The following is a 288,358-nucleotide window of genomic DNA, read 5'->3' as shown; positions in this document are numbered from 1 at the left end:
GTGATACACGAAAATCACGTGGTTCTACGTGTGTGTGCAGGTTACCATTGGGCAACTCCTTCTACTCTTATGGACTACTACGTTCTAGAACGACTTTTCTCGCACCATGGCTTTAGAACGCCGTCAACTACATGCACAGGCCTCTAAAGGCCGTAATATGGACTTTTGCCGGATAATAAAAGCCTTACGCGTAAATCACGTGCTCCCACGTTCTTGTGCAGGTTACCATTGGTCTAGTCTTTCCACTCTCCATTGACTGCGACGTCCTGAGTCGTTTTCGCCAGAGCCATGGGTTTAGAATGCCCTCAACTACATGCACAGGAATCTAAAGTCGTAATATGGCCTTTTGTTGCCTAATAAAGGCTTAGCACGCAAATCATGTGGTTCCACGTGCTTGTGCAGGTTACCATTGGTCTAGTCCTTCCACTCTCAATGGACTACAACGTCCTAAGTCGTTTTCCTTGGCACCATGGTTTTAGAACTCCGTCATCTACATGCACAGGCGTCTAAAAGCCGTAATATGGCCTCTTAGAAGCCTAATAAAGACCTTACGCGTAAATCACGTGTTTAAATGTGCTTGCGCCGGTTACCATTGGTCAAATCCTTCCATTCTCCATGGACTACGACGTCTTTAGTCGTTTTCCTTAGCATCATGGCTCTAGAACCCCGTCAACTATATGCACAGGCCTCTAAAGGCCGTAATATGGCCTTTTGACGCCTATTAAAGGCCTTACACGTAAATCCCCCGGTTCGACGTGCTTGTGCAGGTTACCATTGGTCTAGTCCTTCCACTCTCAATGGACTACGACGTCTTAAGTCGTTTTCCCGGGAGCCATGGGTTTAGAACTCTGTCACCTACATGCACAGGCCACTAAAAGCCATAGCATGGACTTTTGCAGGCTAATAAAGGCCTTACGCGTAAATTACGTGCTCCCACGTTCTTGCACAGGTTACCATTGTTCTAGTCCTTCTACTCTCAATGGACTACGACGTCTTAAGTCGTTTTCCCGGGAGCCATGGGTTTAGAACGCCGTCAACTACATGCACAGGCCTCTAAAGGCCGTAATATGGCCTTCTACCGCCTAATAAAGCCCTTACGTTTAAATCACGCGTTTCCATGCGTTTGCACTGGTTACCATTTGTCTAGTTCTTCCATCCTACATGGACTACAACGTCATAAGTCATTTTCGCTAAAGCCATGGGTTAAGAACGCCGTCAACTACATGCACAGGCCTCTAAAGGCCGTAATATGGCCTTTTGCGGCCTAATAAAGGTGATACACGAAAATCACGTGGTTCCACGTGTGTGTGCAGGTTACCATTGGGCATCTCCTTCTACTCTTATGGACTACTACGTTCTAGAACGACTTTCCTCGCACCATGGCTTTAGAACGCCGTCAACTACTTGCACAGGCCTCTAAAGGCCGTAATATGGCCTTTTGTTGCCTAATAAAGGCTTAGCACGTAAATCACGTGGTTCCACGTGCTTGTGCAGGTTACCATTGGTCTAGTCCTTCCACTCTCAATGGACTACAACGTCCTAAGTCGTTTTTCTTGGCACCATGGTTTTAGAACTCCGTCATCTACATGCACAGGCCTCTAAAAGCCATAATATAGCATTTTGCCGCCTAATAAAGGCCTTACGTGTAAATCACGTGTTTTCACGCCCTTGCACACGTTACCATTTTTCTAGTCCATCCATCCTACATGCACTACGACGTCTTAAGTCGTTTTCCTTGGCACCATGGCTTTAGAACGCCGTTAACTACATGCAAAGACCTCTAAAGGCCGTAAAATGGCCTTTTGTTGCTAAATAAAGGCTTAGCACGTAAATCACGTGGTTCTGCGTGTCTGTGCAGGTTACCATTGGTCTACTTTGTCAAGTCTCAATGGACTACTGCGTCCTAAGTCGTTTTCCTTAGCATCATGGCTTTAGAACGCCGTCAACTACATGCACAGGCCTCTAAATGCCGTAATATGGCCTTTTGCCGCCTATTAAAAGCCTTACACGTAAATCCCCTGGTTCCACGTGCTTGTGCAGGTTACCATTGGTCTAGTCCTTCCACTCTCAATGGACTACAAGGTCATAAGTCGTTTTCCCTAGCACCATGGCTTTAGAACTCCGTCAACTACAAGAAGAGGCCTCTAAAAGCCATAATATAGCATTTTGGCACCTAATTAAGGCCTCACGTGTAAATCACGTGTTTTCACGCGCTTGCACAGGTTACCATTTTTCTAGTCCATCCATCCTACATGGACTACGACGTCTTAAGTCGTTTTGTTTGCCACCATGGCTTTAGAACACCGTCAACTACATGCACAGGCCTCTAAAGGCCGCAATATGGCTTTTGCCGCCTAATAAAGGCCTTACACGTAAATCAGGTGGTTCTGCGTGTCTGTGCAGGTTACTATTGGCCTACTCCTTTAACTCTCAATGGAATACTACGTCATAAGTCGTTTTCCTTGGCACCATGGCTTTAGAACTCCGTCATCTACATACACAGGCGTCTAAAAGCCGTAATATGGCCTTTTGCCGCCTATTAAAAGCCTTACACGTAAATACCCTGGTTCCACGTGCTTGTGCAGGTTACCATTGGTCTAGTCCTTCCACTCCCAATGGACTACTGCGTCGTTTTCCTTGGCACCATGGTTTTAGAAATTTTTCAACTACTTGCACAGGCCTCTAAAGCCGTAGTATGCCCTTTTAGAGGCCTAATAAAGACCTTACGCGTAAATCACGTGCTCCCACGTTCTTGCGCAGGTTACCATTGGTCTAGTCCTTCCACTCTTCATGGACTGCGACGTCCTAAGTCGTTTTCCCCAGCGCCATGGCTTTAGAACGCCGTCAACTACATGCACAGGAATCTAAAGGCCGTAATATGCCCTTTTGTTGCCTAATAAAGGCTTAGCACGTAAATCACGTGGTTCCGCGTGTGTGTGCAGGTTACCATTGGTCAACTCTTTCCACTCCTAATGGACTACTACGTTCTAGGACGATTTCCCTCGCACAATGGCTTTAAAACGCCGTCAAAAACTTGCACAGTCCTCTAAAGGCCGTAGTATGGACTTTTGCCGGCTAATAAAGGCCTTACGCGTAAATCCCGTGATCCCACGTTCTTGTGCAGGTTACCATTGGTGTAGTCCTTCCACTCTCAATGGAATACAAAGTCCTAAGTCGTTTTCCTTGGCACCATGGCTTTAGAACTCCGTCATCTACATACACAGGCGTCTAAAAGCCGTAATATGGCCTTTTCCCGCCTAATAAAGCCCTTACGTGTAAATCACGTGTTTCCACGCGCTTGCACAGGTTACCATTTGTCTAGTTCTTCCATCCTACATGGACTACAACGTCATAAGTCGTTTTCGCTAAAGCCATGGGTTAAGAACGCCGTCAACTACATGCACAGGCCTCTAAATGCCGTAATATGCCTTATAGAGGCCTAATAAAGGCGATACACGAAAATCACGTGGTTCCACGAGTGTGTGCAGGTTACCATTGGTCAACTCGTTCTACTCTTAATGGACTACTACGTTCTAGGACGATTTCCCTCGCACCATGGCTTTAGAACGCCGTCAACTACATGCACAGGCCTCTAAAGGCCGTAATATGCTTTTTAGAGGCCTAATAAACGCTTAACACGTAAATCATGTGGTTCTACGTGCCTGTGCAGGTTACCATTGGTCTACTCTTTCAAATCTCAATGGACTACTGCGTCGTTTGCCTTGGTACCATGGCTTTAGAACTTTGTCAACTACATGCACAGGACTCTAAAGCCGTAGTATGGCCTCTTAGAGGCCTAATAAAGACCTTACGCGTAAATCACGTGTTTAAATGTGCTTGCGCAGGTTACCATTGGTCTAATCCTTCCATTCTCCATGGACTACGACGTCCTTAGTCGTGTTCCGTGCCATCATGGCTCTAGAACGCCGTCAACTATATGCACAGGCCTCTAAAGGCCGTAGCATGGACTTTTGCCGGCTAATAAAGGCCTTACGCGTAAATCCCGTGATCCCACGTTCTTGTGCAGGTTACCATTGGTGTAGTCCTTCCACTCTCAATGGAATACAAAGTCCTAAGTCGTTTTCCTTGGCACCATGGCTTTAGAACTCCGTCATCTACATACACAGGCGTCTAAAAGCCGTAATATGGCCTTTTCCCGCCTAATAAAGCCCTTACGTGTAAATCACGTGTTTCCACGCGCTTGCACAGGTTACCATTTGTCTAGTTCTTCCATCCTACATGGACTACAACGTCATAAGTCGTTTTCGCTAAAGCCATGGGTTAAGAACGCCGTCAACTACATGCACAGGCCTCTAAATGCCGTAATATGCCTTATAGAGGCCTAATAAAGGCGATACACGAAAATCACGTGGTTCCACGAGTGTGTGCAGGTTACCATTGGTCAACTCGTTCTACTCTTAATGGACTACTACGTTCTAGGACGATTTCCCTCGCACCATGGCTTTAGAACGCCGTCAACTACATGCACAGGCCTCTAAAGGCCGTAATATGCTTTTTAGAGGCCTAATAAACGCTTAACACGTAAATCATGTGGTTCTACGTGCCTGTGCAGGTTACCATTGGTCTACTCTTTCAAATCTCAATGGACTACTGCGTCGTTTGCCTTGGTACCATGGCTTTAGAACTTTGTCAACTACATGCACAGGACTCTAAAGCCGTAGTATGGCCTCTTAGAGGCCTAATAAAGACCTTACGCGTAAATCACGTGTTTAAATGTGCTTGCGCAGGTTACCATTGGTCTAATCCTTCCATTCTCCATAAACTACGACGTCCTTAGTCGTGTTCCGTGCCATCATGGCTCTAGAACGCCGTTAACTATATGCACAGGCCTCTAAAGGCCGTAATATGGCCTTCTGCCGCCTATTAAAGGCCTTACACGTAAATCCCCCGGTTCGACGTGCTTGTGCAGGTTACCATTGGTCTAGTCCTTCCACTCTTAATGGACTACAAGGTCATAAGTCGTTTTCCTTTGCACCATGGCATTAGAACTCTGTCACCTACATGCAGAGGCCTCTAAAAGCCATAATATGGACTTTTGTCGACTAATAAAGGCCTTACGCGTAAACTACATGCTCCCACGTTCTTGCGCAGGTTACCATTGGTCTAGTCCTTCCACTCTCCATGGACTGCGACGTCCAAAGTCGTTTTCTCTAGCGCTATGGCTTTAGAACATCGTCAACTACATGCACAGGCCTCTAAAGGCTGTAATATGGCCTTTTGCCTCCTAATAAAGGCCTTACACGTAAATCCCCCGGTTCGACGTGCTTGTGCAGGTTACCATTGGTCTAGTCCTTCCACTCTCAATGGACTACAAGGTCATAAGTCGTTTTCCCTAGCATCATGGCTTTAGAACTCCGTCAATTACATGCACAAGCCTCTTAAGGCCGTAATATGGCCTTTTGCCGCCTATTAAAGGCCTTACACGTAAATCACGTGTTTCCACGCGCTTGCACATGTTACCATTTGTCTAGTTCTTCCACTCTCAATATACTACAACGTCATAAGTCGTTTTCCCTGGCACCATGGCTTTAGAACGCCGTCAACTACATGCACAGGCCTCTAAAGGCCGTAATATGCCTTATAGAGGTCTAATAAAGGCGATACACGAAAATCACGTGGTTCCACGAGTGTGTGCAGGTTACCATTGCTCAACTCCTTCTACTCTTAATGGACTACTACGTTCTAGGACGATTTCCCTCGCACCATGGCTTTAGAACGCCGTCAACTACATGCACAGGCCTCTAAAGGCCGTAATATGGCCTTTTACCGCCTATTAAAGACCTTACACGTAAATACCTCGGTTCCACGTGCTTGTGCAGGTTACCATTGGTCTAGTCCTTCCACTCTCAATGGACTACAACGTCATAAGTCGTTTTCCCTAGTACCATGGCTTTAGAACTCCGTCAAATCCATGCACAGGCCTCTAAAGGCCGTAATATGCTTTTTAGAGGCCTAATAAAGGCTTAACACGTAAATCATGTGGTTCTATGTGCCTGTGCAGGTTACCATTGGTCTACTCTTTCAAATCTCAATGGACTACTGCGTCGTTTTCCTTGGTACCATGGCTTTAGAACTTTGTCAACTACATGCACAGGACTTTAAATCCGTAGTATGGCCTCTCAGAGGCCTAATAAAGACCTTACGCGTAAATCACGTGCTTAAATGTGCTTGCGCAGGTTACCATTGGTCTAATCCTTCAACTCTGAACGGACTACTGCGTCCTAAGTCATTTTCTTTGGAACCATGGCTTTACAACGCCGTCAACTACATGCACAGGCCTCTATAGGCTGTAATACGGCCTTTTGCCGCGTAATAAAGACCTTACACGTAAATCCCCCGGTTCCACGTGCTTGTGCAAGTTACCATTGGTGTAGTCCTTCCACTCTCAATGTACTACAAGGTCATAAGTCAATTTCCCTGGCACCATGGCTTTAGAACTCCGTCAACTACATGCACAGGCCTCTAAATGCCAAAATATGGCCTTTTGCCGCCTAATAAAGGCGATGCACGAAAATCACGTGGTTTGACGTGTGTGTGCAGGTTACCATTGCTCAACTCTTTCTACTCTTAATGGACTACTACGATCTAGGACGATTTCCCTCGCACCATGGCTTTAGAACTCCGTCAAATACATGCACAGGCCTCTAAAGGCCGTAATATGCTTTTTAGAGGCCTAATAAAGGCTTAACACGTAAATCATGTGGTTCTACGTGCCTGTGCAGGTTACCATTGGTCTACTCTTTCAAATCTCAATGGACTACTGCGTCGTTTTCCTTGGTACCATGGCTTTAGAACTTTGTCAACTACATGCACAGGACTCTAAATCCGTAGTATGGCCTCTTAGAGGCCTAATAAAGACCTTACGCGTAAATCACGTGTTTAAATGTGCTTGCGCAGGTTACCATTGGTCTAATCCTTTAACTCTGAATGCACTACTGCGTCCTAAGTCATTTTCTTTGGAACCATGGCTTTACAACGCCGTCAACAATATGCACAGGCCTCTATAGGCTGTAATACGGCCTTTTGCCGCGTAATAAAGACCTTACACGTAAATCCCCCGGTTCCACGTGCTTGTGCAAGTTACCATTGGTGTAGTCCTTCCACTCTCAATGTACTACAAGGTCATAAGTCAATTTCCCAGGCACCATGGCTTTAGAACTCCGTCAACTACATGCACAGGCCTCTAAAGGCCATAATATGGCCTTTTGCCGCCTAATAAAGGCGATGCACGAAAATCACGTGGTTCCACGTGTGTGTGCAGGTTACCATTGCTCAACTCTTTCTACTCTTAATGGACTACTACGTTCTAGGACGATTTCCCTGGCACCATGGCTTTAGAACTCTGTCAACTACATGCACAGGCCTCTAAAAGCCGTAATATGGCGTTTTGCCGTCTAATAAAGGCCTTACGTGTAAATCACGTGTTTCCACGCGCTTGCACAGGTTACCATTTGTCTAGTTCTTCCATCTTACATGGACTACGACGTCTTAAGTCGTTTTCGCCAGAGCCATGGGTTTAGAACGCCGTCTCTACATGCACATGAATGTAGAGACCGTAATATGGCCTTTTGTTGCCTAATAAAGGCTTAGCACCTAAATCACGTGGTTCTACGTGCATGTGCAGGTTGCCATTGGTCTACTCCTTCAACTCTCAATGGACTACTGCGTCCTAAGTCATTATCTTTGGCACCATGGCTTTAGAACGCCGTCAACTACATGCATAGGCCTCTAAAGGCCGTAATATGCACTTTTGCCGGCTAATAAAGGCCTTACGTGTAAATCACGTGTTTCCACGCGCTTGCACAGGTTACCATTTTTCTAGTCCATCCATCCTACATGGACTACGACGTCTTAAGTATTTTTCTTTGGCACCATGGCTTTAGAACGCCGTCAACTACATGCACAGGCCTCTAAATGCCGTAAAATGGCCTTTTCCGCGTAATAAAGGCATTACACGTAAATCCCCCGGTTCCACGTACTTGTGCAGGTTACCATTGGTTTACTCCTTCCACTCTGAATGGACTACAACGTCCTAGGTCGATTTCCCTCGCACCATAGCTTTAGAACGCCGTCAACTACATGTACAGGCGCCGAAAGGCTGTGATATGGCCTTTTGTGGCCTAATAAATGCGATACACAAAAATCACGTGGTTCCATATGTGTGTGCAGGTTACCATTGGTCTAATCCCTCTACTCTAAATGGACTACTACGTCATAAGTCGTTTTCCTTGGCACCATGGCTTTAGAACTCCGTCATCTACATGCACAGGCGTCTAAAAGCCGTAATATGGCCTTTTGCCGCCTAATAAAGGCCTTACGCGTAAATCACGTGTTTCCACGCGCTTGCACAGGTTACCATTTGTCTAGTTCTTCCATCCAACATGGACTACGACGTCTTAAGTCGTTTTCGCCAGAGCCAAGGGTTTAGAACGCCGTCAACTGCATGCACAGGCCTCTAAAGGTTGTGATATGGGCATTTGCGGCCTAATAAAGGCGATTCACGAAAATCACGTGGTTCCACGAGGGTGTGCAAGTTACCATTGGTCAACTCCTTCTACTCTTAATGAACTACTACGTTCTAGGACGTTTTCCTTCGCACCATGGCTTTAGAACGCCGTCAACTACATGCACAGGCCTCTAAATGCCGTAATATGGCCTTTTGCCGCCAAGTAAAGGCTTTACACGTAATTCCCCTCGTTCCACGTGCTTGTGCAAGTTACCATTGGTCTAGTTCTTCCACTCTCAATATACTACAAGGTCATAAGTCGTTTTCCCTGGCACCATGGCTTTATAACGCCGTCAACTACATGCACAGGCCTCTAAAGGCCGTAATATGCCTTATAGAAGCCTAATAAAGGCGATACACGAAAATAACGTGGTTCCACGAGTGTGTGCAGGTTACAATTTGTCAACTCCTTCTACTCTTAATGGACTAATACGTTCTAGGACGATTTCCCTCGCACCATGGCTTTAGAACGCCGTCAACTACATGCACAGGCCTCTAAAGGCCGTAATATGGCCTTTTGCCGCCCATTAAAGGCCTTACACGTAAATCCCCCGGTTCCACTTGCTTGTGCAGGTTACCATTGGTCTAGTCCTTCCACTTCTCAATGGACTACAAGGTCATAAGTCGTTTTCCCTAGCACCATGGCTTTAGAACTCCGTCAAGTACATGCACAGGCCTCTAAAGGCCGTTAGGGTAACATGGACCTTTGCCGGCTAATAAAGGCCTTACGCATAAATAACGTGCTCCCACGTTCTTGCGCAGGTTATCATTGGTCTAGTCCTTCCACTCTCCATGGACTGCGACGTCCTAAGTCGTTTTCCCCAGGCACCATGGTTTAGAACGCCGTCAACTACATGCACAGTCCTTTAAAGGCCGTAATATGCTTTTTAGAGGCCTAATAAACGCTTAACACGTAAATCATGTGGTTCTACGTGGCTGTGCAGGTTACCATTGGTCTACTCCTTTAACTCTCAATGGACTACTACGTCATAAGTCATTTTCCTTGGCACCATGGCTTTAGAACTCCGTCATCTACATACACAGGCCTCTAAAAGCCATAATATAGCATTTTGCCGCCTAATAAAGGCGTTACGTGTAAATCAGGTGTTTCCACGCGCTTGCACAGGTTACCATTTGTCTAGTTCTTAATCTTACATGGACTACGACGTCTTAAGTCGTTTTCGCCAGAGCCATGGGTTTAGAACGCCGTCAACTACATGCACATGAATCTAGAGACCGTAATATGGGCTTTTGTTGCCTAATAAAGGCTTAGCACGTAAGTTACGTGGTTCTACGTGCATGTGCAGGTTACCATTGGTCTACTCCTTCAACTCTCAATGGACTACTGCGTCCTAAGTCATTTTCTTTGGCACCATGGCTTTACAACGCCGTCAACTACATGCACAGGCCTCTATAGGCTGTAATACGGCCTTTTGCCGCGTAATAATGACCTTACACGTAAATCCCCCGGTTCCACGTGCTTGTGCAAGTTACCATTGCTCTAATCCTTTCACTCTCAACGTACTACAAGGTCATAAGTCGTTTTCCCTGGCACCATGGCTTCAGAACGCCGTCAATTACATGCACAGGCCTCTTAAGGCCGTAATATGGCCTTTTGCAGCCTATTAAAGGCCTTACACGTAAATCACGTGTTTCCACGTGCTTGCACAGGTTACCATTTGTCTAGTTCTTCCACTCTCAATATACTACAAGGTCATAAGTCGTTTTCCCTGGCACCATGGCTTTAGAACGCCGTCAACTACATGCACAGGCCTCTAAAGGCCGTAATATGCCTTATAGAGGCCTAATAAAGGCGATACACGAAAATCACGTGGTTCCACGAGTGTGTGCAGGTTACCATTGGTCAACTCCTTCTACTCTTAATGGATTACTACGTTCTAGGACGATTTCCCTCGCACCATGGCTTTAGAACGCCGTCAACTACATGCACAGGCCTCTAAAGGCAGTAATATGGCCTTTTACCGCCTATTAAAGGCCTTGCAGGTAAATCCCCCGGTTCCACGTGCTTGTGCAGGTTACCATTGGTCTAGTCCTTCCACTCTCAATGGACTACAACGTCATAAGTCGTTTTCCCTAGTACCATGGCTTTAGAACTCCGTCAAATACATGCACAGGCCTCTAAAGGCCGTAATATGCTTTTTAGAGGCCTAATAAAGGCTTAACACGTAAATCATGTGGTTCTACGTGCCTGTGCAGGTTACCATTGGTCTACTCTTTCAAATCTCAATGGACTACTGCGTCGTTTTCCTTGGTACCATGGCTTTAGAACTTTGTCAACTACATGCACAGGACTCTAAATCCGTAGTATGGCCTCTCAGAGGCCTAATAAAGACCTTACGCGTAAATCACGTGTTTAAATGTGCTTGCGCAGGTTACCATTGGTCTAATCCTTTAACTCTGAATGTACTACTGCGTCCTAAGTCATTTTCTTTGGAACCATGGCTTTACAACGCCGTCAACTACATGCACAGGCCTCTATAGGCTGTAATACGGCCTTTTGCCGCGTAATAAAGACCTTACACGTAAATCCCCCGGTTCCACGTGCTTGTGCAAGTTACCATTGGTGTAGTCCTTCCACTCTCAATGTACTACAAGGTCATAAGTCAATTTCCCTGGCACCATGGCTTTAGAACTCCGTCAACTACATGCACAGGCCTCTAAAGGCCATAATATGGCCTTTTGCCGCCTAATAAAGGCGATGCACGAAAATCACGTGGTTCCACGTGTGTGTGCAGGTTACCATTGCTCAACTCTTTCTACTCTTAATGGACTACTACGTTCTAGGACGATTTCCCTCGCACCATGGCTTTAGAACTCTGTCAACTACATGCACAGGCCTCTAAAAGCCGTAATATGGCGTTTTGCCGCCTAATAAAGGCCTTACGTGTAAATCAGGTGTTTCTACGCTCTTGCACACGTTACCATTGGTCTAGTCCTTCCACTCTCCATGGACTGCGACGTCCTAAGTCGTTTTCCCCAGCGCCATGGTTTAAAACGCCGTCAACTACATGCACAGTCCTCTAAAGGCCGTAATATGCTTTTTAGAGGCCTAATAAACGCTTAACACGTAAATCATGTGGTTCTACGTGGCTGTGCAGGTTACCATTGGTCTACTCCTTTAACTCTCAATGGACTACTACGTCATAAGTCGTTTTCCTTGGCACTATGGCTTTAGAACTCCGTCATCTACATGCACAGGCGTCTAAAAGCCGTACTATGGCCTTTTACCGCCTAATAAAGGCCTTACGTGTAAATCACGTGTTTCTACGCTCTTGCACAGGTTAGTATTGGTCTAGTCCTTCCACTCTCAATGGACTACTACGTCATAAGTCGTTTTCTTTGGAACCATGGCTTTACAACGCCGTCAACTACATGCACAGGCCTCTATAGGCTGTAATACGGCCTTTTACCGCCTAATAAAGGCCTTACACGTAAATCCCCCGGTTCCACGTGCTTGTGCAGGTTACCATTGGTCAAGTCCTTCCACTCTCAATGGACTACTACGTCATAAGTCGTTTTCCTTGGCACCATGGCTTTAGAACTCTGTCAACTACATGCACAGGCCTCTAAAAGCCGTAATATGGCGTTTTGCCGTCTAATAAAGGCCTTACGTGTAAATCACGTGTTTCCACGCGCTTGCACAGGTTACCATTTGTCTAGTTCTTCCATCTTACATGGACTACGACGTCTTAAGTCGTTTTCGCCAGAGCCATAGGTTTAGAACGCCGTCAACTACATGCACATGAATGTAGAGACCGTAATATGGCCTTTTGTTGCCTAATAAAGGCTTAGCACCTAAATCACGTGGTTCTACGTGCATGTGCAGGTTACCATTGGTCTACTCCTTCAACTCTCAATGGACTACTGCGTCCTAAGTCATTATCTTTGGCACCATGGCTTTAGAACGCCGTCAACTACATGCATAGGCCTCTAAAGGCCATAATATGGACTTTTGCCGGCTAATAAAGGCCTTACGTGTAAATCACGTGTTTCCACGCGCTTGCACAGGTTACTATTTTTCTAGTCCATCCATCCTACATGGACTACGACATCTTAAGTATTTTTCTTTGGCACCATGGCTTTAGAACGCCGTCAACTACATGCACAGGCCTCTAAAGGCCGTAAAATGGCCTTTTCCGCGTAATAAAGGCATTATACGTAAATCCCCCGGTTCCACGTACTTGTGCAGGTTACCATTGGTTTACTCCTTCCACTCTGAATGGACTACAACGTCCTAGGTCGATTTCCCTCGCACCATAGCTTTAGAACGCCGTCAACTACATGCACAGGCGTCGAAAGGCTGTGATATGGCCTTTTGTGGCCTATTAAATGCGATACACAAAAATCACGTGGTTCCATATGTGTGTGCAGGTTACCATTGGTCTACTCCCTCTACTCTAAATGGACTACTACGTCATAAGTCGTTTTCCTTGGCACCATGGCTTTAGAACGCCGTCAACTACATGCACAGGCCTCTAAAGGCCGTAATATGCCTTATAGAGGCCTAATAAAGGCGATACACGAAAATCACGTGGTTCTGCGTGTCTGTGCAGGTTACCATTGGTCTACTCCTTCCACTCTTAATGGACTACAACGTCCTAGGTCGATTTCCCTCGCACCATAGCTTTAGAACGCCGTCAACTACATGCACAGGCGCCGAAAGGCTGTGATATGGCCTTTTGTGGCCTAATAAATGCGATACACAAAAATCACGTGGTTCCATATGTGTGTGCAGGTTACCATTGGTCTACTCCCTCTACTCTAAATGGACTACTACGTCATAAGTCGTTTTCCTTGGCACCATGGCTTTAGAACTCCGTCATCTACATGCACAGGCGTCTAAAAGCCGTAATATGGCCTTTTGCCGCCTAATAAAGGCCTTACGCGTAAATCACGTGTTTCCACGCGCTTGCACAGGTTACCATTTGTCTAGTTCTTCCACCCAACATGGACTACGACGTCTTAAGTCGTTTTCGCCAGAGCCAAGGGTTTAGAACGCCGTCAACTGCATGCACAGGCCTCTAAAGGTTGTGATATGGGCATTTGCGGCCTAATAAAGGCGATGCACGAAAATCACGTGGTTCCACGAGGGTGTGCAAGTTACCATTGGTCAACTCCTTCTACTCTTAATGAACTACTACGTTCTAGGACGTTTTCCTTCGCACCATGGCTTTAGAACGCCGTCAACTACATGCACAGGCCTCTAAATGCCGTAATATGGCCTTTTGCCGCCAAGTAAAGGCTTTACACGCAATTCCCCTCGTTCCACGTGCTTGTGCAAGTTACCATTGGTCTAGTTCTTCCACTCTCAATATACTACAAGGTCATAAGTCGTTTTCCCTGGCACCATGGCTTTATAACGCCGTCAACTACATGCACAGGCCTCTAAAGGCCGTAATATGCCTTATAGAAGCCTAATAAAGGCGATACACGAAAATAACGTGGTTCCACGAGTGTGTGCAGGTTACAATTTGTCAACTCCTTCTACTCTTAATGGACTAATATGTTCTAGGACGATTTCCCTTGCACCATGGCTTTTGAACGCCGTCAACTACATGCACAGGCCTCTAAAGGCCGTAATATGGCCTTTTGCCGCCCATTAAAGGCCTTACACGTAAATCCCCCGGTTCCACTTGCTTGTGCAGGTTACCATTGGTCTAGTCCTTCCACTCTCAATGGACTACAAGGTCATAAGTCATTTTCCCTAGCACCATGGCTTTAGAACTCTGTCAAGTACATGCACAGGCCTCTAAAGGCCGTTAGGGTAACATGGACCTTTGCCGGCTAATAAAGGCCTTACGCATAAATAACGTGCTCCCACGTTCTTGCGCAGGTTATCATTGGTCTAGTCCTTCCACTCTCCATGGACTGCGACGTCCTAAGTCGTTTTCCCCAGCGCCATGGTTTAAAACGCCGTCAACTACATGCACAGTCCTCTAAAGGCCGTAATATGCTTTTTAGAGGCCTAATAAACGCTTAACACGTAAATCATGTGGTTCTACGTGGCTGTGCAGGTTACCATTGGTCTACTCCTTTAACTCTCAATGGACTACTACGTCATAAGTCGTTTTCTTTGGGACCATGGCTTTAGAACTCTGTCAACTACATGCACACTCCTCTAAAAGCCGTAATATGGCGTTTTGCCGCCTAATAAAGGCCTTTCGTGTAAATCACGTGTTTCCACGCTCTAGCACAGGTTACCATTGGTCTAGTCTTTCCACTCTCCATGGACTGCGACGTCCTAACTCGTTTTCGCCAGAGCCACGGGTTTAGAACGCCGTCAACTACATGCATAGTAATCTAAAGACGTAATATGGCCTTTTGTTGCCTAATAAAGGCTTAGCACGTAAATCACGTGGTTCCACGTGCTTGTGCAGGTTACCATTGGTCTAGTCCTTCCACTCTCAATGGACTACAACGTCCTAAGTCGTTTTCCTTGTCACCATGGTTTTAGAACTCCGTCATCTACATGCACAGGCGTCTAAAAGCCGTAATATGGCCTTTTACCGCCTAATAAAGACCTTACGTTTAAATCACGTGTTTCCACGCGCTTGCACAGGTTACCATTTGTCTAGTTCTACCATCCTACATGGACTAAAACGTCATAAGTCGTTTTCGCAAAATCCATGGGTTAAGAACGCCGTCAACTACATGCACAGGCCTCTAAAGGCGTAATATGGCCTTTTGTTGCCAAATAAAGGCTTAGCACGTAAATCACGTGGTTCCACGTGCTTGTGCCGGTTACCATTGGTCTAGTCCTTCCACTCTCAATGGACTACAACGTCCTAAGTCGTTTTCCTTGGCACCAAGGTTTTAGAACTCCGTCATCTACATGCACAGGCCTCTAAAAGCCATATTATAGCATTTTGCCGCCTAATAAAGGCCTTACGTGTAAATCACGTGTTTTCACGCGCTTGCACACGTTACCATTTTTCTAGTCCATCGAGCCAACTGAAAGAAATTAAGGAAACGCTGATGAAAATCGCAGAAGGCGATGAATGTCTGACCGAAAAGCTTAGAATCTTATTCAAGGAGCAAGGGATTACCATAGCAAGCATCGTGTCGGCAGTTGGTCTACTGATTTCCACCATCGTACTGGCAGTTACAGGTGGTGGAGGAGCGGGTGCTGCAGCGGCAGGAAGTGCCGCAGGGAAGGGTTTTATACAAAAACAGCTGGAAAGGCTTGGAAATTTTTTGAAATACTTAGCAGGTAAGGCAGGTGTGGCGCTACCAGGATTTATTAGCACGGTTGTCTCGTTCACTCTTAAAGTGGCAGCAAAAGTTGTTGAATACGCAGCCAAACACCTCTACATGACAATCGCTGCCGCTGCTGCTTTTGCTGTGGCATATGCTGAGAAAAGAGGCAAACTATCGTAAATATTAGTGCTCCTGCGGAGCATTAATATTTCTTCAACCAAATGTACATTAGGATCGATAATACGCCCATTGTAATTAAGGCAGCTTTGTTGTCATCGTGTTTTTCGGCCTCTAGCGTAGTCTTGTGCTTCTCATGGATCACGCGCTGTGGAGGGCGGCGCTTAATGTCAGCCTGCTTTGCGTGCTCCTGCGGAGACGGGCCTTCCGCTGACACGGCCGCTAGGCGATTAATCTTCGGGTTAACACCGATTGAAAAATAATCCTTGCTAATCAAAATCTTGTTTGTGAAATTCACAACATTTCCAATATGAAGGCTCATGTCACTTGGGATCATATAGACACCATGAGCAACACTAAAATCTACCTTGGACCGCGCATATTTCAGCACATTTTGAAATTCGGCAATTTCCTTACCCGTGTCGCTAGGTCTAATTATCACATCCTCAAATGTCGTCAGGTACAGGCGTTGAGCATCAATTGCGCTGCCTTGATTTCCAATGATTCCAGATCTTGCATTTGCCTGGCTTTCGAGAATTAGGTAGGCATAGAAGCGCACGCTTTGGGATAACCGTTCAATACCAATACGAGTGAGGCCCTGGGATTTTTCAATGATCCAGCGACTCCACGAGTCCTCGTCAAGATAGCTGGGGCCTAAACCAGGATAATCTTTGCGATGAAGTTGCCAACTACTGAAGATGGTTTCGTTCCTCCACTCCTGCTCACTACCAGGTACTCCAAACTCGAGAGCCAGTTGCTGGAGTTTTTGTTTGTTGAACGGGTTGTTTAGACGTCGAAATCTAACTGAGCCCGGTAGAGAAATGTCAAGCTCCGATAAAATTTAACGGATTTGGAAATAGGCGTGAAATCGATACACGGCACGAACCATAGGCAACTCGGAGGTAAAATGCTGCATGGAAATACCGCAAGCAGATGTTGCACAGTAGGTAGCAAAATTCAGTTGAGTGGACCAGAGACTGAAAGGGTGACTGTTCCACTCTTTCACAGCCCGCTAGTGCCAGAATAGAATTCATAGTCGACAAAGATGTCTGGAAATTTCACCATGAACGAGGACCCTTGAGTATCAATAACGATGTTCTGCACTGAACGATCCTTAAGTCTCTCCAAATATCTCCCATGGTTGGGTGCATACTTTGCTTTCGGGTTGTATGAGTAAATGCTCATCTTTTCTTTAAGAATAAACATGAGACAGCTGTATGTCACGGATATAGAGAAGCCTACGATTTTTGACGATTACCTAGGGCAGGACACGAGAATTGCCCTGAAATCGATAAGTATCAGGCCCGTATGGCTGAACCTTTACAGCGACAATGATTTTGTCATTCGTAGGACAGGGCCTGATCAGACAGAGACTAGAATTGAAATTATGAACGGTCTATACAGGATAGAGGATTTGGCAACCATCGTCAACAGTCAGGCAGGGGACAAGATCAAATTGTTTGTATTAAAAAATGGACTCTGCAGGCTTAGGGTTAGTGACGGGTATACTGTGGTAATCCATCGAAAACTACAGGAGCTTATGGGGCTACCCTACGACCCTGCAAAAAAGTACTTTACCAAAGGCGACTATGACAGCTTCTACAAAACTGACGTGTACCAAAGATTGAGACTCGTTTGCCCCCAGCTGGATGACGACGATTGCCTACTGGATGGGAAGATATCAAAAACTCTTGCTTTGCTTCCCACCAAAGAGTTAAACGCATGGGGAGACATGCTTACATGGAGTTTTGGCACTCCAATCTACCTTCCTTTGAAAGGCTCAACAGACAGACTGGAGTTCATGCTGACGGACGAGTATCATCATGAAAAAAATGTTTCGTTCGTCGGAATTACGATGCATTTACTCATAGAATAAATGAGTGATATAATGAAGCTTTACCCAAATTTGCCGCCAAGTGCGCCTGAGCCTGAAGAAAGTCAGGTATACAGACTCAAGAAGATCGAGGAGGTGGAACAGTACTTGCGTGGTGAGATCAAAGAGCGTGACAAACTCGCCAAAAAGTTCAAGATGCATGGTACATGGGTTAGATTCACTGATCATGGATTGCTAGCTGTAAGTATTATAACTTCAGGTGTGGGGATTGGTAGTATGCTGTCCGGAATAGGTGTACCACTAGCTGTGGCGATGGGTGGTATCATGATCGCTGTAGGACTAGGGCAGGCAGGTTTACGGAATGCGGGGAAGAGGCTAGACGTAAAGTCAAAGAAGCATGAGGGCATCAGACTCTTAGCAGAGACTAAGTTGAACTCCGTTGTCGACCTCATCTCAAAGGCTGTGGAGAACGGTGTAATTAGTGATTATGAGTTCAGCCTAATCATGCAGGAGAAGCAACGCTACATGTTGCTGAAGGAGCAGGTCCGACAACGAACGAGAAAGATCGTAGATTCCATCAATGATCGGGAGCGACAGCAGCTTGTCGCAAAGGGGCGTGAGGAGGCCAAAGAGGAGCTTATGAAAAAACTTCAATCTGCGCAGTATGTCAGCGATACTTAGAGTCTCCACCCGCTTACAGAGTCGAATATGTTGGTCAACATACTAGACGATCACTTCTCCCGTATCTTGATCTATGAGCAAGTCGCCATCATGTACGACACGTCGCTGTTTTTTAGCGAGATCCCTCAAATATTGTTCAAGATTTTTCTCCCATGCAATTTTAGCACAAGGCTCGCAGTAAGGCCCGTCCGTTTGTGTCGACGCATCCTTATACTTGACTTTGCGTATGGCTTCGATAAGGTCCATTCGCTTCAACGTAGAGTACCATTTGAGACCTAAGGCTTTAGCTTCTTGTCGCAGTTTGTCCATTTGTTTCTTCTAGTTCTTTAATTCTTTCTACTAGAGCGTTGATATCACTCTCACACTCTTCTTCTTTCGCACTTTTCATCACAAGTGCGGTAGAGGTGAGGGCTAGGGCATATCCCACACTTCCAAAAAACGTTACAAGCATAAAATTTGTGTACCAATCCAGCGATGTCTTGTTGCTTGACATTTATTATACCAGCAATACGTTTGTTTTTGTCGGTATCCGCAACAATTTTGAGACTTTTAGTTTTTGCGCACCATTTCTTCTAGATCGTCAATTCTCTCTACTAGAGCGTTGATAACCCTCCCGCACTCTTCTTCTTCTTTCGCACTTTTCATCACAAGTGCGGTAGAGGTGAGGGCTAGGGCAGCTATCACAAGTGCGGTAGAGGTGAGGGCTAGGACAGCTCCCACACCTCCAAAAAACGTTACAAGTATAAAAACTGCGTACCAATCTAGCGTCTTTTTATCGTTGCTTGACATTTATTATACGTACATTCAACTAACAACCGTCGCAATTTGAGTATGGAATTTCCCTACTCAAACAGATTTGTTGATGTCAGCAGTTTTGTCGAGTGCCGTCATGATGTCACGTGACTTGTTGACTCATTTGAGGCATGATGAAATCTGTGACGTCACAGATTTTTTAGGGGGTCTAAAAGCAGCGTTTTTTAATGGGGGTTTGACCGTCGAAGAGTGCAACCGTACTTTAATTCATCCCCTACTCTAGCTGCCCGGCCAGCTCAGGGACATTCTGGCTACCTGAAGAATAGCTACTTTGTCTGTGGCAGACCGTGCAGAGATCGTGTTAATACTGTATTTCTATTAGTTAAAAATAAAAACAAAGCACTCCTATTGGTTCTTAAAAAAGAACACAATTTTTAAGCCCTCGGGTAAATGGTCAACCAACCCTACGCGTCCAGACTCTGGGCTTTACCTATCTATATATCACTCTAACTTCCATCAGGCCATTTTAAAAGGCTAAATCAAAAAATACAACGGAAAAGCACGGAAAGACCCTGTTTTAGTACTCAAGTGGAGTAGTCAATAGTGTGCTCGCAAAAGGGGTTCGATAATTTTTTACATCTTCCCAGTTTACTATTTTATGGCAAAAATAATTATCTAGCTTTCAAGAAATATATACTTTTACATACTTTTATTACGGGCAGCATTTTCAACATGAGTACTAGTTGTTTTAATGTATCCTGAAGGCTACTTTCGTTACCATTTTCTTCCTTTTCCATTCATATAACACGTACATTGTCTGTATACACAACAATAAATTAAATTTTTGATGCAAAGTTTGAAGTAACGATTGTGCATCATTCAGAGCAACAAAAGTGATGGATGATATGTTGATACCATAAAACAAGTGGGATTGTCATGGAATGAGTTTCTTAAGGCCCGTTTCCACTCTGGGAAATTTTCCGTGGACTGGGAAAATTTCCACGGAATTTTTTCTACCGGCATTTCCACAACGCGGGAAAATCAGAAAACGAAATCGAAAATAAAAATGGCTGCAATAAATAGACGCTTGCTTTTACTAATTTTGCTGCGAAGAAGATTATTTAGAGCAAGGCAAAGCAAGCGATGTTGGGTTCGTAAAATATTTTCCGAACGTACTTTTAAAGGTGAATATCATGTGGTCATTCAAGAAATGAAATTGTTTGACCATGAGTGTTTTTTTAAACAATTTCGCATGTCACCAACCCGGTTTGAGCATTCGTTGTCACTGTTTGCTCCAATTATTACAAAATGTTCATTGCCCAGGGAGGCAATTAGTCCGTCAGAAAGACTTTGTTTAACATTGCGCTATCTAGTGACTGGTGATTCTCAAGTATCCATTGCATGTAGTTATCGCGTAAGTTCGACATTAATTACTCGCATAGTTGCAGAAACGTGCGAAGCTCTTTGGACAATGTTATTGAGAGAAGGCTACTTGAAATGTCCTACAACGAGTGAAGAGTGGAATAAAATATCCCAAAAGTTTGAAGAATTATGGAACTTTCCAAACTGCGTAGATGCAATTGATGGTAAACACGTTATGATGCAAGTACCTGCATCATCTGGCTCTACTTTTTTTAATTATAAAAAGCATCACAGCATAGTTCTGTTAGCTGTAATGCCACTTACGAATTTACGCTAGTGGACGTAGGTCAGTCAGGACGGAATAGCGATGGAGAAGTGTTTTTAAATAGTGACCTTGGAACGGCAATAAACGATCAAACGTTGGGCATTCCTAATGCAAGAATACTTCGTGGAACTCTAGAGAATTTCCCATATGTTTTTGTGGGCGATGCAGTTTTTCGAAGCAGTAAAACGTCTTTCAGGAAATCCAGCTCAGCAAAAAAATTGCATATTAGCAGCTTTTTGTTGCCTGCCCCTGAACGTGTCATCTTCTCTCTTCGTTGAAGGCACTTCCGATAGTTGTCATGCAACTTCTCCCATTCCTTTTTCAGATATTCCACTTAAATAAAATAAACTTCTTAAGATATAGCTACTATTTGTAAAAATAAAACCCACGAAAAAATTAAAGAAATATCATTAATTCGTGAAAATTTGAAAGTACATGTATAGCTAGACAGCTACAACTGAAAAATAATTTTTTAGTTTTGTATAAACTAAGCAAAAAAGGTAGCTAGTAGCTAAGCTAGCTTAACATCAATGTCTCCCAATCTTTTTGAAATTTCCACCCAGGACCTTATTTTTCTGTCTTTGTCTGTGTATTCTGTCAAGTACACTTTCCATATGCACGAGTACTCTGGCATTAGCTTTACTAACCTTTTATGCACAGAGAGTTCTTCACGTTCTTCTTCACAAGTAGATTTATCAGCAAGATCTTGCTGCTGTTCTGAGTCATCAGCATTCTCTTGGGCACTTGGAACTGAAGGACTTGCAATTCCAGAAACAATGCCAGGACTTACAACGCCAGAAAAGCGTTGTTGAAAACAAGATACAGGTGATGGAAGGGAAGATGTAACTGTGGCACTAGCTGCTGGTGCTTAAGGGATCATCACAGCAGAACGAACAGGATATCACACACGTATCTGCGGTGTTCTTGGTTGTCCAATGCTACAAATTCTCTGATGTCGCTTCACATGCTCCACAAATAACTTATTTCTTAAAATCATTTCGTCTTCCCTTGAAGTTTCATCACTACTAGTGTTGTTTGCCATTTTGTTGTTTGTTTACTCTACATCTAGCAATTTCAGCTACCATTTTTGTCCAATTTAAGTCGAGTTGATTGGTTGAAAATATTTTTTCCGCCGTAAAGAAAAAAAAGTTGAAAATTTTCAACTTTTATTTTTGTTTCAACTTTTTCAGCGGCAAAAAAAGAACCACCTCTTTTTTGATATACTGTGCATGTGCAATTCGGAAATTTTTCTTTTCCGCGGAAAATTTTCCTGAGTGGAAACGGGCCTTTAGTTCTATTGTTACTGGTACACCGTAATTTATTTGAACTTCACCCTTATACATTAAAACACACCCTGTAGCTACATACACCATCTTTGCACCATATGCAATAAACCTATCCATATTTCCTTATACAGTATCTATATCTGCATTACCTATACCTTGATCATCCATAGTGCGATTACTTATATCTTGATTAATCCATACTTCGACTAACCACGATTCAAATTAATATTTTATTGATATGGGATTTTTCCATTCAAAAACAGTGAAAAAAAAACACCGTAAACAGCAAAATTATACCATTCCGGCAACTTTAGTATTTTTGTTTTACATGGCAAGGCGTTCAGTACTGTGCTGTTCGGTACTCTAATCTTAAGTCTTAATATCCCCAAACCCGAGAAAAAGTAAAAATGTCAAAATACTATTGAACCAGTAACATATACACACGCTTAATCAATGTATCTATGATTTCCTTATAAGAACCCTCCAAAATATGGCGCTTTTCTGTAGTTACTTTTTTTCCATCTAGCGATGGCGTAAGATAATACAACAATGTAACAACTGAAGTATGTTTTTAAAATCCAGATAATCCAACCGCGTCAAATCTGTCCTCAAGAAACTGTTTTTTTGTGTTTAAAACGTTTTAAGACCATTGATCTGCGCATACCACTCATTTCTCTGCATTCGTATTTAATGCGTGCGTATTTTTTGACGTGTGGACAGAGCTCTGTATCAAAGTACAAAGATGAACCCACTAGTGAACATTCTTGATAACCTTGACACACTTCAGAGACTTTTCTGTATGCATAATCATGATCAAACGGAGAACACATTTCTTTGTCACTTTGCGATGACAAAGGATCGTCAACTTGGCAATCTATTTTATTATCACGTCCCCAGAACGCATCGCTCACCCGAATGCCTTCGTAATCGTTACATATGATGTTGATTGGTTCATCCTGACATGCTATTGCTGTATTATTCGATCCTTTTAGCCAATTGGAAAGTCTCCCTCTGTGAAACACATAAGTTTGTGGGAAAATAACGAGCACTGTGAAGAACGTCTATAGATAAAAGTAAATAAATAAATACTTATAATACAGTAAGATACAGCGAAAAACAAGAAACAATTATACGTGAAGTGTTTAGTACATGCATGGTACATGTTAGCAGGAATCACAGATCACTTAGAATCAAAGGAGTCAGGAGTTTGTTAGTAGATTCTTAAGAAGGTTCTAATTCTAGTGACGAAATTCAAGTGTTTACAAGCAATCCGTCCATAAGCAATAAACATTTAAAAAATTTGTTTAAATATCTTTTCAATGAAAAGTTTTTGTGGCAGGTATTTGATAATGTTCAAAATACATGCCTAATAAGGCAGAGATTAAAACGTTTTCCCTCATTAAACATGTTTTGAAAACGTAGCACGCAATTTTAGTACGCAGTCATGCTATAAACTATGCTAATTTCTCATTTATGAAACCTGTGTAATAATCTCAAAATTCTCAAAAACTTGAAATAAACAGATTTAAAAGTATTGTATTGTATTGTATTTACAACGGCATACAAAAATTACTTACAGCAATACAGTCCGCAAACATTATCAGTGAAAGACGGTCTCAGTTATTTTAGCCTCATGTTGCCCATGCGCTTGGCGTGTTTTTAAACTCGTGTTCTGTATGATGCATTCTTAACGCTTGAATTCACAAAAGTATTTTTGCAACTCAAAAACTGTTTTGAATGTGATAATAAAGATTTAAACTAAATTTTTTGTGAGAAAAATTTGACACTAAGAGCAACCCAAATCTTTATTAGGTCCCAATTAAGCAAGAAAAGTGAATTCAATAAATGTACGGTGGAGTCAGTTTCAGTAACACGACGTCTGTTTTTGCAGACAGACAGAATACAGCTAGTATTAATATAGGGAGGTGTGTGGAGAATCTTAGGTTAGGTCGCATTAGGTTTGAATAAATCTTAGATAAAATCGCGCAGACGTGGTGAGTGTTTTTTTTTACCTCAATTCCATGATTGATATTTCTTAGGGGCCGGTTACGCGTACCCGATGTTTAAACCATAGTCATAAGAAAGAGAGATAGTCTGGGCATTGCAGCAAGCACGCTTCGCTCCCCGTATCGAGGTTGTGTTCCAGAATTTCCTCATACCCAGTCTATTTTAGCGTGTACGAAATAAAACTTTTTAGCGGCAAAATTCAACATTCGTTTGTTGACATTACGTCTTTTAGAAATGCGGAAGATGTCTAAAAGACGTCTTTTAGAGCTCTTTGTGCCGGCTGGGTCATTACTGTGCTATACTTTAAACGTTGAGATTGAATGCAATGTTGTTCTTGGGGCAAATTGTTCTATATATGGCTGCTCGAGTTCCAGACGTAAAAATTGTACGATTACCCAAAGGAAATGACGTATATAGATTCTCTTGGAGGGAAAAACGTGTAGCTGTTATCACAAGCAAAAGATGCAGTGGTGGACAATCTTTTAAAGACACAAATTGAAAATTGCACCCTTAAATTTGTGAAAAACATTTTTCTGAGCAACAAATTGTTCAAAGTAAATTAAACTTACTAGGAACCAATTCTAGATGACTTCTTTTGCTATAGATGAAAAGAGGAAAAGAATGTTACCTGGTTCGATACCACACCTCAATTTACCACAAACAACTTTGCCTGCAACCAGGTAAAACATAGTTATAATGTACATATATCACACTAATCTTTCAATTTAAATATTGTATATATTCCCCTTCCCTTTCAACTACACTTCCCTACACTCAAAAACCAAGACCTGCTGCAAACATTGCTTCCAAAGAAAGTGTTGCAAATCATATTTCAACAGCAAAACCAACATCACATGATTTTTTTCGTTAAAGCGAACTTTTCATAAATGGGTTTAAATCTGATAAATTCACGATTTTTTAGTATTGCTTAGTTTAATAATCATAAAGAGTTACATAAACAGTTACATAGAGAATCAAAGTCTATGAAAGAAATTTTCAATGGTTGTTTGTTGCTTTTTCGATTCTTGACATTTATCGCATACTAGATTGAACTGCTCCAGATGCCTTCTCATATTGAATGCTACCTCTTCCTCCTCAAAAAGACTGCATTCCTGAAGTAATTCCATAGCTACGTATATTTCAGATCATCGTTAGTATCGTTAGTATCGTCATCTACGTTTGGGGTTTCCCTGTACTGACCTAAAATTTCTATGTCGTCAATCAGTACAGACTCTGGTACAACTAGATTTTCATCGGTGTCAGTATAATGTTCGGCAGTTGCTTCATCAGGAACCAATGATTGGTCAAGTAATCGCAGCTCATCCTAATCGGATTGGAGTGATTTAAACGGATCATCTATTTCTTCTATTGCATCTGCTTAGGCATACTTGGAAATTCCACCACGTTTAAAACAATTTTGGACTGTATCCTTGGTAACTCGGTTCCATGCTTGCATCTAAAATGCTTATCTTTGGTAATTCTTGACCACTTTCAATGCGATTGATGTATAACTTAATAACAGCGCACCTATATTTCGCCTTTAACGATCTAATCACTCCCTGGTCCATTGGCTGTAATTTAGAGGTTGTATTAGGAGGAAGGAAATCAACTCTAGTGCCTGGAGTCCCTCGACATGAGGGTGCGCAGGACAATTATCAACTATTATTGCAATTTTCCTTTCTTCTTCGATCATTTTTCTGTCCAGTTCTGTAAGCCAGCGTGTGAAAATATGACTATCCATCCAACTTTTTGCTTGATTAGTGTACTTACATGGCAATGATTTGATGTGCTTAAAGCAACGAGGTTAGCACTTTTTCCGATAACAAACATGGGAAGTTTTCCTCCCAATGCATTCGAAGCAGCAAGACCAGTGAGTCGTACTTTACTTGATTTTCCTACAAAATACAAAAATAGTTTACGTTAAAAGAAAACCCTCTAGTGCCTTTTTCTTGCCTAAAAGAATTGGAATTCGAACAGTATTTCAGCAACACAGAATTTTATTTCAAAGCATAAATACGGTTTAAACTGACAAAGGAACACTGGCAATAGTTTCTTTAAAATGAATGAACAGAAAATAATTTTAATTATTTGTGTGCAAAATGAGCTTCCAATAATAAAGTTGGAAGAATATAGACTGACCAGTCATGTAAAGGGATATCACGAGTACAAAGGCATTTGGAAACCAGAGTTTGGTGATGTGCTCAAGACAAGAAGAGAACCAGAAAACAAAACCGATAAATTCGCGGTGGCAGTGATAAGAGAAAGACCTGGTAATTGGCCACTTAAAGAAGGGAAAGAGTGGAAATTTGCAAAACTTTTTTCCTACTTCTGAAAGAATGAATGCAGTTCTTGTGAAGTTATTATCAAAGAAAAACCTGTCAATTTTGGAGATGGAGAAGGGATGCAAGTACCGTGCGAGTTAGTAATCACTGGCTATACATTGTGTTTAGATATTCTTAAAAAAGAAGTATAGGAGAAAAAACGAAATAAATCAATTCTTGCCTCCAGTACATATTTCTGCTTTAAACTCCATTGTCTTGGTTGGAAGTGGTTGATAAAAAAGCCTAAATTCGTCTGCGTTATAAATGTCTTTTAGATCGTATCTTGACAAGATTGTAGGCAAGTAAGTTTCCAACCATGAACTGGTCATCTCAGGTGTTACAGATTTTTCTTCTCCGGCAATAGCTTTGAAAGACACATTAAATCTTGTTTTCCATCTTTCAAACCATCCATTTGAAGCCTTAAATTCCTCAATTTGGAATTCCTTTGCATAGCCTATTACTTTCTCCTTAACAACTGTCCCATTGACTGGTCAGTTGTTTGCTCGCATTTTTTTAAACCAAGTAAATAGTGCTTTCTCTAAATCATCATTCTTCCGGATTCTCATATTCTTCCTTTTCGAGCTAACTTTACCGGACTTGAAAGCATTTTTGATCTCATATTTTTTTAAGCCATGTCGATAGTGTATTTCTAGGAACGTCATACTTTTCGGCAACTTTAGATGGCTTAATACCGGATTCAATTTCTTTGATAGCCTTATATTTTTTACCGAGGCTCACCCTCTTTCTGTTAGCAGCCGACATTTTTTAAACAAAAAATATGTAAACAAACAATTGAATAAAATTCAAAGATTGAATTTCGAATGCCGCTGATTCGATTTTGGTGACTCGAAGCATTCAAATTCTAAAATGTGGTACTATGGGCCGTGCAAATCTAGTCAACTTTTTGAGCAACATTACCTGTCAACATTTGTTGATGAACATGATGACTCGATTTGCTATGGGTATCAACATGTTGACGAAGAAAAAAAAAATCTCTAAAAATGTTGATCAACATTTATTAACTTTTTTATAAATGTTGATCAACATTGTTGACGAGTTTTGTATGTTGCTACGATATGCTATAGCCATTAACAAATCTGGCAACATTTTTCAGTATTTTCAAATCATTTAAATTGCAAATTCAAATGTTCTAGCACGCATTTGAATGTTTTTGTTCGAGTGTATAGACGACTTGCATGAAAGTAAAATCAAAGCATAGAGATATATCCATTTTAAAAATGGCGGTCACTGTTTCAGCTAATCCTGCCATTGCTGGTAAACAAAAATTTAAATGGAACGATGAATTAGTGGAGAAGCTGATTGACCTATAGGAAGAAAAACACTGTCTCTGGGACATTTCAGATCGAAGCTACTCAAAAACAGATGTCAAGGAAAAGGTTCTCTCTGAAATAAAAGAAGAGATGGGCATCTATCACCCAATACCAGCAATAAACATGCTGAAGCTTTCCTTTCCGCCATTTTTTTAAAAAGGACAATAAATGGCCACGCTTCAGTACAATGTAGTTGCTCACAATGTTGACGAGAATGTTGACAAAGGTATAGCAAATCTTATCAACATGTTGCTCAAAATGTTGACCAGAATGTTGACCAGAATGTTGATCGATTTGCCCCGGGCTTATTCGCTATTTCGAGGGTAAATCAGGCGTTGTGTTAAGATATTTTTGTTCGATATAATGAGGAATTCGTTAAAAGCGAGTTCGTTAAATAGAGATATTTTATGAGAGCTTTGTTAGCGAAAATCAAGGGACCGAGACATTTTGTTCGATATAATGAGAAATTCGCTAAAAACATGCTCCCTAAAACCAGGGTCAACTGCACACCTATGTAAATTCATTTTTATACTTATACAAATACTTCAAACAACACACCTGTTTTCTTTGGCTTTCTCAGTAGGTCGCTAGCTAGCCTTCTCTGAATAAATATTCAATCAGTTTTTTACTTCGCTTACTATACTTCGCTTCATCCCAAAGAGAACAAATGTATACAATTGTCTGATACATTTCCAATCAGTTCTCTTTGTGACGTTATATCATCGTACATTTTTCTTCTTCTTAAAAAATATTTCTGACAACAACAATAACTTTTTATACTCGACAACAACAGTTTTGTTTTTACATTTCAGATTCGAATTATTCATATTCGAATATCATCGTACATTTTTCTTCTTCTTAAAAAATATTTCTGACAACAACAATAACTTTTTATACTCGACAACAACAGTTTTGTTTTTACATTTCAGATTCGAATTATTCATATTCGAAAGCGATAGTTTCTTTATAGAAGGAAGCAACCTCGATCCAAGAACACAAAGATGGAAAACATAAAAAAAGAGCTTTAAGCTAACTTTGTGATGAGTAAGCATTGACATGCCTTGTTTGTAATAACTTTTTGCAGAATTAATTTGAAAAAGAGACAACCTTCTTGGTCTCAGTTTTGACAAACAACTTGTTTCCGTGAAATACGGCGCGCACATGGTAAACCAGGGGTAAAATTAAATTATTTTATCCATAACGACCCCGTAAGGGTTATAAAACAAACAACAAATAAACCCCGTGTGACACTTTTTTTAACTTGGTACACTTTAGCGTAACGCCACGCTTTGGGAACACATTGTATGAGCCATAAGAAAGTGACTCGTGATTTTAGCACCGTCACATAGTTACTCACACAAGCGTATTATAATATAGGATAAATTGAATTGGTTTCACAATAATGTTGATAATATTATCTAGCTGTCTTGCTGACATTATTCCTCTAAACAGGACACAAAATACATGGGGTACACAAGCCCTTCTTTTTGCAATGAAAGCAAAAGTTAAATCAGAAAAATTGACAATTTCTTATATTCCATTATAATTATGAAAAACTAAATATCTGATATATATACAATAAAAAATTATTTTATGTAACATAACTTATTTGTAATATATTATTTCACTGAAATTTTTCCACCAAATTTCACGTCGTTTTACCTTCCGCAAAAAACAAGTTTACCTCGTATAAAGTGTAATAAGAAAGTTGTCTAGGATTTTTTTTTTTTTTTTAAAGAAACTTTATTGAGTTTTATGATGTAGGTCTTTACAGTTTTGCTAATTATGCAAAATTATTACATCATGAACTACCGCCAAACATGTAATTGCTGTTACCGAGCATAACTGTGGTAAAAAAAATTAAAGTTTATGTAAGATGTTCAAAACACCAAACTGAATGACCAAAAAGCAAATACAACACCTCACTCAGAGCTAGTTCATGACGTTATGCATAATTAGTGGCACTACTAGGTTAAGAATTGTAAGAACTAACCAAAATGTATAAAAATATACAAATACCTAGACAGCTTTTCAAGCTCTTTATATAAAATTAATTTTTTTCGCGGAAGGTAAGCTTTAAGTAACAAAAATCAACAAATGGATTTTTGAAAGGGCTTTTATTTTAGAGGAAGTTTACTTGTATTATATGAAATAGTTTAGTCAACAAAATTGCGACACGACTGGTTGATTAAACTTATCCAAACAAATTGTTTTTTCGTATATTTGTTTATTGTGGGATACGAAAAGCGTTTAATTTAGCATGTCTTTTGTTCTCTATTGTTGTATAATACCGCATCAAATACTTTCTCCTGAAAGCATCTGTTGGAACAGAATATACAGTAGAATCTGTCTAACGCGGAACCCTCTATATCACAAACACAAACGCTTAAGACGGATTAATTAGTTTTTAGAAAAATCTCTAAAAAACGGAAATCTGTATATACATTCTTTCTTCAATGGTGTTCATTTTAGACAGATTCTATTATCAAATAATATGAAAGTCTCATGAATTAAATTGATCTAAAACTTATCAATCAGTATTTTTTTTAGGAGGGTGCACTTTTTTCTCAAGCAGTCATGTGTTACTTTCATAAGCAGTATACCAGCGTTTTAAGCAGATTTCCTTTATTGTTGGTGTTTACATGTTCTCGACACGATCAGATCTGTATCACTTTTTTTACATTTTCAACCGATTATGTCAGGTATTATGGTGAAAATATTTCTGACCTTTTACGCCTCACACCGCAGCATGCGAGTGGACAATCTGCAGAACATCTAGCAAAGCATATTGGCTTGCATTTACCGGTGTAATGTCTCGGTCTGGTAAGTTTTGGTTTTACTGACCTCGCAAATGGTGACGCTGAACCTCCTTTGGCATATTGGGAGACAGGTAAGGGTACGGGTAATACCTGGGGTGAACTGCGGACCGGTAGCACTGCCTGTGTATTGTGAATGGATGTCACATCTGAAACAGCTCCTCTTGGTTGATAGTTAGCATTTTGCATATACATACTATCAGTTGGACCGAATGATCTCAGCGTGGGTGAATGAGGTTCGTTAAAGGACTGTTCAGGAGTTGCTGAAATTGGAGGAGAGGGTGGTGGTGGTGAAGGTGGTGGTGAAGGTGGTGGTGGTGGTGGTGGTGGTGGTGGTGGTGGTGGTGGTGGTGGTGGTGGTGGTTGTGGTGGTGGTGGTGGTGGTGGTGGTGATTTTGAAGAAGACTCCGAAGATTCCATTGATGATTCTGAAATGCTATCTTTGGTGCAACACATCTCGGGACAAAACGACAAACAGTCAGAAGCACATATGGGTGGACACATGTCCTGGATGGAAAGAACAGGAGCTGCCTTTGCAGAAGGATGGGTTTTACTCTTTTTACAACAGGACAAAGGGCAAGGTGGTGTGCATGATGAATAACAGGAAGGATTACATGATGTCGAGTAGGTTGGGTATGATGGCGGTGGCGGTGGTGATGGAATTGGAGGAGGAGGAGGAGGAGGAGGAGGGGGAGGAATAGGAGGAGCAGGTGGTGGTGGTGGAGGGGGAGAAGCCGGTGGGGCAGATTGTATAAACACAGGCGGTGCTCGAACTGTTGTGCAACATGAGACAGGACACGATTCATCACAATGTGTGGCACATGCAGACGGACAATCCGAAGTATCATAGTTCACTGGCACAGGAACCACTGGTTTGTTTCCTAGGAAGAAAAATACGATTAAGAAAAACAACACAAAAAAGGATGCAGTCCAAAATTTGGATGAACTTGTTGATCAGCCTTTAAAAATAACAGATTTCATCTCTCTGTTGTTCTTTGTTAGAACTTCGAGAATAGAATACGCAACATCACATTGCTCGTCCATTCCACAACTATCTTAAAACTAATTTGAAACTTACTGCGGCAATTTAACTTGTTTCATCCGAATTAGCCAAAGGAAGTGTCCAAACAGTAACCTTTTGTTTAAAAATATGCTTCTGCCATCAGTCCTTGACTTGGCAGTAAAAAAGCATGTTAACCATGATCAGTTATTCTGTTCACTTGAGGACTACGTATTGTTGTATCCTGACTAAAAAGAGGTCATTATTACCCCAGGCACAGATACTCCACTTACTGTGGCAAATTACAAAAAAGAACTGTGGAGGCCATATTCTAGATTGGATCTGTATATCTGTACTAGAACTCTGAAACAAAATTATGAACTTAATGCCATGGCAGCTGCATTAAAAGAACAATCACGGTAGGACATTAGCGATGATGATGATTACAATGATTTCTGTAATGAAGAAGATAAATAGCAGGAAGGTAATAATGAAGAAACTAAATGTACCATCCAGCAGTTGAAACAATGAGTTGCCAGAAATTTCTATTTTTTTTAATTGGACAACTCCTGTTAGCGAATTATTTTGAAGATGCCCAATTTGTAACTAGAAATCCCCTTTCAATAAAATTGAACAACATGCATATGCCTGTCTACAAAACAAAGAATTGCAAGTTGTGTGGAAAATCGATTCAGGTGTGAAAGTGAAAATGAAAGGGGAATTAAAGTTGTTAGCTGCCAAAGCATGCACTTAGTATTGACAGAAATAAGGCCAGTAGTGTTGTGCGAGAAGGAGATTTGAGAATAACCGTTCGTAGGCGATTTAATTTCCAAGACTTCAACGACTTCATTTCTGTATGCTCTAAATGTATTGAATTTTTTATTGTTTTTAATTTCAAAAGAATCAGTGCGCGAGGTGCTCGACCGAGTCTTTTTCGCAAAAAATGATCAAATTCCATATTCACCGTTAAAGGGGTTACGGAACGGCTGTTGGTTTTCGACTTTAGTGACTTACACGAAAGTCGAGCTGATGGTGATGTAATTTACAAACTCGAACATATAGATATATCTAGAATTTTTATCTTCTCTAGTCTTGGTCATGTTTTCATCCAGAATGAGTCTTGCTGAAATAATTCTTTGTAATATACTTTTCAAAAAAAAAATATTGAACCAGCGAGCAAAGTGCGCTGGTCTGTTAATTGCGTAAAACGCGTTTGCCGGATTTTTAATATGTGCGCGGGATATACGGAATGTGAGCATTTTAACCGGTTAGTAGCCCCTACGTTCGTGGCTAACTTTTTTTCATGGAAATCCAACTGTAACAAGCCGCAGGCACGTGAAATTTGTATGGAAAATGTTCCTAATATAAGTAAGTAAACATTGTTCGTAAAAACTTCAACAATACGTTTGAAAATAAGCGTTTAACCGTGATATTGACCTATTTTTACAAGCTTGAGTCTACCAATTTGATCATGAAAAAAAATATTTATAGATACGCGCCGGGTGAATGCCGACAAACTGTGTGGAAGATTAATGTTTATTTTAACTGATAAAACGAGATATAAACTTTCTTTTTTTGTTTACAAAATAATATAGCACGTGCTATCGTTGCTAATTATGCATTTGTAATAACATAGTTACACATCACGATGAAACACACAAAAGTAGAGTTTTAAATGTAAAATAGGTGTTTCAAGAGTACTTATGTATTTCAAGAAAAATGCATACGAGAAAAATGCTAATTAAATTTTAACTTAATGTTTGTTTTTAAAGAAACATGCTCACAGTGAGGTGATATGTTGTTGCAGTTTTCACGTGTTTTGTTTAGGAGAAAGTAACAAAAACATGTAATCAAAAGTTTAGTTTTTAAAAAGATGGCTTTTGGAAAAATAGCAATAGTGAGTTATTACTTTAGTATGGTGGACGAGCGTTATCATGAGAAAATTAACAAATATTGAAGTGGAAACTCAACAAAAAAAGAAATCGATTCAATAAAGTCAAATCAATTCAAAATGAAATGATATAAATTTGTTTCACTTATCGGTGATTGTTTCACAAGCTTTTTTGAAAAAAAAACTGTAATATATTATTTACATGTTGAAAACATGACACGGCTAGATATATATATAACTATAAAATGGAAGAAAATTAAAGATTGTATAAACCCTAAATGGCAGACCATTTTGTGAACTTTGACATATCTCCTTGGTAAAAATTTCCCAGCCTTCCAAAATTCTTTCATTTTAGTGTCAACTTATTTGTTTTGTTTTATTGACTAGGGTAGGCTTGCTCCACCTGAACTGAATATTTTAATGTTAAATAAGATTTAACATAGTCTTTTGCAGGAATTTCGTCTGGATTTTTGATAACTGATTTGCAAATAGTTCGAAATTCTTCTGAAAGATAATCGTTTCCATCAGCAAGTACTTTTGATAAAGAAGCAATTCTCTTCAGTTCGTTTTCTGTGACAGTGTAACCTGTATATGAAGCATACAGGATGTAAATTATTCCAACATTAAAGTTATTGTTATTATGAGACTATTTTGCGAGTTCAAAAATGCTGTAATGGCTTCTTACCGCATTGTTCTAAGTCATACTTTTCAGGAAAATCATATATATGATTCGGGATTCCGTCAGGCATCAATGTGTATTTTTGATATCGAATTCTATGCGGATTCCATACTGTGTCTTTAAATTCGTTTAATTGGTTTTGAATGAGGGGAATCATGAAATAAGCTAGGATATTCCTGAAAATGTAGCATTGATATACTAGAATTCTTTATACACGATATAGTTTCATTCTTTCTATTTTCATTTTTGTTCTATTTTTAAAACTATTTTGTACTTAATAGAATTAACACCTAAGGTTTACCTGTCAGTATCACTTCCTGGATCGTAGTGTTGTTCCTCTTTCAACCACAATAATCCCCTTTTGAAATATTTTTCAAGCCTTTCATCTGTCTGCCATTTAGGGTTTATGCAATCTTTAATTTTTTTCCATTTTATAGTTATATATATATCTAGTCGTGACATGTTTTCAACATGTAAATAATATATTATAGTTTTTTTTTCAAAAAAGCTTGTGAAACAATAAAAAATAAAAGACCGTCAAAAAAGCATGTGTTATCAGTCATTTTTCAGCAATATTTTGCAAATTTACAACTTTGCAATATTTGTTGCATTCACGATTCTTTATGAAGTTTCGACATGCAACCTTTGATAAATTTCCCATGCAGAAACGCAATTCACCTTTCTCTTGCGTGCCAGATGACGTTGCTATTTCAGGGTCATAAAGTACATATTCGGCTCCTTGAATGTCTAATAATATCAGTTTCATGTGTGATTTTATAAATGAAAAATGAACTAATGCTTCTGCTTTTTGAACTCTCTCTCAACAAAATCAAGAACTTCTCCTTCAATTTCTGAAGCAATTCCATCATTATTCACATACTTCAAAAAAACCCAGGAATGAAATCCTCAATTACAACAGATTCACCATTTTCAGATATTCCCAGTTTAGCGTCCCTATACACAAAAGTTGGTCCAAATGACTTCCCAACAGTACACTCTTTGAATTGGTATGTTAAATTCCTGGCAAGGGAATGCATTTGCACAGCTTTGCGGCAGAGTGTTTCTACAGTTTCCTTTTTCTCGACCACAGTGTTTATTTGCTCCATCATTTGAATTGATTCAGGTAAAAAATTTTTAATAACATATTGCCTATTACTACCATTTTTAGCCTTAAAAACTTCTCGAAACCCACCACGTGCGAATGACTCTTTTTCAACATAAAACTTTTCAACTTTCACTGACTTCCAGGCCAGTGAGTCAATGCAAAATTCATACACCTGGAAAGATTCTGTTGTATTTATTGTTTTGCTGATAACTTTCCCAAGATTAAGCATTGAAGAAACAGACAGACTTTTAGAAGCTTGTCTGCCGATTGATCGCAATATTGATGAATGTGGTGTTCTACCACTGGCACCACTACTACTGCCACCTATATCAGCAGTGTATCTTCTTGCAGTGTACGGCATACTTTTTTACTCTGTCTGATTTTATCGTATACAGAGAATGACATTTGTCTGTTATTCTTGGTCGTTTTGCAGAATATGGTATGTCATCCTCTTTAACTTTCACGAAACGAACATGAATTTTTTTGAAGTTTGATAAATGGCTAAGCTTGTTACAAGACGGGCCATTTTGTGAAGCAAGTACATCACACACCATATCTGAGTGTGTCAGACGATCTTTGAAATGATAATAGCATGCGGTTTTAATGTTCTCAAGCGTTATTTCATCAAAGGGGTACGTCACAAATTCTTGAGGCCCAATACGCTCATATTTCATCGCTTTCCCAGAAGCCTTGCTTGCCAACCGTTGTACAATCATTTCCTTCTCAGACAAAATATTCTCTCCAAGTCCAGATGATATTTTTGCCGTACTTTTGCCGTGCACTCTTCTATTCTTCATGCTTTTAGCAAGGCTACCTTCTTCTTCTTCTATGCCCTTTCGATTTGTAAAAACAGTGTTTGCTTCTATAGACTAATCCCTTTATGTTAAAATTAACAGGGGGGAGACGGGACGTCAGTCCGCCCCACAGCTCTTCCTGTGTTCTATCGGCCATTATTATTTGTAATATGCGGGACGAAAAAGGTAATACATCAAAACAACATTTTACAATTATCCATATATTGAAACATTAACTTTTTCTCATTAGCGGGAAAAAATACAATAGAATTTCAGATTTTAGCGTTGTCTTCGGTAATTGACAATAGTGAAGAAAAATTGATCTCAATTACATTTTGTTGTTTTTATTTTAATTTTATATCTGCATGTTTTATCTCATTTCATTTCATTTCATTTCAAATTAAGTAGAATCGATTTGAATGAAATAAGTATGAAAAGTAAATTATTTTTCTGTAATTTTTCTGCTCGGCCACCATACTTTAGCACCAAACTTTTTCATTCAGAAATTAACCAGCCAGAGAATAATTGTTTACTCAAAGCCAATCATAACCGCGTATTTCAATGTTCGAAAAATTCATTCACAAAACCGCCAAAGTTTAATTTTAAGGTTCTATACAGACACCTGCTAGGACCTCGCGCAGTGTTTCCATAGAATCGAGTTGTTTCTCCTTCAGTATTTCTTCCTCCAAGGAATAAATCAAAACTTAAAACATACAAGATATCTTTTGTTGGAGAGCCAGCAGTGGATATTGGTAAAGTGTCCAGAGATTTTTACTCATATATACGTATGAAAGAAGGTTTTTGGAGCCCTGAGCGAGGGCTATTGCTTAGGAAATTTAAAAAAAACAATACTTCTCTTTTTATATTATGTTTTACTACTTTGTTTGGATTTGTTTATTCCGAAAGAGAAACAATTTTGTTATACAGGCGTCTTGCTTCTTCCCAATCTCTTGGAGCCATAAAAAAGTTAATTTGGTTTACAACATACTGAAAAAAATCTCTAAGATCTTCGTCACACCTGTTTAAAACAGAAAAAGCTTCAAAATAAATATCTCTTTCGTCCAGTATTTTAGAAAGAGTATGTTCTTGAATTTGTAAACCATTTTGTCGATATCCATGCATCTCTGGTAAATAGAAGAGCTGATCAGTTACACCATGAACTTCTACTGATCTTGATTTCCGTATTCTGTGATTTCATTCGATTAAGCTCGTTTTGCAATAAACCAGAAAAGACAAGCCAAGCGCACTCCATAAGAATATGATTCCCAGTCGTAGAGAGTCGTTATTGACCATTTATTTGTATATTCAAGAAAATATTTTTGTATTGTCCTTTCCCGGCTTCCGTGTAAGAGTGATGGGGGGGGGGTGTGATTCTGTCCCCACCCCTACACCCCTACACAGGATTTTATACGCTTCTCCAAATGGCATTAAACGTTGCACATTTATAGTATGTCATAAAAAGAAAAAAATAACAGCAATAAATTTTTGCTTATGTCAACACTTTTTTATGACGTCATCAAAAACTTGAATTTGCCCAAAATAGTTGTTCAAAATCCAATTACTTTATTCTAGAACGAATTTAGCATCCTTTTTTAAGTATCTGGTAGCAAAATAAAAGTTAATATTTTCCAATTTAAACAATTCACAAGAAAGGAGGTCAAAAATCGCCCCAAAATCCGATAATCGTGAAATAAAAAATTGAAATAACGAGAAATATGGTTAAACACGATTTTAAACTTATAGGATGATTCCTTTTGATGAAATAAAGTTGTGTTCTAAGTTTCAAGTACTAAGGATAATCCTAACGAAAGTTATTTTAAAATTTCCTGATTATAATGGATTTCATAGAAATTTATAATGGGTAATCCTAAGTGATGGCCATTATCTAAGACTCTGAGAGGTATTGGGCCTGAACATTTCGCATGCAGGTGTTATAGATAGTATAAAAACTCAGTAAGTGTAATAGCTATGCAGCATACCAAAAAAGAGTTATTAAAAAAACACCAGGGGGGCGGGGGTATATAGTATATTTAGGCTTAGATGATTAGTTGCAACTACGTAACATTATAGTAGTAATTTGGGCCAGAAGTTGGCTATTGTAGAAGTTGGCTGATGGTGGACGCATTTCGAGAGAAATTTTTCCAATTGCATTCTGAGTTAATTTTTTTTTAAAATTATACGTGTTAAACTTACTTGAACAGTGTTGTCCGTTGCCAGACCATCCATTATTGCACGTGCATACACCGATAAGACATGTGGCATGAGGGTGACAATGATCACAGGTTACTAGCAAAAGATCGTGTTAAGAAAATCTTATACACAAAAGGAAAAAATAAAACTAATTTAAAAATTCGTCCAAACGGAAATTTATTTTAATCGCCTTTTTTGTTTTGACGAAGCTGTGGAGGTATTATATCTCCATGGTTACACGTTTTTAGCGGAACAAGTCATATAACGAAAGCCCTTCAATTGGTGAAATATTTAGAACAAGTGAAAAACATTTCTTGGATTCGTACAATTTTAACAATAAGAAGATCAAAAAAACTATATTATTAAAAAAGTTTAACATTGAAAAAACTTTAATTTAAACTGGGAATTTGATTCACAAAAACATTCAAACCAAGCGCAATTTTTTTTACTTACCTATCAGACACTCGTAACCGTCACCTTGGAAACCAAGACGACAATGGCATTTCCCATGGAGACAATAGGCATGTACATCACATTCTGAACAAACATCCTCTGCAAGGAAAATGATGAAAACATTTATTATCTTACCTCTCATAAAGCTTTCCCTTTTATTTTTCGTAAATAATAGCAATACCCATCGAGATTGCGTTCAATGTGACATTTTAATTTTCCAGCCTCACTATCTGTAAATCTCTTAATATTTATTTCAATACTTTTTTTCTCGTTTCCAGATTCAATGCTTTATTTGCATTAATATTGAAGCATATTAATTCAAAATGAATTTTTTGGCATATCAATTTTTACGATTATTCTCAGGACTATTTTGCATTCAATCTTTATTCACATTAGTAAACTTAATTTAAAGAACCTTAATTTTTAAAAAAACATATATCAAGGATAAGCGAGTAAATACTTGTGATAAAGTCACCAGAGTGCTTTTAAAGCTTTTTATATTTATGTGTAAAGAAAAAAAAAATCTAGTTTAGAACATTCAAGTTTCATCTTTAACAGCATAAGCTGTTTAAAGCAACTTGAGCAATCCTTTAATCCTGAAGCAAAATTCGTTACCAAGGTCTACTCGATCGATAAACGCGCAGCATTGCACAGCATCGCAAAAGTCCCAGTTTTTACTACGTTAAAGGATCACAAGGACAATTTCCAGCAAATGTTACCTTGTAGACTGATTAACTCATGTAAAAGTAAGTTAGGACCGCATAAACAAGGAAATAAATCTCTGGGATTTAACCAATGGAAGAATACTGACGAGGTCAATATATGGTTTTAAAGTATCGATGAATAACCATTTTGTTCTTTCGTTTAAATGGACATAAAACAATTTTATCCTTCCATCACAAACGATATCCCTGAAAAATCCATCAACTTTGCCGAAAAACACATGACAGTCACGGAAAAAAAAGCAAAATATAACCATAATCCATAACCATAATTGTTTTGATGTCACCATGGGAAGTCGCGACGAAGCAGAAACCTGTGAGTTAGTTAGACACTAAATCCTAAGCCAGCTACAAATGTTCATCAAAAAACAAGATGTCGGACTATACTGGGTTAATGATGTTACGTAATAAAAACGGCATAGAAAAAGACGGCATAGAAAAAAAATTTCTAAGTTGAGATCGCTACTAACTTGTATATAGCTAACTTCTTGGATATCACATTTGATCTAAAAAACGGCACTGACCGCCCGTATAGAAAACCGAATTACACCTAGCTGACGAATATATATTGTCAACCAGCCTCAAGATATTCTAAAGCAATTACAACAATCAATTAGGCAAAGGCTGTCTAATAATGTCGACAAAAGAGATCTTCGAGGAGATTAATTTAGACTATGAAGAAGCACTTAGAAAAAGTGGGTACAAACAAACTGAACTTGTGTTTTAGAAAAATGTACTCAAAATAAACGTAACCGTAAGCGCAACAAAATCTGGTTCATGGGATCTGAAAGATAGCCACAAAATAACACCTAATGCCACCTGGTCAATTGTTAAGCATGCTAAGAATCATTCCAACACCAGCAAACCGTGCCGTTATGTCTTCACTAGAAGCTCATAATCATGACGTACCCCATTCAAAAGGAACTTCTTAATAAACGATCAGAACTAATTTCGAAACGCCACGAGAAAAAGTTTATGCCGGCCAACAAGTCAAAAAGATTAAACCATATTTTGGGAGCTGATAAAATTATTTAGTAAACTTTTCAATTTGTATGTTGTTTGAATTTTTTTAACGCTTGTTTAGCTGATTATTGTAGTAAATATGAAACTTAAACTTCTGAACTAAGTAATTTTTATTTTTTGAACATATAAATATATCAAGGAGAGGGTTTTAGCGCATACCGTAAGGTAACTTATTTTCAACGGGAGCTTTTTTCGCTAATTTCGCGTTTTTCGTTCCTTTTTCCTAAATAAATTCTCGTGAGATTTTCTTCTTAGAAAAAATTCGCGAAAATAAAATATTTATACAGTTATGTACTAAATATTAGCCATTATACTAAAAAAAGTCTTTTTTGTTAGGTATATGTTTTCAAAATCACGCGATCGCAAAATATTTTTTTTGAAGACAGCAACCGCAAAGGTTAATTTTCTTCAAAGTTAGTTTCATTAAGATAGCTTTCCCTACTAAATGCGGTACTATGGTAGCAATGGTAGCACAATCATTAAAGTCTATTAAAAATAGACATTTAATTTTTTTGTGCGTGTTAGTTAATAAAAAGCGAAAATAGAGCGTTAGCGCGATAATTGTTATACATCATGCATTCTTATTTTTTGCTTAGATAATTACTTTCACAGACACAGGAGGAAGATACGAGATAAAAAATTACCTTGACAATGTGAGCCGTCAAATCCAACTGAGCATATGCATTTATAGTTTCTTCCCGAGTCGAAGTCATGACATGTGCCTCCGTTTTGACAGGGATTAGGGTGACAAGGATTCGTTTTCAATGTTGTCATAGCATCCGTGGGTGCGGACATGGGTGGAGCAGATTGAACAGCTGTAAATAATTCGATTTCGAAGTGAAAATATTTGCCTTACCTGTTATAGAGCATAACCTGTTTCTGTACATGCAATTTCAGAAAATTGCGCTGTGACCTTACATTTCCACTAAACAAGTTCGTTATGCCGAAAACAAAGCATAATATGACATTTATTGTACTAGTGTGAGATGTACATGAAACACACATTGAAAACAGGTGTGTCCGTTACAAAAACATTGTCGTGGGTAAATGCAGTAAAATTCATTTCGCGAAGTCTTCCATAGGTCTCACTAAAATTTATTATCTTCTGTTCTACTCGTTAAAAGAGTAGATTTAGTGCGGATTCATAACTTGGAAAGGAGATTGTAATGGATTCCTTCTACTTATTGGTGCCACCTCGCAATTAGTAATTATCAATAATTAATGAACGTGTCAAAAAAGATATTTGTTTAAGAGGATCATAACCTTATTTAAAATGTGCAGACAAAATTCAAAATGATTAATTCTCTCCTGATTATAAGTGTGTCTACAGTCTTTCCAATGTTAATTTAATTTCTAAACATTTATGCATATCCGAAAAAATGTGCACTAAACTGGAATAATTACTGTAGTTTCAGGGACAGATGAAATGAGTTTTACTGCACGAGTATAGATGTCTTACGTCGTCCGCCGTTCTCACAATATCTACCAAAATATCCATCTGTGCATTTACATGTTACGCTGTCTCCTTCGTTTATACAAGTGGCGCCATTTTGACATGGGTTGGATGAACAAGGATCAGCCGCACCTGCAAGAATTGAAACACTGTTCAAACCAGCAACCATTTTGAATTTATATTTTTCAAATCCTCCAGTTATGGATGTATGGCAGGTTTTTCGTTCTCAACTGTCTGTCGTTAAAAATGAATTATTTATAAAAAATGAAAAAGTAATAAAAAAAATGGAGAAAATAATGATAACAGAAAGTCAAACACGAAAAAAGAAAATAAAAAAAACAAATGTTAAAAGTAAAAAAGTGAAATAATCTAAGAAAATATCTAATATTATTGAAGAAAACCAAATATCCGTCCGTATGATGTCCGTAGGAAGGTAATCTGTTGCATTGATGACAAATAGACATCATCTGTTAAACGTTGATGTAGTAAAACCAATTTAAAAATCGCCTCTCAATGTTAGTTGCGATACTATTTTTCCCTGCTAAAAATCTTCGTTGCACAAAGAGCGTACTGCGTACAAAAATTTAAAAGATATTAAAAAATCATTTTTCTTTCCGTTTTGGAGATTCCGTCGGGCATCTGAAACTACATTAATTACCTGGATAAATATGAGACACAGCACTAATATAAAGCAAAGAGGTTGCGGTAAAGAAAATAAGTTAATAGATCGGCATCTGATGCTTTTGAACAATACATTACATTACGTGTAATAAAACATTAAATGTGATATATATTATTATATGTATATGTATTTCTATATTTTATTTATGCTCTCTATATATGTATGCTACTTGTGAATAGATATATGCTAAACAGCAAAATGCGTTCACGTGCCAATGTGTCACGTGCGCCGGTCACGTGAACAGAATTTTTTGAAAAATGTATAATAGGTCCATTGTTTTTGTTAGAGCTCAAACTCTTTGTTAAAAAAGGTTTTTTTACTTCGAATTTTTAATTAAATACTTTCACATCACCATTTTTACTATCTCTGTATTTTTGATTAGTATCATAATTCAATAAACTAAACTACATGTTCAAAAAAATCTACTACATCACTTCTATAATACCTTTCTGTTCTTTTTCTTCGCAATTTTTCCCTTCGTAACCAATCTTACACACGCATTTGTACTTGTCATCTGCTTGGTCGACACATGTCCCACCGTTGTGACACGGGTTTTGTATGCATGGCGCGTGTGATATAACTGTGGTCGATGTGACTTCAGAAACTGTGAATAAATTGTGTAAAAGGTATGTGTATGCAGAACATATAGTTGCATTGTTGAATATATAAGAAGAATGAGTATATCATTATGGAGTATTTATCGCACATTGCCGAGTTTTTTTTTATCTTGTTTACAATATACGAGAAACTTAAAGCAAGAAATAACCAAAAAAATTGACCATATCTTTAAGAACGAGTCATTGGCTTGTTTATCATATAAATTGGGTATAAATTACAATCAAGTTCAATTTCAGTTGCGGTTCATAAACAACAAATAAAAAAACATTGCAAAATAGTTTATGTAAACATGTCATAACAATTTTTTTTATTTATGATAAAACATGCGCGGGTTTATTCTTAATTTCCTTTTCGTCACTTGTAGAAAATCGTTCTGCACCGTTTAGATAATACAACACACCCCGTGCTATAATTTAATGAAGTGTTATAATTGGTCGTCTGTGCCATAGATGAAAATTAAAGTCGAATTATTAACCAATCTGGAAATTAGAGCTTTAGACAATTAGAAAATCGATTTAAGCTTTTTGCACGGTTAAATTAAAGATAAGCGTAGAATTCACTCTTTCTTTGTAAAAAATAAAAATATAGCATATATTACAAGTAATTTAGCCAATCAAAACGCTATAAAAACTGAACAATGCGTCATATATACTGCAATCAAGTGGATAGATGACAGGTGTATATGCTGTATACACCTTTCCCGAAACCATGAGTCATACTTTTTTTAAACTCGTAAAATATGAATACCATATTTGAATTCAGCATAGTTTGTTTTATTCTATAAAAGTTTAACTTGATACGCCAACAGAAAGTGCTATTTTGAGGAGATATACATCACAGTTAAAGTCTTCTTAATTCTCAAGTTACCATGTCCCGCCTCGTTTTCAAAAAGAGGTTGGACATGCCACAAATCTTTAAATTAGAATAGCAGGTGGTTTACTTGCTGCATTGTTTCGAAATTTTCTTTGTTTATGACATTTTTGATAAGGAATTCAAATCTGTTGTCCGTTTTTTATAAAACTCAACAGAAAAAGTTGCGGCACATCAAAAGAATAAGTCTCAGGAAAGGTGTATTGACATATTAATATACATGTGAGACTAACATACTTATGCTGTAATTATATAATGGAGCAGGACGTCAGCATGAATTCCTTAATCCATATAAGATGTCATATTTATAAATTTTGAATTAGTCGTTAACCTGTGGATAAATCCACGGGTTCGCCCGTCCTTTATTAGCCGCATTTTGTGTGTCTCGCTACTGCGGTTACCATTTTGCGTGATAGACAGACGCATACGGGTATTATAATATAGATAGCCGTTAACCCGTGGAGAAGTCCACGGGGTTGCCCGTCCTTTATATATCGCACATTTCGTGTCTCCGTAACACGACGTGTTTCTTGCGCACAAACAGACAGACGGAATACAGCTATTATTAAAGAGATTAAATAGACTTACTGTGACAATCGCCTAATAATCCATTTCCAATGTATCCCGTGTGACAATGACACGCACCATCATCGCAATATGCGTGGTCATCGCATGACGCGCAACGGTCTACTGTGAAGAGAAGAAAGACATACTGTAAATCTCCGAATACATGCGCGAAGTGGCATGCTCTTTCCGCATTCTCATAGAAAAAATCTAGCTCGAATTTTTGGGGTTTTTTTATTTACATAGTTTTTATTTTTGTAACACAATCTTTTACGTTTTCAGGAACGAGATGTCAAGCTTAAAGAAGATTTCTAAACAACCGAAAAATTTATAGATGTTACCTTCACAATAATCGCCTTTATATCTATTCTTGCACCCACATTGAAAAGTGTTCTCATGAACATGGCATGCTCCACCATAACGACACGGGTTGGGATAGCATGGATTGTGATCTATAATTGTGAACACATGAATGCACTGACTTAAAAGTAAAAGAGTTACGGATGATTTTTTTTAAAAGATTTATATACATCCTATTTTCGAATCCAACAGCGAATATTTGTTCTCAATGCAAAGGTGTACTGTAGAAATGAGTTGGAAATTTAAGTTTTAATTTTTATCTAGGCATTAGTAATAAAGTACACCGGGCTGCTTATTATTGGATGAATAGATTATAACAATTTTATAGGTTACTAATACCACGCTATCTATCAATTGAAACTAAAATTCTCAAATAAAGTATAACCTTCACAATGACGGCCTGTAAAGGAGCCAGAGCATGCGCAATCATATTCTCCTCCTCCAATGTAATTACAACGACCATCATTTTTACATGGACTATAGAAGCATGGATTCATCTCTGAAACAGAACAACCATGTTCATTAATATGTATTTTTATTTACGAGGATGTATTTAAATATATTTTTTAAAATAACACAACAACTTTTAACTTTCTGCTCTATTCGAATTTCTGCTTTTTGCTTTCATCTTTCAGTGCAGGGATAAATTAACTGAGAAAATCAGTGATCTACGCTAAATTTGAGCGAAATCTGCGTTAAGCTCGAATGAAATGATAATTATAAACTTAGTAGTGGCACTGATACATTAATTACACCACAGAGTTATTTTTTCTTTTCATCTAAAGTCATTGGCGCAAAAATTAGTACGAATAAGGCATTTCTTATAAATTTATGTTACTTTTGACATAGAAATATTGAGCTGTTTTAAACAACTTGGTGAGCTTATGCGCCATACCTTCGCACTTGTGTCCAACAAAACCTCCAGCGCAGTTACAAACAAAACCAATGTCACGATCATGACACGTGCCACCGTTCTCGCACGGGTTTGGATGACATTGTGACGTGGCTAAAGGTGAGGTAAAAATCGTAGCTTTGAAAAAGTGCGAATAAAATAGGAACATTATATCAAAACTGAAACGAAGTTCGCTTCACATATTTTCCAGAAGTCCACTATAATAATTAAAGCCTACTGAATTATTTAAATCCATTTTACACATTATGGACTACGCTGCGAATTCTTCGTACGGTACACGACCGATTAAACCTCTCATTACACTACTGTAACTTTTAACCACATTCTTTAAATTCAATGACTAAATTTTTTTTTACATCCCTATTTCCTTCCGAAGTCCAATTATTCATTTATCAATAGGAATATAGATTGACATTGTTATCGGCTGCAAATGTTTTAAATGTAATTCGTCTACGTTATACTTCCATACTTGTGCAAACGGTCACAGTTGCATGAAAAATATTAATTAGTATTCCTCGCATATTAGTTTAACCATTTTCTAGGTAGTCAGCAGACTTTCCCTTCTGATATTCGACATGGTTAGCTGTTAGTTGTTTAAGTGCATAAGAAAAAACCGAAAACCAGCCAGGGTGAATAACCAAACGAAAACATAGTTGATTTTACCTTCACAAACACGACCATTTCCAACATAACCCGACAAACAAACACAGTTCTCCTTAATGCATGCTGCGTTTGGATCACAATGAGAACAGGAATGGTGTGGATCTGACATAAAATATGAAAAAAAATGATATTAAACATCGTCTTTCAGATTATGAAATACTACACAATATAAATATCTAAATATTACAGTGCTCAGACGAAAGAGTGTCGTAAAAACACGGACAACAAATGCAAATTTTTTTGTGACCTTGTGTTATTATTTTCCGTTTATTTGACCGAAAATAAGATTTTAGTCGTTTTGAATCTTCAAAAAATATCATTATAAAAAGATGACATAATATATGCATTTTTTCCGTCACAAAAAACAAACAAAAAGATTAAAAAGAATCTTAAAGGAGAACTAACAAGAAAAACTACATATATGTTTTTGTGGTAACAAAAACATTCTTACATATCACGAAAACATTTTTCGCATTTTATTATTTCCAAATTTCGTCCCTGTAAAGCCATAATTACATTAACGGTCGCCACCATTATCGAACAAAATCACACGGCAGGACTTGTGAGGATGCACTTACTTCTTGTTCTTCCAAGAGGGACTATAATTTATCGCGAGGTTCGAAGGATGAAGAAGATAAGTTAAATTCCAGTAAAACAACAACGTTGTGGAAAAAATAATTTTCAACAATTTACCAACATGCGAAAGTAGGCAAACAAAGAAAAACTTTGAGACTGTTTTTGTTTTGTTTTGCTATTACAAAATCACTCCCAATACGCTTTATTGCACATAACCATTTGAAGCTTTATTTTTAAGTCTAGCAAATTAAATGAAGTACCCGTTGTCTTTCAAGACGTTTTGATACAGAAATAACACAAAAATAAATTCATAATAAAGTTAATGCATTCCATCGCATCGTTCATTCAAAATGCGTTTGTTTGCATCCCCGCATACTAACGTCACACAAGTTGGTATTATACCGAACAGAAAGTCCTAATCGACAATGTCATGGCGGCGACCGTATTTGACTTCAAATATCTCGAGAACCAAAACTTACAAATATAAAAAAATTAACTATAATGAACATTAATTATATATTAAAATTAATTATAATGAACATTCTAAGCACAATTTGTTATCAATCGTTAGTTCTCCTTTAAACCATTTTTATTTATAAGATATAGTTGTGAGGAAACGAGGAGAAATGTTTTGTGAGTGTACAAGTATTTTAAGTTTTCCTTAGTTATGAGACTTTAATTCTTGTTAAATCCAACGACAGTATGGCAGAAGTGTGACAGACAAAAGTCACATGATAACATTTACACTGCTTACATTTACACTACACTACACTACAGAATAAAATAGGCAGATTACTTTCACACTTTTCACCAAAATAGTTATGTGAACAGACACATTGAAAGCCATGTTTTGTATCAATACACGCCCCATTGTTTAAACACGGATTCGAAGCACAGTGACTCATCTCTAAAATAATCAAATGCATTGCATTATATTATGAAACACATTATTTTTGTTGGTATATTCAAATGCAACAGACTTGCTGTAACTGTGACGAACTATTTTAAGAAGTTATCGTTACGTCGTGAGAGAGAAAGTGAGAGAGATAAGTTAGAGAGGCAAGTGATAGATATTTGGTAGAAGAAAATATGGAGGGGGGGGAATAATCATTCTAAAATAAAAAATACCTGCACATGTGTCACCATGGAAACCGACTGGGCAGCTGCATTTGTAACCATACTCAGTTTCTATACACTTTCCATTGTTGTTACAAGGACTTGGTTCGCAATAACTTTCATGCTCTTTGAAAACAGCAAACAAATTGAGAATTAGATGAAACAGCAAAACAAACAAAAAAACAGATTAAGAGAATTACAAAAAATGAAACTGAATGAATGAAAAATCATAAAACGTACACACCATGGCATGTTGGTCCCAAATATCTTTCTGGACAAGAGCAAGTAAATCCAGTAGATGAACCAGTGCACTGTCCACCATTTTGACAAGGTGAACTATGACAATGATCAACATCTAAATGAATAAAAAAAGTTATATTAATTATATAAATCCAGTTGTTGTGTCACGATTTAAATTTTTTGTTGGCATTCTGTTTTAAAAATAATGTTACAATGCCAATTCAAACGGTCGTCCCAACATCTCCACCTAATCTCTGACCTTTCCGTTTGAAGAATGAGAATATCCCACCTAAATAATTTCTCTTACGCTGAATAATGTTATTTGTTTTGCACACTGTCTTTGTTAGGGCAAATTATTACAAGAAATTGAATGGAGCAGTTTTTGAAACTTTATATACAAGTAGGCAAGTATGTTTTTTTTCTTTCAGAAATAGTTTTCGTTATTTTCAGTGTGCTTACCTACTTGTTCATATTCATGCACATGAATATTTAAGTGCTGTGGAGGAGTGTACTTATCAACTTGTGTAGGAGCATCATAATAATGTGAGATACGACGATGAGGTCGCAGTTCTGGAGGAGAATGAATTATATGGTTAATATTATGCTCAACATGTTCCACATGTTCAACGTCGTTTCCACCGTCATCGAAATTAGCATGCGAAGCATGCGTAATCTCATCTAACCCATTTCCATCCACCTCATGTAAGGTATGTCCATCAAACTCCAATTCATGTCCCTCAACTTCAATTGTATTGCCTGGAATTGTCACATCATGCGTATTTGATGAAATGTGAACACCCCTTACATTCGGTGGTGCGTGGATGCTGCGCAAATGCGAGCCTAGACGGATCCCTCGCATGTTACCAATGCGTATACCGTGTACATTTGGTACGATATTTATAGTGCGTGACGATTCGTTGTCGTGATACTCATTTGTTTCATCATCATTCTCCTCGTTTTGTATTTCGGTAGGATTCGATTCCATCTCCGAATCGGACAAGTATTGATTGAAATGAACATTTTCTCTTTTCTTCGCTTTATTCCGATGTCTTAACACGTGCTTTCGATACGGCACTGAGTGTACTAGCTTTTTATGGAGAGGTGGTGGAAAAATATGGATTCTCCCCTGTTTGTCAACTTTTTGTATACTGTCTATCGAGTCATGTTTTACATATTTTCGGATAATTCGAGAGTGATTATGTAGCCTGGCATGACACAAACCCAGAAAAATTACTGCAAACAAAACTATGGCAACATGCAGATCCAATCCCATTCTTAATTTGTTATTTAATATCTCTCTTCCAATGACACGTGTCCATATTTTCTATCCTGGTGTAAGTTATACAAGATAGGTACATTGAGACAGAGACATTTTTTACTAAGTTCACAAAATAGACTATTATATACTTTTGATTTGACAGAAAACTAAAACGAGCCTCGATTACAAGTCAATAAAGAAATAAAGAAGAAATTAAAAAAAGAAAAACGCGTATAAAAATTCAGAAGAATTCCTCTCCAGAAGATGAACACAAAGGCTATTTTCCATCATCAATTTCACACACTTGTATTACAATATCATTGTCAACAAGAACATCCATCATAATAACCAAGCTAAAGGTCTTAGAGCTTTTATTTCTCATTATATTTTTTACTTCATAATTAAATCAAAGTATAATGTATTCTTATTTTTCATATTCTTGAATATTTTTTAGTTTGCAAAATTTATCATACTCAATATATACTGGCGTTTGTTTTGAAACAGTTTGATTGGGTAGCTCATTCATTAGGTCAGTCAAGCGTGAAAAGTTGAATATATTTCTTTAAATATTTCTCGTTAATTTTGTACTTTGTTTTCTTATTCGATTTTACGACACAAAAAATAATTCAATTAAAAGGAAATCAATTTTTGTCGTTGTTTGTTTTGTTTATTTTGTCTATTTTGGGGGGGAAGGGGGCGTGTTTTGGGGAAGTTGGACATTTTTCTATATTATTATAATTAGGGCATTATTAATTTGATGTGATTTTGATATGCAGAAGAAATCAGTTCATACTAAATACTTAATACATTTTATCTAATCTTTAAATGAAGCTTTTTATTAATCTCTTACCTTCACAATTTTCACCTTTTGCATTTTCTCCACACACACATTCATACTTGTCATCCACGTTGATGCAGCTGCCCCCATTCTTACAAGGTTTGCCTGAGCAATAATCCATACCTAAATGGAATGTGATTGAATATTAACCCAGTAATTACGATGTAAGCCTAGTTCTTTTTTATCGTCTTAGGCTTAACACGAATATCAAAAATTTTTAGATTTTAAGTAACTATCTTAAGGCTTACGACAAAATATCAACAAATTTTGATATTTTGTCTTAAGCCCTAAGATCGTCTTAAGTGTTTGAATGAAACAAGACGTTCGAAATAGGAAAAAAACGTTCAAATTAAGAAAAAAAGTTTCAATTGAGAAATTTTCTGCAAAACTATTTTTGCCAAACATTCCATTTAAAGACTAAAAAAAAAAATGGAAGAGGCTCTTACTTTTTCAGTGCAAAAATACCCTTCTCTATTTCAGAAGCTATACCATCTTTTCACAATAAAATAAAAGTAACAAAGCTTGTGAAGCTGTAACTGAGGAACTTTAATTGGAATCAATTTATTATTTTTTTGATAAGGACACCTTTAACTACCCAGAAAAGAGATAACTGTTGGTTTTAGCATAGAAGGTACACAACTCGAATTTTCATTTTTATCGATTGGTTAGACAATTCTGTATATGAACGAAAGAGCAAATGCAACTTTTAAGCCAAAGAAGGTATTGAAATGCTAGAATCAACTGCTGAAGTGGCTACAGAAATACCTTTTGACGGTAATAAACCCTTTTGGAATATCCGTTTATTGCTTGATAACGAGGCTAGTTAATTTTTTAAACAACAAAGTACTATTACAACAATTTCTTCTACAATAAGAACTGCAAACACACTCATATTTAAAACACCATCCTTCATCTCGCAAGCCACTGAGCACCGAAAGTAGATAAAAAATAAACGACAAAAAGGTGAGGGAAGCAACACTTCTGGAAGTAATCACTGTATATAAAAAATTGGCTGAAACATTGACAAAAAAAAGAAAAAGAGGATACTGAGGATGATATATTTGGCAAGTATACGTGGCAAGCGAAATGAAAGCATTGAATGTACGGCAAAGGCAAATAGCAAAAAATTAAATAACATCCGTTATAAATAGAATAGCTTTTGAACAGTTAAATAACGAATTAAGCTTGCTTAAAAAATTTCAGTGAAATATATGTCCATGATTGTTTAACACCTTTCTCTTACCTCTCTGTCTATTATTGAAAACTGGTCGACGCCATTTTGTTTTCACCTGTTTTGTTCTGTTTTCTTGAAAAAAAAACCTGTCCCAAGCTAAAAATTTGATATCAATCTTAACGCTTAAGACACTGTTTTAAGGCTCAAGACAGAAAAATCGAACTTTGTGATTCACACTAGCGTAAACCACTGTCTTAAGGCTTAAGATCGTCTTAACGTAAGCCTTAACCCTATTCGGTTCGGGGTTTTTCGAACATACTATGACCGGGGGGGGGGGGGGGGGGGGGGATTCCGCCCCCCCCCCCCCCCCCCCTCAATAACTTTTCATAGGATTGTTCAAATTGAATCAAACTTGGCACACTTATAGTACGTCATAAAAGGAACAAAATGGCGGCAATAAATTTTTGCTTGCGTCAGCACATTTTCTGTGACGTCATTAGAAGCTTGAAATTTGTTTAAAATGCCACTATCTGCTTAAAATATAATTACTTTTGTTCTAGAGCGAATCTTTACATTCTGTTTGAAGTTTCTGAAAGCTAAATAAATTTTTTTTAACATATCTTCCGGTTTTTACATGGATCGGATAAAAAATTGCCAAAAATTGCCCAAAAATCCGTTTTTTCCGATTTTCGGGTAAAATCCGAAAAAATCAGGAAATCGCATTAGTCACGTGTCAAAATTATTCAAAATGATTTTTCTTGATGAAACAAAGTTGTGTTGCAAGTTTCAAGTTCTAAGGATATTTCTAACAGGAGTTATTATATTTTCCCCATTATAAAGATTTCATAGAGATTTTAGGGGTACTTTCGAGTAATGGCCAATATCAAAGCCTCTGAAAGGTATGGGACCTAAAAATTTAGCATGCAGGTGTCTAATAGATAAATGTTGAAACTCAGTAAGTAACATAGCCATATAAGAAAGCAATCAGGAGTTATTAAAAAAAAACCATCAGGGGGGGGGGCGGAATCCGCCCCCCCCCCGGACCGAATAGGGTTAAGACGGTAGTGACAACCAGCCTTTAGACGTGACAAGTTGAATGTTATAACTAGGTAACATTTGTATTTGTACTATGACAGTTAAAACAATATTGAAAAAAAATTGGCCTTTTTGACACTAAAAAGCTGCTCTTAATTTTGAAGTTTGTTTTTCTCTAATTATGCAACAGAGATGTCAAAAAAATTTACAGAACAAAAGTAATATTACCTTCACAATATCGTCCTCTGAAAGAAGCTGGACATGAGCAGTGAAAATCATCCTCAACTTCAACACACTTGCCACCGTTGTGACATGGACTGGGATGACATCTGTCAAGAACTAATAAACAAAGATTAATAAAGAAGAATGGATAAAGTGAAGGAGCTTAGTTGATAATGTACCTTAATTATATCATGACGTTCGAAAAAAGAATTGCTACTTACATTCGCAATATTCTCCTTTATATCCTTTTATGCAAGTGCATTTATACCCTTCTCCTGTCTCATAACAATATCCGCCATTTTTGCATGGATTCGGTTGACAAGGATTAATTTCTACAAATGCACAATGATAAAATAGCATTCACAATTTTAAAGACTTATCTCTGTCGCTACAACTTTGTTCACAAATTTAAAATTATGCTAAATGTGATCGTAATTCATCGCTTAAGTGCCCGCCCCTCGCTTAAGTGCCTTTCCTTTCTCGATTATTTCTTTTAATAGGATTGATTTCCGATTTTATGTCACCTAATCTCTTGTCTCACCCAATTTCCTGATGCAAATCTTTCTTGTCCGATGGAAAAGTTCTGGTTTCATAAAGATTGATATTTTTGAACAGATAGTGCAATAACATGAAATAAAGTAATCATACGAATAAATATTCTACATTATTTCGAAGTGATGGTTGTCCATAAAAGCAGAAATACCTTCACAGTGAACACCTTTGAAACCAATACTGCACGTACATTCATACCCATGCTCAAGTGCAGTGCATGTTCCAGAGTTTCTGCAGGGGTTTGGGTAGCAGCGTGCTTTTACTAAAATATTGTTATTAAAATAACAAGACAAAGCAGAATAGCCAAAAAAAATATGTATATCAAAACATTTAAATGGCGTGACACATGTTCAGTGTTTACGACGAGATCTTTTGGTGCTAAATCGCCTACTTGTTCAGATACTTTTTTATGTTCATGGAGGAACTAAAGTGAATAAACAGTTTCGAACTACCAAATGCAGAATTTTCACAGAAAAACTAATCAGGGTAAAGTGTTAACGAGAAGCGCAACGATCATTTTCAACAATATGCTGGTTATGGTAACGTCTTTTGAATTATTATGACCCTTCTTTTTAAACCCTAATTTCAGGATGTGCTTGTTGTTTCGTATAAGCACATTTTAAAAGTTTATTTGAATGAGTAATAAATGCATCAGTAACCACCAATATACCCGTAGTAAAGGACCTCGTAATTACATAACTGTCAACACTGGGTGAGAGGTTTGCCTGATAATTTTTTTTTGTTGAGACATCAGGATCACTGTTATGCTGTTAATTATTTAAAATTAATTTTAGATAAGTTAGTCATATATAAGTTATAGGTTGCCCTATTGCCAATATGATGTGTGTTTATATATTATTAAAATTGTCACTATATTTTTTTTCAATTTTATTATGAAAAATAAAAGTAATAAAAGTTTAAAAGAGGCGGGTAAGTCCTCTGACATTATAGAATGTCTATGGTGTATGACCCAACCATGCTGACTCCTTATACATCACCTTGGTTGCTCCTCCGTCCCCGTGGCTCCTCCTCACGGGACCTGAACTTGATGCATCCACCATTGCAAACTTTCGATGTTAGAGGAATGAATTTTTCTCTTGACCAAAATTTTCGACCAATATTTTATGCTTCATCAAGCCAAATTTTCAGGTTTTATTCATCTAAGTACAGTTACATCCAATATATTTTTTTCAACCGAGTTAAGTACAAAATGTATCCCTGATTAACCCTTCCCTGGAACATCAGCGTACAAAAATTCATATTCTGAACGTGCACTCAATTCATATTAAGAATATTTTAATGGGAGGCTTATTGGAGCGTTAATTAAGGATTTGGCGTTTCTTAACAAACTATGAAATTCAAATATTCATTTTTTGACATACCTATATTTTCCTAATAATTTTAACACACAAATAGCTTGGGTCAGAAAGATTCTGATAATCGCCCCTCTAAACTGATGAAGGGAACGTTTTTTAGAGAACGAAATTTAATAGGCGTTTATTAGGAGTTTATTAGAACATTATAGTATCGGCTCTGATACAAATTAGAAAATTCCGTCCAACACGAATAATAATTGTTGGATGCATTTGTAACAGTCTTAAAGTCTTGCCAAGGTATCACAAGCGGTGCATAGGTAGTATACCAAAGTCCAGTGAATGACATACTATTTGTGGTTTTAATTCTTAAAATAAAGAAAGGCGCGGTTCCTTCGTCTATCAGAAAATATAATCGGAGAAATTGTTTCATAATTCGCGAACTTCACTTAGTGCAACTTAGTGCAAAACAAAAAGCTCCTTACGATGAAATGATTGTGCTTGCAGTTGCTTATTTTTCAAGGTAGATCTGCGCTACGGTTTAAGCTTGTAAAAAAACATAATGGTTTAATATGAAAAAGCTTTAAAAGTTGTCTATGAATCTTTTTACCTTTTGGAAAAATCTTTATTTTTTCGAGATATAAGCCTTGAAACTTTAGCTAATTATGCAGAATTATGACATCATAAGTTAGATGCTGAGAAATTGCTGGTATGAATGATAATTAGGTTAACCATATGTTATTATTAGTATCTGTTCAAAATATCAATGGATTGGTAAAAAGATATTTAAACACCACATATAACTTATTAATCCTTAAGACAGCACTTCATTTATATCAAATATATGATCTCATGCATTAATTAGCATAATTATCAAAAGTTGTAAGTCAAAAATCTTGAGAACCAATTAAGATTTTTTAAAAGTATGTTTTAAAGAAATTAAAATAATAAAAGAACTGCTGAAGCTTTTCTTGCAGAGAAACGATCTACTTACAATAGTGATGGTGCTTGGTGACTTGATGATGGTTATGAAACACGTGTTGTACTGGCTGTTGATCAATCCCATCTTGATATATTATATCGTTACTTTGGCCAGTTTGACTTTGAACATCAATGTTACCTTGTATATCTTTAGACGAAGACGGAACAAATTGATTTTCTTCCTCAGGGCTTGTTATAACACCTGGATTTTGCATCTCGTATGTTTTCGGTTTAGGATAAAAATGGTCCGTTGTTTTACTGGTGAATTCTTGCTGAGGACCAACAGTTAATTCTTGTCCGGGCTCAAATCGGTGATGTTCCGGACCTGGATTATATATCTGTTGCTGTATAGGTATAATATTAGGTTCGTGCAAATTTATATTTCTTTCGGTTGGCCCTGTAACTACCATAGGACTTATTTCTCTGCCCATTAAACCTCCTTGTATCATACTCGGACCCTCTGTGAATTCATGAGGTTCTCTGTGACCATCAAATTCAGAAATGTCTTTCAAATCCTGCCTTCCTATAAAATTTTGAACGCCTTCATTCATTGCCCTATTATATACTGGTGTTTGTATTGGACTTATCATATTGTTATTAAAAGTTTGATCTGGCTGCTGCATTTCGTGAAAAATTCTGTTTTCTGGTATATTTGACGTTCCTCTTGATGACATAAACGGATGAAACTCTTCCCTGTGATAATGATGCGTATATGGCATATACATATGTTCCGGTCTTGTGTTAAAAACGTAAGGTCTTCTATTTTGAAAGTAATGAAAAGGCATTTTTCTGTGATAATTAAACCTCTGTTGCATAAAACTACCTGCGCTATTAAAGGGGTTGATTTTGTTTAAGTGTGGCGTTGCCACAACACGAAATGGCTCCGCAGCTTCGGGTAGCTGTGGTGCTCCCATTTTGTGTTTGGGAGGTGGTCCGTACACATGAATAGCACCTGGAAGATTAATTATGTCATTACTTGGCCTTCCTCTATTAGCAGCTAATCGACTATAAACCTGTTGTAAAATATCAAATTTCTTTGTCGTGTTTCTATTTGCTGAAGTGTTTTGCGAAGGTTCATATGTATCTGGTTGCAATTGGTTAAAAACATTTGAAAGGTTATATTTTACTTTTTTATGTTTTTTCTTAGAATGCGGATCTGAGTGTTTCGTACCACCGTGAGTTTTAATTTCTTCTAGAGTTTGATTATGCATCGTCTTTGTTGAGTTACTACACCTGCAGAGATGGCAGGAGAGAAAAAGAACAAGCAGTACATTGTAATAGTGTCTCATCATGGAACTGCTTGAATTAACAGTTTATCACGAGCACGCATTGATTTCACACCAGGTACAACTGTGTACTTAAAAGTATCGCAAAGAAAATTCTAAATCCAGCATTCGACGAACTGAAACATTTTTATAACTTTCCATACTACATGTAAACCATTTTACAATTAATTGAACTGGATTCAAAAATGATAAATATTACCTACCCAATTTAAAAATCGGATATTTTTCTTCATATTCTGAACAAATAAAAAACAGGTGAACATGCAGAAAGTGAGGTACAAGATTTAATTTGTTATGCTTCACTGATCAGTTTTCATTAGGTTCATACCGATGTTACGGGCTGTACAAATATATAAACGTTTTTTTCAAATGTTTTTGCACTGTTATTGAATGCCTAAATAAACCAGGGTACTCTTATAGTTAATTACTGTCTTATTTTAGGCTTTTTATGATAAAATTTCCTGTTTTGATTGTGAGATACCATAAATTTAGGACAAAATTTGTATATGGATTTACTAATTTATTATTAGCTGTCCTTCCTTAAAGGTTCCCTCCGACATTTTAATGATGCTACCTAATTAAGTTCTATTCATATAAGTATTTAAGAAAATAACATTCGTTTTTTACAGAAAAGTTTAGTACAGCAAATAATTGTAAATAAACTTTCAAATTTTGAGCTACCTCACTTCATGCAGCTTTATCATGCTCACGCTTCTTTTCGAACTTTGAAATTCATAATGGCTGCATAATTGACGTCACAAGGACCAAAGAATTATAGGATGCCTCACGGTGATATATTCTACTGACTAATTCGTGTTTAGAATGCCTTGTTGATATGTTTCGAAGTATTAAATATTTATGAGATATAGATGATTCATAACGATAGAAAAAAATTTTGTTGTTTGCTTAATGCAGAATTATTTGTTTTCTTTTAAAAGCAACACGTTTGTTAAGTACTGTAATAATTATGTCTTCTTCGGATGAGTCGGAATCAGAATGTTCTAACGTTGTACTTGGCTTCCAGTTTGAACCTAAACGTAGGGGGGATTTGTCAGACTCATCGTGGGTGACATATGACAGTGATAGCGATGGGGAAATAGCAGAATTAAGGATTAACCTTGACGCTACATCGTGGTGTAAATGCAACAATTGCCGTCAAATGAGCACTGAAACTGAATGTTTTTGCTGTCACAAACTGGAATCAAGTCATATATATAACCTACAAGGTGTGTACTTTTTAGCGGGATATACGAAACATTATATGCTGATTATTAAGTTATTAAAAATATATTCTTTAGAAATAAACTGTATAGTCAATCACGAAGATTTCGACCCTATTGTTTTAGAAAGGAAATCTCTGGACTGCTTTGGTTGGATGTATGATAGAGAATCGACATATCTTCCTCTAAGAAATGACGTTTCCAATAAGTAAGTAGATGTTGTTCCAGTCAAAACAAGCTGTTTATAGAAATATGGTTTATAAGAACATAAGTTTGATATTTCAGGTTAACATTTTTCTTTTAGAACATATTGCTATGCTTCTTACCGACAGTTCACGTGGTAGGTTCACAACAGACTTGGCAAATCTGTGCAAAGGGTCATCCCGTCATGTGCAGAGACAAAAATTCGTGATGCTTATCCAGAGCTTGACGGGGTATACACAGAATATATGGAAGGGCGTTTAGTTCCTGAAAATGAGTTAACATGGGTTTTCCATGATGCCGAAAATGTATTTTAACTTAATTAAAAAAAATTAAAAAAAAATAAAAAATAATATGTACAAATTACATAAAATAAAAAGTAAAACAAAATGATGTCATTCGTGAGTATTTAATTGAGTTTTCAAAAATATTCTCTCTACAGGGCCTTTCGGCAGGGGTAATGAAGGCTCGTTTTTTTCCCGGACGGCAATTACAGGTGCCTTTCACCTACCAATTATATTTGCCCATAAAATCACTTCTTTAGCAACAAGGCAGTACATTTTTTTCCCTTTCCTTTTCACCTCGCTAATAATCTTTTGTGGTTTGTTATCAATCACTAACCAAATCTGTTAAGCATGGTCAACAAACAAATCTAGAAAGAATTATTTAGAGGTAACCCTTTCGTTATAAACAGACCCTTTGTAATGACTGACCGCTTACGCCAGGTTGGGTTGTTTTGATTCTATCACGGATCAATTTCACTACCCGAGCAGAAAGCGGTATAAGAAACAAGGCCTGTGCGTCTGATGAAGCCCTTGTTTCTTAGGTCATCCCTTTACCCACACAACATCCTTTCTTATACGATACTTCGAATCCTCCACTGGAGAGTAGGGACACCCAATCAAAAAACATGTTTACAATATGAAAAAGAAAATATTTTTAAAGCTAATTAGAATTGTGATAACGGAACAACTTCTTAATAATTAATTTCATATAGAAATCTCGCTTCGTCGTTTTCATGCTGCAAAGACGATGTGGTTTTGGCTCTTGTGACGTCAGGAGGTATCCTGATGTTTTTTTCAAGATTTTGAAGCGTGTTTTTAATGCTGCAATGATGGTGGTCGAAGCACAAGGTTTTATGAAAACATGGAATAAGTAAATCGTGTTTATGCTTTTATTTTGCAAGTAAATCATTAAATAATACTTTTTTCTATAATGTTTTAATGGTTTCTTTCGGTTAAGATGAACTTGTTATAACGTCGGAGGCAACCTTTAAAGCTAATTATAATTGTGATAGCGGAACAACTTCTTAATAATTAATTTCATATAGAAATATCGCTTCGTCGTTTTTAAGCTGCCAGACAGTCTGTGGTTTTGGCTCTTGTGACGTCAGGCGGTATCCTGATGTTTTTATCAAGATTTTGAAGCGTGTTTTTAATGCTGCAATAATGGCGGTCGAAGCACAAGGTTTTATGAAAACATGGAATAAGTAAATCCTGTTTATGCTTTTATTTTGTAAGTAACTCATAAAATAATACTTTTTTCTATAATGTTTTAATGGTTTCTTTCGATTAAGATTAACTTGTTATAACGTCGGAGGCAACCTTTAAATTCCCAGTCTCCAAACACTTTGAATCAAACAAATCATCAAAGTCAGAAAAGGGATAAGATTTTTCTTTACCGCGTTACGCAGAAACTGGACCACATCACGAATGCTAACAATGCAATTATAATAGAACGTTTTGATAAAGCATTGGCAGGCTTGTATTTACTTATTGCAACTTCTCACCTTGTAATAAAGCTATGTTGCGTAAACTGTTATCTTTAAGAAGGAATTGTCAAGACAGGTTAATGAATGTATAAAATCGCAAGAAGTAAAGTATGGACTATATCTTTAAACACAGATGGTCTAAGTAGACTAAAAAACTTGAATAACATTTTTTTTGTAGATTCTTATAGTACAAATGGGAAGACATCACAAGAAAATTTGAAAGAAGACGATATGACAATCTAAAGGAATGTGAAAGAAATACTGAATTTTAAGATGTTTTGTGATAGAAGTGATAACAAGCTATGGACTATATGTGCAAAATTCTTTTTGGCAAATCGGTGATTATGGGATACTAAGTCATTTGGATTAGGAATGCAGGAACATCCCGTAACTTGTAGCTCCAGCAGGTCACAGAAGCCAGGTCCAAATTTGCGTTCCAGCGCCCAACGCCTTGTGTCACCCCATTAGACAAAATTTGTGGCAACAATATTTCAGCAGCAGCGACTCCCCATTATATATTAGGACAATACCTAAAAATTTATGTGGCACTTATTGTTACGTCCATTTTAAAACAAAATACTAGCCATTGTCATCAAATTTTTATATAATTTGCATACAGGTATTATCAGTCATAGACAATCATTATTGCGATACCACTGTAAATTTTTAAATAAAACCCATGCTTTGTTGTTGTTTCAATTGCCAACTTGTTTATCAAACCATCCAAAACAGACTTTTTTAGGCAGGAAATCAAAATCCGACTGGCTAACGTTGGAGGAGACTTATGTCCAGTCAAGGTCGTCAGACAATGCCTAATGTTTCGGAGTGCCAGACAAAGTCTTTGTTTGTGCTGTCTAGTAGTGACGAAATTACGTATCAGCCTTTTTATATATTAATCTCAAAAACCCTTGTGAACTGAATACAAAGTTTCGTACAGTGGCAGCCTGGTGTGGTATGTCAGATTCCGCCATTAAAATTCTTGGTGGGTGGTAAATTATATTTCTTATAATGGTGTTACAAAATTATGAGACCAAGATTCCTGTAACATTGTTTGTATTTGTGTGTCATTTCTATGATGCCGTTGTACTTATGTACGGAAGTTATCTGAGTATAGGATTCTATTTGTATCCGCCTCGAAATTTGAGTCAGCTTCACAACAACCAAAAAATTTTTGTTTTCCATGAGACTGCTGTTCAGACAGACAGCTGACACAAACATTGTATTCTGGTAAAACTTAGATTTTCAGTAGTTTGGGGTTGCTTGTCTGCCATTGTGAGCTTTTTCTGGGTAGTATTGTGTGTATCCTTGAAAGAGAGTCTGACAAACTGTAAAAAATAGAGAAAAAAGAGACTACAAGAAATTGTTCGGAGTAGATAAGTTAGTATACCGTAAATGACGAAGTAAGCGCCCGGGGCACTTATTTAAAATTTTTATGTTTAAAGAGGGGACGCTTATTCGGCAGGGGCGGTTATTTAAGCAGGGGAGCTTATTAACTTTACCAAAATAAAAACATGTAAAATGTGTTATTTCATTTCTTTCTTTTTACTTTAAACGAACATCTAATTCGGGTGTTGCTGTGACAACGTCATTTTCATCTATTTGGAATGGATCAGTATCTTCCTCAGTTAAAATTAAAAGCTGGCTTTTTAAAATGTCCTTTCCCGCTTTCCCGTGTCCTTAAAGGAGTGAATACGATCGTCTTCTTACCCGTCTGTCGCAAGGTTCAGTGCACATTACTTAAAAGAGGTTTTGATAGTTTCAGGAGTAATTTTTTCCCACGCCTTCAGGATCCATTTTCCGATTGTACGTCGGGTGGAAGTTTTAAGTTTCGCCCAGCAGTGAGCTTTTAAATTCCTTCTTCCGCTAGCCAATTATCCTATTTTTCTGTTGCATGAGGTTATCCATTGCGGCTGTCTCACTGCCATCAGCCTTTGCTGCAAGGCACACAGAAACGCGAGATTTCTCATGACCAGTTGTTTTTACGGTCATTGTCTTTTTCCCTAACCTTCCACTGTTTTAGAAGAAACGATATCTGCCCATACAGGAGTCTCATCCATAGCTATGATATCAGAAGCCTTGTGTGGATGTCTCATATAAAACAGCGAACATATAAAACAAAAGCTACCAACTTATCAACAAGTTGATCTGGATCTATTGTTATTTTTTACGCCTTGTTCCAAATATGTCCCCTTTTGTGTATGTTCCGTATGTTCGTGTATGTTCCGTATTACTTCAAGACCTTGGATATGTGTATCAGAGTAGTCCAGCGCAATCCGGGTCTGTTCGAGTATGTTCCAGATCGTTTCAGAGCCCCAGTTACCAGAGTTCTATCAAATAAATATGAAAGAGGAAAGTGATGAATGTGGAATTGATCTCGATAAACATGATAGATGCAAGTGTGGACGGAGGTTAATTATATGCGGGAAAATGCTGTGTTGGTAGCATTACATGATGTTTATCACGTACAATGGTGGGTGCTGTCCTTGTAAAAACCCCTAGTTAGAGTCTATTTTTCATAAATTTTATGGAAATGATATTGAAACAATGACTTTTTATAGCAACCTAGATGCATTTAACATCTTTGATATAAAGATCGAAAACATTGTACTTAGCGATCCAATACAAGTCAATAAAGGCAAGGATGATAGATTTGCGATAGGTTACAAAAATGATAATAGAATTACCGCCCTACTAATCAGAACACCAGGGGGGCTATATAGCAATGGAGCATCTCGATATGATGAGAGTTCCCCACTTACGATGTCATTTAACTTACACAATCATCCAGAATGGCTTCAGAAATACCAAAGTATATTGACATGGTTTGAGAAAATATATGGTAGTGAATTCACTACCCCTCCAGTTAAAAAAGGCAATGTTAGTACCAAAGTAAAGGAATGGAATAGGGAGATTAATACTGATTTTCATGATCAAACATTACCACTGAAGCAGCCCTGCGACTGCATCTGCATTTTAAAGCTATCAAGTATCTATCGGCAAGGGAATAGGAACTATCTGCAGGTTATGCTAGAAGAGTTGAAGTATAAACCGGTGCAACAATCCAGGACACGACACTTTGATTCAGATGTATAATAAATGAATGATTTGAAAAAAGAAGCCAGGGAATTGGGCATTCGTGGGTATTCAACCCTTAAGAGAGCTGATCTTATATCTGCGATTAATAAGATATAATATAGAGATGTTTCAACGCAAACTCTTAGGCCTCATTGCAAGCCATGTCTAGAAATCACAGCTATGAAAATACTCGATGAGTACATCAGAGGCCTCGAGACAAAACAGAAACGAACAATAATTTACGATGGAGATAACATGGTTGATGCTACTACCGGTGAAGTGATTGGTGTTGTCTAATGTATTAAACAATACATTAGATTATGAATACGCTGATGAATTATCTAAATACCGCTTACATGCTGTACAGACTGTAGTTTTTTCATAAGTTCGTCGCTGGCTTCCCGTCTGCCTTGTGCCACAAGCTGCTGTCGCTCTTGCTCATTTATCGTCTCCACGATCTTTTTAACCCCCTGTCGAACCTGCTTCGTTAGCAGCATGTACTTTTGCTTTTCCTGCATGATTAAGCTGAACTCGTGGTCGCTAATAACACCATTCTCCACAGCTTTAGAGATTAGGTCAACGATACTATTCAGCTTGGTCTCCGCGAGTAGTCTGATGCTCTCATGCTTCTTACTCTTGACACCTAGCCTCTTCCTAGCGTTCCGTAGACCAGCTTGTCCCAATCCAACGGCTATGGCTATCCCGCCCATTGCCACTGCTAGGGGAACTCCAATACCCGAGAGCATAGTACCAATACCTACGCCCGATGTGATCACGCTTATGGTGAGCAATCCGTGGTCCATATAATGGATCCAGGTACCATGCATTCCAAATTTTTTCGACAGCTTTTCACGTTGTTTGACCTCGCTTCGCAGAAACTGTTCAATCTCTTCTATTTTCTTTAAACGATAGACCTGACTTTCATTAGGCTCTTGCTCAGGCGCACTTGGCGGTAAGCTCGGATAAAGCTTAGCAATGTTTGTCATTTATTCTATGAGCAAGTGCATATTAATTCCAACTAACGAAACATTCTTATCGCGGTGATACTCATCCGTCAAAATGAACTCGAGACGATCCGTCGAACCTTTCAAAGGAAGGTAAACAGGATTATCGAAACTCCACGTGAGCATATCGCCCCAAGCACCTACCTCCTTGGTAGGAAGCATAGCCAGTATCTTGGATTTTTTACCATCCAGCAGGCAGTCATCCTCGTCTAATACACCTTTCCCGAATTTATATTTTGTAAAATATCGCCTTGGCAGGAAAGGCAGCTCGTTGTGCTTGTCGTGCAGCTCCTTCGGGTAATCAAAATCGACCTCCAGGAGGTACCCGTGCTTGTTATCAGATACCAGCTTATCGATCTTCTTTTCATTGATTACCTCTACATTTGATATCCATTTGAAGCCATGGATTGGAAGGGGCTGCTGCATTGCCCAACCGTATTAATTGTTGGCGTCAAGGTACTGCAAATAGGATGACTTTTTATCATGATCATATTTATCAGCCATATATTTGTTATTCGCCTTGGCATATTGGTGTACGGCCTGGGTTATACCACCTTTAATACCCTTTTCAACCATCAGAAGCATGTCAGGATCTGTTAGCAGCTCCAGCCTTACACCCGTATACTCTAAGGCGGCTTTCCAGGCCAGGCCTGGGGCACTGTAGGCATGGGCAGGATCGAGCTTGTAGTTATCCAAGCACACTCTTCGAAAGCTCTCCAATACGTCTGCTAGTAGCAAGACGTCTGTGGTGAGGTATATGTCATGGTAGTCACCAATAGTAGTCTCAGAGCCCTTCGGAGTGATGAAATTCCAGACTTCTTTTGCATGCTCGTAATCGTTGTCGCTGATCCCTTTCATGTTCAGCCTGCTATAGAAAGCCTACTTGGGAGGTAGCTCCGTCTCCTTGAATCGTCGCCAGTCATCCATGTATTCTTAGGGATAGACGCCTTTTCGAAGCATCAGTCTGAAGAAATCATCACCGTCGATAAACCTTGTCATGGCTGGTACATTTGCCTTTACCTGCTCTATGTCTAGCTGCTTCGTGGTATTCGAGTCACAAGCCTTGCACCAAAAGCTTGCCACATACTCGGCGTTAATGCTCTGAAATTCCAAACATGTATCTACGCACTGCTGACATTTCATACCCGCAGCGTTTGTACCGACGAGATTGCTTGCCAATTTCTCCAAGCTTGATGCCATAAATCGACAGCTGTTAATGAACCTGATCTCGATCTTCTTATAAAATTCACCGTCACCATACCCCATACCTGCAATGGGTACCTTGATTTTAACATTAAACGATATGTACTTTTCCGTGTTCTCAGCGATGCATCCTATATCCTGAGTGTCGTACTTCTTCCCTAATTCACGGATAAAAAAGTGAGCATCATAGCCTGACAGGTTGTGGAATATCACAGGTACATGGTTGGGTATCCTATACTTAAGATTGCAGGTATTGTGGGCTGCTCCTCGAAACAGCCCTGTGTAATGACAATGATCTTTCTATTTTCATCGTTGAACGGCTTCATGCATATATGGCAGGTATCCGCATCATCATATTCATTCCTCTGCTCCTCCGTTAATGGTAGCATAGGCTTCTGGGGAAACAGCGAGTAAAGCCTTTTTACCTCCCCTTCCAGGTGTTGAACGAATAACTCTACGCATCCCTCACCCCTGCACTTATACAAGGGTTCTGATACCTCTCCATAAGCAAAGGTGGAATACGTACATCAACCGCATGGTACATGCTTATTCAGCGTCTTAGTCTTAGTCTTAGTATCCCGAGCATTTTCCTTCATCGGGATTAGTAGGCTTTCAAAGTCTGCGTATATGATGAAGGGTACTTTGAATTGCTGCTGACCATCTTGATAATATAACCACTTTTCCTTTTTGATGGACATAGTGATTTTGACCGCTTCATTGTCTTTGCAGTATGCACAATGTTTATCGCGGGATTCCACTGTTTGAAATCCCTGTAAGCAACTCATGCAAAAGTGCATTTTGCCATGGTTTTTTTGATATCTCACGTCCCAATAATCTTGAAAGATTTTTGATGGCTAAGTAATGGTTCCTCTTCTCATCGGTGATTAGTAGCAAATTAGCCTGCTTCTCACGTTCGTTAAATGCCGATCTACGCAGGATATTAAAGCTCTTACCCGTTACATACAAGACATTAACTGCAATATCGGGATTGTTCCGCTCAAATTTGTTGATGTCCTTGATGGATGTTGAAACTCTATATTCCCCCAATTATACAGCTCCGCATATGGTCGGAGCTTGCTTATGCGTTCTGGATTATATTTTATTTCCTCATGATGTAGCGCTGCTACGATACTCCACTTAAAACACTCTTCATCATTGTTCTGTGGATTAATGGTAGCCTTCTTAGTGGCTATCCACTTTGGTGCTTCAATGTATGAGGAGCCTCTCGTAAGCTTGAGCTTGTGGAAGTCCACGTCGAGATGTATGATGCGGCCGATGCTAAACCCAGATTTGGGTAATGCGGCATTTTCAATATTTGTTTTCATCTGCGCGAACATCGTATCCAGCAGTTCATCCACGATGGTGCCCTGAAATACTGACGTCATATTGCTATGAAAGACCTTATCAACCTCAATGAACTCGTTGCTACCATCAATTGGTTTTTACATAAAAACCAGAGGAAACATTGAACCTTTTTAGACCTCATGTCTTCTACTTGGTTTTCGATGGGTGTTTTTACATTTGATCGAACCATGTCTACGTAGCCATCAATATCTGTTCCATCAATACCAGCTATACGATAACTTCTGAATGTTTTGTGTAATGCATGCTTATGCTCCTGAGGCGTAAAATCTTGGTTCGTTTGCTCTTCAGTATTATCCTCTTTTGCTTCTTCCTCAACCTCACCAACCAGGGTCTTCTTGACAGCATCATATAGTGAAAGTATTCGTGTTTTTATCGATTTAAATGTTTCCTGCACTGGTTTCTTGATACTCTCCGTTACATGTGATAATAGCCACTCTGACCACTCTCGCAGCTTACTATTGACTACTGGACGAGTTCTCTTCAGCTCCTGGCGTTCAAACTCGTTCATTTCCTCAAACGTGGGTACATGTGGCTCGATGTTCCTCTTAATGGAACGAGTCTTTGCCATCTCTTGCCTTTCAAAAATATCCATGGCTTGTGGTGTGAATGGGGTAGACTGCGTCTCTAATAAAGCAACAAGGTCTGCTTTGCGTAATTTTGAATAACCCGTGAGCCCACGGGTTTTCGCAATGACGTGCAATTGTTTTATGGTATTAGAATTCAAATTCATCTTCTTTATTATATATTTTTTTTGATTTCAATCAACAATTTTTCTGGTGCGGTCATATTTTTGAGTAAGGGAAATTCCCTTTATATTCTATATGATTTAGTGTATGACGTCATATATCTAGCATTTAATATTATTTTGTGTTGGTATATATCATTTAATATTATTTTGTGTTGGTTATTGGCATTTAATATTATTTTGTGTTTTGGTCGACGTCGACTGCACCAGAAGGAACATTTCCTTATCTCTGGCGGAGGTTATTCAAGCAGGGGCGCTTATTGAAAAAATGTCCCTTGGGGGGCGCTTATTCCGGCAGGGGCGGTTGTTCGGCAAGGGGCGCTTGATCCGTCATTTACAGTAATGTTGTTATTGCGGGTACACCACGCACAGGAAAGTTTGTGTTTTTGCTAATCTCGGCATCTCCACCCTTTTCCGCCAAATATCTTTTTTCCGACACTATGCTGTCTTTCAATGGAAATATTAATACTGAGTTTTTCTTGGAATTTACAAAAATTAACGTAAAATATCAATGACATCATAACACTGCGCGGCCATGATAATTTTAGTGGAACGAACGATATTGTTGATTATAATCACGTGATGGCCTAGTTTCATTGCAATGCCACGTGTCAAAACCAAATGCGGATAGCCACACAAATAGAAAATTTACCGGATTTATATCGGAATAATTAGGAGAAGTTAAAAATTTCGCTAAACATACATAGACAAATTCCATATCAATATGTCTTTCGATAAATAGTTTCAATAAAGGCATCTTAATAAATGACTGTGTTTTCTTGCCTAAAATAATTTTTAGTGAATGCTCTTTTAGGTGAATTTGTTTTAGCCATAATAATAAAGAAACAAGAAGCCCTGTGGCGTAAAGATTTCCGCCATTAGCAATAATCTGAAAAAGTACGGAACTTTAAAGAGGACTGAGTAATATGGGGGAACAAAATCATTGAATATTCTAAAATTTTAAATTTTAATTTTTGATTATTATTGTAACTGTAAATCATAGCTAACTTAACTTACATAAACTTCATTTCTTTATAAAAACAATTTAAAAAAAATAATAAACCTGAAAATTGATGAACAATAAAAACAAAATAGGAATAACGACAAGGCTGCAAATTTATCAATTTTCTCTTTTTCTCTGAAAAACAACTTGGAAAATATCTTTAAAGGTAGCAGCAATTTTTTTTTTACATAATCAGTTACGAAAGGTTATTTTCATCAGACTACATATTCTTATTTTTTCCTTTGCAACACACTTGTCATGATTTTATAGCTATAATACATTATCTTTCACCAAAAATATTCAGTCTCAACAATTCCTCTTTAAATTAAAAATCGTGAATAATTAATTAGTTCTGCTGAATATAGCTTTAGTCTACGTGCTTGCAAAATTGTACAGAAGGAAATGACGTAATTATTAAAGGGAAACGTTAATAACATCAAAGATGGCGCATTATAAGACGATCTTCATTATGCTACACTGAACGAGCATTATCTTTCGATTTAAAATAAAGTATTGTTCATTGGATAATAAAACAATTTGTTGCACTGTTAGGATTCTTATTGGCTTAAAAGTCATTTTAGCCTCGCTCTCAGAAAAAAATTGTCAAAACGTCCAGGCTAGCCGCGCTGTCTCCATCTATCTCTCTATCTCCTCAGCCGATTTTAAAGATTCCGCCTTCGCTGGCGGATATCAAAAGATATAGGAAGCCGGCTTTAACAATTTCCGCCACACTCATAAGCTCTTGTGAGGTTTCCGTTTTTCCTAGGTCCGTCTGTTGGAGATACAGAAGTGGGTACGCAGGTTCCTCGTGCTTGCTTTTGTTGCTTTTAACATGGTCATTCAAACCGCGATTTTAAGGAAAAAAGTGTGCGCATGCGCCAAAATTTTAGACTAGCAACCGATTGCAAATGAAAAAAAATTGTACAGCTATATATATGTTAAACGAAAAAGCTAACAATTTACACATTTTTAGACATTTCAGCCTAGACCAATCCCTAATCGTGAGATTTTTTACCACGAAAGTCAATCTGAATTATATAAAAATACTTTACAAATTAGGCTATTACAAGTATTTTTTTATTTCAATTCATAACCTGTATTTAACAAATATATTCTTATTTCAAACGCATCCAACAAAAAGTGGTAATTGAGTAAATCAGCAAGCTCTTCTGTTTCATCATTGTTCCATCTTTTTTTTTTACCGCTTCTGTCAACAAATCTTCACATGCAAATCACGTTTGAATGACGCTTGAAATTGTGAATTGTTGGGTAAAAATTAGTTCAATGAAATCGTGGCAACATGTTTTGTATCATAGAACAATTTGGGACTGGTTCCCTAAAATGTGAAAAAACAGAAAGTACAATAAAAGCTACCCGAATCACCCAGAACCACCCAAAATCACAAAGACGCATGCGTGTCCAATCGTTTTCAATCTTTTATAATTCAAAAATTTAACGGACCAGCCATCAACGTTCAATGGACCCAGGGTACCAACCTCGTACAGCCAACTTCCCGAAAAACGAAAAGTTTCTTTTTCAAGTCTCAATTATAAAATGTAATTTTTTGTACGAAAAAGTTTCATAATTCCCAACTTCTTACTAAATATAAGGTCTTCTACCTAACAGGAGTCTTTCCCTTTAAAGTTTATGGAATACACGTTCGATATCGGTTTGAGACAAAAAATTTAAAGAACGCCTACTCTGCGAAAACGAAATCACATTCGAAAAGTACTATCCAACTGCAGAGCTAGTGCGGTATCAAAGTTGAAAACTAAGTCTATTCTCGCAACAAACCTGACTCAACTCAATCGTCATCAACTGCTAATTCTGATATCAATCAGATGATCCATCGTCAAAAAAGCAAAGAAATCAAGAAATGCTAATTCTGTGCCCAGCAAACGGCAAAATATGCAATACCTGTAAAAGTAAAGGACACTTTTCTAAATAATGTCGAAAATCTAATCAAACTTATCTCAACGTAATAATAAACCAAAGAGATAATCGATCTCTCAACCAATAATACAATGGTTACGTATAAAATAGACACTGGTGCTTGTGTAAACGTTCTATCGATCTCTGTCTTTCAACGTCTCAGCAAAAAAGCAGTGAGTGTGACATCCTACTCATATATTTTATATACATACCACACGAAAACCTGCTTGAAAAGTATCACTCTGAAATTATTCTTGAATTAATGTTGCATAGTCCTATTTTTATCTTTAATATATTATAAAAAACATTTACACCTGTGAAAAACATGTCAATTTCCTATGTGCTCATGCAAGTTTTTGAAATTTGATATCTTAAGAACTGCCCTAGATTTTTATATGCTTTTCGTTAAAGTTATGTGCAGGACTTTTGGGGTATGAGAGGCTTTATGTCGTACAGTTTTCCACTATGATGAAAGGCTCGTTGATAGACAAAGTAAAGTTGACATAAATTCTGTGTGCAAACAGTGGTGTTACCTGCACTTTTTACGGTATATGCAGCTTATTAGCACTCACATCACATTATTCTCTGGTTTCTGAAAGCTATGGCATGTCCACTTCTTAAGCTTGCTAAATTTAGTAATGTTTCAGAATTTGGGTATCAAAATATAATCTTACCGAAGCAGTCGACGACAATTTCTGCACACCAACAACAGAAGTACGATAGGTGTCTTTTATATATATATATATATATTTATGTATTTATATCGTATTCACAGTATCAAATATATAGCTAGTTTAGCAATAAATCAATTCAATCAGCAAACTGCTTTTCACCAGCATGAAACTTTCTGGCTACCTAAATAAATTCCCTGGGTGGGAGGGAATTACCCTTTGTATATGTATTTCTATTAGTTTAAAACGCAATATAGCCTCGTTCTCAGAACTAAATGTGTCAAAACGAGAATTTAGGCTTTAGCCTGGATAAGTTTTAGGCGTCCAGGCTCTGGGCTGTCTCTATCTATCTATCTCTCTATCTTCCCAGGCGATTTTAAAGATTCCGCCCTCGCCGGCGGAAATCAATGATGCATTTTTTTACACGATCTTTAAGCGCTGTATATCTGTAGCTCAAAAGTTTTACTCTTGACTGTTAACAAGATGATAAATACACTTGTATTGACGCTCTTTATATTTCTTAAAAAAAATATAATTAATTATAATTAAAAAACAAACATTTTTTCGATTAACTAAAGCAGACCCTTATTCCAAATTTGAGGAAGTTCCGTTCGGATACATGCTTTTTTAAATGCAACAATTCACAAAAATTCACAAAAAACACGTGTTCTGTTATGTCGTTTTCAATCGATTAAAAAGCCCGTAGAAGTAAATCAGTGAAAACAATACTGCTAGAACAAATAACTGCAAAATTTAGCAACGATATTTTTTTCCGTTGTTTAAATACTTTAAAAAAATCTGTCTTTATCTGGTGTTTAAAGAAGCAATAACACACATCTTACACTAAACCAAATCCCTCGTAATTTTCGATCGCTTGATCCAATTTAGTCCTCATCAATTCTATTGTCGGATACTTCGGCAGGTCTAATAAATTGAAGCATGTATGTGCCACAGGAAGTTTATCGAACATTTCGCCACCGTACACTGGTTGGATGATGAACTATACAAAGCAAGATGAAACGACTGAAGTTAAGTCAAAGAGATGGAGCAACAGAACGACGTCATTTACCACCCTATTGGTTTTTTCCGCTAACTTTCGTTTTAAATTTTTTTATTTCTTCTCTTCCCGATAAGATATGGAATTAAAAAAAAAAGTCAGCACTGACAAGTTTTTGTGTCAAATCATTTTCTGATTAATATTGACTAATATTGTGGCAGTTACATAGCTTGAGCTTGAATGTTTACATAGTTCTCACCTTGATATTGTCGATGCCAAGAATCGATACTTTAGAACTGCCAGTTAGAAATGCTGGAAAAAAGAACATATTTGTGCTGGATTACCATACTCTCTATAATGATGTTAGCGTGGGAGAGTGAAAGGACTTATATTCACATTAAGGATTGGTCGTGATAAGTAAAAATATTCTTTTACCCAGAAATTTTTCCTTCCAGTCTAACGTCGAACTATGAAACACTTGCCAGAAATTTTTGATGACTGCATGTTGGCGGTAGTATTCACCTTTATACTCCGCGATCTTAACAAAGAAAAGAAACATTTCAGGCCGTGGATCGGATTCTTTTATATTGCGCACATTGTGGAAAGTGCAGCTAGCACATTTTGAACGTTGTTAACTTGGCCTACAACCTTGCCGCAGTGAAACTTTTGCAGCCTGCCTGACTGCTGCAGAGTAATGCCTAAGTGATGCTGTTTGGCCCTTACGAGAACTAAGAAAAAAAAGCCAGTGCCACAAATACTATGTCCAGCGTTGTAGGACATGTTTGTTATAATTAGGATATCATTTTCTTGTCATTAGTGTGCAGGCGCAGCACGATACATCACACGTGATCTTACCTTTTCTAAATCATTTAAGTCGTAATCATTTGAACCCACAACCATTTCCATGAGTTCTTGTGGTTGAAAAAGTTCCAATACTCTGCCACCGCACACGCGATGAAATCCTTCCGCGAAAGCCTCGTATTCGCTACGCACGGAAGTATTGAGTTTATAGTCGACGTACGCATCTACATATTGCTGTCTGTAAGAAGAACATCGTGAACATTTATAGGGAATCGGCTCGTACCAACTCACCGTCTTACAGAGAATCGCCATTGCAATTACGCACATTAAAGCGTAAACACAAAATTTACAAATAGTAGAGAAAACAAAAAACGTGTGCCGGTCAACGTACTTGTTGTCCTGTGTTACTCGTGTGTTGTCACCATCAGGTATGAGGTCAACAGTGGTTGCATGGCCAAAATGCGACTCGACCACCTTAAAAAAACATCGTGAGGTATATGTTGGATCAGTGTAAAGAACACTCTTACTTCACGACAGAAAGCTTTTTCTTTCCGCAGGGAAGCATGAAGCAATTTCAAAAAATTTATAGAAACTTTTTCTCCGACCCGTTTTATCACACAAAAAAGTCTATAAAATTACATTTAGCCGATTAGTATATAATAAAAAAAAGGTTATACTCGAAAACTCAATGCAAATACGTCATCAAAATCATCATTCTGATAGTCAAGCATATATTGCAAGTTTCTAAAAAAAAATGAAGTGTTTGTGTTTGTTGCTGTTAAACGTTGTTGTGTTAAACGAAACATTTGTGTATCTCGCACGGCCACCACCACAACATGTAAACACTACAACATTTTAACTGCAAACTAAAAAAACATCGAGAAAATAAAAAGACAGAATTTTCAGAAAGCTTTGTCGTTACCTAACTACGTCTGGTTGGATGCCATAAAGATCATCAAACTTCAGTTTTCTAAAAATTATCAGTAATAAAAAAATGACGAAATAAAAAATCAGCGTGCACTCCACAGAAATACGTAAAAAAACCGGAGACTTCTACAGAAATATAGCGAGGGGAGTATTTTTACCTACCTGTTCAGCAATTTCTTATACAGACACAGCGGAAAGGGGAAGTCAACTATTAATGAGTTGTAGATGGTCAGTCCACATATAACACCGATCAGCATAAACATCTCTGGACCTTCAAAAGTCTATAAAGTAAAGTATGCTACAAAGATGATCCATATTCCAAGATTTCACTTGCTTTACTTTAATGTTATGAATTCATTATGGAAAGTTCTCAACTTTAAGTAACTCTGCAGTTATCTACACTTTAAGCTCTTGCATCAGCAACTTTTTTGTAAAAATGTACGAGCCATGCAAATAAAGTGTTACACGCATGGAAGATACGCGAGAAAACAAGCACTTACTCCTGGCTTGAACCATAACACTTTCGATTCGTCGTAGATGTCGAACATACCGTACTTTGGATTTACTATCTCTCTCATCAACAACAAGAAGAATTCCTAAAGTTATAACGTAGAAGATAAACTGTGTTTTTGTAGAAAAAGGAGAGCAAAATAAAATACCTTTTTAACACCTCCAGCATCTTCAGCATCTTCATTATTGAATTTAATCTAATTAGAAAGGAGAAATCCGGCAGAAAACATGTGGATTACACTAAATAACGAGCTAAGCAATAAAGAAGAAAAAAATCATTCGAAATTACTTTTAGTGGTTTTTTAAAGTCTTGTGGGTGATGTTTCAAAACTTCCGTCAAAGTGTCTTGAAGTAGATTGTCCCTTCTCACGCGAAGCACCAGAAATGGATCAATAGGCGTGTCGATGAAACCTCCCACAAGACCGGTAAGGTTCATCATGTGTGTTTCGTTAACAATGACCTAAAACATACATCGAAAATATTGCAGCTAGACTCAAACCACTTTTATCTACTACATTTTCCTATTTCCATTGGTGAATTAAATGTTACAGTGTTTACATGTAGCTACGCTATCGCTAATCCCCGTGCGCATAGACTTGGCCAGGTAAAAAGTTACTTGCAAGTTATCCAAATGATCCAGCTTACTTTCATCTGAAGCTCAGCATCGATTTGAAGCAAGTATGCTTTTGCAGGGGCATCTAATGCAAACGGATATTGACAAAATGAAAACACATTCTATAAAAACAATGAGACAAAACTAAGGTTGTACAACCAAACCCTAACAAAAAATAGGAAATAAAAAATAACTACGCTTTGAGAAATTTCTTAATTGAAGAGTAACAGAAGAATAGACTGGACAAATTTCCTCTCTTCAAAGCAAACACTTGCCATCTATCTTGCACCAATAATACCTACCGGTTGTTGCAACCAGTTGATGTAGTCACTTTTCATGTCGATTTGTTTCATTAATCCAGGTAGATAGAACGTTGTGTAAGCAATATGAGAATCAACTTCGTTGTTGATCTGTGCAATAGATAAAAACCCACTTCAAGCACTCCCAGAAAAATATGCAGCCCTAGTTGCCTTATTTTAGGTACCACCCAGAAAAACCTGTAAAGCAGTCACCTTTCTGAAAAGTTTTCATAGTGATATTTTTAAGTGCACAGTTGTTTTATATGTTAACTTCAATCTTATTTGATGCTTGTTTATTGGTGACAGAAGATTTTAGATCATGAAGAGAAAACTATTTATTTCTCAATTTTTTCCAGGCGGGAATTTCTTATTCGACATACGTTAAGTTTGTGCCAAGCAGTAGAATTTGTGACAAACAGTGTTGGAGGGGATTGTGTGCACAGCTAAATAAAATATTTTATGCTGCAACAGTTACTTTTCATTGGTGTTACGAAGTCTTCTGTCATCAGTCATATATCACCGTACTCGTACCAGCCGTCTTTTACAAAATAGTAATGCTAATATCTTCGCAACATCTTTCTACAGTTTACAAATGGCGATACTGTATATTAATTTTGTACAAGAATTCACTTAACATCTTTAAACGCGCAAACATATGTCACTTGTATCTTTGTATTGTTTAGAACATAAAAATTAAATTTTGCGACAAAACTTATACGGTGTATTAAACTTGAACGAATCGAGCCGTGAGTGCACATTAACGTGACATGCAGACACAAAGTAACAGTAAGTTTTATAAAGCATCATCAATCAGCCGATATTGCACCGTACCTTATTAAGTTTCTCCAACACCCACATTGTTGTGTTCAACGCGCTGTGCAATGTAAAGATCTACAAAAAATCAAATCAACTATTCTCGATTATCAGGAAAATCTGTGGAAAATCTTTTTATTTTAAAATATAATCATCCTGTTGTTGCCAATAACAAGCATTATAATTTTTAATCAAGAGAAGAATTAATATTATAAAAATACAATACAAATTATTACCAGTTGATTCGCCCGTTCAGGTAACTTCTCATTCAGTAATGCCATGACACACCTTCTAAAGGCCTAAAAAGTTCAATATAATGCAAACCAATAATCACTTACCACTAGACCTTTCATTTTTGAAATGACTACAGTATCAGCAACGTGGTTTCTAAGGTGATAAATTACACATACCTCTACAAGCCTTTCAAAAAATGTTGCTGGAAGTACTGTCCACCATTTTTCTGAATAGAAATAATATAGATTCTTTCTAGAGCTCCACAAAGAAACAATTGAAATTTTAAATTATTGTTACGTTAAAAGATTAAGGGCGTGTGGTTAACTGGACTAAGGGTGTGTGGATAACTGAATTAAGTACTCTTTATCACTTCAATATAAGAATATAACAAATCATCATCATCATCATCTTTTTCGGCTTAACGTCCGTTTTCCAAAGGAATTTCATCACCTTTGTTATGTTTTGTTTTAATTAATTTCTTAATATACCTGTAAGAATACATATTAAACATAACCGGTTTAAACTGGGCACATATTCCGACCTGTACACCTCATTTGGCTTTTAAATTAGTTCTTTACGATAAGCGAATGATAATGGATTAGTACATAAACCTTATAAATTATCAGGCTTATCTTAGGAGGATGCAGTTGTAACAAAACCTAAGATATTGGAACAGAAACATATAAAAAAGTTGACGTCAACACACTGAAGTGAAAGCTTACCTAGCAGTTGCAATGACTCCTTCTGTAATAAATTAATAGTGTTGACAAATGGAATAATGATCTGCCATTTTAGGTCCATATCATGAAAAAATGGCAGCTCAGGTATCATTATGAAAACTCTCATAGCCTCGATATCAGGTAAGATTGTGATGTTTTGCATTAAGCGTTCTCGAACCACCGACAAAATCTAAATTAGGTAATATATAAACAGGTAAAAAGTTATAAAATATATATAAAAAAAATTCTGGGTTAGTAAATGTTTTACTATTCTTGTATGTTAAAACAAAAACAAAAATATCAACTGAAAAAAGGTTAACCGTGGTGGAGAGTTGAAAGGTGTAGAAACACTATTATTTCAGTTTAAATTTGGTGACAGCACTAAGAAAAACTAACGATTGATAAGAAGGACTTATGATTGATAAGAAGGATTAACGATCGACAAGAAGGAATAACAATCGATAAAAAGGAATAACAATCGATAAGAAGGACTAACGATCGATAAGAAGGACTAACGATCGATAAGAAGGAGTAACGATCGATAAAAAGGACTAACGATTGATAAAAGGACGAACGATCGATAAGAAGGACTAACGATTGATAAGAAGTACTAGAGATCGATAAGAAGGACTAAAGATTGATAAAAAGGACTAGCGATCGATAAGAAGAACTAACGATTGGTAAGAAGGATTAACAGTTGATAAGACTAATGATTATTTCGTTCCAATCTATGCGAATATGACTTGATATAAAGTATGAAGTAGTGTTCTCAAGGTTACCATATAACGGCCGCCGGACAATTTGACAAATTTTTTTCGACTCCTACATTATCATTATTTGTGCTATAATAGTAGTTTTATTGTAAAGAAGTACATAAGGAAGTGCACTGTGTTATCACTGTTTGAGATATTCCCTTGTTAGAAAAAAATATCGTCTTGACTTTTTCTTCAAAAGCTTGTGCTCAAAACAATTGGTGTTGATTTTAATAATTAACTAAGGCTTATTTCTTGTTATAAGCAATTTAAACCTCTGTCCTATTTTTGCGTGCTATGCGGTGTGATATCGCAATTTATCATTGACGAATATCAACCATGTTAGCAAGCTAGATGAACATAAGGAAAAAAATGTGTACAAACTTTAGTCTGTTTTTGTATTATGGAAGGATTTTGGATCTTTTTTATTTGTTCCTGTTAACTTTAATAAAATCTTACAGGCTCAAAATTTATAGAAAAAAGACGAATTCATAAATACCAGTCGATTTAAAAAGACAAAGTGACAAAGGACGTAAGGTATTATTTTGTACCTGGTCACGTGTTAACTGATGCGTCACCAGGACAAAAGACGTGATGTCGTACTAGACCTATGTCTGTTCTAAAGTTAACTGAAAATTAATAAAAGTCACCAAATTTCAACCGCTATAACGGTAAGCTTTAAAAATTATTACAAAGAAAATTGGGAGAAGTCTTTTTTTGCTAGATATTCTCTTTATGAAAGCAAAAACTCTTACCCCGTCTAATACAATAAATAAGAATAAAATTAAGCAATGCATGGTTGCACTTATCGATGTCACGAAAAATACAGTTATAATTACACGTTGTTTGAAAAACACATACCGTGTCATTTAGCTCCTGAATTGAACAGAGCTTATGAAAGCAATTTTTCATGGCCATTAAGTGAATTCCATGAGTAGTACATGCAGTATGCTCATGTTCTCCTCTACGAACAAAGGGAACTTGTAAAGACATTTAAAAACACCTTCTGAAATGGCTGTTGACTTCGCAAAAACAGAAAAATAAAAATTCTTACCGAGCAAGAAATGATCCATTTAAACATGAGGAGTGGGAAAATACAGTGGAGATAAAACTAACAACCCTACAATAAGCATTGATAAAAAAATTATAATAATATTTTCGCATGAAAAATAAAAAAACAGAAACATTTTGTTCTAAAAGCCATTTCTATGTATTTAGTTCATTACTTGAACATTGTGTCGGTTGACCACCGTTCGAAGAACTTGAAGTTGTTTACAAAGTTTAGGGAAAAACACTATATTTAATCAACGTATTAAACAATATATTCATGTCTTATTGTTTAAACGTGCGTACAACAAATTGACTTGTTACCTTTTTTGCTCAGCAACACTTCTATTTTGAAAAGTACTAACAATATCTTCCACAGCATTTTTTGTTAAGGTTAGTAAAGAATCCCGATATACGAGGTATTCAAACTTCGGTAAAGTGCACTAAAACACAAAAATTTACTAGTCAAATGTATCGTATTCCATAATAATATACCACTTGTAAGAACGTTTCTCAAAGAAAAAACTTCTTAGCTTAGTAGCTGGCACTAAAACAGCTATAAAAACCTCCTATTTTCGCAACAGTTTGTAATATTATACGCAGAAAACACTCACATTAGAATGTACAACAAGCGCAAAAGACTGCAATCCTCCTGCATATATACTTGTGATGGTATTCGTATGTCCATTCTGAATTTCCTCAAAATTGTCCAGTGCATCCATTAAGTCATTTTCATAATAGAAAATATTTGCATTACCCCGAGCTTCGCTGACGGCTTCTTTATGGAATCTATATGGTGTGCTCCAAATACCCTCCACTACAACCGGGTTATTTTTTTTCTCAAACGAGTTTAATCCAAGCTGGCCCTTTACACTAAGACCAAATGCAAATAACCGACCAAGTTTTGCAGAAAAAGCAAACGTATGTTTCCTGCCACAGGCAACATGTGAAATTTCCATGCCCATCAATTCAGCCACCTATATTATAAAGAATATTTCTTACGATTTTAAAATTTACTAAAATTTGCTGTGTATCTCAAAAAAAATGATATAAGTTACATATAAAAAAACATTGCCATTAAACGAGAATATCCTTATTCGCTACACTTCCCGGTTGGTACGAAGCGTACCTCACAATACTATTCGGGTGTACATCTCAGAATTGCAATACCGCTCAAACATGGCCGGCAACTATGCTGAAATAGCTGGTATGAGTCGATTGTTCTGCACTGTACAGGAAATAAAAAGAGTCCATGGGGGTGCATTTTACTCAACCAACTCGCATGAGTCCTTTTAACTACTAAGATTTCATACCTGGTCTACAACAGATCCTTTTTTACTGTCAATTTAGGATTGGCGCAATTAATAACACAGTTTGTCCAATACATTGTATGGGGTGCTTTTCAGGCGTTTGTCCAGGCCCAGGGTGATCACAATTTAATTTCCAGGATTTCAAATGTTAGAAAGGTGAGGACATATATCAACCTCCTGTTTTATTGCTTGTCTAATATTCCATACATCAACAGGCACTCTTTCCTGCATAGGTGATGCATTCTTTCCCCCCATTGGTGTTGACTTCGTTGCAGCATCAGCAGGGGTGTCTGACAGTACTGTCTTAGGCAGATGGACTGGTGATGCCTATGAGCGCCATCTGCATTCGGATGATGCACAGATTATTTTCCTTTCTCGAAATCTATCTACCACTGGGCCACTTGCTCGTCGGTGGAACCACCAAACCGTTTTCATTGTCATCATAGTATGTCAAGTTGAGTGGTTTTGCCGCTTGTGTAATTAAGTAATATTTTGATATTTATAACCTATCAATGTTATTGGTTGACAGTTTTTTGACCATACCACGTTTAAGAAACTGTCTTAGACAGATAACTGTGATTCTTGTTGACCTCTGTTGCGAATTATATACAATACACATATCCCTCCTCATATATACCAACTTTGCCTTTTTTATCGCTTTTTTTCACTGCGCTGACAGTAATTTACTAAATTTACAGTTTATCTCGAAAAAAATGATACCAGTAAAGAAATTTTTCACCCTAGTCATGAAAAATATTTTCTGCCACATTTTAGGGCACAATGTTTATTACAATTCCGTATTTATTAAAAGAAAGTGTTCACGATGTTATACTATTATAGTGTTGAAGGCAACTTTTACACGCTTACATTCGAAATTTCTCGAAATGATTTACACTATGAGAAGAGTTCATGGCTACTACAAACTTATGCATTGAACAAACAAATAATATTCATCATTTCATGAAAACCAAATAGTTTTTTACAAATCATGGTGCCAAATTGTTGTTTTCTTAAGTAACTCACCACTTTCGGGTTCCACTCATCCTCAAAACAATAATGTCCAAGTTGGCCAGACGTACCAGCCCCAAAAGTAAAAACTCTTTGATTCTAAAGAAGTAAGTTTTTTTTAATTAAAAGGAAGATTTTTGTTTATAGGTTTTTCTGTAAAATTAGGACACCAGAACTTTTTTTTTATATTAGACTATTCCAAAAAAGATGTTATAAATATATACATATATGAGCAAATATAAATATCTGGACGGGACAGTTAATCAAAAATAGAATAGTTATCATGGTTAATATTCAGGAGGTTAATATTTAAATTCCAGAATTTTTTCGGGACGATGGCAAATTTGTGTTTACAGATCTATAATCTTTAAAATATGACCAGTTTAAACTGAAATTTTAAACTAAAAATAGAAAAAAACTTATCATATAGACAGAAAAAACTTAGGTGATTCTCTTGTGTACCCTTAAAAAATTGTGCACACATTATGTGCTCACAATGAATCCCTACGTGGTAGAGATTTACGTTATGTTATTATTATAGCCACTACCGCTGTAATACTGTTCTTCGCATTGCGTTGTCCAAGTTGAAAAAGAATACAAAATAAAGCTTTAAAGTTGTGTAACATGGGTGTTTCCTGTTTAAAAGATTACAAACCTCCTTGTTATAACTGATCGTGCATTTCAACGTAAAAACTACAAACTACATACCGCGGCGAGTACAACTGTATGGTGTTCACCAAGAGCTACATGGCGAACACTTTCATCACAAAGCAGTTGCACTTTTGTTGGTGAAAGTCTCGCTAACACGAAAAAATGGTAACTACTATCAAAATCACATAAGAAAAAAACGAAACAAGATATTAAATAATAATGAAAGATAATAAAATGATAGATACCTTTATTATCTCCCAAGCCCAATTGACCAGAGCTGAAAAGTGGAATAACATTGAGTGGAATAGCACTGAGAAACTGACAAATGAAATGCAGTTAACGGTTTTTTATCACGTTATTAGGAATAAACTTTGTATTTATAAAGGATTGAGTATTGCTATCTAAACACAACAGATCAAAATGGTGCTCGTTATGGATGCTCACATATAGTAATATTCAGCCACTCATATATACATTAATATGATAACATATATGATAATATGATAACATATATGATAACATATATGATAACATTTATGATAACATATATGATAACTATATAATAACATATATGTTATCAAATATGATAACAAATAATGACATATATGATAACATATATGATAACATATATGATAACATATATGATAACATATATGATAACATATATGATAACATATATGATAACAAATAATGACATATATGATAACTAATGATGACATATATGATGAAAATTGTGTGAATGATATGCATGATATGCGATACGATACGATATATATGATGCATGCACGATATATATGATTGTGTAAATGATATATATAATGTGTGAATGATATATATAATGTGTGAATGATATATATGATTGTGTGAATGATATATTCTTCTCTATCGACAAACGAGTGAAATTTTACTTATTTTTTAATTCTACAGTGCAAAAAGCTTATATTTTTTGCTGATCTATATAATAATACGCCAGTTCCGTGTGTCTGTGACAGGCAAAGTTGATATCGTCATTTTCCTTTGATGTTGCCGAAAAAATCTTTGATGTTACTGAAAAAAATATGTCTATTTTGTTAGCAGGTTTACTTTGTTAACATCACGTGATGAAAACGCTCAATTTGATTTGCTGAAATAAATTTAACGGCTAACTTTCCAAAAATGGTGTCCCTCGACACCGAAAGAAACACAAAAGAAAGGTCCCTTCGTCTTGAAAAAAGTGCAAAAAGTGATTCAGACTCTAAGTACTCTAAGTAAAGAAGTAGAAGTAGAAAAATAAAGTTGAAAGCCACAAGAAGTTACTTCGGAAGTGAAGAGTGGAGCTAGGAAGTAGTAAAGTTAAGCTAGAAGTAGAAAATGCATGCTAGAGTTTCAAGTGGATTGGAATTCAGAAAAAGTAAGAACTTTGATATATTTAGACGTTCCGTTTTTATGTCGCTGAAGTTGCGTGTTACTTTTTTTATGTAGTACACTTAAAATTGTCAAGCAAAATCGCATTCTCAAAAAAAATCCATTAAAGCTCCAAATTCTTAAAGTTTTCACCGCGTTTTTTTTAAAAATAAAAAAGCTAGCCATATTTGTTTACAATTTTTTTGCATAATTAATGTGTCCCCTGGTGCGTAACTAATGTATTTGTCCTAAAATTCAAAATGCTACATAAAGCTGTTAGCTGGCTAACAAACTAATTTGCTGGACAAACGGAAAACTTTGGTTTGTTTTACATTACTATTGTTTCTCTTTATAATGTCTTTTACTAAGCATGAATAGCTAGCTATAGGACCCAGTTAAGTCTCCCCAGTTGAAGTATATTTAACTGGGTGTCTTAGCTACTGTTATCTGATAGCTAATGTTAGCTTTAAGGCTCCCATCCCAAGCTTAGCTAGCTCTAACCTATCTCATCTTTTTTGAACACGAATTATGATGAAATAAGCTAGCTACAAAATCTTTCTTGAACTTTTAGGATGGTGTGACTCATTGTTATGCCCATAGAGTATATTTTTTTAACATTACCTGTGAACTTTACAAAGGGGACCACAATATGACAAGTGAAACAAATTTTATAGAATTTAAAGTGTGTGTTAAGTTATTTTTATTGTTTTGTTTCTGTCATCCCGTTAAACTTTTGTCAGCCTACATGTAATATGCCAGGTTTTTTTACAGGTTTTTTTTACATGTGATTGGAAATTTACGTGTTTATGATGACTTTGGGTTAAAAAAATTATGAGAGGATGGTATGATTAAGTCAGTTTATAATTGTTTGTGTTGCAAAATGCTGTTTTTTTAAAATTTTGTGTAAATTTTTGTGGAAATAAACCACATGCAATATATACTGAAAGAACAAATTTTTGTAGAATCAGACTTCACTGTAAGCTGTTGTATAAGCTGATGTCTTTATATTTCGTAATATAAACTATTGTTGGGGAGAACTAACTGTATGTGATGTCATTTTTGGTGGAAGAAAATTCCATGGTTTCACATTTTTGTTTTTCTTGAGAATTAAAATTTTGTAGGGATATATAAATGTTTGCTGATGATAAAAAAATACTTAATGTTCTGACTGAAACTGTTTTTATTTTTTATATTTTGTAATCTAACGGGAGAGGACTGTATACACTGAAATGACTTTTTTTTCTAAATTCTGATGTGTTTTATATTATAACCTCTTTGTGGAAGATTAATGGGTATTGGCAATATATGATATGCTGAATGAAATTATTTTTGTTGATTTAGATGTGTTTCTCAAAAACCAATCTGTTTTACATTTTGTGTACACTTTTGTTTACGAACCGTATACAATGTTTCCAAAATAATGAGCTTTTTTATTCAAGTTTATTCTTTGCTTATTGATTTTTTGACATTTAGGTTCAAAATTGTTGGTAAAGGGCAGTACGGATCATCATACTGCAAAAGAAAAATTTTTGTCTTCTTAACTGCTTGTTTTTTACATTTTGTGTAAACTTTTTGTGGGAGAGGATAGTATGCAACTGAAATGACTGATTTTTGCAGATTTAAATTTGATGTTTTCCAAACTATGGATTTTCATATTTTCGTAGGAGCTTTTAAGGGAAAGACGATATTTAAAATGTGTAACTCTTGTAGGCCAACTTTTTGATATTTCAGAATAAAATACTGAGGGTTTCCAAAATAATCACTTATAAGATGTACATATTTGAGACGCGTTATTTCTGACATTGTTATTATCCGTGTTGTGGCTGTCAGTGTTGTAACTGTCGGTGTTCTTACTGTCGGTTTTGTGAGTATTGGTGTTGTGAGTGTCGATGTTGTGAGTGTCGTTGTTGTAACTTTTTATCAACTAGATTTTGCACCTTGCATGCTGTTCTTTATTATTTTGTGTAAGATTTGTATGCGATTTGACATTTGATAATTGGTGTAAAACTTTCAGAACATTTTTTTTTGTAAATGCATTGCTGGCGTCAGCAAAACATCTAAAGCAACCTATTTTTTCATTGGCCTTTTGGCTAAGTGGATTTTTCCACGGGCCTTATCGACTAGTCTATATAATAATACGCCAGTTCCGTGTGTCTGTGACAGGCAAAGTGGATGTGTTCATTTTTCTTTGATGTTGCCGAAAAATGCATGTCTATTACGTTAAATTTTCTGACGTTACGGCGCGACGTCAATAACACTACTTTAACGACAATATGCTATATTAAATTGATGAAGCCATTACAGTGCACTTTAAAACTTTGAGGCCAAATAACTTGGAAACGAGGTGGTGACGTCAATGATTTTTCACCGCGTGGGTAACTACGGACCACCTAGGACCAATTTGGGAAATTTTCTCAAACCTGGGTCCCCGAATCCGTTTCGGAATGGACGGGTTGATGACGTCATCAAAAATCATTTAAACCACGATATCTCCGTAACCGTTTATCACAGATACATGATCCTATACATTTTCTTGATCAGCGTTTCAAGATCTATACGATGAAGGCAACAGGCATACACATTTCTGAAAAAAAATTTGTGTTCTGACAGGTCTCTGCTGACGTCAGCAAAATTTAAATGACGGTTGTTTTTCTCTGTTATCCTGCCTAAGTGGATTTTTCCACGGGCCCTATCGACACATTACTTTTACACATTACTTTCAAGTATGGTCAACGAAATAATGATATTTGGTCAACGAAATTGTTGAGCGATCCAAGAGAATCTGGTCTGTGTTTTACAGGCATTTGTTTAAAGGTTAGTTGCTTAGAACACGCACATACCTCGTCAGGAATCCCGATATCCCGATATCGATATCTGAGAAATAAATTGAAAGATAATTATAAATATTTATGTAAATCCTGATTATAAATTTTATTATAGAATTGTGATACTTTGCAAAGAGAAAAAAGGAGAATTTGGCCTGCCAAACTAGTACACACTTCAATTGTATTTTGAAGCCTTTCTTTTTGCGCCGTAGCCTTTTTTTTGTAAACAAATTTGGAGTAATGAGCACGAAGCCGTACAGGATAACTGTATATTTCTTATAGGTAAATTTCTTATAGGTAAACCATAGTCGTTATATAATCTAACCGCACCCCTGGGTCTATTTTATAAAAACTATAAATGCAATAACTTTTGAATGTTGTTATGGCATGCTCTTAGACTAATGTTATGGAATGGGTATTAAAGCTTGTTTTGTATTAGTTACAATTTCTAAGTTAAAGAGTTTAGGCTTGTTAAAGGAGGCCGACAAAATGTTATGAAAAAAAAAAGATTTTGACCAAATAATAAAGAAATTCTTTATTAAAAAAATGGAATCAAAGGCTGTGCACAAAATACAAAAAATTCAGAGCAACTGAAAATGTTTTAAGTTAAAGTTTAGTTAAGCTCTACCCAACACATTTTGATCCAATGACCCGGTTTAACGAGAGTTAATCCCCTGCACAATACACCAGACATAATTTATTGTAAATATTAGTTTTGTGCCACAAAGACAATCCTGTGAAAAATGATACTTCACCTCTGTTAGAGCTAAAAATTTGGTGATATAAGTATTCACTTAAAAAAATTTATGCTTTGATTGGAATAAAAACACATGCTGGACATTTTGACACAATATGCTGCCATTGCTAAAGCTGTTTACCCGTGATTAAAATGATGTTAAAATGATTAACGTGATTAAAATAAAGTAAATCTATTCGTCGGAAATCCAAGTTTCCCTTGACGACGAAAGCGGAAGGAAGTAGGTTTTTTGCTACATGCATTTACAAATATCAAAGAAATACATAATTTATATGTTGTAACACGTTCTCTATTTTGGTTTAAGCGTGAAAAAAAGTTAAAAGTGCAGTCAGAGATACTTCAGAGATACTTCATCAAAATAATCAAGTTATAGCTAGCTTAGCTATATACATTTTTAAAAGCAGTTTTTAGTAAGTAACCTATCTAGGTTTTCTATAATTTTATAATATAGCTGGCTAGCTAACCAGTTGATAATTTCCTTTGTCTTTTTGTCAAGGATAAAGACGAAACGACGGAGGTTAGTGACAACAGTATAAAAAGTGAGCAATTTCAAATTTATCTTTAGCTAAACTTTTTAAACTTTTTAAGGATAATGATACTAATTGTGCAAGAAATTGACAAAACAAACCTATTCTTCAAACCCTTATAAACAAAATGTTCTTGCTCAATGCTTGGTTTTTTTGGAGAATACATTCATTTGTTTATTACAAGGAAATGTTTCCCAAATTGCAGTACAATATTTGGAAATAGCTACTCGGCAAAGTTTAACTGTTATCTTATTTTATTTTTTAGAATTTGTGGTAACTAGGTTGTGTATTTTTCTCCAATGTCAAACCCGTTAGAAAGTAGTATTAACACTAACAACCCTGTACGTGGTTTTAGGCTTTTTAATAATGCTGGTAGGTTTGTCTTGCAACGCCTTGGAAATAATCAGAGGTTAGTAGGTCTCATTATGGGCCAAATGCCAGCTCAACATGTTGAACTGGCACATGAAGTGCAGTTAAATCTCATACCACGTGCATCAATTAATGATGATGTGTCTTTAGCTAGACGTAGATTTGAACAACGTGTTGCATGTTTGCGTTGTACTGAAACTGTTGACCAAGTCAACAGCAGGCGTCATAGTGATGCTGTAAGGCAGGCAGCAGTTAGTTATGCTGAAAGTAACGAGCAAGCTGCCAATAGGCGTGCTCAAGATGCTGAAAGTCAAGCTGCTGCACGTCGTTTAAAAAATACTGATCACGCTGTGAATAGATGTGTTAGAGATGCTGAAAGGCAATCTGCTGCACGTCGTTTAGAAATTACTGATCACGCAGCCAATAGACGTGCTCGAGATGCTGAAAGGCAAGCTGCTGCACGACAAAGGCAGGATTTCGAGCAGGTTGCAAATAGAAGACAGGCAAATGCACAACGACATCTTGCTGTTCGTGCTCGCAGAAATGCCCCATATTTTAATGTTGCACGTCAACATGTATTGTCTAATGTTTATTATTTAGGTATTATGGGCAAAAATTGTGAGTATTGTCAAGCTGTAAAGTTTAAAAATGAAGATTGTTTCAAATGCTGTCATAACGGCAAAGTCGCACTTGATAATTTGTCTCCTTACCCTGAGCAGCTAAGGCAACTGTTAGCAAATAGTGATACTGCTCAGGCACGGAATTTTCAAGCCAATATACTTTAGTATAATAGTGCAGTTTCGTTTGGTTCATTTGGAGCACATCTTCGTCCTTCCCCTGGCCGTGGACCACCATACTTTCGTATCTGCGGTCAAATATGGCATCGTGTTGGGGACCTTCACCCTCCTGAGGGCCAAACTCCTGTTTTTAACCAACTTTATATTTATGAAGCAGGTAGAGCACTTAAGGTTACTAGAAAGGAAACAATTTTTTTTTTAGGTTTTTTGCAAAAAATTCATGACATACAGAAAAAACAAATCTCTTTCCAATGACATATTTTATATTCTATGAAAATATTTGGAACATCCCTTTTTTCTGGAAAAAGCCTTTTTAGAGGTGTTATATCCTTCACACCTTTGAAAAAATATGTGCAAAATGAGTTAAGCATATTTTTTGTAAACATTATGCATAATATGGAACTCCCGTATAAAAATATGCATAATAATATTTTTTAGATGGTTTACTTTCACTATCGAATTAAAAAAAATCAAAGTTAAGGAGTATGCATATGAGCTGCCTCCTGTAAACCTGACTTCTGTCTATTAATAATTCTGAGCGCGTTCACGCATATTCAGCATAAAGAAAAAGTTCGCACTTCTATCATCTTTCTGCATACTCAGTTCACACATTTTTATAACACCTACGAAAATGTTTAAAAACAAATATCTCGTTAGTAAATTTTCGCCTAGATGCCTTTCGTTTGTGGTCTCCTTTTCCGAAAGCTTCCCATTGGCTCATTGAAATTTTCGGTAATGAAAAGCTGAATAAATTATGCACAAAAGGTTCCCGGATTTTTTTGTATAAATTACTGATTAGCGAACTATGACGACAGAAAGAAAAAAATATGCATTTTTTTGAATGATTATATATAATTACAAATAATTTCATAACAACGTTATTAGAAAAAAAACCGGCAACCTTTTTGAATTTAATTCGTGCTGAATATAATGGTGCGAAAACGGGAAGTCTGCGACCACGCGTTCGGAAAAAGAAGCCATTTTAAAACGTACGGTGAAAAAAAATTGGTGTGTGTTTATTTCATTATATTTTCTTTTTGGAAAATTACCATCTCACGAAAATAACACCATCAAAAAAGTCTTTCATCAAGCATTCAGAAACAAAAAAATATAACAGTATTGATAAATTATAAGGGTTTTTCTGAGACTACTCATCAAGTGAGTTTTTTCCTTTACAGTAACCTTAATGAAAAAATGGCACGTCCTGAAAGTAATGGCTGTAGAGAAGACGTGATGCAAACTGTTCAAGATGTAATGAACAGTGTTAGCCCTTTTTCTGCTGCATACAGGTACATGGCTGAAGTGGAAGCTGATGAAATAGTTCGGGCAGCAGCTGAAAACCGTGTCCCATCAGAAGTACGCATGTGCATGAGAGTTGGCAGTGATCGAAGGCAACACAACTTACCACATCATGACGAAGTAGCCGCAGTTTTTGTTGGCCAAGATGGAGCTCCTCCTGGAAACAGGGATATTGTTACCTACCTACGTGGAGGCAATTTGCAAAATATTTCTACGTTATCTGCAAATTTAGAACCAATGGTTTATCCTAACAACTCAAATGACATTCGTGCGAATCAAACAAACCTGCGTGTTGACAGTTATGAAAGTTTAGCTGACCACTTGAATGCACGAGCTGAAGAGCGAGGCCTTAAACCCGAACGTATTGTTGTCCTTCCTTCAAGTTTTCAAGGAAGTCCACGTGCCATGGTTTAAAACTATCAAGATGCTATGGCTGTCATTGGTAAATATGGAAAACCAGATTTTTTTCTGACTTTTACCTGCAATCCAAAATGGCGCGTGATTACAGAACATTTGTTTGTAGGCCGACATGCACATGATCGCCCTAATTTAGTTTATCGAGTTTTTAAATTGAAACTACATGAACTCCTAAAAGATGTTACTGAAAGGGGTGTTTTAGGTAAAACTGTATCACATGTTTATGTTATAGAATTTCAAAAAGGGGTTTACCTCATTGTCATTTGTTACTTTATTTAGACCCCAATGATAAACTTCGGGATGCAGATGACATAGACAGGGTTATTTCAGCGGAAATTCCTAATCAACAGGAACAACCTGAGCTGTTTGAAATTATTCGGTCGTGTATGATTCATGGACCATGTGGCTATCTGAATCCTAATTCCAGGTGTATGGAGGATTGTTTGCACAAAATACTTCCCAAAAAAAAATTTGTGTCTACCGTTGCTGGCGTTGATGGATATCCATGTATAGATGTCGTAATAATGGAATACATATCAATGTCAATAATGTTGACGTAGATTGCACATATAAACTCGGAGGCTTGCATGTCTGTTTAATCTGTTAAATACCTTTATAATATATTTATAAAGGTCATGATTATGCCAACACTGAGATCAATGAACATATTAATCACGATGAGGTACAGACGTTTTTAGACACTAGGTATGTCAGTGCACCAGAAGCAGTATGGCGTCGTTTTGAAATTAAAATGCATGAGCAATCTCATGTTGTCCATACACTTACAGTGCACTTGCCTAATAACCATATTGTTTACTTTCAGCAAGGCCAGGCTGAAGAAGCTGTGTTCAGGGCTGCAAACCAAACCACAAAATTAACATCTTGGTTTGTGCTAGATGGAGAGAATCATAATGCTCGCCAATATTTGTTTCCAGGCATTCCTCTTCATTTCGTTTTCAATAATGCCAGGAAAGTTTGGACACCCAGGCAAAACTTTAATTTTAAAATTGTCTCCAGAATGTATAGTGTGAGTCCTCGCGCAGGTGAGCTCTTTTATTTACGTACGCTATTATTGCATACGCGTGGTGTAAAATCTTATGAAGATTTAAGAACTGTGGATGGTAATGTGGCTGAAACATTTCGTGAAACCTGTTTATTGCGTGGACTTCTGCAAGATGATACTGAATGGAACAATACTTTGCAGGAAGCTGCCAACTTTCAGATGCCTCGACAATTTAGACAACTGTTTACTTATCCACTGTGGGAATTTCTTCGCCAAATGAATGAGGATCAGTTTGAGTACAGGGTACTTCAAGGTATTCATTCTGTACTAAGACAATTATAAATAAAAAAAAATTATAATTAAATTATAAATAAATCTCTTACTGATTTTAATCTTCCAAATTTAGATGAAATACCTCCAGCTGAAAACATTGACGTAGCTGTGGAGGCTGAAAGAGCTTCTCAACTGAGGGCTCAGCTTACTGAAGAACAGACAGCACTGGCTGATGCAGTTATAGAGGCTGTTGTGAATGTTGCAAACAATACGGCCCAAAATAACTGTTTGTTTTATTTAGAAGGTGCTGATGGCAGTGGTAAAACCTTCACTTATAATTACCTTATTTCTGAACTTTCAGGTAGAGGCTTTCAAGTTGGAACTGCTGCATTTACTGGTATAGCAGCAACTCTTTTGAAAAACGGTACCACCATACATAAACTGTTTCGATTACCAGTTCCTATTTTAGAAAACAGTACATGCAGCATAACTCCAGTGTCTGCTTATGTTTCAGAGCTACGAGAAAAAAATCAATTTCTACTTGATGAACCTTCCATGATTCCTAAGCATGCTTTCCATGCAATAGATCGTCTTCTTAAAGACATTTGCAATAATGAATTTCCATTTGGAGGTAAAGTTGTTCTTTGAGGTGGTGATATTCCACAGTTATTGTCTGTTGTCAGCAAAGGAAGACCAATTGAGATTGTTGACATGTGCTTAAAAAGTTCTCCTCAATGGCACTTGGTAACAGAATTTAAATTAACTCGCAACATGAGAACGAGACCAAGAGAACAAGAATTTGCTGCATGGCTTCTGCAACTTGGGAAAGGTGTTTTACCTATTCGAGAACAACCACCATTCCAAGGTGCAATTGAGGTGCCATCTAATTGTGTGTTGCAACAAAACAATGTATTGTTGATGCTTTGTTTAGGGATTTTCCCCCAGAAAATATGGCATCATCTGTAATACTAACACCTACAAATGATGATTAACTTATCATTAATGATCAGGTGTTTGCGTTGTTGCCAGGTAAAGAAAAAATTTATTTCAGTGCAGATGATGTTGTTTGTGATGATGAAGAGGAACGGAATCAATATCCGGTAGAATTTTTAAATAGTATCACACCCTAGGTATGCCTCCTCATTGTCTTAAATTAAAATCTGGTGCTATCGTTATGTTAAGAAACATAAACATAAATAAAGGCTTATGTAATGGCACTCACCTAATTGTAAGACATCTTCACAACAATTGTGTGGATGCTGAAGTACTTACTGACAATGCTATTGGTGATCGGGTACTTATTCCAAGGTTGCAACTTGCACCTTCAGATACAGGTATGCTTTTTGTTTTGTGTCGCACACAGCTTCCACTAAGGCTCTCTTATGCTATGACAAACAAGGCACAAGGTCAATCTTTTGAGGTTGGTATATTGTTGCGCATGCCATGTTATTCTCATGGCCAGTTATATGTTGCTTTTTTTAGAGCAAGAGCGTTTAAAGATGTTAAAGTTAGCATTATCCCCACCTTCAAACAAGGATGCATTGATGGGAAATGGTATACTCCAAATGTGGTTTATCGCCAAATTCTGAATTGAGAATATTTTTCTTACCATTTAAATCAGAGCATGTATATATTACATTATTCAGCACACTTTTATCGTCTATATGTCCACATGTTATGTACAACCTTGCTGACGTGGACGTTATAGGTGCGTCGTGCTATTGTACACTATTTGTGCGTCTGTCAGTCCTACTGTACAGGGACATGAGAACAGATGTATTAGTGGTTTTTAATTACAATGACATGTCAATGCAGTATAAAAATCATTTGAAGTGTCATTTTACTTGGCTATATGTTGCTCCTTAAATTACGGTATACTTTTAAAATTTTTTTAAAAGAAATGATATTTTGCATATTTTTTTATCTGCCAATTTTTGAAAATTTTATTGAAAAAAATATCAAATCTTGCAATTTTCCGCCCCTATTATCAATAAAATTGAAACCTATCAATTCCACCTGTGCATTGTAAACACGAAGCTTATACTCTTCTGATACAATGTTGGCAACATATGACCAAATCTATAGTATTTTTTTCTAAACATTATAATGTTTAACGTTTTTTAAGACTCACATAAAAATACTCCATGTATTTTTTTCCGGCATTATTGAATTTAAGAGTAGTAGATTTTTTTATTTCATAGTTTTGTTTTTGACTTTTGGTTTATAGTTAATCTTTTTTGCCTTGATTGAGGAGTTTCACCAAGTTTGCATATTTTTACTTTTCAGTGTTGTGATTGTAAGTATTTCATCTTCAGTTTTCTTAAGTTTTTTGTCATATTATCTATTTATGTTTTTCTAACACTTGCGTTTTTTTCTTTTTAGGTGAAGCACAAAGTCCCATGGCTTGCCTTCCCGTGGCGTGCTTAGTTACGTGAATTATTTCTATCCTAAAAGAAATAATTCACAAACTAAAAGTCAGTTTTTATAAAAGCTACAACCTTAATCCCAGTTCCCACTTTTCTATTTCTGATTATTTCCTGAATAGTCACAAAATTGAGTTGTGTTGTATTTATTTCTTAATTCCTTATTTTTCCCACAAAAGTTTTGATAAATAAAATTTAGGCTGCAATATATATATATATATATATTATATATATATATATATATATATATATATATATATATATATATATATATATATATATATATATATATATATATATATATATATATATATATATATATATATATATATATATATATATATATATATATATATATATATATATATATATATATATATATATATATATATATATATATATATATATATATATATATATATATATATATACATAACATATATACAGAATATATATACATAACATATATACAGAAATATTGGGTCCTATGTTACCAGTACAAATATTGGGTCCTATGTCTGTTACCTTAACTCTCATCAGCACGAGTTCTGGTAATGTGTTTCCCCGTTTTAACATTGTAAATAGTCATTTAGGTAATTTACTTATTTTTGTATTTATTTATTTGTTTAATAAATTAATTGTAATTGTAAATTTGTTTGTTATTTTGTTAATTTTGTAGGTTTAATTATTTATTGTAAATAGGTTAATTCATTTAAATTATTTATGAAATTTTATTTTTTAAATTAGCATAAGTTATCATATTATGTCTATTCATGTTATGTATTCTGACAATAGTTGTACTTAGCCATAATTAATAGTTTAGTCAGATTCCACATGAGTTTCAGTTTTCATAGCCACATTTCCTTTATACGTCAGCAAAATTTTCAAGCCCTTATATCTCATTAGCCACTTATCAAAAGCACATAATCATATACATTTTCTTGATCAGCAGTGTAAGCTCTACACAATAGAAGCAACGTGAAATCAAGGTTCTAAATTTTTTTTGAGAATGGGTTGCTGACGTCATCAAAATTCAAAATTTTATCCTGCCTCAGTGGATTTTTCCACAGGTTTTATCGACTAGTAGAATAAAATAAAAAGGTGATAAAGTTCTAACTTAAATTTAAAATATATAATGCAAATAAAAATAAAGGAGCAAAACAGAAGTGTACACATAAGCACAACAAACACATGCTTTTCAATGTTGTACACCGTGATGTGAAGCTGCTGACCGAAAAGACTCAGTTATATCATATGTACGATTACTTACATCATTGATCATAAATGGGATGAGTTACACATCATATGACTTTAAAACCATAAATATCGACAAATAGAAGTATTACAGAAACAACATACTTATTACAGCCCCAAGCAAACAGTGAACCAGATATAGTTAGTGACATTGTATGGCATCCACCAGCAACTACTTGAATTACAGGACAATTTAACAGAGATTGCACGATAGTAGGTGAGGTATTCTTGTCACCCTTAACCCCTGTTCCAAGTTGTCCAAACTCATTACCACCCCACGAGAAAATAACACCACCTAGAAGAACACATTAATTTCTCGTTACTGTGGAACAGATTGTTTGAACAATCTTCATAATCTAACATAGCTTGATTTTTCGTAATATAATGTTCTAGCAAAAATTATGAATCACTTTTAAAAAGCATGTGTAACTATCATTTTGTAAAATGCTGGTTAATGTCATAATGTTTATGGCTTCAGTGAAACACTGTAGCCACAAACTACTCTTGTCTGTCATCATCAAGTGGTGCTACTGCTGTATATTCCTGATATAGTTATTCGAATTATCTTATATTTCAATTCAAAAAATCATTTTGCAAAATTGGAAGTATTACAGGGGCAATTAAAAAAATAATGTATTTATTTTAAACTAAAACACAGAAGAACAACAATAGAAAGGTTGTGCCAATCGAACTTCGTGTTTTTGCTTGGCTTCAAGGGGCTAAAACTGACGTACTTAAAGTTTTCAGTTTTAAATAACTCCTTGGGAACTCACAGTACTCTCTAAAGCCCCCAGTTACGCAAAATAAATTATTAATTGGAGCCTAACAAACTGAATTGCTAAGTTCTAGTTAATAACAGGGTTGTAAAAGCATGTTCATCTACCTGAGCTTAATGCCACTGTATGATGTTTTCCACATGACACTTGAGTGATAAATGTGTTGAAAGGTATATTCTTTACTAGCCTATACATGCAAAAATATTAAACAATCAAAATAAAAAAAAACACTTCAAAAAACACTGTGTCTTTGTGCATGTTGCATCACTTCTTCCATGAAAAAAACAATTCTCTTCTGTAATTCATTAGGATAGATTTGCAACATATACAACTGATCATCATTCCAATTCCAATCCGTAATATAACAAATTCAGTTTTTTCATTGCCAATAACATTGGTTTTACCATAAACAAATAAAGGAACATTTGCATACCTGGGTACTGATTCTGATTGCTTTTCAGAACCAAGCTGACCTTTACTATTATCACCGAATGTAAACATTTGTCCATCTTCACTAATAATCACACTGTGTGCCTCACCGCAGCTTGCATGTTTAATAAAGTGTGATTCCAACGCTGTAATTTTCTCTAAACAAAGATACAATAACAACGCGCCTTCTTTTCTGCAGCCGAGGTAAAGGTTGCAATTACAATAAAGCTGTATGTAAAAATTCTGACGGTCTAGTGTGGGAACTTTTACCTGCTGAGTTTCTGCCCTGAGATATTCGTTCCTCGTTGTCAAAATTGTTTCATAAGTTTTATAAGTCATCGTAAAAAATACAACTGCTGTAGCAAATTTTATTATCAAGATTTAATAAATTTGTATGTGTGTGGCTCAAAGTGAAGAGGTTGGTCTGAAGGTAAAATATATTCATCACTTGAAAATGTACGATAACCAATATAAAACACACAGAAAATACGAAAATACATATTCTATTATCTTATTTGACAGATTTTTATCACAGGAAAAATACCGCACAATGGTGCAAACTGCAAAATAGAAAAAACAGAAACAAAATTATAACTTAAAAGTTTTGAAAATTTCATTTTTGAATAGGAAATTTCTATAAAGAAAAAACTGAAAAGTTTAGGAGCTGGACAAAACGTCCCAATTATTAACACCCCATAAAGGCCAGGTTGATCTAACTTTCTATCTTACCACGATTGTTTGCTAGTTTTTTTTTAGTCACTATGTATATATTTGGAACAAATTCTGTGAGACACGCAAATGGTAGCCTAATAGTTGAAAACCATCATGCTGTAGATCCTGTTATTTTCAGGTGTTGTTGGGGTTTCCTTCTTAAGAATTTAAAGGGATAATAGTACCTTTAAGGGCACAGATAATATGTAGTCGAACTGGTACATCTGCAGTGCCCTTGAATGTTTTCAGCATTAACAAAATTAAACGGTATGCTGTTTAAGCAGTCAACATTTCATAACTCAGGGCTAATTTTGTTTAAAAAGTGTTTTTATGTTCAAAGCAAATATTTTTAGTGAGTTTTCACTATTGTAATCATTATTTATTCCAGATTGAAGCTTCTTTTGACTACTGAAATTTGAACTGTCACAATTTCAAAAATACCTGCACAATGATGTATGTGACTCATTAGCCCCTTCATCAATGGACATGATTTGTAAAGTATAAGGGCAGAAACTTTCGCGGGCATTAACTTTCGCGTGTCAAAAAAACACGAAATATTTGACAAAAACTTTCGCGTTTGGCGATTTTTGAAATAAATTTCGCGGAAAAAACTTTCGAGAATTCAAAATAAGGTTCATATTCGCGTGAAAAAACTTTTGTGAATGGGCAAAATCCAATTCATTAAATCACATCTAAGGTCTTTACCGTAATCAAAAATGTATAAAATATACAAGTTTAGGCTAAGTAAATTTAATTATCTGGCTCTTCCCATTCTGAGTCAGTATCGTTGTCACTTTCTTGAATCTTGCTTCCACATAACGCTTCAAATTCCTCAACTGTGACATCACAAATTGCTAAGAGATGGCTATCATCAGATTGCTCAACATCATTACTCAGCATCGGATCTATATCTTGGAAAGGATCAATCGATGGCATTTTGTTTGAGCCGAACGGAACCAACAGAAGACATAGCGGTTGGAAATCTGTTCAATTTCGTCATGACTTGCCGCCTACAGTCGTTACACCGCAATCCCCTGGCAAAAGGAAGAAAAAGACTGCATCCACAAGCACTACTGTTTCAAATAATCGGGACATCCAAGAAATGCTCGCAGCTCCAAAGAAGGAAAAAACACCAGGTGTTATTGTAGTTGATGACGATTAAAGTAGAAATAAATCATTACTTTTGAAAATTTCCCCGTTTTTATGATTTTTTTTTATTGTGAAAAAACCTTCGCGTTTTGAAAAATATCCATGATTTTGCGTGAAAAAACTTTCGCGTTTTGATAATTCAGAATTTCCAAAGGCATAAACTTTCGCTAAAAATGACCAAAAAATGTGGAAAACGCGAAAGTTAATGCCCGCGAAAGTTTCTGCCCCTAAATTAGCTATTATAATTTCCACTGCTGAATTAAATTGTTTTAAACCATTATCCCCAAAGTCAATTCCCTGATTGCTTTTAATGCAATGTGATACACATCATTGCATATTAAATTGTTTTATTTCACTTTCCCACTTAAATATTTTAGGATAATCATTAATTTTTACCATTAGAAAGCCTTTAAATATGGCATAAGGTAGATTACTTTGTTACAAACCAAATTTTAATTAAAAGAAGTTAAATAATCATACACATTATATCATATTTATATGCCTGCTTATATTAGTTGTACATTATAACCACACTTTAGCCACTTTACTAGACGTGATATCGCAAGTATAAGCAATGTACACAGATGACTTAGCCAATTTTTATAGTCTGGCAGAAACATTTCGATGGACACTGCAGAAATAAAACTTTCTTAAGTCCATTTTTGTCCTGTGTTTTTTGGAAATATAAAGTTATAAAGTTGTTTTTTTTAAAAAAAATATACACGTAGAATCGAGAGTAACGAAGTAAAGTCGCTTTAAAATTGGGTTTAAAACTGTAGTTAGAAGTCAGACTTAAGAAAGTCAAAGTAGTGAAGTTGAAAGTAGATTTGAAAACGGGAGTTAAAAGTTGAGAGTTTGAAGTTAAAGTAGCTACTCAGCTGCAACATATGTTATAATTTTTACCTTAGTATGTCAGTTGGATAAAATGTTAGCTAGCTAGATATAAAGAACATCAACATCTGATTTTATTTTGACTGTATTGTTCAACTTCACTTTGTGTTTACGATTTCAGATGTTCAAGAGGTTCTCGCGTTTTTTGATTGGTTTTTCGTAACGTTTTCATAATTTAACATTTTAATCTCTCAACTGACTTTACACTGGCTTTAGCTACAATCCTTGCCTAAAGTAGTTTAAGCGAACACAAACATTTACCATAGATAACAGAGAATCTGATATAGACAGAAATACTGTTTTTGTCCCCCTTACCGCCTTTTAACAACATTGGAGGGCATAGCAGTACACTTGTCCCCTTAAAAAAGGCCAGAAATCAATATTGTCTGGGGTGCGGCGCTGAAACTATATGAATAATTTTGAAAAGTGTTTCAACACTTTTGGCAAAGATTGTTGCTAGCTAAAAGCTACATATGAGCACAATGTGGCAAGTAAAATTAACTCTACTTAATTTAAATATTTATTTATTTACAATATTTTTTTTTTCTTCTTCTTTAAACGTTGTCCCACCGTATAAATTTGTGTTTCGGTAATGTCTAACCAGAGTAACCCAGAAACACTGTATGTTGATTGTCGCATTTTAATAATACTGGGAGATTTGTGTTTTGACATATACCCAGTAACTATTTTCTCTCTAATCCAGTGGATTCCTCCAGGGAGCAATCAGCTAGTCTCAAGGATAATAGCTGTTTATCGACTTACTGCGATATGCCTATTTTTGTGGATTTTCAACAAACTAATGACAAATCCCTTATATAATCCGTCTGTAAATGCTAATTTTCTATAAAAGCAAAGGATTAACATAAAATGATTTATTAACAAAGAACTTGGAAACAGGTGGGAATCACTGATCTAGGGACCCCCTGGGAGCAGAACTGGGCGAATTCCCCAAAGCTAAACCCATTTCTACACGGACAGATTGATTACGTCATTAAAAACCTTTAAATCTCATAATATCTCTGCAACTGTTCACAACAGCATGTACACATTTTCTTGCTCAGCGTTTTAAGCTACAAAAGAGTGGGTTAATAAATTTAGATATCGATAGCTCATATCATCAAAGTTCAAATCACTGATCTTTAACATTGTTTTTTTATCTGAGTGGATTTGGGTCTAGTGTTGCAATATTTGTATTAGCTAAGTATGATGGTTTTGTCGAGGTATGATGGTGGGGTATTCCAATTTTCTCTTATCAATTTTCTTCCTAACTATTTGGCTGTTTTTGTCATGATTTTTACTTATTTCAATATCTGAAGTACAGAGACAAAGAATTAAATCTGTCTACAGGAACTAATATGAAACAATATGAAAATAGCTGCAAAAATATCTTATGTAACCGTGGATTGCGTATATGCTTTGTTAAAAGAAGAAAACACTAATCCAGCCTAAAAACAATATTTCAATTTTTCAATTAGTTTGAACTGGGCACCTAAAGAGGGCCAAAACAGCCATAATGCCACCATGTCTAAATACACCTAGGTCGATGAGTCAGCACTGAAAGCAGATAGAAAGTGACAGACCTAGGCCAATTTACTCCCTCAGTTCTAGCACAAATTCAATTTCTATCACATCTAAGACAAATCTTGAAATTAGCAGAGATTTTGTCTAAAGTGTATCAGGACCAAAAGTGGTAATAAGTCTTAATTGTGTCTAGATCAGTCTATTGTATCTACTACTTTCAGCCACAATCAAAAATAATTATAAATTGTGCTGGAACTGAAAGAAATTTTCTAAGCTAAAGAAATGGCTACAAATGCAATGAAAAACGGTGTATATTGAAAAAAGACTAGATTTATTGAAACTGCAAGGGATAATTCTGTAGAAACCTTCATTTTAATGGTGCTAAAAGTCTTGATGTTAATCAGTAAATAGATTATGAAGGAACACAATATAATAATTGTAATAATAAAACTGAAACAACCTAACCACAGGTGAGTACAGATATATGAAAATTATCTTAGTACCCCCGAGAAATTATGGATAAAGAATTTTATGACATTTTCAAGGAATTGATACATGTTATTCTCAAGAGGTTGGAAAAACTATGTGATTTTTTAACCAATGGATCTGGTTGGATAATTTCTATAGAATTGTAGGCATGAATGTAGAAATACATGTGCATAATCCAACAAGAGCATTACCCTATATTGAAGGGGTCCTTTTATGTCAAACTAATAATGAGCTAAACAATACAGAATAACTGCCCATTCAACTAAGTAATAACGTTTTTTCTCTTCAAATTAACAACGACTAAAGTATTTCCAAAAAAAAATCAAATTACAGCCTCTTCTTCTATTCCATGGCTCGTTCCTCTCCAACTAGAAAAATAATGGTGCTTGCCGTATACATCATTACCAGAATCTTTACAGACCAGCAAAAATAATTCTTAACAGACGAATTAAGTTACTAAAGTTATTTAAGAGCAGATAAAAAAGATTTTTTAAAAATTATTTGAAAACTTAGTGCTAGATTCTTAATTTAAACCTGGAAAAATTTATATAATAGCTATTACATAAATCAACCAATTTTATGTCCTACAGCCTCAATCTCGTTCACAGTATGCGACAATCCGCTGCACAGCCAGAAATGTTCGAAAATCAAGAAATTGATGCGTGGTCACTGAAAATAATACTTTTAAAGTTTTTTAATTCAATCTTAAATTTGATGCAACTAATCAGTGTAAAAAGCAATGAGGAAACTTGAATAAAAGATGTTCAAAAACACTAGTTTTTTTAATTGGTTTTAGTAAAAGTAAAAACGTGTGTAAAGCACATTACAACGGGTTGTTTTAATAGCTTTTCGATGTGGATATCTGGTATTGTTTTTCGGTCCATACATCACAGACATATATTGGATTTGCTAGCAAACTCAAAACAAGATGTAATGGAGGTCGTTAAAGCTTGTTAATGTTTAATATTGTGATTCTTTTTGTTCTTATAGTACTCTAGACAATAGAACATCGTCGAAGTGCATTCTATACCAAAGGGGAAGCAAAGATATAAAGACCAACAGGTAATATCCTATATATCTCTTTAACAATGGTAGCAGAACTGGCAACGTTATCCACTGCCCAATTGTAATTGGAATACTGAGGTATTTATATTAACTCTTTTGCTTCAAATGTGTACAATGAGTGGCATAAAATCACCTCCGGTCTTCGAAACTGAAGAAGACGACGATTATGCATCATGGAAGAATGATGTTGAAGTTTGGCAATGCTTCACAAAGGAAGAACCTAAACGTCAAGGACTTGCTGTATATCTGTCATTGAAAGGCGAAGCTCGGAAAGCAGTTTATGCCATATCACTTAATGACTTGAAAGGAGATGATGGTGTCCAAGTGATTCTACAGAAACTTGATGAAGTGTTTCAAAGTGACGAGACAACTTGTGCATATCATGCATTCAAAGAGTTTGTAGAGTATAGGAGGAGTAGTGAAGAGAATTTTTCAACCTTCATTGTGCAATATGAAAAACAATACAGAGAAGTAAAGCGGTACAAGCTAGAATTACCGTCGGGTGTGCAAGCGTTTTTCATAATGCACAGGCCGGTACCTGTAACCTTAAGGATAAGGCGTCTTATTGATTCAGATGATGAAGAGGACCCGTTCGTCGTCGTATAATAAACATGAATGATTTAAAAAGAGAAGCGAGAGAGCTGGGTATTCGTGGCTACTCCACTATGAAGAAGGGTGAAATTATAACCGCGATTCATAAAGTGAAGTACAAGGATGCTTCAGCACAGAAGGACGGTCCTTATTGCAAGCCATGCTCAGATATCGCGGCTATGAAAATTTCAGAGGAATATATCAGAGGCCTCGAGGCGAGACAAACGCGAACCATTATAAATGGTGATTTTATGATTGATGCAACTACTGGTGAGATTGTGGGTGTCATTTAGTGTTTTCTACAAAACATTAAAATTATGAATATTCAGGCGGTTTATCTAAGTAGGCTTACATATTGCGCAGACTGTAGTTTTTTCAACAACTCGAGTTTACCCTCGTCTCTGCCTTTAGCTACTAATTGCTGCCTTTCTTGTTTATTAATCGTCTCAACGATTTTCTTAGTGCGTTGTCGGATCTGTTCCTTCAATAGGAGATATTTTTGCTTCTCTTGCATTATTAGACTGAATTCATAATCACTTATCACTCCATTCTCAATAGCCCTTGATATAAGATCAACTATACTATTCAGCTTCGTTTCCGCCAATAATCTTTATACTATCGTTCTTTTTGCGTTTGTAATTCAGCTTTTTACCCCCTTGTTTTAAGGCCGTCTGCATCAACACTACTGATATGGTGATCCCTCCCATTGCTACCGCCAATGGGACTCAAATACCACTGAGCATACTAGCGATACCTACGCCTGATGTTATCACGCTTATTGCGAGCAATCCATGATCCATGTAGTGTACCCAAGTCCCATGCATTCCAAATTTTTAGCGAGTTTTTCGCGCTGCTTGACTTCAGTTCGTAGAAAATGTTCGATCTCTTTGATCTTCTTCAGACGATACACATGCCCCTCGTTATTCTCATGATCTGGAGCACTCGGTGGTAAGCTCGGGTATAATTTCATAACATCATCATAACACCATCATTAGTCCTACAAATGATACGTTTTTATGCGAGTGGTATTCATCCGTCAACATGAACTCGAGACGATCGGTGGATCCTTTCAAGGGTACGTATACGACGGAATCAAAGCTCCACCCAAGTATGTCCCCCCATTTGTTTTCTTTTGTGGGCAATATCGCTAGGGTTTTCGATTTTTTCCCATCTAGCAGGGCATGGCCGTCATCTAATTGATGACATGTTAGCCTTAATCTTTGATGCACGTCTGTTTTATACGGTGCGTCATAATCGCCCTTTTGATAATATTTTTTACGAGGATCGAATGTGAACCCTAGGAGCTTGTGAAGTGTTTCCCCAAATACTAGGGTATATCCATCATGAACCCTTATTCTGCACAAACCGTTATTTAGCACAAAGAGCTGTACCTTACCCTGTGCCTGGGTATTGACAATAGCTGCTATATCCTCAATCTTATACAAGCCGTTCATTAGCTCTATTCTTAATTCCTCTTGAACGGACCCAGCCTTTCGGATTGCGAAATCATTATTGCTATAGATAGATCAATTACCCTCATTTCAATATTATAAAGCCGAACGAAATGCACCAATTCGACTTGCTCTATATGCCACATGACAAGCTGTATGGTAATACATACAAGTATATCCTCACAGGCATCGACGTGGCTTCAAGGTATAAAGTAGCTAGGCTGTTACGTACCAAAAAAGCCAGTGAAGTTTCGGTGATGTTGAAGGGCATATACAAGGCTGGACCTCTCCGATACCCCAAGACTTTCCAATGCGATAACGGCTTGGAATTTAAGTCGGATGTGACAAAGTTGTTAGAGACCAATGGTGTCGAGATAAAGCGTGCTACTACCAAATACCACCATACTTTCACGACGTTCGTGGAGTCCTACAACAAGGTACTCGCGGAAAGATTGTTCAAGCCTCAAGATGCGCAAGAATTGGTCACTGACGTACAGAGTACCACATGGGTCAAGCACCTGTACACTATCGTCAAGAGTTTGAACAACACCAAGACGGCTATGATAGATATGAAACCTTCAAAAGCAATTAAGCTTGATGACGTACCACTTGCGAAAAGCGAGGAATATCCTGAGGAAAAGCCTCTACCTGATGATGGCCTATACTTGTACCTCCTGCCACCTGGAGAAGAATGGGGATGCTTGGAGACGTGCAACAGATGCCTGGGGGTCTAAGCGTACGTACAGACTCAATCGTATCGTGAAAGGTACCCGTCTCCTATACTATTTGGTAGATGGGCCCTCGCGTAGTTTCGTAACAGAGGAATTGATGCTAGTACCTGAGGATGTAGAGGTACCCCCCGAGCATGTGAAAGAATGGTAAATTTCTCGATTTTTGTGGGTTCATAACACACAAAACCACGCGTCTCTAATCTTCTAATGCTGGATCACCCAGGTCGTATAAGTCGTCGCGAGTAAGGTCAATAAGCCTAAAATGTCATATGTATCGCTCCATATGTCCCTCTTCTTCAAACATATTAAAGATGTATGGGAGTATGATCGCTATTAATTCTATCATTTTATTTGTGACCTACAATTCTAACGGCTTTGTGTGATACGATCGTTGAGCACTACTCTCTTAACGTAAAACGCAGATAGTCCAAGCTTGTTTTGTTCATATGTCACCATCCCTTGATTATGTACCCGGAAGCCTACATTTTATGCATTATCTAGCTCTCCGTTTAATGCTCCCATATATCTCGACCACGTCACTTCGTTCTGCCTTTTCGACATTCCTTTACAGGAGAATTTCGTCCCATTTTTACCTTCGACAAAATAACACTTAGCTGTCAAGGCAATCATTCTGGATCCGATGAATTCTTCTTTGAACAAACCTCCGGTGCGACTCGAGTGCTTGTCGGTAACGAGCCAATGAGCCACATCCTCATCGTACTGCTCGAGTAATTCAGGATGAACAACGTCACATAGGTTATCTCCAGAGATCGCGAAATAAGCACTATTGGTATCCATATACACATATTCAAAATTTCGTCGATCTACGTATTTGTCGAGAAAATTTTAGTAAAATTAAAGCATCCGCAGCTTGGCCAATTGATATACATATATCCCGCATTGGTAAGCCCTATTAATGGAAACGCCTTGTTTACTCCGTCTTACTTCATATGCGTCTCCAATTTCTTCAAGATCCTCCAAGTAAGGGCTTCTCATTGCTGCATCTACTACCTTTTCATCCCTTGTAAATGTTGTATTTGCATGTCTCGCCAGGTCCTCTATCATTTTGCCGTAAAAACTGTTGCCCTTTAGCTTGGCTGTATCGCCAGCGATGCGCTTATCAGGGTCTTTATCAACTTAGCGCCGCGCATGGGCATCCATGCCATTTACAGCCGTGGTATTCGTACACTGTCTTTGTCTAGGAATCATACCCATCCACCCTATAGATCTCTTTAATACCATCGCGTATCACACGCTCTTCTCCATGTCCACAAAGCGCATGATGTATTTGTCGGCCTGTTTGCTCTGACATAGCTTCAATCCATTTGCAAGCTGCGTAACTGAAACTGTTATCGGGATAAAATACCCGCTCGGAGCTACTCTGCATCCGCTCGATCTTTTCACCTCTGCAAATGATCTTGGTCTTAATACCTTCACAGTCATTTTGTTTGTGTCGTGTGAGGTTCTCCGATCTGTTGAATCTTTGTGTACAAACCTCGCATTCCCAATGCTGCGTTAGTACCTCCATTTTCTTGATATAGAAACAATGACCTCCCAACATACCAATATTGATTGTATCCAACCCCTTTTTGTATTGATTTTGGCCATAGACGAGTCGCCATGGGGCCTTATCGGTGTTTGTTTTCGGCTCAAATACACTGATGTTAATTTTGAATTTTGTAGCGATACCTTCCAAGTCCACGAGCCTCGTAGCCCTTACCTCTTCCCTCTTTAATTTGGGTTACAGAATGGAAACACGCTACTGTTACACCAATATTCAAGTCAGGATCATCTACCAAAGTTGACAACTATCGTCCAATTTCGATTCTACCAATTGCCTCGAAAATCCTTGAACGAGTTTTACATACACAATTGATGGAATACCTGGAGAAAAAAAATTCGCTTCTAAGCAACAGTTTGGATATCGACGTAAGAGATCGACTGATATTGCAGCTACAGTATTCCTCGACAGCATTCATACTGAAATTTATCATGGAAATTTAGTTGGGGCAACCTTTATTGATTTGTCTAAAGCCTTCGACACAGTGGGCCAAAGTATTCTGCTATCAAAGCTACCATCTTTTGGCATTCTACTATCATTTGGGAAACAAGTAGTTTATGAAAATTCCAAATCCAGTGTTTTAAATATAACATGCTGCGTTCCACAAGGCTTCATTTTAGGACCGTTGTTGTTTTTGATTTACTTTAACGATTTTTAATCAGCGCTACATAGGACTAAAACAGTGAAGTTTGCTGATGACACCATGTTGTATGTTGCAGGATATTGAAAATGCTTTAAATGATGAACTTAAAAATATATTAACATATCTCGCAAATAACAATCTAGTTATAAATTTAACCGAATATTAAATTTGGTACAGTTGATATTAACGTAACGAAGCGCTACAAGTATCTTGGTTCTACAATTGATCCAACTCTAACTCTATCAGATAACTTCAACAAATCGTATAAGAAAGCTTCCTCTCGCTTACGTATGTTACAAAATCTGAGAAAGGACATGGAAAATAATACTGCGGCAACAATTTACAACACAATGATTATACCACTGCTACTTTTCCACAGTATCATAAATTTGAACTTCTCAAGAACTGAAATAAATAAATTGAATTCTCTGGACAGCCGGGCAACACATCATCATCATCATCATTCTCGGCTTAACGTCCGTTTTCCATGCTAGCATGGGTTGGACGGGGTATATTAATGACCCTCTTCCAATCTGATCTAGACTGTGTTAGATCTAAACTCAACTTCCTCTCTATCAAGTCTGTCCTTATAACCTCCTGCCAAGTCTTTCTCGGTCTGCCTCTGGGCTTTGCCCCAGGAACTATCAAGTCTCTACACTTTCTTACCCAATTATCCTCCTCCATTCTTTCCAAGTGCCCCAGCCAATTCAATCTTCTTATCTGGATAACATCTTTAATTCTACAGAGACTTAGCCTGCTTCTTAGCTCATCTAAACTCTTTCTGTCTTTCAGACTGGCATTACACATCCACCTAACCATTCTCATATCATTCCTTTCTAAACGATCAAGATCTTCCTGCTTCACTGCCCATGTCTCACTACCGTACAACATAACACTTCTTACACAGGCCTCATACAACCTACCTTTTACCTCAATTGACAGGACTCTGCTAGTCAATAAAGGAAGTAACTCTCTAAACTTTTTCCAAGCAGAACCTATCCTGCAAGTAACACTTCTTCCAACACCCCCTTCACTGCCCAACATATCACCTAAGTAACAGAAGTTCTTAACTATCTCTAACGAGCCACTGTTGTACATCATTAAAGCTGGAAATACTTCATTCTCTATAATCTCACCTTTGCAACGCTTGCATACAAACTGTATGCCAGCTCTTAACCTTCCACTAATACTACTGCACTTCTTATGTACCCAATGCTTGCAAGTCTGACAAAAAATTGAGTTACTACCAACCCCTTTCCTGCAAACTCCACAAGGCCACTTTCCAACTACAAGGTCACACCTGGCTGCAATGCTACTTATCATGACTTTAGACTTTGCTGTGTTTACCTTCAGCCCTTTCTCTTTTAGTCCTTTCTTCCACTTCTCAAACTTTTCAACTAATTCTTCCATCGACTCTGCTATGAGAACCAAATCATCTGCATACAATAACTCCCATGGGCAACCTGTTCTGAACTCTATCGACAGCGCTTCTAAGACTAGAATAAACAACAAAGGACTAAGTACAGAACCCTGATGTACACCAACATTTACACTAAATTCATCACTAAGTGAATCGTTAATCCTGACACGACTTCTAGCATTGCTGTACATAGACTGAACCATCGTAACTAGCCACTCATCCACACCTAATTTTCTCATAGCCCACCAAATAACTTTACGTGGCACTCTATCAAAAGCTTTCTCTAAATCAACAAAGGCAAAATAGAGATTCTTTCTCTTTCCTAAATACTTTTTCTGAAGCTGTCTGAGTAAAAATATTGCATCTGTAGTGCCACGCCCTGGGACAAAACCAAATTGCATCTTATCTATATCAATTCTTTCTCTAAGTAACTTATCAATCACTCTTTCAATAACTTTCATTACTTGATCAAGCAACTTCAAACCTCTATAGTTACCCCTTTCTAATGCATCACCCTTGCCCTTGAAACAATTCACTATTACACTCGACTGCCACTCACTCGGAATAGCACCATCCTTTATAATCTGGTTAGCAAGACTTGTAATAAGCTCAACTCCAATATATCCAGATGCTTTTACCATCTCTGCAACAATACCTGATACTCCTGCAGCCTTGCCAATCTTCATTTTCCTAATAGCCTCCACTACCCATTCTGTCTTGATCTGCATGGCTGGCCCTTCTACGACATCATCATCAGACAAATTATCCTCGTCCCAATCAAACTCAGTGTTAAGCAACCTCTGATAATGATTCTTCCAAGCTACCCTTTTCTCCTCCTCTGTGCTAGCCAAAACACCTTCATCATTACGTATACACTTCTCACCTACAATATCTTGATTAGTCTTCTTCATTTGCTTTGCTATCTTGAATACCTCATTGCGCTGGTCTTCCCTTCTTAACACATCTGCAAATCTGTTTCTCTCTGCTTCTGATTTTGCCTTATACACTGCTGTACGAGCCCGACGCTTAGCTTCTAAGTAAATATTTTTACTACCACCTGACTTCCACTCTTTCCAAAGTTTCCTCTTTTCCTTTATACACTGGTCAACCTCATTATTTCACCACCAGGTCTGTCTATGTCTAGCTGGTCCTTTCGTCCACCCACAGGTATCATCAGAAGCTTCTAGAAGACAATTCTTCAAAGTAGTCCAAGTACTTTCAACATTGTCACTATCACATTGACTATTGTAGGCTAACTGCTGAACTTTTGCACTAAATTGTCTTGCTACAATCTCTTCCTTCAGCTTCCAGACTTTTCGACGGGGCCTGTACTTTCTCTTGGCTTCTCTGACACTCTTCAAGATAATATCACAAACCAGCAACCTATGCTGGGAAACACACTCTTCCCCCGATATAACTTTCACGTCCTTCACCACTTTCTTGTCTGACTTTCTAACCAAAAAGTAATCTATCTGTGTCTTACAACCACCTGACTCATATGTTATCAGCCTACTCTGTCTCTTACTGAATGATGTGTTGCAAACCACCATGTCCGTTGCCATTCCAAACTCAAGCAATCTCTCCCCTTCCTTATTTCTGCTCCCAAATCCATAGCCTCCATGCACACCTCTATAACCTTCAGATGACTTCCCAACATGACCATTAAAGTCGCCGCCCACCATGACAAGTTCAGTGTCTCCAAACTTTGATGTGACTGCTATTAACTCATCATAAAACTTATCTTTATCTTCCTCACTGAGTCCACACTGTGGAGCATAAACTGACAGAAAAGTGACAATCCTATTACCTATCAAAAACTTTATCACTATAATACGACTATTAACACGCATAACATCTATTACTTTTTCTACCCACTTCTCTGCAACGAATATGCCAACTCCTCCATATCCATCACTATTACCAATCCAAAAAAGCTTATACCTTGCCCTCCTACCTTCCACAAATCTCACTGAAGCTCCTCTCCACCTGACTTCCTGAACACAACACATATCAACAGATCTACGTTCTAACATTTCAACTACTTCACCTGCTCTACCTCTCAGAGTACCAACATTTACACTAGCCATCCTCAACCTAGTGTTATCTACCTTGTGATGTGATAGCTGGGTAACGGTCTGACGATGCTCACATCTGACATCTGTCCTACCATGCGCGACACCTTCACTCCTTAGAGTTCCAGCCCCGTTTACGCAGTTTGTCTGATGAACTATTCTTACAGCCATTAATAAAGAGTTTTGGCATTGTTTTACAGCTGGATGCCCTTCCTAGCGCCAACCGTTCACAGACCGGACTGGGTGTTTTTTAAAGTGACACCATCACTATGTGGCATTTCATGGGACTTCCACAATCGCCCCAGATAACCAAAAATGCCAACATTAAATCAACTCACACTGTCATTTGACATGCTTATAAAACGGTAAAGAAATGCATTGCTGGTGAAACATATAGTAAAGTAAAGAATAGTTTGAAGTAAATTCTCACTCCAAATGCACAAGAAACAAATGCACGAGAAACCAAAACAAGAAATCAAATTGGAAGTAGCACGAGGCAGTTTTCGTTATATGGGAGCGAAAATATATAACAGTTTGCCACTATATATACTAAAAGCAACAAATGTGAATGAATTTAATCAAAATATCAAAGATTTCGGATTTTTGTTTACCTTATATTTTTACGGTGGTTCTTTTTATCAACAGCTCTCTATTTTTAGTCTTGTATTAGTTTTCAACATTTTTATTCTTTTGAGTATAATCTATTTTGGAAAACCCATCAAGATTGTTACTTTTTTTATTTCCATACTATTTATTATATATAATGGACAGAGAAAACAAGCCTTACAAGCCAAATTTTAAGCTTTTTCTCTGTCTATTATATTATATAAAATGTGCGCAGACTTTTCATTTATAGTTTTCTATTTTTAATAAATTTTCTATTTTTTATATACAATTAGTAAATTTAACCATTTTTTTTGCACAGTGTATCTCATCTTTTGTCTTCGTATTCGTTTGTACTCAGTCTTTTCTTTCTCACATTCGTTTGGATATAGTCCGTTTGGGTATGATTGGAATCGTTCCACTTTTATTTTCATAGTATTTGATATATAATGGATAGAGAACACACTTCAAACCACCTAATTTAAAATGTCTCTGTTTATTATATAAAGATTTTTTTTGAATAGTTTTCTATTTTTTTGTAAATCTATAGTAATTTTAGAGCATATTTTATATATAATTTTTTTTTTAATTATAACTTTTATATTTTAAACAAGACATATACTTATAGCAGTTTTTTAAAACTGAAATGTACATATCCTGTATAAAATTCTGATAAATAAAAAAAAATAAAAATAAAAAAGACTTCTGTGTGAGAAAAATTATTTCATAGAAAAGGAAATAACAAACAAATTGGTAAAAAAAAGCATTCATTCCGTATGCTACATCCAGCATGCAATGCAGGGTGTCAGCTAGTTTTATATGAAATGGAGAAACAAAGTGTATATGAATCTAGTTTATAAGAACATTGAGACTGAGATTTATCTGAATAAATCACTCACTCACAAACTAACACTCACTGTCCTTTAACATCATTTTATACGTCAGACGTATGTATGTATAAATAAAAACCTTTTTCTATACATGATATTCTATACAAGATATATGCTCTATCAATACATATAACTTAAAGACTGTAAGTATATATATGATAATATATTGTTGTTATTTGGTATTAATTGGAAATACTTACTTCTTGTGGTTGATTAAAGTTATTGGAATATATCAGAGAAAATTACTTTAAAAATTTTTGAAGTAGTATTTTTTATTATTTTGTTAATTTATCCTCAAGTTTCTCTGTTAAAGTGAAGATAGAAACCATGTCCTTCAAACTACTAATATTGATTTAAATGGTTACATCAAGTGTCTTATTATCACCATCAAAGGATCATTACAGATTATCCAAATCAATTACAGAAAAAAAGTATTGCAGAATCAAAAGAGCATATATAGCAACCACAAAAATATGAAAGGTGGAGGTGTTGGCTGCTACGCTAGTTCACTGATTAAGGTGAAGAGAAGAAAGGATCTTGAAAATTCTGATGAATAATTGGAACATATATGGTTAGAAGTTCCTGGAAAGAACAAACATAGCAAAATTATTACTTGGTGTAGTATATTGATCGCAATCACTATTACCGTTTGCGCAACGGATCGAGCACTTTGAAGACTTGCTAATTTGTTTTAAATCTACATGGAACGGTGTGTTATTACTTACTAGAGATTTTAATATTAATCTGATGAAAAACAGCACTGAAAAAATGTTGTATATGTCCACGCAGGTTATTTCCACTCCAACAAAAACATCAGAAGCACCTAGCGCTCTCATCGATCACACCGTTGCAGACAATACTGATATTATTATAAAATCAGGAGTATTACCATGTACTGCAATTAGTGATCATGATGGAACTTATGCACTGCTCAATATCAAATTACCAAAATAAAAACTAAGATCAAAGTTTATAGGATCAGAGAAATCATTCAACGAAACATTGTACAAATCAGATGTCTCCAATCTCTCACTCAGTATAATTTATGGTGTTGACGATCCATCTTTTGAACTCAAACTATTTAACAACTTAATCTATTATGTATTGATGACCACGCTTTATTAATTAAATAAAGGTATCACGACCACCAGCTTCATGGATGAATGATGCTAAACTTAAGAAGTTACGTTCTCAAGTGCACAAGACAAAAGATCCGGAAACATGGAAGGAGTTTAGAGAATTAAGAAATCTGTTGGAAAAGAGATAAGACAATTAAAGGTTTCATACTATCCGAAAGCTCTATCTTCTTCCAATTCTAAGGATGTTTGAAAAATCATTAACAGTATTTTGCATCCACCACCTAAAAGAAAGACAATGAATCCAAACACATTAAACTCATTCTTTGTATCCACCACACATCACACGATTCAAAAAGATGCCATGTTACCAGCAGAAACAAAATCATTCATTCGTACTCCAACAGCTGACAATGAAAATAAAATTCACTTGCATTATGTTCACATAATAATGCAATGAAAGAACTTCGCAATCTAAAAAATGACTGCTGTACAGACATGATACTGTACCTGTCCCATTTTTTAAACCTGTTGCTAAATTTCACCATTAACACAATCATCAACGAATTTATATGCAACAATGAGTTTCCACATCTTTGAAAGACATCCATAATTGTACCTATAAACAAGGTACCCAATACTGTTGAAATTTCTGACTTCGATTGATATCAATTTTACCATCTTTATCCAAAATATACGAAAAACTTGTATTGAAACAACTAGTACAGTTTATCGAAAATAACACAATTTATAAGAGTACTCTAAATGGATTTTGAAAAGCTCATAGCTCAAGTACAGATCTGCTAAAAATAAAAGAAAACCAAAAAAGCAATAAACGCAAGTAAAGTTACTTTGATTGTTTTAACTTCGAAAGCTTTTGATACTATTTGCCATCATACCCTTAGTAGGAAAATGGCTTTACAAGGTTTTTCTGCAGAATTCCTCACTTGGACTTTGTCATATCTCTCAGAACACAACAATATGTGCAAATAGGCAGCAACAAATCAACAATGTTACCAACTATGTTTGGGGTCCCCCAGGGATCAATACTTGGTCCAGTTTTATATGTGAATGACTTCAAGATGCCTTTCTTACGAAAACAATTCAATATGCAGATGATACAACTATCTACAAATCATGTAAACCCGCTCATATTATTGCTCTATCCTTGACGATTGATTCACTCTACAAGCTTAGAAAATGGGTCAAAAATAACTCTCTAGCTGCTAATGCAATGAAGACTAAGTACATGATATGTACTACTAAATGTTAATCTGGTCTTCACAATTGGACGAGCACTGTTTGAACATCAAATTACGTAGTGCATCTATTGAATGAGTTTCCTCCTGCACATTATTAGGAGTGACAATCGTGTAAAATGTGAAATGATAAAAAACCCAACTTGATAAAGTATTAAAGAAATGCTATGCAAAGATTTCTATATTACGAAATCTAAAAAATTTTACAATACCAAATTAAGAAAACAACTGCTTGAATCTTTTCTTTCAAATTGATTATAACGATTTTATCATCTCGTTACCTGAACTACGAATCAAAAATTACAAAAACTTTAACATGTTGCATGTAGCTTTGTTACTAGCAGTTATGCAAAGATGAGTGACATTATCAATGTGAAATGGCTGCCAATCTAGGAAAGACAGGAATTTAACCTTTTGAAAAAAACAACAAGGCCATCAATTTCAACTACTGGTCAAATTCTTGCCAGATTCGGATAACAACCTAAAAAAATCCTAACGAAATCAGCCTGCAACATTCTTCAATAAATGGATCATTCCAAGATGTAGAGCAAGAGCATTCAATAATCTACCACCAATTCTTCACTCAGTAGATTCTTATAATATATTTTGTAGAAAAATTGTCTGATAATTTAATCTAATATATTTTTATTTTGTTTCTCTATTTGCACCAATGATTTTCCATCATTTACACATCCAAGACATGTTTCTCAAGATTTTATGCGCTTCCTCTTATTCCTCTAGTCTTCTCCCAATAATTTGTCTCTTTTCTAATGTTGTATAATCACAACAGCCAATAGTCTAAAAACATTGATTTTTAATATCATTGCATACAACAAATGTCATTTTACTAAACTATAGCTACAACCCTGGAAAAAAATATTAGGAAAATGTGAGGAAAAAGTCTGGCTTTTTTCATTATTCTTAATGTTGAAATCTCTTTTAACTGTCCCCTTCCCTTCCCCCAAAGTCAATACTGTCCCCTTCCCTCCCCCCAAAATCAAAGGTAGTTAGTTACCTTTGAAGTTCCTGGATTAACTTCTCTTAACAACAGTGATTTTTGGAAAAGAAGAGCTCACAATAAAGTACCTATATATATATTCCCAGTGTGGTAGCTAGCTTAGCTGGATACTTGCTGTTTTGCTTTTAGCTATGCGGGCTGGCTATAGCAGGCTAGTTTTTTTTATTTTCTAACTGATCAGAGTAATATGAAGTGCCACTGTGCGTTAGTAAAGTGTATATGAAGTTTTAGTTCTAAATTCATTAGCAAACAGGAAAATAAAAACGTATTCACATCACTTTAAAAACGTAGCCCGGTGAGGTTTAGCTAAAACGAAAATGAAAATAGGTCTATTGTGGTCTTTCAAAGCAATATCTCAGGAAACATTATATTTGCAGGTACATATTGGTCGGGTGATAGTGTTGAAAAGCTTCATTCGCAATATGAGTGTAGGTTGGGTGGTTGACAGTAAAATTATTTGGAGAAACAATTATAAACATTTGTTTAAGTGTTATTTCAAATACCCTTGGTTTGGGGGATAGGAGTGACGAGTTGGAGAATAATTTAGGAAGTAACCCTCTTTTGAACGGGCTTTGCAGAGTTACATGTCATTTGTATTACAGACTTGGTTCCTATCTTACACCTGAAACACATTATTTAAAAAAATCTTCGGGTGATAAAAGTGGAGAAGGAGCAAACAGAAAATGTGATGAAGAGGGAGTCGACTAGGAGAAGAACTACTTGCTGAATTTAAAAAGAGAGAGAGAGAAGGAGACCTTGTGAAGCACCACTAGGTAGACTCGCATGAGTCGCATTACCATATACCATTACTGCAAGATTCTCTGGATGACCGAGATTAGTTTTGTATCATTCAATTTCTTAACCGCCTTATTTGCCTCAATGAGATTACGGACTTTCGAATTCTTTCCATAGTTACTCACATAACATGCATCAAAGGCACAATCTGGTCTGGTCTGAGAATTAACCCATATAAGCTGACTAAAAAGAGATCTTCAGGATTTCTTTACCTTTTTCTCTGTACTCAGCAGGTGGTCGAACAAAAACATCTCTCTTTAACAAATTTCCTTGTAAAAAGGCTGATGTAATATCTAATGATTCCAACTTCCAAGACATTGATGTCGCAGACAGAAACACCATTCTTAAAGCTAGGCGACTACAAGTTGGTGAATCAGTTCTACATTCTACAACCTCCTCAAATCCTCGTGCTACTAACCTAGCTTTCAACAACGTAACTCCATTTCTCTCCTTCTCTGTAATTACCCACTTGCATGACACTGTTGCTTGACCAACATCATCAACCCATTGAAACACATTATGATCATACAGATTAGAGAACTCCTTCTCCTTCGCATCAATCACAGCTTTTTTACACTCATCCGTTTCTAAAAAAAGCAACACAGTTTCATCTGAAGCCATTTTTTTCCACTAAGATACCTGATTCAAATTTAAACTACTTGGTTCATCCTTTCCGGCCCTCAAAACATTAACCCAATCACTAGAACCACCTGTTCTTTTTGGTTGCCTTGATAAGACTCTTGCCTGACCACTACAACCATCTCTCAGCATATACAAAATGTTAGTTTCTGGCTTAGGTTTACTGTGATTGAAGCATTTACTTTTAGACACGTCGCTCTTCCTCGCAAATCTAGTAGTTTTATCACTTTCTTTTCTAACAGTGCCATCTAGCTTCTCAGCATCACCTTCATCAAGTACCTCTCTAGCACCACTTGCTACCACTTCTTCAACTTCAGCATCCATATCACTTACTGTCTCACCACAATTATCAGCATCTTTGCTTTCAACATTATCAACTACTCTCTCTGCTTCGTGATCAACATCAGAGGCATCACCAGCTGATTTATCTTCACCAACCGCAGATTCACTAACATCACTAGATTCCCTCTCATCTTTCTCTACCATTTCCGCATCACTATCACTTTCATCTTCATCCCCCACTTCAGCAACAACATTACCGCAATTCATTCTTCTTTGCGTCTTTATTTCATTGGAGGATGAGGGTGACTTTACAGTTGGAGGAGGAATCGCCTTCATCTGTAAAAGGAACTACCATGACGTATTAACACAAAATTGCCTTCTTTACCAAGAACTGTTCCAGGACCTTTCCATTTCTTTGCATTCTTGCGCCTATAGAAAATCTTGTCGCCATTTGGGTAATGCTCCTCTTAAAAAGTGCGCACATCGTGTCGTAGAGTACGGCGAATGGTGTTACTTGATTCTGCCTTAATAAAATTTTCACTAGCTGAATGAAGAGCATTAAGATTTCGTCTTACAATTTCACTGGAAGTAGATGATTTTAAAGCAGGAGGTGAGTCAGATATTACGGAAGGTAAATTCACGTTGGTGCCGAAAAAACAACAAGTTGGTTTGGAGAAAGAATGCCAAAGCAGTATCCATATTGTATTTAACATTTGGTTTTCATCATCGATTCATAGAGCACTTTATTATTTCTCTCTACAATGCCGTTACTGAAAGGTGATTCACCTGGTGTTGTGCTAATCTCGACGCCTAACTTCTCACTCATCTCCTCCATAACTGCATTACAAAATCCCCCTCCACAATTGTTATGAAACTTTCTAGGTGCTCCAAAATAAGCTATCCATAATTAAAAAATCTCGCATACCACAACTTCTTTCTTCTTTGTATTAATCAAACATGCAGCGAGTACCAAGATGAAGGAACCACAACTTTCCTTTTTCCAGCTCTAGTAGTAGTAAGGACTGAACATATACTGTTTTCGCTCCTCCTACACCTTTACCCCCAAAAAAACCGCTTCCACCACCACCTCATCCCAAAAAAGAAAACGAAATCATATGTTGATATCAACATATAATCATATCATATTGCCAATAATATTAAATGATATTAGAAATAATATGACGTCATCAACGCATGCGCAATAGCATATATAATGGAAATTCCCTAAATATTTTTGAAATGTCCACTGAGTCAAAAAAATGCTGGTTGGAAATGAAATCTGTATATAATAAAGGAATGAGTTGGTTCAAAAATGCAATCAGTAAAATATATAATACCGTGTCAGCACCAGTAGCGGCAACTCGCGAAGCTCTCGTTAAACAACTAAGGAGCGTGCGGGATACCGTTAGTTACTACTACAACAAGGCCAGGGATCAATTTTCAGGATCAGCAACTCTCCACGATGAGGTTCAACGTATCACCATAGATGAGGAATATCAGGGAATTGCCGATCTTAAACATATGTTCGAGAAAGAAGCGAAACAAGCCACGGACCCTGATGTAATCGAGGACATTCAGAACATTTTTGATGCTGACATGGAAATGTTTGAAGAGGGAAGCCGCATCAAGGCATGGCGGTTTAATAATAACATTAACCAGCACTTGACGAACGATATCATGCGAAAAATAACCCCCCATGTACTCATTTGGCTGCAATATTTACCAAGGCGGTGGAGATGTTGCGAATTATCACAAAACCAATAGACTGGGCAGATTTTGTTTGTTACTAGCAGGATTGTTGGGATATTATTTGTGGGGTTGGTATATGTACGTGAGGTTACGGACATTAGTAAAGTTTGCAAGTGGAATTAGAGAGTTGCTGTTGGTGGCGATATTGAGGTTGGGTTAGTGCATTTTTTTGGGTGTGTGTTATGTTCTTGTGAGAGGGTTTCCTCTAGCAGTTAAAAGAAGATTTTGAAGGCAAGATTTTGTTAATTTAGTGAGCTTATGAAATTTATTGGGGGAATAATTTTAAAGGCTGAGATACACTTGAAATTTTTATTTTAGAAATATTTCGAAATATTTTAAAACATTTTGAAAGCTTTCCAAAGTATTTTGAATTGCTCAGAACTTAATTTCGAGACATGGTGTGAAATTTTTCAGTATTTCAGAACAAGAAAATTCTGCAAATCGATTTGTAGAATTTTAAACATATCGAAAGAAGTTTAAAGGTGCTGACAACAGGTGTGCATTTTTCTGACGCTATGAAAGATTTTTGTGCATTTTTTTGTGATAAAGATGAATGATAGCTATGATGATACACATGCGAACAAAGAAAAACAAAGCAAAAAAAGAAATAACAAAAGTTCTACTAATACTGTAATACCTTGAATGACTCTTCGTTCATACCATTTAAAATTGTATAGTATACACTACACTGCTCTTCTTTACAGCCATGACTTCATTCAAATAGCTGTTTGCATTTTTCCCCTTTTTTTCATTTCACTCCCCTTCAATAAAAAAGTAGCCATTAACATGAACACAACCTTCCTCTTTTGATTTATGTTTAAATATGCTGAAAAACTTTACAAATTTCAAAATAGTATAAAAGTATTTTGAAACACTCTTGGAACACTAGTTTTAGACATATTTCGAAGAAAAAAAACTATGCTGATATTGTCATGCCCTAGTATTTAAGGGGAATGGTTCAGAGGCTGAATACATGTGTGAAGTCCTTGTCATTGGAAGAGTTGAATAGTTGTGATAATTTAGTTGATAATGTGAGGTGTAGGGATTTATACAGTGGGAAAGAGATTCAGTATGAAAGCGTTGTTGCTGTTAAACCTAAGAATATTTTGTATTACAGGTTGGCATGGACGTGTATTCATTCTTTGAATGTTAGTATTGTTGATAGTAATGGAAATAAAATTAGTATGGAATATCCTATAGTGAATAGAATATCAACAGCGTTATTTGAAGGGTCAACAGGTTGTAGAAAAACTAGGTTGGTTTTAGATTTATTTTAGTTTTTTTTTTAACTTTTGGGATGGAAGAAAAGTTATTTTAAAAGGAAGTGGTTATGGAGATGATTGTGTATTATTTGGTGGAAACTGGTGCTAGGTTATTTAAGGTTTTTTGGTTTTTTACTAGGGAATTGGCTGGCTGTAAGGTTCTGTTTACTGTGTATGATGTTATTGCTTATGAAATGGTGGATAAGAGGAGACAGCTGTTGCTTGATTTGAGTATTTGTGGTAGGCATATATCACATTCTTTGTGGGTGTTGACCCAGGCTTATTTAGTTACATCAAAAAATATAACACATCAAAAGAAGATGCTTTTAATTCTAATTCCTATCAGCACTCATAAGTTAAGATTATTGATAAGGAGACTAGTGTAATTGATGATTAGGGAAGTGCTGTTAACAGGTTAAAGGAGAGTAAGCACTTGTGTTTGTATACTAGGTACAGTGTTTGGGTTATTATTCGTATGTTCAGTATTTTTTATATTTTATATGCTACACAGGGAATTTTCTTTTTTTTATTTTTTATTTATTAGTTTTTTACGCACCACCAGTAATGCTTTGTGTAAAAGTGAAATAGATATAAAAGTCAACACTTATTATCATTGTCTAACAGCGACAAGCTGTGGGTCCATAGGATCAGCTTTTTCCACAGCCAATCCTGTGGTCCCAACCACCAAAAACACAGGTGCAGAGTTTCTCCCACTGAATAAAAAATGAGAAAAATAGAAACAGGACTAAGTGTGCTGGGTCTAAAGCACTGATAAAATCTCGAAAATGGAAAACCAATGATTCTGTGTGTTTTTCTATGCAGCCTTCTGTATGTTTCTGGGAAATATCTCAAACAGCAAATAGTTTCCTGTTACCATGACTGTTATGTGTGAGGAGACAATTCCTGGTAGGATTTTAATTCAGCAATAATATCCTTTTCCCATATAAGATATAAGTAGCAGGTCTATTGTATTTTTATTGCCTAATTTCATCTTATCCAAATAGGTCTACCATTATGTTGTATTTTCTCTATTGTTACAGGAAATTGTTATCATTGAAGTTACTTCTTTAATGCCTTTTTTGTACTTTGTTGCTGTATGTTTTTGTTTGCTGATAGTATTGCATAAAACTTTGATTCTTATTGCTTGTAACATTTATATTGCCTTGGTTACCGCTAGTTTTTGTGGCAGCTTCACAAGACCCAAACTTGGTTTGTTAATTTATTAATTTCTACAGGTTTTACTTTTACTTTTACTCTATTTAACTCTATTTATTTGTCAATTCAATGCCAAATTCTGCATTTATCATCATTTCTATAGCTTAGAGGGTTTATTTTTCTGGCACAATTTATAATAATTTTTTGTTGAGTGTGGAAGCAGTAGAAACAAAAAACAGACCTACATGCAAAACATGCAACACGTTCTACTACCCTCTTTCGTTATACTTCAGATAAAACCCCAAATCTTTGCTCCCTCCCACTTGGATCTAATAAATTTAAAGATTTTGCCTTTATGTTCTAGAAATTGAATTTGTGCTGGAACTGGGGAAACAAATTGGCCCAGATCTCTCACTTTCAATCTACTTTTGGGTAAATAATCAAATCATCAATTTGTTTGTTTCGAGTTTAGATCAGTGATTAACATTACCAAATTCTTATTCACTGAATAAAACAGTTTTGAACTACCATAGAGTGGATTTAGCTTGTAACTATTTGCTAATAATAAGAGTAAGCAATAATAAAATAATAAAGTTTTTAACTTTTGCAAAGCTATTTACCAGGAATTGCTATTTCAGCTTTTGCGAGTCCTAGTTGACCTTGATCATTTAAACCACATGAATACACAGATCCATTTTTCATCAAAAACAATGTGTGATTCCATCCACAGGAAATATTTTTTACCTCTAATGAAGATTTCACTAAAAAAAATTGCAAAAATTAAAAAAAAAACTAATTCCCTCCTTATTTTCTATTTCATAATACAGATTCAGTTTTCATTCAAATGGTAACACACTTTATTAACAAAAAATGAATTATCCGATTTCTCTACAGAATTAGTAGAGTAATTAGTATCACACCAATTCTATTCTCAGCACACCCAATGAACCCGAACTTAAGCTGTTTTATTTGTTTGTATATGGTGTGTTAAGTTACGTTATAGTTTATTATATTTCAACGTAATATGCAGTGCAGATGTAACAACAACAACAACACACATTTACTGCTACTCCACAAAAAAAAAGGTTCTATATTTTTTTTATCTATTGCACTTTATTAAATTAGACAAACATATGGACCAAAATTAGTTATTTTAGTATGACAATTATTGATTTGGTTGATTAGGATTGCTGAAAAGAATGTCATGTTATCCTCACTATGCATACCTGCTTGAGTACAACAAAAACTAAAAAGTTATTTGCTGTAAAAAAAGTATTAAAAAGTTGTTTTAGCATAACTTGGAAATTGTAAATTCAATTCAAAATCTAAACTTCGACAAAACATCTTATAAAAATATTCAGGACAAGACTTAATCTAAGAATTAAAGTACTTATATTTAAGAAAATTAATACAAAAAAAGATGACCTACCAAGTGTGGGAAGAGAAACACATGCATCTTCATTTTCAGGATCATTAACTAATCCTAACTGTCCAAAGAAATTGTTTCCCCAACTAAAAACAGCCATTTGATTGCATACCACATTTGTTTCATTGACTTATAGCTCCATTAGTCATATTTACACATCTATTTGTCTTACTATTCCCTGAAACAAAAAATTATTTTCCATGTTATGTTTGACTTGAAAAGTAGCTTTACTATTAATACAAATTTTCACAACAAAAAAACAGTTGCTGAATTGCATGGAAAATGGCTCTATGATAAGCGCTCACATAGTTGAAAAGAAACATAGTCACAAAATCTTCCTTTTAGGAGCTTGTGTGTGGTTTGTAACATAAGCAATATACAATAAGTTATTTAAGACATGTAATGCCAAGTATACTTATTCCTTAAAAAAAACAAAAAAATATTAATTTATTTTAGGCATTTAATAAAGGATCGTCTCCATGACCGTTTAAATACTAATCATTTTAATTTGTATAATATTTTATTTAAAACGATCTCTATATGATTTTGAAACAAATTTAAAAAAAAAATTCCCCCAAAATCGTTTCAAATTTGTTTTAATTTGTTTAAAAATAGTTTCAAATCGCTTCATTGAATTGAAAATCGCTTCCCAGAATTAAAAATCGTTTAAAAAACCTTTTTATTTCAAAACAAAATTTTTTTATCTTTAAACATCTGTTACAGAGGGACAATTTCCCTCATGGTCTTCTTTTATCAAAAAGATGGAACTGGATGTTTGCTTCTTTAATGTCTGAGTCTGTTGGGTTATAAAAAGGATTATTTTTAGGTTCATTATCGTGAAGGAACATAGTTCGATCTTTTAAAAGTGCTCTGCCAGCCCTACACAGCTGTTCCTCTTTAAAGCAATGGATCTTGTCGTCTTCACTTTCTTTGTTTTTAAAATTTCCGGCACAACCTTTGAATGTTTTTTATTATTTTTTATTCGCATAAAATCCATTCAAACACTATGCGTCTTGGGGCTGGTTTCGTGTTTTTTGCTTCTGTATATCGATAAATACCATTCGCTAACCATTCATCTTACATTTGAGAAATCTACCCTATAAATGTTTTTTCCAGTACACATCTGGGGCACGAATGTACTTTGTACGTACACCTGAAATCGAATTACTTTCATTCTCTTTAAAGAAACTTTAACTTCTTCAGTCGGAGAGCTTAAAATGTATCCCACACAAGAAGGCTTTTATGGAAGGAGAGAGATTCAAAAACCTCTTTACAACACTTTACGTTCCTTCATCTAATCAATGTCTCTTAATGTCACTATGCATTTTGTTCTGAACTTTTTATATAATTCAGCTGACTACTGTTTGACGCCAGCAAAAACGATGAATGATTACAATTTTGAGCCGTCTGCTTTTGCACCAAAGCAGACACTAACGCAAACCTTTTCATGACAAGTTGTTTTGAGTATAACCTCTTTTTGGCCAGTGTTGTTTGCTGTATTACTGATTACTATATCTGACCAAACTGGCGTTTCATCCATCGCAATGATTTTGAAAGGGTTAAATTGTGATGGGTCCTTTCAGGCTGCTGTTGTTAGGTGTCTATAAAATATTAGATACAAAATCACTTAAAAATATAACGTCTTTTTTGAATAACAAGAAAACCTAGTTGGCTGACTTAGTTAAGGTTTTGTTAAAATGTAGGGCTCACTGGCACGGGAGATAATTTCTGTTCATGAATCTCTGTAGCCATCTACAACTTGCTTGAAATAACCCTTCCAATCTGTTACCTTCTCAACACATCTCGTCAAATCTGGACTTTGCTTTAAGCATGATAAGTTTACGAGAAACATGAAGCATATTACTGCACCTTTCTTTGGTCGTCAGTTAACTTTTTACCACCACCATCAAGACTCCGACGTTTGTTTTTTATGACTTGAATTTCATCCTTATTTTGATGCCATTCTTGCGCTCTTTTCACCTAAATCTGGAACTTCAATGCAGCACTTCCGTTTAAATTTGTTTCTGAAAACTTTATAACTTGTTTTTTACAAGCCATATAATATTATTTACATTTGTGGGATGTTTCTTATGAGTATGACTCTGCCAAGAGATTCTTAACACAAGCATGTAGCAACAAAATAAAATTGGTGTCGGAAAAACATTTTGTTCAGACTTTTCACATGTTTTGTATATTCAAATGTTTTAAACTAGAAGTTTGTTCTTCCTTCCCATGATATAAATGCCTTTTTTTAATTTATAAATATGGCTAGAGTTGAGTCTTCCTGTTAAATATCAGCCTTCTCACAGGATCAAATATCGAAGTATCACTTGTGGGCATCATATTTACAAAGTCAACTGAGTTCCCATTATTAGTCCAAAACTTTTCAAAAACCAGATGGAAGAGATGAAGTCTCAGAATATGATAAGTTTGCAATTGGAATTTACAAAGAAAATAAGGATGGGAAAAGTGAACTGACTGCGCATGCCCCTATGGAACTGTCGTGCCTTCTATATCATTTTTTGAATGTTGATTGAACAACTTTATTAGTGCTAAAGTTACTAAAAAACGTAAGTATGAAATTAGTTTGGTCATTCCTGCAAAAAATGACTATATAAAACACTGAAACTTTTTCACCGGAAGAAGAATTTATACAGGAAGTTTGTTGCATTTATATTAATTTATATAAGGAAATAATGAAATAAAATCATTTGTTCTTTTCCTTCTTATATATAAACTTACAGCCGGTCTAAAAAGTTTTTCTGAATATCAGAGATGTTTGTAGGAATATCTTCCTGGGGGGGGGGGGGCTTTAAAAGAGGGAAGCATTAATTTAAGCAGTAATTTCAGGATATCTGCATTCTTTGTCACAAAAAACAAAACAAGATCGTATAAAGTGAAAAGATCACCATGGATTGTTTAAAAACAGTCGAAACGGGTTCGTAGAAAACGAAACGATTGCTCTAGATTGTTTAAAAAAGGAAACAGGATGGTCAAAGCAAAACATTGTGCTAGGTTGTTTAAAAATGATAAAAACGAGATTGTGGAAAACGAAAAGATTGCTGTAGATTGTTTAAAAAAAGTCAAACAAAAGGTAGAAAGCAAAAAGATTGTTGTAGATCCTTTAAAAATCATGAAAACAGGATCAAAGAAAGCAAAAAATGTGACTTTAGATTGTTTAAAACCATTTAAAACCGTATCGTTGAAAGCAAACAGTTGCTGTAGATCATTTAAAATCATGAAAATAAGATCGTAGAAAGTCAAAACATTGCCATATATTGTTTAAAAATCATGAAAACAGGATTGTAGAAACTGAAAAGGTTACTGTAGGTCGTATAAAGCAACTAAAAACGGCAGCATAGAAAGCAAAGAAATCACCGTAGATTGTTTAAAAAGCATGGAAACAGGGTTATGGAAAGCAAAGAGATTGCAGTAGATGGTGTAGATCGAAACTTTAAATTTGCAGTTTTACTAGTTTATTTAAAGAAATTACCGTTTTTGTGACATCTGTCAGTGAGAAAGGAATGTCTAAAAATAGTTTCACCTACAAAATTTATCACGTTTTTAATTGTTTTTCAATTGCTTTGAGGAAACAAATCGTTTCAGAATTTGCTTCAAATTTTGTTTCTAGATTCGTTTTAAAATAGTTTCCCAATCGTTTTCTATTCGCTTTCACTTCATATCATTTTTTGAGCTTAAAGAACAAAATAAATTACAATCGTTTTAAATCGTTATAAATGGCTTCCTGTTTGTTTCATGAAAACAAATTTAAAAAATGATGATACGATCTTGAAACAATCACGATTGTTTAACTCATATAAAATGTGATCCATTTCTCATAAGCAAAACACTTTATAATGCATTATCATACATCTTTCAAAACACCAAAAACTAGATTTACCACATATTTGAATTCATTTGGCCATATACTGCGCTTGATCCATAATGATGTCACGATTAAAAAATTTCTAAGCATCGTGAACATCATCACTAACTATTAGATACAAGGAAGTCAAGATTAAGAGAGTCCCTAAGTTCAGACACTGGATTCTCGTATTTGAGGTTCATGAGTTTAAATTTCCACCGCTTGTGTCCAACACATTTTTTTCAACATCTACTAATTATGAACATGATTTAAAGAAATGAACTAAATATTTCTATTTTAAACGCACCCTGCTAGAACATTAGAATGTATTGTTAACATCACATCCAACATGAACATCGTGAACCATCATGGCCACCATCTTAAAATGTTATTTGTGATGCTATCGCAAATTCTTTCCTATTGCGAAGATCACAATAGCATGGTGGATTTTGTGTGTCTTGCATGATTTGCGCTCCCAACGTTAGGTGTCCTTATTTCACTACTGTATAAAACCAACTATTTATGCTCTTCATGCATGTAAACAACAAAATAAAAGAAACTTAAGGATGAATGAGTTAGTTGAAAAAGTTAAAAACATCAGCATAAAATAAAGTGGAATACGAAACGTTTTACTACCTTAAATAAAGTAGAGATAAGACATCAGAATTCTGTAGTTTCACTTTGTTGATACTCCCTGTGTGTTGTCCTTCTTTATTTAGTTATGGACAGTACTAGTTCTTTTCTATTTCGCTTAAAACCGTAAATAAGAAAGTCTGGCTTGACTAACACTCCTTTACTATTCAACTACAATGAAAACAGACAGAATTGTATTTAAACAAACACCTGTTCGTGTTTGTGTTTTTACCTTAACTATAGTCTGATTGACAAACATATTGAATCAAGCAGACTGAAAAATACTTTTCAACTTCATTTCTTACATAATTGTTAAATATATACCTTTACTTAAATTTTAAACTTATTTGAAAGGAGAACTAACGAAAAAACTTACATATATGTTTTTTTGTATTATTTTTTTTTTATGATCAAATTTTGTCCACAGAGACGATAATTACATTAACAGTCACCGCAAATAACGAACAAAAGCTAACTTGGTTCGTACATATTTTGTTCATTTGTGACGTCAACAAAGCTCACAAATATTAAAAAAATAACACTTCATATTCACACTATAATGAGCATTTTAAGCACAACTTGTTATCAATCGTTAGTTTTCCTTTAAGTGCATATAAAAGAGAAACAAATGTAATGCAAGGCTTTAAATTATTTCTCGAGATCATAAAAGCAAACTAAGTTCAGTCTTCAGTAAATTTTACACTGAATTTATTGGAACATTAAAAACAAGTGACAAATAAGGTAAAATGTAAAAAAAAAAGATTGTGAATGACCGTTCATATTCAAAAATGGAGAATTTAAAATTTGCGAATACAAGGCAAATTCGCAAACAATACCGTATTCTTTTCTTCTGCTTTCAATTGTTCCCTTAATCTCTTTTCAAGAAAATTTTTAAAACTAAGTTACACATTTAATTTTTGGGCGCATACTTGATATTTGCCTCCCTCCTTAGTAATTCCTACTGAATAATTTTCCTTTGTAACCCCTTTAATAATGCCATGCTGTGCATGGCGCAACTGTCTTATCTGTGAAATAAAATATCGCCAAATTTAATACTGGCTTTTGCAAATAAAGTCAAAATCATGCTTATGTAAGGTTGTATTTTTTAACAAGAAGCATACAGTTATTATTAAAGAAAATTTGAGAGCATAATATGATAGAAACAAAATTCACATGTGCAATACTTGAATAAGTGGAAATAAAAGTTAGCGTCAAAAGTGCTACAAAGATCCTAATGGATCCAGTGGGACTTTTCTAGGCAATTTCTACAGACTGAACTATATCAATCCAATGTTATTTCCCTAGCAAAGGCAGAATGAGGCAAAGATACTTCCCCACACCACGAGTGCAAAGCGTATGACCATTCTACAAAATTACAATTCGCGAAAGTAGTGAGGAACATACTCAGGATACTTAAGGTCAGTCTTTTTGGGTGTTTTATCACCCGCAGCACCAACACTCGTCGTATCATAACCATTTTGGGCAAACTTAATAGTGAGGAACAACCATTTTTGAAACACTCTGTATCATGTCCAAAATTTGATTGGATGACATCATTCTGGTATGACGCATTTTGCATTCCAATCACGTCGGCTCAAATTGGGCCCCCGCTACTTAAAAATTGTAAATGGTAAAGGGTGCGGGCCGGTCCTCAAATGATAAGAAATGTTTTGTAATAAATTTCACGTCATGTATCCGGCGTTTAGACATTTGACAGTAACCCATGCATTTGATGGATTTTTTCCTTCAAACTGACAAGATTTTTTCTGACTGGTAAAATATGACGTCATAGCTCTACGAATTTACCGTCGATGCCGATAGGCATAAAAAAGGATACACGCGAAATTCGAAAATTTTGTAATGGCTTCATTTTTTGGCTGTGCGTTTCACAGAGCAGCAATATTAACAATTTTTAAGAACATACACAATCACCTGAACGTTATGAAGCTTTTAAAGAGCAATTTTCAAATCTTTAAATTAAAGAAATTTATTTTAACAGAAAATCCAAAGATTTGACATTAAAGTCAATTATTAACCCACCCTGTTCTTCACAAGTCAAGAAATGAAAGAGAAAACAGGAAAAAAGGTTGATGTTCAATCATTAGTTGAACGACCATCCGTGTATATTCTTGGACGTACATCAGACACAACATGGGATAAATTGACCTATGTCCAAACAAGACTGGATGATGTCAAAGATCTTCATGAACCACTGTTGCTAGATGGGATTACAATACATGATACTATAAGATTCTTCCATGGTATAAAATTTAGTATTATGTCAATGTTATTTGTAGTTTTGAACTCATTTTTATCAATTTTTGACAGCTTTTTTGTACATCTGATAGTACCTGTTTGATATTTTTTAATTTAAATATAATATAATCATTTGTTTACTTAGGTGACCATCCTGAAATTCAATTTGAATCTGGTAACCAACAAGGTGGACACTACCCATGTCCGTGTGGAGCACATGTAAATGGCTTTTCCAACCTTGAGTACATATTACGACAAGAATTGACGTCCTTAGAAAACAGAAGAGTGAAGGTTTGTTTGAGCAAAAATCCTGTCACATTTTTGATGTGATATTGATTTAAAATTGTTTTGCATCCTGCAGATATTTATGTCACTAAAATCTAGACAAGCTACTTTATGTTTTTACAGGTGAGAGCTGGACCAGCAGGTAGTCAAGGTGCAATAACGCCATTTGCTAATATAAAAGTTGATGCACTAAAAGTTGAAATAAATTATCATAATTTGGACTCAAACATTCCATTACACATGACAAAAAACGAAAAAGAGTGGGAGAAGGTTTTAAAAACACATTTGGCAGGTTCATCACGCTGTCCAGCATTGTGGTTTGGTCACGAAGAAGTAAGCATGAGCGATTTGAACCTACATATGTATAAAGCGTGTCCCGTTAGCCTTTGCATGACTGTAAAGGTCATATTAAAAATATCTGGGAGTCATTGGTGCAGATTTGTGATGAATCGGAAAAAAATCGCTAACAGATTGTCTTAATGGTTGTTTCGGATCAAAAGACAAAATCAGGGGATGTGACTATCGCTTATCCACTGTCGTTGTCTATGCTAACATGAAAGGGAAGTGCTCTCCACAAATAGAAGGTATACTGCGAACACTGATGGAGATTGTAAAAATGGCATATACCAAAGCTGACGAAAGAAGCCCAAATATATTCTCAGGCTTTATAATATCACCTTCCAGCATGCCATGTGTCAACACATTATCAAAATCAACAAAGCTTTCTAAAGAGAAGTTATTTGGAATTTACTTCCATTCACTTATATGCTACTTACCTCATGTTGCAAGAATAATAAGTCCAAGTTCTGTTCACACAGAAGATGAAGAAAGGCTTTTCAGCGTGATAAAAAACATTAGCATGAGAACATCAAATCGCAGCCTTCAATCTATACGTGATAACAGCATTATACGTTTACAAGATGAGCAGAGCCTGCAGGCGGAAGATTTATTGTCATCACACCAATATGGATCACAAATCTCTAAATTTTCTAAGGCAGTCGGTAAGTTTCCATTTATTTCTGTATAGATATGTAATTTGAATGGAGTGTTTTCCTTTTTGCAAAAAAATTCAAAAGTTAGTTCAAATATAAATGATAATGTTTAAAGAATGTATATTTTATGGGAAGACACTTTCAGTGTATAAATTTTTCACAACAATATTATTTTCAGGTGACTCAAAATTTCCACAAAATTACTCAAAAGTTCCACAAAATCTCTTCCCCTAAAGCTACATGCATATTTTTCTGATTGTTCTCAGGTAACAGTGTAAATACAATCATTTCATATAGGTGAATATTTATCATAGCACATCCGTATTTCATTCTCAACAGAGAATGGTTCACCCCGATCAGACCTCTGATCATGACGGGCGAGTATAATGTGTGTAAGTCATATTGAAGAATAACTACTTTGTTCATCACTAACATACTGCCAAGCAGTGAGCAGGATTCGATCCGCGGTCCCCAGAACTGGGAGCCGCAGACGAACCCACTACACTACGTGTGGCAATATGTTAGTGATGAACTCAGATAGTTTATCCGGATGGTGTGTACATATAGGTGAATATTTATCTTAGCACATCCGTATTTCATTCTCTGTTGAGAGGGGACCGCGGATCGAATCCCGCTCACTGCTTGGAAAGTATGTTAGTGATGAACAAAGTAGTTCTTCTTTAATATTACAATCATTTCATTTGACATAAAAGACCGATTACTGCAGTCACACTTAGAGCGCATCAGTGATTATCTTTTATGTGGTGAAGGTGTGTGGTGGCACCGGGATGTGATTTCAAATTCTATTGTTTTTCATAATGGTGAAGAGGAACTCTCATTCAAAGAGGAAGGCCCTATCTTAAAATATTTTGAAAATGAAAGTTTAGTGTCAATTCATAAGTATTTGACAGAATGCTGGTCAGAATGTGTAAGGAAGGAGATAACAATTCCTATTAAAAACATCATAACATTTGATGAATGTGGAGATTTTGAAAGTAGAGAAATGACTGTCATTGGCAAGGAATGTGAAAGAGAAGAAAATGAAATTGAAGTGTGATTGCTTGAATATGATAACATTGATGTTACTGAAAATTCATCACCAGTACCTTGTAATACAGTTACTAATACACCTTCACGAGTTGTCATTTTCAAGTCAACTTTAGCAAACAATATAAGTAAAGTACTGGGAAACTTAACAATGCTACAAAATTTCGATTCTCACCACCTCGAATACAAGAACAAGGGTCACAATAGTTCAAGATTGATATGTGCAGGCATGTTACCAAAACTACAAGAGAAAGTTAAAGAGGAGGCTTATCAATGCAAAGCATTTGTATCCAAATGGGAAGAAAGTTTCTTCACTTTGCACGTACAAGATCTGACAAACGAGGACATAAAAAATGATGTGGTCTGCCGCGAAAATTATAAAAAACTTTTAATTGCAAAGAAATTGTTAAAAACTTGGAAAATAAAAATGTAGCAAAATAGGATGTTTAATTTTTAAAAGCTAAACTTGAAAAATTCTACCTAAGTATATAAATTTCTGCAAGAATAAAATTTTGCTTTTTTTCCAATTTCTACAAAATTTCTGAAATGCTTTTTAAAATTTCAGATTTTCAAATTTTGGTTAGGAAATTTAATCACCTTTGCAAGTCCAGAAATTTAGTTTTCCAAAATCAAATTTATACATTATTATATATTTGATGATGAGATTATAGGTATATAATACTGTTATATATTCTGTCTATAGGTTAAGTTATTAAAGATTATTATAGTTTATAGGTTATTATAGATTATAGGTATATATATATATATACATAGTTTATTATATTTTACTATAAAATTATTGTTATAGTTTATAAAATTATTCACAGACTTTTTGTCGCAAAATATCTTTATTTTTCGTTATCACAAAATTCAATTCTCACAGTTCTGAATAATATATAGCTTTTATATTTCAATCGCAAAATCGCAAACATTATTTCCAGAAGTTGTCCACAAATCTTTTTTGCCATTTTACAAAAAAACTCCTATAACCAGACATATACGTACAAATGTTTATACCTAGATATGGTTATAATATCCTAGAAAAAGCACCAAGGCAAATTCGTTGTAGTGAAATTTTTCATATATATTAACGGAAGTTTTTAAATCTCCCAAGATTATAATTCACCGAAATAAATTCACATTAAATTAGAACAAGTCACACCATGCAATGTAAGGCTACAGTCTGGAAAAAGGTTTATACAGATGGAAACAAAACAGTTTCTTGTTTACAAACTTTTTCAGTACAAAAATCATAGTTTCCGAATATTAAAAGCCACTTCGGTAATCCAAATTGGGCTAGCATTAATTTAATAGGTTTTAGTGGCCAATAAGCAACTTGAGTTATAAACTTGTAAGCCTTATAACCAGTTATTAAGCTTTTTAAATATTAAAAATACCCCCATTTGAAAATCATCTGCTATCGTTCTATGGGGAAAAAATCACAACAGGTTTCTGAATCTAGAAGCAGTTTTCCTTTTACAACGTGTTTCCATATCTGTAACCTTTATCCCGAACTGGGTGTTACTAGCCAACAATAGTCAGTCAGAGAAAAAAACAAATTATGCTAGCTAGCTATATATATCGAAGTTGAAAAAAGATGGAAATACGACAGTAACAGTGATTTTTTGGCTTATTTTTGAAGCCTAAGAATAGCATAGTCAGGCTAGCAGTCCCTGTCTTCCTGTAAATAGCCTAGCTATATATATACTTAGCTCAAAATAGCTTGCTGTTTTTTATGACTGGGAAACTCTGAATTCTTACCTTGAGCTGTCATTGTAGGAATCACTTGATCCAAAAGTAGATACTATTTAGCTATAGCTAGACTAGACTAAAACTGGTTCTGACTTCAAACTTTTAGCTAGCTATGCAACTAAAATCTGAAGATGTATAAAACACCTGAAGTTATAGCTATATGGCTGGAAAAGGTAGGGTTTTTTTATCTATGTTGTACAACCTTTTTTTATATAACATGCTACTATACTAAAACTTCTTCTTTTGTATATTATATGTTCACTTCAACATGCTCTGACGTTTCTCGCGTCGGTTAAAGCTGCAATGTGGGTCTGGCAACATGACAGCTTAATTACAAAAACGCGGGAGCTCCCAAAAAACTATCAAACTTTCCCGAACATAAATTGGACGCGCCTTAAGTAGCACAAGTAGCCAAAATTAGGATTAAAGAACAAAGCCATCTAGACAACATTGTCAATATTTTTGTTAACTGCCCACGCAAGATATGTATTCCAAAATAAAGCTACAAAATTTACCACAATGACACGATGCTGTATAGGAATAAAATAGAAATTTGCTAGTTGAACCCAAGGCCATAACATATAGTTGGCTTGTAATGCTGGGATATATGAATGTTGTAATCTTCTTCTAATATCTCCAAATGATTTACCGTCTATTACATCAGAAACAGTAAAAAATGCAGCTATAAATGTCGGAGCCCAGATTCCTTGATCTAACAATACTTTTTTTATGACAACTGATGAAGATGTTCCTATGACTAATCGGTCAAGAACAACATACCATGACCTAAGGCCCGGTCCAATAAAAAATAAACCCATTGCAAAAAGTTTTGTAGTCCTCCTGGTGTCGTGACTATAAATTCCATGTCTCTCCACAACTTGCTGAGCAATTATATCTCCAGTACCACAGAGTAAACCTAAAAAAACATTAAAAAAAAGAATTCAAACATTTATTATGCACCAAGGAAAAAAAGTTAGTAAGAACTGAGGGAAGGAAACCCATTTTGAAATGAATATTTTTTTTCTTTTTTAAAGCCTTTTTATTGGAAATACGCCCCTGTGATGGTGAAAAGGAATTTATGTACATTGAGCCCAGTTGTCAGGTAAAATTTGCTACTGCAAGTTTTTAAATCCAGCAAGTCCTAACCACCCACCCAACCTTGTGTTTCCAGCCTTTCATCTCACAACAAAATCGTTAAAAAGAAACTAAATGTCAAAAACATTTTTTAAAGTAGGACATCTTCAGGAAGTAATATTAATAAACCAAAATTTAAAAAACAAATTTTTTAAAATAATTTTTTTTACTATTTGTTAACAGTTTCCTAAACCGAAAGCTAACTCATTTTTATGAAATGTCAGTTTAAAGCTTACCTCCCACATTAAAACAACTGATGCCAAAGCACCCGATACCATTAATATTTGAGAAAATATATCTCTTTTTGTTTAATTTGTACTTCTAAGAGCTAGCTTGGACAGGAGTAAAATCTCTGGCATGTGGGCCATCACACGCCAAAATCTTGCTGGTGAGTGCAACAGACCGCATGTCATAAAGTAAAGTTAGGCGTGCGTAGTACACGCCTTCAATACTTGGCCCGCATACGTTTTTTCTATCATTTAAAAACTGTACGGAAGTAGGACCTCTGAATTTCTTTATCTCGCAATTGATGCAAGACTTCAGCTATTTTAAGAGGTGGGGGGCGTACAGAAGTGTGGCGAACCCCAAACACTGACGCTACTTAGTAATCACTCGATGGTCGATCATCAGTTCTGACACTAGTGTTAAACTTGTTACCTCGGGCAATAGCAACCCAAATTAGTATAAAGCAGGTCCCATTTAATTGATTTTTTCTTGACGCTACAAGTGTTATTTTTATTCAAACAATTTTAAAAACGAAACCCAAATGCGGTACAATTTTTTTTCTGTATAAATTTTGTTAAAATGTAGCTAAATTTTCTGAATGAATTTTGAAGTTTTATTTGAGCCACTTGGTTAAACTTAAAAGATTTTTTTAAATTTGCTTGTGATGACTTTACAAATAATAATAATAATACAAACTTAAAAACTTATTTTGTTTTATATGTTTCAAGTTTTCTTTAGCGACGGCATTTTTGCGATTTAATTGGCTTATTAAAATGTGCATCCTTACTTTGTTTTTTAACGGCAAAAATTTATTACTGGTGGTAAGTGTGATAATGATTACGAAACTTCCGTGATGGCACATGGCAGATAAAAACAAAATGAAATAGATGCCAAAGATAGTTGATTAAAAGAGACAGATTATATTTGAATTATCCCACATAAACATCAAAATATTTATGACGTCATTATGTTACTGGTTGGCAAAATCTTCTAATGTCTAAATTTTTTGTTTTCATGTTTTCACATTTTCTAGCCATGTTAAAATCTTCTAAAACTAACATAGATTTCGAGGCAGCACCCTGAAGCCAGCTAGCTATAGACATCTTTATTTATTCCTATCCTTTTAAGGCTTTTATTCTTTTGTTATATTATTACAGCCCTCGAAATTAGTGTCGGCAATCGACAATTGCTGGCGCGGTTTCATTTCGCGACAGCAAAAAACTGTCAAAATCGTGGAGCTCACGAAAACAATCGTGGGACACACGATCCTTCGTGGAGATATTATTATTAGCGTGGTGGCCACGATAGGATGTTTGAATGTTTGTTATACTTAAGGATCACGATTTTATCGTGGTTTGTGGCACCACGCTCGTTACACAAACATGATGTAACAAACCTTTTCACTATGTTTGAGAAGTAAAAAATCGACTTTTAGAGCTAATCTTTGTTGCGCATTCATTTTGCGGTAGAAAAGTAGGGGACGTTTTGAATTGTGAACCCAAAACACGATGATCGAGCGTCTACGTATAGCGACTTTATCAATCTTAACTTCTTTTTCTACATGTCCGAAATAGTATCCATGACTATACTGTCATTTTTATAAATTTATTGTTTATTTTTCAGGTCATCACTAGCAAATAGGCAAAAATATGATTCTTTTTCGAATTACAAAAAATCTTTATCCAAGTGGCTTAATAAAACTTCTAAATTTATTCAAAAAGTTCAGCTACATTTTAACAAAATTTTTTTTTACCGCACGTTGGTTTCGTTTTTAAAATTGTTTGAATAACACTTGCGGCATAAAGAAAATCCATTAAATTCGGATCTGCTATGGTTTCAAATGGTTTTGTAAAATGAAAAAATTATCTACAACTAATTCCATGATAAAATGTCTGTTCCGCCTGTAAGTGCAGTTTAGCAGACTTGATTCATCCGTGCTCCGCCAGCGTTCACCTCCACATTAGTTAAGAACTGCATGGCTGGATTTCTTGTGTAAAACCTCGTTACCAACAACAAAGGAGCCAGGCAAAAGAGATTTATGTCTACGTAGTAGTTCTTTTAACTAAATCAGGAGTCGGTGAAATAGAGTGGGGTATTACGCCTATATGCATGTGTGTACTAAGCGCTCAGTCCAGTGTTAACAACAGACATAATTTTAAACTTTAGCTCTCGTTCCAGCAATGAATACATAATCCTTCTACTAAATATATATACAACAACTTTTTGCATTAATATTTCGAGAATCCTGGTTTGTGTTACATGTTTATTTTTCAAAATTTTGTTGAGTGAGCGCTGTGAAAAGATGTGTATAAACATATTTGTTAAAAGCAACTTTATATTAATATTGTTATAGAATGTTGGTATAAGTGCACCAAACTTTATTTGGTGGTTGTATGTGTGCATATGCACAAATAAGAAGGATAAGAAGTTGGAAAAAATAATGAAAAAACAGTAACAGTATCAAAAAACAGTGATATGCAGAATTATTATAAAATAATTAAGGACTTCTAATCAAAATTTCTGTATTTCTTTTTTAATATTTGCTCGATGTAGTAAATTATCTGGTCTGCAATTTATCAAAATGTTCTGGAAAAATAACTCAATACTGAAATTAACTCAAAATCGGCAACTTGCAACTCACCAATTCAGAACTGGAAGATTTTCTAGACTCACACAGTGTCGCTTAAATGTAACTTTACATGTACAAGATATTTATCACCTCCTTTCAACTCGCAACTTTTCGTTTTTAAACTTTTAAAATGCCATCTAAAAAAGCATTTCTATCACCGCTTTTCTGGAAAACTGGAAAAGAAGCATCGGAAAATATCAAGAGGGGGCTGTCGAACGACTTCCGGCGTTTTAAAAAAAACTTCGGCCGAAGAAACCTGAATCAACCCGAAACAACATTTTTTAAACATTTATTACCCTGATGTATAATTTATTCTTTTAATGTCGAGGTGGTAGTGGATGTTAGACTTAAATTTTTGGTTATGAGGGAGGGTTAGTAAACGAAATAAGAACGCGTATATTTATATTATAACATAAATGTCTGTCTTCTTGTGTATTAACAAAATCCGTAGATACTTTACAGTACAGCTACCATGCCATTATAGCGCATTTGCATATTGGCACATAACAGCATGGTTAAGGTACCCAATACCAAACATAAACATAACGGTAGACTAATAGTCATATACTCTAAAGTGAAGTTCTGAAAAAACCGTTTTTTATATCAGTTATTCGATAAATATAGCTGTAATGAAGTCCTACACATAATCAACTGAAAGTAAAATGACTTTGTAAAGTAAAATGCTTTTTTCACGAAATCTGGACATATGTGATGCTCTCTAGAAAAATCGACCACTTCTCTTTCCGTATTTAAAAATACTAAATACGAAAATTTTGTATTAAAAAATACGGATTTCGTATTTCAAAATACGCGTATTTTTAAAAATACGAAATACGTATTTTCGTTTTTTTAAAAAAATACGAAATTCTATTTTTAAAAATACGAAATTCGTATTTCGTATTTTTGAAAAATACGAAATACGAATTTCGTATTTTTTAAAAATAAAAAATACGAAATTCTATTTTTAAATATAGAACATACAAAATTCTAATTTTAAAAATAGAATTTAGTATTTTTAGAAATGTTATGTGTATCAAGTGAGTGGTTGAATAAATTGTAGAACAATTGCTCAATTTTACAAGTTTGTTTTTAATAGGTTTTTAATTGGCTCAATGATTTCACAGGGACGTTTTCTCGTCATTTTAGAATGAAATACAGCAATTTTGAAGCTACGCAGGAATGTTTTTTCGTCATTTTAGAATGAAATATGGCAACTTTGAAGCTTCGCAGGAATGTTTTTTCTTCATTTTGGAATGAAATACAGCAACTTTAGAGCTTCGCATGGACTTTTTCTCATCATTTTAGAGAGAAATATGGCAATTTTAAAGGTTCGCATGGACGTTTTCTCATCATTTTAGAAAGAAATATGGCAACTTTGAGGCTTCGCAGGGACGTTTACTCGTCATTTTAGAAAGAAATACGGCAACTTTGAAGCTTCGCAGGGACGTTTTCTCGTCGTTATAAAAAGAAATAAGACAACTTTGAAGCTTTGCAGGGACGTTTTCTTGTCATTTTAGAAAGAAATACTGCAACTTTGTAGCTTCGCAGGGACGTTTTCTCGTCATTTTAGAAAGAAATCGCCAAATTTGAGGATTCGCATTGACTTTTTCTCGTCATTTTAGAATGGAAAACGGCAACTTTAAAGCTTCGCAGGGATGTTTTCTGGACATGAGTGAAATACAGCAACTTTCAATTCGTATCAAAAATGAAACAAACCCTAACCAGACATTACTTTCTTTATGTCTTTGGATTTTAAATCTACAGCGTATTTTTAATACGAATTTCTTATTTTTAAAAATACGAAATTCGTATATATTTAAAAATACGCATATTTTTTAATATGCATTTCTTATTTTTTGAAAATACGAAATACGTTTTTTTTAAAAAAATACGCGTATTTTTAAATACGCAATTCGTATTTTTGAAAATACGAAACACGCAATTCTATTGTTTTAAAAATATGAATTAAAAATAGAAGCGGTCAATTTTCCTAGAGAGCATCACATATATCCACATTTGAATATAATTGAAATATCCATTTTCGGATATTGATCAGACTATTAGCCAGCTAACATTTTATTTTAAGTAAGTAAGTAAGAATGTATTTACTTTAACAATAGTCTGTACATTTAAAAATTCATACATGAAAACAACCAAAAAGGCTTTCAAGCCGCGTATAAATAAAATAAAATATATATATACTACTTCTACTAAAAGTATTTACATAAAAAGGCACGAAGAAGAATCTTCACCAGGCCATTTCGTGAGAGGCGTGCGATCGCACGCGCACGCCCCCACACACGTGCAGATTTGTTTAGCCGTGCGATTCATCGCATGCGCAAAAAGTTGCTGTAATTAAAAATTATTGTATTTATAACAAAGAAAATTTATTAAAAAAACCTTAAAAATAAACGATCATTCTTTTACTAAACTCTAAACGATCATTCTTTTACTGAACTCACAATAGATCGCACGTGAGCAGTCTTTACCAAATGTTGATAATGTGAATTTAATTGCTACCATTTGCTTTCATTCTTTCTTTTTGCCGACCAAGGGGTATTATGCAGAACAGATATAGGTCGCTAACGACCTCGTGTGTGGCCGCTATCTTTTGAAGAATTTTTCTTTTTCCTTTCAAATTTTGCAAACCAATGACAACATTAAGTTAATGATGGGATCGTCGATATTTTATTTTGTTTGTTCAGTTTGGGTTAATGTGGAGATTATATCAGCGCTATAAATATTTTTTTAAAATGTCTGAAAAAAGAACGAAAGGAAATAAAGTTGAATTAAAAACTTTTGAAAGTAGGGGTAAATCAGATATTCATGGTTGGAAGACAGAGGAAAAAGATATTGATGAACTATGTTTGGTGTAAAGTTTGTGCGAGGTATAAAACGGAAATTACTTCTCGATTAAAAGGAAATGCGAAGACACCTGCGTTAGCGTTATAAACGGTACAAATGTGGTAACAAAATACCAGGTGAGAGATTTTAACAGTAAAAGGTTGTTTTGATTTATTTTTATTTTTTCTAATATTTTAATTGATTTTATAAAAAAAGGTTGAGGATGGCTAGTGTAAACGTTGGTACTCTGAGAGGTAGAGCAGGTGAAGTAGTTGAAATGTTAGAACGTAGATCTGTTGGTATGTGTTGTGTTCAGGAAGTCAGGTGGAGAGGAGCTTCAGTGAGATTTGTGGAAGGTAGGAGGGCAAGGTATAAGCTTTTTTGGATTGGTAATAGTGATGGATATGGAGGAGTTGGCATATTCGTTGCAGAGAAGTGGGTAGAAAAAGAAATAGATGTTATGCGTGTTAATAGTCGTATTATAGTGATAAAGTTTTTGATAGGTAATAGGATTGTCACTTTTCTGTCAGTTTATGCTCCACAGTGTGGACTCAGTGAGGAAGATAAAGATAAGTTTTATGATGAGTTAATAGCAGTCACATCAAAGTTTGGAGACACTGAACTTGTCATGGTGGGCGGCGACTTTAATGGTCATGTTGGAAAGTTATCTGAAGGTTATAGAGGTGTGCATGGAGGCTATGGATTTGGGAGCAGAAATAAGGAAGGGGAGAGATTGCTTGAGTTTGGAATGGCAACAGACATGGTGGTTTGCAACACATCATTCAGTAAGAGACAGAGTAGGCTGATAACATATGAGTCAGGTGGTTGTAAGACACAGATAGATTACTTCCTGGTTAGAAAGTCAGACAAGAAAGTGGTGAAGGACGTGAAAGTTATATCGGGGGAAGAGTGTGTTTCCCAGCATAGGTTGCTGGTTTGTGATATTATCTTAAAGAGTGTTAAAGAAGCCAAGGGAAAGTACAGGCCCCGTCAAAAAGTCTGGAAGCTGAAGGAAGAGATTGTAGCAAGACAATTTAGTGCAAAAGTTCAGCAGTTAGCCCACAATGGTCAATGTGATAGTGACAATGTTGAAAGTACTTGGACTACTTTGAAGAATTGTCTTCTAGAATCTTCTGATGATACCTGTGGGTGGACGAAAGGACCAGCTACACATAGACAGACCTGGTGGTGGAATAATGAGGTTGACCAGTGTATAAAGGAAAAGAGGAAACTTTGGAAAGAGTGGAAGTCAGGTGGTAGTAAAAATATTTACTTAGAAGCTAAGCGTCGCGCTCGTACAGCAGTGTATAAGGCAAAATCAGAAGCAGAGAGAAACAGATTTGCAGATGTGTTAAGAAGGGAAGACCAGCGCAATGAGGTATTCAAGATAGCAAAGCAAATGAAGAAGACTAATCAAGATGTTGTAGGTGAGAAGTGTATACGTAATGATGAAGGTGTTTTGGCTAGCACAAAGGAGGAGAAAAGGGTAGCTTGGAAGAACCATTATCAGAGGTTGCTTAACACTGAGTTTGATTGGGACAAGGATAATATGTCTGATGATGATGTTGTAGAAGGGCCAGCTATGCAGATCAAGACAGAATGGGTAGTGGAGGCTATTAGGAAATTGAAGATTGGCAAGGCTGCAGGAGTATCAGGTATTGTTGCAGAGATGGTAAAAGCATCTGGATATATTGGAGTTAAGCTTATTACAAGTCTTGCTAACCAGATTATAAAGGATGGTGCTATTCCGAGTGAGTGGCAGTCAAGTGTAATAGTGAATTGTTTTAAGGGCAAGGGTGATGCATTAGAAAGGGGTAACTATAGAGGTTTGAAGTTGGTTGATCAAGTAATGAAAGTTATTGAAAGAGTGATTGATAAGTTAATTAGAGAAAGAATTGACATAGATAAGATGCAATTTGGTTTTGTTCCAGGGCGTGGCACTACAGATGCAATATTTTTACTCAGACAGCTTCAGGAAAAGTATTTAGGAAAGAGAAAGAATCTCTATTTTGCCTTTGTAGACTTAGAGAAAGCTTTTGATAGAGTGCCACGTAAAGTTATTTGGTGGGCTATGAGAAAATTAGGTGTGGATGAGTGGCTGTTACGATGGTACAGTCTATGTACAGCAATGCTAGAAGTCGTGTCAGGATTAACGATTCACTTAGTGATGAATTTAGTGTAAATGTTGGTGTACATCAGGGTTCTGTACTTAGTCCTCTGTTGTTTATTCTAGTCTTAGAAGCGCTGTCGATGGAGTTCAGAACAGGTTGATACAGAGGGAGTTGAGTTTAGATCTAACACAGTCTAGATCAGATTGGAAGAGGGTCATTAATATACCCTGTCCAACCCATGCTAGCATGGAAAACAGACGTTAAGCCGAGAATGATGATGATGATGATAAGGTTTATTAAATATTATTATTAGCGGCCGTTCGACTCTCCGTAATTTAATTTAATTTAAATATCTGTTTGCCCCACAAGTAATAACAAAAAATATCAACAATTTATGAAGACTCCTGAAGATAAACTGTTTTTCGTTTGCAGTCCCTGTCTTTCTCGTAATTTGCCCTTTGCTAATGAGGAGTCATTTGGTGACGAAATTCCGGACAACATCAATATTACTATTGATGAAAACTTTGATTTTGAGGCAATCAGAAATGGGAAGGGCTTAAAAATGGCCCATCTCAACATTAATGGTCTGTCATCCAAACTAGACTATGTTAAACTTCTGCTACATCAAACAAAACTTGATGTATTCTCCATCTGTGAAACCAAAATTGATGACACCATCACTGACAATGACATTAAAATTGATGGCTATTTTTGTTATAGGAATGATCGGAATAGACGAGGTGGGGGTGTTCTAATTTTTGTTAATGAAAACTTGGATAGCCACCTTTTGAAACACCTTTAATTCGAAAATGTTGAATCACTATGGGTGAAAGTGTGCCTGAAAAAAACTAAACCTATTTACGTGTGTGGGGTTTACAGGCCACCTGGAGGTAGTGATTTGCAGAGTACCGAAAACCTGTGTACTCATTTTAAACAGTGTTTTAACAAGCTCCCAAAAGAAAAAGAAGTTTTTATCTTGGGAGATTTTAACTGTAACATGCTTTCAAAATATGCTCTTTCCTCCAAAATAAAGGAATTATGCTCCACTCTTTTCCTAAAACAACATATTACGGAGCCAACTCGTGTTACTGAAAATAGTAGCACTCTTATAGACTTGATACTTTCTAACAGTTCTTGTATTTCTAAAACTGGTGTCATGGATTTAGGCATCAGTGATCACAATTTAGTTTATGTGATCAGAAAATTCAAAAGGCCAAAATTTGAACCTAAAACATGCAAGGTTCGTAGCTACAAGAACTTCAGTGAAGAGGCTTTTCTGAAGGGCCTCAGGAATTTAGACTGGTCATATTTTAATAATTATGATGACCTTGATGAAGCATGTGAGAAACTGAATAAAACTGTTAAAACAGTGGCTGACAAACATGCCCCTTTCAAAACACATAGATTTTCTGGCCGTGCTGAGGCATGGGTCACTGATGAATTAATAATAGCCATCAAAGAAAGAGACTTCTTGAAACAGAAAGCATCAAAAACAAAATCCATCATAGACCAGGAAGCTTTCAAACAAAAAAGGAACCAGGTAATAGGTCTCAAAAATCGACTTAAAAACGAGTACTATAATGACGTTTTGCCAAAACGGAAAACCCTAAAAAAACTGGTTCCTGATAAGTCAGGCAATACTACCTCGATAAAACGAGTAGTCCAAAACGATGGTACAGAAACTTCTCACCCAAAAGAAATTTCCAACACATTCAATTCATTTTTTGTCAGTGTTGGTGCCAAACTAGCCTCTAAATTTTCTTCTGACACTACTAATGTTAATCCAGCAGACACGATTTTCGGTGGGCTCGTATTGAGACCAAAAGTGTCGAAAAAATAATTATTTCACTAAAACTTAATAAAGCTACAGGCTTGGACGGAATTGGTTCACGACTGCTAAAAGCAGGTTCGTCAGTTTTAAGTATTTATTTATAAGTCTTTTCAACAAATCTTTATTTACTAATTATGTACCTAAATGTTGGAAGACTAAAAGGGTCTCTCCTATTTTTAAAAGTGGCAATAAAACAGATCCTACTAATTATCGGCCTATCTCCATTTTGCCAATTCCTATGAAAATTTTTGAAAAGTTAGTGCATGAGCAAATGTCTCATTTTATTTCTGAGCACAACTTCCTGAATGACAGACACTCCGGATTTCGAAAACTCTTTTCCACAGAAACTGCAGTAGTCGATGTCTCTGATTTTATTCTTACTGAGCTCGACCAACATAACTTTGTTTGTGCTGTGCTCATTGACCTTAAAAAAGCTTTTGACACTGTTGATCATAAAATTTTGTTAAAAAAACTATGGTGTTTTGGCATCAGAGATGCTGCCTTTGACTGGTTCGAGTCCTACTTAACGGGCCGAATGCAGCTGACTCTTGTAAACGACACAGGATCAGATCTTCTTCATGAAGACGCTTTTGGGGTGCCGCGGGGATCTGTGTTGGGGCTCCTGCTCTTTCTTTTGTATATTGATGACTTAAAATCTGTCATCAATTCAAACTACCACCATCTATATGCAGATGATACAATAATTATTTCGTCTAATAAAAACTTGGATACCCTTGTCTCCCAGGTCGACTTAGAACTTTCGCAAGTCGACCTCTGGCTGAATAATAACAAAATGACTATTAATACAGACAAAACTGAAACAATCTTTTTCGGCAACCACAGCCAGTTAAAAAAAGTTGAGAACAAAACTATTAACTATATGGGTATTCCTTTGAAGAGGAGCGAAAAAGTTAAATATCTTGGGATAACATTTGATCAAAAAATGCAATGGGAAAAGCACATTAATGACATAAATAGAAAAATACTAATTAAATATTCTAAAATTAGAATCATTGCATCCTGTTTAACACCTCACACAAAAAACCTTTTAATTAATGCACTTGTCATGCCATATTTCAACTACTGCTCCTCTGCATGGGCTTGTGCCACCCAAGGTAGATTGGGAAAACTAGAAAAACGATTAAAATGTGTCCGTACCTTTCTTGGGAAAGAGAAGGAATATTCAATGAATAATTTACTCATCAAAAACGATGCCATATTAGTTTTCAAAGCCATGAATCACATTGCTCCTGATTACATGCGCTCAAAATTCCTTTTGACAAAAAACTGTCACAATCATCAAACAAGAGGAGCTTCAAAAAACAGGTTCACACTTCCCTTGGTCAACACAGAATTTGGCAAAAAAGCCTTCCCATTTAGAGCTGCAAAAGTGTGGAATAATCTTCCAGACCAAGTGACCTGTGATGGAAGTCTGCTTTCGTTTAAGACTTCCATCTCTAATGTATTTGGCAAATTCTAATGGAGATCACTTTTTAACTTTTTAATTTTTGTTTTTTATTCTTTTTCTTTTTAATTTTCACAGATTATAAATGTTACTATGTTTGATTGAGCTGAGGCAGTCTAAGGTTTATCATTTTTTGTTTCTTTTTTGTTCTAGTGGCCCCCATTTGAAACAATCCACTAACTATAGGTTTTTGTGATTTTCTGGGCTAGCCACTTCAAATATTTATTATTATTAATTATTATTTATGGCTTCCACAATTTTTTTGGAAATTTTGTATTTTTAAGTTATTGAAACTTTTTTTGTATTGTTTTAATTTTACTGAATTGAAAAGTATTAAAACAATCTACTTTTCTGCTTTTTAAATATATAAATATGTTATACATGTGTGTTATAAATTTCAAGTTATTTCGTCGAACAAAACACAAAAAACTAAAAAAAACATTATTTTTGGCGAAAGTATACCATCTTTCCAACCTTGTGCCAACGCCGCGATACTAGCTACGTACTTGAAAATTGGTATCAGGGGGCTGGAAACATGGTTCTATTGACTGGTACCGTGCACCGTTCGTCTCGCAAACTATAAGCTACTTAAATTTTAAGTTAAAGTCTTTTTTAGGCGCTAAAAAAGAAGGGGAAAAGTTGCCAAAGTGGTGCACGGCGATTTGATGTAGTGTGATCCCTTTTCTGTCTAATTAAATAATTATCTAAACTTCTAAGCAAGTCACAGTGATGGCGTTTAATGTTTTGGTAGATATGGTTTTTCCCAGCAAAATTACAGCAACCCGGTGTTCACATTTGACTTGATTGCTCGACCCGGGAATCCTAGTCCGAAACCGTTTTTTTTAAAAAATGTTGGAATAAGCGAGACAACGGTGTCTTATCAATTTTGAAGCTAGCTAAAGTTTGGCAGAGCATGAGGTAAGGGACGAAACAGTAAACTACTTTATTTTGCAGGGATTTTAATATTATTTTTTTGCTATAAGATCACCATTGATTTTAAGAAATTGTTCTATAGCTTGTAAAACTTCAAATGTGGCTAATTGTTATCTTTTTTAATCTTTTTTCTTCTGTTTTGTGTTTTTCTGTAAAGAGTAGCTATTTTTTGGTCCTACAGTTTTGCATTTTGCATTGTGTTTTGTAGCTAAGTCACTTAATACTTCTTTTTTATATTTAGTTAAGACTTTAGTGGGCTTTCTCAAGATGAAAATGTTGAAATCAAAGATGTTTATGGCTAGCTAGCTAGCTAATCTTGGCTTTATCACAAAATTGGGTGCTATTTTATACAATTTATAAAGAAACACAAAATGATTGCTTTGTATATATTTAATGTATATAATAAATAAACTATTTATGCACAACTTGAGATATTTTCTACTAGCATGATAAACTGGAATGTTGAAACTGTCGACTCTGAATGACGTTTTATTTAATGTATGTATGGGCCTAATGTGAGAAATTATGTGAAAAACTGCCTTTAGAGCCTGAATGGATGCTTTAAATTTGTTTATTAACTGAATAAAAAACATTACTTTGGATTCTGAGGCCATTAAAGATGATGTAGATGTAATGTTTATCTGTCCGAAATTGTCCAAAGGGTCACTTTTGGTCCTAAGGGTTTTCGGGCCAAATATGTGACATCATACATTAAATAAAACGTCATTCAGAGTCGACAGTTTTAACATTCCAGTTTATCATGCTAGAAAATATCTCAAGTTGTGCATAAATAGTTTATTTATTATATACATTAAATATATACAAAGCAATCATTTTGTGTTTCTTTATAAATTGTGTAAAATAGCACCCAATCTTGTGATAAAGCCAAGATTAGCTAGCTAGGTAGCTAAAAACATCTTTGAATTCAACAATTTCATCTTGAGAAAGCCCACCAAATTCTTAACTAAATATAAAAAAGAAGTATTAAGTTACTTAGCTACAAAATGCAAAACTGTAGGACCAAAAAATAGCTACTCTTTACAGAAAAATATAAAACAGGAGAAGCAAGATTAAAAAAGATAACAATTAGCCACGCTTAAAGTTTTACAAGCTGTAAAACAATTTCTTAAACTTAAGGGTGCGCTAATAGCACAAAAATAATAATAAAATCACTGCAAAATAAAGTAGTTTACTGTTTTGTCCCTTACCTCGTGTTCTGCCAAACTTTAGCTAGCTAAAAAATTGCAAAGACACTTGTCTCGCTTATTCCAGCATTTTCAAAAAATTCCGGTTTTGAACCAGGATTCCTGAGTCGAGCAATCAAGTCCAAGGTAAACACCACGCCGCCATAATTTTTTTGAGAAAAACCATACCTAACAAAACATTAAATGGCATCGCTATGACTCTCTTAGAAGTTTAGATACTTATTTAATTAGACAGAAAAGGGATCACACTAACCAAATTCCCGTGCACCACTTTGGGAACTTTTTCTTCTCTTTTTTAGCGCCTGAAGAAGACTTTAACTTAAAATTTAAGTAGTTTATAGTTTGTGAGACGAACGGTGCACGGTACTGGGGTGATAGAACCTTGTTTCCAGGCCCCCCATACCAACTGTCAAGTCCGTAGCTAGTAGCGCGGCGTTGCCACGAGGTTGGAAAGATGGTATACTTTCGCCAAAAATAATGTTTTTTTTAATTTTGTGTATTTTGTTCGACGAAATAACTCGAAATCCATAACACACATGTATAACATATTTATATGTGTAAAAAGTAGAAAAGTAGATCGTTTTAATACCTTTTTATTTCAGTAAAATTAAAACAATACAAAAAAAGTTTCAATATATGACTTAAAAAATGATACAAATACAAAATTTCAAAAAAAATTGTGGAAGCCATTTTAATTTTGTCCGCGGTTTGACCGTAGCGAAACAGCTGTGTACAGACAGCATAGCTAGCTAGCTATATATATACTTGATAAAATATGAAGTACAGAATAGTGAAAACTATTATATGCTTTATATTTATATACTAATACTAACATACAGATTTTTAATACATATATAAAGGTCATGTGCGATGGAATGTACTGGCTAGCTACCTTTAGGAATATATTTGAAGGAATAAAAGACGGATTGACTGATATCCATTTAGCTAGGCATTTACCAACTCATTAAACATCCTTAATATTTTACTACTTACCTGTTGCTAGAGCAGTGGTTTTCCATGGATGCGTACTTATTGCCTTTATATAATACCCAGCAAAACTTCTTAAAATCGACATTTCCGGGTTGTTTTACTCTGCAACCAATCTGCCATTATAATAACACGATTTATCCGGACGCCGGACAAATTGTCATTACGGCGCGCCAAATGCACTACAAAGACACGTGATATACCCATGTGTGGGTGGCACAGGAGGGTAAAAAACAATCCGTTTTGCTTCGAATCATGTAGCTTTTTAAAATATATATAGACTTTTCTGGGTAAAAAACTTTGGTTTTCTGTCAAATTTTGACAAAATAAAGGGATATTCAACAATTTGTTGAATTGAGAACTAAGACGAAAAATAAACAAGTTGCCCATCTTTGTAGAGGCATAGTCATAAGAAAAGAATATATGGAACACCATGCTGAAGAAGAAACTTAGAAACTTCTTTGAAGGAATGGACTGTTATTTGCAATCCTTCATGTGTCTGCCATGAAACAAACATGTTACTTTTAGCATGGTTAGAAAAGTTTCCTGCACGTTGATCTATGGATTCTTTCCACTGTATAAAATACGATAGAAAATTATCCAACCACTCAAATCTCTCATCATCTATCGACTCATATGGCTTTAAAAAAGGTTTTCGCTTCAATGTATGTTCAACAGTGTTTCTGACATTCAAGCAATCAAAAAACTTATCCATCATGTCACAAAACTGGGCAGTACCAGCAGCTTCTGGTGGTCCAAATTCGTTTAGAATCGAACCAACTGTTTCACTTAGGACTTGTGCTGCAAGACGAACTCTCATAACAGAATACGGTGTTAGGTTAATGTGATCAGATGTAAGACAAGTTAGCATTTTTAAACCACTGTCCAAATCCTCATAATACAGTTGAGATATATGACTCCATAAAATAAATAAACCATTATTCCACATATACCTGGTACCACGACCAGCACCTGAGTTGGAGAGGCAATTACGAGCAGTTTTGATAAGATGAGGGACATCAGCAAAAAAAAGATATACCGTTTATCTTGACTGTAAAGGTTTTCAGTTCTATAAACAACATTCTTTCCTGGGTTTCCATCCAAAGCTTTGTGCATTTTGAAAAATTTGCGGTTTGGTGAAGCACCATCAGCAGTTGCAGCAATAACCTTTAAATCAATATTTTCCAAAATATTAACAGCTTTCCAAAATAATGGAAATATCTGAAAAGATGTTGCACCTGTAGTGGCAAAGGTGGCTATGCTGTATGAAAGAGGATTGACAACACTTTAAACCAAAAATACAAGGACATGGGTAGCCAATTCTTTAACATTTTTTAGAGTTGCATAATTTACTGAAATGTCACCCAAGTCTACAAAACCAATCAACTCGCCAGTGTGTTTATCCCATACAAGAGCTTCTTGCACCTTCATTTCATCGAAGAGAATAGTAACAAATCTTTCAGGAGAAGAAAATAGCTCTGTCTTTTGTTTTAACTCTGAAATCACTTCATTGTTAAATCCACGTTTTGGACGAATGTAATTTTTGTAGTCTCTTAATGTTCGTAAACTTGGAAGTAATAAAATGCCAGCACCGGTTTTGCTGTTGTACCGAAGGTCTGAATATGAAGATGATGATTTAGCAGCAAGAGCCAAACAAAATTTTATAATCATTGGATGATACCGAACACTGCTTGCATTTGATTCTTTTAGGTACTTTTGCTGCTCCTCCCAAAATAATTTCATAAAGGGGGGATTTTGCCTTGGTCAGAGCATGAAAATATGGATTTGAAATCATTGGAAAGTTCAGGAGTCACATTTTTGCTGTCTGAAGTTATTGATGTTTTCATATTAATAATTTCCTGTTCCAACTGCTTACATCTTAAACGCTGACCTTGTATGGTAAGTTTTGTACGTTCAGGCGAAGTAAATTTTATCGGAGCAGTCAGCTTTGCAAGCTCGTTCAGCTTTGCCTTTTTACGATTACGTTCATACAAGCACTTCACATTATGTTTATTACAAGAAATGCATATTTTCTGTCCATCATTACTTAACAGAAGTTCACACATGGAAGAACGAAAATATTCGTCTTGACTAACAACAGGTTTGAATTCCTTTTTTTGAAATTGATGGTAATCAAATTTTCTTGGAATAACATGGCTAAGTTTCACATCAAGATCAGGAGCTTGAATACCAGTACAAAAATTAAACTTCATAACATCACAAACAAAATTAGAAAGTGTGACATTTAAAAATGATCTTTTGTAATCAATATACAGTTTATGGTTATCCGGTAACATCCAACCAAAAACGCGTAGACTAAATGACAACGACTGGTCAACAAAGATTTCATATTTTGGTAGAATGTGATCAGGAGAAGGTAAAGTGATTACAGCGAGGGTGTTTGATGTGCTGATATTCCATTCATCAAGTTGTAGTTTTTGAATGCGTTGTTGGAAATCTGCAAAACTTTTATACATACGTGGTGGTGGTAAAGGTGACAATTGCTGAAGCACTAAACATTCTTCACGTTTTTCAATGGCCAAGGTTATGCGTGCTGCAGTCTTTGGTGTTTTAATACTTTTTGGGGGAAGATTGATAGTTGGTATTGCACCTTCCTTTAATGATTTTCGTGTTGGATCTATTTGGAAAAGAATAAATTAGCAATTAATTATATATATACAAGTTAATTCAACCTCAAGCTTTAGGGAAGAAGCATCATGCCAGATAACATATAGAATTACAAAAAAAATATCCTTGAGTTTTTTAGACATGTACCCTTTGTTTCAGTTCTAGCTAGCTAGAGCTAGAAAGACAGGAAGGCAGCTTCTTGTCACTCCAGAAGAAACATTTGAAAGCTAACAATAATGATTACAGATAAGGATACTCGCTACTTACATATCCAGAACTGGTCTTCTCTGAAGTGTTTTTCACATATATAAACTTGGCTAGCATCAATTCTCTTCTTTAGCAAGTCATCAACAACACGATCTTTCGTAATTATATTCAAAAGTTCACTTCTCCATTTCTTATTAAAATCATTGTTAGGAGATGGAATCTTGAATATAGTGAACTCTTTATTTCTTCGAGAAACAGAACAACCATAAATTGAGCAATTTGCGCCAGGCATGTTATAAATATACTCAAAATATTACACAAGAACTTCAACCGATGGGAGTAGCCCACTAATAATCAGCCATTTTGAAGTTCTTGTGTACTTTCGGAGGTCTGGGCGCCAGCTAAATAATTAGCTAAAGGCTAAACAATGGGCCATCGCCGGCCTCCAGACTATCTTTTTTTCTTATGACTATGGTATAGGTTATCACATTTTTTCTTTCGCCAAAAAAATTGGATACAACTATTTTAAAGTTTTACATACACATAAGTATTAGCATAAATTCTGGGATAGAATAGTGGGATATATACAGTTGGATATATATCACTGTACAAGTAATGTTGTGGGATATATATTGTTACGATGCATTTTTTGAATCCATGAGATCTATTTATCCTGAAATGTTATACTATGGTCGTTATCGTGATGATTGTTTATCACACTGGTGTGGCTCAACAAAAAGATTAAATGAATTTTTTACGTTTTTAAATTCGTTGAATGAAGATTTAAAATTTCCCATGAAAATTGGTTGTAATGACTTGTGTTTTTTGGATCTACAATTAAAGTTGAGAAATAATCTTCTGACATTGAGACTTCGCCAAACAAGAAGACTTGCGTCTATAACCATCTGTGTGCAAATATTTTGGATAAGTATGGATAAGTAGGACTTTCGCTAAATAAGACAAATTTCCCCGGTCCCTAGCCTATCTATAGACCATTTCTCTGCGTTTTCAATCTATCAACTTTCGTAGTAAAGCGTGGTACCGGCCGGGCTTAACATAAGGAACTGAGAACGACAACAAACGCCGCATTATTCACTCGGAGGCTTTCTAATCTGCGCATGCTCCGTAGTTTTGAGATTTGACAGATCTCGTACGTAAAAATCTACGAAAGTTAATAGACCCGGAGGAACACAGTAAGTCCGGGTCAATGAAATAGGCTACCGGTCCCTTGAACCAAAAACTTCTGAGAAAATATTCGCTTTCTTTTGTTGAGCATTACATTCAAAGCAACATGTTGTCTAACAATATCAGCGTAGCGCACAAAAAAAAACTTACTTCTCAACAGCCAATAAAGTACATAATTCTCATAGAAGTCGACTTAAGTGGGACGTCGAGCCCGGCCGCATCACCCTACGCTATGAAAGTTGATAGGCCATAAGAACGCAGAGAAATGTCTATGGAGGCTCTGATTTGTAGTACAGTGGTTTACAGGATAAACTTCGGGAACAAATTTTGTCTCGTTTTTGGCGCAGTGCCATATGTCGTTCTCTTGTTCAGAAAGACAAATCAGGACATGAATCGGAAGCTTATCGCAAGATTTTCGATGTTGGCGCTCAAAACCGAAGCTGAATAAGACAACACGCCTTCAAAGGTCAAAAGTTCAGGTGTCTGAAAAGTATTGCCCCGAAATTCTGGCGCGTGTGCTTCAAAATGGTGGAGATAGCCGGGAAAAATGATTATATACTCACTAATCAAGTGGAACACTTTTTTTATTTTAAACACAACATGAGATGCAAATCAATATAGTAAAGATATACTATGTGTATAAATATGTATATGTGTTCTTTAAAACAGGAGTAAAATAACTCCTGTTTTAAAGAACACATTGCTATATTGAAAATCACAAGAGTGATAAACTACATCTCAAAAAATCGAATAAAGTAAACAAAATTTAAAAGTATAAAGTTTTGCTTATGCTTGTCTATTCAATGCATTACTTGAACCCAACACAGTGGAACTTGCGATCAAATAGTATTTTGAGCCCAACTTTCGACAGCATATCATACACAACTTGATTCTGGTCACCTGGAATCGGCATTGCAACTTTGGTGTAAAAATCTTCAACTATTCCAAAACAATTTGTATGCTCACATATGAACAAGGTTGAATGGTTATCCTATGATGTTTTTCGACACCTGGGATACGCCAACTTTCGAGATTTGGACTCAATACTCATCGGGGGGGGGGGGGGGGGGGAATCTGCAATTTGGGGAATCTGCAATTTGAAAATCAACGTTGGCTACGTCATCATTACAAGGAGCGAATATTTCATCAGATGCCACAACTTTAGACAAACCTTGCGTTGATAATTTGAAGAGTTTTCATTAGGATTGGCTCAACAGAATACTTTGTTGTAATGAGTGTTGTCGGTCTGTCTTCGAGAAAAAAGACACTGAATTCCCTAAACGGACCGTTTAAACGGAAGATAAAAAAACTGTACAACTTTTTTCGGTTTTATAAGTTTTTTTAAAAGTTGGACATGTTCAACTTTTGCTAAGTTTTTTCTATTGAAATTAACAGAATGATTAATGAGCTATTGTTTAAATTAAAGATTTAAGCATATTTTTTCAATTTCTAATCATAACCGCTTTTTTTCTCCCAACATTTACCCTGCTGCTGTTATAACAAAACACGCAATGGAAAAAAACTTATACATTTTATCTTAACGTGTAGACAGGTATATTACCTGCAACGAAACTTATAAGTTTTTTCGTACAACTAAACGGTCTGTTTAAACTTACCGTGTATTTTAGCCTTAAGACTACAATTTAGTATAAATTTCCTGACCCCCCAAAAAAACGTTTGCATCGAGAATCACATGAAACATATGCTTGAAATTAGTCGTACGGACAAAATTAGTTTTCAAACTGAGTCGGTCGATTGGGAAAAAAAATAAAATATTGCGAATTTTTTTGAAAACTGTATGCCTGAAAGTGCACTGTAAAGTTCCAGTTATATGTATCTTTATAAAGTTTTGTTACTTATAATATGGTCGTGATTTTCACGGTCAAAAAATATTAAAAATCAATCTATTACAACTGTTTTTAACTTTTAGATTTAATCTCCATAATCACAGTGAGCGTAATAAAATGAATCGCAATATGTGACACAAGATAACAACATGTGTACTTTGTGTGATCATTTGACCTGCTAACACATCTTTTTATTAGTAAATATCAAGTTAAAAATACTTTCTGCTGGATGCTCTGTAATGTTATTTGTGGAGATCTTTTAATTCTTCTCTTTTCCTAATCTATTTTTATCTCATTATATCAAAATGATATATACAATTTAGTAAGATATCATCTCAAGTATATTTTTCACGAAGTATTTCACAACCTCGTGCCCAGAGTACTCCTTACTTAAAAAGTGTAAAAATTGCAAAAGTAAAATAAAATATTATGCAAATATAGGGCTGATCAATCTCATTAAGAAACAAAAAAAATAAAATAAAATATGCATCAAAAATGATAATGAAGGGAATTAAAAAAAATATTTGAAAAAAAAAAACAAAAAAAAAAAGAAGTTCAAAAAGTTGAGGAGAAAATTCCGTGTTGGCATGTATTTCAAATTTTACAAAATTAATTACGCATGTTGCTCTTTTCTTTTTGCTTGTCGATTTTCACTATTAGTAAACAACAGGTGGACACAAAAAATATAAAAAAAATACCATAAAAAGACACCTGTTACTTTTCCCTGGTGCTGTAATGAATTTTATCATACACACTGTGATTGGTAAAATATAAATAAATAAATAAATAAAGAAGGTAAAAAGCAAATCAGAAATGTTCTATCTTCGTCATTACAGACCGCGATGAAATATATTTTCGTTGTATATTAGTATAAAGTATCTGGTGAATATTATACATCAATGTTTCGGGTTTTCTGTTTCTATAGTGAATTTTATTTTTTATTTGACAAAAAATGAGTCGGTCGCGCCCGTACAATGATAGCCGACATAGCTACCCAGCTCAACCTTCCACAACATTTCATTTCCGCGCTCGTTTTTTCGAAATAAGAGTGCTAAGTATACTTGGCTAGTACAATGACTTATCAACTTGGTCTCGCCTAAAATATCATTGTAACTGTTCTGCCCAATCTTAGGACGCTGCCCAATCTGTAGACATAAAATTGCCCAGTCTCAAGACTGGTCGGCCAGTCTTAAGACTGGGCAGGGCCTCGCAAGATTGGGCAAAAGACTATGTTAGGCCCATCTTTGGCGCCTTTTAGATTTTAAAGAAGGGATGTAAAGGGATGTACCACACGAGCTCTGTTTTTTGTAAGTCCCAACAAACATTCTCAGGCGCATTAAAACATCATATACATCATATCATGGATACTTTTGAATTGACCTGGCCAGTTTTTGGACACAGTAGAGTGAAAATCGTAGCTAGGTAGCTAGGTAGCTGGTAGAGCACGTGTGTATAACACGTGCTCTACCAGCTACCTAGCTACCTAGCTACGATTTAACATTTATATACAGCTTGTAGTAGTGGCTAAATTTTAAAAATAAAATGTTTATATTTATGAAGAATCAGAAAAATCGTATTCAACCATATTATTAGTTAGCTAGCTGCTAATTTCATTGGATGAGATGTTAAGCCAGCTAGCGAGCTGTAGCCAGCTAATTAATATGATTGAGTAGTTTCAATTTTTTAAACATGTAAATTCAGGTAAAAACAGGTAAATTCTAAAAATTTTATTGTTCTGTTTGCCTTCCACAATTGTTCTAAGATTGGGCATATACGTCCATAGATTGGGCAGTCCAGTCTTAAGAGTGGCCACCCATTTGTCACTGTCGGAAGATTGGCCTGGCCAGTCTTAAGACGGGGCGCGTTCCAAGATTGGGCAGAACATAACCATCTTTTTAGAGAGAAAGTATTCGCAGAAAATTATAAAGCGCTTTTTTTACTCAAAAGAGTCGATACAAAGGACACTCAATCATAGTGCCGTGTTTTTCCTGCGCGCAGAAATGGATGTTTGTTTACATTTTTACCTCCATTTCTGCGCGCGCATCGGGCATTACGTAATCACTTAGATGCGTGCGCAAGTAAATATCGGGACTGTGATTCCATGTTTTGTTTTTCAATATGACATTTTCCTCGTGTTTATATGGAAAAAAATTTTCCTATCTACCGAGACCTCACCTGTGCTCAACATAGATTTAAGCAGGAAAAAATTATAGTAACAGTTTTGCATAAGGCCATGAATGACCTTGCCTCAAATTTTCCTCAGTAAAAAACCGAAGAAATTTTTAGGCTTTTTAACTTGAAGTACAATTTGTCGATACTGTCAAATAAGGTAAAAATGTAGGCAAAAGGCTACTTTTTTTTCAAACTTACATAGCATTTGATTAAGAGTTCGTGATGTTTACTTCAAACTTGGACCAGATTTGTATCATGACAAATGGAAAATGCTGACGTTAGCTGATGATGCCAAATTCATAGTGGGAGCCATATAATAAAAAAATCTATTTTTCCATTACTGCCGCCTCATTGTGACTTGAAACTTCACAAAGCAGAATGAGAAGTGTATAATCGTTTTGAAGAAACCTGTGTCAAATTTTTAAAAATAGATCTTTAATAGTCCTTTTCAGACAAAAAAGCCGAACTATTAGTTTCCTTTTTTTTTTTTGAAAACTGATTATTTTTTGTGCGCAAAAGTTAGATCTTTCTTGGTCAATAAAATAAGTTTTCCCAGAATTTATGTGAGAAGAGAACCCAGCAAATCTTTCCCTTGTGTTTTTTATCCAAAGATACCAGTGAAAAAAAAAACTACGTGTACATTTAAGTTTTAATTTCTTTGGTGTTCTTTGTGAACCACTTACTTACCACCATTTGCCACAGCAGTTGTTGAAATTGAAGAACGCTCTGCCCCTGGATTCGGCTGGGTAGCTGACACAGTGGGTGATTTTCCAGTAGTTGTAGTTGCTGGGCTTGTTTTCGGATTACTCATGTCGGTAGTAGATGCCCGCTTCGATTTTTTGCTTGCTGCGTTGTTGGACATTCTGTGACTCAAGTTAGTTTATCTGGCTGCACACGACCAACCTAATTTCCTCTTTCGATTGGAAATGTGAGTTCTCAAAAATTCCAACGCTTATACACAAATGTGTTCGGCATGTTTTCTTTCTACCATATATGGTAGTGTTTTTTTCGGACGGCCATATATGGGCACAAGTTTGGCATATAGGACAACCCATCCCCTCAATGAAAAATAAAATAAAAAGCGGTAGGGAGGAGTTTGGAATAAAAGAATAAACACCCTCCTTTACCTAGGACAAAATCCTACATATTATACTTATACAGAAGTTGATGAGAAAAGAGTTATTACATAAGATCGATTTTTAACAGTTATGCATTCAGCATGAGAGAGTGCCACGTCATACAATCCGTATTTCCTCGCTTGCCTGTTCGTGTCGCTCCAATACCTAAAAACGGGGTCGCACCATAAATTTCACTTTCGCTTTCAATGATCATATAACTATACCCGGGTTTTTTATCATCTTTATTTTGTTTATAACCAGGGGTGGATTCATCCAATTCTATTTAGTATGTCATGATGCGTAGCAAGAGTTGCGTATTCGGCGCGACATGTATATTCCGGGAGATTTTCGTAACATTTTTTACTACCCTGTCATGCGACAGGGTTGGCATACATTGAAACCGCTTCTGTTAACAGGCAACTCTGACACGAAATAGTAATTTGAATGAGCGCCCTTTCGAGATTCTCTAAGTGGGGGGGGGGGTCATCTGAGGGGGCGCTGATTGAAAGAAGCAAGAATTAGTTAGCAGTCCAGTAAATTTGAGCAAAAGGAACAAAAAGTAACCGAATGGGGAAGAAAGAAAGCAAATATGAAATTCTCAACTTGCAACTTTTAACAGAACATATTTATTTACAAATTACTATACTTAAAAAGTCTACCAATAATTGCAAGCCAAAGATTTTTTGGTTTTCATGTCATTTTCGAATGAGCGCCTCCAAGATCTTAGTTTCAAATTAAGCGCTCCTTTTTTTGGTTCTAGGCAGGGCGCTCATTTGAGCCGTGAACCTCAGGTTTTTGAATCACATGACTAGATTTGTTTAGTCTGGCGCACGGTTTGTGCGCTGAGTGGAAAACGGGCTTTACGCTTCATACCCAACGTCGAACTGTATGGCTCTTGCTTTGAAAGCCGCGTGCGCGTTCCAATGAAAAAAATTAAGAAGCACTGGGACAACTTTTGCTTCCTATCGATAATTTGATTCTGAGACTTAATATTGGATATCAATATTGTTTCAGTTCCTTCTGTGTTACAGCGAGATGTTTTAGCAGTTAATTGAATTATTTTTCGACATACGGGTCATCACGTAATCTTATTCTCTAGAGCCAGTAAAATACCGTGTAGAAAGTCTTTTTTTGGTTCATCACAGTGATGGACTGCATGACATTTTTTCTTGCAAATTTCAAGTAAAACGGATAAGGCATCAAGAAGTTGTTTTATACGACTTTTAACGACAAAGGAGGTGATTGACGACGCCATTGTCACATCTGGAGCACGAGGTGAAGTACGCGTAAGTATTCACACGTGGGTAAGGCAGAGTCATATGAGACTCCTTTTATAGTAATAAAAAAATAAAAAACTTGTAGAAAATCACACAAACTTTCGTTTACTAAACCTCTCCTGATAGGGCAGGTCCATGTACCAAAAATTAGGTTTTGATAAAACTGGTAGAAAATTATCAACTTGTTATGCATATTTTCACGTTTATTTATCAAGGTATGTTTCAATAATTTAATGTTCTTCGTCCTGCACAAACACGCACACACGCCTGCACAACACGCTTAATATGAAGTGAATGCAACTAACTTCTAAAATCATCACTACCAAAACGAATGTCCGACTGTACATGTGATGAATAGCACCGTAACCATTTTGTTGGTTTTCTAAATTCAAAGAATGTGTCTCTCCGGACATAAAAAACAATGAATAAGTTGATCAACAGAGTTGGTAAATCTTGCCGGGTCATTCGCTCTCTTCTTAGGGCAGGTCCATGTCTGAAAATAAGACACACAGCTAATAACAGCTATAACTTTAAGTTCTTTCTATATGATCACTGGTGTAACACGCATGCTTCATGTTTTTGTGTGTTGACTTCGTTGTACTATATTTTAATCACCTGTATGTATTCGGTTTCAATCACCATTTCTATGAATGGAGCGAAGGATACTTGTAATGTAAAGCTTGAAACATGTTTGCTTCATTCATGCTTTCGTATAATCGTTTGGTTCGATAAACTGTCTATCACCACTTGCTTTATTTTCATACAATTTGCTTTTGATTGTCACTTCAATAGATACAACAGTGTTTATCATGTGAAGGATTATAACCAATATGAGTTCTCGCTTTTTCTAACTGTCAATTATTCATCTGTAACACTTCGTGTGTTGCGCAGACTGCTTCATATTATTATTGAGTTCTCATGCGTTATAAACATCTTTAAAAATCACAGTTTCTCAATATACAATATACACCAAAAGATATTTTACATGAAAGTTTCTCTTTGTAAAATATAAAAATTATATGCTGTTTGTATCAAAAACATTTGAACAACAGTAAGACAATAAGTCAATGAACTGAAAACTACCAGGACATGAGACATGAATTTCAAGTATGCATCCTTATAAACATCTTATATAATAATCTCAACTTGCATGTTGTCAGTCAGTCCTCTGTGTCTCAGTCCTGGAACCACTAAATAAAAGAACTAAGAAAAAATTTCAATGCAAAAAAAATAAAAAAAAAATAAGAAAATAAAATAAAAAACCGTCTCGAACCACGTAAAATTCTCATTAACAGAACGACTTCTTGTGAAGAAACTTGAGCAATTAAAAAAGATAGAAAATCGATTGAGACACGCATCACATCTGTTTTAAATTGTTAAAAAGTTTTTCTGAGAAACCTGATTAATTTCTATCATAATTATGACATTTTAGCTTAGCATCTTATCATTATCTTGATAAATATAACGTAATAAATCACGTTTATATACGTTATTCAATCATCATGGTTGGCAAGCGGTAAGTGGAGTGAACATATGTGTGGAGGATCTAATGCAATGTTTTCATCTTGTCACCCATGACGTCACATATCATGAATTAACCATAAAAATCATTATGACTAAATTCTTCAAGGAGATAAGCATAATTTGATTATTCCGACAACGCAATTTGCAAAAAAATCGTGACTCTTTTTGGAACACATTTGTACTCAGATGGTGTATTGCTAAGGTAATACAAATTATTTCTGTCAGACTGTATCGACTTTGTAACACAAAGCGCACAAACACACACACAAACAAACAAAAAAAAGAGGACTGACCAAAAGTGAATTATGGAAGTGTTGCTATTTTGACTTTAACTGCATCATGATCTGAAAAAAAAACATTTTTTTCATATGGGTTACATTCAGCGAGTCACATATATCCTTTTTAATGTACACATGGTCAATAAATGATCCTGAAATGTGAGTCAGTAAGTGAGTCAATAAGGTCGTAATTTCTTAATGGATTTTCAAGTTGAATAGAAGAGTTATGAGTTGTGTTCAATGCATTAATGTTAAAGTCTATGATATATATGGATATTATCTTGACAGACAGACATGAAGTGTGATATTACATACAGAAAGTTTGCCACTGATAGTGATTGCTTACGATATAACAACAAAATATTAAACTCTTGTTCCTGAATAGCATACACTTTTACAGTAACCAGCAGCGCACCTTTTAACGTCCAAATATCAACAATCCCGATATTTGATTGAACACAACATGCTAAGCTGCAAAATTTATCATTGCTCTACTGTGAATTGATTCAAGGTCGAATTGATCAAACCCAAGTCATCATTGTTGGAAATCTGAGTTTCAGTAAGACACAATGTGTCACTATCACATAAAGCTTCATCTGATAAAATATCAGTTGCATGTTTTTTCAGTGATCGTACATTCAGCAACATGACGGTCAATGATGATTCTTCTTTACATAAACGATTGATAGAGGTCATGATATAATTATTTTGCAATGTTTCGTATTCTAAGATGGCTTTTGGATCATCGCGTATAGCAGATGACTTGTATTCTGTTATAAAATGTAATCCCTTCATAGCAGTCACTCTACTCAGTGCTACATACGTTTGACCATAATTAAAACTTCTCTGTTTCAGCAGATTGAAGCTCGCCACAACCTCTGGAAATTGCTTACCTTGAACTTTATGCACAGTACATGCTCATGTTAACATTAATGGAAATTGTGTTCTCCTAATAGTCACAGATGAAGCACTCTTTTGAGAAAAATATTTGTTTCTGATTTTGTTATAGGTACTACATTTTTATGTTTTCCATATACATCTGCATTCTTTTGCTTAATTCCAATACTGTCATCTTCAAATTTAACATAAATCACCTTTCAAGTCATTAACTACACTATCCATCTTAATATGATAAACAGTTCCTATTTGTCCATTTGTGAGTTTGCTTTCAATATCAATGTTAGCAGTCAACATGACCTTTGCACCAACTTTCAACGTTAAAGTGCGAGCAAGTCCTCCAGTTTCCATTTGACCTCGAGAAGTTGGTACATTTTTCGGAATGGTATCGATGGAATCAATCTTCACTGAGGGAGTGTCCAGTTTTTTGAGCATACAATTGTTGTGATTCGATAGAGGTTTATTTTCCGCCCATATATGTACAGCATTTTTTGGATAATCATCGTCAGTTTCAGAAATGAACTTGGATTTTAGAAGAGTTTCGGCATCATCATCTAGCCCTGCGATTCTGATTTTGTTGAGCAAATCAATCAAAGAAATGTCACCTTTCTGGCGCATAACTTCGGTGAGTTCTGCAATTCTGAAATGCCTCCACAGTGAAAACATATTTAGCATTGCATCCTGATATTCTGCATATACTGGTCTTTGCTGAATAGGAGGGAGTTGATAAAAATCATCACATGCAATCACAGATTCTTTGCATGCATGATTTCCTGTGACACGCCAAATATTTCGACCTTTGATGAATATGTAACAGTAAGTAATTTGAAGCCATTGAAATTTCATCAATGATGATTTTCAATTCCGATAACTTTTGTCTTAATGTTGCACGCTTCTTGTCACTTAATTTAGGGATGTGTTTTTTTAAAATTTCCGACAGGTATAGCTAATCCTAAGTGAATTGTGGTCCCATTAATGTTAACTGAAGCTACTCCAGTTGGTGCAAGAAGTAATACTTTTGGTTTGTCATATTCCCCAGAATGATAAGACAGTGTTTTTGTCAATGAGTGGTAAATAGTTTTCACAAGGTGCGACTTCCCACAACCACCACTACCTGTCAAAAATATGTATATTGGATCAATTTGTGATTTCACAGTAGTTGATAAATTTTTAATGCAATCCCTTGAACATTTTATAACAGCTTCAAATATTTCTCTCTGTTTATGGTTCAATGTCCTTATATTTGCATTGATTTCATCACCATGAATTGGTGAAGCGTTGTTACCTATAGTAGAAGGTAGCACAGATTGCTCATCAAGAAGACATTCCTCTTCATAATCTTCAATTGCCTCCGCAGTGTTCAATAATTCCTGTACTTCATCATTCCCCTGCTGAGCATATGAATTTAGTTATTGACCATGTCCCTGTGATAATTATTGATGGCATCTTCCATTAAATCTGAGAATGGTTCAAAAAAAGTTTTATTCTCATTGACAATGTCCAGCACTGTTGGTTGCATGAAATTATTCATATAACTACCAGTATCTGGACACTTTAGTGTAGATTTATCTCGAAAAGGGAAAAACATGAACAGCATGTGATGGGCATATTCTTCTGTTTTTTGTGCCTGTTCGGTACGTGATACCGCAACACAGATTTAACCCTTCGACATTTTAGCTTTTCTTTTGATGACATAAGTGGCAATACACTTGGGTACATATTTGGGTTATGGTTTTCTTCAATGATATCATCGACTAGAACTGTAGGCTGATTATCGTTTTCTGAATGATCATTTGTTTTCAAGTAATAATGGGAAAGAAATTCTGCATAACACAATGCATCAACGATAGCATACTTCCCTTTCAAAAATTTTACATTAGGTATCTATGTACCTATCTAACATATTCCGCTTGAATATATCAATACTATCTTCTGGTAGTTCTTTGATCTCTTCCTCACTACGGAAAACTTTATAGCGATGACAGCTGGGAAAGACTTTCGGAGCCAAAGCTCAGGCATAACATTATAACGCATCTTGAATGGAGCATTCCCGTTTAGTTACATAAGCTCTAGCAACTGACGTTATTTGTTCGTATGTAGTTTTGTTCATCAGTGAATCTTCTTTTGCAGCCTGTCTCATTGCCTCAGTAGATTCATCTTCCGACTTGGAAAAATATGCGCACATGTAACTAACTGATTTGTAATAATTTATCACTAGTTGGATATCTATATTCGCTTGCCAAGCCATCAATCCTTCAACAAAATAGTTATTAACACAACAGGAGCTTAAAATGAATCTGATAGTCTGTATCACTAGAAACAGACAAAGCACTGTAATAATGTGCTTCATCTACTCCAATATCTGCAAGTATTTCACTTATGGTTTTCAATTCCACATAGTTTTCCTTCAATGGATCTAAAAAGTTTATTTTTCTTGGATTTAAATTTTTGTCAATAAAGTCTTTCACCTTATTCAAAATGTTATGACGATTTTGCAACAAATCACCTTTTTCTTCTTCAGATAGGTCATCAGATAATGGTTCAGCGATAATGGTGCGGTCACAAAAACATATCGACCAAAACTGTACCTTCATTCAACATTTTTATATTTGCGGCATGATTTAGAATGGGAATGTATTTGGTATGACTTCACTAGATTGTACAACTCAGGTTCTTCATTACTGTTTGGTAGGTGAACCTTTATTTTAGCATCAATATATGCCAAATATTCATCTTTTGTCTCTATTCTAAGTTTAGGTCCATCGATCACCCATATGACTGAGTGGACATGCGGGCTTAATCCACACTGAAACTCGACACAAATGGCGTGATATTTAACTTTTCCTAAAGGACCATCATCAATAATTTTTTTGAAGAAAACTTCCACTTTATATTGAAAGTGTCTAGCCAATAAAACTGGGTTACTATTTCATAGTTTACACCGTTCAAAATAATCTATTTTATCTATATCTTCATCAGAAATGTCAAGCGCATTCAGTTTACCAAATCTTAAATCAGCATATGATAATGCGAGGAAAAATGTGGGCAAACCAAGTTGTTTAACCGTAGCTAAAACTTCAAACAAAAATCTTTTCCAGTATGCTGGGGTTCCCTTGATAGTATTCATGAAACTATATGCATTTTCACTAGCCACAAATGAACTTACCGTTTCCTTAAAATTTCTACTGAGCATACCCGCAGTTTGCTAGCTTCCTCTGAGTTTTTTCATTGCAATGTTAATACTATTAGTTAAACTTTGTTGTTGCCAAATTGAATGAACAAAAAATATATAATCTGGCTCTGATGCAAATCTTTGTTTATAATTCAATAGCCTTTGATTAAAATACTTAGATGGAGATAATTTGATCTTACGATCAACTTTATACCCAAACACTCCAGTAGGAAATAAGTATGGATGTGTTAACTCTTCACAGAATTGATCACTCAAAACACCCAATGGATTTTTACCTTCACAAGGAGCGATCGAAACATTCTCAGTTTTAATAACTGGAATCTCAGATGTCAATGTAGTTTCATTACAACCAAATCTATGTTGATCTAAGGGATTTTCCTCTATTTCTTCTGGAATGTCATGTGTAGAGCTACCTTGCTCATTCTCATCAGTAGAATTTTCATTTTGCATAATCGAACTAGTGTTTAACTGCTCCATGTTTATTGTGATTTCTGCATACAATGGGTTATTAAGCTTCAAATATAACAGAGCAGCTTTAACAACATATTGTCTTACTGGTTCAAACAGTACGTGGCCATAGAAAACATGCTTTTGTTTCATTTTTAGCATAATTACACCATTGCTATCAGCACCTCTAGGTGAATTATTACAAACATCATCTGCCTAAAGTGGTACATTACATATTGTACCTTTCACTTTCGGAGATTGTCCTTTTGGCATTATTACGACTTTTTAAAAAATAATCTTCCGTGAAATTTTGATTTTTCGAGTTTTCTTAAATCAATCAACACTATATTTCACAAATATATAATTTGTTACATACAGCTTGACATGGGACAACTTTCTTCTTCAATTTCTTATCACATGTCAGACATATATATGCCTCATTATCAATGCTGATAACATGGGAAAAATACAAATCACTACTTAACTCTGCATATCCATCTTTGAATATTTTAACTGAACGCCGATATAGACATCTGTTGCAAACAACACAAACATAATATGGGCCTTTTGCAACTTCTTGTCTGAACTTGATCACTTTCTTTGTACATTTTGCTTTCATATTTTTTTTGTATGTCACATTCACCTAATTGGGTACACTTCTTTTTATCAGACCGTTTGGCAGTGTATGATTTCATTTGTTCCTTTCTTTGATTGTGTTTAGCACTACCAACTAAATTTTGATAATATTTTCTATTCTTCAGTCTCTTGATAAAAGCTGCAATAGTGGATATTTCTAATTCTGTCAGATTAATTTTCACCGGTTGTATCTCGTAGTATTGCGAAGTTAGACTCTGTTTGCACAAATAAATGTCTTTAATATAGGCCTCTACATCACAAAGCCTCTTGAACGTCATCAAAAGAGAGTGTCCATCAGCAACAACTGAACCATCACTACTTCGACTGTGAGAATCAAATACAAAGAATTGTGTTTTGTAAAGAAATATCGAAGTGGTGAAGCCTCCTGTCATGAACATTAGTCCATTCAGGTCACCAACAAAGTTCAGAAATGCTTTTCCTTGTTATTTCATCTGAGATAAGATTCAAAAAGGTAACAGTTACTGGTGTGCCTTCAACGGTAATAAAATTTGGGAGTTGATCGAAGGAAATGGCACCAAATTTATTCAAAGATTTAAAAATAGTATCACCGTTATCTAGTATATAGTCTAGATCCCAACTAGTCCATAGTAAGACCTTGTGAATTACTGACCAAATAATGGCAAATAATGCATTAGTAACACATTGCATACCTGAAGTTTCTCCAAATTTTGCATCTGCCTGGTTGAGAGTTCCTTGGACAGATTTAACAATCTTGTATATGTTGGACCAGGATTAATTTCCACATCGCCATCAGCCGGCAATTGTAATAACTTCAAAAATGACATATTAATATTGAACTCAATAATGACCACTACAGCACTAATAAGAAAATTACAAAGGAAACTCTTCCATGAAAATAATTCTTGTGTCATTAAAAATGTTTCAAAATCACTAACGTGGGAAGCTAATTGATTTTGTGCTGACTTTCTTGAGAAGCAATAAAAGGAACCAATTGCGGCTTGATAGGCTTCTAATGTTATCATCACTGCTAGTCCTGCTAGCTATACCTTCGTAGTGACTAAAAACTGTATGATGGATGATAATAAAACCTGTGTTGCAAAAACAAGAAACAATAAGTCTATACTACACTACTGATTTCACAGATTATCACAAATGTATACTTTTTCCAACTGTCTATAGTTAGTTATAGTTAGCTTTAGCTATATGTTGTTGCATATTACCGCTGTTGTGCATTCAATATTTTCCTCATGGATTTTTATTGATATTGCAGATGTTTGTATTTTTCAGATTTTGTATTTTAATATGATTATATTTCAATACGATCTATTCAGTGGTCAGTCTGGGGCAAACTGACAGGAAGAAAGGAAATATCTAATGACCCAATTGTTAAAAATCACAAACAAACAAAAACAAAACAGATCTCTCTTCTTCTGGAGGAGGAGCAGGAGGGGAGGGGAGGACGGGAATAAATTCTAGAACCAAATGAAAAAAATACGTCAAAGACGTTAAATAAAACTAAATGCGTACTGTTTGGGTTTTTTATTTCATGCAACAAAGAACAAACAACACTTTTTATTTTATCGAAGCAAACCATTCGCACTGCTCCAAACAGAAGCCAATTTCGTTACAGGTCTTTCGCGGGGTTACCGACGGTCGAGGAAAAATGAAAAATTGGATGATAGCGTTTTTGAGAGACGTTTTAGCTTGGTTCTCACTATGGGCTAACGACTAAAACATGGAGCCAATTTCGTTTCAGGTCTTTCGCGGGGTTACCCAAGGTCGACGAAAAATACAAGTGTGGATTATTCATTTAAGAAGGTTTCACAAATGACACGATCTGATGCAAAAACAAAGATGAAAAAATACAGTTATTTTCACCGTTTTTTAAAATCCAAGAGGACCAGAAGTTTGCTCCATAATCGATCGTAATTTAAATCTTATACAACATCAACAGGCTCGGATCCAGGGTTAGTCACAGATAACAGGGGCGTAGCCAGAAAAAAATTAATCTTAGTCGAAGCATTGACCCGCAGGGTCAACATCGCACCGAAGGTGCGATATTAAGCAACTGGGGGTTTGAGGGGCGTTGTGAGCCCCACAACGGATCCAGGGCGGAGCCCTGGAAGCCAACGCCCTTTTACGCCCTTTAAGCACTAAAACGCCATAAAACCGACTCTCTAAGATACACGATACACGTTAAGTATTCTGAACAATTGATCAAAACGGGGGAATAAATGACAACATAAAATACATTACAATATTTATTAGCAAGGTTGTAATCAAACCAGCAATAAGACAGCATAACACCATCATAATGTTTTTTATAGATTGAAAGTTATTAATGCAATAACTAAAATCTTCATTCTTCTTTCTTCATATTCAGCACCAAAATAATGTTTTTTGCAGATTGGAGGTTATTAAAAATTTAACCAAATCAAAATCTTCTTTCTTCATAACTATTAACAAAAATTTCAAAAATATAATGAAATGGAACCATGGACAAATTGAATCTAACATGAATGAATGAATAAAAACATGGCAAGGATCAGAGTTTCATACCCAAACCATGAATGAGTGAATCAATCAAATCAGATACATAAATATACATGTATATCTACCGGTCAAAATGACAGTAAAATGGAAAAAGGGGTGTTTACTTAATATTAGGCTAGAAATGGGGTATTTACTTAATATTAGGCTAGAAGTGGGGGTAAGTTGCTTATTTATTTAAATTTTTTATATATAAATACCTTACTTATAATACATCTTAATAAAGATTGAGATGGAAGTTAATCAAAAAAGTTGAAAAAAGAAAATGATTAGACAAAATCTAACCTGCGTGGTCCCTTGGCGGAAAACCTATTAATTATATCTTCTTTATTTATTTGAACACCCAAATGAACATGGAGTAGAGCAAGACCATTAAACCTTTCTTCTGTCATTGTTGATCTGCAATAGTTTTTTAGTCTCCTCATTGCAGAAAAGGATCTTTCACACTCGCATGAAGTCATGGGAATAGTGGCTAAAATTCTAAGGGCCACCTCTATGTTGCTAAAGACTCCATCTGCACGAGGGAAAGCTTTAAGAGTAGCTTCAATGGAGTTTGGAATGGATTCAGGATTTTCTTTTTCCATATTTTGCCAAAAGGTTACCCACACCTCTAGCTCATTTGAAATAGTTAAAGGGTTGGGAAAGTCGTTAAAATAGAAATTTACAAATGTGTCAAATTGATTTTTCCATGGCAATTTAGAAGAGTGTTCTTTTTCATATGCAAGGAGATGTAAAAGTTTGGATGGTATGATCACTAGACCATGACATGCAGTCACAGAATGATTAAATCGATCGTTTAGCTCAGAAATCACATGGTCAATAAGAGGGATAGTTATGGCCTTTTTAAAGTAATCTGAAACATCAGAATAAGTATAATTTGGCCTGTGTACTTGTCTTTTAGCAGTTCGAGGAACACTAACTGTTATGTTTACTTTTTGAGCTAATTCCTCTGCAAGTAAAAACCACTTTTCATGATAGGTGTCAATATTGTCTCTAATGCAAGAAAACCTATCTATTAAAGAATTAATTAACATTACAGTTTTAAACATGTCATTAGTCTTACTCTGTAATAGTTTTGTTACTTCCATTGTCATGTCAAATACCTGTCTAGTAATGACCATGGCAATAACAAAGTCAAATTTTTCCAATGCATTTCTATGACTGACTGCTTTGGATACAGTATCAGCATTAATTACCCCATTAGGGTTAAGGGCCATCTCATCAAAAGTAGCTAAAATGCCTTCAAATAAATCATTAAAAACACTCATGCCAATAATACGTTCCACCCACCTAGTGTTACAAACATCAATAATATGGGCATAATTAGGATTGTTAGTAGAGTCAGCAACATTCTTTCGTAAAAGTTTCAATCTACTTTCAGAAAATTTGAAAAAATATGTTATCTGTTTGATTTGATCCATCATGTTGCGGACATAATGTACAGAGCACGAATTACAGACAACTAAATTTAGGCGATGAGAAGAACAGTGTGTGTATAAAGCTAATCTGTTTTGCTTTAAAATATGAGCCTGACAACCATTAATTTTACCAGCTACATTCCCAGCACCATCATAACACTGACCTCGACAATTCTGTATGTCAAGAGAAAGTTCATTCAAGGTTTTTAAAATGACCTTTGAAAGAGACAAACCTGAGAGCCCTTCACTACAATGAACAAACCTTATGAATTCCTCTCGCAAGTTACAATGTTGGTCTACAAAACGAAGTACTACTGACATTTGTTCCTTGGTAGATGTGTCGCAAGCTTCGTCACAAATTATTGAAAAAAATTTAGCTTGTTTAACTGCAGATATTATTTTGTCTGTTATATAATCACCACAACATGAAATAATTTCATTCTGTGTTTGTGGTGATAAGTAAGTTGCATTTTTTGAACAGGCTTTTAAATGATTACCTAAAGCTATATCACCCCCTCTTACTCTATAATTTAAAAGGTCAAGAAAATTACCTACAGAATAAGGAGCATAGCCACCAACTTCAGGAAAATCTTTTAAGTTGTCTCTGTGTCCTCTCAGGGAAATGCATAGGCGGCCACAAAGAATAACTGTATCAATAATAGCTGCTAAAAAAATTCTGTTGGCTTCTACCTTTTTGGAATACATAGTAGATACCAGTTCATTAATTTTTTTGGTTGTACCTGACTGGTTAGTCCTTAAAGAAGTCAAAATAGAAGAGGTGTCCTTATGAAGAGCACTTTTTTCATGTTTTTTATAGACCGAAACACTGTCATTCCAGTAGTTCTGCCCCTTTGAAATAAGATTAGTAGCTAATGCAGATTTTAAATTTATTTTTTGATGCAATAATGTGCAAGGCAGACAAAACGCAGCATCCATGTGATTAGAATATGCTAGCCACGGAAATTGAGCAAACCAAACATATCGAAATCGCCTATTAAGTTTGTCCCTAGGAAAAGTGAATCCTTGATCAGGTTTTGTTACGTTATCAACATATGTGACTATATCATGATCACTAAGGTGTGGAGCTTGCTTGTAATAAGTGCCTACATCATATTTTCCAATACCATCAATATAACCTGGGTCGAAAGAATTTAATAAAGGTTTTGCAGAAAAAACTTTTTCAGGTGTAATAGGTTTTAACTTAGCATTTCCTTTGACAAAAAAGTTTTTAAAGTTAAAGGTTGGCTTTTTTGAAATGGAAGAAGTCTCCTCATTAGTGCCAGAAGTACCACATTGATTAACTAATGTTGTTTGGCCTAATGAAGAGGAAAAATTTGGTGATGAGACACATACGTTTTCAGTTCTTTTTATTTTGCTCTCTGTCTTCATAAAGTATGGCAACCTAGCTTGAAAATATTGAGCAGGACGCTTTAACGTAGCTTTACTCAATTTAATGGAAACTAAAGGGACAAAATGATTGGGTTTAAATTGCCCAGAATGTTTGCCATTATTGCAAAATAAAATTGAAACAGGCTGTAAATTTTTATTTGAAGGCAGACGAGGAAAAATATTCTGATTGAAAAGCGTCTTGAATCGTAGCTGACCACAATCAGGATATAAAGTTGGAATATTTCTTTTTAATACACTGGTAAGGGCAAGTATACAGATAAAAGATGACCATATGTTTTTACTGCACATAAGAATAGCTTCCTTCTGTACAAGATCTGCTGCCGAAAGACCTGTGTCTACAGAGGAATGGCTAACTGAAAACTTTAATGTACTTTCTACACAGGAAAACAAATCTGAAGATTGACATAAAGATACAAAAATTGGATGGTTTGAGTAGAATAGAGAATTTTCGAAAAGCTCTATGCAAGTTAAAGCTCTAAGCTCATCTATTAAATCATTCGTACCTGAAACAGCCAGAGAAGCACTGCTGTATAAACAATCACCGTCTGTCACTGACCTGAAGTTAAAATAAAGCTCTCATAAACCACAACATACAAAATAAGTTTACTTTACAATTACACCATTATTGTTAAGTGATTCCGTGCGTCGAATGACACGAACTTAATCACTGCATTGTTTAAACAATGTATTGTCAAAGGATTATAGCAATTATAAACTAACCTGAGAGCCCGAATAGAATTATCCTTCAGATGATCCTTTGGGATGAAACTTTCAGCTTCTTCGTTTCGTTTCACAGCGCCTTCATCTAATAAAACTGAGAAATCGGGATCTCTCAGTTTATTATCCAGCGTAGTTCTCAAAGAACTTGAAACTTTTTGAAAGTAATTCAAATTTCCTGAAGCTAAATACGACTTCACGTTTGATAACACCATCATGATTTTGTTCTGCCCAGATTGCGAAAACGGCCCGTTTACAACCGGGACAGCCGGATTATGTACGCATGGTCCGATTATGTTTTTTTAGCCCTAATTATGTCGTGGTGACCGGTTTATGAACGCTGATATAATGGCAGGCAGGCTGTGATTGGCATTTCCTTCCGACTTTTGTAAATGAAACATTGACAAATCTTTATGTACGTGGGTAAGTTTATTTTATCGTTTAAAACACCTGTTATTCCAAAGAACTAATTTCAAAGCTGTGAACGTGGTAATCTGATAAAAATGAAGGTTTTGAATCTGATAAAAAATCTTCTAGAAGATGTTTAATATAGCTAAGTTTTTCGCGCAAATTAGGTATGGGGTAATGTAGCTAGCATGAAACATTAGTCAAAGATACATTTCTTCTCGATATAAAGCAGTATTTACAATAAAAATATGAACTAACAAAGGGTTTCACACTCGTTATTTTATGTTAATTCTTCGTTGTTCTGATAAAATGTTTTCTTATAAAAAGAGTGTATAGTACGATAATTTTCTCTGCTTCACCTTTTTGATAAATGATAAAACCATGTTAAAGAACATAATATGAATATAAACAAAGGTCTGGGGTAGCCAAGCTAGATTCAGCCTTAGCATATTGAAAAAATCTATGTCTAAACCGAACATAAAACGTGCTGTATATATTCACAATATCAGCCAGAATATATTCAAACAATGGTTTTTCTCAAACCGTTGAACCATCTCCTCTCTCGTTTTTTTTATCTTTTTAGAAGCTGTTGTTCGTGGAGTCCAATGTCGTTGGAGTGTTGACAATGCTGTAATATATGCAAGAACTATTAATATAAATATAAAAAAACTGAGTATGGACGTTACTATTTCTTATTGTCTTGTGAATGGAAAAGCACCATGTTGATGGTTTTCATGGTAAATATTTTTATGTACTATATGTTTCTTCTTTGAAAATTGATTATTTTTCATTAATATGAAGGTCCACTTGTAAGTTTTTATATTTTTTTTTTAAAAACGTGTCAGTACTTACAACCAGTTTCGCAATCGTCTTCAATAACATGTGCTTCATTTGTGACGTTCTTCGAATTCGTATTCTCTTCGCCTACACAATTGATTCACAACAAAGATTAAACACAAAATTTATATTAAAACGTCAATTTTAATTTCAGTTCAGTTGAAGTACATACCATCGTGTGGCTGTTCAGCATGACGTTTGTAATTCATTTGTTCTTTAACAGCTATGGAGAAAAAGTCGATGTCTTCATCGTTATCAAAGTTCGAATCAGTGATAACCTTCGACTGTTTTGAAACAGTCGGTATGATTGTGGTTGATGGTGGCTGTCCAAATACCAGCTTGTACGGAGTAAATCCTGTAGCGCTGTGTTGTTGTGTGTTGATGGCATCTATTGAAAAAATGAAAAATAAGTAACGACAATTCGATCTGCATTTCGGAACTATTGTTATCAACCTACAACATATTTGTGGCAACCACGAGCTCCAAGGTTTAGTTTCACTGGCACACTCAGCTATCATGACTGATATTTTATGCTCCACATTGATATGAGCCTGTTCTATCATGCCTTGACTCTGTGGATGGCGAGGACGACCACAAACCACCTGAATCTCCCCTGGCCAAGCTTCGATAAGATGATCTACTGATTTATTTACAAATTCTGAATATTTTAGTTCAGGTGTGTGCGAACTTACTTGGAAGCGTTTCATGAAGCCATTTGATATAATAGGCTTGATTGGCGGTACAGTCTTCTGTGGCTGTTTTAAGTGGCAAGTTTTGCAAAGATTGATATACTCTTCAATAGCCGATCTTGGGATACCCCAAAATGAACTTGAAACCTTAGTAGGAAAAATACGAATTGAGTAGTTATTTGTATCAATCTTTATATTTTGTCTAGGGTACAATTTTTTATGTAAATATAGTTATTAATTCTGATAAAGAAAACACTAATACCTTTTTGAATGTCTTTTTCACACCAGCGTGTTTTAATTCATTACAGTGAATTGAGCGTATGATGTCAAAGAATTCATCTACGTATGCCACTCTTAAGTAACCTTCAATTGATTACTTGTATGGTTTTTCTGAAAAAAGTAACGGTTATAATAATTACTTACATTGTTGAACATCGAACTAAAAATTTGAAATCACGATTTTTCACTTACAGCTTCTTGTGAAGGCACAATCAAAATATCCACCATTCCCAGCTCTTCGCAGTTCATCAGCTTAAACTTCTGGGTCAATAATCTGAAGCGACGTGCTTCTGTACCCTTTTTACTGTCCGACTCATTGCTTTTTAAGTTCTGGAAAATTTTCTTCCCGAACTCTCTTGTTATTGTGCCACTCGTTGGTCTTTTACCAGTGCCTGTGTAACGCTGGGCAAATTGTTCAAATTTTTGGCGATGAACTTCCATGGCTTAACTAAAACTAGTGTAGCTCCGACGATTGAAAAATTTAAATGACAGTTTTTTCGAACGTTTTCTTCGAATTTGTAAGAAATTAGACATCCTGTCTGGCGAAAGAAAAAAAGGCTCCACGTAAATTGCGAATTTCGTTTCATTTGCGATACTTTCCTATTTGCTTGTCACGAATGATATAAAAGCCGGTCGGCCCCAATTACGTTCGTTGTATAAGTGTCGAATAATATTTGACTGTCATACATAAGCCGGCCTTCCCCGATTATGTGCGTTCTATAATAAGTGAGAAATAATAGAAAAATGTCATACATAAGCCGGTCGGCCCCGATTACGTTCGTTCTATAAGTCTCGAATAATATTTCACTGTCATACATAAGCCGGCCGGCCCCGATTACGTTCGTTCTATAATAAGTGAGAAATAATATTACACTGTCGTATATAAACTGGCCTGCCCTGATTATGTTCCTTTTATAAGTGCCAAATAATATTTTTTGAGTAATAAGCCGGCCTGTCCTGATTATGTTGCCCTGATTATGTATTTTCTGCCCTGTTCTTAACCGGGGCAAGCTGCCGTACTTAATCAGGCCAATGTTCATTATCCGGGCAGAACAATTTCTTCACCTTCGCAACTTCACTGACCTTGACTTCATTTTTAATTTTTTCGCGTATTTTCATATAGCCTTATAAGGAGCGAATTTTTACCCTATCTGCGAAAGTTATTAGCCAATAGGATGCGTCCAAAATGACCATAAATGGAAGACACATGACTTTACATGGGCATAAATTTCGCATGTAATCCTGCGAAAAAACTATCTGCGAAACAAAGTAGAGATTCAACACCTCAGCCTGCAAAACAAAGTGGATACTGCTAAATCCTGCAAAAACGACGTGCGAAGGCGCGAAGCTTGTGTGCGACGCCCGGGAAAAGATTTGTGCCGATGCATAATCGGTGCGCCCATCCATGTGTTGGCGGGGGCGGTGAAAAAAACGACGTTTTGGGATGAAAAAAGTAGGTCAGTCGATCGCAGAGCCTGACTGACGCTGGCTACGCCCCTGGATAAGCAGGGGCGGATTTAGCTATGGTGTACTGGTGTAAATACACCAGCAAAAATTCTGCTCAAAAAATTTAGGTGTATCTCTGTGAGCCTTTTGCTCTCTGATTTTTACGCACATTATTAAACTGAACTAGAATAACGGCCGCCAGCGTACGTCGCGTAAAAAACTGATATTCGGGGTTCCGCCCCCCGCCGTTTGGGTTTCGTCGTCCTGTTTTTGTGTCAATTTAGCCGAATGCGGCATCAGTATTTACACTAGTTCAACTGGTGTAAGCTGCGCATTGTTCTGGGCAAAAAATATCCTGGTGTATTTCTCTGGTGTAGCCAACTGGTGTAAAATGAAAATTATGCGGCATGACGATCCAGGACATTATTCACGTGAGTGATCTGCAAACTTTCTCTTTTACGACCGCTGTGAAACAGGTCAGTGTTTTTTTACTTGATTTATGTCTTCGAAGATTTGGAGCGAGATGTAAAGTAAAGCACCATATTTTGACATGTGTTGGAGAAGTATCATATTTGGATGCAAGAGTTGGGAAGAAAAAGTTGGACTGAATCTCACAGACACTACTGAATGCTCCCTTGGTAAAATTTCCAACAGAGTCTATTTGTAGATGTTTAAGGTAAGACATTTTATTTGTTTGCTTGTGTAATTTTTAATATAAATTTTAAATACAGAAATTGTAACTAGCTACCTAGCTACTCACATGATAAGTTCAAATACCAGCAAGTAAAATTTTCTGCAGATTTTCATAAACAGTGTGTTTTGTTTATATTTGAACTTTTATCTTTTATCTTCGATAATTGCGTCTAATCAATAGCTTAGACTTGTTATTATATATATATAGTTTATTTGTTTTTTGTTTTTTTCATTTTAACATTTTGTTTTTGCAGAAAACTTTGTAGCTAACTATCGTCTATAAATAATAGAAAAACATTTTTATTTAGATCTACTGGAAATGGCAATTGTTTACCTTAAGTGGATAAATTTTCGCGTGTACTAATTTTCGCGAGACAAGAATTTAAAGATTTCGCGTGGATTAAATTTCGCGAATCAAGGGTCTTTAAAATTTTCGCGTGGATTAAATTTCGCGAATTAGGCCTTCTTTATTTAATTTCGCGACTATATAAATTGTAACTAGAAAAGAGATGTGTGTTTTTTAATCGAACAAAGGCAGACAAAGTCACTCAAAAGCTTTCAAAAAACTTCAAAGAAAGTACTTTTAGGTTACTAGAGTCTATAATTGAAATGAAGAGTTGAACTCGTAATATTTTTTGATTGTAACATGTTTTCTAGAAAGTCTACCTAAATACAGTAAATGAAAAAAAATCTTATGATCTTCATTCCTCATTTTCATCATCATCATCCGACTCCGACTCGTCATCGAAAGGATCGTCTCCTTCGTCATCATCAACTTCATCTCCATCAACATACTCACAATCGCTTTCCTCCTCTTCATCTCTTCCTGATTCACTTATGTACTTTGAGCCTTCCAAGAGAGAATTTGACTGGATTTGAGCTTCACTTTCGTCAATTCCAGTCTCGAGCATGGGATCTATATCTGCGAATGGATCTAGGTATGGTAATTCAGATAACCCTTGGTCGACTGCATCTTTAATACCTGACACCTGCCACCCTTTCAAACAGACCTTTTTTCCTTCTTCCGAGGTCATTTGATTGTAGACCTCTATAATCCATTTAGCATGTAGGGGCTTTACGATCGACAACTTCAAATCCACCTCTATTTCGGCAAGAGGCTTACCCGCATCTAAAGCTTGCATTATCTTGGCAGTGTACCATTCTGAAAATTTTTGTTTCATCATTCTTTTGACGTACCTGTTAGGACCACCTTGGACGTCAAGGGGTTGAAAGAGGTAAGTGAAATTCGCAGGCACACTTTGAAGTAAGATGTGATTGTTTTTTAAAACATTCAACACTTTGGGTGTCATTTGGCCTTTGAATACATCCATGATAAGAAGGGCGAAATGATCTTCCTTTAAACCTAATTTCTTCCTTTCTTTTTTGACGTAAGGTATTATGATATCCTCCAAGATCTTAATTGATTCTGTTTCATTGCTGTAATGCTTGGGGTTCGCACTCAAACTAAAGCTTTTTGGGAAATCAACTCTAGGCAGGCTTTTCTTTGTTTTGCCAGCGTAAATCAGCTGAATAGGAAGGAAATGTCCTTCCAGTGTGATTGTAAATGTTGCCGTTATAGATCGTTTATCTGTTGACCCTTTAATTGGTACGGTTTTCGATCCCTGTTTAGCCATGGTCTTATTCGAGGTTGGAACATACTTTGAAGGAGTTTGATCTAGGTTCAGCACCATTGAGTGTGGTATTTTATGCTTTTCGATTTTGCTTACGATACCATACAAAAAACTCTTTGAGAGCTCCTGACGAAGATCTTCTGAGATTTGTACTTTCCCAGTGGTTCCAAACCGCCTCACGAACTTCATTCTACGTAGGATGCTTTGTGCAAAAGATGAGCCAGTTACTTTGATGTGATCCAAGTTATATTCCGGGTGCTTTCTGATCAAAGCGATCGCAACTGATTCTGCAATGGTAAACGAAACCACACCACGACGTGCTCGAACAGCCTGTAAAATAGTTAAACTTTGCTTCAATAGAAAAGTAATAGATAGAACAAAATATCAGGTTTATTAGTCAATTTGATTTTGTTCTAACTCCGAAATCTCGCCCTGATATTAATATAGAAAGAAGTTATTCTTATAAAAAAAGTGTCACAGACCTCCTCCCACTTGAAAAAAATGGCCTAAATATCGTCCCCGTTGAGAAAAATACCATGTAAATTCAAATAGGTACTCACTCGTAAATAATTCTGCACCAACATATCGATTGGTCCAAGTAGAAGAGGTCGTCCACGCTGCTCGGATTTTAACTTCATCTCTGGATCACGTCCTTGAAGATTTGCCAATCTTTTCTCTTTCTCATACTTCTCCCTCATTGAACGTGTAATACTCTCGTTTAAATTTGGGAATCGTCCCTTGAACTTTCTTAATGCGCTCTTTGCACCGAATTCTGCTGTATGTTTTCCTATATTGAATCTCTCTTCGTCTGTGTACTTGTAATATCGTTCTCTTTTAGTCTTTACGTTGTTTTCACTTACTGCCGTTGAAACTGCATCAAAATCCAAAACACCAACACCTGTCTCTGAGTGACATGGCTGTTGTTGGGTTGTTAATGGCAACCTCTGAAGATTCATTTGATTTTCCAACAGTAAAATCCGAGTTAGCTTGCTTTTCTTTACCCACAGCACTGTTTCTCATTTCTTTAATCTTACCAAGGCTTTGAAGGATAGACATGATTCAAGCTGGAACCAAAACGAGACACCTTATTTCCACTTTTCACAGCGAAACACAATCAATGTTTATTGTGTAGAAAATTTGAATGTTTTTACTTTGTAAAGCTTTATCTACCCTGTGTCTTTTTCTCTTTAAAGCGCTGCTCACATCCCCTCACATCCACAAATAGAACGTTTTATTTCAAATTCGAATTTTAGGGGTACATACACACTTAAGTATTTCTCCCTAAAGTCCTATCCATATCTGGAAATGGAACACCTTATTTCGAATTCGAATCTTTAAGCTCCTTTTATAAAAATAGACAAGTGTTTCTTTCTATTAGGCGCTGTTCACATCTAGCCATAGAACGTTCGCTTTCAAGTTTCGAATGTTTACTTTTTATCCAAGAATAATATAATAACTTGCAAAAACTTCACTTGCAAAAACAAAGACAAAATGGCTCGTGCAAACAAGAGTTTCGTTTTTTCAGCTGCTATTCGTGGTTTTCACGTGTATCGTGATGTTTGGGGCCCATCTGAGGAAGAAAAGTTAACGTGTTTATTTGAAGAAAATAATGTCTTTGACATGTTCGCAATTAAAACATTACAAGCTGATGGTGGTGTCCAAGCAACCGTTGGCCATTTGCCGAGGGAGATATCTCGGCCAACAAAGTTTCTGTTGGACAGAGGTGCCAATGTGGAAGCAGAACTGACAGCTACACACTATCGACGATCCCCGTTATTCCAGGGGGGTTTGGAAATTCCATGCATCATCAAAGTAACAATGCCAGCTAGTGTCCTGGGACATCTTCTTTTGAAAAGATATGAGGAACTCGTACTCAAACTTTATTGTGAGCCGAAGGAAGAAATTATTATGGGATCATTTATTGAACAAATACCAGTTGTTATTGCCGATCCAAATCAACATATCAATCAACAGAGAAATAAGAAGAAGAAGAAGAGAAAAGCGACTGACCAAACAAACGTACCGAAATCAAAGGATATTCGGTCCTTCTTTAACAGGAACGGAGGTCCAGCCAAAAATAAGAACAAGAATAATACAATTATTATAGATTGAGTTTGATTTATTTATAATCTACTTGAAAGATGTAGACTACTTGTTAGTATTTTCGATGTTCTGCTGAGAAAGATAAACGTAAAAATATTATCAAGTACAAAAATTTGATTTTTTTCTTTGATTTCGCGAACTTTTATTTTCGCGATTGTAAAATTTCAAATAATTTCGCGTGGATTAATTTTCGCGAATCAAGGGCCTTCAAAATTTTCGCGTGGACTAAATTTCGCGAAAATGGCCAAAATTCGCGAAAACCGCGAAAATTAATCCACGCGAAAATTTATCCACTTAAGGTATACAATGCTGTTTCAATATTATTTTTGTTGGAAATGAGAGCCTTTGCTATGCTTCACACAATGTTGACAAAAAGATTATGGAGAACTTTCCTCGTAATGAAAGAGGACTTTTTGCATCAATATTTCCCCATGATGTTGCTGATGAATTTACAGGAAATAAAAACTTAGATAGGAAGTCATGTGTCATCAAGGAACCCATTTATAATCGTAAAAATACAAGATTCTGCTCTTTAATGAATATGCTTGGTCTTGCAATAATTATTGGGAAAAATTTTAAAACCGTATACCCTCATGATATAGATGACATCCATGGAAGTTTTGATAATGGGTTGATTACCCCAACAACAAGTACGGAATATACGAGCGAGCGCTGTTTCCGACGTTCTGCGATAAGTCGGGAACGAAGTTTCTTTTCGGATTCTGCACTACAATGTAACCCGAGTTTTCGGGTTATGCGCATGCGCATGAGAATAGTATAAATGCACGTGTTGTATCCTCGGCCAAGCCTCGGTCTTTGGTCCCGTGGAAAGCATCGCAAACTTTACACAGCATGTCGAATCCTGAAGAACTCGATACACATATCCAACAGCTGGTGGAAGATACACTTCAACGTCACCAAGAGCAAACATTGGCAGCTGCTACCTCTGTTGCTGAAACAATTGCTTCACGTCTCTTAGACAGCCAACTGTCAAAGATTGATAAAGCGTTGGAATCGCAAAAGAAATTGGCCAACAATATAACAAGTTACTCCAATACTGTTGTTTTTTCTGTTCTAACTTATTGTTAGGAAGATGTGAAAAGAAATGAATAACCATTATGTAGTCAAGAATGGGTGAGGTGAGAAAAACGCCATTTGGGTTATTTGAGCCAAATCACTTTGTATATACCTCCTACTACCATGAAAAAAGACAAAACGTCAGCAACAATGACTTTAAATGGCAAAGGTTTAAGAGTAAGAAGTAATTTATTACTTGTATTTTTAAAAGAAAAAGTTACATACATTGCAAGTAAACATTCAGCTTTATTTCTTAGAAATAATTAATAATGCATTAGCTGCACATATTTTTATGTTGTACCCAAATATTTGCAAGAATTTACATATTCTTGCCGTAGTGCCAGTAACGACAAGTTCTTGTGAGAGATCTATATCAATGCAACGACGAGCAAAGACATATTTAAGAAGCTCAATGACCCAGGTATGATTCTGCAATATAACATTGCGTATTAAGGAGAATGTGACATTTTTAATATTGTCGTGTATCTTAATTTATGGAGTTATCTGTTTTAATTGTGAAACACCACATTAAGTGCATTTTATTATAATTTTGAAACTTTTGTTCAGGATCGATTTAATGGCTTGGTGTTGCTAAATATCCACAACAAGATGAAAATAAATTTAGATGACATAATCGATATGCTGGCAATAAAATATCCAAAAAGACTTAAATGTTAGATATCCTGAACGGCGATTAAAAGTGTAACAGTCTTGATTATTATCTGTTGTTTAAATGTCCCCGTATATAAATTCCCTAAAAATAATAACGCATGACACCTTACTCAAGCTGTACAAAAAACATTCCAAAATATAATCTTCGTCAGCTAAAAAACTAAAAAAACCACCTACACCTACTTAGCAAAGATGAGTCTGAGAGATGATTTTAAGCTTGTTTAGCCGGTAAAGGGCGTTGGCTTCCAGTTGGGGGCTCACAACCCCCCCCCCACCCCCCCAAACCCCCAGTTGTAAAATTACCGCCCTGGCGGACGGTGAAGCCTCTTCGAGGCTTTTTTACACCAGTCAAAAAAAATCCTAGATCCGCCCCTGATAAGTGGCGTGACTAAGTGTACATTTGACGAAAAATGCAAGCAATGATGTCGACGTTCTGGGGATTACGATACGGGTGTTGCAAACGAAGCGCGTTAAAAAATCAGTTCAGATTCTAATTTTTTTGCGCTGAAAAGCCACTGTTCACTGCCCTCTCCATTTCGCCTATGGCGATGTTGACGTCAAAGTTGTGACGTCGCTACCATATAGACTGACAGGGTTGCAAATTATAGCTTACAGATTTTGACTGATTCGTTTTAACTAATCAATCACTCAGTCAGTCAAAAAATTTTTTCAAACAAAATCTGAAATATATTATATATAATTATAAACTTTACAAGTGACAAGAAAATAGCTAGCTAAACAGCAAAACAAAGTTCTCCTTTTCTCAAACTGATATAGTACAGGCGATTGTGCGTAACATAATCGGGTTTCAATATATTGAAACATAAAAAAATTTAAAAATCTCTCAGTTGACAAGTCGACTCGTTGCATTTGATATCTCGAGACAATCAACATCTACTTTTATCAACCTTCATTTTGTATTTCTTGATCCTCGAATACAGATTATTGCTGAACGCAGTAAACAAAATAATAATTTCGTCCGAAGCCAGTTTAACGGTCAGTTTGTAACGGTCAGTCAAAAATCAAATAGCTATGGTCCGCAACCCTCCCCATCTAAATTTAGAGGCATGTGACGTCAAAATCGTGACGTAATTTTTACACTCTATGCGTAGTCCAACAATATGTGGCCTGTAGCGGCGTAGAAAATTTAGGTTCCATACTGTGTGGTTACTTATAACCTGTTAGGCTATAGTTTTAACTCCCATCCTTCAAGATCAGTAGCTTTAGCTTGCATTCGTTGGTACTAACATGGCCTGATTTAAAGTGTGCTAATGTTAAATCTTTTCGTGAAATGCAAAAAGAACTTTTAGAAAGTGTTCATTCTGGGAGATTTTTGTTTTCTGGAGATATTTACCCCTTGGTTGGTAAAATTCAGGTGGAGATAACTAGCTATATAGCTATACTAGCCGAATTCCCGTGGAAGAATCCACTGAATCACTTATTGAGTCCTTTTGAGTGGTGCCAAATGAAAACATAAAACTCAGTAATTTGAATTTTCAAAACTCACATTTCAACCTCGACCCCGGGCTCTTTGTCTCTTTTATAAAACAGCTGAAACAAAACGTCTAAAAATATAAGCATGTGCAACAAAAAAATAATAAAAAAAAATATTATGAAATAAAAATGGAAAATGTCCAAAAAAATCAAAGGCGTCAACAACCGTTACGTAAAAAGCGAAGTACGCAAAAACTATATAACTGCTTTGCCATTCCAGAAATACAGTCTATTGCAAACGCCAAACCTTCCAAAATTATACTCAAAATATAAGAAATTAATAGTTGAAAACACATAAAAGAGAAATATAAAAACTTGAATCATTTAGTATATTGTATATCTACCGAAATATTTCAATCCAAAATATTAAAAGAACAGACCCAAACTTATAGTTAAGAAAATCACGCATAAAATCAAAGAAGATAACAATGCAGCGTTTTCGAATTTAAGAATCGAATATATTTCAAACGGCAACGTAACAGATGTATTTTTTTTTTTTTTTTTTTTTTTTTTAAACATTGATTTAAGTTTAGGTTTTAGGTATAGGTTTTTTATAACGACATCAACACTGAATCACACACATCTGTAGTGTGAGAAACAGTAACAACAGAAGAATTACTTTTTACATGTTTATGTAAATTCTTTTCTAGGATATATACGCTGTTTTCATAAGAATAGTGGGTTTTAGTTTCAGCCTCGATGTTCTAAACTTCTTTGACAAATGTTATCCTCATTTTTCTCAATATGTTTTAACATGACTATGGCCTGAAAACTTATAATGTCTTAATGAAAAAAAAAGCATGCTATAAGTTACTATGGCTAGCTAATGGCAATTCTACTACATGTAACGGCCAATTGCTTGGACAAAAAAAGTTCAGTTCGTTTGATATACAATAAAAATAGTAAACTTCTAATAAATTTTGTGCGTCATACAAATGTTCATATTTAAAACAAACTATTAAGCTTAGACATATTCTTAGGATATTCTGTCCCATTGTTTAGAGTATATTCTTACAAAAAAAAGTTCTTAACTTTCTTGACAGATACTATCTTCGTGGCCTAAAAATATATAATGCCTTAATTAAATAAGCTTGCTATAAGTTGCTATAGCTATTGGCATTTTTTTTATTTTTATTTAGAACAAACAATCGAGGTTGGACATATTCTTAAGGTATCTTTAACTAACACTGAGTATATTCTTACAAAAAAAATATGTTCAGGCTGAAGACAAACATATTTAACTTCATATTTAGGGGAAAGTTTAGCTGGAAGCGTGTAAACGGCTTTAAAACGTTATTCACCTAAATTCATTTCTCTACCAGATAATCTAAACAACACACCTGCTTTTCTTTCGCTTTCTCAGTAGTAGCTAGCGTTCTCTGGATAAAAGTCCAATCAGTTTTTTACTTCGATTACTAAACTTCGCTTCATCCCAAAGAAAACAAATTGAAAATGTATAGCTAGCTACAATTCTCTGATACATTTCCAATCTGTTCTCTTTTTGACGTTATATCATCGTACGTTTTTCTTCTTTATAACAAATATTTCTGGCAACAACATAAACTTTTTTCATTCTCGCTCGACAACAACAGTAGCTCTACAACAACAGTTCTGTTTTTTACATTTTAGATTCGAATTATCATTCGAATTCGATAGTTTTTTTAAAAAAGAAAGCAACCTCGGTCCCAAAACACAAAAATGATAGAAAAAACAAATAAGCTTTAATCTAACCTCATGATGAGTAAACATTGTTTGAAATAACTTTTTTCAGGATTACTTTGAAAAAGAGACAACTTTCTTCGCTTCGGTTTTCATTTTTCAGTTGATAAACTTTGTTTCCGTGAGATACACATGGTAAACCAGGGGTAAAATTAAAATATTCTATCTATAACGATCAACGGGGCATTTAAAACAGAATACAAATAAAGACATTTAAAAATAAAATAAAAATTAGCATTAATAAAACAAAGAAAAAGAGTTTTGTTTTTTAAAGTAATAAGAAAAGAGAATTAAATATTTAAATAGTAACCCCCTGATTTGCGTTTTTAACTTGGTAAATTTTAGCGGTTAATGAAATATAAGGGTTTAAAAATTTTGCTGACGTCAGCAATGACCTGTCGAAACTTTTTTTAGAAATTTGTATACCTGTTGCCTTCATCGTATAGATCTTGAAACGCTAATCAAGAAAATGCATAGGATCATGTATTTTAGACAAACGGGTGCAGATATATTAGGGTTTAAAGGTTTTTTGATGACGTCATCAACCCGTACATTCCGAAACGGATTTGGGGACTCAGGTTTGGGAAACTATTTAAATAACCACTTCCTTCCTATCAAGTCAATTGAAAGTCTTGACCAGGAATCTAACCTGGGTTTCCTACTGTTTAAAACAGTGAGGTTGTTCTGCCCGGATAATGAACATTGGCCTGATTAAGTACGGCGGCTTGCCCCGGTTAAGAACAGGGCAGGAAATACATAATCAGGACAACATAATCAGGACAGGCCGGCTTATTACTCAGAAAAAATTATTATGCACTTATAAAAGGAACATAATAAGGGCAGGCCAGTTTGTATACGACAGTGTAATATTATTTCTCACTTATTGTAGAACGCACATAATCAGGGAAGGTCGGCTTATGTATGCCAGTCAAATATTATTTGAGACTTATAGAACGAACGTAATCCGGGCGAACCAGCTTATATACGATGTTTTTATATTATTTCTCACTTATTATAGAACCAACGCACATAATCGGGGAAGGTCGGGTTATGTATGACAGTCAAATATTATTCGAGACTTTTAGAACAAATATAATCGGGGCCGACCGCTTTTATATCATTCGTCATCACTGCTGACAAGCAAATAGCCCTGGTGGCAAAGTTTTTGTTGTTCTCAAATGAAACGAAATTTCGTGACAAATACTAAATTTTGGGATTTGCAAGTTTAATAACTTTTCACCAAACTTAATTCCCGCAAAAAGAATAATTTAGATTCCGTGAAATTTAGTTGCTTCAAAGTATGTATATTATGTTGAAATGTATTTACTACAAGAGTACTTTATACTAAGAATTACGTTGAGACTTATTTCTTTCGCCATGTCTAGTTTTTAGGGGTGTTCTATCTTCCAGAGAATGTTTAATTCACAAAAGTTCGAAGAAAATGCCAATCACAGCCTGCCTGGCCAGCCATTATATCAGCGTTCATAATCCGGTCACCACGACATAACCAGTGCAAAAAAACATAATCGGACCATGCGTACATAATTCGGCTGTCCCGGTTGTAAACAGGCCGTTTTCGCAATCTGGGCAGAACATAACCACTTTGCAATTTTCTATTTTCAAAGCTTTTTTAAAATTACGTAATTTTGTGGGTGAAGCAGTTGCAGTCAAAGCTAACATGATACTGTGAGGGAAGAATGCTTGGAAAACTGATAAGTATTTAAATTCTGTACGAAATTCTCCAGCCCTAGATATAACATACAGTAATTCATCAATTTTTTAGCTTAACCGTATTATGTGATAAATTTATATTATTCAATTATCATAGCTATACATATACACATATTTTGTTTGTGAAACTTTTTCAAATGGATATATAATATATATTAGTTTGTTTATATATATTTAGTTGCTATATTTAAGGCATATTATTTTTATATATAATAGCTATGTATGTAGCTAGATTTTTGATACGTTATGTTTACAAAGAAAGCTAGCTAGCTAGCTAGCTACACTTACCATAATTCCACACAATGCGCCTTGCCTATCACACAAGCCAAAACATTTTTCTCAATTTTTGATCTTAATATTTTCCTTCCCTGATCTAATAACAGGGACTCTGGATGTGCAAATAAAATTTTACATTTGCCTGCAACAATGCTTTTTGAAATTTTGAAAATAGAATTTTATGCATCATTCAAATCTTCTTCAAACAAGGGTTCGTATTTCTGACTATTAGCTTGGTCTTCGAGTTGTAAGAAACCACATTCAATGCCTACTTTAGTTAAACATACTAGCTGATCTTGAATAATTGATGTTAAAAAAGAGACAACAAGTACAATATCGCCTCTGCCTTTCGTTCTGGAACAAAGTCGGGTAAAAGTTGATAAATTAACGATTTACCAAACCCTGTAGGCAAAACAGCTATAACGTGGTGTTCTTCTCCAAAATACTCGAAACATTGAACTTATTTTGGTTTCAAAATAAACAAGGGTAACTTTTCATACTTTTCAAAAACATTATTGAGCCGCCTGAAAACACGTACCACATCTTTCCAGCCCATCGCCAAAATCGTAAATATGCAGAATTTGCATAAATTAAAAATGAACCAGAATCTGGTTCATTTGATGCCCACGTGACCAGCCTGTGCCAGCGCCTTTTCGACGCCACGGTAAAAGGTGCTGGGTTCGAGCTTGATTCAGGACAGGAAAAATTCTTATAGAAGTAGCGCTGGAAAGCGTTCCTTCGCCAGTCTTCCAGCAGGCAAGAAAAAACGAGCTGCGTGTACTCATTACCAGAGTTTTAATCACTAGAATGTTTTGATCAACGTTGGCAAAAAAGGCTTTGGCAATTCTAAATCTCTGTCTACTTGTCTTTGCATTAGGCCATATGAAAATTCTGGTATAGGTGCTCGCTCTTCTACGTTGCGTCTAAGATTTTCTATTATATTGTGGTACACTAGGCAGGGGATTTACGGGATTTTATTTTGTTCTGCGCGCGTTGTTGATTCTTCTTTCTTTTTTTTTCTTTTTTGCTTTCTTATATTAATCTATTTTAATTTATTTTTCGTGTCGCGTTTCATTCTCATATCAAAGAACGCTATAAGCCCTGCAGGGCTTATAGCGTTCTTTGATATGAGCTTTGATATGAGCAATTTTTTTTTTGATAATTTATTTATTTTGATTATTTATTTATTGATAATTGATAACTTATTTTGATTTTTTCTTTGATATGAGCAATTGAGCTTTGCGAGCGATAAAGGGCAACTGAACTTAAGAAGTTTAAACTTAAAGAAGTTTAAAATAAGGCCTAGCCAGTGGTTAATAAACTTATGTGCATAATATGCAGAACAAAATGCAGCAGAGTCGATATTTTAGCAGTTGGTTTGTCTAAATTAGCTTTAGTTTGCTTTGAATTTTATTGGCGATACTTTGAGGGACGTATTGTGTTTTGTTTTGGCTTTCTGCCTGTAGTGAAGTATATTTATCTAGCTAGCGCTTTTATGTTGCTGCACTTAGTTTAACTTTAGGAAATTTTGCAAAGCAGAAGACTAGAAAAAGTTTGGCCTGGGATCGAGGTTGCTTGATTTGTTATTATAATAAACCCAGGGTTGTGTTTTTGCACCCGTTCTTTCTATGTTTACTTCCGCATGGTCGTGATTATTAACGCTGCCAATAGTCTAGTCATATAAAGAAGTTTTCTGCAAATCTTCTAAATTAAAAACGCTTTCAGAGTCTAACTCTTCTAACCAACACAAACTCTTAGGGATCACAGCGCGGCATTTTTCGAAAGAGTAAAATAAAATGTCGCCCGCCATGGTTTGCTCTGATAGCCCTAAATAGCTTCTTTTTCACTTTAAAATATACTTTCCAGCGCCGCGACCCGTCTCCTGTGGGCATAGAAGTCTCTACATAAGTCAGAAAGAGCCAATCTCGTTCTGAGAGCATTGGAATAGCTAAAAAGGCCACGGTTCACTACTAAGCTATTGCTTCAACTTCCATTCTCATCCTCATATCAGCTTTCCCAGCTAGAGTCTGATTCACTGTCAGGTTTTGTAGACTTTTTACTGGCCGAAACTTCAAAACTAAGAAAGCCCACAACTTTTTCACGGGAACTCAGTTTTAAAAAGGGAAGTAAAAAACAAGTGTTTACTTATCTTCAGTATATACCTGTTACTCATCTTCAGTACCCGTTACAGATGTTGAAAAAATAACAACCGCTTTGTCATATATAAAACCACTTTGTATATAAAAACATGGGCCAACGGCAGAGTCAGCGAAATTATCATCCGGAAGTTGACGTCACAAGCCCTCCCGCGAAGGAATTTATTTAAAATCGAGACACAAGATGGCGACTGGCACGAAGCTTCTTCTTCAGCTAATATTTTACAACTTCAACAACGAATATCTTGCGTACAAATCAAAATAAGTATAAAAGAATTTTTTTTTCGTGATTAGTACAATATTTTGAGTTGATTTTCGAATACTTTTTTTAAAGTGGGAGGTAAGCTTTAAAATGACTGCTCCGAGAGAGTTTGTTTTCACTGCAGTAAATCGCGCATGCGCAGAAAATTACTGTCAGTGATTAACCCGGATCCGAGAATTCCAAGTCACTTGAACTTAAAACTGTAGCATTCATTTTGTACTTCTAACTTTACTTTACTACTTCTAGCTCCACTCTTCACTTCCGAAGTAACTTATATTGTGGCTTCCAACTTCACCTTTCTACTTCTACTTCTTCACTTGGTCTCTTTTTTCTTTTTTATATATGCTTTATTGAACTACTCTACTTTTTGCACTTTTTTGAAGACGAAGGGACCGTTCTTTTGTTGTTGTTTTGTGTGTCGATGTTAACCCTGTTCCAAATTATATACTTTTTTAATCCACTCCACTTCTTCCTTGACATCTGCACAATATCTGCACTTTTTTATGACTAAGGGATCGTCGGAAATAAGACATTTTATATCCGCTTCTTTAGTTCGCCTTTTGTCGAGACCTTTGTCGAGAGATTTTTATGTTTGTTTGTTTTTACGCCAAGGAAACTTTCTAATCGAATGCCGTCCCGTTCGAAAGTATGTATTTGAGCGAATCATACTGCTTATTTTCTATCACGTGGTTTCTAACGGTTGCGAGACAAATGTAAACAAAACAAAAAACTCGACAAACTCGCGCATTCGGGTGATAAAATATATCGCGTTTGCAAAAGTCACAGACAGACAGAACTGGCGTATTATTATAGAGATACATTCCATAAGGCGAGGTGTGTAGATAAAAGGAATTATTGCTTTAAGGTGAGAAGCATGTGTTCTACTCTCCAAAACACCTTAACTTATTTTAAAGGTTTTCAGTATTAGCTACGAAAAGCTTGTTGTTGAGCTATTAGCTATAGCTAGCTGGTTATTTCTTTTTGTAATATGTGCTCATTGAACAGATTTTTTGTTTTCAATTTGCTTTTAAAAACCAAAGGGAAAATATTTTTATATATATCTAAAAAGTTTATTCAGATTTTCCCTGTTCCATATTGTTTGTGACATGACTCTATCTCCCGAGCAGACAGTTAAACCAGAAGCAATCAACAACTGTAACCCCAAGACATGGTTGCCTTTTTTGTTAATACTTGCCGTGTCAACAGTAATAAAAAGAAAAATTAATAATAATTTGCTGAATTTTACAGGAATGATTTGCCAAATCGTCTGGTCTGATTATGATGGTTGCTTACCAGACAATGTTATTAAAGCGTTAAAAGCTGTCAAATTTGATGGCTTTGAATACATCAAGGTAGCATTAAGAATTTTAGCCACTTTACCGTCATATCCTGTGAATGTGAACCTTCCTTTTTTTCTTTACGTAGACTTTAAGACTACACTAGGCGCATCATGGTTTAGGATCGTTTAAATGGAATTGCGCTCATGTACATCCATAAGGAAATCATGCCTAACATAGATGCTGTTAGGTCGGTATACAATGAGAAACCGAAGGCTAACTTTTTCATAACCCTATTTTTCAATGTAATTGGTCGTTGTTATGTTTGTGTTTTATTGTGCTGTTCATGGCTGGTGTAATCATTTCATTCACCTAGTCATGCTGATGAAGCCTGATATTGGCAGAAACAGCAAGAGTTTATAAATATTAAAATACATTCACAATTGTCTCACTTTATTGTAGTTAATCCCTGTTAATCTCTGTTGTTGTTGTTTTTGATTGATAAACAGTTCAAGTTCTACATTTTTAAGAAACTTTCCAGGCTCAAATAAGGAAAATTAAGAAACATTTCAGGCTCAAATTATCGAAATTTTAAGAAACTCCAGACTCGACCATATAAAAAATGTTCTTAGGAGATTTTCTAATAGCTTTGCGTTTCTTTTCGTCAATTTCAATGACAACTAGATGAATCGAACGACAATTTCCGGCGATTTTGTACCCGCAATGCTCGAATTAGCGAAAGCTTTTGGAGCTTCGCCCCAGACCCCACTTGGGGGCCTTACAGCGCCCCCCAAGACCCCCAGCTGGTAAATTCAAGCCTTATTCAAAATTTTGCTGCGCAGCAGCAATATTTTGACTAAGTCTTGAAAAACTCTGGATCCGCCCCTGATCAACCTGAGCTTAAACAACTTTTTCTAAAAGGCTCAATCTAAGCGCAAACAAAGAGATAGAAACCTAAAGATCTTTTACTGCGTAGTGATTCCTACAACATTAAATCTGAACTCAACAAATATTGTGATTCATGTAAAAACAATGTAGACGAAACATCTTAACGTCATTTGCAACAAGGAATATATTTAGGATTAGACGGAACAGCACTTGTATCGCAAGTAACGTTGTTTATGTTGCGTTACTGTAAAAATTGCGGTGACCAAGGAGTTGGTTCAACTTTTTCTTGGAAATCAAGAGTGGAAAATTATAAATCACACATACAAAAGAAGGTGCCATTTTGTAGAATTGTACATTTCACTGAAGAGTATACCAACGACACGGTGCGGAATAATCGTTTTATTATTATTGACGTGGTTAATAATGTTAAAAATCTGACAAAGGGTGAAATTGGTTCGTTGTTGTTGGAGAAGAAAACGTTCTGGATAAGAACGTTGGTGACACATAGTCACACGGTTCTTTTCATGTCATTTTCCTCAGAAGGTTTGATAGTCTCAATCTATTGTTTTTCAGGTCAGTAAAATTGCTTTGTCAGACAGAGTTTTTTGGTTTCCTCTAGGTTCCAAGGACCAAAATATATCACTCCAAAAGACCCTAATTTCATGTCATAAGCCTCATGATCAAAACTTTGTATGCAAGTAGTATTATTTTCTGTGATAACAAAAATACAAAATCTAACATAAAATTTGGGTTCCTAGGTCGTGTCAGACCACTAACAAAGCACCATAAAAAGGGCTTGTTTTCATGTCATGAGCCTCATGGCTGAAATTTCTCAGATAAGTAGTACACACACCTACGAATACAAAAAATACAAATCTAACATCAAATTTGGGTTCCAAGACTAAGTCAGACCCTCCACAAGGCAGGTACCAAAATAGTGTTGTTTTCATCCAATAAACCTTATGGCTGAAACTTTCTAAGTCAGTAGTACTAAAGCCTACAAACACAAAAAACGTCTAGCATCAAATGTGGGTTTAAAGTCCAAGTCAGACCCTACAAAGACCCTTGGTCAAACAACGTCTTCTCAATGTTGTATAGACGTTGGAACAATGTGAAAAACGTTATTTGTCCATGACGTGGTTCGAAAACTGGATGAAAGTAGTAACATCAAGAAAATTACATTCATCATCAATGCTCGTAGAATCCATATCATCCTCATCGTGTTCATCTTCACTGCCATAAGCATCCTTATGTTCTTTATCATCAAAATCTAAAAATGATGTACTTAGAAATGATTTGGATGTGGTTATAGTAAAATACCAACACCTTGATACAAATTGATCTCGCTCATATTTCATCACAACATGACAACTGCTTAATAATTACAAATATCACATATGAAAAACTTACCCTCTTTATCAAGTTCATCTTTTACAACATCGGCGATTTTGGGAGCAACATCTCCATCAAACCGCTTTAATTGATAGCTTTCACCATGCATCGCTCAACTGAATGATAATGGATCATTAATGGAAGCATCAGCTAACACACAGCTTTACCAAAGACTGGTGACGTAACTTGTTCTTCTCATTTCTTCTAGTAGCACTTTTAAACATGGAGGGAAGAAACTTGCATCCATCTTCTTCATATGATGTACTAATGACTCGTTTTTCTTTTCTGGTGTGTATTTTTTCGGAAACATGCCCGAGTGAGCTTCATCCACAGACACGATTGTCTTTTTCCCATAAATGGGATACACAAAAGATTCAATTATTTTAATATGAATATTAGAAATGTCATCCCAGTCACCAATTCTTGAAAGTGAGGACGTATCTTTACTTCGCGGTTGAAAGAAGCTGTGTAAACACATCCAGTAAAAGCATGATAACCGGGTGCTTTACAAAGTGATTCCACATTGCTGAAATATTTGGTTTATGCTCATATACCTTCGGCTATTCTTTGTGAACATTCCCACTTCCAACCAAGCATTTGAACCGATATTCATAAGATGAATGCATCCAAGAGCTATGTTCAGCACATCTGTATCTACAGTGCGTGTCACCACGTTAACTGGTGAGGTAAGTCGTTCAAATGGAATATCATTTTCAAAACAGCTTCCTCGTGCGTGCACAAATAATCCTATTCTATTATGGTGATCAATCTTCCTTCTTCAGCAGTAAAGGAATAACACACATCGTCACAGTTGACAAGCAATTTCTTTTTATCCAATATTACCAAAACTAAATCATTATTCTCATAGCTAGTGAGGAATTCTACTAGGGATTCCTTGAATTGATCCTTTCTAAAGGTTTGTAAGCAATTGCCAGGCCTTTTCTGCTCGGCACCTGTGATTTACTAAGCAACACTTCGATTGTCTGATCCCTTATCTCTTTTACAATCCTTGATGGACGGTGTTATTACTTTATCAAACACAAGGAGAATCTCGTCGCCTTTTTGTTTGCAAACTCGACGTAATATGTGAGATGCAACTGAACCAAATGTTGATGGCAAGTCAACGAATGAATGAAGAAAAAACACTTCATCAATTATAGTGATGTTCACATAGCTTGGATCTACTATTTTTACTCTCTTCTCTAATTCATTTAATAACTTCACCTTCGGAGTTTTCTGCATCGTGCCTGACTCAATGATAAGGGTACAATTGTCAATGGATAATTCAGCGCTCCTGCCATGTCTATTTTTGCTTGCAATGCTTAAAATAAAATGCTTCCAAACAGATCTCTAGTCATGGCTACTGATACGTGTCTGTTTTCAGTTGAGCCAGTTACTTTGTGCCTTCCCGATTCTGATGCAAAGGTTTTGATTTTCTGTTTCTTTTTTCGTTCTGAGAATGCGTTAAGATCTTTGTTGTATGATTCAATAAAGTTATTTCAAGCATCAGTACCCATATCTTCGACTTTCAATAGAAAATTTGTAGTATCTTCATTTGCAGCCTTGAGATATTTGAGATATTGGAAAGGTGAAATTTAATGATATTTGTAGTAACAGCTCTATGTTTGATGTTAGATTTGTATTTTTTGTATTCGTAGGTGTAAGTACTACTTATCTGAGAAGTTTCAGCCATGACATGAAAACATATATTGAATCATTTTTATGGTGCTTTGTTAGTGGTCTGACACTTGCATACAAATTATTAAAATTATTAGAATATCAAAATAATAATTATTTGCAATTAACAGGAGTAATGACTCTATTCTTAACATCTGCGAATGACTCTGTTCCCCGTATCTCTATCGGCAGTGCATTGAAAATTTTTGCACCGATAGAGAAAAAGCCAGATTTTGCGAGCTCGAGTTTCACTTTAGGAATAGATAACATTGTAGAGTTTTGCCGAGTATTTTGACAATGGATATTAAATTTAAAATATTACAATCTAAACATTTCTTTACAAGAAGGACTGCGTGCTTATATATTTCATCAATAACGCTCCTCGCCCAAAATTGCTGGTACTCTTCGATCAACCGAACTCAGTAGATTGAGTCGTGTTCTGGAAAAGTTGATTTGTTGATTTGCAAAGAATGAAAAGCAGCCTCTACCCTCACTCAGCTCTTTTTTCTCCATTTCATTATCATGATATGACAAATACGAGTTGAAGGATTTTGCATTGTGACCTATTTTTAATGCCAAGGTTGGCCACACTTTAGTAAAGAAATTGTTATGCATTGACGGGTCATTGCTGACGTCAGTAAAATTTAAATGACGGATCTTCGTTATTTTTTTTGTTTAAGTTCATTTTTCCACAGGCCTTATCGACTAGTCTCTAATTTTGTACTTTAGGGGAAACTTTGCTGACCTCAGCAAAGTTTTTAAACCTTTGTAATTCCTTAGCCGTTCGTCAAAAGTGCATGATCCCTCACATTATTATATTATATCCATCAGCGTTTCCAGCTCTACACAATAGAAGCAACGTGTTAACAAATAACCGAAAAATGTTTTTTGTATTGACGAGTTCTTGCTGATGTCAGCAAAAATTTTAAACAAATATATCTCCTTAACTTTTCCTTACATGTAGCTACATCATGTTCATATACATTATTTTGATCAGAGTTTCAAGCTCTTCACAATAGATGCTACGCGGGCTAAAAAATTCTAAAAAAAAAAATTTTATATATAAGAACTTGCCAGTGCTGACGTCAACAAAATTAAATGACGGTTCTTTGTCATTTATCCTTTCCCTAAGTGGATTTTTCCACGGGCTTTATCGACTAGTCTATCTATAAAATAATACGGAGAGTGTCTGTCTGTCTGAAACAGACAAAGTGGATGTGTTCATTTTCCTCTGATGTCGCCGAAAAATGCTTGTCTCAAATGGTGGTCGACAAACTTAAAGTCGCGAGGTCAATAACACTAATTAACGTCAATATCTTAATTTAAGTTAGCCTAACTTTATACGCCTGTTTTCTGCCTTGTATAATTTAGCGTAAATTTTTACGCCTGTTTTCTGATAAAGCACCAGGTCGTTTGGTGTAATATTTTAATTCCTCAATTTCACTTTTAGGAAAATGTGAGCGTCGATTACTTTCCACATGAAGAGAGCAGTGGCGAGGAAGACGGTAGTATTTACAAAGAAAAGCAAAAAGGCTGGAAAAAGAGGGCGGAAGTGTTTGTGGCCAGAAGATATAGTGACAGACTTGGTAGACATTATACTAGAAAATGAAATGCTAAAGAAGAAACTTCTTTTGACCAACACCAAAAACGTAAAGAATAGCATTTACTACAACGACGTTATTCGCGAATTAAAAGAAAGGTGTAAAGAGCGTGATGATGATTTCCTCTATGATGTGGCACAACTTAGATCTAAGTTTAAAAGATGTGTAAGCATTTGCCGAAAAGCTGCATTGACGGTTAAGACAGCTTCTGGGATTAAAAGGTTCCAGGAGGGGAAAAAGTTTGGGCCGTGGTTTGAAAAACTGTTTCAAGCGATCTGTACGATGGATCATTGCCAACCAGAGCAATCAATTGAACAAGCACATGAAATGGCGGACTCCTATTTGACGACTCCTTCAAGTTCTTCTGAGCAAACAACATACGCTGACTCAGAGCAAGGCACATCAAAAGATTCTACCAGTAAGAAAAGGAGACGCAGTTCAAAAGTGTTTGTTCCAGTAAACAAAAATAATGTTAAAAGGCAGGTACTAGAAGAATCCTTAAGGCGTGAGTATACAAAAAAGGTGTGATATTTTAAAATGCTTATAATTCAATAAAACTTTATTTTGATATATTAATGTATATATTTTTAGAAAGCCTATATGATTACCTATATAATGGTATAAAAATTATTAAGAAAAAATAAAATTTGAAGGTTTACACGAAAAAAAAATGGCCCCTCTCCTACAAATGCGATCTCTTTTACAAAACTACTAATTTCTCAAGTTTGCTGTTTGCTTTTTTGTGACCACAAGACATTAATCTAAAAACGCTTTTTTAATTTTTTCTTAATGTTTTTTACTGTTGGAGTTATTTAGTATTAAAATTTTTTCCACAATTTTTAACCTCTGATTGTCGGAAAACTCATCATAACGCGCCTTCTACTCATTCTCAAGAAATAAAAAAAAAGGTTTTTTATTTAGATCAAACATTCCTCTCCACGCTAAGTGCGCTCTCCACCCCACATACTTTATAGTTTTGTAAATAAGATTTAAAACGTAAGTGATACTCTCTTAAAAATTTAACACTGTGAAAAAGAGCTTTTAAGTTTCTTACAGAAATCTTATACTTCTGCATAATAATTGGTCACTATGGTAACGACTATTTGTTAACAGGTTTTTTTTACATCTTCTGTTTAAGCTGCACGTGTTCGCTCACATTCGCAATTATACACAGTTGAGTATGGGTAAAACAAAAAAAAACTCTAGAAACAAAAATCTTTTCGACTAGTGCTAGCTTGGCGATCAACAGGGAAAACGTTTTGCTTTAATCTTCTTTTAGCTGGCAAGTCAAATATTTTTCTTTAGATTTTCTTCTTTTTTTTTGATATAAAAGCTTTATGACGATATAGGACATTTTTATTCGCTGTTAACTGGTTTTGCCATGTTTTTCAAAGCAAATTATATTCAACTTCTGAAGATAAAAAAGAAAAAGAAAATATTCTCATGGGAAATAGGAGAAAAACTTCAAAAAAAATCTTTTAACTACATACGAAAATCATTTTCCTCTTTGAGTCGGCTATCATTTAAAACCTTGAACATAATTGAGTAGTAAAAATTAATACCCAAGATGATTACGTGTGAACAAATATTTGATCTTTATCGCTTAACAAAAAAGTAATTTATGAAAAAAATATTTTTTTGGGATAATAATCTATCTTAAATACATTTTTTTAAAAATATTTTTGCACCATTTTAAAGACCAGATCTTTTTCTATCCAATCACACTCACGCCCTAAACAAACTGTTCAAATCGTTGGAAGAATTTACTGAATCTGTAAAAGAAAATAGTACGCAACAACTGGTTGATTTTCTGAAAGAGGACGCTTCCAGGCAAAAAAAAAAGAGATGAAATGTTCATGAAAATGATGGAACGATGCCTCATGCCTCCGCCACAGATGCAACAACTGCACCCGTCAGAAATGCCACAATCTTCTTACGCTGGAAACTCTTTCAGTGTTGGAAATAGCTATGTTGACCCAAGAAGTTATCATCACAATTTTTTAGTGTATGGGAATGGGACAAATAACACTGGTGGTACCTCTGGTGATATTCTTGATAATTTCTTACAACAAACAAAATAAAAGTAATGTTTAGTCATGCAGCTTTTGGTTGAATAAAACATTTTCTACTGAAAGCAGTTCTCTTTTTTCTCCCAAAATAACTCAGCGCTTGCCTTATACTTTTAGCAGAACTATCTAATATGTAGTTCTTTTGATGTCGGTCCGTCCTATCTCTTCTTTTGTTCGTTGCTGGATCCACTGTTAAATCCATGCCACGCTTGAGAATATCTCCTCTGTTAATGCAGATATTATGTAGGACGACTGCAGCTAATCCAATGGCCTTTACGGACTCCTTCGAACAACTTACCAAAGGCACCTTCAGACACCATTCGTGCTCGGCTAAGACGGCAATTAAAGTAGCGCTTTTTCTCTGTTAACACAGCGTCACCATATGGCTTGCACATCCAAGATTTCAATGGGAATGCCCCATCGTCAAGTATCATCGGAGGGATATGAACATCACCTACAATTTGAAATTTGTCTGGTAACACTTTTCCTCCAGTTATGTCTTCCCACAAATGGGTTGATTGCGCCTAATGCAGCCCATATAAAACGATATTTGGCATCAACCAATGCCATTACGATAACTGAGTAAAAGTTCTTGAAATTATGATACTGTTTCATGGCTTCTAGACCACCCGGAGGGCATTTTATGGGTAAATGTGACCCATCTATCGCAGAAAACGCAAATTGAAACTGCCATTCCGCTTCCATGTCAATTAATGCTTGCCGAAATTCCTCTTCGTTTTTCGGAAACATGGCTGTGACATTATCTTGCCACAAAACTTCAACGATTTCCTGGCACACTTCTTTAGTTATGCAACTGATGGTCGATTCTACATGTCCAGTCATTTCCCCTACGGCATAGTTATAGTCGCCTTTTCCGAGTTTATACAATGTGATAGCCAACCGTTCTTCAGCTGAAATCGAGCCCGCGCCAGTGTCTTGCTTGGTTACTGCCGGCCAGATTTTCTCCAGTATATAGTTAAATGTTTGTTTGGAAACTCTGAATGTTTGTTTGAATCTTTCGTTATATGAAATATTTACCGTGTTCCACCAACCTTAATTCCGTATAAATTTCCTGCAAGAACGTAAACATGTTTTTGTTTCGCTATTTATCAGTTCATGATAACTATTTATGCAATGTTTGATGAGAGCCTGAAAAATCATAATTCGGTGCTGTTGGTTTCTCAACTGTACTTCCAGATATCGTAAGACTTGTAGTCGCAATTTATGACTTTTTCTTTTACGCTTAAAATACTGTAGAAGCAAAACTTTATCACATTCGTTTCTCAAATTTTCGTTCATTACGACGGGAATGTTATAAGCGAAAGAATGAAGAATTGAATTAGACACGCTTTTAAAAACATTAAACTCGGCGTTTCGTGAACTTACTTGCTGTGTTGAACTTTTGCTGGATTTAATTTAATTAAAAGAGACAAGGCAGAAAACAGGCGTATAAAGTTACGCTTAATGAAGCCAATTACAATGCAGTTATAATTTTAAGGCCAAGTAACTTGGAAACGAGGTGGTGACGTCTGTCATTTTTTACCGCGTGGGTAACTAGGGACCACCAGGGGCCAAATTCTTCTTCTTCTTCTTTGCAGCTCCGGCTTGAAACTATAAGCGTTTTTCGCCTCCTGCTATACATCAAATTTGACAAATTTGTCAACTCCCTCCTTTTTTTTCGATTAGATGCAATTTTTCTCAGCTTGTAGATAATAACAAAATATTTCATCGTATCTTGCGTTTGTTTCGTATGGTAAATAATAACAAAATATTTTATCTTACCTTGCGTTCGTTTAACTATGAGAGATAAGTATCAAAATGTTTCGTCTTATCTTGTGTTTAACTGCGGTTGAAAAATATTCGAGACAGGTTTTTAAGTTTATCCAATGGAAAACTATCGCTAACGTTATCGAAAAGGAAGGGTAAAAAAAAGAAGAAACTCATTTATGACATATAAACATTAAATCAAATCTTCACATACATGAAAACAGTCAAGCTACAGGAAATGCAACCTGTATTCATAACTATTACACGCACAAACATAAAAGTGATCTATATCATTATAATTTTTAGTTATAAAATCTATTTAATTTTCATATATATATTAAACTAAAATTATATTATATATTAATTCTTATCCAAAATTATACTTCCAACACCGTAAAAATCAGACAAAATATTTCATGTTTATCTACAATATAGGCATCTTATTAATTCTCTTACGGCAACAGTAAATACTCAGTATCTGGATTGCTGCTTTCCTTAAAGGTATTTATCGAAAATGATAGTAGTGTAATTAATGCAGTGATAACCGTGTGAAGATTGATAATCAAAAATTCCATCAATTTAACATGTAGTCATTTTAGCAGGAAATCATCGAAAAATAACGCTGTTAAAAATGATTTTGGAAATTACCTCTTTAACATTAGCTGACTAAATACTCTTTTTTAAAAAAAGTGAAAGATATTATTAAGTGGCAACCTTAACCAACTGCCTGTTTAAATTGAGACTTTTTGTTGAAATCCTTGAAAAGCAAAAAAAGTTCTGGAGATTGTACAAGGTGACTAAAAAATCATTGGGAAATCCTGAAATTTATTTTATAAATTTGTTAGATGTTTTTGCATCAGTCAAATCTATTTCCGACGTAGTCAAGTGATCGTCGGCTGCAGCATTTACCTAAAAAAGGTTTATTCACATTAACTGATTGAACTGCGTGACATTAAAAGTGGATAATAAAAATTTAATTACAAACAAAGAAAAAGATAGAGATAGCAATTTCAACAAATTTATTTTAAAGTGAAAACCTAACCTCTTCAACTTCTTCATCTGTCACTTCTTCAGGAAGTTGCTGATCAATTGTTTGCTCAACTGCCGTTTCTAGATTGATAGAAAGCATGATCATTCTTCACGTTATATAAATATAAAATAACGTTTATCGCAAACCGCCTACAAAAATTAAATGTTCAAAGATGGCCATTCTTGTCCCAAGAACTTTTTTAGGTAAATCTCTAAAGTAGCTCCGGACCCGTTTGGTCAAGTAATCAAAAGACCCACTATATCTGGGGTATTATTTGGACTCGATTCCCGATGCCTTGTTTTCAAACTAGCTGTTTTAAAGTTGACTCATCGTTTGTGGGGATCTATTTAGGTTTATGATTTAGTGCAACTCGGTTAAGAAGGTCTGGAAGTTGCTGGAAAGAAATTTAATCTGATAATAATGACTCGAAAGCATTTATTTAATGTTAAGCTACATGTAAACCTAAAACGTACTTACTTATAGCCAGTCAGATAACTCCTGCTGATGTTATGAAGCTTAGATAAGCTTAGCTAGTGTTAGCTAAAGTAAAGTGAAACACCCTCGTTCCCGGGGATATTTGTCTTTCTGATACGAGAGAAGACGGCGAAAAATACCCTGGCATTGTTGACCAGACTTTGAAATATGGCTTTCAACTGTTCGAATAATAATTTCTCGTTAGTCAGCACTTTTCTAACTCAAGATAAGAATGGCGCATGAAGCCGTGACAGATTAGTTTTTTAACAAAACTTACAAAGCTAGCCAATTTGATAAAAATTTGGTGTTACTTTTCCGAAGAAGACTGAATTGATCTACTTGAAGATTAGTCTACTTGAAGAAAGTCAAAATTTTTAAAAACAATTTTTAGATCTCGTATATTTCACTCCCCAAAAGGCTTAAATGAGTTATCGGAACCAAGTATAAGTTATTTAAAAATAATAATAATAATAATAAACAACAATCGTTTTGGTTGTCATACACCCATTTTCAAGTATCACGCCTAAAGGCTCGCGAAATATGTAAACGAGAACATAAACAACTTAATACTTTTTCAATATTTTTTCCGGCACTGTGCGATAACTACTATATCGCCTATGGTAATAGGCTAACTGTGTCTGTTTGTCTGTGACAAGCAAAGGGAATTAAAAATTAATTTGCAATTTAATTTGCTTTTAAATTCAATAAATAATTTGTTAAAAACCCCAAAGTTTTAAGAAAAAATGAATATACTGAATATGTGTCTGAACCATTATAGTATCCTAACGTTAATCTATATAATAATACGCCAGTTCCGTGTCTCTGTGACAGGCAAAGTGGATGTCTTCATTTTCCTTTGATGTTGCCGAAAAATGCATGTCTAATATGTTAAATTTTCTGACGTTACGACGCGACGAAAATAACACTACTTTAACGTCAATATCCTATATTAAATTAATGAAGCCATTACAGTGCACCTAAAACTTTGAGGCCAAATAACTTGGAAACGAGGTGGTGACGTCAATGATTTTTTACCGCGTGGGTAACTAGGGACCAACTAGGACCAATTTGGGTAATTTTCCCAAACCTGGGTCCCCGAATCTGTTTCGGAATGGACGGTTTGATGACGTCATCAAACAACCTTCAAACCCTAATATCTCTGCAACCGTTTGTCAAAAGTGCATAATCCTATACATTTTCTTGATCAGCGTTTCAAGATCTATACGATGAAGGCAACAGGAGTGCAAATTTCTAAAAAAAAATTGGGGGTCTAGACGGGTCAGTGCTGACGTCAGCAAATTTTTTTAACCTTTATATCTCATTAATCATTTATCAAAAGCACGTGATTACATACATTTTCTTAATCAGCGCTTTAAACTCCGCACCATAGAGGCAACGTAAAAACAAGGTTCTAATTTTTTTGCAGATGGGTTGCTGACGTCATCAAAATTCATATGACGCTTATTTTTCAATTTTATCCTGCCTCAGTGGATTTTTCCACGGGCTTTATCGACTAGTATCTATATAATAATACGCTAAGTGTGTCTGTGTGTCTGTGACAGGCAAAGTTGATATCGTCATTTTCCTTTGATGTTGCCGAAAAAATCTTTGATGTTGCCGAAAAGAATATGTCTTCTTTGTCGTGAAAAGCCGCGAGTTTTGTGTGGTTTGTTAAATGAAGTTCTAGCACAAAGTAACGGAAATTGTGTTTGCAAAAAAGATGGCTGTCATTTTAAAGCATTTGTCTTCTCTTGCCTTCAAAATAAATCTTTACAAAAGCATTTAAAAAGGGGCATGGTATATAAATGAAGTATAGAAAGGTTTCTGTAAGGTTTGTTTATGTTTTTTGAAGTTTTGATGATATCATTGATGCGAGACATGTTTGTTAGCTAGCATCAACCACACCAACAACAACTAGCTAGGTAGCTAGGAATTTATAAATATGTAGCCATGTTCTTTATACCTAGCTAAGTCTCCAGTTTATATTTAAGTGACCAGCTATTAGCTGCTGTAGCTACCTTATGTTAGATTCAGTTTTATGTTGCTTTTTACATGTAAGCTAATCTTAGTGGTCTTTGCTAAGAATGTGACTGTAACTTATTTTAATTGACATTTTAAGCTTAAATTAACAAGCCACAGCAACTTTTAAAAAAGTATTACATAATATTTAAGAAGAGTTTAAGGACTGTTTTTAAGCAAATAATGTATTTTTCGCAATTTGTGTATGCAAATAATGTATTTTTCACATTTTGTGTAGCTAAACTTATATACATCGGTTACATGCAATATGACGAAACGATTTTTATTTAACATGTAGTAATTCTGGTACCTTAAGTGTAGTGATTTTTGTTGTTCTAGATGTTCTGACTAAAATGTTTTTGTTTATGGCATTTTGTCTCAATTAAGAAAAGTTTTAACTTTTTTGAGGGAGTACAACACTGAAAAAACTTGTGTTTTTTTATATTTTGTATAAATTCTTACCGGGCAGGACTCTGTACAACATACCGAAATGACTGATCCCTCTCTATTTATAAATTTGATGCGTTCCAAATCACAGTTTTTTGAAATTTTGGGTAATATTTAATGAGTACAAGATGCAAATACTGATTTTTGTTGAATCAGAAGTATTTCCTACAACCATTTTTTTTTACACTTTTGTGGAGAAAAAGTGTATGCAATATCATCAGAATAACTGATTTTGTTGCAAACTGTTTTTCTTTTTCACATTTTGGATTGAAATATTGTTATAAAGGGCATATATCAATAGACATATATATACCAAAATGATTAAATTCTGCAAACTTTGATTTTGTCGTTCACCTCTCATCTTTTATATTTTGATTAAACTTTTGAGGAAAACCATAGGAATTATTTAGAATTTGTATTTTGTGTTGCAAATTTAGTGCAAAAATTTAACTGTTGTGAGGGAGGACCATATGCAATTATATATACTAAAAATAATAATTTGATATTCTACAAGTTGTATTTTTGTATGCACTTAAATGACTGCTTTTTCTGAGTTGAATTTGATGGGTTTCTTATCAATTTTGTGGAAGATTTTATGGCTGAAGACAATATAGAACATGCCAATTGAACTGATTTTTGTTCATATTTTGATTTGCTCCTCATAAACTTTTGTGTTCTACATTTATTGTAAACTTTTGTGAGGAAGGACCATATATATATACAATGTTTTCAAAATAATGATTTTTGTTGATTTGAAATTTACTCCTTGCTTATTGCTTTTTCGACATTTCAGGTTAAAATGTTTGGTAAAGTCAGTACGGATCATTAGACAAAAAAATGTTTTGTTAACCCGTTAATTTTTACATTTTGTGCATATTTTTGCAGGAGAGGATGGTATGCAACCGAATAAATGATTTTTCAAAGTTTAACTTTTTGTTTTTAGGTGTTTTGTGTTTGTTTAAGTTTGGCTTTTTGATATTGTTCAGGTTGTATTGTTGTATAAGCATTTAGGGTAAAGACAATGTTTAAAATGCTTAAAGAACTTATTTCATAGATCTGTGCTTAAGCTAAGGCGCCACGAGGAACATTTTCATGCGCGTGCTATGCAACATGTCCCATAGCATGCGCATGAAAATGTTTCTCGTGGCGCCACATCTTATTTGCTGCAAGATTATTTCGAAAATCGAAGTTAAAAAATCATGCTCAAAGGGTATACCGTATCCTTAAGTTTTTTATTGAGTTCATGTGTGATTAAAATATGGCAGGAATAAACAGAGAAGTTATTTTAGCTTTACTTTTGTTGGACGAAGAAGAAGAGGAAGATCGTGAAGAACCACCAAGAAATTGCTGGGTGCAACCGTGGCTTGGGAATAGAGAGTGTCTTGGCGCTTTTCATACAATCTTCAACGAAATAAAAAACGATGAGAAGAAATGTAGAGGGTATATACGTATGAATAACGCTCAATTCGAATACCTAGTCGGTCTTCTTTCTGAGGATTTGCAGAAACAAGATACAAATATGAGGAATTCTATCACACCAGCTGAGCTCGTTTGCGTGGCCCTACGTTACTTAGCGACTGGTGAGACTTTCAGGTCTTTAGAATTTCAATTCAGAGTGTCAAGAAAAAGAATTTCAGCAGCTGTTATGGAGGTATCTGAAGCTATCATAAAGAGGTTGGGTCCAACCTTCCTTTCAACTCCGAAAACACAGGGGGAATGGCTAGATATCTCCAGAAAGTTCAATGAGCGTTGGAACTTCCCAAATGGATTAGGTGCTCTCGATGGGAAGCATATCGTCATTCAGCAGCCCCCAAATTCAGGGTCTCATTACCGAAACTATAAAGGGACAGACAGTGTAGTGCTCATGGCTCTTGTCGGGCCAGAATATGAGTTTCTTTATGTGGAAGTTGGAGCGAACGGTAGAAATTCTGATGGAGGTATATGGGACCAATGTAATTTAAAGAAGGCGCTAGACAGTGGATCGCTAAATTTACCAGAGGTTTGCAATTTACCAGGTCGAAACAACAAAGTGCCATATGTGATAACAGGAGATGATGCGTTTCCTCTTAAGAATTACCTGATGAAGCCTTATCCACAAAAAAATCTGACAGTAAACAAACGCATCTTCAATTATCGACTGTCACGAAAGAGAAGAATTTCTGAAAACGGATTTGGGATATTGGCAAATCGGTGGCGCATTTTTCGTCGACCTATAAACTTAGAACCAGAAAAGGTTTCTACCATCACAATGGCAACAGTGGCATTGCATAACTGGCAGAGGAGCAAAAGTTCTGTGGGCAAAATTGAGCTACCAATTGGTCTTGTCGACCGAGAGAATGAGCGTGGTGAAATTATCGAAGGTGCTTGGAGAGAACATACTCCTACTGGCACATGGTTTTCACTGTCCAATGACATTTACGGCAATCGATCTAGTAATCAAGCCAAAGCAATAAGAGACGAGTTCACGGAGTATTTCGTAATGGAAGGTGCTGTACGCTGGCAGTGGCATTGCGCTAGAGTTGACATTTAATTTTATTTTTTGCGAGGATAAATAAAAAATGATAAGATTTACTGAACGTTTAATATATTTTTCTGATTTATTTTACTCCAGAAAATGTCTGCCAACCATAACGTAACGTATCAAAACGTATCGTTCGAACAGGATGAATTTGCGGGTGAATACGGCTGATTTTGAGAAGGTAGAGGTGGCGATTGCAGCATACCAGTATATGTATTTGCCATGGGATATGATGGGGTGTATGGAGTAAACGTTGAAGCTGCGAACATACGAGCATGATGGTTGGTAGGCATAGATTGGTGTTGTTTCTGCTCTTCATACTCGAAAAAAATATCCATGATTTTTTTCTTCAACCTTGGCCAATCTTTTAGTTCGCACTGGACCAAACTGTCGGCCACTGTACTTCCAAAAATTTGGGCACGTTTTTCGACAGCAGATTGCGCTTCGCATCCATATGTAGAAGCTTGTTGCGGCCGGATTTCATGGTGATCAGCCCTTTGTGTGATGGAAGTTGTCAACGCTTTCCACAGTTCGGCTTTGGCACACTGCTCCTCCGTCATCTTCTTCTCCCGTCGTTTTTTAGGAGCAGGGGTACGTGGTTCATCCTCGTTCATTGTATCGACGGTCTCATCCATATCGCAAGTAATCTCAACGAAATCCATTTGATTATAATGGTCCCAGGTAGAAAAATATGCTTCGTTTACACCTGCACCAGAGGATCTTGATCCAATCTCCCTATTGCGCTCACTTCAATACTTTGTCAATGCGTTATGCCATGACGTTTTGAGCTCGTTTACGGTATACTTCCCATCAAAACGCTCACTCAGTTTGACCATCAGAGCTTCGCGCAACACTCTGTCTCTATAATCTTGTAGAGTGTGGTTCCAAAGCGCGGGATTTTCACGATAAAAATCAATCAATTCTTCCAACTCGTCGGACGAAAGTTGCGCTTTTTTCTTTTCTTTTGAAAGATCAGTTACGATAAACTCCATTTGTTCATAAAACTTCCACTTTTTCGATGGAACTTCGCTTCCAGCATTACGTTTAACTTCACGGAGCATCGATGAACGAAGAGAATGGAATGCTTTTTCTAGAAAATCACAGCTATACGCCCCCTCAAATTCAGTGACAAGGTCTATTTTCGCCGCTTCTTTTTTGTCTTTATTTTTGTAATATATATTCCCACTGTCCCATAACGTTGGGTTCGCTTTATAAAAGTTTATTAAAGTAACTTTCTCCTCGTCTGATAGTTTTTTCTTTTCATCCGCCATTTTCGCTATTTTCTCACTAGCTACTCTTCACTTGCAGTTCAACTTCTCAAGAAAAAAACTTGTTTATATCTTTCTGTGATTTGATTGGTCAATAAAATAATGCCTCAAATAATTTTGTAAAATATTTGTTGCAGAAGGTGGGGACACGTGCAACATTTGCTCCACAACAAATTTTTCAGCACATTTTGTCCCCGGAGCACGGGAGCAAAATAGATTCAGATCTATTTTGTCCCCGAAGTTGTGGAGCAAAATGTTTGCTCCATGCAACATTTTTTTGCTGCATTGCAGTGAAAAATAGGCATGGGACACGAGTAATTTTTTTTATGCGCGTGCTATGCAGCAATGTTGCATAGCACGCGCATGAAAATGTTCCTCGTGGCGCCTTAGCTTTACTGTTGCAAGCCTTTCTTTTCGACACTTCAGATTAAAATATTGAAGGTTTTCAACATAATCACATAATAAGATGTATACATATTTGAGATATGTGTTATTTCTGACATTATTATTATTGTTGTCGTAACTGTCTGGGTTGTGACTGTCAATGTTGTAACTTTCTACTAACTAGATTTTACACCGCACGCCGTTGTTTTCATATTTTGTCTGAAGTTTTGTTGGGAGGATTTCATGCGATTTGACATTTGATATTTTGTGTTAGATTTTAATAACTTTTTTGTTAAATTATGACTTATATAGTTCCTTTTTATGCATTTTCAGATTATTTTTTTTAGTAAAAGGCATATTCAATATACTGAAATATTTGCTGATGTCATCAAAATTCAAATGACAGAACTTTTCAATTGTTTTTCTGCCTAAGTGGATTTTTCCACGGGCCTAATCGACTAGTCTATATAATAATACGCCAGTTCCGTGTCTCTGTGACAGGCAAAGTGGATGTCTTCATTTTCCTTTGATATTGCCGAAAAATGCATGTCTAATATGGTAAATATTCAGACATTACGGTGCGACGTCAATAACACCACTTTAACGTCAATATCCTATATTAAATTAATGAAGCCATTACAGTGCACCTAAAACTTTGAGGCTAAATAACTTGGAAACGAGTTGGTGACGTCAATGATTTTTCACCGCGTGGGTAACTAGGGACCACCTTGGACCAATTTGGGTAAGTTTCCCAAACCTGGGTCCCCGAATCCGTTTTGGAATGGACGGGTTGATGACGTCATTAAAAAATCTTTAAACCCTAATATCTCTGCAACGGTTTGTCAAAGATATCCTATACATTTTCTTGATCATCGTTTCAAGGTCTATACGATGAAGGTAACAGGGATATAAATTTCTGAAATTTTTTTTTTGCGTTTTAACGGGCCATTGCTGACGTCAGCAAAATTTTAAAAACCTTTTATGTCTTTTGTTGTTCGTAGAAAAGTTATGATCCTATATTATTTTGATCAGCGTTTCAACCTCTACACGTTACAGGCAACGAATAAACTAAATTTCGCCATTTTTTTTTTTTTTTTTTGGATTTGCAATGCTGACGACAGCAAACCAACATTTTCAATGTCCTATTGCCTAAGTGGATTTCTCCACGGGTCTTTATCGACTAGTCTATATAATAATACGCCAGTTCTGTCTGCCTGTGACTTTTGCAAAGACGATATTTTTTACCACTCGAATGCGCGAGTTTTTTCGAGTTTTTTTGTCAATATCTTTTAACGTCAATATCTTATATATTAAATTAATGAAGCCATTACAGTGCACTTAAAACTTTAAGGCCAAATAACTTGGAAACGAGTTGGTGACGTCAATGATTTTTTACCGCGTGGGTAACTAGGGACCACCTAGGACCAATTTGGGTAAGTTCCCCAAACCTAGGTCCCCAAATCCGTTTCGGACTGGACGGTTTGATGACGTCATCAAAAAATCTTCAAACTCTAATATCTCTGCAACCGTTTGTCAAAAGTACATGATCCTGTACATTTTCTTGATCAGCGTTTCAAGATCTATGCGATGAAAGCAACATGTATACAAATTTCTAAAAAAATTATTTTAGTATTTTAGCAAGTCTTTGCTGACGTCAGCAAACTTTTTAAACCCTTTATATCTCATTAACTGCTCATCAAAAGCACATGATCATATACATTTTCCGGATCAGCAGTTTAAGATCTACACAATAGACAAGCTTCTGAATTATTTTTTTGTGGATGGGTTGATGACGTCATCAAAATTCAAATAAGGCTTCTTTTTCATTTTTATACTGCCTCAGTGGATTTTTCCACGGGCCTTATCGACTAGTCTATATAATAATACGCCAGTTCCGTGTGTCTGTAACAGGCAAAGTTGATATCGTCATTTTCCTTTGATGTTGCCGAAAAAAATCTTTGATGTTGCCGAAAAAAATATGTCTTCTTTGTCGTGAAAAGCCGCGAGTTTTGTGTGGTTTGTTAAATGAAGTTCTAGCACAAAGTAACGGAAATTGTGTTTGCAAAAAAGATGGCTGTCCTTTTTAAGCATTTGTCTTCTCTTGCCTTCAAAATAAATCTTTACAAAAGCATTTAAAAAGGGGCATGGTATATAAATGAAGTATAGAAAGGTTTCTGTAAGGTTTGTTTATGTTTTTTAAAGTTTTGATGATATTATTGATGCGAGACATGTTTGTTAGCTAGCATCAACCACACCAACAACAACTAGCTAGGTAGCTAGGAATTTATAAATATGTAGCCATGTTCTTTATACCTAGCTAAGTCTCCAGTTTATATTTAAGTGACCAGCTATTAGCTGCTGTAGCTACCTTATGTTAGCTTCAGTTTTATGTTGCTTTTTACATGTAAGCTAATCTTAGTGGTCTTTGCTAAGAATGTGACTGTAACTTATTTTAATTGACATTTTAAGCTTAAATTAACAAGCCACAACAACTTTTAAAAAAGTATTACATAATATTTAAGAAGAGTTTAAGGACTGTTTTTAAGCAAATAATGTATTTTTCACAATTTGTGTATGCAAATAATGTATTTTTCACATTTTGTGTTAAACTTATATACATCGGTTACATGCAATATGACGAAACGATTTTTATTTAACGTGTAGTAATTCTGGTACCTTAAGTGTAGTGATTTTTGTTGTTCTAGATGTTCTGACTAAAATGTTTTTGTTTATGGCATTTTGTCTCAATTAAGAAAAGTTTCAACTTTTTTGAGGGAGTACAACACCGAAAAAACTTGTGTTTTTTTTATATTTTGTTTAAATTCTTACCAGGCAGGACTCTGTACAACATACCGAAATGACTGATCCCTCTCTATTTTTAAATTTGATGCGTTCCAAATCACAGTTTTTTGAAATTTTGGGTAATATTTAATGAGTACAAGATGCAAATACTGATTTTTGTTGAATCAGAAGTATTTCCTACAACCATTCTTTTTTTACACTTTTGTGGAGAAAAAGTGTATGCAATATCATCAGAATAACTGATTTTGTTGCAAACTGTTTTTCTTTTTCAAATTTTGGATTGAAATATTGTTATAAAGGGCATATATCAATAGACATATATATACCAAAATAATTAAATTCTGCAAACTTTGATTTTGTCGTTCACCTCTCATCTTTTATATTTTGATTAAACTTTTGAGGAAAACCATAGGAATTATTTAGAATTTGTATTTTGTGTTGCAAATTTAGTGCAAAAATTTAACTGTTGTGAGGGAGGACCATATGCAATTATATATACTAAAAATAATAATTTGATATTCTACAAGTTGTATTTTTGTATGCACTTAAATGACTGCTTTTTCTGAGTTGAATTTGATGGGTTTCATATCAATTTTGTGGAAGATTTTATGGCTGAAGACAATATAGAACATGCCAATTGAACTGATTTTTGTTCATATTTTGATTTGCTCCTCATAAACCTTTGTGTTCTACATTTATTGTAAACTTTTGTGAGGAAGGACCATATATATATACAATGTTTTCAAAATAATGATTTTTGTTGATTTGAAATTTACTCCTTGCATATTGCTTTTTCGACATTTCAGGTTAAAATGTTTGGTAAAGTCAGTACGGATCATTAGACAAAAAATTGTTTTGTTAACCGGTTAATTTTTACATTTTGTGCATATTTTTGCGGGAGAGGACGGTATGCAACCGAATAAATGATTTTTCAAAGTTTAACTTTTTGTTTTTAGGTGTTTTGTGTTTGTTTAAGTTTGGCTTTTTGATATTGTTTAAAATGCGTAAAGAACTTATTTCATAGATCTGTGCTTACTGTTGCAAGCCTTTCTTTTCGACACTTTAGATTAAAATATTGAAGGTTTTCAACATAATCACATAATAAGATGTATACATATTTGAGATATGTGTTATTTCTGACATTATTATTATTGTTGTCGTAACTGTCTGGGTTGTGACTGTCAATGTTGTAACTTTCTACTAACTAGATTTTACACCTTGCACGCCGTTGTTTTTCATATTTTGTCTGAAGTTTTGTTGGGAGGATTTCATGCGATTTGACATTTGATATTTTGTGTTAGATTTTAAGAACTTTTTTGTTAAATTATGACTTATATACTTTCTTTTTATGCATTTTCAGATTATTTTTTTTAGTAAAAGGCATATTCAATATACTGAAATATTTGCTGATGTCATCAAAATTCAAATGACAGAACTTTTCAATTGTTTTTCTGCCTAAGTGGATTTTTCCACGGGCCTAATCGACTAGTCTATATAATAATACGCCAGTTCCGTGTGTCTGTCTGTCACTTTTGCAAAGTGGATAAAATTTCTTTGATAAAGTCTATAAAACATCGCCTATAAATTTGTTCTGTAAATTAGCAAACTTTGACGTTAAAGCAATATTGACGTCAAAGGAAAGTATATTAAGATTAGTGAAGCCATTGCATTGCACTTTTAAATTTAAGGCTTAATAACTTGGAAACGGGTGGAAATAACTGACGTCATCTCCTGCGTGGGTAACTAGGGACCACCTAGGACCAATTTGGGTAAGTTTCCCAAACCTCGGTCCCCAAATCCGTTTCAGAATGGGTGGGTTGATGACGTCATCAAAAAACCTTTAAACCCTAATATCTCTGCAACCGTTTGTCAAAAGTACATAATCCTATACATTTTCTTGATCAGCGTTTCAAGATCTATACGATAGAGGCAACAGGTATACAAATTTCTAAAAAAAATTTATCGGTTTCGACGGGGCCATTGCTGACGTCAGCAAAATCTTTAAATTCTTATATCTCATTAACATCAAAATTTTTATCCTGCTTTTGTGGATTTTTCCACGGGCTTTATCGACTAGTCTATATAATAATACGCTTGTGTGAGTGACCATGTGAGTCCACGACTTTCTCGCGACATGGCGTTACGCTCAAATTTACTTAGTTAAAAAAAACGCGAATCAGGGGGTTATTATTTAAAAATTTAGTTCTCTTTTCTTATTACTTTAAAAAGTAAAACTCTTTTTTTTTATTTTATTAAAGCTAATTTTTATTTTATTTTTAAATGTCTTTATTTGTATTCTGTTTTAAATGCCCCGTTGATCGTTATAGATAGAATATTTTAATTTTACCTCTGGTTTACCATGTGCGCGCCGTATCTCACGGAAACAAAGTTTATCAACTGAAAAAAGAAAACCAAAGCAAAGAATGTTGTCTCTTTTCAAAGTTATTTCAAACAATGTTTACTCATCATGAGGTTAGATTAAACCTCATTTTTGTGTTCTGGGACCGAGGTTGCTTCCTTTTATAAAAAATCTATCAAATTCGAATATGAATGTACTTCAAATCTAAAATGTAAAAGAAGAAACTGTTGTTGTCGAACGAAGTTGCTGTTGTAAGTTAGAAATACTTTTTTTAAAAAAATAAAGAATGTACGATGATATAACATTACAAAAAATTGATTGAAAATGTATCAAATAATTGTAATCCAATTTATGAAGCGAAGTTTAGTAGTCGAAGTAAAAAACTGATTGAACTTTCATCCAGAGAACGCTAGCAAGCTACCTACTGAGAAAGCGGAAGAAAAAAAGCAGGTGTGTTGTTTAGATTATTTAGGAGAGAAATGAATTTGGGTGTATAACGATATTTTAGCCGTTTCTTTCAGAGCTAAATTTTTCCTTAAATATTAAGTTCGTTGTTGTGTCTTGCGCCGGAAAATATTTTCTTTAAGCACTTATTTTGCAAGATATATATACTCTGAAAAATGGGTCAGAAGTTTAGAATATCCTAGGAATATGTCTAAGCTTGATATTTTGTTTTAAATATGAACATTTGTATGACGAACAAAATTGATTAGAAGATAACTTTTTTTATTGTATATCAAACGAACTGAACTTTTTTGTGTCCAAGCAATAGACCGTTACATGTAGTAGAAATTGCCATTAGCTAGCTATAATAACTTATAACATGCTTTATTTTATTAAGGCATTATATATTTTCAGGCTATAGTCATGATAAGAATATGTTCTTATCATGACTATAGCCTGAATAATGAGAATAATGAGGATAGCATTTGTAAAAAATGTTAAGAACATCAGGCTTAAACTGAAACCCACTATTCTTATTAAAACAGTGTGTATATCCTAGATAAGAATTTACATAAACTGTAAAAAGTAATTTTTCCGTTGTTACTGTTCTTGTAATTCAGTGTTGATTTCGTTATAAAAAACCTAAACATAAAACCTAAACTTAAATCAATGTTTACATCTGTTACGTTGCCGTTTGAAATATTTTCGATTCTTAAATTCGAAAACACTGAATTGTTATCTTCTTTGATTTTATGCGTGATTTTCTTGATTATAAGTTTGGGTCTGTTCTTTTAATATTTTGGATTGAAATATTTAGGTAGATATACAAAATACCGAATGATTCAAATTTTTATATATCTCTTTTATGTGTTTTCAAAGGTTTGCCGTATGCAATAGACTGAATAGCTGATTTTGTATGACTTAACCAAAAATATTGGATTTTTTTTAATGTTTGGTATTCTGTTTTTTTCCCTGGTGTACTTCTGGAATGGCAAAAAAAGTATATAGTTTTAGCGTATTTGGTTTTAACGGTTGTTAGACACCTTTGATTTTTTTGGACATTTTCCTTTTTTATTTAATACATTTTTTTGGTTGTTGTTGCACAGACGTTTTGTTTCAGCGGTTATAAACGTAGAATAATACAGATTGTGAGCAACCTCGATCCCAGGGCCTTTTCTTTTTTTGCCATCCCGTTATAAAAGAGACAAAGACCCCGGGTCGAGGTTGATATGTAAGTTTTAAAAATTTATATTATTGTGTTGTATGTTTTTGTTTGTTATCCCTTACATCGGTTTCATGAGAGATTCAGTGGATTCTTCCACGGGAATTCAGTTAGTATATAATAATACGCTGAGTGTGTCGAATCCGTTTCGGAATGGACGGGTTGATGACGCCATCAAAAATTCTTGAAACCCTAATAACTCTTCAACCGTTTGTCAAAAGTACACGATCCTATACATTTTCTTGATCAGCGTTTTAAGATCTATACAATGAAGGCAATAGGTATACAAAGTTCTAAAACAATTTTTTGGGTTTTCACGGGACATTGCTGACGTCAGCAAAATTTCTAAACCCTTACCTCATTAACCATTCATCAAAAGCACGTGATTACATACATTTTTTGATCAGCGCTTTTAGAGGCAACGTAAAAATAAGGTTCTAATTTTTTTGCAGATGGGTTGCTGACGTCATCAAAATTCAAATAACGCTTCTTTTTCGTTTTTATCCTGTCTCAGTGGATTTTTCCACGGGCTTTATCGACTAATCTCTTTAATAATAGCGGTATTTTGTCTGTGTGTCTGCGAAAGCCGCGTCCCGTAACGAAAACACGAAATTTTTAAACTGCGCACAAAACCAAATGCGATATATTTTTGTCCACTTTGTTGCAACGGGTTAATTTAAAGGACGGGCGACCCCGTGGATTTTTCCACGGGCTAAAGACGATCTCTTTAATAATAGCCGTATTTTGTCTATGTGTCCGCGAGAGCTGCGTCCCGTAACGAAATCACGAAATTTTTATAATGCGCACTAATACCAAATGCGATATATTTTTGTCCAGTTTGTTGCGACAGGTGAATTTAAAGGACGGGCGAACCCGTGGGTTTTTCCACGGGCTAACGACTTCTCTTTAATAATAGCCGTGTTTTGTCTGTGTGTCCGCAAGAGCCGCGTCCCGTAACGGAATCACGAATTTTTATAATGCGCACCAATACCAAATGCGATATATTTTTGTCCACTTTGTTGCGACAGGTGAATTTAAAGGAAGGGTGAACCGGTGGATTTTTCCACGGGCTAACGACTTCTCTATAATAATACGCCAGTTCCGTTTGTCTGTCTGTCTGTGACTGTTACAAAGACGATATTTTTTACCACCCAAATGCACGAGTTTGTCGAGTTTTTTTGTTTACATTTCTCTCGCAACCGTTAGAAACCACGTGATAGAAAATAAGCAATATGATTCGCTCAAATACGTACTTTCGAGCGGGACGGCATTCGAATAGAAAGTTTCCTTGGCGTAAAAACAAACAAACATAAAAATCTCTCGACAAAGTTCTCGACAAAAGGCGAACTAAAGAAGCGGATAAAAAATGTCTTATTTTCGACGATCTCTTAGTCATAAAAAAGTGCAGATATTAAGAGCAAGGAAAGTCAAAGTGAAGAAGTGGAGTGGATTAAAAAATCATATAATTTGGAACAGGGTTACCATCGACACACAAAACAACAACAAAAGAACAGTCCCTTCGTCTTTAAAAAAGTGCAAAAAGTGAAATGTTAAAGTGTTTTAAAAAAGAATATATGAGAAAGAAGAAAAGTCCAAGTGAAGAAGTAGAAGTAAAAGTAGAAAAGTGAAGTTGGAAGCCACAATAAGTTACTTCGGAGGAAGTAGTAAAGTAAAGTTAGAAGTAGAATATGAATGGTAGAGTTTCAAGTTCAAGTGATTTGGAATTCAGAAAAGGTAAGAACTTTGATATTTTTAAACGTTCTGTTTTTATATGTAGGATACTTAAAATTGTCAAGGAGAATCGTATTCTCAAAAAAAATCCATTTAACTTCAAATTCTTAAAGTTTACCGCGTTTTTTATAAAGAAGCTAGCATATTTGTTTTTTATTTTTTGCATAATTAATGTATCTCCTGGTGCTTAACTAATGTATAAGTTCTAAAATTCAAAATGCTACATAAAGCTGTTAGCTGGCTACAATGTGCTAGCGAAATAGAAAATTTTGGTTTGTTGAACTAAATGCAAATGTCATAATTTTTACATTGCTTTTGTTTTCCTTTATATGTGTTTTACTAAGCATAAATGGCTAGCTATAGACGTAGCTAAATCTCCCCAGCTTAAAGTATATTTAACTGGGTGTCCTAGCTACTGTTAGCTAGCTAATGTTAGCTTCAAGAAGGGTCCATACCATAGTTAGCTCTAACCTATAAGTTATGTTGTTATTCCTCTTTTTTAAGCATTTATAGCTACCTTAGTAGTCAAACTATTCTTTTTTTTTGAACACAAATTATGATGTAGCAAGCTAGCTACAAAATTTTTCTTGAACTTTAAGAATAGTGTGACTCATTGTTAATGCCCATAGAGTATAGTTTTTTTCACATTTTCTGTAAACTGAGGACCACAATATGACAAGTGGAACGAATTTTATAGAATTTAAAGGGTGTGTGTTTAAGTTATTTTTCATTGTTTTCTCTTCTCATCCTGACTTTTGTCAGCCTACATGTAAAATGCCAGGTTTTTTACAGGGGTTTTTGACATTTGATTGGAAATTTATATACGTGGGTTTATGACTTTGGGTTAAAAAAATTATAAGAGGATGGTATGGTTGTCAGTTCATATTGTTCGTGTTGCAGAATGGTGTTTTTTGAAATTTTGTGTAAACTTTTGTTGAAATAGACCACATGCAATATAAATACTGAAAGAACAAATCTTTGTAGAATCAGACTTCGCTGTAAGCTGTTGTAAAGCTGATGTCTTTATCGGTAAAATTTACAGCCATAGTTTACTAATTAAGATAAAAATAAAACGAGTTTTAAAGTTAAAAAGTATTTCTTTATAAGCTTTTCGTACACTAACTACATCTTCAGGCTATATAAACAACTTTGTCTTTATATTTCGTGAACTAACTGTATGTGATGTAATTTTTGCTGGAAGAAAATTCCATGGTTTCACGTTTTTGTTTTTCTTGAGAATTTTACAAAATTTTGTAGGGATAAATATTTGCTGATGATAAAAAAATTATTTATGACTGAAGCTGCTTTTGTTTCTTATATTTTATAATCTAAACGCGAGGACTGTATGCACTGAAATGACTGATTTTTTTAAATTTTGATGTGTTTCATAACCTTTTTGTGGAAGATTATTGGGTAATGGCAATATACGATACGCTGAATTAAATTATTTTTGTTGATTCAGATGTGCTTCTAAAAAACCGATCTGTTTTACATTTTGTGTAAACTTTTGTTAATGAACCGTATACAATGTTTGTTGATTCAAGTTTATTCTTTGCTTATTGATTTTTTGACATTTAGGTTCAAAATTGTTAGTAAATGGCAGTATGGATCATCATATTAAAAAAGAAAATTTTTGAGTTCTTAACTGGTTGATTTTTTCATTTTGTGTAAATTTTTGCGGGAGAGGATGTTATGCAACCAAAATGACTGATTTTTCTAGATTTAAATTATGTGTTTCCAAACTATGGCTTTTTCATATTTTTGTATAAGCTTTTAAGGGAAAGACAATACTTAAAATGTGTAGAGAACTTATTTTTGTTGATTTGTGCTAACTCTTGCAGGCCTTCCTTTTGACATTTCAGAATAAAATACTGAGGTTTCATATTTGAGATGCGTTATTTCTAACATTGTTATTATCCATGTTGTGACTGTCTGTGTTGTAACTGTCGGTGTTCTTACTGTCCGTTTTGTGGGTGTTGTGAGTGCAGATGTTTTGAGAATCGTTGTTGTAACTTTTTATCAACTACATTTTGCACCTTGCAAGCTGTTCTTTATTTGTGTGGAGGATTTATTGCAATTTGACATTTGACATTTGATGTAAGATTTTAAAAACATTTTTTGACAGGTCTTTGCTGACGTCGTCAGCAAAATTTTTAAACCCTTATATCTCATTAACCGCTCATCAAAATCACATGATCATATACATTTTCTTGATTAGCGTTCCAAGATCTATACAATAAAGGCAACGAGTATACAAATTTCTAAAACAGAAATTTTGTGTTTTGACTGGAATTTGATGACGTCAGCAAAATTCTTAACCCCTATATCTTTTTAGGCATTCGCCAAAAGCACACGATTCTATACATTATTTTGATCAGCGTCCCAACCTCTACTTATTACAGGCAACGGATGAACTAATTTTTACCAATGTTTTTTGTATCTGTACTACTGACGTCAACAAAATAATCTAAAACAACCTTTTTTTTATTGTCCTTTTGCCTAAGTGGATTTCTCCACGAATTTATCGACTAGTCTATATAATAATACGCTAGTCTCGTGTCTCTGTGACTCTGTGACAGGCAAAGTGGATGTCTTCATTATTTTCCTTTGCCGAAAAATGCATGTCTAATATGTTAAATTTCTAACGTTACGGCGCGACGTCAATAATACTACTTTAACGTCAATATCTATATAATAATACGCTTGTGTGAGTGACCATGTGAGTCCACAACGCACAAAGTACGGGTGACTTTTCTATTACATGGCGTTACGCTAAAATTTACCAAGTTAAAAAAACGCGAATCAGGGGGTTCATATTTTGGTTGAAAAATATGGCTTAATCTCGAGAGTGCAATTAACTCGAAAGGGCGAAGAGTAGAGATAACACTCGATGATTTTAAGGAGTATACTAAATAAAGCCATTACACTTATTGGTCAATTATATAATTCTCTCTCGTATCAGCGGAGATCGAACGCTTTCACAACTTTGGTTTGGAAGTATTGAAAGATAAAGGTACAATGTTTGCCAACAATTGTGATGAACTACTTGGGAAGAGATTTAAGGATGATTGGACAAACACGATGAAAAGGAAAAAATATAAAGAGTTGATTTCTCAATCTAAATCACCTGGATCTTCAAGCAAAAAACCCTGTCGAGGAGGCCCTCCATCTGTCATCAAAGGTAGAGGGCGATCAGCCTATTTGGTGCGATGTTAACACAACCCTTTGGCGCATCATCAGGTAAATTTTATTCATGCGCCAGTTCTAAACATTCCAGGTCTAATTCCAGTAAACATAACCAATGTTTATCCAATAGTAAGGATGTTGTTTTCCAGGTAGATACTAAAAGTACCCCTGGCTTGCAGAATAAAATATTTTTTACACAATTGGAAACATCTTACCCAGGATCAAAACATTTTATCAATAGTAAGAGGATACACAACCTTATCAGGTGAAGTTATCTCTGAATGCTCACATGATCAAGAGCAAATAAACTTAATGAACCTGGAAGGACAACATGACAGCACTAAGTTATTTATTAAAGATTAGAAGATTAAAGGGAGTACTTAACCCTATTCGGTCCAGGGTTTTTCGAACATATCATGACCGGGAGGGGGGGGGGGGTTGGCGGAATCCGCCCCCCTCCCTCAATAACTTTCCACAGGCTTGTCCAAATTGAATCAAACTTAGCACACTTATAGTACGTCACAAAAGGAACAAAATGGCAGCAGTAATTTTTTGCTTGCGTCAGCACATTTTCTGCGACGCCATCAAAAGCTTGAAATTTCTTTAAAATGCCACTGTCTGTTTAAAATTCAATTACTTTAGTTCTAGAGCAACTTTTTAAATTCTGTTTGAAGTTTCTGACAGCTAAATAAATGTTTTTAACATATTTTCCGGTTTTTTGGATGTCATGAAAAATTGCCAAAAAAAGCCCGAAAATCCATTTTTTTCTGATTTTCGGGTAAAATCCGAAAATATCGGGAAATCAGACTAATTACGTGTCCAAAAGATGCGGAAGGATTCTTCTTGATGAAACAAAGTTGTGTTATAAGTTTCAAGTTCTAAGGATAATCCTAACAAGACTTATTATATTTCCCCATTATAAGGGTTTCATAGAGATTTTTAGGGGTAGTTTCGGGTAATAGCCAATATCAAAGCCTCTGAAAGGTATGGGACCTAAAAATTTGGCATGCAGGTGTCTAATAGATAATTATTGAAACTCAGTAAGTATCGTAGCTATGCAACATAGTATTAAGGAGTTATCAAAAAAACCGTCAAGGGGGGGGGGGGGTCACGCCGCCCCGCCCCGCCCCGCCCCGCCCCGCCCCGGACCGAATAGGGTTAAAGTAAGGAGCTTTTACAGGTATCAAAGGAAATCCAGACGTATCTGTTGGGCAAACAGATCATGATTACAGCATAATACCTACCCAGCAAATTGAATGTAATAGCAGACTGGGCGTCACGAAACCACCAGAACTCAATTAAAAAAAATGACCAAGTTAATGGGGTTAAATAGATCTATTTGTGTCTCGGTTACATAACCAACTGCTAAGTTACTTTTCTTGCAGACCAGAGCCAGGGAGCAAAGGGACAGAAGCGATGATTCAGAACTGGAAGAATCTTTTCGGGTATGCTTTTGTACAGTTACCACTAGATTTTTTGTTGACATTGTGTTTTATTTGTTATTATATATTCGTTTTGTGTTCAATATGTATGTTACGTGCATGTTTCGTTGTTCTTTTATGATGTATTGCGTAAGTAACTTGTGTCTTATGTTCGTGTCTCAAGCGAAATAAAACCTAAAGATCTTCGACTTACCTAAAGAGTAAAGACTAAAAGAAGTAAGAAAACTTTACAGCGTGCAATCGCCAGTTGTTGCAACAAAGAATCCACCTAAATCATGTAACACGTAACGCCCTACATCACCAAATACCTGATCTTGACAACACCACTAAATCAAGAATATTTACGATACCGTGTATGAAAAAAAAATGAGATTGGTTAGAGATAGACACCTTAAAAAGTTCAACAAAATCAATGACAGATGCAATGATGATCCCCACGCAGGTAGACAAGAGCAAATAGGTTGTAAATCTTTCCGACAGACAACTTACGACAGAAGAGAGAAACCTTCTATCTAACGGAATAAATTTCTGTATGACACCAGCTTCAATCCCAAAGAAAGAAATAGTTGCGAAAGTGGAAGAGGCAATTAAAGATCTAACAATAACCGGTAATTACAGTAATTGACTGTAATTATCAGCTTGTTCCTGATTCGTAATTTTTAGGAATTCCGATCCTCAACAACATTATACTATGCCCGATGATGGGAAAAGTATCTCCTGAAACGTCGCCTACTAAACTATCATGTTCAAGAAATAATAAGGTTTCCAGAGTAATATGAATACTGAACAGACAAACCGAAATAATATCTTCAATAAGATTAAAATAACTCAACAATGTTCAATCCATTCAAGACCTGTAAAGTTGGTATACATTTGTTATGTATTTTCATATTTTCTGTGTAATTATTTTAGCTTCAACCTTCATTTCTGTCGGGTTTTTTGCCATCCTACGAAAACTTAACATCCAAACAACTAATAACCAAATCTTTAAAACTTCGAATCTTTCTTCAGAAATTTATGAGTAAAAGAGTCCAATCCAGCATTGATTATAAACTTTTGCACAATACGGGCGAAAAAAACAAAAAGGAAATCGCATCAACGTGTGACGAATCAATAAACGAACTTTCAAATTTACTCCAAAACATTAATGCTGTCAGATATGGCAAATGATAAAATTGTTGAAATTAATGCTTTACTTGCTGACATAAGTTTTTTTGTTGATGAGAATGAAATTGATACAATTGCAGCCGTTACTTTGGACATTAATGTTTGTGTTGAAAAAATCGAGATTAAAAGGTCAAATTTGCGTTCGCTTTCTAACAAAATCAAATTGAATATAGGAGAAACTAAATTCGAAACAGAATTCGCCAAAAACGTTGAAATGTCTCTTGCTAACATCAAAACTTATATCAAGTATGCCAAAGATCTGAGAAAATCAATTAGAACAAAAGAGACAGCAGATTTTACCAATAGGAAGTTTCAAACGAAAAACATCACTTTGAAATTACGAAACAAAAATTGAAACTGCTGGTTTTGTCATCAATGAAATTTTTCGCATAATAAATGAACCTTCAAAAGATTTTTAAGTCAACATAGACACATGAAACGATGAAATAGCTATAAAGTAATCAAATTTACAACTCAAACTTTGTCAATGTGAAAAATTAGCAAAGAAAATCCATTCATTTCAATCCATGTTTGAGAAGCTTTAGGTATCACATAATTATTGCGTCACAAAAAACATTGGGGGCGGGGAGCTGTAGCATGTTTTTTAAAAGTGAAAAATATAATAAAAAGCATTACAAAAGCAAAAGAAAAAACATCATAAAGTAATACTGCTTATATGAAAATATTTCAATATCTGGCATAGTTCAATAAACAGAAAAGTAGCTAGATAGCACACTATACCTAGCAAACTATCAAGATAAGAACAAATAGAAAGAAAATCAACTTGTTTCCAAGTGGCGAGGTTTAATTTGCAACTTTAGGCAGAGGCTGACATTACATAAAATTACTAGCTGACAGACCTAGTGGCACCCATGTCCTTCATAAACAAAATAATTTTGCACAAAATGTAGAAAACGTTTTTTTACAAAATATATATATATATCATTACGTTTTAACTTATTTATATCAGGTTGTGGTTAGTGGGCATGTTTTACTACTTTATATGTTTTGGTTACCATAAATATAAAAAGCCAGTAGGTTACCTGTCAGAGGCAATTTATCATTAAATGCACATTTATCCGGCTAATTCAAGAAAATTCAAAGTGTAATAACTTCGGTATAAAGTTATTGACTTGTTATGGAGTTCTTTTAGACCAATCCGATAAAAGATAATTTATATGAGGCATAAAAAAATTACACAGGCATTATAAGGAAGAGAAAAGGGAAGAAGATTTTGTTAAACTGATTCTTGCTTGGCCTTTTTAACACGCTATGAAGAAATTTAAGAAAAATCCAACACAATCATATTTTAAGTCACACTTTGATTGAGCGGTCAATCTGGCATGTTAAATCCAGGATCCACTGAAGATAGTGGTACATATTGAACAGCTCGCCACTGTGATATATTATCTAAGACTTTTAATACTAATACAAAGGAGTAAACACAAAAAAAAATAACAAATAAGTCTAAACCGGGTAGTGTAATATATATAGTGTCCTTTGAGTTGAAAGTTCCATAACTTCAGTAAAAAATAAAATATTGTCTTAAGATTTAGTATGATATGGTTTTACACTGGTTTGATAAAATTGCGCCCCAAAAAGTTCTATTATCATCATACTTTCTGAGTTCCAGAATGTAGCCCTTTTCAGAGACTGTGATAAGCCGTTTTTGACAGCATATCAATTTTGACTAAGACACAGGTTCAGAAAATATAAAAAGCAATTCTAACCTTAGAATTAGGTCTGATAAGATTCAACCTAAAATTATGCCAGTAAACAAAACATTTATTTGCAAGAAACATCTTTTTAATGATATATTTTTGTGATTAGGGATGCTCTTATGAGAATACTGAATTAATCTTTGGTTTGGCATTTTGAATATTTTATAAGCAGAATGATAACAAACATTTAACTATGTATGAATTAAAAAGAGTTTTTTGAACAGCAGCAGAGTTTTGATGAGCTCTAAAAAGTGTGATTTTGTGGAACTTTTTGTCCAAAATCTTCGAAATAATTCCTCAAAAGATTATTCCCAAACATTTTTTTTTAAGATAGCACATAATACTTTGATGTTGGTAGAGTCATTGACCAATTCTTTCTAAACTATTAAGGCATGATTCAATTAATTGATTCAACAAAATAGATCACATGTCATTTCAAACCTGCATAATGCTTTTGACAAAACATTTGGATTATTTATGTTTTAAACAAAAAACCCTTGTTTTTATATCCTGTGTGTGCAATAAAATGTGAGCTTCTAGAGAAAAAAGAAAAAGCAGAATTTATCAGTTTTTGAAAATGTTAAGGCAACAAAATGTAAAAACATAAAAGACTTAAGGTAAATACTTTTTCGAAGAATTTCTTTCATCTAAGGTTTCTTCAAGCCTTTTGAACTATATAACAGTTGCTAAATATAACTGCAAGCAGCGAGTTCAAAATATACGAATTCAGTTTCAGTTAACCATTGTTTAAATAAATTTTGTGCAAAATAATAATACAAAAGCAACTTTGGTATTCATACAGCAAAATCTTGGTCATCATATAAAAGCAGTAATGCAGACATAGATATGAAGATACATTAAGAACTAACATTTTGGGGAGAAAATGTTTCGGCGAAAAAACTTTTAAACAAATTTTAACCAAATTTAAAAAGTAAAGATGAATTTATAGTGTCAATATATTCAATCTAGATCTAAAAAGGGTCTTCCGGATCCAACTTTATAGATAGAGCCTTAGCCAAATGTGATCTTCTGATTACCCTATATATAATTTTTATGCCCTGGTCCTTTTTTAAAAAAATTAGAAAAAACAAAATTTTCGGACAAACAAACTTTCGGCAGACACAAATTTCGGACGGATAAATTATCGGAAAAAAAAAATCCGAAAGTTTTTCCATCTGAAAATTTTCGTTCCTAATGTACAGTAAATGAGAATTCTTCAGTCAGGCACCTAGAATGACATAACCATTTGAAAATTATGTAGCCACATTTGCACCTTAGAGAACCAACGAAGTGCTATGGTCAGGTGGGCAAATCACTTACCAATATACAAGTTCTTCCTGGCTACAAGTTTTGCAACTCAGTGCTTGCTAGCCAACCAATTCAGTAAAATACACATAACAAAATTATTTACATTTCTTCTAGTAAACAGCAGCCTAAATAACATGATTGTATATTTATACATTTATATGTATACATGCGAGCATTTTGTCTGTTGCGTATATGAGAGGAATCAAAACAAACTCGCTGCACGTATATGTGAGGTAAAACGCCCAAGCTCGCTTAGCTCTGCAAGGTTATATATAAAACTTTGGTTCGTTGAGACAAATATCATTAAATATTACACCCAGTAAACCTGTGCATTTGAGGGTCACGTGATGAGGCCTCCTTCAGAGCCTTGTTCGTCTCGCTGCCCTGGTTACAGAAAAGAGACAACAGGCGCTGGGAACGAGGTTTGAGCATTTGGTGATTCCAAAAAATGCTTTAAAAGAAACTTAAGAAAGTCATCAATTTTTACACCAGCTGTCAGTAGAAAATGATGAAATTCCCGACAGCTAAGTCATCCGGAAAAAGAAAATATTCGATCTGGTAGCAGTCGGTTCAGAAATCAAATATAGATGTATTGATTGTACATCATTTCAGAAATGTAAAAATGGTGAGAAAATTGAAATTCTAAGCTTAAAACAATTGCCAGATTACCATTCATTTATAACCCTGCAGTGAAACTTGCTCCAAACAAGAAAAAAGGAATTGAAAGTTTACTACAATCAACTCAGAAAACTTAACAAATCTGTTAAAGACAAGGAAGATGTTATCAATTCAGAAAAGAAAATATAATCACTTGGACTTATAGACTTTGTGCACAACTTTACACTGACACAACAACAGTCATCACAACACCATCAACTATAAAACTACATTTCCTGGCAGGCTGTGCGGGGAAAGTCGTTTACAACACCATGTCGACTTGCGTCGCAACCCACTGACGGTGGAATAAGTTTAAATGACAAACTTGCTAAAGGCACCAATGACATGAAAAAAATGCTAGAAAATTGTCATACGTTGGTTTAGTCATTCAATCACTTTTCATACAGATGTACAGAAAATGTACAACACCGTGAAGTTATTATAGCAAGAGTGGTGTCTGCAACGTTACATTTGGCAATAGTACTGTCTGATGCTGTAAGTTTAGATGTGAATACAATCGATAATGCAGATGCTAGTCAGTAAATCGCATGTTCTGCTCGCTCTAAAATAATTACAGAAGGAACAACACAGCTGAGAGAATTGCAGCCAACTAAATTGCCCACACAGGCTTTGTTGTGAAAAATGCCATATTGGATCAGTCAAAATAACCGATAGTCAAATTGCTTTATTTTGCATAACAAACGAGAAAAAACCTCTCAAAACATGGGTGAGAAATCGAGTAATTGATTTTAACAGATTTAACAAACATGATGATTGGATGTATGTGAAAAGTAAAGATATGATAGCCGATGTTGGCTAGACGAGGTGCCGCTATCTTAGATGTCAGTCCAGGATCTGCATGGATAGAAGGATTCGAGTGGATGAAGTCAGACGTATCAAAATTTCCTGCATACAACGTTAAAACACTCAATTTGAAAGAAAATTTATCCGAACAGTAAAAGAAATTGCTCACCATGAAGAGTCACCAGATGTACTGTACTGGCTTTCAGAGGTTTAAGAAAAATATTTGGCAACTTAATATCCAGGTACAAATTACCAAATTACGTTATCGATCTGATGAAACACAGATTCAGTCAAGTTATCTGATTACTTGGACTTGTTTAAAGATTTATCAGTAACTGTAAAAGTAATTTTTTTTACTACAAAATTAAATAAGCCCATCTGTCAAGTAGCAACAATTATCTTGTCCAGTGAAGACTTAAAGGCGGCCAGGGAGTACTTTTTGAAGACGGTCGTAACAATGACTAGTCACCAGTTGGTCTTATTGCCTTAACTGAAAATCCTGGGAAATTTATTGATCAAAACCGTAAAATATTCAATGCATGGTTCGAATGTTAGTTAATAACCTATGTACCAAAACTAATGAAACAACCAAAATGATTTCGAAACGATCTTAATATCAATATTGTCTTATTCTTAATATCAGGAACTTCGTTAGGACAATATGGTTTGTAGTTGATGTCAGCAGAATTCTAGCAAAAGTCAAATGAAGACAATCTCGAATTTTGATAATAACACCGAAATGGCAAAGTCAGTCACAGTATCGAGTTCTTTCACAAATGTCAGTGAGGGATCTAATATTAACACCCAAAACGAAATGTTTGCCACCCTCTAATACCAAAAGCTCAGCTGCAGTTAGCAACATGGTCAGTTTCAGGGAAGTAAAAATCGTGCCAAAAGGTTTTCCACTAAAGTTTTTCATGACAAAATGTTTGTTTCTTATATTTAGAAACTTAAAAATCTAGGAGATAAACTTAATGATAAATAAATGTGAATTATTCTGCACAAAGAATTTTTTGCAACTAGCTAATAAACATTCGCAACTCACAATACACTCAAAATACACGAAACTCGCAAAAGTTTGATGAAATAGCGTTTTTGTACACTTTGCAGTAGTTATTCTACCAAAAGAGAGTGGAATTTTCGCCCAACACTATAAAAAAAACTGGTCATCTGGTCATCAATTATAAATAGCAAGCTGTGTGAAAAATGGTCAAAATATTAACAAGTAATTTTTTTAAAAAAAGGGAGAGCCAAATTATGTTCTTTCTTATTATCTGCTTAAAATTCAGTCACAGCATAAATCAAAGACTTTTAAAAGAAAAACTTTAATATTTTAGTCTCCACCGCCATGTTTGATTATGTTAAAACGCTAAATACAATTTTTCGTGGGAAAAAAAATTTCAAGAAATAAACCAATGAGAAGCTATCGGGTGGTCAGACAGGTCCGTAACTACTTTTAAGGTTTATCTTAAAGAGCTCTGGGAACGAGAATGAAAGATGGCAGCAAACATGTTTACCGAGAATAAATTTTAGGAATTTTAGCTTTACCTTGGTTATCTGTGACAGGCTCCGCAATTTCACCTTGTGTACCACTAGCATCGAAAACATTTGGAGATTCTAAACAACACATTAACTGGAATTAACTAGATATCATTGAAGCATCGATTAATTTAAATCAAAATAATCCTGACATTAAAGACACAACAAGTGACTGCCTTATTATCATAAAAAAGAATATTTAAGAAATACAGTGACTTTCTATTTTTAGCATACTGTTTATCGGACTAATTAAGGCAAAATGTAACTTTTGATGTCACCGCTATGTTTCACACTATGAAAATATTGGAAAAGAACAATATAGTTTTTATTGCATTAACTTATGGAATTGCAAAATTAAAAAAACGCTTAACATGCTGCTTTCTTTACAACTGATAGTTGAAAAAAAAAGATTAGCTGTGCGAATAAAATCTGGAAGTGTTAAAAAAAATACATCTATTTTCTTTCGCAGAGAAATTCTGCACAAACAGATAATTCATCAGATGATGATAATAATAATTCCTTACTTGTGTTTCGTAATTCTTTTTGTGTCTTGTAAATCTCTTTCATGTGGGTGGCAGTAAAGGATGGTGATATAGGATCTACAGTCGTCTCTCGTTCCGTTGGTTCGTCTTCAATCAATGATGGTTGCTTATCTCTGTGCTTGTATTTACCTGAATGGACAGGATTATTTTGATCACTGGTTAGAACTTCTATAGCAGTATCATTTGACACAGGTTTTACTGTAGGTGTTGCTTCATTCTTATCATCTTCTTCAAAAAAGTCGAATTTTTCTTCGGTGTCACTACTTAATGTAGAGTCATGTCCTTCAGCTTTACTATACAAATTTGACAAACTGTCTGAGTTTGTGGACAGTTTTTTAGAACTAACAGTGTCCTTAGTTATGTGTTTGCTGTAACTAGTACCAAACCCTTTTAAAATCTTTTTTCGTCCTTTTTTATCATTTCTGTTTTTGTTTTTATTGAAGGTCGCATTACGCACTACATTTTCTACATGACTGCATGCCTCAATTTCTAAGTCATTTTTTCTGTCAATTTCTCCGTCATCTCCTGCATCATTAAATGCACTAATGCTTGAATCATTTTCTCCATCATCTACTTTTCCCTTAAAAATATCAACCACATCCTCCACCATATTATCGTCTTTTAGAATAGCTTCGTTAGTTCTGCTTTTATCTAGTTCATTCGTTATTTCATTCGTTAAGCAAGACATAAATTTTCCAGTGCAATTACCATCAGCTCCACTCTTATCAATGGTGTTTTCATAATAACATGGCTTGCTATTGTCTTCATTTTTATTATTACCTTGCTTTTTTAAGTAAGCCTTGCATCCCCTTCGAAATACAACTTTGTCACACTTCTAAAACAGATGAAACAACAGACTGGTCTTACATTTTTATGATCACTTTTGTGTACTTGAATAGAACAAGGACACTTGTATGTTAACCGTATTAAGCAGGTTAACTTAAATATTTGCTAAATCCTATAGGAAACCAGCTATTCGAATTAAGAATGTCAATTAAATCGATCTTTTTTCAAGTTTTTATAATTATATAATCAATTGAAATGCAGAAATATTAAATTTATTATTTAGTGTAAAACAGGTGTTACATTTCGCCGACCTTGAATTCCCGAAATTCCTGAAATCCCCAGTATTTTTATACGTTTTCTGACCATATACCATTTCTTCCAAAAAACCTCTTTGATTTAGGTTTTATTCTTTTTAGATGAACTTACATTTTTTCAAACTATTTTTTTAAATATTTTTAATTCATTGGAAAGATTTCCATACGTAACTTTTAGTTTTTAGGTACCAGCTATCATCAATGACACAACGCTGAAAGTTGAAGATGAAATACTTTTTTGATATGTTTATTGGAATAAGAAAACCTGGCAAATTTTTATGTTCTATAGCCCTCAGACGTTCCTGAAAAATCAAAAGGAGGAGAGGGGGATATTTATTACCCATACCTTCAGGCCTAACCTGAGTCACAAGTGCCCTGGCTTAATAGGGTTAAAGTTTAAAGTCGGTCTAGTATATTTATAACATTTTCAACTGAATTGGATATTTTAGACACATTGGAGAGTCGTAAAATGAATGTATAAATAATGTATAAATAAGACAAATGATCACTTAAAGTACTGTCATCGGAGTTTACAGACGAAGAATGACTTCCCTGATGATTACCTGCCAAATTCTTATAAAATTTTCTGAGTTAGAATTTCATATTTCGGTATGGCAGAGAATTTTTCCCACACATTTCATAATGAATCTCACTTTCTTGATGACACAATATAAATAAGCATACCATAGACTTACGTTTTTCGAAGAATTCTTGGGCAATGTCGATCTGTAATTATAACAGAATAATAACATAAAATCGATACTTTAAAAAATGGTGCACATGCAAGTTACAATTTGTTAGTTGTTACAATTGTGTGCAGGCAACCAAATTTTGTATTTACAAAAATAAAAGTGTCAAAAATTTATCAAGAAAAGTTAAGAAAGAAATTCCTTTTTTGGCTTTAGGATAAACAATATTATACCTCTTTGGGGTCACATTAAATGAATTTTGACCATTCTCATACACATCTTTTATTAACGGTCGATTGTATCCAACAGCAACATATCTGGTACCAGTTTTAATATTTTTCGTTTCTTTGACTTCAATACCATCCATCGTGACCAAGCTAACAATGTGAACGGTTTACTTTCTTCAAAACGATTGGAACACAAGTGAAATAATCAATTGCATACGTATTTTTTTATAAGCATACATACTTTTTGAAATCAGACTCGTGTATGCATAATCCTTATTTGTAAAAGGCTTAGATTAAGCTTGCGATATGCTTATGTAAAACAAAATTAACCAGGTAGAAGTTGGTCACCACACTTGTTTTTCCCAGACAGGGTACACTATTTTAGGGTATAAAGGTAAGCAAGATTTATTTTCAATAAAACTTTAAGTGCTCAATCATTAAGCTGCTTTGAGGTTTCTGAAAGTAGTCTTAAATATTACATAATATACTTACCATATGCTTTTTTTTACTAAACCTAAGCCTTATATGCTTATAAACGTTGTGCTTTAAAAAAAAACATGTATTCCATATATCATAAGGGCCACTTCTTTTATAAAGCTGATTCGATTTTCTTCCACAGAGACATATAAATGGACAATTTGCAAAACATACCAACGAACAGCACCTGTTCTTAATTTGATTTTGTTGGATATATATTGAAGAACCTAAGATTCAGAGAGCAAAAATTAATTTCACTAAAAAATACTAATTATTGTTTTACATTGGTACAAGATTTACATTTTTTTTACATTTTTAAGGTAATATGAGGATTACCAGGTACTTTTGAATCACCTACCCTAAGAATGCAAATTTATTTTTATGGGAAATTCCTCTCCCTACAGAGCACTAAAGCAGCAAAAGGAAAAGATACTTTCATTTTTTTACATTTACTTCTTTATATGTATTCACAAGTATGAGAAACATAACTGGCATTAATATATTACTGAATCAAATGATTGAATGCTAAATGACTTCTAACTTCTAACCATATAACTTATCAAAAGAAAATTGTAGCAATGTGAATTTAACTATACTATATTTTATTCACAGCTAAAAATACATAAATTGGATGCTCCTTGATAATCTTTATACGAGGAATAGTAAAATTATTTGACACAAATATACTGTTATTTGGTTTATTGTTTAGTGATTCGCTGCCTGAAAATTATAATCGAAAATTCATTTTTTCCGTTTCAAATTTCTGTAATAACTTAAAAGGTTCTACGCAAAAAAGTAGGAAACTTTTGCATATGAAAATAAAGAATTGTAACACTGGATTAGTATTAATGAAGTCAGAAAAAAATAATAAATCCTTGGAAGCATGCAAATTAAAATCTTGTGGCACATTCTTTTATCATCTACAAATTTTTTACATTCACACATAGCATTGTTATAAATGCAGGGCAGGGCATAAACCGGTTAAAAATCCAATGTATGACAATTACAATTGCAACTAAGAATAAAGCTTGACTCACTGTATCCATACTTTGCAATATCCTTTTGTCCAGCAAAAGTTTTAAGCCTGGATGTTTTGGTTCTCCATTGCGATGGACACTAAAGAATAACATGATGACCACAGAAAACTAAAATGTAAATTCCAAAACATTCCAGGATCTTCCAGGACAAAATTGTTTTATATTTCAGAACAATTCCTGGACGTATTGTTAATCTTAAAAATCACAAGCCCAATAAAACCTTTGAAGATAAAGCAATTTTTAAAATGGATGCACTGCAACCTAGAAATATTTGTAACTTTACCTCACCTAGATATGTGAATTTTTCTTCACGTCATGAACCTAGTATGTATCACTAATGTGCTTTCCCTTTAAAACCCACTAAAAAAATTTTCTCCTGGATTGAAGGACTAGTTTTCACAGGTATTAAATTTTGTGGAATTAGCATTAAATTCATATCTTTAAAAAAAATTCATTGAAAAATATACCATGACCATATATATATATAAATATATATGGTCATCGAGTAAATTAGGTCTAGAGTGTATTGCACTAAAAGTAGTTTTGGTCTTGTACACAAACTTACGACCATGTGGGAATAAGTATTTTTGTCCATTTTGATTAATTTAGAACAAACATATGATGCAAACAAAATGTTGCAGTAAGTGGATAGACAATGCAACCTTCATTTTCAGGTACATACATGAAAAACATCGATTTAATTAATCTCAACAAAATTTAATGTTAATTTTCTGAGACATTTTAGGACTAAAGTAGAAAATGGCAAAAACAAAAATATTCTTTTTTTCTTAATGAGCAAAGCTAACATAATGAAGTTCTGGAAGCTTCCTTAAAAGATAACATATTGGTCTCTAAGAACTTTTAGAATCTTAACGAGCATTATGACATCTCATTCATTGATTACAGGAAGCCCATGAAAAATTAATTAAAAATGATGCTCAGTGATGTAAAATAAAGAGGTTTAAGAAACATCATCATCATCATCATTCTCAGCTTAACGTCCGTTTTCCATGCTGGCATGGGTTGGACGGGTATATTAATGCCCCTCTTCCAATCTGATCTAGACTGTGTTAGATCTAAACTCAACTTCCTCTGTATCAAGTCTGTCCTTATAACCTCCTGCCAAGTCTTTCTCGCTCTGCCTCTGGGCTTTGCCCCAGGAACTATCAAGTCTCTACACTTTCTTACCCAATTATCCTCCTCCATTCTTTCCAAGTGCCCCAGCCAATTCAATTTCTTATCTGGATAACATCTTTAATTCTACGGAGACTTAGCCTGCTTCTTAGCTCATCTGAACTCTTTCTGTCTCTCAGACTGGCGTTACACATCCACCTAACCATTCTCATATCATTCCTTTCTCAACGGTCAAGATCTTCCTGCTTCACTGCCCATGTCTCACTACCGTACAACATAACACTTCTTACACAGGCCTCATACAACCTACCTTCTACCTCAATTGACAGGACTCTGCTAGTCAACAAAGGAAGTAACTCTCTGAACTTTTTACAAACAGAACCTATCCTGCAAGTAACACTTCTTCCAACACCCCTTCACTGCCCAACATATCACCTAAGTAACAAAAGTTCTCAACTATCTCTAACGAGCCACTGTTGTACATCATTGAAGCTGGAAATACTTCATTCTCTATAATCTCACCTTTGCAACGCTTGCATACAAACTGAATGTCAGCTCTTAACTTTCCACTAATACTACTGCACTTCTTTTGTACCCAATGCTTGCAAGTCTGACAAAAAATTGAGTTACTACCAACCCCTTTCCTGCAAACTCCACAAGGCCACTTTCCAACTACAAGGTCACACTTGGCTGCAATGCTACTAATCATGACTCTAGATTTTGCTGTGTTTACCTTTAGCCCTTTCTCTTCTAGTCCTTTCTTCCACTTATCAAACTTTTCAACTAATTCTTCCATCGACTCTGCTATAAGAACCAAATCATCTGCATACAATAACTCCCATGGACAACCTGTTCTGAACTCCATTGACAGGGCTTCTAAGACTAGAACAAATAACAATGGACTAAGTACAGAACCCTGATGTACACCAACATTTACACTAAATTAATCACTAAGTGAATCAGTAATCCTGACACGACTTCTAGCATTGCTGTACATAGACTGTATCATCGTAACTAGCCACTCATCCACACCTAATTTTCTCATAGCCCACCAAATAACTTTACGTGGCACTCTATCAAAAGCTTTCTCTAAGTCTACAAAGGCAAAATAGAGATTCTTTCTCTTTCCTAAATACTTTTCCTGAAGCTGTCTGAGTAAAAATATTGCATCTGTAGTGCCACGCCCTGGAACAAAACCAAATTGCATCTTATCTATGTCAATTCTTTCTCTAATTAACTTATCAATCACTCTTTCAATAACTTTCATTACTTGATCAACCAACTTCAAACCTCTATAGTTACCCCTTTCTAATGCATCACCCTTGCCCTTAAAACAATTCACTATTACACTCGACTGCCACTCACTCGGAATAGCACCATCCTTTATAATCTGGTTAGCAAGACTTGTAATAAGCTTAACTCCAATATATCCAGATGCTTTTACCATCTCTGCAACAATACCTGATACTCCTGCAGCCTTGCCAATCTTCAATTTCCTAATAGCCTCCACTACCCATTCTGTCTTGATCTGCATAGCTGGCCCTTCTACAACATCATCATCAGACATATTATCCTTGTCCCAATCAAACTCAGTGTTAAGCAACCTCTGATAATGGTTCTTCCAAGCTACCCTTTTCTCCTCCTTTGTGCTAGCCAAAACACCTTCATCATTACGTATACACTTCTCACCTACAATATCTTAATTAGTCTTCTTCATTTGCTTTGCTATCTTGAACACTTCATTGCGCTGGTTTCCCTTCTTAACACATCTGCAAATCTGTTTCTCTCTGCTTCTGATTTTGCCTTATACACACACTGCTGTACGAGCACGACGCTTAGCTTCTAAGTAAATATTTTTACTACCACCTGACTTCCACTCTTTCCAAAGTTTCCTCTTTTCCTTTATACACTGGTCAACCTCATTATTCCACCACCAGGTCTGTCTATGTCTAGCTGGTCCTTTCGTCCACCCACAGGTATCATCAGAAGCTTCTAGAAGACAATTCTTCAGAGTAGTCCAAGTACTTTCAACATTGTCACTATCCATTGACCATTGTGGGCTAATTGCTGAACTTTTGCACAAAATTGTCTTGCTACAATCTCTTCCTTCAGCTTCCAGACTTTTCGACGTGGCCTGTACTTTCCCTTGGCTTCTTTAAGACTCTTCAAGATAATATTACAAACCAGCAACCTATGCTGGGAAACACACTCTTCCCCCGATATAACTTTCACGTCCTTCACCACTTTCTTGTCTGACTTTCTAACCAGGAAGTAATCTATCTGTGTCTTACAACCACCTGACTCATATGTTATCAGCCTACTCTGTCTTTTACTGAATGATGTGTTGCAAACCACCATGTCCGTTGCAATTCCAAACTCAAGCAATCTCTCTTCTTCCTTATTTCTGCTCTCAAATCCGTAGCCTCCATGCACACCTCTATAACCTTCAGATGACTTCCCAACATGACCATTAAAGTCGCCGCCCACCATGACAAGTTCAGTATCTCCAAACTTTGATGTGACTGCTATTAACTCATCATAAAACTTATCTTTATCTTCCTCACTGAGTCCACATTGTGGAGCATAAACTGACAGAAAAGTGACAATCCTATTACCTATCAAAAACTTTATCACTATTATACGACTAATAACACGCATAACATCTATTACTTTTTTTACCCACTTCTCTGCAACGAATATGCGAACTCCTCCATATCCATCACTAGTACCAATCCAAAAAAGCTTATACCTTGCCCTCCTACCTTCCACAAATCTTACTGAAGCTCCTCTCCACCTGACTTCCTGAACACAACACATATCAACAGATCTACGTTCTAACATTTTAACTACTTCACCTGCTCTACCTCTCAGAGTACCAACATTTACACTAGCCATCCTCAACCTAGTGTTATCTACCTTGTGATGTGATAGCTGGGTAACGGTCTGACGATGCTCATACCTGACATCTGTCCTACCGTGCGCGACACCTTCACTCCTTAGAGTTCCGGCCCCGTTTACGCAGTTTGTCTGATCAACTATTCTTTTGGCCATTAATAAAGAGTTTTGGCATTGTTTTACAGCTGGATGCCCTTCCTAGCACCAACCGTTCACAGACCAGACTGGGTGTTTTTTAAAGTGACACCATCACTATGTGGCATTTCATGGGACTTCCACAATCGCCTTTTTAAACTAAGGTATGGTGGAGGACGTTCAACTCCTCTCTTGTCTCTTAAAGAGACCCTTCACCCAAGAAAATATCCTTTTTGTAATGTTTGTAAAAAGATTTAAATATTCATAATTGCAACCATTTTTCTTAACATGATCACTTTCCAGGACAATTCCTGAACATCTTCACTTTTTGATCAAAATTCCAGGATTTTCCTAGGAATTTCCAGGACAAGTGGATTTTTCCAATATATTTCAGGAATGTCCAGGACCGTAGTCACCATGAATAACAAATAAAAAAAAAGGGATTTGTAAAAAATAAAATAAAGCAAAAAGAAAAGAAAACATTATTATATGTGATCAAATGTTTCTTCAGATATTGCTAGTATGTTAAGTTTGATCAAGTGTTAAAAAAGACATTTCTATCATGATGTTGTTTGCTAAAAACCACATTATTTGCAAAAAAATATTATGTGCCATTGCTCTTATGAAAAAAACAACGCAAAACATAAAATTATATGAATAAGAATACATACTAAACAATCCTGTTCTGCAAAGGTTCAGCCAGTGCCACTTTTTTGTACCTTGCAGACGCATGTAACCGGCTACGTAACACTGGTTTAACATTCTAAAGCACAGTTAATAAAATACAAAGTAAAAGAATACAGGTTAGGTTTTGCAAAACAGGTATTAAGGGGGGATGGTATTCAACCATTAATACATTCATTCTAAAACCAAACTTTGTGATAAAAACAAAATTAAAATCAAAAATTAAACTAATAATAAGATGAATGTATCTTTTACAATGTCTGCAGTGCACTTCAATGTTGATCATTAAACACATTTTTAAAATAGGTATGAAGGCCAGGGGCGGATTTGGGGGTGGTGCATTGATGAATTTGCAATGGTAAAATTTTACCAAAAAATTTAGGTGTACCTCTCCAAACGTTTGGTTGAAAAAGATAGGTTTGATTTCATCATATTTTTACAGAAAGCAAGAGGTGTAGAAAAAGTAATAGATTTTATGCGTGTTAATAGTCGTATTATAGTGATAAAGTTTTTGATAGGTAATAGGATTGTCACTTTTCTGTCAGTTTATGCTACACAATGTGGACTCAGTGAGGAAGATAAAGATAAGTTTTATGATGAGTTAATAGCAGTCACATCAAAGTTTGGAGATACTGAACTTGTCATGGTGGGCGGCGACTTTAATGGTCATGTTGGGAAGTCATCTGAAGGTTATAGAGGTGTGCATGGAGGCTACGGATTTGAGAGCAGAAATAAGGAAGAGAGATTGCTTGAGTTTGGAATGGCAACGGACATGGTGGTTTGCACACATCATTCAGTAAAAGACAGAGTAGGCTGATAACATATGAGTCAGGTGGTTGTAAGACACAGATAGATTACTTCCTGGTTAGAAAGTCAGACAAGAAAGTGGTGAAGGACGTGAAAGTTATATCGGGGGAAGAGTGTGTTTCCCAGCATAGGTTGCTGGTTTGTAATATTATCTTGAAGCGTCTTAAAGAAGCCAAGGGAAAGTACAGTCCACGTCGAAAAGTCTGGAAGCTGAAGGAAGAGATTGTAGCAAGACAATTTAGTGCAAAAGTTCAGCAATTAGCCCACAATGGTCAATGGATAGTGACAATGTTGAAAGTACTTGGACTACTCTGAAGAATTGTCTTCTAGAAGCTTCTGATGATACCTGTGGGTGGACGAAAGGACCAGCTAGACATAGACAGACCTGGTGGTGGAATAATGAGGTTGACCAGTGTATAAAGGAAAAGAGGAAACTTTGGAAAGAGTGGAAGTCAGGTGGTAGTAAAAATATTTACTTAGAAGCTAAGCGTCGTGCTTGTACAGCAGTGTATAAGGCAAAATCAGAAGCAGAGAGAAACAGATTTCCAGATGTGTTAAGAAGGGAAACCAGCGCAATGAAGTGTTCAAGATAGCAAAGCAAATGAAGAAGACTAATTAAGATATTGTAGGTGAGAAGTGTATACGTAATGATGAAGGTATCTTGGCTATCACAGAGGAGGAGAAAAGGGTAGCTTGGAAGAATTATTATCAGAGGTTGCTTAACACTGAGTTTGATTGGGATGAGAATAATTTGTCTGAAGATGATGTTGTAGAAGGGCCAGCTATGCAGATCAAGACAGAATGGGTAGTGGAGGCTATTAGAAAATTGAAGATTGGCAAGGCTGCAGGAGTATCAGGTATTGTTGCAGATATGGTAAAAGCATCTGGATATATTGGAGTTGAGCTTATTACAAGTCTTGCTAATCAGATTATAAAGGATGGTGCTATTCCGAGTGAGTGGCAGTCGAGTGTAATAGTGAATTGTTTCAAGGGCAAGGGTGATGCATTAGAAAGAGGTAACTATAGAGGTTTGAAATTGGTTGATCAAGTAATGAAAGTTATTGAAAGAGTGATAAGTTACTTACAGAAAGAATTGATATAGATAAGATGGAATTTGGTTTTGTTCCAGGGTGTGGCACTACAGATGCAATATTTTTAGTCAGACAGCTTCAGGAAAAGTATTTAGGAAAGAGAAAGAATCTCTATTTTGCCTTTGTAGATTTAGAGAAAGCTTTTGATAGAGTGCCACGTAAAGTTATTTGGTGTGCTATGAGAAAATTAGGTGTGGATGAGTGGCTAGTTACGATGATACAGTCTATGTACAGCAATGCTAGAAGTCGTGTCAGGATTAACAATTTACTTAGTGATTAATTTAGTGTAAATGTTAGTGTACATCAGGGTTCTGTACTTAGTCCTATGTTGTTTGTTCTAGTCTTAGAAGGGCTGTCGATGGAGTTTAGAACAGGTTGTACATGGGAGTTATTGTATGCAGATGATTTGGTTCTCATAGCAGAGTCGATGGAAGAATTAGTTGAAAAGTGTGAGAAGTGGAAGAAAGGACTAGAAGAGAAAGGGCTAAGGGGGAACACAGCAAAGTCTAAAGTCATGATTAGTAGCATTGCAGCCAAGTGTGACCTTGTAGTTGGAAAGTGGCCTTGTGGAGTTTGCAGGAAAGGGGTTGGTAGTAACTCAATTTTTTGTCAGACTTGCAAGCATTGGGTACATAAGAAGTGCAGTAGTATTGGTGGAAGGTTAAGAGCTGACATTCAGTTTGTATGCAAGCGTTGCAAAGGTGAGATTATAGAGAATGAAGTATTTCCAGCTTCAATGATGTGCAACAGTAGCTCGTTAGAGATAGTTGAGAACTTCTGTTACTTAGGTGATATGTTGGGCAGTAAAGGGGGTGTCGGAAGAAGTGTTACTTGCAGGATAGGTTCTGCTGGGAAAAAGTTCAGAGAGTTACTTCCTTTGTTGACTAGCAGAGTCTTGTCAATTGAGTTAAAAGGTAGGTTGTATGAGGCCTGTGTAAGAAGTGTTATGTTGTATGGTAGTGAGACATGGGCAGTGAAGCAGGAAGATCTTGACCGTTTAGAAAGGAATGATATGAGAATGGTTAGGTGGATGTGTAACGCCAGTCTGAGAGACAGAAAGAGTTCAGATGAGCTAAGAAGCAGGCTAAGTATCCGTAGAATTAAAGATGTTATCCAGATAAGAAGATTGAATTGGTTGGGGCACTTGGAAAGAATGGAGGGGGATAATTGGGTAAGAAAGTGTAGAGACATACATACATACGCACATACGCAGATACGCAGATACGCACATACGCACATACTAACTAACATACGCACATACATATACTTGTCTGTTTGTAGGTTACAAATTAGTTCTCCTGAAATGTGCAAAATATTTTTTGTTAAAATGTTTTTAGCAAGCTAAACACATTAAGACATATCCCAAGCCTTTTTATACCAAAGTGTGGTATATTAGTGCATTGTAAAGGTGCTATATTCGCCACATTAAATGCAAACCTACTTATAATTTTGTAGAAGAATTATGGAAAAATATAATTGGACCATAGTAGCCAGTTATAGTTGTGGGAGTGTTTCCTTGGGCTAATTATAGGAAAGTACAAAATGCAATGATTTGTAAAAAGAAAGTTATTGGCTTTAAACTTTTATGGGGTGCTTTTAGACCAATCTGAAGAAATTTTGCAATGGCTATACTTTTTAAATTTTTAAATTTTAGTTCTGTTTACACAATAACAATCAACAAACTATTTTTGTGTAAAACATTTCTTATGGTCTGGATACTGTGCTGGGAAAATTACACATAAAATTGACAGTTTATCATATTTTTAGGCCACTAAGCTGGGCCCATCATGAATTTCAGGTGCTATCTCTGTCACAATATATTCCTGCATTTACCGATTACTCAAATAATTTTATTTTTAGTATTATTAGTATTTTGTTGCTTGTATATTATTGAACATCCAAAACAAGTTGACTAAGGAGTTTGTAGTTGTAGAAAAAAATATTTGTCATTTGTTTTGATGTGGTATTTTAAAATGACCCCAGCTTTCTGCAATAACTTAGAAGAATTGTGAAGCCACCTGTTTCATGTTCCTTAGTACATTCTAGAGTGGTAAAGGCTTGTAGAATTGGATCATTATCTAGAATTTTCTCAACCATTTCAGCTAGAAATTAGTTATATTTTATTTTTTCGATGTTACTAAATTCATTTAGTTATTTCAGACATAGATCTTTTAAGACCATGATGGATAAAAAATGAAGTGTTTCCAAAGGAAACTTATTCATGCTTTTCGATAAATTTACAAAAGTTTATTTCCACAAAATGCTAAAATTTTACAGAAAGCTGAACCACAAAACTTCCTTCAACAAACAGTTTCTTCCCTTAAAGCAATGCTTATAACACAATGGTTTTCAAACTACCTCAAATAACTTCACTTGATCTATGATTTTCGTAGGATTTGCTTTGTATGATTTTTATGAATTTTGCATAATTGTTTGGTTGTATTTCTTAGAATTTGGTAAGAAAAGACCTTTTTAAAATTTTTTGGCATACATGTTGGACAATTATGAACACCTTTGCTCAGAACTATCAATTTTTAACTCAAAAGTATTAAAAGTGAAAATGTTAGTGCTGTTGTTGAATGATAGGCATTTTCTACAAATTGACATTTGGATATTGGAGCAATAACTGAATGATTGGATAAGTGTACCAGTCAGGGTAGTACATGTGTGCAATTATCAAAAAAAAACAAAAAAAAACCGTACAAATTCTATAACAGATGGTTATGATGATCCTATAATATAGCGTTGTAACTTCCATAACAGGACCAATTGTTTATGCTGCAAAAAAATAAAGAATTTAAAAAATACACGATTTGAAGTGCAAGCAACACCTCTTCCGACGCGGATAGACAGGTTTAGGAATTGATTTTTTACCCATTTTAACCGCTAGAGGGCATTTAAGGGCATTGGTTTCCAGGGTGCCAAACTGGACCCTTACAATGCCCCTCAAACCCCTAGTTGTGATTGATTGTCCTAACAAGCAATTTAGCTTCTTGAACTTATTTGCACCACCTAAAAAATCCTAAATCCGCTGCTGAAAGCATAAAGCAATATTCTTAACTTGTTGTTTCTTTTTTTATTTTGAAACATAAGATAAAAATTGAGTTGTTGTATTTGAATAGGAAAACTGGAGTGCAAAGAAAATAACCATTAATATATGTAGACAAAAGAAATATATGATAACAATAAATGGTCGCCAAATGCATATAAAAAAACCCTGAAACTTGCTTGAAGAAATACCTCTATGAACTGTGAATTAAAATCATGAATAAATCCATTTTAAAATATTAATAGAAATAAAAAGAATGCAAAATTCACCTGCTTTATTATTCTCTGTTGATGAATAGGTTGTAACTTCCCATATCTAGAAGTAATGGTATGTATGTCGGTGTAACATTTTTTTTTGTTGTTGTTGTAGCAATTTTGAATATTTTTAGGTTAAAAAGCTTACAAATATATTCACGTTGATCTTAACGCCTGCAAGTATATTACAGGATCAAGGTGAAATCAAAAGATATTGTTTTTTGGGCTTAGTTTATTCTTCCCATTGTTTTGCTAATCAAACTTTTTTTTCGATTTATACTTCTCTGTCATCCATGGCCTCAGTTGTCATCAAGAATTGTTTTTTTTATAAAATAAATTATTACACTTGTAAGAAAAAACATGTACCGTATGAAAAGGCAAAAGGCCATTCTCTTGTCATGGAGACAAATTTTGCCTTCAGCTTTGTTGTTTTCTGTTTGTTTAAAATAAAGTAAAAATATCCAGAAAGATTCTTTATTCCCAAATTAAATCAAAGCCTGTGAAGTTTAAGTTGCTGGAAAAATCTAACAAAACAGAATAGAGTATATGATCAAGGGATGAAACAAGAAATGATATTTCAGTGTTGGCTTAATGGCATGTTTTTTTTAAGAACTATTTTCTATAAGAATGAGGCTTCATTTCTAGGTATGTTGAAAACACTATGGGTCTGAAGATATCCTGAAATTATTTTTAAATTCCTCCGTCAGTTCAGATTTTATTGGTATTTGAAATTTTATTTTTCTTCAGTTTTAAGTGAATTTCTGGGGGGCATTTTCGAGATCTGATAAAACTCAAAAAAGGTTAACCCTTCTTTTTGATTGAAATCTGTAGTAGTCCATGGGTTTTCAGGATATCGACCGAAATATCGGACTTGATGCATTATATTGCACTGAAAATTATAGCTTAAAACCACCCTTCATGATCTTTCCGTTGAAAATTCTTTATTTTGGAGTGACATTGTAGCCTAATTTAATAAAACAACTGAAATTCTACAAAAAAAATTGTATTGGGATGTACTTGCATGTTGTTTCAACAAATGACCTCTGTCAACTAAGGGATGTTAAGTTCAAGGTGAATACTTCATGAAAAAACAAAGAAAATCATGTGACCTGAGCTCATTATGTAGATATTGCTCATTATGTAGCAAAATTTTCTTAAAAATTTTCCTAATTTTTATTCCTCTATTTTCTATGTTTTCTTCCTAAATAACATTTTATCGACAGCTGTGAATAACATTACAGTTATGTATTTTATTTGGGACATCTTTTATTTTTATTACAGAAAAAAGACTTCTTTCGTTATTTTTATGATGCCAATTTTGTTTGGATGTATACGTGATTGGAAATAAAGAAATTTTATGGTGTTGTGTTTTGAAATTATAGTGATTAAGTAATTGAAATGTAAATATAATGGTCATCAAAAATTGGTTCTTAACACGCATGAGGCTGGGGATTTTCTTAAAATTTTGAGGTTTTTGATGCTCATTTTCTTATAAACGTTTACCTTATAAAACATGTGTAAACAAAATAGTCACAAATATCGCGTATGAAGTATTGAAATTGACTTTACACGCACGTTATTTCAGAACTGTGTGACCTCTTATTTTAAAAAGTAGAAAGAAATCTCTGTATTTATGATGTTCAGGCTTATACTGGAAGCTATTGGTCATAAATCTCATTGATTTAGTGAATACCATTGTACAATATGCTGAAAATTATTTCGCAATTCTGTCAACTATAAAAGATGTGTGTAAGCTAACTCTATTATAATCTACTAGCCGAATTCCCGTGGAACATTCCACTAAATCTCCCATTGAATCCATGTTAGGGATACCAAACAAAAGCGAACAACTTAGTAATTTTTAAAACTCATAATCTGCATTATTCTATATACCCACTGAAACAAAATGTTTCAGAATATAGGCAGGTGCAACGAAAAAAATAAAAATAAAATAAAAATAAAATAAAAATGATAAAATGTCCAACGAAACCGTTATGGGATAAAGTTAAATCTGCTAAAATTATATACTTGTTTTGCCATGCTAGAAGTACAGCAGGGAAAATAGTTACAGAATTTCCACAATATACAGTTTGTAATGCATCATACCTAATCAGATATTTAGTCTGTTGCATACACAGCAACCCCTCCAGAGTTTTACTCAAAATTTAAGAAATCAACAGTTAACAACACATAAAATTTAAAATAAAACACGAATCATTTCAGTATATTGCATATTTACCGTAATATTCAAATCCAAACAACAAGAAAACATAACAAGAAAATTAACTATTAACTTGATTTTATGTACCAAGAAAACAGCACAAACGATTTTTTAGCTGTTTAACTTTTAGAGCTAATGCAGTGCTTTCGAATTTAAGAATCAAATATATTTCAAACGATCATAACGTAACAGACGTAAATATTGATTTAAGTTTGTTTACCTTTAGGTTTATTATAACGACATTAACACTGAATCACCCAGTTTGTAGTGTTAAAAACAGTAACAACAGAAAAATTACTTTTTACAGTTTATAAAATTCTTCTCTAGTCTATAAACCATGCATTTTATAAGAATAGGGTTTTTTCGTTTCAGCCTTAATGTTCTTAACTTTCCTGACAAATACTATCCTCATTATTCTTAATATATTCTTAGCATGTCTTAGAAAATATATATAATGCCTTAATAAAATAAAGCTTGCTATAAGTTGCTATAGCTATTGGTAAATTCTTTTTATATCCAGAACAAACAATCCAGGTTGAACATATTCTTAGGATACTCCTAACTTCTGACCCATTTTTCAGAGTACATTATTAAAAAAAAGTGCTTAAAGAAAATATGTTCAGGCTCAAGAGAAAAATATTTAAGGAAAAATTTAGCTCTGAAAGTTAAACAGCTAAAAAATCGTTATACACCTAAATTCATTTTTGTACCAGATACTCTAAACAACAATCTGTTTTTGTTTGGCTTTCTCAGTAGGTTGCTAGCTAGCGTTCTCTGAATAAAAGTCCAATCAGATTACTAAACTTTGCTTTATTCCAAAGAAAACGAATTGAAAATGTATACAATTGCCTGATACATTTCCAAACAGTTCTCTTTGTGACGTTATATCACGTTTTTCTTCTTTTTAAAAAATATTTCTGACAACAACATTAACTTTTTATACTCGACAACAACAGTTTTGTTTTTATCTTTTTAGATTTGAATTATTCATATTCGATAGTTTTTTATAAAAGGACTTATCCTGGGTCCTAGAACACAAAAATTGAAAATATAGAAGAACAAGTAAGCTAACCAAGAAAGCTAACCTCATGATAAGTAAGCATGACATTGTTAATGTTTGATATTATCTTAATATCTCTTTACCGTATTTTCCGGTATATAACCCGCAGGTTATAAGTTGATTTTTACGACTTCTACTGTTGGTGCGGGTTATAATGTGGTGCGTTTTATGTGATAAGTTTTATATTTTCTGTTATTTATTGTGAAATTTAAAGTTTATACATTCAATGAAGAAAAATAGTACCAACAGGATAAAATGGTACATTAGTATAACTGCATGCGCGATCCTATATCTACGTAATTTTACTTCAACTACGTGATTTAATTACGAGCTCTCTCTGAAACACAATGCTGGAGATCATTTTTCTTTTGTGTTGAATGTAATTCTAATCTACTTATCTTTGCAATCACATTGAGCACATTGAAATGATTTGCTTCTGGTAATAGAGCAATATAGCAGGTATCATTTTTAGGTTTAATTGACACGTATTTCACAACCTAGTGCCCAGGACTTAATTATTAATTCCTGTTTAAAATATTGAAAAATGTTAAAATTAAAGTATAGATAATAATTTTCTTTTTTTATCTTCGTTACCTTCGAGCAACAGGTGGCCACTGAAAATATCAAAAATAAATATAAAATACAATTGATAAGACACACGCAGCTTTCTCCTCCTCATTGCCGCCATTCATTTTATCATGCACACTGTGGTTGCTGAGATATAAATACAGTAATAATAATAATAATAATAAATATTTAAAGTGGCTAGCCCAGAAAATCACAAAAACCTATAGTTAGTGGATTGTTTCCACTGGGGGCCACTAGAACAAAAAAGAAACAAAAAATGATAAACCTTAGACTGCCTCAGCTCAATCAAACATAGTAACATCTATAATCTGTGAAAATTGAAAAGAAAAAGAATAAAAAACAAAAATTAAAAAATTCAAAAGTGATCTCCATTAGAATTTGCCAAATACATTAGAGATGGAAGTCTTAAACGAAAGCAGACTTCCATCACAGGTCACTTGGTCTGGAAGATTATTCCACACTTTTGCAGCTCTAAATGGGAAGGCTTTTTTGCCAAATTCCGTGTTGACCAAGGGAAGTGTGAACCTGTTTTTTGAAGCTCCTCTTGTTTGATGATTATGACAGTTTTTTGTCAAAAGGAATTTTGAGCGCATGTAATCAGGAGCAATGTGATTCATGGCTTTGAAAACTAATATGGCATCGTTTTTGATGAGTAAATTATTCATTGAATATTCCCTCTCTTTCCCAAGAAAGGTACGGACACATTTTAATCGTTTTTCTAGTTTTCCCAATCTACCTTGGGTGGCACAAGCCCATGCCGAGGAGCAGTAGTTGAAATATGGCATGACAAGTGCATTAATTAAAAGGTTTTTTGTGTGAGGTGTTAAACAGGATGCAATAGTTCTAATTTTAGAATATTTAATTAGTATTTTTCTATTTATGTCATTAATGTGCTTTTCCCATTGCATTTTTTGATCAAATGTTACCCCAAGATATTTAACTTTTTCGCTCCTCTTCAAAGGAATACCCATATAGTTGATAGTTTTGTTCTCAACTTTTTTTAACTGGCTGTGGTTGCCGAAAAAGATTGTTTCAGTTTTGTCTGTATTAATAGTCATTTTGTTATTATTCAGCCAGAGGTCGACTTGCGAAAGTTCTAACTCGACCTGGGAGACAAGGGTATCCAAGTTTTTATGAGACGAAATAATTATTGTATCATCCGCATATAGATGGTGGTAGTTTGAATTGATGACAGATTTTAAGTCATCAATATACAAAAGAAAGAGCAGGGGCCCCAACACAGATCCCTGCGGCACCCCAAAAGCGTCTTCATGAAGCAGATCTGATCCTGTGTCGTTTACAAGAGTCAGCTGCATTCGGTCCGTTAAGTAGGACTCGAACCAGTCAAAGGCAGCATCTCTGATGCCAAAACACCATAGTTTTTTTAACAAAATTTTATGATCAACAGTGTCAAAAGCTTTTTTAAGGTCAATGAGCACAGCACAAACAAAGTTATGTTGGTCGAGCTCAGTATAAATAAAATCAGAGACATCAACTACTGCAGTTTCTGTGGAAAAGAGTTTTCGAAATCCGGACTGTCTGTCATTCAGGAAGTTGTGCTCAGAAATAAAATGAGACATTTGCTCATGCACTAACTTTTCAAAAATTTTCATAGGAATTGGCAAAATGGAGATAGGCCGATAATTAGTAGGATCTGTTTTATTGCCACTTTTAAAAATAGGCGAGACCCTTTTAGTCTTCCAACATTTAGGTACATAACCAGTAAATAAAGATTTGTTGAAAAGACTTGATAAATAAATACTTAAAACTGACGAACCTGCTTTTAGCAGTCGTGAACCAATTCCGTCCAAGCCTGTAGCTTTATTAAGTTTTAGTGATCTAATTATTTTTTCGACACTTTTGGTCTCAATACGAGCCCACCAAAAATCGTGTCCGCTAACAGGTGGATTAACATTAGTAGTGTCAGAAGAAAATTTAGAGGCTAGTTTGGCACCAACACTGACAAAAAATGAATTGAATGTGTTGGAAATTTCTTTTGGGTGAGAAGTTTCTGTACCATCGTTTTGGACTACTCGTTTTATCGAGGTAGTATTGCCTGACTTATCAGGAACCAGTTTTTTTAGGGTTTTCCAAAGTTGTTTTGGCCGTTTTTGAAAGTCATGCAAAACGTCATTATAGTACTCGTTTTTGAGTCGATTTTTGAGACCTATTACCTGGTTCCTTTTTTGTTTGAAAGCTTCCCAGTCTATGATGGATTTTGTTTTTGATGCTTTCCGTTTCAAGAAGTCTCTTTCTTTGATGGCTATTATTAATTCATCAGTGACCCATGCCTCAACACGGCCAGAAAATCTATGTGTTTTGAAAGGGGCATGTTTGTCAGCCACTGTTTTAACATTTTTATTCAGTTTCTCACATGCTTTATCAAGGTCATCATAATTATTAAAATATGACCAGTCTAAATTCCTGAGGTCCTTCAGAAAAGCCTCTTCACTGAAGTTCTTGTAGCTACGAACCTTGCATGTTTTAGGTTCAAATTTTGGCCTTTTGAATTTTCTGATCACATAAACTAAATTGTGATCACTGATGCCTAAATCCATGACACCAGTTTTAGAAATACAAGAACTGTTAGAAAGTATCAAGTCTATAAGAGTGCTACTATTTTCAGTAACACGAGTTGGCTCCGTAATTTGTTGTTTTAGGAAAAGAGTGGAGCATAATTCCTTTATTTTGGAGGAAAGAGCATATTTTGAAAGCATGTTACAGTTAAAATCTCCCAAGATAAAAACTTCTTTCTCTTCTGGGAGCTTGTTAAAACACTGTTTAAAATGAGTACACAGGTTTTCAGTACTCTGCAAATCACTACCTTCAGGTGGCCTGTAAACCCCACACACGTAAATAGGTTTAGTTTTTTTCAGGCACACTTTCACCCATAGTAATTCAACATTTTCGAAGTAAAGGTGTTTCAAAAGGTGGCTATCCAAGTTTTCATTAACAAAAATTAGAACACCCCCACCTCGTCTATTCCGATCATTCCTATAACAAACATAGCCATCAATTTTAACGTCATTGTCAGTGATGGTGTCATCAATTTTGGTTTCACAGATGGAGAATACATCAAGTTTTGTTTGATGTAGCAGAAGTTTAACATAGTCTAGTTTGGATGACAGACCATTAATGTTGAGATGGGCCATTTTTAAGCCCTTTCCATTTCTGATTGCCTCAAAATCAAAGTTTTCATCAATAGTAATATTGATGTTGTCCGGAATTTCGTCACCAAATGACTCCTCATTAGCAAAGGGCAAATTACGAGAAAGACAGGGACTGCAAACGAAAAACAGTTTATCTTCAGGAGTCTTCATAAATTGTTGATATTTTTTATCAGAAATACGCTCACATTTTTTATGAGCCCATAATCCACACTTGTCACAAGAAAGTGCTTTGTGTGTTTTTGCCACAGGTTTTAAGCATGAAGAACAGGGATACTTAACAGGACCTGGGTTGAGGCAGATGTCCCCTGACAAGAGGATTAAAAAATAGAAATACTTGTGCCTGCTTGGCTTAAGTTTTGATAAAGCCATTAATTTTAATTGTAGAGTGAGCTGGCTTTCAGAAACTCTATTGCAGGCATCAAGTGAAGAGATAGAAAAGAAACTCCTATCTAGTCGACTCATTTCGTTGTTGTTGGGTGAGCTACTTTTGAACGAAGGTTTTGTATTGCTCAAAAATACAACAAACACAAAAATCAGTTTTAGCGTAAATGTGGGGTTTCCTACCTGAGTAAAGTTATTTTTAAGTCGTAGAGAGATCATTCTACGGTTATGTGCTCTTCCAAAACTATGTTTGAAGGATCTGAGGCAAGCCCATTTCCTTACGATGTTACACAGAAGGAGCAGCAGGAACCCACAACACAGCAAAGCTACCATATTAGATGATAGATGGATAAAAAACTGACTGGGATAAAAACAATTTATTAACAAAAACAATAATTTAAAAAACTTACAAAACAACAAGTTAAAGAAATGAAAAGATATAAATGAAGTAAAGAAGGCAGTACAGTATATAATAAATCAAAAAGGACTTAGCTGTCAAAGCAGAGCTCTTCAAGCTTTAGTCTTCTTTTTTCTTTCTTCGACTTAGCGCGCCAAGACCGGAGCGTTTTAGATACGTCCGACCTCAACGAGAGCTAAGCACGGAATGAGCACGGAATCAGTACAGTCCAGATGTAAGTGTACGCGTGCGCCCAACTTGCAAAAATAATTGCTTTCATTCAAAAAAAACAATAGGATAGCGAGTTCCTTTCAAATTGCGCAAAAATAATTGCTTCGTGTTAAAAACAAAAGCATAGCAAGAAACATTGTTTATAAACAATACTCTGCGCGAAAAAAAATTACATGTGAAGGCCATTGAATTTTTATTTTTTTTTTAACAACGAAACTAATTATAGTAACGCGATTTTAATCTCCATATATTTAAAAAAACACAAGCTTTTATAAAAAAACAACAAATCCAATGACCTAAGCAACGTTTAGCAACGCAAACGGAAAAACCCTACATTCGGGACTTTTCCCTTCGCGATAAAATTTCGAAAACAAATTACATTTTAATACTGAAGAAAGAAAAAATCTAAAAATATAACTTTTGATGTTCTGGAAAGATCAAAACACTCATTGTGTGAACATTTTGTTTTAAATTTTAATACCGAAGAAAGAGTCTAAAAATATAACTTTCGACGCGCATAAAAGGCGAAAACGCTCGTTGTGGGAACATTTTGTTCTGGTAAGAATAAAAAGATACAAAGTTAAAAACATGTGTTTTTTCTAAAAAATAAATCTTAGAAAAAGAGTTAGTACAAACTTAAAAAATATTAATAAAGAAAGAGCTATAAAATTACAAGAAGTCACTGTTATTTAGTTTCGGTTGTTATTAAACTTTTAAAATGCGATCTAAAAAAACATTTCTATCGCCGTTTTTCATTAGTAAAGAACGTTCCGTACATCGATGTTACAGACAATCCGTGATAATTATTATGTTGTTTATTTTTATGCCAAAAAAACTTAAATATACATAAAAAACAGAGATTTTACTTTAAATTTATCACCTGATAGCATTTTATTTTTTATTTGTTTGTTTGTTTAATAGCAGGAAGCAAGAGATATTATTGGCTGAAACTAATGTTTACAAATAAAAGGAAAACAGCATTGTCAAATTAATTTTAATTCATTATTATTTCGACAATCGGAGACAAAGAAGTTAAGACTGAGAGAGTCGCTAGTTCATACACTCGGTTCTCGTGTTTGGGGTTCACGAGTTTAAACGTCCCCCAGTTGTCTCCATCATGAAAAAAACAGAACACACGAACATGTTTATAAAATGATTAGGGTAAGAAAAAATACACTGAATTTTTTTCTTAACAGCGGGTAAGTAAAACACATTGATTGAAAATTTATGCGGGTTATACGAAGGTGCGGGCTATCTGATAGCATCTAGTTTATAACTCCCTAAAAAAGCTGAGCTGCGGGTTATATGATGTGCGTTTAAAAAACGGAAAATACGGTAACAGACATGCCTTGTTTAAAGTAACTTTTTTCAAGATTCTTTTGAAAAAGAGACAACCTTCTTCGCTTCGGGTTTTTTTTTCAGTTGAAACAACTTGTTTCCATGAGATATGACCCTCAATTGGTAAACGGGGGGTAAAATTTAATTATTCTAACCATAATGACCCCATACAGCTTTCAAAATAAACAACAAATAAACGGGGGTGTGGCTACTTTTTTTAACATACAGTACTGTGAAAAGGTTTGTTAACATCGTGTTCGTGTAACGAGCGTGGTGCACACGAACCACGATAAAATCGTGGTCTTCGTGTATAACAAATATTCAAACATTCTATCGTGGCCACCACGCTAATATAATTATCTCCACGAAGGATCGTGTGTCCCACGATCTTTTTCGCGAGCTCCACGATTTATATAGATTTAATTTGTTTTCTTTTCAAAAGCGTCGGTAATTTGTTTTATTGAGTTTAACGAACGGACGCAATTAAATGTTTTGTACAAAATGTTATTTTGTAAAGAAAAGTTAAATTTGTCTGACCATAATTTAATTTCAGTTTTTAAAACTTTAATAACGCCCGTCTCAAACACATCTCATTGTTTTGCCGATATTTTTTTGCCAAAAGAACTCTGTTCAAGAAAACGTTGAACCGAAAATATATGCAAAATATTTAACAGTCTTAAATTAAAGTAGATTTTAAAAGCGTATTTGGTCATCGAGTTTTTCTTTCTTTTATGTCTTATCTATTTTGCCGATGTATCTTTCTCTAATTTTGTCGGCGTCTTTAAAAGTCAGCTGAGCAATTAGTTTCTCTTTGAAAAAAAAAGTTAAATATGGATGCTCTGTTTGGCGAAACCATTTATACAATTTACAAATCAAGACATGGTGCTTTCAAAATATTTCAGACAGCGAATAATAAATCTTAAACAAAAAAGAATGACCTATACGCAGATTAGCAAAATTATTGAAGAGGAAGATGGCAAAAAGATTTCACGGCAAACAATATCAAAAATTGTTCGAAGATTTAATGAAACGAAATCGCTAGCGCCAAAACGAAAGAGTGGTCGAAAAAGAAAACTTACATTAGATCATCATAATTTTATTGACAAATGCTATGAAAATGATCAAAAAGTCATTTTTGTCTATTTTATTTGTACAGAAAATGCTTCGAAACTTCACATCATTAATAATTAATTATTCAATAACAGAAGCCACGTGGACTTTTTATGAACGTAAAACATGATGCAGGTATTTTGTTGTTATAAAAAAATAGTTCATAAGAACGTGATCAGCAGTTCAATGCGACTTTATTTCTGAATCTATGATTTTACTTTTTACGAACAGATTTTTAATAGTATAATTTTAACAATCTAATTAAAAATTTTAATATTTTGGAAGAAAACAAATAAGGAAATTTAAGGCTGAGAAAGGGTTACAAAAAAACTCTTATAAAAAACTTTAAAAAAATCAACTCGCCCCCAGGGTTGAAGCCCTGGCGTGGAAAAAGAAAGTGTAAAAAAAATACTAACCTCGCTCTTTTAAAAAAAATGTATAATAACCAGAAATGGCCAGATAATATTAGACCTGTTTCACCAAGTAATAAAGCGTTAGCGACAGTAAGGTATATATGTTTAAAAACCGTAAGAACAAGTATCTTGACTTTCATATTTTTTGAAGCGCAACCATGGGAAAAGAAGTGGATATTCTGCGTAAAAACTTCCGTATTGTTATAAGAACGTATAGTCGTATAAATTTTTTTTTCATTTGACCTTAAAATTTAAATTCATGAAATAAAGTCGCTTGATTGTATATACCATGCTTGTGACGATGAGTAACACTAAAATGAAACAACCTTTAGAACAGAGATGCGTTTTTAAAAAAAAAATAGAAATAAATTTGTGAAAGAATTATTTAAAATTTTACAGTTTTATTTAATACCCTATGGACGGCGCTTGATTCACGAAGGATTAAAATCTTTTATATAGCTAGCCTTATAACAACGAATTAAAACAAAAAAATGTTAATTTATTTTTTTGCCGTCGGTTTTTAATTTAATTGATAAACTAATACGGTCTTTGTTGTTTTACAATAGAAGTTATCTATCGTGGAAGCCACGATGTAATATTTAATTTTTGTTCGTGTAGTCCACGAAACATGATCGTGAGGTCCACGATTTTTAAAAAAATACGTATCGTGGGCTATGGTGGTTCGTGCGTAACATGAAATAAACACGAACCACGATGTTAACAAACCTTTTCACAGTACTGTAGTAAATTTTAGCATAATGCCACGCTTTGGGGACAAAATGCATGAGCCATAAGAAAGTGACCAGTGATTTTAGCACCATGAACTCGCATAGTCACACAAGCGTGTATTTGTCTCTTGCATTGCTCAAAACTACCTTGCCTGATTATTGTTTTTATTAAATATTATTTTAGAATAATTAAAATAATAACAACAATATATTTAATAGGATCAATTTTTCATCTTTCAAAGAAGTAAATGTTACTATATCAAGTTTTCATTCCCAGAATGACATTTAAACAACAATCTCATGAACATGTCTAAAAAAATGACATCACAACCATCATGAACAAGATTCAACAGTGTAGGAGATAACAGTTTAAGTCAGTAAATATAATTTACAATTTAAGATTCGGCCAGTCGTTAAAATAGAACTATATTTAAGATCAGCATAGCCTTATATAGCATAGCCTTCGCAAAAGAAGAGCAAGATTTAGATACAAAAGATAGCCATATTAGGAATTTGGAGAGTGAACCAGTCTTAACCACCAGGGTTGAATTGGTTAAAATCGACGCCAGTATCCAGGGGGTTGAGTCGGTTAAAATCCATGCCAGTATACAGGAAGACCACCAAAAATATCATTAACAGTTAAAGAGAAAAGATCTGGAGACCTTGTCGGACAGCCAATGGAAAATAGGGGTGAAGATGGTGTTGGAATAAAGACATGCATTTGCAAAAGATGAAAACGACATAGGATGTGCTACAAACCTTAAGATAGACATCCTAACAACAAATAAATTTCAGGTGCAGAGAAACTACAATTCAGTACCACGCTTCTTGTACAACGATGTGAAACAACATTTACAAGATTTACTGAATCGTCCATGATCCACGGATGGATTGAAAAATCAAAATCTGCTTGGTCATCACCTGTACTGATAGTAAGAAAAAAAGATGGATCCATACGATTATGTTGCGACTTCAGGGTACTGAATAAGAAAACCATTGCAGACAAACAACCATTACCACGTATTCAAACAGCCTTTGATAACCTTGGTGGGAGTCAATGGTTCTCAGAACTTGATCAGACGCGTGCCTACTACAAAGGATACCTGACAAAAAAAAGCAAGGAGAAAATGGCGTTTGTGACCCCATGGGGATTGTTTGAGTGGGTCAGAATACCCTTTGGATTGATGAATGTGCCTGCAGGATTTCAAAGGTACATGGAACAGACATTTGAGGACATTGCAATGAATATGCCCTTCCTTATCTAGATGATGTTATCGTTTACTCTGGAGGTTTTGCCCAGCACATCGAGCACATTAGAAATGTGTTACAACAACTGTTAGCAAAAGGTATCAAATTGAACCCGAGGAAATGTGAAATGTTCAAGAATAAAGTAAATACATAGGGACCGTCTCCACAAACGTTTCACATTTTATAAGAATTGAAACGATTATGATCGTTTCAAGATCGTATCATCATTTTTTTAAATCGTTCATAGATCATTTTATGAAATGACGATGAAACGATTGAATTTAATTATAAACTTTAAGCTTACAAATGATACGAAGTGGAAGCGAAGGGGATACGAATGGGATACGAATGGGAAACGATTCCGAAACTATTTTGAAACAAATGCAGAAAAACTTTTGAAACGAATTTCTGAAGCGAATTGTTCTCCTAAAACAATTAAAAAACAATAAAAAACGTGATAAATTAACTCCTTAAAACTATTTTTAGACATTCCTTTCTCACTTCCATTGAATGAAAATGGAATGTTCCTACGATCCCGTTTTTATGATTTTCAAACAATCTACAGCGATGTTTTAGCTTCCTACGGTCCCGTTTTTATAATTTTTAAACGATCTACTCACAATTGCTCACAATTCTTCCTAATAGGAAGAATTGTGAGCAAGGATGGTTACTAAATGGACGATTCGTCACTTACCACATTGAAAAGTAGATAACCACAAACAAATAGCAAAAGTGCAACAAATACTTGGTCTGCTGGGCTATCATCATGTACAAGAATTTGTCAAAATAGCCAAACCGCTATCTGATTGGATTGTGATTCCATCGAAAAAAAATACCACTCGCAATACTACTAACAAAAATTCTGGTCAGGGTCGATCAAAAACACCAATAGTTTGAACTGGTATTCACCAAGCTTCAATGAATGCCCTGATTGACATTGTGACACAATCACCAATTTTGGTTTTGATGATGTTATTTCTACATGTAGATGCTAGTGGACTGGTACTTGGTTGCATTCTTTATCAGAAACAACACTGCAAGACGTGTGTAATAGGTTACGGCAGCAGAACCAAGTATCACAGCAGTAAGCTAGAATTTTTGGGCCTGAAGTGGGAAATCACAGAGAAATTAAGCGATTATTTAGCCTATGCAGATCATTTACTGATAATAATTCACTGCTGTACGTACTGGAATCAATCAAGTTCAATGCTAATGGACAAAGATGGCTGTTCGAGCTTAGAGTTCAACTTTAGTGTCGGTATAGACCTGGTATTAATAATCGTGCTGCTGATTGCCTTTCCTGGTTGCCCTTGGATATTAAGAGATATGCTGCTGATTATATGGAACAACTTTCACAAGATGCCTTCAAGCATGGGAGGGTAGGATTAGGTGCTGTTAACCTAGCTACCTATGAACTGTTGATGTGTGGCAAAGAAGATAACATTCCAACTGCTAAAATGGTCGAGCTTTAACAAAAAGACCCTTATATTACGGTGATGATAAATGTACTGAAGAATAGCGCTGATGTCCCTAAAGATAAGATCACACTCACTCATTGTTCGTATTATGTTGCGAGACAGAAGGAAATATTTTCTTACTGACAAAGGTCGACTTAGGTGAAAAACTGCCGACATTACCCAGATAGTTCTTCCAAGGATCTTAAATCCTCTTGTATACCAACACCTAGATGTTGACATGGGCCACCTTGGTGCTCATCAAGTGATCGAGTTAGCAAGACAGAGCTTACTGGTCTGGAATGTATAAAGATATCCGTGAAATTTACCAGACACAGGTGTCCATGTATTTTCCAAAGGAAATCAATGAGGGAACCGCCTGCGCCGCTACAAAGTATCATCTCATTGTTACCTATGGAACTAATTGTGATGGATTATCTCCATTTGGAAACCAGTAGCGGTGGATACAAATACATTCTGGTCATCATGGACCACTTTACACAATATTACCAAGCCTATCCAGCACATAATAGGAGTGCTGCAACAGCAGCAAAGCACTTATGTGGAGAATACATTCTACGATTTGGATTACCATCAAAACTCTGCATGATCAAGGACAAGAATTCGAAAATCAGTTGTTCACCGAACTACACCAACTATCTGGTGTACAAAAAAGCCAAACCACTCCTTACCACCTACAAACTAAAGGTCTTGTGGAGAGGATGAACAGGACGCTGTTACAGATGCTGAGAACACTTGGTGGAGTTGTGGCACACAAGCTTAAGCAAGGTTATTTTTGCATACAACTGCACCTACCATGACACAACAGGCTATGCACCACATTTCCTGATGTTTGGTCATCATCCTAAATTACCATTGGACTTTTCAATAGATGATGATAATAAAAGAGATCCACTGGCAGCGGCAAATGAATGAAGCAAAAAAGATTGCTAGAGCGAGTACCAAGATAAGAAAGGCTGCTGCAAGAAAGAAACAGGGTCGTCAGCATCAATCTGGACAACTTGAGATTGGAGAGAGAGTTTTGATCAAGAGCATAGTGGAACGTGGTGGACCTGGAAAAATAAGAGCGTATTGGGAACACAGTCAAAGACATTAAGCAAGGTGAAGTAATTGTACACTGTCCAAAAAGAAGACGACCCATCAAGCCGACGGAGAACAGCAACCTTCTTATGCCATGCCAGAATCTAGAACTACAGAAGACACATCAGTAGCTAGGTTCAAAGAGACATTGAAACCTGAGTTCTCTGCTGCAAAGCCGTATGCAGTTATGACCCGAAGTAAAAGACAAAGAATGAAGCTAAACAGCTCTGAATCGACAATGACCAAAATGAGATTAATGAGTCCCAAAACAAGTTGGATGATGATGCACTCAGCCCTACAGATTTCCAACAGCTTTACAATCATATGCAGACTGAACATGTTGATTTCACAGTTCAAAAACCTCCAAACAAGACCAAGGAATCTTCAGCAGGTTTAAAACAGCGTGTATATATATACTAAAGAAGAATTTATATATTAATACGATAGTTTTGTCCGTCTGTGACCGCCAAAGTGGATATCTTTATTTTTTTTGATGTCGCGGAAAAATTTATGTCTAATTTTGTAATCTTTCTGACATTACGGCGCAACGTCAATACATTTGATAATGAAACGAGGCAGTAACGTCAGTCATATTTCACCACATGGGTAACTAGGGCAACCTGGGACCAAATTGGTTAAGTTTTGCAAACCTGGTTGTCCTAATCCGTTTCGGAATAGATGGGTTGATGAGGTCATTGAAAAACCTTTAAACCCCAATATCTCTTTAACCGTTCGCCATAAGTACATGATCCTCTATTTTATTAATCAGCGTTTCAAGATCTATGCAATGAAGGCAATGGGTATACAAATTTCTAAAGAAAGATTTTTTGGGCTTTTGGTGGTAGGTACTTAGCTGGCGTCAACAAAATTTTAAAACCTTCACATCTTCTTAACTGGTCATCAAATGGACATGATACTATACTACATTTTTTTATCAGCGTTTCAGGCTCTGCACATTACATGAAACGGATAAACAAAATTCGCCAATTTTTTTTAGTTATGCACTGCTGACGTCAGCAAAAGACTTAAAACAATCTATTTTTCCATTGTCCTAAGTAGATTTTTCCACAGCTCGAATTGACTAGTTTATATTAGCCATAAAAAGTAATTTTTCCGTTCTTACAGAGAACTCCTACAGAGTGTGGTGAGTCAGTATTTTTATCGTTATTCTAAACATAAATGTGAGAAAACTTAAATCGATGTTTACATCTGTTTCGTTACAATCTTTTGAAATATATTCGATTCTTAAATTCGAAAACATTGCATTATCATGCACAGCATGCTTGTGCTGTTTTCTTGATATACATAAGATTTTCTTGATTAAAGGTTTGGGTCTGTTAGGCAAACAGTTCCTTTAATATTTTGGATTGAAATATTGTGGTAGATATACAATAAACGAAAATGATTCAAGTTTTTATTTTTCTGTTTTATGAGTTGATAACTCTTGATTTCTTATAACATTAAAAGTGTTGCTGTATGTAATAGACTGAATATCTGATTTTGTTATGATGGTTACAAACTGTACCGTGTGGAAATTTTGTAATAACCTTTTTTGTATGACTTGGTGAAATATGTTTGATTTTTTTTAATGTCTGATATACTTTTTTCCCTGGTGTACTTCTGGCATGGCAAAGCATGTATATAGTATTGGCAGATTTCGCTTTTTACGTACCAGCTGTTAGACAACTTCAACATTTGGCATTTTTATTCTATTTTTTTGTTGCACCTGGTTATATTTTCAAATGTTTTGTTTCAACAGGTATAAATATATATAAAGTAATGCAGATTGTGAGCAACCTCAATTCCAGGGCTTTTTCTCTCTTTTTTCCGTCCCGTTATAAAAAGAGACAAAGAGCAGATGTTGGATTGTAAGTTTAAAAATTCACATTACCATGCTGCATGTTTTTGTTAGGTATCCCTTACATGCATTTCATGGAGACATTCAGTGGATTCTTCCACGGGAATTCAGCTAGTTTAGCATATTTTCCAATAACATATGATGCAGTAATATTATGTATCCCCCGTTTATTTGCCAGCAACTCAATTCTGAATGAAGCAACAAACTTAACGTCAAAATTCTACATTTTACTATTTCGTTGATATATATAATACTGAATAATGTCCATGTGGGTCCGCTATTAATTAAAATTTCATTTTTTATTGTATAGGATTTCTTTTAATTGTAAGAGTTGTTTTTTAAATTTTACAATTTATGAGTAAAAAAATGCAGCATTCACTGGACAACTGACAGAAATATTACACAAAAGATGCCTGTTAAGCATTATGCAAATTTCTATTAGTTTTATTCTGTTATATAGTTTCTATTAGATGTTTACAGTAAAACAAAAAATCAAGTTAAATGAAGTAGCCAACAAAACGCAGAATGTGCTGACGTGTGCAATAAAAAGCCCTGTTGACATAAAAAGACTGTTGTTTGAATTTAAAACAACTTATGCAAATATACATTTATATATACATTTACTAAAATTTCTGAAATAAAAATTAACTAGCTAGCTAATAGCTAGAGCTAGCAAGTTAGCTATAACAAATTTCTCAAAAAAATCCTTTGCAGCACAGGGATTATTGCTGAATTTTTTTATTGATGTATAGCTAGCATATATATATATGTAAATAATAAATTAAATCAATTTTTCCATAGATTTTTTTATGTCTAGCTAACTAGCTACATTTCCAAGGTAAGCCCTTCTGGCTCTATTGACTACGTGATAGGTGAAAAGATGCAGGAGGTTGCTGAAGAAAGGTGTTTTTCAGCTCATTTCTTTCTACAGAAACATTGTTGAGGCTTTAAAGTATTATTATTGAGTGTAGATTGATAACTTCTGATTGACATATATTCATATAAAGTCGTAACGATACTTTCATGTGAAGAAACAGACTGAGAAAGATCTCACTTCAACTAACGCCTGCATCTTTTTTTGCCTGCCATGCGATTGCTAAAGCCACAAGAACTTACCGCGAAAAATGTAAACATTTGAAAAGATCTATGGACCAACTTAATGTAGTGAAATATAGCTAGTTAAAACAGCTTAATCTCTAGCTAGCTAGCCAATGATAATGTTACTTTGGTAGAAAAAAATTGACTTACTTCAGCCTTTTAAACTTTTCTTGGCCCACTGCAACGTAGATACCTCCATTCTGTAACTGTTCTAACTTAACAACCCTACTTCCATGGTTAGGCGTGCATAGTCTTCGAATAGCAACCCTTGCATGCGTGTCTTGAGTCACTTTATCCAGAAAATTATCAAAAGTGGAAATTCTTTTCACATTAACTACCAGCTTTTTTCCAAAGAAATGTAGATCCCCATTTTTATAAATCGTTACCACAGGCACTGCTGACATTTCGGTTTGTTACTTTTCAATAATTTTATCCAAGGCTTTGTTTTATAACTTTTTTGTTTTTGTTTTATATTATAGTTCTCTTTTTGAATCACGTTTGTTTTGTGAAGGAAGATGGTGTCTTTGTAGCCAATTTGTTGACTGCTTATGTTACCATGGTATCATTACGCACGTCCACGCAGCAGACACCCCCTTTCAATACTTATTACCTGCGCTCTGGAGGATGTGGGGATTATACGTGGGCAAGATTCTCTCTATTATCGTTGGTAAAAATTCTACTTATAAGTAGATTCGCTTAAGTGTACATTTTCCCTCCGTGCCTTGAGTGTCCCACTTAACAAAAGTACACTGCATAAACATGAATTACTGGAGGCTATGTGGTGCTTGCATGAAGGCGATATGTAAAACTTGTATAACTTTATCCACGGGAACTAAGACATTCACCCTAGTTCTTAGGTGTTATGTCGCACATGCTTTATTCGGCATAATACACCAAGAACTTTATTGTATTGACTCTGACATATTTTATTTAGTTAAGATTTACGTTAAGCATGCACGTCTCTTTTCTTCTTTGCGAGGGAATTTTGTGAGGGAAGAAGATGGCAAAGCTTATGCTAAATATACCCTTCGTGAAACCGTTTACAATCGATAAAGCAGCCACAACAAATGTAGGCAAGAAATGGCAATCATACTTAGAAGAATTTGAATTATTCATAACAGCATCTGGCGTGAGTGAACAAAAACAAGTTTAAAGAAGAAATTACTTCAAGAAGAAAATCTTACGTTAGAAAAACTATTAGAAATTAGTCGGAATCTAGAAATATCGCAGAAACAAGCAGCCGAAATTGCTACATCAAAGTCGTCGTCAAGTTCAACTGAAGACGAACAAGTGAACAAAGTTTATCGTAGTAACGAACATTATAAACCCCAGCAAACACGAAACGACAATCGAAATCGTAGTAACCATAGCAACAAGTATTGTTATAAATGTAGAGAACACTTTACATCAAAAGACGTGTTATGCTGTTGGTAAGAAATGTTATAATTGTGGTAAATCGAATCATTTATCAAAAGTTTGCAGAAATAAATCAACCAAATATGACGGTAAAAATCGACGTATTCGAAAAGTCGAAGAAGAATAGAATTCAAAAGACCTGTAAACCTATTCAATTAAAACGTGCGACAAAGAATATATTTCCACATGGTGTACGAAAACCACTGAAAATGCTTAGTTTCTTTCATCCAACAATAGAAAGTGAATTCACTATTGTTACCGCCCCTGTTTAATCGATAAAGAATGAGCTGGTAATCTGATTGGCTACTCAACAGCCAATGATTTAAAGTTGCTTCAAATTAACAATGTCAACAACGTATCGACCAATCAGAAAATTAAAGACAACGCCTTCCAAAATGTACCGAACGACTATCGAAAAATCGATATGTCATGGAAAAGGAAAATTTTTAGATTTACATGGAGTCAAGTGCATCAGCGACGACATGATAGTCTACTCGAAAAACATCCATGAACACAAAGAACTATTAAGTAAATTGTTTAAACGTTTGAAAGCTCATGGGTTTAAAGTAAATGGTAGTAAATGCTTAATTGGTAAAAGTACTATATCATTTTTTGGTATTATTTTATCATCAAGTGGTATCCGTCCAGACCCAGAAAAAGTCCAGTGCTTATCAAATGCAAATGCACCAACAAACGTAAGTGAGTTAGAATCATTTTTAGGACTCTGTACTTACATGAGCCGCTCTATTCAGAACTTTTCCGAGAAAACTACCCCTCTTCGCGAATCGGTAAAGAAAGATGTAAAATTTACATGGACAGATCGCCATGAACAGGCATTTCAAATGTTAAAATCTGAGCTAACTTCTAATACCGTTGTATCCTTTTTCGATCCCCATAAACCGATAACATTGTGGGTCGTTCCTTGCAATTATGCTATTGGTGGTATTCTTTTACAACCGGATGACGAAGGACATCCAAAACCTGTCTGTTACACCTCTCGTGCATTATCTCAAACTGAACAAAAATATTCAGTTACTGAAAAAGAAAGTTTAGCCGTAGTCCACGCTGTTTTAAAATGGCATGTTTATTTATATCATGCAGAATTTACAATTATAGTTGATCATAATCCATATAAGGTCATAATAAGTTTATTTTAACATCACGTACTAGAGCTACCCCGCGAAACGAAAGATGGCAGATGAAACTTCAAAGTTACCGATTTGATACTATTTAAAAACAAGGTGCGAAAAATATTGCTGATTACATTAGTAGAATACGTAACAATGCTCCAACTGGTGAGAACATTACAAATGAATATGCAAATTTTATTACAAATAAATCCGTACCACACTCTATGTCGTTAAATGAAATACACACAGCCTCAGAAAATGATGACGAAATTCAAGAAATACGTAAAGCACTTACATCCGACAATTGGTCCTCGTTACAAAAATATGAAGTTTATAAAGAAGAATTTTGTGAAGTTATTGGTATTACATTACGTAGAAATCGTTTGTTTATTCCGAAATCATTAGTGCAGGAAATCATGGAAATAGCACATCATTCATGTTTTGGTATAGTAAAATTAAAAAGTTTGCTACGTTGCAAAGTTTATTGGTACAACAAGGACAGAGACATCGATATTCTCGTTCAATCATGTCCATCATGTCAAAAGATAGGCAGACACAACAAACCAACACCTGTACAAATGACCGAATTACCGACATCACCATGGTCACACATTGCAGCCGATTTTTATGGTAATTTACCGACAGGTGAGAAAATTCTAGTAAGTACAGATTTATTTTCGAAGTTCCCGATTGTTGAAGTTATCAAATCTACGACGTTCAATATTGTATCTACTCGCCTTGATAATCTCTTTTCAATTTTTGGTTATCCCGAAATGATAAAAACGGATAATGGACCCCCTTGAGACAGTCATGAAATTGATCTATTTTTAAATCACGTGGTATTGTACATGACAGTTCAATTCCTTATTGTCCTAGAAGCAACGGTCAAGCTGAGCGTTTTATGCCAAACTTGAGTAAATTAATCCGTCACTCATTCGACGCTGGTACCGACTGGAAAGATACCTTACGATCAATGCTCCTGAATTGCAGAAACTGCGTTCATCCAGCAACTAACGAAAAACCTTCAACATTATTTTTTTGTCGTGAAATCAACACAGGAATACCGACAATGAACAACAAAACGTCACCACAGTACGACACCGTCAAACGGCACCACGATACTTACACTCACAAAGCAAAACAAACCGCTGACAAACATTGCCGTCCTGCAATCCCAATCAAAGTTAACAGCCAAGTCTTCATAAGAAGGGGATGTTGACATATCGTAAAGCACCCTCTTCGGAACTTTCTGAACGCCAAATACCTTTATGAAGAATGCCATGCGAATCTTCATAGTCAACATACCCGGCTGAGCAGTATTGGTTTCCATAAGTCGCTTGTTGATCATTGTATTTTTGGACCCAATTATGAAGTGCGATAGCTGCTAAAATGTAGGAAGTTGCTTTTTTAGGTACCGCGTGTATAGGGGCTCCTAAAAATCTCCATATCGCCGATAAGATACCGAAAGCATTTTCCACAACTCTACGAACTCGCGATAAGCGGTAGTTATAAATCCGCTTTCTTTCTGGCAACATTTTTCCAGGGTAAGGACACTGCATATTTTCTTTTAACGGAAAAGCTTCGTCACCAATAAAACAATATTTAGCATGCAAGTTAGTCTTCGGTAAATATCACCGTCCGGTATCGCCAATTTCTTTGACAGCAGCGCTTTTCCGAAATTGAAACAAGCAAAAACTCCTGCATCGTTTTGTCTACCATAATCTCCAACGTCGACATAGGTGAACATATAACTTGCATCAGCAATCGCCATAAGGACTATACTAAATCAGCCTTTGTAGTTGTAGTAAGAACTTCCAGAATTTTGTGGACAAATTATCATGCAGTGTTTGCCATCTATCGCACCAATGCACAACGGATAGCCCCATAGTGTCCAGAAATCTTTTGCGAGAGACTTCCAAGATGCTTCTGTCGCAGGCATTTTTACAGACACAACGGATAGTAATTCCCATATCTTTTGTAAAACTTCACTTAATATTGATGTTACTGTTCACCGCCCAATGCGAAAATTAAAGGAGAGAGAAGTTTGTGATTTTCCTGTTGCCAGATAACGCAATGTTAACGCCAATTTTAATGACGGCTAGAGGGCTTTTTGTAAATTGGGGTCCTTTTTTTAATACTTGGACCTATCATACGAAGTAATTCCTCAAACGTACTTGGGAGCATACGAAAAAAATTAAAAAACATACAATGATCGTGTAATTTCATTTCTTTAATTAACATTTGGTGATGTCCTGCTTCTTCTCTACTTTCCCATAATCTTCTTACCCATAGTCGCTTCTTCTTCTAATTTTTTCTCAATAAATCAATTAAAACAAGATTATTTCTCATCAGTAAAAAAAAACACAGCCGTCTTCTCTTCAGCAGCGGTATGTTTAACTTCAATGTGAGCAAAAATATGGTACGGCGGAAGTAACGCGCCGCAACTTATTGCGTCTTCAGTGTGAATTTAAATTTACGAAGGATTATTTTCAAACTACAAATTCATATTTTTTCTTTTATAACACATTTGTCACCTATTTTATACCTATCAATTCATGAATAATTAATTAGTTCTGCTGAATATAGCTTTCGTCTACGTGCTTGCCAAATTGTACAGAAGGAAATGACGTAATTATTAATTAAGTTATTAAAATTAAAGATGGCGCATTATAAGACGATCTTCATTATGCTACACTGCACGAGCTTTAACTTTCGATAGCATATAAACTTTAAAATAAAGTATTGTTCATTGGATAATTTCTTGCACTGTTAGGATTCTTTTTGGCTTAAAACTTATTTTAGACTCGTTCTCAGAAAAAATCTGTCAAAACGAGGATTTAGGCTTTAGTCTGGATAAGTTTCTGTCTGTCTGGGATAGTTGTACAATTACGTCGAAGTGAGTTGTTTATGTTTATCTTTTGTTGTCTCTATATTAGCTATGTGTTTTTGTTACTATGACCACCATATCGTAGTTTTTCCCGCAAGTGTCCAACCATTTGCAAGTGTGGAAGAAACATTTCTCGATATCGGTAGCCCATAAAAGAGAGTCATCGGTTACCTTGATTTTGTCGGGAAAGTCTGATACAATGGCGTCAAACCTTCGAGAATAACCATCTCCAGATGTAATGTAGCCCTGAGGTAGGGTACAATACCTGTAGCGACCCCACGGTGTGATGTAAGTTGTATAGTGGCGATCTTCCTTGCAAAGAGGAACGCTATGGTACCCATTCCAAGCATCTGATACGGTCTTCTTGGTGTGGTGAGGTACCGTGCGAACCTGATGGAATGGTGATTGTGTGTGGTGAGTTTCTCTGGTAGCGTGTTTATTAAGAGCCTGAAAGTCAACACAGCGTCTCGGTTTGCCACTCTTTTTTGGACACACTACCATTCTGTGGCACCATGTCACGGGTTCACCAATGGGCACTGGTTCAATAACTCCAAGAGCTACATCGCGGTCTAGGTCGGCTTTTACTTGTTCTTGCCAGTGGATCGGTACAGGTATTGGCGAATGATGTGTAGTCGGCTCAGCATTCTCATCGATCATCAGCTTCATGGGTGGCCCGGACATCAATGACAGAGGTTGATGTTCGCATACATTGAAGGTGCTGCTTTTATAATAGTTAAGAAGCCATTGCTCCAATCGTTCCCGGTTCTCCTCTGTTGGTGGATATGGCAGTTCGGTAGGAAGTGGTGGCGGTGCTGATCGTTTTGGACATGAACACTCATTAGTTGGATCAGGTACAGTGATGGTATTCGCACCAATCATAGGGAATTCAGGTGATACAATGCCAAGATCTACACAGGCACTCTTACTGAGGTAAAACTTGTCAGAGTCGTTAGTCACATACGTAAACTGCTTCGTTTCTTGTAGTGACCCGTGGCAATTGATACCAGCGATGTGGATGACGATAGCCCCTAATATTTTGATAGATTGTCCATTGGCGGCGTCCATTTTCATTCGGACCGGGATGAGATCACTTTTAGAAAGGTTGAATCGCTGAATCCATTTGTAACCAATGACACAACTTTGGCAGCCGGTGTCTGCCATTGCCGGTATGGTGATAGTTGACTCGTTAGTACCATGTGGAAATTTAAAACCCAGCTCGCTGTAGTCATCTTCCACGATACGCACGGACAAATCGAGAAACGGTTGTGGAGGAGATGGACTTTTCTTCCAAACATCTTTAGATTTGTTGTGGCAGTGGTGATCAACATGATCCGCAGATGCTGTGTTCAATGAGCATAGTGAGTTGAATATCGTGCTGGATTCCTCGACAACTGCAGCATTATCAGGCTTTCTCTCCTTGTTTTTTCGATCTTTGCTCCTACACACGTGATCAAAATGATGCAGACGTTGGCAATTCCCACACTTGTGATTATATGCAGGACATGTGGATTGACGGGATCGTGATGCGCTAGTGCTGTGGCAGTTTGTTCCGCAGTACCCACATTTTGAACCAGAATCGCGTTTGGTATCACGGTTGGTGTCATTGTCTTCTTTTGGCTTATTGAAGGAGTCTCGTTTACCCCTTCTGTACTGGCTATGGATGGCACCAGCCTGGTGGTGATCGATGAGGCGTGTTGCAGAACGTTTCCCTGCTTCCTTTGTTTCAACGAATTTGAGCACTTCTTCCAAACACATGTCCTGGTTCGTATGTCCAAGAAGCTCCAGCTGAATATCAGGGTCGGAGATACCACGACCAAGAACATCACATAATATTTGTTCGGTATAGTCCACGTCGTGGCTGCACGAGGGGCAGGGAATAACATATTTACATACACCAGCTTGACCTTTCAATCTAGCCCCAAACGATCTTATTGGCTCATCAGGATCTTGATTCATATTGTTTAAGGCAACTCGTGCAACCATAACGTTTTCCTCCCTGACAGCGAGTGATTTCATTGAAGCAAGGATGACATCCTCACTTTTTTCGGCCAACATGCCAGTGGTGGATCGGGTGAGGTCTCTGCGCAACTGCTCGTCACAGCATTCAAGGAGTTGGAGAACAGCATCTCTACCTGTGATTTTGGTAGCGGTCTTGTACTCAATCCAGCGGGTCAGGAAGTATTTCCAATCCTCAGAGGTTCCGGCTAAAGTAACAGTGGGACGTCTCACTCGTTCAATCTTGGCCGTGGGTGATACCGATGTAGGTTGATTCGAATGCGTGGTAGCATGGGTTGTCAGTAGTGCAGCAATGATGACAGCATCGAGGTCTGGCGTGGTGTAGGTGCAGCCAGGCACTGGACAACTAACTGATGGCATGTCGAGGCGTTTTACTTGAAGATTAAAAGATTCAACATAGATAGGAATGAAACCATTTGCTTATTTATTAGTATGCAATGTTGAATCTGAAAACAAACAATAAATACAACAGTTCAATGTTCATTACTCTCTACTTTATTAATGTAGCTAGCTAGGGAGCTAAATGCTATTTTTTTTTAAATTCATGCATTTTATCAGGTAAGAAGTAATTTATATATAAGTGGGAAAAGTGTGCTGGCTGTCTAGATAGCTAGCTATCTCAGCTTTTGGTGCTGATTTGGATCTCTTTGATTGGTGCTGACTTTTTACTAGTTATCAAGCTAGCTACACAAAATAGTGCTCTGATTAGAGTGCCTTTTTTCTTAACTCGTCAGCAACAAAAACCTTTGTTTTGCTTTACGTAGTTTTTCCATGAGGGGCTGGACACCCAACTCCTGTTCTTTTAGGAAAAAAAGGGGCTAAAAAAACTTTCAAAACGACACTTTGTGATGCTACTTCTATCAGATAAGAAGATATTCGTCACAGGATTTTTTTATATTTTCTGCAGAAATGTTGTCAAAGCATGGCAAAAGTTTATTGTTGCTTGCACCAAACAGTCAGGGTGAACTGATAAATTAGCATGTAACAGAACATATAATTAACCGATGCAGGATAATTAAAAATCTTGCAAAAAATCTGACAATTTTATTAATTCTTTGTTTGCCTTTTTTTGTTTCAATTTGAAATTTCAACTTTTTCAACAAAACAATGACAGATTCTTTTCTTCAGAATGAAAAACTGCAACTAATCAGACTCTTTCAAAAGAAATTCAAATTAGTGAATTTGGATAATAAGCGATAAAATTTGTTGAATTCAATTTTATCGATTTCGACAAAATACATCCTGTATATATCGTCCACAGATTTTACAGTCATGTATCGCCTGCTTAGTATGTTACTTGTTTAATAAAGATATCAAACGCCAGCTTGATTAAATTTATATACATGTATTTATAAAAATAATATAACTTGTGCATCACATGGTATTGATTTGTATCTTTTTAATTCCCTCTTTAAATCAAAGAGGCAAAGAGAGGTTAAAGAGATAATTAAACAACCTGGTGCTAATCCAGTTTATGGTAAAATTGTGTTCTTGTTACTTATTTTAAAACGTACTTTCTTTTTTAGATCAGCTGTTATCCAACTATGCGCCATCAGCATTTTCAAGAAATCGTTAACAGGAGAGTAAATTTTAAAGGCCTAAAAACTGAAATATTCAAATGCTAAAATGTGTTTATTGCTGAATTGAATAATAATTCATTAAAATCAAACTTGTTTAAAAGGTATTATATTCGAATCATGTTCATACATAACAAGATTTGTATCCTGGAATTTCCAGAATTTGCTAGATCAGTATTGAAAATATACAGTTAAAGTTTTTACTATTATTTTAGAATACTATATATATGTAAAAATTATTATTTTTAATTTTTTATATATTAAGTTGTATTTTAACATTGCAAGTTAGTTACAATAATAATTGAGAATTAGATACTCAATGATTTGTTTACCCCATTATTCTCCCTTTTCAAGGTCGACTTCAAATTTTAGAATCTTCCGGGCTAATGACGAAATCTTCAAGCCGCAGGGCTTTTTGTTTTCTATTTGAAGTGTTTATACGGGGCTGCGATATTTATGAGAATGTTTCGTTTCTGTTATCAATGTCTAAAACGTCTGTATACGAGGTTGTTTTTTGTTCCCGTTTAAACCTATTTCAGGGTTCGCAAAGCCCGTTTTAGCGAAAGTTTCTGGGGCGCCAGGCCCTGCTTGGGGGGCTTACAGCACCCCCCAAGACCCCCAGCTGTATATTCAAATTTTCTTAGTAGGTCATGATGCTGCGCATTTATAAATAATTTTCTCAATTATGAGTTTGGGTCTAGGCAAACTGTTCCTTTAATATTTTGGATTGAAATATTGCGGTAGACATACAATAATACACCGAAACTATTTAAGTTTTTATTTTCTATTTAATGAGTTGATAGCTGTTGACTTCTTATATTTTGTGTAAACTTGGGAATAGAAGGGTTGCTGTGTACAATACACTAAACAGCTGATTTTGGTAGGACGTGTTACAAACCGTACGTGTGAAAATTTGGTAGTAACCTATTTTGTATGACTTGGCGAAATATGTTGGATTTTTTTTATGTCTGATATACTATTTTCCCTGATGTACTTCTGGCATAGCAAAGCAAGTAAATAGTTTTAGCATATTTAGCTTTTACATAACGATTGGTAGAAACCTTCGATTTTGTTGGACATTTTGCATTTTTATTTTATTTTTTTATTCACATTTTCTTGCACCTGCTTATATTTATAGATGTTTTGTTTCACCGGGTATAAATATAGAATAATACAGATTGTGAGTTTTAAAAATTCAAATTACTTTGTTGTATGTTTTTGTGTCGTCTGTCTGTTCGTCCGCGAAAGACGCGTCCTGTTACGGAAACACGAATTTTTTTAAAATACGCACGAAATACCAAATGCGATATATTTTTAGCGACTTTGGTTTGACCGCTCGCACGTACTATGTCAATCACGATGCCTGATTCTTTAAAAAACAATCCAAGATTTTTGCTTAATCTTATGCTTATCTCTCCAACAGACAACTCACGACAGAAGAAACAAACCTTCTATCAAAAGGAATGGATTTCTGCATGACACCAGAAGAAATAGTTGCGAAAGTGGAAGAGGCAATTAAAGATCTACCAAAAGAAGAGGCAGACACAGTAAGAGCTAAAGTAAGCCTAACGCTACAGAAAAGCAAAACACCAAAAGACAATTTGCAAAAATCTGAAAGACTGTCACTGAAGAATCTAAAGAAGGACAAAGATATCATAATCCTACCGGCAGACAAGGGGAGAACAACGGTTATCATGAATACTCTAGACTACATCAACAAGTGCAACGAACACATCAACAAAGGCCCTTACAAACTTCTCAAGAAAGATCCCACAGAAGTCATCAAACGAGAAGCGAATACATCGAAGAGAAAAGAATACATCGACGATAAGCAGTATTACCGACTGAAACCTTGTGACGGACCACCACCGCGATTTTACGGACTACCAAAAATTCATAAACAGGGAAATCCAATTCGACCAATAGTCTCCTGCACTGGAACACCGTTATACAACCTATCAAAATTTGTTGCTTCTATCCTCAGCAAATTCACAGCAAGTGACCACAGCAAAAACTCAAAAGAATTTTCGGAATACACCAGAGAAATAAAGATAGCGGACGACGAATGCATGATATCATTTGATGTCACACCACTCTACACAAATGTTCCCATAAAAGACACCTTAAACATCATTAAAGACCTTATCGAAAACGACGCTGCATTCGGTGAAAAGATTCCAGTACCGGATTTTCTGTGTTTGGTCGAACTTGTTCTAACCAAAACATGGTATCTGTTTAATAAGAACTTCTACACTCAAACAGACGGAGTTGCCATGGGAGGCCCTGCATCATCAGTAGTCGCAGAAATATAAATGCAAGCACACGAGACAACAGCATTAGTCACATCAGACAGACGTCCAAAGGTTTGGAAAAGATTTGTTGACGACGTATTCGCCATAATCAAAAGATCTCATCTAGAAGAGTTCCATGAACACATCAACGGCCTACATCGACAAATAAAATTCACTGTTGAGCTTGAACACGATGGAAGTATCGCTTTCCTGGACACTTTGGTCAAACGCAAGAATGGTTCCATTTCAGTTTCAGTGTATCGTAAACCAACGCACACTGACCAGTACCTTAACTTCCAATCAAACCATCAGAAATCTTGCAAAGAAAGTGTCCTATCTTCATTACTGAATCGTGCCAACAGCGTTGTCAGTGACAAACAGGAGAGGAAAATAGAAATTCGACGTGTAAGAAATGCATTAATCGCAAATGGATACAGTCATAAAGTCATCACGCAAGTAGAAAATGAAATGAAGAGAAGATGCAACGGAGACAACAAGGAAACATCAGAGGAATTTATCGCATCAGCATTCCTACCCTTCGTACAGGTACCAGCGAGATCCTTCGTCGAGTTTTAAGGCAACACAAGATCAAATGCATTCTTACCTCTAAAGACACCCTAAGAAGCACTTTGTCTAAACCAAAAGACAAAATAAACCTGGAAGAACAAAGCAATGTTGTTTACGAAATCCCGTGTAAAGATTGTGATGCAGTGTATATAGGCGAAACAAAAAGAAAGTTTAAGCAACGAGTACAAGAACATATGCGCGCAGTGAGAAACGGAAATGTGAAGAAAAACGAAATTGCGGACCACAGCTGGAGCAGAAGTCATCAGTTTAATTGGGATGAGAAGAAAATCATTGACAGAGAATCCAGAACAACGGCCAGGAAGATTAAAGAAACCATCAACAGTGTAGAACGTAACAAACACATAAACAGCATCTCGTATCAACTTCCTGAGATTTGGTTACCAGCCCTACAGAAAAAGTAGTTACCTACATCCAGGTCCGAAAATGTTAATTACCGTAATTAACTGTAATTATCAGCTCGTTTCTGATTGGTTAATTTTTATGAATTTCGATCCTCTGCAATTATATAAGTACATGCGCAACATCATTTTACTTTGCCCGATGATGGGAGAAGGATCTTCCAAAACGTCGCCTACTAAACTATCATGTTCAAGAAATGATAAACTTTCCACAGTAATATGAATACTGAACAGACAAACCGAAATAATATCTTCCATAATACCATTACAGCATCCTCGTCCCCAGGGTTTGTTGCCTATGTCCAAGCCGCTAGCGCTTACTTGACGGCTAAAAAAGACCCTTGTACAGGCTGCTTTTCATTACCAGTATATTGGTTAATGTAAATAATTAATAAGTTTGTCTCGCTGTTACAATTTACGCAGCTAGTAAAAGCAACTTGATCGAGTCCTCCTTCTTCACATGCACATGGCGAAGACCATGTCTTATATTATTCAACGCTTGACTTTAAAAAGTTTTATTTCAAATTCAATTTATTATTTGTTCACCCCGAAACTATATTTTATAGTGATGAAATCTTTTAAGAAGCATTATTTATCAACAAAATGTGGTAACGTGTGATTAGATGAAGCTGATTTTGTATGGATACACTGATACAAGAAGATAACCTTAGCTCAATTTAGCTAGCCAGCTTTTATATTTTACAAGTGTAGCACCTCTTTGGAAAGAAATGTAAGTCTTAGATTTTCGCATCCAGTTAGTTATATATTAAATAAGGGAATAAAACTAAAGCTAGTTAGCTAGCTAGCTAGCTAGCTAGCTAAGTATAAAATGTGTCAGGGGCTGGTGTAAAATAGCCTTAAAGAGGCTTAATTGCTTGCCAGGGTCTTCAAAAACAACTGACGGTTTGGAGGGCTTTTGAGTCTCCCATCGGGCCCACCGCCCTTTCACGCCCTCTGATGGTCAAAACAGCTTAAAATCAACCTCGGAACGACGAGTCTAAATTTTTAAAGTTTTGAACAAGAATTACAAACATCAAATTAAGTATTACATTTACGTCATTGAAATCATAGAAGGTAAGAGGATTCCTAACTAGGAGAAATGTTCAAAAAGATTGACAGAAAAATGTGAGCCAAACAGTAACTATTTTTATGAAAGATGTAGGTAAAAAATGGCTTATTTTAGTGTTACTTAGTTATTGAATAACCGCCTAGATATAAAATATATAACACATTAAATAACAGGAAAGAGTAATCTCTCTCTTTTTTAGCTGGTTGTTTTTAGCACATAGCACCTTTTCCTTAAATGTACATGTCCATAAACATTATTTTTATCAGCATTTCAAGCCCTTCAGAGTTTCAGCATCTATATGCTGCGCGAGTTAACAAAATTCTAAAAAATATATTTATATTCATCAACTTGATAGTTCTGACGTCATCAAAATTTAAATGACGGCTTTTTGTAATTTTTCCTCTCTGCCTGAGTGAATTTTTTCACGGGCGTTATGGACAATTTTTTGATATTGGGAAGGCCAGAAAGAAGAATCTGTCCAAATATCCTAACGAATTAAAGAAGCCCAGGAAAAGCGGGGGCGAAGCTATTTTATAAGTTCTGTTGCAGTGTAAGAAACCTAAACCCTTAAGGACAAATTTGAGAAAGTATGCAAAAGTTAACGTAAACACGGAATCAAATGCAAGTTTTACTCTTAAAATCACATGTTTTGTAATCGTCTCAAAGGCTCTTTTCACTTCTCAATATTGAAAAGTGAAAAAAGAGCCCAGGGGACGAGGTTAACTTGTTTTGCATTTTTGTTGTCTACGCACTGTTGTTTACTTCATAAATTTACAGGATAACTTTGTGCGCGACTCTCGCGGGTACTAACTTTTGCGGTCATATTATCTTTGGTCCTTTTGCACATCTCGCAGATTGTACGAATGTCGGAGAGAAATTTGTTGACATTAATGAGAAAACAGAGATAGAAAGATAAGGTTATATTAACATTAAAATACTACAAAAATTCATACGTTTTTGGTAACAAATATGCATAGTATTGTATTTTTATTCAAAATAGCGACGTAGTGTATTTATGAACATCCTATTTAGCTAGCTATTCGACATACGACGCTTAATTTACATCATAAACTTCAAATTCAAGCAATTCTTATTGAAAGGATGAAACGCTTAGACTCTAGCTTTGAAATTTACATAACCTTTGAATTTAATTTTCAGAAGCTAGCAAGAAAACTTTTATTAATTATTGTTAACCGTCTGGATTTTGCAAGCGTGAAAATATGGGTTTTTGGGCAATCTGATTGGACTAGCGTTCTTGTCGACGCACCGATATGCATTTTAACTTTACATATTCTTCTGTAAGTGTCGAACATCGTGAGTTTCGAATTCTGAATGCCTTAACGAAATAAATTTAGGCGGAGTTAAATTTTCGCGGTTTTCGCGGATTTTGGCCATTTCCGCGAAAGTATGTCTCCTCGAAATGTTTGTAATTCGTCAAACCGCGAAATTATGTCTCCGCGAAATGTTTATTTTTTTCTGTAAAATTCAAATGTTTTAGGGGTTAAGAATTGGGTACAAATTTTTTCCTTCTATTCTTCACTAAAAAAAGTATCCATATACATAAAAAATTTAGTTTTAAGCATCTCACGGATGTCTCTGCGTTTGACCTCGCCTTTTGTGTTCCTTTTTTTTCTTTTTTGGAAGAACCGGATCATCCCTTATGACTGCATGATTTGTGTTCAAAAGACAACAACTGACAATGATCTTGTCTTTTGGCTCAGTATACAGTGTTTTAACAAGTTCTTCATATTTTGAAGCAATAAATGTCCACGTATTGTGGCTGCGAGGGTTTTCCTGTAGTGATCAGACGTGATTGTAGCTAGCTGTAACAGTTGCCCCTCGAAGTAAAAGATATTTCTTTGGTCCATATATTTCTCTAGGAAGATGGCCAACAGTCAGATCTCCTTTTACACATTTTATAGCAAAAACGTCATAAGCGTTCCCGTTCTCGTGAAAACATTTCAACTATTGTAACGATTATTATGGAAGATTGCAACCTCGTCCCCAGGGTATCTTGTATCTTTTCTGACCCTGGGGCGACGACACAAATATGGCCCTGGAGGAGGCCTCGTCACGTGACCCTCCAATACACAGTTTTTCTGTGTGTAATATTTAATGAGATTTGTCTCAATATATGTATATGTTATTTAGGCTGCTTGAAGAAATTCAAGCAATTTAGTCATGTGTATTTTACTGAATTGGTTGGCTAGCAAGCACTGGGCTGCAAATTTGTAGCTAGGGGAAACTTGGAAATTGGTCAATGATTTACCCACCTGACCATAACACTTCGTTGGTTCTCTAAGGTGCAAATACGGCTACATAATTTTCAAATGCTTGTGTCATTCTAGGGCCTGAATGAAAGTAGCTAGGCAGAAATTTAACTTCATATTAACATTTACATTTTTTATTCATTTTGGCTGAACTTTAGAATTCTTATTTACTGTAAGTTCATATCTGTGTCTGCATTACTGCTTTTATGATGATCAAGATTTTGCTGTACAAATCCCAAAGTTGTTTTTTTATTATTTTTTTGCACAAAGTTTATTTAAACAATAGTTAACTGAAACTGAATTCGTATATGGTGGACTCACTGCTTGCAGTTATATTGTGTGAAAAAGGCTTCAAAAAAGTATTTACTTTAGAAGTTATTTTTGCTTTTACATTTTGTGGCCTTACATTTCCAAAAAGGCACCCATAACTTATAAATTGTGCTTTTTCTTTTCCTAATGACATGTTTGTAAAACGCCTTAGAGCCTTTTTATTTTTTACTCAACAAGCTCACATTTTATTGCACACACAGATACTAAAACAAGGTTTTTTTGTTTATGACATATGTAAATAATCCAAAAAGTTTATCAAAAATTGAAATCGACAAGTCCACATGTGATCTGTTATGCCGATTCAATGTATCACTGCCTTAATAGTTTAGAAAAATTGGTATACGACTTTACCAACAGCAAAGCATTGTTACCGTAAAAAAATAAAATGTTTGGGGGATAATTATATATTTGAGGAAATTATTTCGGGGATTTTGGACCAAAATTAGTCCCATAAAGCTTTTTAGAGCTCATTAAAATTCATAGTCGACAAAGATGTCTGGAAATTTCACCCTGAACGAGGACCCTTGAGCATCAATAACGATGTTCTGCACTGAAAGGTCATCCCCCTTAAGTCTCTCCAAATATCTCCCATGGTTGGGTGCATACTTTGCTTTCGGGTTGTATGAGTAAATGCTGATCTTTTCTTTAAGAATAAACATGAGACAGCTGTATGTCACAGATATAGAGAAGCCTACGATTTTTGACGATTACCTAGGGCAGGATACAAGGATCGCTCTAAAGTCGATCAGTATTCGACCCGTATGGCTTAACCTTTATAGTGACAATGAATTTGTCATTCGTAGGACAGAGCCTGATCAGACAGAAACTAGAATCGAAATTATGAACGGTCTATACAGGATAAAGGATTTGGCAACCATCGTCAACAGTCAGGCAGGGGAAAAGATCAAATTGTTTGTATTGAAAAATGGACTCTGTAGGCTTAGGGTTAGTGACGGGTATACTGTGGTAATTCATCGAAAACTACAGGAGCTTATGGGGCTACCCTACGACCCTACAAAAAAGTACTTTACCAAAGGCGATTATGGCAGCTTCTACAAAACTGACGTGTACCAAAGATTGAGACTCGTTTGCCCCCAGCTGGATGAAGACGATTGCCTACTCGATGGGAAGAAATCAAAAATGCTTGCTTTGCTTCCAACCAAAGAGTTAAACGCATGGGGAGACATGCTTACATGGAGTTTTGACACTCCAATCTACCTTCCTTTGAAAGGCTCAACAGACAGACTGGAGTTCATGCTGACAGACGAGCATCATCATGAAAAGAACGTTTCGTTCGTTGGAATTACGATGCACTTACTCATAGAATAAAGATGAGTGACATAATGAAGTTATATCCGAGCTTACCGAGTGCTCCTGAGCATGAGCCTGAAGAAAGTCAGGTATACAGACTCAAGAAGATCGAGGAGGTAGAACAGTACTTGCGTGGTGAGATCAAAGAGCGTGACAAACTCGCCAAAAAGTTCAAGATGCATGGTACGTGGGTTAGATTCACTGATCATGGATTGCTAGCTGTAAGTATTATAACTTCAGGTGTTGGGATTGGTAGTATGCTGTCCGGAATAGGTGTACCACTAGCTGTGGCGATGGGCGGTATCACGATCGCTGTAGGACTAGGGCAGGCGGGTTTACGGAATGCAGGGGAGAGGCTAGACGTTAAGTCAAAGAAGCATGAGGGCATCAGACTATTAGCAGAGACTAAGTTGAACTCCGTTGTCGACCTCATCTCAAAGGCTGTGGAGAACGGTGTGATTAGTGATTATGAGTTCAGCCTAATCATGCAGGAGAAGCAACGCTACATGTTGCTGAAGGAGCAGGTCCGACAACGAACGAGAAAGATCGTAGATTCCACCAATGATCGGGAGCGACAGCAGCTTGTCGCAAAGGGGCGTGAGGAGGCCAAAGAGGAGCTTATGAAAAAACTTCAATCTGCGCAGTATGCCAGCGCTACTTAGAGTCTCCACCCGCTTATTCGTAGATCTAGTGTATTGTTCAAAACACTAGATCACCTACACAATCTCGAGCACTTCTCCCGTATCTTGATCTATGAGCAAGTCGCCATCATGTACGACACGTCGCTGTTTTTTAGCGAGATCCCTCAAATATTGTTCAAGATTTTTCTCCCATGCAATTTTAGCACAAGGCTCGCAGTACGGTCCGTCCATTTGTGTCGACGCATCCTTATACTTGACTTTGTGTATGGCTTCGACAAGGTCTATTCGCTTTAACGTATTACCCTATGAGACCTAAGGCTTTAGCTTCTTGTCGCAGTTTGTCCATTTGTTTATGTGTGAACCGCGCCAGGCTACATTCTACATGGAGATATGGCGGCTGCCTTTCGTTTGGTTATCCGCGATCCATATAGGCTGCATGTTGGTATAGTGGAGCCTCGCAATTTGCACCTCTTCGCTAGGGTATTCTCCGTTCTCTCTATACCTTAGTGGCACCTTGTTATCAAACTGCCACTGCCCCCGGTTTCCCCAATTCATTCCACCATTAAATTGGGCTTGAATGTGCTTCATGAATGTAACAATATCGCACCCTAGATATTCCTGGGAAAATATCTCTGTGTCATACCTTAGGGCATTGCGAATCCTAGTTAGAATAAGGTTATGCAGATACCCGGGGTGATCGCATATGGAGCATAGCCGTTTTACTTTTATATGTGGGCACTTGGTTCGCCCCCGCCACGCCTTATTAATATCGAGGCATTTGATACACCATTTCGTTCGTTGCCCGTTGCGTTGGATCTTGAAATTGTCTAGTGGTAATTGATGCTTGCATTTAGTGCATTTTTTAACGTCCTCCATCTTGTTACTTTTTGTGAAGCACCACTTCACAAAACTCTGGACAGCTTTTGTAAAATAACGCTTCCACCTTTACTCCAGGTCCTCAAAGTCACTCAGCACACCCTCGTCGTAGTACTCGTCGTCACGGTACCTGCATTCTGTAATCTTCACTTGTGGATAGTAGTTTTTGCTTTGCTGATACACTGAGCTTACCGACAGCACCGCATTCACTTCGCAGGCTTTGTTGTGAGGTACAGGCTCTCCGTGAAGGTTGGTCTTGATCTTTCTTTCATGTTGCTGTAGCTTGGCAGTCACGTAGCGGTCTTTCTTGAGGGGCTCTGTGCTCAAGCTAGCAAACACCAGCTCTTCAATTTTGCTCCAGATTGCCTTGTATTTCTCGATCCATTCGGGATGGTTTTGCATGTCGAGGCTCATGGTGTACGCGGCGTTGTCGTTGTACTGACTGACACCGTTTGGGCACCTTACAACTTTTGGGGTTTTGACCTTGAGGGCCACTACGAGGTCTCTGGCATGATAGCCAATTACGTATCGCTTTTCTTTGCATCCGTTTGAAGGCACAGCGTCTGATAGGGTAAGATAATCTGGCTTAATGTCACCGATGTTTGCCACATAGGCCTGTTGGTAAAAGTCGCTAGCCTTTACTGTTTCACCATCAAACTTAAACGTTGCCATTTATTTTGTATATTTTTGGGTCTAACCTGCTTTGCCTCATGGACAAAAAAGTCTCACAAGGGCAGTGGCCACCATTGTAGGTGACGTAGTCTTGGTAGCAGTACCAACAAAGCACCTTCTCTCCCACGCGCAGACGTCTTTGAAATCTACCACACCTATCGTAGGCATCTAGAGTTCTTTGACAGTCATCGCAGATTTCTCGCATTTATTATATAATCTCCAAAAAACTGGTGAAACGCTGTCACCTTCAACCCATAATCCAGGTACCACTTAAGAATTGGCGTGTAAAGCGTGATCTTGTCCGCCTTCAAGACCCCGAGCAGCTTCGGAATGTAGGTAGATGGTATCTCTTTCACAACAAACAACGGAGCCATCTCGCTAAACTTTTCATGCAGCTCCTTCGGCACTTCGATGTCGACCTGCGCAAAACCGAATAAGCTGCCGCTCTACACCCCTTCTGTCAACAGTCTGATGTTGTGCGTCGCTGTCGGTGTATCAATCTTGAAGACCTGGTTGCCGTCTTCTATCTGGTAAATGTCATTCTCATCAAATAATTGCTAAACATCCTCGACGCCTTCGGATCGGTTTTTCTCTTGTGGGAACATGTGTTTGATGTCTTCGACTCCGCTGTATTCGTCTTGTACGTCTCCAGCATCGTAAACGTCCTCTCGCGCTTCGGTTTCGATTTCGTCGTGCAGCGTTGCCCTTCCAGCAATTTGCTCCCTCGCCCTGTTATAATAAGAAGTGACAGTGTCTCGCACGCTCTGCACTCGATCCGCAAGAGCATCGCAAATTGCTGCTCCTGGCGCTGAGACAGCGCTGTATAGCTTGGTGATTGCATTCTTGAACCAACTCATTTCTTTTTATTATAAGTACATTCAAACTTCAACTAACAGCGGTCGCAATTTGAGTAGGGCATTTCCCTTTCTACTCAAACAGATTTGCGCATGCGCGTTTGTTGATGTCAGCAGTTTTGTCGAGTGCCGTCATTTTTGATGATGTCACGTGGCGTGTTTACTCATTTGAGGCATGATGAAATCTGTGACGTCACAGATTTTTTAGGGGTCTAAAAGCAGCGTTTTTTAATGAGGGGGTTTGACTGTAGAAGAGTGCAACTGTACTTTCATTACCTCCCTACACTAGCTCAATTTATTACGAGTTAAACATCCACCAGGCGAACAAGCGAAGGAAGACGTTATATAGCATGGACCGTTATCAACGGTTAATCCGATTGTATATGACGCCATTGATGACACGTACGTATTGAAAGCAACTCAAGTAACAAAAGGAGGCTCCGGACCTTCTGGGATGGACGCAGATGGATGGAGAAAGCCTTTAACTTCAAAGGTTTTCGGTGAATGCGGTTTGGATTTAAGAAGAGCTATAGCCAACGTTATAAAGAAGTTATGTATAGAAAATGTTGAAGATCAATCGCTTGAAGCATTTACTGCTTGCAGACTCGTACCTCTAGACAAAAAACCTGGAGTAAGACCAATTGGTCAACACCAATTGGTCTTACTCCAGGTTTTTCAGAAGTCTTGCGAAGAATATGTGGCAAGGTAATGATGGCAGTTCTTCAGAAAGACGTCCTTAAATCAAGTGCGGAAATTCAGATGTGCTCGGGTCAGAAGTCTGGCAGTGAAGCGGCAATCCACGCGATGAGGGAGGTATTTGACAGTGAAGAAACAGAGGCTGTTTTACTTGTTGATGCAGCAAATGCCTTCAATAGTATCAACAGAGAAGCACTCCTGCACAACGTCAAGATTGTTTGCCCGACTATTGCATGTTATGTCATCAATTTCTATAGATTTCATGCGAGGCTTTTCATCATTGGAGGTAAAGAAATAAGATCCGAGGAGGGTACTACGCAGGGTGATCCGCTAGGGATGGCAATATACGCAATTGGTCTAACACCCCTACTTAATCTGATGGCTGACGGAATATTTGAGACTACTGTTGCTGCTTTCGCTGATGACGTTAGTGCAGGTGAAAATGTAGAAACTTGAAAGTTTGGTGGGATAGATTGATGCAAATTGGACCATTGTTCGGTTACAATCCACAACCTCACAAATCTTAGCTAATTGTAAAACCAGGACACGAACAACTGGCGAAAGCGACTTTTGAGGGCACGAATATCCAGATATGTACTGATGGTGAAAGACATCTTGGCGCCTCGATCGAAAGTGACAGCTTCAGGAAGGAGTACTGTGAAAAAATGGTAACAATCTGGATATCTTTACTTTCAGATATTGCGCTATCACAGCCACAAGCTGCTTATCCCTGTTATACAAGTGGTTATCAACACAAATTTTCATTCTTCCTCAGAACAATACCTGGGATTGAGAAGTATCTGAATCCACTTGAAGAAATCATACGACATCGATTGCTACCTGCTATTACTGGCGGGCACATTGTGAACGACGATGAACGCACACTCCTGTCTTTGCCTCCTCGACTTGGTGGTTTGGGAATTATCAATCCCATTGAACGAGCGCCCACAGAGCTACGAAACTCAGAAAGCATAACTGCTTCTTTGAAGAACGTAATTCTTCGTGAAAATGTTGTTGATGAAGAAATAGTATTATTGACGGCAGTGAAAAACAACCGGAGACAACAGAATCTGGAAAAATTGAAAAATCTACAATTACGTATGACACCTGAAGCTGCACGATTGAACGAGTCAAATATGGAGTGTGGTGTATCAAATTGGCTTACAACTTTACCAATTAAAGAGCTGAACTATGATCTGAACAAGGAGCAGTTTTTTGACGCTCTACGTTTGTGATACGATCGGACAATCCCGAAACTTCCATCAGAATGCGTGTGTGGAAGCAAATTTAATGTTACACATGCGTTATCATGCAAGAAAGGTGGCTACGTCTCTTTACGACACAATGAGATACGAGATATTACAGGGAAGTTACTGAAGGAAGTATGTAAAGATGTGAGAAAGGAACCATTGCTGTTACGTTTAAGCAGTGAAAGAATCCATCAAAACGGTATTTTATCACAGGAAGCACGATTAGACATCAGCGCAGTCGGTTTTTGGACCCCTGGTCAACGAGTATTTTTAGATGTACGGGTCTTTGACCTCAACGCTCTGAGATACAAGGGTCTTTCTCTTGACAAATGCTTCAAGAAAAACGAAGAAGAGAAGAAGAGAGGATACAACGAAAGAGTTATGCAAGTAGAAAATGGAACATTAACTCCCCTTGTTTTTGCAACAAACGGTGGCATGGGAAGAGAGTGTAAACGATTTTATCAGAGACTGTCTGAAATGATTTCGGAAAAAAGAAACATCAGATTCGCAGAAGCCACGAAGTTTATTAGAACTAAAACTTCCTTCAGTCTGCTGCGATCAACACTACTTTGCCTGAGAGGTTGCAGATCCTTCGCTCGGGACCACCAGCTGACAGATATGGAACTCGGAAATGTTGTATCACTCATTCGATCTTGAATAATCAAGCGTTGTTAATTATTAAGTGAAACCATGTTGACCTGTAAATTGTTAATAACTTTTTATTTTATTTTTGTGTTGTTGTAAGTTTATTTTTTTATTTGTGGCAAATATATGTAAATGTCAAAAAAAAAAAAAAATCTTTAAAATCGCCGGTTGGAAGATGAGATATATATAGATATATAGAGACAGCACAGAGCCTGGAAGCGGCGGGTATGTATACTGTGTACTTTTTCAGTTCATTGCATAGTTTACAGGCTAATAGTTTTCAACCAATGACAATACAGTATTAACATTTTCGACCCGTCCCAAAGTCGCAATTTTTTAGGTAGCCAGAAAGCCAATTTTCTTGCTGGTGAAAGAGTAGAACTGCTATATCTGCATTAAAAAAAACGACGAAAAAATACGTATTAATATTGAATTGTCTGTTAAACGTTCCAGAACCAACCGAACATACCGAAAAGTTGAGCTAGGTATCACCTAGAACATTCCAAATAGCTAGCTAGCTAGCTAACATTGAAGAAATTTTAAATTTTGGTGGTGTTGAACTGAATTATAGGTAATTAATATTTTAATTTAAAACTTCCTTGTAGCTACAGTATTTTTCTAACTTAACAGGGAATAGTATTTTAAGTATCTAGGCTAAATATATAAATCTTTAAATATTTACAAAGTTATGCCATGCCATCATGATGTATGCTAACTGGGAAAAAATAAAGTATAGCTAGCTAGCTATATATGTACCACTTTTGCTAATTACATACCTTCCAACACTGGAATCCTGTAAAATGGGAGTTTGGGTGAACTTAGTTTAGGGTTTCTGTGAGGTGCTGCCATAGTTAGTGCCAAGGAAAAAAATTTAAGATTTTGAGCCTCACTCTAGATCCTAAAAAAAATTTTGCTGAGTTTAGAAGAGGTTGCCGATAAGCCGCAAACGCCCGCATATGTGGAGGCGAATTTGAGAAATTTTCGAATTAAATTGGCCTGAAACCGCCTGCACTTTCACGAACTCGCCCGGACCATTCCTGAAGTGCAATTTCTTGTAACATGCAGACAAGGGTGCCGACTCACCGAAAACGCTGTGTATGTCAGGGCGGCCACAGGCGTTCGTTTTGGGGTTTTCGTCTGTAACCGGCCTAAAAAGCCTGGGTCTGTCTGAAACCGCCTGAAATGCTACGCGGGCAAGTTCCTTGGTTCTCATTTAAATTCTTACGAGAAGAAGGGAGCTGCTATTTTGTCGTCGTACTTACAGTTTATTATTTGTTGGATTTTATTACAGCTATTTATAAAATAAATGATATGGAAAACAGTCTTCCACTACCATTCCTCAACATAAAAAGAATAAATTATACATGGTAATAAATGTTTTAAAAATATTGTTTCGGGTTGATCTCGGGTTTCTCCAGGCGAAATTTCAAGTTTTTATTAAATTGCCAGAACTCGACCGACAGGCGGCGTTTCCGGCAAGTCGGCAACCTCGGCGCCGTAGATTAGTGGTTATAGCTCTCGTACTCTGTGCGGGAGACCGGGGTTCGATTCCTCTTGACGGCGATTCAACATGGGCGAGTGAATGTTACCATAGCCCCGGGTTAACCCAAGCCATGTGAGGGAAATTGGGAAGATGGCACACTGTGTGGGCCGTTGGATGTTGCCGGGAGTTGTCTAGTAGAGCGCGGGCTCTAATTGGGCCTGCGTAGCTCAAAATGAGCATTAAATACTCTAGGACTCTCCATCTACGCCATGGCCCCTCCTGGAAATAATAGACAGGGTATATCCCTCGATATTTGTGAGGCTAGCCATGTAAAATATGCACATCTATCTATCTATCTCGTTCATGCAGTCGATAGTTGAAAGAAGGCACTTGAAGATAAAGAAGTTAATAAAGTTAATATATAAGTTTTTTATCAAGTAAATTTTATTGAAAACTATCGAAAACAGTTCTTTTAAGAACTTCACTACCATTATATTATATAAGTTTATTATTTAATTTTGTGAATCATTATTAGTGTCCCTTTTTGGAGCATTATTCGGGTCTATACAGGTTTTTGTCAGGCAAATACTTGAGTTTTTTTTTCAAAACACCAAACTTGCTCGAAAACACTTGCACTTTTTACGGCATATGCAGCTTATTAACACCCTCGTTGGTTAAGGGGGCTGCTGAAAAAATTTTTGGGCCCTGTTTGTGGTATATCGTCGTGTATTTCACGGACGGAAATCCGCTAAAAAGGGGGAGGGAGGTCGTCTGAATCCTAACTGCAATATACTGCTAACAGGGACAAAAAAAAGCCCCTTAACGTGTATACCTAACGTAAATGTATGGTTTTTATACAATGAAATGCGATATATAAAGGTAGGGTGACCCTATGGATTTCGCCATGGGTAAACTATTAGTTAGCCATGTTTTGTTTGTTTGTCAGTTCGTATTTTGTCTGTTTGTCTGCCAAAAGCGTCTTGTGTAAAACCACACAAAATGTAATGCGATACATTATGGGCAACCCTGTGAATTTTTCCATTGGTAAACGATTATCATATATTATTAATAGCCATATTTTGTCTGTTCGCTGGACACCCTTTTGTATGTATAGGAGTCTATACTCTATAATAATAATAGCCATATTTTGTCTGTTTGTCTGCCAAAAGCATCTTGTGTAAAATCACGCACAAAATGAAATGTGTTATATAAAAGACGGACGACCCCATGAATTTTTTCAGGGTTAACAATTAGTTTTTTATTGATACTAGACGTATTTTGTCTGTTTGTTGACTAAAAGGGACTTGTGTAAAACCACAAGCGAAATGAAATGTAATATATAAAGGACGGGTGACCCCATGGATTTTTCCACACATAAACGATATAGCATTAAATTAAATAACTTAATAACTATAATAACGATTATTAACGATTAAATAACTATATAAAAATGTAAATATGAAGGTCTCCAGGAATTAAATCCTGTCATACTGAGGCTGGGCATTTCTTAACATTTTTAAGATTTTTAAAAATTTCTTATATTGAAAAAAACCCTTCGTATTTTCAATTACAGGTCAAGAAGCAACACAATTTTTTTACTGAAGTTACATCCTGAAAAATTTATTCTAAAAATAACAGTCTTTTTTTCTCAACGAAAATAGTGTTTTAAAACAAAGAAAAGAGAAGAATAAAAAGTAAGACAGTTTCGGCCTAGAAGCATTTTGCTAGTAAAATTGAAGCAGGTCAAAAATAGGAAATAAAACGTGTATACAACCAGCTAATCTAGCAAACTTGTGGATTACAACAGGTTAACAGCTAGTATTTTATAAGCGATTTTCAGGTTATAATTTATTTAGGAGTGGGAGGTAAGCTGTTTTAATTGTATGTTTCAATTAAAATTATATAGCGTCACATACTTTTTAACTTGATTTTGTGAGGTATTGGTATCTTAGCAGACATAAGTTTGTTAATTTTTGCTACTGAAACAAAAAATTACAGTGAATTTCTTTTCTTTTTTTAGGTTCGACAACCGTG

At 35.6% G+C, this 288,358-nt stretch overlaps 10 protein-coding genes across 18 annotated transcripts; 4 read left to right on the top strand and 6 right to left on the bottom strand.

The window, feature by feature from the left end:
• Positions 1 to 22,654: 22,654 nt before the first annotated feature.
• Positions 22,655 to 57,726, bottom strand: LOC130647233 (fibropellin-1-like). 5 transcript variants are annotated; one of them, XR_008982822.1, is made up of 20 exons: positions 55,937 to 57,726; positions 53,781 to 53,891; positions 53,299 to 53,409; positions 53,084 to 53,194; positions 50,659 to 50,769; positions 48,555 to 48,665; positions 48,323 to 48,436; positions 47,991 to 48,101; positions 46,619 to 46,720; positions 45,938 to 46,048; positions 45,428 to 45,541; positions 45,024 to 45,134; positions 44,707 to 44,808; positions 43,076 to 43,234; positions 41,955 to 42,080; positions 41,140 to 41,310; positions 38,751 to 38,849; positions 38,301 to 38,393; positions 23,741 to 26,065; positions 22,655 to 23,224 (listed from the first exon to the last, which is right to left on the bottom strand). XR_008982822.1 is itself a non-coding variant. In XM_057453017.1 (20 exons), the coding sequence occupies exons 2-20, from the start codon at positions 57,213 to 57,215 to the stop codon at positions 30,528 to 30,530; spliced, it is 4,239 nt and encodes a 1,412-aa protein (XP_057309000.1). In that variant the 5' UTR covers positions 57,216 to 57,325; positions 57,413 to 57,715; the 3' UTR covers positions 29,333 to 30,527. The 5 variants fall into 5 exon arrangements, 4 of the variants coding, with proteins under 4 accessions (XP_057309002.1, XP_057309000.1, XP_057308999.1 ...); XM_057453017.1 differs by lacking the exons at positions 22,655 to 23,224; positions 23,741 to 26,065 and adding an exon at positions 29,333 to 31,519 and having other exon boundaries at positions 55,937 to 57,325; positions 57,413 to 57,715; XM_057453019.1 differs by lacking the exon at positions 23,741 to 26,065 and having other exon boundaries at positions 55,937 to 57,725.
• A 94-nt stretch (positions 57,727 to 57,820) lies between these two features.
• LOC130647235 (uncharacterized) lies at positions 57,821 to 60,608 on the top strand. Of its 3 annotated transcripts, none has more exons than XR_008982823.1 (3): positions 57,821 to 58,637; positions 58,734 to 59,815; positions 60,580 to 60,608. XR_008982823.1 is itself a non-coding variant. In XM_057453020.1 (2 exons), exons 1-2 carry the CDS (start codon positions 58,177 to 58,179, stop codon positions 58,771 to 58,773), a joined length of 501 nt encoding a protein of 166 aa, XP_057309003.1. In that variant the 5' UTR covers positions 57,821 to 58,176; the 3' UTR covers positions 58,774 to 60,608. The 3 variants fall into 3 exon arrangements, 1 of the variants encoding a protein (XP_057309003.1); XR_008982824.1 differs by having other exon boundaries at positions 57,827 to 58,637; positions 58,734 to 60,145; XM_057453020.1 differs by having other exon boundaries at positions 58,734 to 60,608.
• Positions 60,609 to 69,715: 9,107 nt separating this feature from the next.
• On the bottom strand, positions 69,716 to 123,260 carry LOC130647231 (probable E3 ubiquitin-protein ligase HERC4). Its single transcript, XM_057453013.1, has 30 exons — positions 123,065 to 123,260; positions 122,256 to 122,396; positions 96,617 to 96,770; positions 96,291 to 96,370; positions 95,513 to 95,702; positions 82,326 to 82,357; positions 82,138 to 82,229; positions 81,445 to 81,528; positions 79,726 to 80,088; positions 79,436 to 79,554; positions 79,119 to 79,184; positions 78,926 to 79,028; positions 77,316 to 77,502; positions 76,770 to 76,819; positions 76,596 to 76,658; positions 76,378 to 76,437; positions 75,550 to 75,657; positions 75,280 to 75,369; positions 74,924 to 75,094; positions 74,784 to 74,831; positions 74,625 to 74,720; positions 74,287 to 74,405; positions 74,120 to 74,167; positions 73,875 to 73,941; positions 73,589 to 73,671; positions 73,252 to 73,435; positions 72,832 to 72,934; positions 72,656 to 72,708; positions 71,403 to 72,399; positions 69,716 to 70,132 (listed from the first exon to the last, which is right to left on the bottom strand). Exons 1-29 carry the CDS (start codon positions 123,159 to 123,161, stop codon positions 72,238 to 72,240), a joined length of 3,213 nt encoding a protein of 1,070 aa, XP_057308996.1. The 5' UTR covers positions 123,162 to 123,260; the 3' UTR covers positions 69,716 to 70,132; positions 71,403 to 72,237.
• Positions 123,261 to 132,977: 9,717 nt separating this feature from the next.
• LOC130647230 (protein Mpv17-like) lies at positions 132,978 to 149,419 on the bottom strand. Its single transcript, XM_057453012.1, has 2 exons — positions 149,262 to 149,419; positions 132,978 to 134,807 (listed from the first exon to the last, which is right to left on the bottom strand). The coding sequence occupies exons 1-2, from the start codon at positions 149,341 to 149,343 to the stop codon at positions 134,332 to 134,334; spliced, it is 558 nt and encodes a 185-aa protein (XP_057308995.1). The 5' UTR covers positions 149,344 to 149,419; the 3' UTR covers positions 132,978 to 134,331.
• Positions 140,732 to 239,150, top strand: LOC130647227 (uncharacterized). The gene is made up of 2 exons (XM_057453008.1): positions 140,732 to 142,549; positions 239,026 to 239,150. Exons 1-2 carry the CDS (start codon positions 140,947 to 140,949, stop codon positions 239,142 to 239,144), a joined length of 1,722 nt encoding a protein of 573 aa, XP_057308991.1. The 5' UTR covers positions 140,732 to 140,946; the 3' UTR covers positions 239,145 to 239,150.
• LOC130647224 (52 kDa repressor of the inhibitor of the protein kinase-like) lies at positions 168,895 to 172,971 on the bottom strand. The gene is made up of 2 exons (XM_057453005.1): positions 172,745 to 172,971; positions 168,895 to 172,580 (listed from the first exon to the last, which is right to left on the bottom strand). The coding sequence occupies exons 1-2, from the start codon at positions 172,957 to 172,959 to the stop codon at positions 169,466 to 169,468; spliced, it is 3,330 nt and encodes a 1,109-aa protein (XP_057308988.1). The 5' UTR covers positions 172,960 to 172,971; the 3' UTR covers positions 168,895 to 169,465.
• LOC130647228 (uncharacterized) lies at positions 177,680 to 179,695 on the bottom strand. Its single transcript, XM_057453009.1, has 2 exons — positions 179,285 to 179,695; positions 177,680 to 179,054 (listed from the first exon to the last, which is right to left on the bottom strand). The coding sequence occupies exons 1-2, from the start codon at positions 179,678 to 179,680 to the stop codon at positions 177,795 to 177,797; spliced, it is 1,656 nt and encodes a 551-aa protein (XP_057308992.1). The 5' UTR covers positions 179,681 to 179,695; the 3' UTR covers positions 177,680 to 177,794.
• On the bottom strand, positions 201,059 to 262,534 carry LOC130647225 (doublecortin domain-containing protein 2-like). 3 transcript variants are annotated; one of them, XR_008982821.1, is made up of 12 exons: positions 262,075 to 262,532; positions 243,544 to 243,589; positions 238,315 to 238,406; positions 233,480 to 233,558; positions 232,617 to 232,669; positions 231,972 to 232,115; positions 231,745 to 231,775; positions 229,932 to 230,784; positions 229,417 to 229,485; positions 226,420 to 226,532; positions 201,928 to 201,995; positions 201,762 to 201,794 (listed from the first exon to the last, which is right to left on the bottom strand). XR_008982821.1 is itself a non-coding variant. In XM_057453006.1 (11 exons), exons 1-11 carry the CDS (start codon positions 262,326 to 262,328, stop codon positions 201,711 to 201,713), a joined length of 1,773 nt encoding a protein of 590 aa, XP_057308989.1. In that variant the 5' UTR covers positions 262,329 to 262,534; the 3' UTR covers positions 201,059 to 201,710. The 3 variants fall into 3 exon arrangements, 2 of the variants coding, with proteins under 2 accessions (XP_057308989.1, XP_057308990.1); XM_057453006.1 differs by lacking the exon at positions 226,420 to 226,532 and having other exon boundaries at positions 201,059 to 201,794; positions 262,075 to 262,534; XM_057453007.1 differs by lacking the exons at positions 201,762 to 201,794; positions 201,928 to 201,995 and having other exon boundaries at positions 206,944 to 226,532.
• Positions 262,535 to 263,684: 1,150 nt separating this feature from the next.
• Positions 263,685 to 265,273, top strand: LOC130648099 (uncharacterized protein K02A2.6-like). Its single transcript, XM_057454121.1, has 2 exons — positions 263,685 to 264,486; positions 264,582 to 265,273. The coding sequence occupies exons 1-2, from the start codon at positions 263,685 to 263,687 to the stop codon at positions 265,271 to 265,273; spliced, it is 1,494 nt and encodes a 497-aa protein (XP_057310104.1).
• Positions 265,274 to 269,729: 4,456 nt separating this feature from the next.
• Positions 269,730 to 273,269, top strand: LOC130647229 (uncharacterized). Its single transcript, XM_057453011.1, has 2 exons — positions 269,730 to 269,931; positions 270,900 to 273,269. The coding sequence occupies exon 2, from the start codon at positions 272,414 to 272,416 to the stop codon at positions 273,260 to 273,262; it is 849 nt and encodes a 282-aa protein (XP_057308994.1). The 5' UTR covers positions 269,730 to 269,931; positions 270,900 to 272,413; the 3' UTR covers positions 273,263 to 273,269.
• Positions 273,270 to 288,358: the final 15,089 nt, after the last annotated feature.

This window comes from Hydractinia symbiolongicarpus, chromosome 6 (assembly GCF_029227915.1).
Source record: "Hydractinia symbiolongicarpus strain clone_291-10 chromosome 6, HSymV2.1, whole genome shotgun sequence".
NCBI classification, from domain to species: domain Eukaryota; kingdom Metazoa; phylum Cnidaria; class Hydrozoa; order Anthoathecata; family Hydractiniidae; genus Hydractinia; species Hydractinia symbiolongicarpus.
Note: the sequence above shows the minus strand (reverse complement) of the source record. Positions and strands in the feature narration are given on the sequence as shown.

Coding starts and splice junctions, on each gene's coding strand:
- LOC130647233 (XM_057453016.1), bottom strand. CDS start 57,215: ATGATGAGACACTATTACAATGTACTGCTTGTTCTTTTTCTCTCCTGC. Junction 53,195..53,298: donor TAAAGGAGAATATTGCGAAT/GTAAGTAGCAAT, acceptor TTTGTTTATTAG/TTCTTGACAGATGTCATCCC. Junction 45,135..45,427: donor TACAGGCCGTCATTGTGAAG/GTTATACTTTAT, acceptor TCACAATTATAG/ATCACAATCCATGCTATCCC.
- LOC130647229 (XM_057453011.1), top strand. CDS start 272,414: ATGGATTTCTGCATGACACCAGAAGAAATAGTTGCGAAAGTGGAAGAG.
- LOC130647235 (XM_057453020.1), top strand. CDS start 58,177: ATGTCTTCTTCGGATGAGTCGGAATCAGAATGTTCTAACGTTGTACTT. Junction 58,638..58,733: donor AGAAATGACGTTTCCAATAA/GTAAGTAGATGT, acceptor TTTTTCTTTTAG/AACATATTGCTATGCTTCTT.
- LOC130648099 (XM_057454121.1), top strand. CDS start 263,685: ATGTCAACAACGTATCGACCAATCAGAAAATTAAAGACAACGCCTTCC. Junction 264,487..264,581: donor TCCATATAAGGTCATAATAA/GTTTATTTTAAC, acceptor TTTAAAAACAAG/GTGCGAAAAATATTGCTGAT.
- LOC130647227 (XM_057453008.1), top strand. CDS start 140,947: ATGGCTAGTGTAAACGTTGGTACTCTGAGAGGTAGAGCAGGTGAAGTA. Junction 142,550..239,025: donor AGAAAGGGGTAACTATAGAG/GTTTGAAGTTGG, acceptor AAGGTTATAGAG/GTGTGCATGGAGGCTACGGA.
- LOC130647225 (XM_057453006.1), bottom strand. CDS start 262,328: ATGTCAGCAGTGCCTGTGGTAACGATTTATAAAAATGGGGATCTACAT. Junction 243,590..262,074: donor GAAAAGTTTAAAAGGCTGAA/GTAAGTCAATTT, acceptor CATTACTTCTAG/ATATGGGAAGTTACAACCTA. Junction 233,559..238,314: donor TTGCAGAACAGGATTGTTTA/GTATGTATTCTT, acceptor GTTATTCTTTAG/TGTCCATCGCAATGGAGAAC.
- LOC130647224 (XM_057453005.1), bottom strand. CDS start 172,959: ATGATGGTGTTATCAAACGTGAAGTCGTATTTAGCTTCAGGAAATTTG. Junction 172,581..172,744: donor AATTCTATTCGGGCTCTCAG/GTTAGTTTATAA, acceptor TTTTAACTTCAG/GTCAGTGACAGACGGTGATT.
- LOC130647228 (XM_057453009.1), bottom strand. CDS start 179,680: ATGAATCTTCAGAGGTTGCCATTAACAACCCAACAACAGCCATGTCAC. Junction 179,055..179,284: donor TGGTGCAGAATTATTTACGA/GTGAGTACCTAT, acceptor ACTATTTTACAG/GCTGTTCGAGCACGTCGTGG.
- LOC130647230 (XM_057453012.1), bottom strand. CDS start 149,343: ATGTCGATTTTAAGAAGTTTTGCTGGGTATTATATAAAGGCAATAAGT. Junction 134,808..149,261: donor AACCACTGCTCTAGCAACAG/GTAAGTAGTAAA, acceptor ATGTTTTTTTAG/GTTTACTCTGTGGTACTGGA.
- LOC130647231 (XM_057453013.1), bottom strand. CDS start 123,161: ATGGCTGTTTTTAGTTGGGGAAACAATTTCTTTGGACAGTTAGGATTA. Junction 79,555..79,725: donor CGCTTGTTGTACATTCTAAT/GTGAGTGTTTTC, acceptor TTTGTGTTTTAG/TGCACTTTACCGAAGTTTGA. Junction 73,672..73,874: donor TATTTGCATTGAGTTTTCGA/GTATAACCTTTT, acceptor TGTTTTTTTAAG/GTGGTCGAGTCGCATTTTGG.